A 288,358-nucleotide genomic window follows, 5' to 3' on the forward strand; every position below is an offset into this window, starting at 1 on the left:
GCAGAATTATTGGGTCATAGGATATATACATTTTATATTTTCATAGCTACTTCCATGAACCTTAGTATCTGACAAAGCTGGGCTTGAATCTGTGCTCTGTCACTTACTAGTGGTGTTACATTAAACAAGTTACTTTACTCATTCTCTATTTCCTTGGCTATAAAATGGATATAATTTAAAGACCACCTCCGAGTTGTGCATGGGTGAAACAATAGATTTAGTTCATATTGGTTAGGAGTTAGTTCACATACACCCATCATCGCTTTCTCTCCTTTATTGTCTTTCTCCTGACTCTTCCTTGGGTTTTTGCAAAGATCCCATTTCATTTCAAGTCAACAAATACTCATAGAACATATAATATATGCAAGCTTTGACAAATGCGGAGGGGACTCTAATCTTTTTTAAAGACATAGTCCTTTTTGGAGCTTATGATATTATATAGAATAAAAAATCTCTCAGGTCCTAGTACATGGCAATCCCCGACTTAATATTTTGGGATGAATGAATAAAGGAAGGAAGGAATGTTGTTGAATGAGTAACACACCCATTCTGGAAGAGAACTCAGTTAGGGTCCTAGCATCATCTAGTAGAGCATGGAGTTAGGTTCCACAGAGATTAGGCTTCTCAAAACTTTTCCTCTGAATTTCACCTATTGGCAAGGGAGGCATTGGGCTGCAGGCCAAAGAATTTGGCTAGAAAATTACTTGAAGTCTTGTGGTTTATCATAAAACTTCACATATCACTTGTATTCTATTTCATAACATATTGTTTGCTTCCATATAAATGGCATCCTTCTCCCCAATCGTAGGGTAAAATAAACATGTCAAAAAGATGTACCATATTTATCAGGTGACTCAAGTACCTCTTGACATGATGCCAGAGGTGTGCATACCTGAGTTTGAGAAGCATGAGATTAATTAAGATAGATGGTGAATGAGCTGTCACTTCATACTTCACCAACTATCTCCCTATATGTCTGCCCTACACAATCATCTCACACCCTTAGCAACCTCATCCCTCCCAACTTTCTGCTAACGCTCTTCCCTATTGTTCCCCTACCTCTGTTTTTTCTTCAATCCTGATTTTGTTTTCTAAATTTTATGTTGAAACTCCTAAAAAATATTTAAGGAAAACAACTCAACTGCAAAACTGCTCCAATAACCATTCGAGGACATTAAAGTCTCCTGGGACCTCCTTCATTGGTCCACATTGTGTTGGCTTTTGCTCTGTCTCATTTCTGTCATCTGTGACAACAGACTCTTAGAGGATGTGGCTTGTTTCATTTAAGTCTTGACAAGCACCCAAACCAATGCCGTGATCAATTAATGTTGCTCTGGTTCTGAACGCTCAGTGAAGTGCTCTCCTCTGAGTTTGAAGGACACTGTACGTGGAACATGTGTTTCGAATTGCTTCTCCAGAGCTCAGGGTGACTCCCTGATCTGTCCGCCTCTTCTCCACTCCCACTGCCTGGGCTCTGGGTCAGGCCCTCATCATTTCTCATTTACATTATTGCTTAACTCCCTGCATGGGACTTCTTGTTCTTCCATTCTCCTCCTCCTCAAAGCTGTTGATTTTCCTAACACAGAGGTCAGCCATACCATTCCCCTGCTTAAAACTTATGTTTTAAGGTAACAATGTTCTACAACTACATGCAATGAAATTGTGTTGCACTTACCAATATGAGTGAGAGAGCCAGACACAAGAGAGTACATACATTAAATAAAGCACAAAACCCAGCAAAACCAATCTGTAGTGATAGAAGTCACTATAGTGGCCAACAAACAAGTACTCAACATCACAGCCCACCAGGGAAATACAAATCAAAACCACAATGTGATATCACCTCACACCTGCTGGGTTGGCTGTTACTAAAAAATGAAAAAATAAATAAATGTTAAGAGTTGGCAAGGATGTAGAGAAAAGGAAACCCTAATACTCAGCTAATAGAAATGTAATTTGGTGCAGCCACTATGAAAGACAGTATGCCAGCTCCTCAAAAAATTAAGAATAGAACTACCATATCACCCAGCAATTCCACCTCTGGTATTTATCCAAAGGAATCAAAATCAGAATTTTGAAGAGTCCCTGCACTCCCAGGTTCATTGTAACATTGTTCTCAATAGCCAAGATTTGAAAACAACCTAAGTGCCCATCGACAGATAAATGGGTAAATGAAAGGTGATACACACACACACACACACACACACACACACACTGAGTGGCCAGATTATTATGATCTCTGAACGCATAATAACCTGGCCACTCAGTGTATATCCTATATAATAAAAGGCTAATATGCAAATTGTCCCCTTGACCAGGAGTTCGACCAGCAGTCTGGCCAACAGCCCATGTCCCCTCCCCCTGGCCAGGCTGGCTGGACCCCACCCATGCACGAATTCATGCACCGGGCCTCATATACACACACACACACACACACACACACACACACACACACACATACTGAGTGGCCAGATTATTATGCATTCAGAGATCATAATAATCTGGCCACTCAGTGTATATGAATATATATATGAATATTTTCAAGCCTTAAAAATAGAAGAGAAAATCCCACTATTTATGACAACATGGATGAATCTGGAGAACATTATGCTAAACGAAATAAGCCAGACACAGAATCACAAATACTCCATGACCTCACTTATATGTGGAAGCTAAAATAGTCAAACTCCAGCCCTAGCTGGTTTGGCTCAGTGGACAGAGTGTCAGCCTGCGGACTGAAGGGTCCTGGTCAAGGGCACATGCCTCGGTTGTGGGCTCAATCCCCAGTAGGGGCCATGCAGGAGGCAGCCAATCAATGATTCTCTCTCATCATTGATGTTTCTCTCTCTCTCCCTCTCCCTTCCTCTCTGAAATCAATAAAAATATATTAAAACAAAACAAACAAAAACTCCAAAAGCATAGAGTAGAATAGTGATTGCAAGGGGAAGGGGAAATAGAGAGGTGATAGTCAAAGACTACAAAGTTTCAGTTCTGCAAGATAAGTAAGTTCTGGATCTCTACTATACAGTGTAGTTCTTATAGCTAATAATACTGTATTGTATACTTTAAAATTTGCTAAGACAGGATATATCGTATGATGAATTTTACCATGAAAAAAAGAGAGTTATAATAAAGGAGGTAGGAGAAAACTTTGGGAGGTGATGGATATGTTTACAGGTGGTGATACATTTGTATTGTATTCTTATCTCCAAACTCATAGAGGTGCATACATTAAATATTTAGAACTTTTTATATGTCAATCATACCTCAATAAAGTGGTTAAAAGAAAATAAAAGAAAGCAGCACAGCAGCTCCTGGCAAGGTTGAGGAGCAGTAGTGATTGGTAGAGATCGTGAAAGGGGCTTTCTGGGATGCTCTTAATGCCTCTTTTCTTGACCTGGGTGCTAGTAAAATAGATGTGTTCAGTTTGTGCAACTCCATCAAGCTGTACACTTACGTTTTGGGCACTCTTCTCCGTGTACATTCCTTCAATAAAAGAGAAAAACAAACGGCATTGTTTGCTTTCCCAGGATGATAAACCGTCCTTCAACCACATCAGATGACTCAGTGTTCTACAAACACAGCAAACTTCCTACTTTTATCTGCTGCAGCTCACTTTGACAGGAAACTCTTCAGCTGGAAGTAGACTTATCCCTTGAGGCTCTGTTCAGATAGCACCTTCTCCTGAGATTTCTTTCTGACCACCCTCAGCAAAATGAGTGGTTCCCTTCTCTGTGCCTTTACAGTACTTTGTAATTCTTTCCCTACAGCCCTAGTGACCATACTTTCAATAATTAAAAAAAAACAACACCCACCGGATTCTTGGTCTGAAGTATGAGTTATACTTAAAAGGTCAATAGGATAGAAGACTGGGATCAGAAATGGCCTGGAACGTCAGGCTCTGTTTAAAACATTGTAAAATAGTCATTTCTCTGAATCTGTGTCTCTATCTAGACCAGAGGTTCTTAATCCTTTCCGTGTCATGAATCCCTCTGGCAGACTGGTGAAGCCTAAGGGCCCCTCTTTTTAAGGTAAAATTTTACTGAAGTATACAACTATAAGTGCACAAATGATAGATGGATAATAGCTCAATGCATTTATACAAAGTGAGCATGTACACATTGCTGGCATCTCGATCAATACATAACCCAAAGCCGCAACCCTTCCCATCCCCTACCCAACAAAAGGTAAACAGTATCTTGACTTCTAATGCCATCGATTTGTTAAGCTGTTCTTAAACTTCATATAAATTGAATCATACAGTATGTTCTCTCTTGTGTCTGGTTTCTTTCTCTCAATCTTATGTTTGTGAGTTTCACCCATGTTGCTGAATGTAGCAATGGTTTATTCATACTTGTTGCTGGTAGTATTTTACTGTATGAATATCTTACTACTGATTTATCCATTCACCTATTGATAAACATGTAGTTTGTTTTCAGTTTTTCATTATAATGAATAGTGCTGTTATGGATGATATCCTTATACAAAGTAAATATATGTTAGGTACTCATTTCAGAACATTGGTTTAAAATGCATAAAATGAAATACATAGGGATGCAAAATAAATAAACTAATACATAGCTTTCAAAATATAAAACAAATTTTGAGATACAGTTATATATGTGCTTCTTTATTAACACAATTCCTAGATCTAACAGCGGGTCTAATTGCTATTATAATTTCAAAGTAATGATGTGCATAAATGAAATTTCAAAATTTCTGTAAAACTACCACATGCTTTAAAAATGTTGCTGATTTATGTTGATGACAAAGTGACATATACTGTAAGTACTTCTGTGATTTGTTGTATAAATTCATAATTGAAGGAATGTTAAATTCTAGTTAGAGATTAGTAAAAAAATAAAGATGTGCTGTTTTCCTCCCCATCCAAGTTCAGGAAGTTCCTGAATTCACCTCTGGTCTACACTTCCTTAAAAACAAGGATTATGTTCTAATCATATTAAAAATTTCTAATCTGATACAAACCTTGACACACAATACAGGTGATCAATACATTTTTTGAGACTTGTGTGCATGCATATGAGCCTAACCAGTGGTTAAGGACAACAGGGGGGTGGGGGCATGTGTGGGGAGGGGTGTGGGATGGGAATGGGGGGATGAGGACAAATATGTGATACCTTAATCAATAAAGAAATTTAAAAAAAAATACATTTTTTGAATATTAACTCTTGAATGGTAATAGCAAACTTTGATTGAGTATGTACTATGTGCCAGGTATTATGCTAGGCTCTTTAAATGTTCTCCTAAAAATCCTCACAACAACCTTTTAACTATAGCCCCCGTTTTATAGATGAGGACCGAAGGCTCGGATAGGTTATACAACTTGCCAAGCTTTTACAACCAGTAAGTGGCAGTTCATGAATTCAAACTCAAGTGTTTCTGACTCCAAGGTTTTTCAGCTGGCCACTAACTTCTATGTCTTACTATGGACAATAGAATGGAGAGATAAGTGAATAACTGAATGAACAAATGTATGAACTCAACCAGTCACAACCACTGTTCTCCTAATCCTTACAGCTAATGGGACCATTTCAAGAAGCAATCCGCTAGAATCGGTGTTGCAGCCTGGTTGTTGAAGAAGATTATTTTGTGTGAGGCAATTTGGCTCCTTGAAGAAAATCAAACCCAAGGGCTCATCATCGTTGTTTAATTGAACTGGCTTCTAGTAAATGCTTGGTGACAGGTTTACAGGGCTGAGTTTTGGAAGACAAGCTTCTGGGCCACAGATCTTTATTTATAGTAACCAGCACTTGACCCCAAGTGCACACACAGGTTGCTTGTGGAAAATGATCTGATGACCAACTCTCACCTCCTTTCAAGGAAAACACTCGTAACAGTCACACTCCACTCCAAACATTTGGCGCTATCTGAAGTCCAAAGGAAGTAGTGGAGAGGTAGGAAGGAACCCTGTGATGTGAGGGGTTCCAAATTCCTCCCTTGAGGGCTTGGATAGGAGGGACTCTTTCTAGGGAATCAAACAAGATGGTCTTTCAATTCTGAGGTTCTTTTTAGCCAAGGGAAACAGATTGACTTTATCCACTTCTCTTGAAGAGGTATTTTCTACGTGTGGACTTCTGAAATTTAAGAAAAGGTAACTAAGTGCTTAAATGTATGTTCCTGAACTTGGCTATTCTTATTTTATACAACTTGCCAAGCTTTTTTTTTATTTTATTGTTTTTAAATATTAAACAAATAATATTTACATGTGTAAAACCACTGAAATATATAAGCATTTAAAGTAAAAAATCAGTGTCCTCATCCTCCTAATCCCACTCCTTAGAAATAAGTCCTATTAAACATTAACAGTTTCATGTATAGATTTCCAAACTTTTTTTATAGGAAGTGATTATTTATTTAGGACTGGAAAAAGGGGAATTGTTAAGAAAATCTCAGGACAAGAACCTGAAATCTTGCCATAAACTGCTCAGGCCTCAAGAAATATTGACTTTGTTATATGCTAAGAAAAAGAATCTTCTTAGTCTTTTTATTAAGCACTCCCTATATGGAGGTATTTTACTTAAATTATTTCTAATTTTCCCAACAAAACTGCAGCGTAGGTTGCAATTTCTTCATTAGATAGGTAAAGAAACTGAGCCTCATAGAACTAATGCAATTTGGCCAAGATTTCACAGCTAGTTAAGTGCTTCACATGGGGTCCGGGTGCAGGCTCACCTGATTCTCTTTCTACTGCAGTAGATGATCTCTTTTGCCATCCAAGTTACCAACTCAGAATTTCATTGGAAAGAAGGAAGACCAGTGAATGGAGGTCCAGAGATGCAGAACCTAGCTCATGATAAGGAGGATAAGGAAATAAGAAATGTCTTTTCTGGAAGGTTGGATAACTGGTTATCTATCAGGAGTATTGTAGATTAAATTCCTGTGGTGGATCAGAGGTTGGATCAAATGATCCCCAAGATCCCTTCCAAGTCTACAAATGTATGATTTGACTCCCACACCCACTTTAAAGATGGGGAAACAGAGGTTCAGAATCATTAAGTAACTTGCTCAAGTTCACAGCTAACTATTGCAGAACCCAATCATCTTGGTGACTCTTCTACTGAGCTTTCCCCCAGAACACTTTCTAGCATTTGAATGTGTAATCTATAGTAATAAAAGGGTAATATGCTAATTAGATTGGATAGACTGGACGTCCTTCCTGACAAAGCCGGGGCCCGGGTGGCGCCGCCCGGGGTCCCGGGTGCCCGTAGCCAACCAGAGGGAGGGAAAACTGGGTCCCACGTGCGGGGGCTGAAGCAGAGGCAGTTAGGGGTGATCAGGCAGGCAGGCGAACAGTTAGGGGCAATCAGGCAGGCAGGCAAGTGGTTAGGGGCGATCAGGCAGGCAGGCAGAGTGGTTAGGGGCAATCAGGCAGGCAGGCAGGCGATCGGTTAGGAGCCAGTCGTCCCAGATTGCGAGAGGGTGCAGGCCAAGCTGAGAGATCCCCCACCCCCTGCATGAATTTCGTGCACCAGGCCTCTAGTCCAGCAATAAAAGAATTAATGTTGTATATAAAGAAAGCAATAATATGAAGGAAGGAAGCTGCTTACTCCCAGAAAATACAAAGGCCAAGCCCAAACAGAGGTACATCCTGTAAAAACTCCGGCTAACTTTTAAAAAAGCAGTCAGGCCTGGCTGGTTTGGCTCTGTGGTTGAGCATTGACCTATGCACCAGGAGGTCATGGTTCAATTTCCGATCAGGGCACATGCCCGGGTTGCCGGTTCGATTCCCAGTGTGGGGGCATGCAGGAGGCAGCTGATAGATGATTCTCTCTCATCATTGATGTTTCTATCTCTCCCTCTCTCTTCCTCTCTGAAATCAATTTTTTTTAAAAAAGCTGTCACGGTTGGATCAATTCTATATCAAGGAAAAGGAAATTCTGTATTTCATGGAAGAGAAAAAGTAAGAGACTAAGAAGAGTCTTCAAGAAACTACCACCTTCTGGGCTGAAGCATGTTGTGTCATGGCCAGACTCCAGGAAAACTGGCTCAGAAAATCCACACTGGATTTGAAGAACCTCCAAATATTTGGAAATAGGATGTTTGTTGTCTATATCATTCTCTCTCCATACCCAGGTTACTCACTCCCAGATGCAAATCCAGACTGGTCTCTCAACTACCTCCCTGGCAAAGAAGTAAAAACCACCAATCAGAAAAAGAACCCACTTTTCTGAGAGAGATTGCCCCTCATTCTCCCATCTCAAATCCACTGGAACAGAATATGAACTTTGGGGAATTTGAAGATCAAGTCTTTGTTCATGTATTTGTCCACTTGACTTAGATTAGATCCCTACATTCTCATTACTTTACTTACTGTGAAATCTGAGAAAGTAAATTTCTGTCAAGGCTGCTGGAAAAGGCTCATTGATTAGTAAACAAGTAACCTCCAAGCAATTTGGCTCCTAGAAAGCCTATTCATATTGTTTACCTGGCTCAGGTAGTTTTCAAAATGTAATTTTAAATATTCAAAGTGAGTGTTGTAAGGGTCTCAAATGATGATAGAAGGAAAGAGCAGGTGCTGTTTCACTAATTGGTCCGTGTTGGGAGGTAGTAAGAAAGGGGTTAAGAGCCCAGATTCTGGAGCCATTTTATTATCTGGCCTCAAAACCCAACCTTTACCATTTACCAGCTCTTTAGGCAAATTACTTCATTTCTCAGTGGCCCAGTTCCATTGCTTTTAAGCAAGGGTAATAGGACAATAACTCACTGGGTTGTTGTAAAGATTAAATGAGGTATTTACATTATAAAGCAGTTTGAATAGTACCTAGCACCTAGTAAGTACTCAGTAAAATTTAGTAATCCTATTTTATGTTTCAATGATAAGAATAATCCCCACCCCTTTTTGAAATGAAAATCATTTGCCATGCACACTTAACATAGATTTATATCCAGATTTTGTTGTTATGTTAGTTTTCCCAAATAGCAACCACCATTAAAAACAAAAATAAAAAATCAATTAGGGTGTTCACATTTGATCTTCATGTATACTGCATATAATCTGTAAGTGATTAGATTTCCCTTACTATCACATGCTCCTTATCTCTCCCCGGGCGTGGTCCACATGAGCATACTTACTTCAGCATCCTATCTATCTGAGTGACTTAATTTCAGTAATCACTAGGAATGAGGTTGTGAGAAACTTGTTTTGTCCCAAGAATACTGCTTATAAGACACGAATTAAGCCAATTTCTTAGAGTCTTAAAGAATTATAGGTCTGTTTTAAAATGGGGGGGAAGGGAGAGGTCAACAAATGACTAGGATTTAACCCAAATGATTCAAAGGACAGGATGTTCTTATTTTCCCCTAGGGGCCACAGAAGGAAATGAGGACTAAATTTAATGCTATGAGTTCTCATGTTCATGAATTGATGTCTTGGGTTTATGTGTCCTAGTAATTATGCCCTGCTTTACCCTGAAAGTTTAGTCTGAAGATAAGAACTCAGGAGCTGAGAGAGCTGAGCCGAAACTACGGAACAAAAGTATCGAGAATTTCCAGCAAGGTATTTATCTCGTGTACACTCAGTGCAAACTTGTGAAGTGGAATTTATGTGTTAAACCCCAGTCATCCCTTTCCTCCCGGCCCCAGTGGTAGAACTGACATCAAGCCATGGAGCCCTTTCACTCTCCTCTGCCTGGTACAGTGTGCTGCTCAGGCTCTGCTATCCGACATTTACACTGGAGCGAAAACTTAGGTCAGTGTGTTCCTGCTCCCAGGAAGAATTTGTTTTAAGAACTTTACCTCTAATTATAGATTTTAATTGCAACGATTTTAATTGCTGTGTCTTAGATTATACTTCGGGCAACTGAGACCTCTCTACCTTAAGCAAAAAAAGGAATTTATTGGAAGACTAAGGCTCATGGCTTGTGGAATTGAGGGAAAAGCCGAAGAATCGGGTATTGGAAGACAGAAGCCAACTCTGCCTGTGAGATCCTTGTAGCAGTATTCAATCACATTCTCCTCAGGGACCTCCCTCAAGATAACGCTGATCTTCTTTAAGTCTTTGTGTTACTCTCCTCAAGAATCAAATGCCAGAGAGAGAACATCTGCTTGGTCCAGCTTGGTGCCAACCCCTTGCTCAGGCGGAGGTCAGGGCTTCAAGACTGCAGCCGTAGGGTCAAAAAAGGTTCCTCAAAGGAATACTGAAGCATTCTTACTGGAAAAGGGAATAGATGTCGTGCAAACAAAAACATTCATTTACTATAATTACCAAGTAAAGGAATTTCACACACCTGCACATAGGTGTGGGACACACACTTTGGAGATGAGGTCAAGGAGGAGGACTGTCCCAGCACTTAGGTAGCCATCTTTCTTCACATGAAGTTTCCTTTTTCTAAGAGATCCCTTTCTGCTCTCCAATGTAAGTCAAATGAAATAGTAGGAACCCCAGGAGTCTTTCATTGGTTTTCTCTCAAAATCTTTCAAATCAACACCTTATGTTTGGAGTGTATTTGGAAATACCATAAATTCTTAAAGCCATACTTTGTAGCCTTTTGGTATGGTGCTGAAATGTGGCTTCTAAGGTATTTGAACGAACACTAATATATCTAAACCACTGGTGTAGACTGTAGACCACTGACCATCTACAGTGCTGGTTGAAAATGCAATTTCCTGAGTACAATCCCCAGACCTACTAAAGCAGAGTCCTGGTGGGGAGTGGTTAGGGTGAAGGTTAATTCTAAATTAAAAAAAACACACACACACAAAAACATATTTTTATTGATTTCAGAGAGGGAGAGGGAGAGAGAGAGATAGAGAGAGAGCGAGAGAGAGAGAGACATCAATGATGAGAGAGAATCATTGATCGGCTGCCTCCTACACACCCCACACTATGGACCAAACCCGCAATCCAGGCATGTGCCTTGACCAGGAACCGGACCGTGACCTCCTGGTTCATAGGTCGACGCTCAACCATTCAGCCACACTGGCTGGGCTGATTCTAAACTTTTAAGAAGCTGCCCAGGTGGTTTTGATGAACACTTAAGTTTGAGAACCACCGAACCAGACTCCACAAATGCTAATATTTATTGAGCATATACCTGTGCCAGTTAGTGTTTTAGACTCTAGGGATACAACCATGAACACTATAAGCCAATTTCTTGCTCTTTTGAAGGTTCTTATGGGGAGGAAATTAATGATGAACAAGTACAAAAAAATTAACAAGATAATTATAGAGTGGAATTGTAACGCCCGGAACGCTGGCCGCACTCACAAAGCACCAAAAGACGCCTCTCATGCAAAAAGCAAAGGGTTTATTGGTACAGGCATGCCCGGTCCCACAACATACTCTGAACACAGAGCAGAGGTTGTAGGCCCCGAAGCAGGGTTTGAGCACAGGTTAAATACATTTTAGGGGGCAGGGTCTTTTCATTTTACAACCCGGTAACTTTCCACTGTGATCTTCCTGGAACAATTAAGACGATTAAGTCTGTTGACATACAAACATTTTTCTTTATCTATGCACAAGCTCTTGGTATGGGTTCCCCCCCAGCCATAGATGGCTATCTGGTCTCTATCTCAACATTCTTGGCTGACTTGTTCTAATTGTCTTCAACTGACCTTGTCTTCAACTGACCTTGTCTTCAACTGACCTCAGGCCCCTACTGAAACGCTGGCCCCCATGATCCCACAACTCTTCATTCCCCCCTTTTTCTGTGGCCGGTCTCTAATCCTAGAGACCTTCAGATTCATTTAAGACTGAGTATTGCTGCCTGATTATCATTAATTTTACATCTCCAATTTTTTGTTGTAGTAATCCTACAATCCTATTGAGGATGCATGGGCCTATGGTCAGGATTAACAATAGTACAACCAAGGGTCCTGTAATAGCAGACAACAGGGTGGTTAACCAGGGAGATTGTGTAAACCAGGATTCAAACCAACCTTTTGTTGAATCCCTCTCTCTCTGTCTGTCGGCTAGGCGCTGCCTTAGCTTAGCCATCGATTCTTCCACAACTCCTGTATAATCTGCATAAAAACAGCACTCTTCCCTCAAGGCCGCGCAAAGCCCTCCTTCTTGCATGAAGAGGAGATCGAGTCCGCGCCTATTCTGTAATACTACCTCTGATAGTGACGTGAGGGAGTTTTTGAGAGCTGTTATGGAAGATTCTAATTCTTTCAGGTCCTGGTCTATTGCAGCCTGGAGTTGGTTTAAATGGTTAGATCCCTGGATAAGGGCAGTGGTTCCTGTTCCTATACCCGCAACTGTCCCTATCCCTAAGAGAACTGCTAAAGTGAGAGATATGGGCTCTCTTTTAAAGCGAGTAACCTGGCCACCCATCAATTCTTCAAATGTATTTGCATCATGGTATAGCACCCGGGGAAAGAGCCGTACCATGACACAGTAGTGGTGAGAGTTGTGGAACACAGCGGGGGAGATACACGGGGTCAGTCCAGTATTACAAGCCCACCAGGTTCCATTGTCTGGGCGGAGATAATCATTTGTCTCATTGACCATTTCGGTCCTGGCACACAGTTGTTTCCTGCCTGCTGGTGGGGTCCCTATACATAACCCTCGACCTGAAACCTCGGGGAGAGTTAACTTATGACTTCTTTCCCAACCACAGGTGGAGCTATTGGCTAGACTATAGGTTCCATTCACTGCAATCCCCTCATAGTAAGGGGGTGCAGCTGAGAGGCAGAGCCAGCAGGACCGGGTTAGGTTGCTTTGGGTGGTATTAAGAGCTGCATAGGCACCGGTCACCAGATTAAAAAGGGAGTTCCAGTTCGGGGGCCCATTAACCTGGGATTCTGGGAGAGGAGGAGTTCCGTTCCTTGGACCTCCCACAGCCATTGTGACTTGAGGGAAAGTGGCTGTAGGCCGAGGTGGGGCTGGTGGGCGAAGGGCAAGATCCGGCCTCACAGGTACGGGGACAGCTTTCTGCCTAAGTCTCACTGTAAGCCACAATCCAAAATCGTAGCCTGTAACATAGAATCTAAGGCCCCAAGTCCTGCCCTTATACCACTCAGCCAGGTTTGTTGGCCGCCTACCTTGGGCGGTAAAGGTAATGTTCAGCCTGTTACATAAGCCCCCAATTTGGTGTTGATTCTCACAAAAGGGTCCTTGGTTACAGTTAGCGCTAGCTCTCCCGGTGCTGCTCTTCAGTACCTGTATCCAGTCCTTTGGGGAACCTTGTATCCACCAGGCTGCCCCTGTTGTTTCGCAACCCCAAGCAGCACAGTAAAGGGACTCAGGCCCCCCACAGGTCCTTATTTTTCCCCAGTCCCTCCCGTCTTTGGGGCATACATAAAATTCAGTGTTACTAAGGAGACATCGTCCACGGGCAGTACGACACCCCGGGGAGTCATAGTCCCGCCAGTACTGGCCCATTGTCATAGTTTCTCCTTTCTCTAGCGGGCCCCAGGTGCCTGCTCCAACTCCAACTGCAAGCTGGCAGACGTCTGGGTGGAGGGATGGCCACCAGGTACCTGGGGTGTGGGTCCCCGTGGCTGTCCAGACTACCTGCCCCGTTGGATTGATAATCTCCCAAGCAAGGGGCATAGGTGCATGAGGGTTACTTGCCACTGGGGGAGGGAGGCTGGTTCCTACCCACACGGCGAATGCGAAGCTTAAAGGGATTGTCCGTCTTTTCCATCGTCCATTCTGGTCCCGGCAGCGGTGCAGGCTTGAGATGAGAGGCATGGATCCAAGATGAGATGCCATCTACTTTTACCGCGGTCGGGGTGGTCAACAGCACTATGTAGGGTCCTTTCCACCGAGGCTCCAAGCTGTGGGTCTGGTGCCTTCTCACGAACACCGAGTCTCCAACGTGGAAGGAGTGGGGTACTTTAAGGTCTCCCGGCTGATAAGCGGAGGCCAACGGTTTCCAGACAAATTGCTGGATCCCCTCTAGAGCCTTTAACCTGGTAAGTAAAGGAGTATAGGGCAATGAGTCTTTGCCTATGGTGGGTGATACTTTCGAGACCGGAGGTGGGGTTCCATATAAGATTTCAAAAGGGGTGAGATTGTACATAGAGGGCGAGGGAGTGTTCCGAGCACGGAACAGGGCATAAGGCAGGAGCAAGGTCCAATCCTGAACGCCAGTCTCCAAGGTCAATTTAGTTAAGGTCTCTTTAATGGTTCTATTCATTCTCTCTACCTGTCCTGAACTTTGGGGACGATAGGCACAATGTAATTTCCAATTAATCCCCAACACCCTGGCCACTCCCTGACTTACCTGGGCCACGAAAGCAGGTCCATTGTCTGACCCAATTACCTGGGGCAGTCCAAACCGAGGAAAAAGTTCTTCCATAATCTTCTTTACCACCACTTGGGCTGTTTCCCTCCGGGTGGGGTAGGCCTCTACCCATCCTGAGAAAGTATCTACGAAAACTAAGAGAAATCTTAACCCATACTTGGCTGGCCTGATTTCAGTAAAGTCCACTTCCCAGAATTGGCCAGGCCTATTCCCCCTTAGTCTCTTTCCCTCTGAGGTTTGGGATGGATGTGCATTCACAACCTGGCAGGCTTGACAATTCTTAGCTACTTGTTCCGTCAACCTCTTGTTTTCTGTAGCCGTTAAGGAAAAGGGTTGCTCCCTCAGCAGTTCTTGCATTTTTCTGGCACCTAGATGAGTGAGCTGATGAACATGCTGTAAGTAGGAAGTCGCCTGTTGTTCCTTACTTTTAACAGTTGTGGGTGTCAGACTCTCCTCTTGGGTCTCAGTTACTAGTGCTAGAACTTCTGCCCCTCGAAGAGCTGCTGCCTTTGCTTCCTCATCCGCCCGCCGATTTCCTGCGGCTACGAGGTCTGATCCTTTCTGATGACTGGGGCAATGGACTATAGCCAATTCGGTGGGCAGCAGAACGGCCGCCAGTAGCCTAAGGATTTCAGCCTTATGCTTAATGTCCTTTCCGGCTGAGGTTAGTAGTCCTCTTTGCTGGTATATGGCCCCATGTACATGAGCAGTGGCAAATGCATAGCGGCTGTCTGTATAGATGGTAGCCTTTTTTCCTTTAGCCAATTCTAAGGCTCTTGTGAGAGCGATTAGCTCCGCTTTCTGGGCTGAGGTCCCTTCTGGCAGCCCTGCTGACCATATGGTCTTAGTTCTGCTGACCACCGCCGCCCCCGCATGTCTCTTACCATCTCGCAGGAAGCTGCTACCGTCCGTGAACCAGGTTACTTCTGAGTTGGGTAATGGAAGGTCCTTCAGGTCACGGCGAATTCCTGCTTCCTCTGCCAAGATGTCCTGGCAGGAGTGCAAGACTGGATCCGCAGCTTCGTCCGGGAGCAGGGTAGCAGGGTTTAAGGTAGACGGTGGCCCAAAGGTTACTCGATCCTTATCCAACAAAATGCTCTGATAATGGGTGATGCGTGCATTTGAGAGCCACCGGTCTGGGGGCTGCCTGATAACGCTCTCCAGAGCGTGCGGGGCTATGATGGTCAATTTTTGTCCCAAAGTCAGTTTATCGGCATCTTTAGCCAACAGAGCAGCGGCAGCGATAGCCTTGAGACAGTGGGGCCATCCTCCTGCTACTGAGTCTAAGCGTTTGGACAGATAGGCCACTGGCCTCCTCCAGGGTCCTAGGGTCTGGGTTAGGACTCCTCGGGCTGTCCCTCCTCGCTCCTCTATGTAGAGGGTGAAGGGTTTCTCAACATCGGGGAGTGCCAGTGCTGGGGCTGACAATAGGGCCCTCTTGATGTCATCAAAGGCCTGCTGCTGTTCTGGCCCCCAGGAAAATTCCGCATCCCCTTTTAGAAGTGGATAAAGTGGGGCGGCTAATGACGCAAACCCCGGGATCCATAGTCTACAGAACCCGGCCGTCCCCAGGAACTCTCGGAGTTGTTTCCTGGAGGCAGGTACGGGAATCTGCACAACAGTCTTTTTCCGGGCCTCCGTCAACCACCGCTTTCCTTCCCGGAGAGTATATCCTAGGAAAGTTACTTCCCGCCTACACATCTGGGCCTTCTTAGCTGATGCCCGGTACCCCAGCTGAGCAAGCTCTTGCAATAGGGAACGGGTCCCATACTCACATTCCTCCTGAGATGGCGCAGCCAACAGTAGGTCGTCTACATACTGGAGCAGAGTTACCTCCGGGTGTCGGGTTCTGAAGGGACCCAGATCCTGGTGGAGGGCCTCATCAAAGATGGTGGGTGAATTCTTAAAGCCCTGGGGTAGCCTTGTCCAGGTCAGTTGCCCCGCTATCCCGGCCTCCGGATCAGTCCATTCAAAGGCAAACAATGGTTGGCTGCTTTCACAGAGCCGTAGACAGAAGAAAGCATCCTTCAAATCTAATACAGTATACCAGGTTCTGTCAGGTTGGAGGGTGCTTAGAAGGTTGTAGGGGTTAGGTACAGTGGGATGTATGTCCTGTACCCTACTATTAATCTCCCTCAGATCCTGTACTGGTCGGTAGTCTCCCGTTCCTGGCTTCTTGACAGGGAGGAGTGGTGTGTTCCAGGCTGACTGGCAGGGCCTCAAAACCCCCTCTTGGATTAGCTTCTGAATATGTGGTCTGATTCCTTCCCGAGCCTCCCTACTCATGGGGTACTGTCTGACTCGAATTGGTGCTGCAGAGGTCTTCAGGGTGACCACCACTGGGGGTTGGTTTTCCGCCAGCCCTAGTCCAGCCTTCTCGGCCCAAGCATCTGGATACTCCTCAAGCCAGGTTGTCATGTCCTGCTTTTCTATCGGGGAGTTGTACAGGCGATACTCATCTTCTACAGACATAGTTAGGGCTGTGACTACCGCCCGTTCTACCAGGGGACTCAGAAACTCTACTTTGGGTCCCTCAGGGTCGAAGGTGATGCGGGCCTTCAGTTTGGTGAGCAGGTCTCTCCCCATTAATGGGGCTGGGCAATCAGGTATCACAAGGAAGGAGTGATGGACCTTTCCCCTTCCCAGGTCCATGGTCCTCCTGGTAGTCCAAGCCCGGTATCGGCTCCCGTTGGCGCCTCTTACTAAGGACCGCTTAGTTGACAGTGGTCCCAAGGGCGCTTGCAATGCCGAGTAAACGGCTCCAGTGTCTACTTCAAAGTCAATGGGGGTCCCCTCCACGTTAAACTTTACCCTGAGCTCGGGGAGGGGGTCCGAGCCCCGTCGCCCCTAGTCTTCGTCTAGGGCCAGTAAGGCAGGTCGTTTAGCCTGTGAGCCCTTCTTGGGTCTCGTGGGGCAGTCTCTCTTCCAATGTCCTTTCTCCTTGCAGTAGGCACATTGGTCTGGATCTAGATTTGACTGCTGTCGTGGCCCCACATTACCTTCCTTCCTGTCTTTCTCCTTGCTACTACTGACTACCGTGGCCAGGATTTTAGTCAATGCCTTGTCTCTCTTTTTGTCCCTCGCCTCCTCTCTCCTCTCCCTCTCCTTCTCTAGGCGCTCTTCCCTTTCTTCCTCAGTTTCTCTCTTGTGGAAGACTTTGTCTGCTTCTTTGACTAAGTCCTTAAGATCTAAGTCCTGGAGCCCATCAAGCCTCTGAAGCTTTTTCCTTATGTCCGCAGCAGATTGGCCAATAAAGGCCATGACCACCGAGGCCTTCTGTTCCTCAGCTTGCGGATCAAAGGGTGTATACCTCCGATAAGCTTCCATCAGTCTCTCTAAGAAGACTGCCGGTGACTCAGTGGGGCCCTGAACAACTTCCCTTACCTTAGCCAAATTGGTGGGCCGCCTGGAAGCCGCCCGGAGACCTGCCACAAGAGCCTGGCGATAGGAGGACAGATGCTCCCTACCTTCTGGTACGTTGGGGTCCCAATCCGGTCGGGTCAGGGGAAAGGTGTCATCAATGATGTTCGGCAACTGCGTTGGGCGCCCGTCCCGCCCTGGAACATTCTTCCGAGCCTCTAATAAAATTCGGTCTCTCTCCTCTGTGGTGAAAAGAGTCCCAAGAAGCTGTTGACAATCATCCCATGTGGGTTGATGGGAGAACATTAAGGACTCCACGAGACCTGTTAACCTAGTGGGGTCTTCAGAAAAAGGAGGGTTATTATTTTTCCAATTATATAAGTCAGAAGAGGAGAATGGCCAGTATTGGAGGGCCGGCATGTCTCCCCCATTGCCATCATCCACTGTGGGCCCGTAAGGGCGCAGCGGCAGAGTGGTTGCCACAGGTCCCTCGGTATCCAGAGTGCGTCGGCTCCTGGTTCGCTGTGCTGGTCCACTGTCTGCCAACGATGAGGGGCCCGTCAGGGTAGAGTCTGGTGAGGGGATCGGTGAAGACAGAGGAGGAGGAGAAGAAGCAGGCGGGGCCGGCGGAGCAGGCGCCGGAGGCGCTTGCGGTGGAGGCAGTTGGTACACCAGTGGTAATGGCGGGGCCACTGGGGGCTGCAGGGGATGAGGCAGAGGCTGAGGCGGAGGATAGGGTGGTGGGAAATCTAAGAGGATGAGATCAGACTGTGAGTCTGGGAGCACCGAGGGAGCAGAAGGCGGAGAAGAGGGGGCAGACGATTTCACAGGAAGCACCGTGGTCTCTGAAGCTGGCGTCAGGGTCCTGGGGAAAGAACTGGGAGGCAAGAAGGGTTTTACCCAAGCCGGTGGGGACTCGCTCAGGTCCTGCCAGACTAAGATGTAAGGTTCCTGGTCTTGATGTCCGTGTGGACCGGGCTGGAAAACCAGGTTTCTCACTTCCCTGATGAGGGGCAGATAAAAAGACCCCTGCGGGGGCCAGCCTACATTGAACGCGGGCCACTCGGCCGAGCACAAGGTCTGCCATTTACCCTTTTTGACGATAAGGGATAGGTTTTGAGCTCGTCCCTTGACTTCTGACCAGTGGTCCAGGGTCAGAGACAGAGGAGTGGAGGTGGACTGGCCCATGACAAAGAACACACACACCAATGACAGAAAACAGAGAACAAAAGACAAGGACAAACACAACACGCTCAGACAAAAATCCAAAAGGTTTCACAGCACTAATTGACCTGGCTGGCAACAGAATTTCAGAGTCAGATTCTAACAGATGGGAGGATTCCAGGCGCCCCTGGGCCTCCCCAGATGGGAGGATTCCAGGCGCCCCTGGGCCTCCCCAGATGGGAGGATTCCAGGCGTCCCTGGGCCTCCCCAGATTCCACCAGGGCGTCCCCCGGGGATGTGGCCTGCGACCCGAGGACACGTCTGTCGTCGCAGTCGGGGGAGACTTACGCCCCCTCCCCGACAGCCACCAGACCAAACAGATTTGCCAGCCTTAACCCTCAAACTAAACAGCAAACAGAAGACAAGGACAAGCGATCGCTATCCGAGAGGCGCCGTTACTCACCCCAAGAAGCGTCTGTTGGAGCCTGAAGGCGGCTGCAGCAATCTCGGTGGGACCTCCAAATGTAACGCCCGGAACGCTGGCCGCACTCACAAAGCACCAAAAGACGCCTCTCATGCAAAAAGCAAAGGGTTTATTGGTACAGGCATGCCCGGTCCCACAACATACTCTGAACACAGAGCAGAGGTTGTAGGCCCCGAAGCAGGGTTTGAGCACAGGTTAAATACATTTTAGGGGGCAGGGTCTTTTCATTTTACAACCCGGTAACTTTCCACTGTGATCTTCCTGGAACAATTAAGACGATTAAGTCTGTTGACATACAAACATTTTTCTTTATCTATGCACAAGCTCTTGGTATGGGTTCCCCCCCAGCCATAGATGGCTATCTGGTCTCTATCTCAACATTCTTGGCTGACTTGTTCTAATTGTCTTCAACTGACCTTGTCTTCAACTGACCTTGTCTTCAACTGACCTCAGGCCCCTACTGAAACGCTGGCCCCCATGATCCCACAACTCTTCAGAATAAGTACTCTGAAGAGAAAAAGAGGGTGATCTCAAGCTTAACATAACCAAAGATCAGGGTTCACTTTTACCTGTCATACTATTTCTTCTCAAGTCTTCTCTGTCTTAGATAATTGTGTCCCCATCCACTCAGATGCTCAGGCCAAAGCATCTTGCAGATCATTCCGAACAGATTCCTCTCTTTCTTTCTTTTTTCTTATTCCCCTACATGCCTCTAGCAGCAAGTCATGTCAGCTCTACCTCCAAAATATACCCTAAGTCTAATTACTTCTCCGCATCTTCACAGCCACTCCTACAACAGGGCCCCATTTCCTCTTGTGTGAATGACTTTAATGGCTTCCTAACTGGCCTCCCTGTCTCTAATCACATCTCTCTATAGTCCATTCTTCACACAGAAGTGAGAGTGAAATTTCAAAAGTGTAAACAAGACCCTATCCTTCCTTTGCTTAAAACCTCCCAAAAGTCAAACTCTCACCTTGACCTACCAGACCTGTCTGCTCTAGTCCCTGCCCAGCTCTCCGGCCAAATCTGCAGCCCCTCTGTCCTTTGCTCAGAGTGCTCAACCACCAAGCCTGTCCCTGTCTCATGACCTTTGAATTAGCTTTTCTCTCCAGCTGACAACTTGGGATCATTCGGGTCTCAGCTCAAATGTCACCTCCTCAAAGAGGCTTTCTAAGGAAAGTAGCACTCTACCCCCACCCTAGTCGTTTTCAATGGTCTGTTTTATTTCCTTCATAGCCCTTAGCATATGAAATAACCTTACTTACTGATTTGTTGATGTTAACATCTGTGTTTTCCCAGTACAATAAAAGCTTCATGGGTGCAAGGATTTTTGTCTGTTTTATTCACTGACCTATCCCTAGCACCCAGAACAGTGGCTGGCACATAGTCGCAGTTCAATACATACTGTTTCCTCAATGAATGAAAATAAGTGAGTGAATTAATAAAAAGTAACTGGAGATGGGGCTACTTAAAAAGGCTATCAGAAAATAGCCCAGCTGGCATGGCTCAGTGGTTGAGCATCGACTTATGAACCAGGAGGTCATGATTTGATTTCTGGTCAGGGCACATGCTAGGGTTGCGAGCTGGATACCCAGTGTGTATGTGTGTGTAGCCGGGGGTGGGGTGGAGGTGGGGCGGGGGGGGAGCAGCCAGTCAATGATTCTCTTTCATTGTTGATGTTTCTATCTCTCTCTCTCGCTCCCTCTTTTTTCTTCTATGAAATAAATAAAAATATAAAAAATAATAAATAAATAAAATAAACAGGCTATCAGAAAATGAAGGCTTTTCAGGGTTATGGGTTTGAAGACTCCATAAATTCTAACTTTGCCCTACACAAACTCTTCATTTCAGGCAAACAGGGTTTACTTGCTGTTCTACCAACACACCTCATACTTTCCAGGCTCTGCTCAGTGAAGAGGCCTAGGGTGTGCATTCACCATGAGCGTGGCCCTGAGCAAAGTGCAGGGGGGACCTGTCTCAGAAAACACATACATATTTTGTTCCTGTCTCCTCCATCATCAAAGGCCTTTCTCCTCCATCTTTCCCCCATCACAATTCTGCCCTTTCTACTCAGAGATGTTGTCCCTGTTTTCTCTAGCAGGAACTGACTCTCTCTTCCCCAATTCCTTTTAAACTCTTTATATATCCTATTTAGACTGGTGCTGTTATACTCGCTAAATGCATGCCTTGTTATTTATACATGGCAAATTATTTAACCTCTCTGAGCCTTAGTTTCTTCATTTGAAAAATAGTATCAATGATTCTGATTTAACAGGATTGATAAGATTATTAAATATAACATAGGTAAAATGCCAAGCACAATGTTTAACATATAATCACTCATTAAGTGGTAACTATAACAATTATTATTTATTCTTATTGTTAATAAAACTGTAAGAATTATGTCTTCTTAGTTATTGAAGTAGAAAATACTATTGATAATAAGGCCAATATTTATTGAACATTTACCATTTGCTAGGAGTTTCACATTTATTATCTCATACATGGTGATTTTGCAGTCTAGTTGCTTCATACATTTGTGTTTATTGCCCAACTAAATGGTTAGAGCATAGGCTATGTCGTAAGGTTTCTTTTTAAATAATCTTCCCAGTGCCAAACTAGTTCATAATTTATAGCAAGTGCTTAAGAACTATTTGTTGCAAATGATACAACGGTCTGTAGCTCTAAAATCGAGTGACTTGCATTACGTCAAATTATAAGCTGGTCTGAAAAATCAGATCAATTTGTTTACAATTTAGAACTTGGGTTTAGATATATCAGTTGCTTAAAAAGCATGCTGGTGAAAGCTCCGCCTTCCATTCATTCAATAAACATTTTTGAACACCTACTATATGCCACATTCTGTTTTAGGCAACTAACAAAGGCTTCAAAAATAAGGAAATGATGGCATTGGTTTGTCTGTATATCTGGCATGTTTGTAAACTTCATTTTTGCAGTTGCTTATTCCTTCCAAGGGACTGGCTCCTATGTTGGAATCTAAGCACTTATACGGCATAATGAACAGTTAGGCTCTGGAGTCAGAAAGCCTGGCTTGCATCCCGCTCTACTAATTCTTTGCTCTGAGATCCTGGCAAGTTACTTATCCTCTCTGAGCTTCAGTTCCTTCGTCTCTAAAATGAAATTAATAGTACCTACCTTCAAGGATTATTGTAGGTTAAATAAAACAATGCATATAAAGCAGTCGGTACTGGCATTCTATCAGAACTCAGAATATTAGCAATTACTAAATTATGAGTTCTAATTTCTCCACCAAGCATACTAAGGACACTAACCAAGAAGAATGCACCTGGAAACTCATTTTTGAACAAGGAGAGAGGGAATGAACATATACTTAATTCCATTCTGTGTCAGGCGTTAGAGGAGAAGCTCTGCATATGCCATTTAATCCTCACAACAACACAGCCAAACAGGTACTATTTTGCAGGTGAGGATAACAGGACTCAGAGAGGTGTGCATCTTGCTCAGGTTTACCCCAGAGACCTGGTGGAGCCAACGTTAATCTTCTTCTCTGAATCCCTCTCACATCATGAAAAGGAACCACCTACATTTCACGCTTCGTGTCTCTGAGAATCTGCACACATTGCATTCTTTCTATAGGATACCTGTGCCCAAATTTTGCTGTGCAAGAGAATCACTTAGGGTGCTTTAAGAAAAGCCCTCAATCCAGGGGCCTGCCCTAAATGAATGTAATTCAAGGATAAGACCCCGGGATCAGCATTTTAGGAAATTCCTAAATCATGACTCTGTTAGAAAAGGAAGGTAGAGAATGGAGTTATTGTTTTAGACAATACAAATTACAAGTATTTCTGTTGCAGATAGTTCCTGATCACATTCTAGAAATAGTGCCATAAGGATGAAAACAATCACATAATTCAAATATATATATTAAAGATTAGTTGAAATCTTAAGGCATGTGATCAGTGATCATGTGATAAAAAGATACATAGGTAAACTGACATATTTTAGGAATCACACAGCAATTGCATGCTTTGCATTCACTTTGCAGTTTCTCTACACAGAAACTGATAACTTAAATTGATTTTGTATGAGTTTTTACATGCTACCTATGAATGAGCCTCTCGTTTGGAGTATCTTATTTATATTAGTTGTTTATTTACTAGTTGTTTGTTTATTAGAAGTTATTGTGATGATTTTAAAAGGCTCCATCAAATAGATTTAAATAAGGATAAATACCTTAAAAAAAAAAAAGAGGTGGGGGGAGAGAACCCTAGAGCTGATAGTTCATTAATGTTACAGAAATTATCAGGCCTGATTACTTAAACAGTTGTATAAGGACCTGTCAGATATTTGGCTGAGGTAATTCCTTGAAAATAAACGATATAGGTCACATAGTGATAATAAAATATGTTGAGGAATCCTTGAGTATTGCCCTGATTATGTCTCCTTGGGGAATGGAGAACTCATTAGCATGAGTTCCCTGTCAGTCCTTCCTGCTCTGTTCCCCAAGTACTTTCCAGATGGGCTTGGCATAAAAGGGGGATCGAAATGTTCATAGCATGGCCAAGTTTCAAATGAATGGCTCATCTAACCCCACTGATTAAATACATGGCACTACGCAGTATGAAAAGGCTGTTGTGCTTCATTGACTTCACTTTTCTATCTGAGAGCTTGAAAAGGGGAAATTTTGCAGAAGGAAGGGGGGAGGGCTGTCTGTAAAGTCTTGGTTTTTCATATTCAACTGCAGATGCATATTTCTCAGACCAGGGAAAAGCTTCAGAACTGAGAAGCTAAATTGGGAGCAGCAGGGTGTGTGTGTGTGTGTGTGTGTGTGTGTGTGTGTGTGTGTGTGTGTAAGCACACAGGGAGAGAGATAAACCTGTTTGCTTTCTGAAACAATAAGTAGTAAAACAGGTTGTTTAAAGTCCCTTGAACTAGATATTTGATTTTAAGTACATCGGCATATAATAATACCTTATATTACTAGTGCTTTTGAAAATTTCAAAGCATTTTCACATTTATTATTTCATTTGAACTTCACAACAACCCTGTGAAGTAGGTACAGCAGGTATTGTATCCACCATCACCACCACTTAAAAGCTGGCTAAACTGAGTCATGAGCATGTCAAGAAACTTGTTTGAGGTCGCATAATCACTTGGTGTCACAGCTAGAAGAACTGGAATTTTGAAACTTAAGCCTGTGTTTTCTTGGCAGAAAGTGTCTCAGCTACTGTTTGATCTACCCAGAGTTCATGTGGAGATTTGTGGCTACAATTTAATTGGAGAATACAAATCAGGCATGCCTAAAGAGCTCTACAGAAAGGAGATTGTTTCTCTTAGATCAGGACTGTGTTAGAAAAGGGAAGTAGAGAATGGAGTCAGTTGTTTTGCACAATGCAAATTACAAACAAACAGAAACACTTTGTAATCAGCTTCTAGATATTTGGGGGCTATTCATTCATTAATTTGTGCCTTCATTTTTTTTTAAAAGTATCTATTAAGTGTCTTTATATAAGAGACTGTACTTAGGCCTTTTGGGAAGATACAAAGAAATGCATTTAATTTGGGAGGGGTTTGCTTTGAATTATACAGATAATTGCCATTATAGTCATTATCTAATACCACGTGGTAATGAAATAAAATGCCTTCCTGGCAGAAGAGCAAGATAAACAAAAATAAATGAAGAAACTGGGTGACTAATTTCCTTCAATTTTCTCCCTATAAGAGGCATTAAAAAAAAAAATCAAGGTGATAAATTGTCCTGCCAGATACACAAAACACAAAATTTACTATGCCATCTAATATAACACAGACTTTAACTGTAACACTTGCATTAGTGCCAGGTTCCTTATTAGGAATGCCAGATCAGGATTTAAGAGAAAATGTTAGTATCTAGCCCAAAAAGTAACTTCCAACAAGCATCTCTGAAAGCCAGGATTCATTCTCTACAATACTTTCCCTGCCCAACTCCAAAACCAACTTTCCCTCTGGGCAGGCATGTTTAAGGATGTAGACAAAAAGGAACAGAGGCACCAATGGGTATAAGAAAACTGACAATAGTTGAAGGCCCTGTCATTCTGTGGAACATAAGCAAGTGTTGTAAGTTTCCTTGGAGATCACCTAAAAAACAAAACAAAACAAAAAAACTCCAAAATTTCCCTGGACAAATTTCTTTACTTTCTAGCATAAACACCTCCAAACCAGTAGGCAAATTTGTGCTAATATTTACAGACATTATAAGTACTTGTTTGATATAATTCTTTAATTTATACTACATGTACACAAATAGTGTCATTGAGTGAAACTACGTTTTTTGTTGTTGTGACAGGTCCTGCTCAGCTCCCAATGTGTGTATGTGAAACAGTGTGTATGTTCATACCTATTGTTTATTTGCCTTCCGTGTGTGTGAACAGTGGAGACTCAAGAGTTAACCCCACCTCTGTCCCTACTCTGTCCTCATCTGTGTTTCTAATTTTTCCACTTGTGATATTACAGGGTTAGAATCAGTGAGCTCTAAACTCTATTTCAACTGTACCATCTGATGTGCTCCAGTTTTTAAGTGGTTTTGTTGCTATTAAACATACATTACTTGTATTCCAGTCCATCAATATCCTCCACAATATACAGTAGTAAGATCCTGCTTCAGGAAAATTTAGCACAAGTCAAATAAAATTAAGTTTATTTCTGAATAGTGATAAATAACAAACCTGGTTATACATGTAAACTATTTATTTTTAAAAAACATGTTTTTATTGATTTTTAGAGAGAGAGGTAGGGAGAGGGATAGAGAGATGGGAACATGGATGAGAGAGAAACATTGATTGGTTGCCTTCTGCATGCACCCTGCTGGGGATTGAGCCCACAACCCAGGCATGTGCCCTGACCTAGAATCGAACCATGACCTCCTGGTTCATAGGTCGTCGCTCAACCACTGAGTCACGCTGGCCCAGCTGCTAAAATTATTTTAGATGTTATATATTTTGGGTTTTCTATAAATAATATTGTGGTTTTTATAACATGTGAACAGATTAACCTCTGTCAATAATATATTTTCTAATACTGAAATCCCAGGTAGGCTTCTAAGTATTAGTAGAACTTGACTCCATTGCTCCCAGTCACATAAATGAGTTTTATTTTATTATTCTTTTCACATTCTTTTATTAAATACTAAATAACCCCTCTTTATATAGTTTCCATTTTGGTGCAGTGATGGAAAATTAAATATTAGTACAAAATAACTAATCAGTTTCAAGGTACAGGGATTTATTTTTGCCCAGACCCCAATGTTTGAAGTTATCAGGGCTCTTTAAAACTAGTGCCTCTAGCCTTTCAATGACTCACACTAAATCGGTCCCTCGATCACCCAGTTAATTTTAACCTTGACCTCCCACAGCTGTACTGCTTTACTAGGTCCAAAAAAACTCCCCGCTTCCACCCTTTTCTGCTTCTTATGAAGCAATAGCGGGGAGGACAAACCAAACCCATTCCTTTAAGAAAGATTCCGCCTCCTCTCTTATAAGCAAGCGCCTCATGATAATTGTGGAGTCAGTCTTCTAAGTCACAACACTTTACTACTCAGCACTGGGAGAAGCTGCGGGCTGCGGGCTGCTGGCGGCTGCTGCTGCCGCTGCCGCTGCTGCCGCCGCCGCCGCCGCCGCCGCCGCGGGTCTGAGGCTGCGGCGGGTTTCTGTGCAGCACTGCAGAATCCACACCTAGAAGACACGCGTCTACTGCCCTGGTCACAAGAAAGCCTCGCATCCTCAGTGGGTAAGCACGATTTTTTATCCCATTTTGCCCAGAAACTGTGTGAAAGGGAGAAGATTGCTCATCAGGCATGCTTAAAATGGGTTGTGTTAATTTGCCTTCCTTTGATGGGGGGGAAGGGGGCCGTCTAGATTTGTGACTGGCAAATGCCCTGTACAGTGGAGACTATTGTCTGATATGTGCCCATAACATACTTTTTTTTTTTGGGGGGGGGGGGGCTATTCGTAAAAAGGCTAACCTCAATGCAAGCAAAGGCTTTTCATTTTTTTTTGCTTTTTTTAAATGCAATATATATACTATCCAGCCACTCCCAATATCTCTCTCAAATACTGCAGATATTCTTAAATGCCAAATAAAAACGACAGGTTGAGCATTTTTAAAAGTATTTTTCTCCCCGAAGCCAGGAAACCTTCCTCACGATCCCATAACCATGCTTGATGATTTAAAAATCCTAAAGGCATGGTTAGATTTTGAGCAGATGGGAGATGGTGGTAGACTAAAATGTCCATAGCCTTAGTCCAGTGAAGAGAGAAAACGAGGGTAAAATTGAATCACAGTTTATGCCAAGACAAGATTCATTTTCCACACTTCATCTGTGGGAAGAGGAAACTACATTTTAATTAGCACATTTTTTTTTTTTTCGGGGAGAGGGAGGGGATGCAGATGAGGGGATGGCGTGAAGTATTTGAGGGGGAAGAGACTGCAGAGGAGGAAGGAAAGGAAATGAACTGTCGCTTGGAAGCGAAGGGATCTAGGGTGGGGAATGAAGTTTGTGGTGTGCGTTCGGGTGGGGTGGACCCAAGGGGCCATGAATAACCAGAATGGCGCTTGGAGGGGTGTGCTGGGGAGTGGATTCTTGCCGGTGATGGAGGACGTGTGTGCGGGAGGGGTGTGCGAGTCGTGGGTGGTGGAGCAAGGTGTGCGTGGCTGAGAGGGGTCTATTTCGAGAATAGGTTGCGGTGAGAAACGTGTCTGGGCGGCGGGGTGGGCGGCCCAGTGTCACCTGTGGATGGATCCACCTCCCGGCCATGGCATGTTGCAAAGTTTCCCAGGCCCCGGATTCATTCTGAAGGCTCGCGGTGCCTCGGCATTTCGCCTCCAAGGGGTCAGCTCTCCTAAAGCCACAAGGCGGCGGCCAAAGTGGGGGTGCAGACCCTCGAAGGGTCCAAGGGTAGCAGGATGGAGAGCGCCCCTGCCCTGCCCCTCGGTGGAGGTTAAGGGGGAGGAGGCGCCCCCACGGGCAACTGTGCTCGGGAGAAAAATCCAGGCCCCTCCGATGGGGGGCGTGCGGAGCTTGGACCTCAGCAGTGACCCAACCCTGAAGACCCAACGATCGGGGCGGACGGCAGAGGCGGGCCCGGAAAGAGGCCGCTCAGCCTCCCAATGGGGGGGGGTCTCGCCCAGGTTAGAGCGGGCGACACTTCCGAGGCGCGGCTCCTCCCTTCGCGGTCGGGTTTCTGTCGGGGTCGTTTCCCGCTCCGACCCTCCGGGGACGCCTCGGATCCGAGCTGCATGGCCGGGGGAAGAGGTGCCGGGCGGCCGCCCCGCGCCCAGCCCTCGCGGAGGCCCCCAGGACTGCAGTTTCACCGACTGGGTGCTCGCGCGCGCGTGGAGGGGGCCGCAAGGGGCGGGGCCAAAGCTCTGGAGGGGCGCGAGGGGCCGAGGGGGCGTGGCCTTGAGGAGGCGGAGCCAGGGACGTCCTGTGATTCCGAGGGGCGGGGCCAAGGCGCGCAGGGGCCCAAGGGGCGGGGCTAGGGGCGCTCGGGGGCTGCGAGAGGCGGCCCGTAGGGGGTGGAGCCAGGGACGCTCGGGGGCCGAGGGGCGGGGCCACGGACGCTCGAGAGGCGCTGGGCCAGTCCCGCCAGAGCGCGGTCTGCCGCCCGTAACGGTCGTCAGGACCAGGGGAGGGAGGGGAAGGAGTGGGGTTTAAATGATATTTTTGAGAGCCGGAGCGAGAGGCGTCGGCGACTCAGGTGTCGCCGCTTCCTGCTACCCAGGGCTCGGCTCCTAGTCCCTCCTTCCTCACGCCTCCTCCCCTTTTCGGCCCTCCCCTTTTCGGCCCTCCCCTCCGGAGCCTTGCGGCGCTTAAGAAGCGGCGGCGGCGGATCAGACGGCCGCTGCAGCGCCGGCGGCCGCGGAGAAGGAGGGAGGGAAGCACAAAGCCGGCTGCGCGCTTCGAGGTAATCCTGAGGGGAAGGGAAGGCGCTGTGGTTGAGCCCCTCCTCCCGGCGGGGACGCGGCCGCTCCTGCAGGCTGGGGTTGCGGGGACCCTGCAGGGCGTCGCGCGGGGGTCGAGAGCGCGGTGGCTCGCAGAGCCGAGGGGACTTCCTATTGGCTGCCCCCCCCCCGCCCCTCTCCTCACCCAGGGGCCGGCCTGGGAGCTTCGGGTTGGCCCGAGGGGCGTGGATTTGCGCGGAGGGTCTGGGGGCGCCGCGGGGTGGGGGCCCCCCTCTCCGGGGCGTCTTCTGGTTTCCCCGGGAGGGCGGGGAGCTGTGAAAATCTGGAGCGGGCTGCAGCGTCGGTGACCCGGGGACCTCGCACTCGGGAGGTGCGCTCCTGGTCGGGGCGGGGGGGCGGGGGGGGCGGGAGAAGGTTCCCGCGCTTGGGAAAAGGTGGAGGTAACATGGGAGGGAGTGTTGGTTTGTTTTGTTTTTCCTACTTTAGACACTTTGTGTTACAAGTTGAAAGTGTTCAGCCACCTTTCTCTTGTGACCCGCATCCCCGTCGTCCCCCGCCCCCCTCAACAGGCGCCCGCGCGCGCGCACAGACACACACACACACACACCCATCACCCCCTCCCCCTAGAAACACGCGTTTGGTTAGGTTGAGTTTTCTACCCGGGGTGACAAGCAGAGTTGGCAGCAGGTCCGGTTTGCTGGTGTTTGGGACACGTCCAGCTTCTTTGGAGGTATGCTATTATAGCTGAGGCAAGACCACAGAGACAGGTAGAAGAAGCGAGGCCTCTATTAAAATGCCAAGAATGGCCTCAGGTGAACTTTTTTTGTTGTCGTTGTTGTTGCAGAGATTTAATTGCAAGTAGGTGCCCGTTTAAAATGGGAGCGTAAGGAAAACCACTAATTTCTTCGGCACATGTGCTGTTGCAGTTGACCTGCTGGAGTGGTATGGAGAGACATGGAATTTAACGCAACCAAGAGGCTCGGCGTGGCTATTGTATGCAAGTTTGGTGAAGGAGTTGATAAGGTTCTGGGGCTGGGAACCAGCTACCTAAACCTAAATGCACGATTATGATAAATCATACATTTTAGACTTAGCAGTGTGAAATGGTTCTTTTCTTGGGATTTCAGTGTTTCTGCATCATGCCCAGTACATCTTAATTTTGGCTTTAGAAGACTTATAATGAGGGTTTTTGTTAGAGAATAAAATAAGGGTACAGTGTCATTTGAAAATTAAGATGCTTAACTATTAAAATTTTTGTGTAATTAGGTATGAGACCGACTCATTTATAGGGTTGAGTTACTTGTGGAGCTTCCCCGTTGTCCCTGTCGGCTTTTTTTTAAACATGTATGGCTTTTATATCTCAGTCTCGATTGCATTATATTTGCCCTGTAACTCGTTTTCCTTTGCTTAAATTAAGCACATTAACTTTGCAGGGGGAGAACCAGACCAAAAAAAAAAAAAAAAAAAGGCCACTTTTGCTACGTTTAACTTTTCATCTTTCTAAAGAGTTCAGTCTTAATATTGACCTCAAGTGCTGGCATGTTGGTAGTAGTTACTTTTGAAGGAAAAAAAAAAAGCAGTGTGTCTATTTTGAATGTTAAACATAATTTAATACTCCTTGAGATAGTTGGTTATAAGCATTCTGTATCTTGTAGCTTTTTACATGTGTGATATCAGGAAATGTGGTGATCATCTACCTAGGAAATACTTTACATTATAGAAGTGTTGTATTTTCAGAATACAAATTTTATGTTCTGAAAAAGAACAAGAAAATTATATTGTACACTTTGCTATTTCTAACCCATTTTTTTCAATAATGTTATACTGTAATGAATGTGAGTTCTGCTCAATGGTATTAAGTATGGATTTGTGTTTCAAACCAGAATGTCTTTTGAGACTAAGAGCACAGAGCACCAGCTCACCTCCTACACACAATCCCAAAACTTAGATACAGGAGGGGACTCAACATCTAAGGTTGTAAGGCTTCCCGAAGCAGGCCTATTATGTATGTTTTTGTCACACCTACGTCTATACAGGTTGTTAGCTGTTTAATGTCACCGATCTCAAAGCAGTTTGTTAGCACTACTGGGCAAAACTTATGCATGTCATCAGAGTATAAAAAACATTTCTATTGAGAGAAGAAATCCCATAAACGCATAGAAACCCAACTCTGAACAAGCTGAGTTTATAGAATGTTGTGGGACAATAGTATATTGTTATATGTAAAGTGCTTAGAATATAGTCTGGTGCTGAATAAGTGCTTTATGTGTTTATCATCAGTATATTAAAAACACTTTTTTGAAGGTGGTTATATCATGCTACCCACCAAGTGAAGACTCAGCAAATATTTGTAACAGTCAATATTTATTTGCTCTACCTCTGTGCCGAGCAAAGTTTTATATGATTTAATTTTCTTAATCCTCATGACAACCCAATGACTAAACAGAGACACAGAGAGGTTAAGTATTTTACCCCAGGTAAACAATTACCAGGTGGCACAGGTTAGTTCTGAACCCAGGGTCTGGCTCAAGAGTAAGCCCATGTAACTAAGTGAGCCCTTAAACTCTATTACACTCCTGGTAACAGTTGCAAATGACACTTCACAGTATGCCCAAGTCTACAGCTGAGCATGTGTCTTGTTTAGCCACACCCTCCAATATTAATACCACCAATATGTTGTGTTTAAACCTGAAGGGTGGTGATTAATCTGCATTAAGTAGAATCACCTTTTGACTTTGGAAGAGGATTCTCACACAACATATGTTTAGCTAGGATGCTAGAGTATGTTATTTTAATTACTAATAACATTAAAAAATTTTTTAAAAAGCTTGCCAAGTGTATAGGGCTCCAGCTAGCCCATTGGGCAATGATGCACCTACAAGAGGTTCCGGTTCTGCACTAAATCAGTGGGCCTCATCTTCTAATTACCAACACCATACCCACCTGAGTTAGATTTTTAACTTATAGATGTCTTAAGTTCCACCTGAGTTGCCTCTTAAAATTAGCCTTAAGTGAAAAGATAGAATTTGTGACTTCACTCAGCCTGTGTTGCTGCTTCACCAGTGTAGTTGATAGGTAAAGCAAAATTAGTTATAATCCAAATTAGGAGCCATTTTAAGTAATGTATAGAATTATTGTAGAGACCTGATAAGTCATTTTTTGACCATTTAGTGAGATGTAATATAAGGGGAAAATGTTTAAAAATAAGCATATGTTGAATTTAAAAAGCTCAAGCTGTATCAGAGTCACAGGTTTCTCACTGAATGTCACAATATTCAGTGCTATTTCCAATTTCTTTGGAAATATTAAATTTATAGAGTTTGAATAGGAAAAAACTTAATGTCTAATCCAGAGTACTATTCTTCCTTTTAAACATAGATACCCTATTTGAAATTAATTGACCAATCATAGGCTGTGTCATGTCATCGAGATTCAAAATGAGTGACCTAATACTTTATTTTATGTTTTCTATGTTAACGCTTTATCATTTGATCTTGGGGTCCATGCCAAAGTATTTATAGATGAGATTGTTATGAGGTCTTTCGGGTTCTGCCGGAGACTAAATCCTCTTGGCCAAAAGCCAAGACAATCTCAACTTTTTACTGTAATGGGTTGTATTAAGAATCGTCTCTAAGTCATGCAGGTTAGAAGTCTTTTATTGACAGTGACTTGAAAGGAAAAAAAAAAGTCTGTTATCCCTTATGTATAATAATTAGATGAATGTAATTATTTCTTTCTTCCAGCAGTAGCTAGTTATGGATACACATGCATGTAACCATGCTAGTTGGGATACTTTTCCTTTCAGGAAAGGTCAACTGGCACTCATGCAATATTTGAATACTAACAGTATGCACAGAACAATTAAATTTTAGTTATTAATTTTTAATAACTAAAAATTAACCAAAAGTGTTGGAGAAAAAAGGTTCATGGGAATTTTCTTGGTTTATTTATTGTATATGTATTTTAATGTTGATTTTTAAATATCTAAACAAGTTTCAAAATAATGTTCAAATTTATTTGCACCATTGAAAACATATCTGAATGTTCAGAAAGTACTGTGTCACTTACCCTACAGCCTTAGATGATAGCATAGATGAGAATCAGTCTCTTGTTTCTTATACTACTTTTTGTTGAGTATCTTTGAAAAGCTGCATTAATAATCTCTCTTAGCTTTCTACGACATTACTTACTACACTGAAGGAGCAATTTAACGAAGAGTACCTTAGAAACCTTAAAGAATGAATGTGGCTGTCAGTGCTGTCTAGCATAACCCAAAAAGTAGTAGCCTGGTCACCAAAAGGTATAAAGTGGATGGAACCCATCTTTGATGTTGAAAGGTTTACCATATTCATAAATTTCAGTCTTAGGAAGATAGTATAGACTAGTTTTTAACTATGCGAAAGCTGTAGTTATTGTAAAAGACATATAGGGTTTGACATAATTATATCTTTATAATGAATTTAGATCAAAATTGAGCTTTTACCTGATGTCAGTCTGATCTGCATCACCACCATAAATTTTACATTTACTTTTTTAAAAAGTTGGCTTTAGTTAAAGCTTAATTGTGAATGGTAAGATTCCCTGATGTAAGATGAACTTTGAAACCTCTTTGTTTCAAATTGCCTGACACTGGGCCTGAGGATATTGGTGTATGTATTCGTAGTACATTAACTAGCATTTAAGGTTGCTACCTCCTCAAACAAAGCTACAGTTTGAACCTCAGGTTATGAGACTCACTTTTTTCTATAGTAGGCATACATGATTTCCATAGGCTAAAAATTTCCCACAACCAGCCAACCAGGGGATAAAAACACTTTTTAGAAACTTAAGGGCAGTAACAACATAATGTTCTTAAAATCAATGTCTCAGGAAATGTACTGTATATATTAATAAAATTTAATGCTCACAATGTGCACTAAGGCAAATCCACATTAAGGTAAGCAATGGATTAAGCAAGATGAAAACCTAACTCTAAGTAACATACATGAAATTACTCTTTTTGGTAACTCTCATACTACTTTAAATTTATCCTTGTAATTTTTTACTCCCCACCTGCCACTTAGGAAGTACCTCCTTGATGGAAGAGAGAAGGACAGTGCAGGTGTGAGTTCAGAGCCTGCTTTGTTCAGCTCCCATGGCTGTTGATTGCCTGCTAGGGGAGCTGGAATTCCAGTGATGTAAAAAGCAATCAGGCTGGAGAAATGCTGAGGTTTTCAGTATCTTGGGGACTTGATATATGCCTTTAATTTGTCACCATCAGCAATGTTTCCGTGAAGTTCTTCCACAATGGCTCATCCTTTGCAAGGACAGCATTTCCTTTTTCCTTTTCCATACAATATTCTCATCCTGTCATCTTTTGATCTTCTAGAATGACAATGCCATAGCAAAAAGATGGATTTACTCAGTATCCTCATGGAGAAGGTAATTAGGCTTATTTTGTATGTCTAAAGAACCATATTTTTTGGGGAAAAAAAAAAGAACTATATTTTGGGATCACGGCTTCCCCAGGGACTCTTTAAGAGCACTCTACTTTTAATCCTTCAGGAATTAGAGCTACAGTGGATAGAGTGTTGGCCTGCAGATTGAAGGGTCCTGGGTTCGATTCCAGTCAAGGGCATGTACCTTAGTTGCGGTCTCCATCCCTGGCCCTGGTCAGGGTGTGTGCAAAAGGCAGCCAGTCAATGTGTCTCTCTCACATGGATGTTTCTCTTTCTTTTTCTCTTCTTCTCCCTTCCACTCTCTCTCTCAAAATCAATGCAAAAATATCCTTGGGCCCGGCCAGCATGGCGCAATGGTTGAGCATTGACCTATGAATCAGGAGGTCACAGTTCAATTCCTGGTCAGGGCATATGTCTGGGTCGTGGGCTTGATCCCCCAATGTGGAACGTGCAGGAGGCAGCCGATCAATGATTCTCGCTCATCATTGATGTTTCTATCTCTCTCTCCTTCTCCCTCTCTGAAATCAGTAATAAAAATGTAATAGGAAAACAACAAACCCATAAATATGAAAGATACAAATTCGATTTAGAAAGAAAAGAAAAATATCCTCGGGTGAGAATTAACAACAAAAAAAAAGAAATTAGAGCCAGCAACTTTTAACTGCATTGTCATTTCTAATCTCGTTTGTCTTAATACATAAGAAAAAGATTCTGGAAGGTCAGCCTTTTAATATCTAAGGAAGTGGTTGGGGAAGGGTGATGGTCAGAGCTCAAGTGGGGTTGTGAATGGGCTTAAGTGCATAGGATGAGAGGTGGAAATGGGAAAGAGATGGCAGTGAAGTTGATATATTGGCCTTATTATCCCTACCCCCAGCTTGTAGTTGTTGTTGTTTTGTTTTTTAACTTTAAAACAATTTTCCTCTTATCTTCCTACTATGACTTTTATTGCACGGTCTTTGATCTCTCCTAGAAAAAGGTGGAATTTTGTTTGTTTTTGTTAATCCTCACCTGAGGATATTTTTCCATTGATTTTTAGGGAGAGTGGAAGAGAGATGGCAAGGCAGAGAGAAACATCATTGTGAGAGAAACACAGTAATTGGTTGCCTCCTGCACGCACCGACAAGGGCTTAGGACCAGGGGAGGAGCCTACAACCCAAGTATGTGCCCTGACTGGAATTGAACCCAGGACCCTTTAGTCCACAGGCTCTATTCACTGAGTCAAATGGGCTAGGGTGAGAAAGGTAGAATTTTTAAGGGGATTCACTATCATTTTGCTGAAAAATTGGCTTTCAACTGGATGTTACACTAAAAGGATTTTACTTCTATCTCACTCCACAACTGTTAGCTTTTTAAATTTCTAAAAGATCTCAAACAGAAGTAGCTTAGTCATCATGGAATAGTTGGGATCCATTTTGTATTAAAGTAAAATACATATCATTAATGAATCAGAAATCCATATTGCTTTACACATTTTTTGGGGGGCAACACTACCTATCTATATAAAACCCTAATATGCAAATAGCCCGACTGGCAGAACAACCAAACAACTGGTCACTATGATGTGTGCTGATCAATAGGGAGCATGCACAGAACATGACGGGTATCGGCAGCAGGCCGCAGAGTGTGGAACATGGCGGGCTGCGGCGGGATGGTGGAGTAGGTGAGTGGGTGCACCAGACCAAGGTGGGGTGCTCTGGTGGTTACTGAAAATTCTTTGCTCCTGTGTGCTGTGGTCCCGCCCGGCGCTCACATTCACTGCCAGTGCCTGGCACCAGCCCCAATCGCCCCTCAGGAACTTCACCTGGCACCCGTTGATGGCGCCAGTGGGAGTGAGGCTGCCAGCAGACAGGGTACTGGGGTCCGCGGTGGGAGGGGCTGGGCAGGGGTGTGGAGGATGGGCCGAGACCTGCCCCTGTGCCCATTGCAGCCTCACGGCCCACAAATTCGTGCATTGGGCCCCTAGTATCTGTAATAATTTTGTATTAGGATGTTTGATTTTTAAGGGGTTATCACAAATTATTTTAAATAAAAAATGTTGGAAGTAATTGAAAGTAATACATCTTTTATTAGTCTTAGTGAATGTTGATAATGACAGAAATCATAGTTCTTGACACATTTTGTTACCGTTAAATATCATTAAATATTGTTGAAATATTTGATAGGTAGACAATAATCTGGTTATTGACCACTGAAATATTTGATAGATAGACAAGGATCTGGTCACCTCTATAATAGAATGTAATAGGGAAGGAACATTTTATGCCTGAATAAGAACAGTGTATCTGCTTGACATAGTGAAGGCTCTGAGAAGCTGATCACTTGGTAATCACTTAGGTGATTTTATGTTGTGTTTGATGTTTTATAATCTGAACTTTCCTGGGCTCTTTAAAAGTGTCTGGTTGGGCCATCAGCTTTTGATGAATGTATTTCTGAAGGGATTGTGACTATCAGTTAAGTACTTTGAAGAGAAAATTCCTGCTTTGTATCACACCTGAATGTCAAAGAACATGGTTCTTTGAGGTTGTCTAATTTGGGCAAAAGGGAAGAGTGCCATCTACTGAATGGCCAACATCAAGTTGAGCAGCCCCAAGTTTTTCTTAGGGAACTCTGATCTGCTTCATTGAAGGATCTGGCAGAATCTTAGTACTGAGTGGAATTGTTGCTTGCTTAATTTTAATTATGCTTCCCAGCAGGAGGCCTAGGCACATGATGAAGAACTAATTCACTACTTGTTGAAATGCATGGGAAAGGAGAAACTAAGTTGTTGAGACTTTATATTTAAAAATAGTTTAGTGATGGTGAAGTCATTATTAAAAGTGGTAAAATTATTTCAATGAGGCATGCATCATTAGTGGCTCTAGTTATTGATGGCTTTTGCAGCTAGTAATGATGATGTTTAAAATTTATTTGGGCTTAAAATCATCAAACAGATCATCTGCTTAACTAGAGGTAGAGTTTTAAGCGGTGATTATTTTCTTTCTCTTGCATTTTTACTTTATCTCAGTTTCTAAGGCAGTGATTTCTACATGAGTGAATTCATTTTTTTCAGAGTGGATTTTGTTGTTGTTTTGGTTTACTCAAGTGGCCTCTTGTTTTTTTCTTTCTTTCTTTTTTGGTCAAGTTTTTCCAAATTTCCAGAAAATGCCAATGATAGTAGCTGTGGATAGAACTGGAGGTAGTAGAATCAGTATAGGTCAGTGGAGGTTTAGCACACCTGAAATAGGCCTATCAAAGCCAGATAAAAAGAAATTTTGACAATTTGTATTGAAAGGAAGCTTTGAAATTGTTATGATAAGAAGATCTTTGTTGTTACGATTTAATCAGTAACCTTTTTTTTTTTTTTCACCCCTTAAGACCTGCCAAGGATTATGTTAAGCACTTGACATAAATTATCTGAAGTTAAGTAACTTGCCCAAGACCATACAGTTAATAAGTGGCAGAGCCAAGATTTGAGCCCAGGGCCAATTTCCTTTAAACACTATGCTTACTGCTAATGCATTTAAGCCCATTCTTGCTGGAAACTACACAAAAAACTTGGACCAAGATTAGAATGATATTTCTGACTCTGCTGGAAAACATTGGTGTGTTTTTTGTTTGTTTTTTAAGAGGGTGATGAAGTGGGTAAATAGGATTGAGATTTCACTAGAATCAGGAATTATGTATGATTTGGACATTCAAATATTTGTTAATGGATTTTGTCTATAAAGTTCATTTCTTTGTTCCTTTTGCTATATTATATATTAATTTAAACCACAAGGAAAGTTTATTATTGAAACATTGAAGTGAATTATTTCATGTTGCTTAGAATATGCTACTTCATGGGAGGAGATGTTGAATTATTGAAGGGTTTTATGCTGTGTTTGCAGGGTTAGGGGGGATCCGGTTGGGTTGGGGGTGGAGTTTGTTGGTTGTCTTTCTGTATTTTGCTTGCTCCTACATATTTTTAGGTAGCAGTACTTTTTGATATGGCAGTAATATCCCATGTCCACAGAACAGTAAAATTCAATCATGTGCCAGTCTGAGGTCCTGGGGGAACCTTAACTTCTCATGCACACCAAGTGTGCACTGTAGACCAAATAAGTACCATACTTCACATATAAGTACTAATATGTTTGAATGCATGTACCTGCTCAATTAAGAGATATTTAATACCTGATAACAATTTGAGTGTGTGTTTTTTTAACATTTCAACCTTAAAAGGCATTCTTATTACTTTGAAAGTTTGGAAATTACTGGTTTTGTATAACCAAAAGCTTCTAAAATTAAAGTTCAGTGATGGTTGTGCTGTGTACTTTAAACTCAATCACTTTTTAGAACTTCTGACTCTTCCCCTTCATGTGTAAGAGAATTAATGTGATATCTTCCAGAAAACCTCCATAGGGATACCAATTACGTATATAACTCCTTGGAATTCTGACTTGACTTTCCAGTCAAACATAGAGAAGGTCAGCAACAACTAAGATGACAGTACAAAAGATGTTACTTGACAGTGTGTGATGTATGCTAAATGACAGGTACAGATAACAAATGTCACAGGTCATCTGGTCAAGAAAACAGCACCATAGATGGAGTGGTCGGAAAAAGATCCCCAGGAAAGAGGAACAGGGGTGGGCTTTGACAGACAGGGTAGGATTTCTCTAGGTGCAGGCTATGGAAAGAGGTATGGCAAGAAATTACTGTCCATGAAAATAATAAATCTTTTTCTGTAACACTAGAAGCTGGATGCACGAAATTCATGCAAGGGGCTTGGCCCCCCCGCTGCTGTGGCTGCCTCTGCTTCGGCCCTACCTGCCGCGGCTATATCCAGAAGGTCGTTCGGAAGGACATCTGGTCTAATTAGCATATTATGCTTTTATTATTATAGATGATAGGAAATAGTTTATAACAGTGGTTCACAATCTCTTTCCATTGTAAGGCTCTTGAAAGCTAGAACATACATACCCCTATTACTAATATTGCTAAGGACATACCTCCCTAGGAGGTATATTAGAATATTACAGAGGTGGGGTTTCTGAACCCCACATAAAAATGACTCGTTCATAGAAACATACTTATATTGCTATTTTGAAGCTAGTAATGCTTGGGAAAGTTGCTATTTGAAAAAAGACTTTAGAAATCCTCATCATTCCCATCACTGGACAAGGAAAGTCTCCTTTTGGGAAGAGGTTTCCTTTTTTAAAAAAACCTAAAATTGCCCATCATTTACTTTGCTGAATGCTAGAATATAGTTCTGTTGATACCTCTGTTATGATTTTCAAAGCTAATGTATGGATAGATAGAGTTGTTGATATTAAGATATACAATCATTTCTACTTAATTTCTGTAAGTAACATTGTTTGGCTTTGGATTTTAAACAGTTTATTCCAAAGTGTCTGAATACTCTTGGACTTACCAATGTTTATCACCTACTATTTGAAAATACTTAGTGTAATTATTCAAGATATTTTGGAGCATGTCACTTTCTTTTTTTCTTTTTTAGTTTTCTCATATGTAAATATGTGAGGGGGTGGGATAGATTGTCTTAAGATTCATTGCCACAGTTTGAAGATGCCGTGATTATACTTCCAAAGGAAGTGAATTCAACAATTGATCGTTTTAGTTGGAAGGTGGCCAAGAAATCTGAGATTGTATAATGTGAAGGTATTGCGATTGGGCCTAATAGAAGCCCAAGGCCATGAAAGTCCTTGGCTCAACATATATGTGTCAGTTGAGAAAAGGAAATTATCACTCCAAGAACTTGTCAACTCCCAGAGTTTCAGTTCTTCAGAAGCTAAAGGACCTTGGCAATGGATGATGGACAGATCCTTTTCAAAAACAATGAAATGAACAAGGATAACAGTTTTCCCTAAGCAGCGGTCACCAACCTTTCGGACCTCATGGACCACCAGTGGCCCGCCTGCTCCAAAGCTTTCCTTAAACCAGCGGTCGCCAACCTTTCAGAACTCACGGACCACCGGTTGGCGACCACTGCAAGCAGACTGTAAAAACGTTGTGGCATATTTTTCTAGAAATGGTGCTTTCCATTGTCACCCCAACTTTTATGTTTAGTATATTAATTCCTTATAAATATTTCTTTGACCTCTGTTTAGATCTTTTAATTTATTTTATTTTAAAAATACATTTTTATTGATTTCAGAGAGGAAGGGAGAGGGAAGAGAGATAGAAACATCAATGATGAGAGAGAATCATTGATCAGAAGTCTCCTGCACGCCCCCCTACTGGGGATCAAGCCCACAACCCGGGCATGTGCCCTTGACTGGAATTGAACCTGGGACTCTTCAGTCTGCAGGCCGATGCTCTATCCACTGAGCCAAACCAGTTAGGGCAGATCTTTTCTTTTTTTGAGCAGCTTTATGTTTCCTTTCATTTGTTCACTTATTCATTCAACAAATACTTATTGAGCACTTATAATGTGGCAGACCCTGTTCTAAGTGCTGAAAATTCAGCAGTAAACAAAACAGACAACCCTCCTGCCCTAATGGAGTTTATATTTTTGGAGGTAAATAGAAAAAAAACAAGTAGAGTGTATGTTGTGTGGGTGTGGATGTTAAGAAATGTAGAACAGGGAAGGAAGATAAAGGGAGTGTTTGAGGATAATGATAAATTTAAATCTAATGGCGAGGTGAAGTCCTCACTGAGAAGATGACACATGAGCAAAGACTTGAGAATGTATCTCATATCAAGGAGAAGATCATGGCGACAAGGAACAACAAGCCCAAAGGCCCTGAGGCCCAAATGTATGTGGCCTGGATGAAACAGAATGAGGATGGGTGTTGGGAAGCCACTGGATGGCTTTGAACAGAAGTGGGACATGATCTGACATCGGTTTTAAAAAAATTCTTTTGGCTGTGTTTTGACACTAGAGCATACTGATGCATTAATTGTGGTGAGAGATAATGTGTCTGGTAGAGATGGTGAGATAGATTGAATTCTAGGTATATTTAATTTGGAGGCAACAGGATTTACTAACTGGGATGTTGGGGTAGATGTGAGAGAAAGAAGTCAAACTTGTCACTAAGGTTTGGAGTCTAAGCAAAAGTTATAGGAGAACAAGTTTGGGGTGTGGGAGAGAATAGGAGTTCAGTTTGAGGAATGTTAGGTTTGAAATGTCTACTAGACATCTATTTGGAGATTTTTAGGAGAAAGTTGCTGCGAGTAGAGATCAGTGCATAGTTATTGGCTGAGTGTAAAAACTTGAGAGTTGTCCTTTTCCTCTTTCATTTTAAAATATTTGCATATTTAACCCCTTTGGTGACTAGAATAAACTTTGCTGTAATAGGGGTTTGATGTATTGCTTTACATCTTTATGCTTTGAAGACCTTTAGTCTATCTTGTAAAGCCTTGAATTTATTTTAACTTCTAAGCACCCTGGGTCCCAAAGGAAATATTTTTCTATACAGATAGGACAATTTGCTTTCAATGAAAATGTGAAAATAAAAGTCGTGTTGTCACTGCCCTTTAAAAACGTCTGTGAATGTAAAATGGAACAGTTTGGCTATTCTTACAAAAGTTAATGTGGTTTGATAGTTAAAAATAGTAACATATAAGTTATCATTATGACCCAGTAATTCTAATCCTAGGTATATACTCAAGTGAAAACATATGTTTACACAAAAGACTTGTACACCAATGTTGATAGCATAATAGCCAAAAAGTGGAAACAACCCAAATGTCCATCAACTGACAAATGGATAAATAAGTGTGATATATCAATGCAATGGTATATTATTCAATCGTAAAAAGGAGTGAAGTACGGATACATTTTACAACATGGATGAACCTTGAAAGCAAAAGAAGCCAGATGCAAAAGGCCAATATTGTATGGTTCCATTTATATGAAGTGTACAGAATAGGCATATCCAAAGAGACTGAAAGCAGATTAGTGGTTGCTAAGGGATGGGGGTTGGAGAAATAGGGAGTGACTGCTTAATAGGTACTGGGTTTTCCTTAGGGGTGATGAAAAAGTTCTAGAACTTGTACAATTTAGGAGCGAATTTTATCTCAATTTTTAGAAAAGATACCAGGAAAAAAGTGTGTTTGTGTGTACTCATGTACATGAGAACAACTAAAACAACTTAGGTGGACCTAATTTCTAAAATAGAACTGCTTTTGCAATAGGAGGTTGAGGAAGGAAGAATAGTTGCACTAAACCTGGTTTAGGTTGCTTTGCATAAAGAGGCAGAGTAAAGATACTTTCATCATTCAGGTAGCAATCAGGAGGCAGTTTTTGATCTTATCCTTTGCAAGTCATGGGTGAGTCTAATTTTTTTTTTAAATACCCCATTTTATGGAGATGACTTAGATAAGCAAAAGAAGGCTTTATGATGATCATTTCCCTAGGTTTTAGACAGCAGGAACCAGTTTATAAATTAGTTTATAAGGTCTTAAGTCAATAGAGATGGTTTGATTTTTTCTCTCCATACCTATACTTTAAAATAAGGAGAAATCAGTTCCCAATAATTTTTTCAGCCAACCCAAGTTGATATTTACCATCTTAAAAACATTATTACCTATTAAAGAGTTGCCTGTTGAAGAAGTATATGAAAGGATTATCTTTAATTTTCTTGTACCACTTACCCTAATGTTATTTTAAAATTAAGATATAATTCATATTCCTTAAAATTTACCCCTTAATTTTATTCTGAATATATACGGTAGATATTTATATATCCCTTTATTAGAATGAAAACATTCTAGAGAATAGAGGTTCATATTATTTGAATGGTGATATGTTTTCAGCATTTTATGGGAAACATATGTGAACCAGACAAGAATTGTAGTAGGGAAGAGAGATACCTTAACTGACTAGAGGCCCAGTGCATGAATTCATGCACCAGTGGGGTCCCTCGGCCTGGCCTTTGGGATCGGGCCGAAACTGGCTCTTCAAAACTCCCAAGGGGTCCTGGATTGTGAGAGGGTGCAGGCCAGGCCGAGGGACCGCATGGTGCACGACTGGGGCCAGGGAGAGATGTGGGAGGTTGGCCAGCTGAAGAGGGACCCCGGAGGGCTCCAGGGCATGTCCGGCCCATCTCGCTCAGTTCCGATCGGCTGGACCCCAGCAGCAAGCTAACTTACCAGTTTGAGTGTCTGCCCCCTGGTGGTCACTGCACGTCATAGTGACTGGTCAGCTGTCTGCCCCCTGGTGGTCAGTGCATATCATAGTGAGTGGTTGAGTGGCCTTAGTATATCATTAGCATATTACGCTTTGATTGGTTGAATGTCCGACCAGTGGACCAGACACTTAGCATATTAGGCTTTTATTATATAGGATGGCCAACACCAGCCCGAGAATTATGTATAACAGTGATTTAAAGGAAGTGCAGGTAGGCATAAAGAAGGGAAATATTTATCTCATTGGGGAGACACAGTTCATGGAGGAGGATGTCATTTGAGTTGATCTTTGGAGGATCTCTCAAATTTTGAAGAGGAGGATGTTACAGACCAAGATATAGAACATGCACAAGCATGTAGGTCTGTGGATTGATGGATCTGGTGGGAAGACGAGGGGGGAAGGTAAGGTTGAGAGGATCAGATCATGAAGGCCCTGGGTGCTATTTAAAAAAATTTAGATTTACTCTGTGGCACTTATTTTAGCTGATGAGAGAGGCATAATCAGATTTGGTGTTGTGAAGAATGTTGTGATAGTGTTGGCAAAGAGACAAGTTAGGAGGTATTTAGAGATAAGAAAATGAACTAAGGCAGTGGCTTTGAGGTTAGAAAGGGAGGAATGGGATATTTTGGAAGCAGAAATCCATACATCTCACTGAATACTGCAGAGGTTGAAGGAACATTTGATCATGGGATAAAAATTTAAATATTGCATTTTACTCCATTTCTAATACTCAGATTTGTGACAGTGGGAAGACGCACCTGTACTACTAGATATTAGGTAGATTCAGCAAATCTTGATGGTACCATATGTAAAATACATTAGAAACTTGACTGTTTCTTAATTTTCTTTCATTTTTATTGCTTGTCAGTTATTACCTAATTATCTAATCTTTGGATTTGTTTTCATTTGTGCATTTGGAAATGACTGATAGTCAACATTTTGGCTAAAGAATAGTCTTTTTGTTTCTAAATGAAACTGCTTCCCTATACTGTGTTTTTGTGTTTCATTTTAAACTTTTGTAGAATAAAAAAAAGAAAAAATTGAAGACATTGAGCATTGCAATATTAAATATTGCATGCTGTCATTACAGGAAGTCATTGTGCCATTTTAAAGTTTCCCTTTAATAACATTTAGTGGTTCATCTCAGAACTTCAAAAGTAAACATATGGTAAGTATGTATAAGAAACAGTTAGAAATGTCAAAAGTAGCACATGCAGAATCATTTGTTTTTGCTCTGTAAATTTAGTGGAGAATCCAATCCAGTAAGACTTTGTATATTTGCATAATAAAACAACCAATATGAGATTTGGCTCCTCTAATGTTAACTTATAGCTTATTTACAGGCATGATGGTCATTTTTGTGTGTTTGTAGCCCCCTTTAATAGGACATGTAACAAAAAAGGATGTTGCACTAGCACCGTGGTCGGCAAACTGCGGCTCGTGAGCCACATGCAGCTCTTTGGCCCCTTGAGTGTGACTCTTTCCACAAAATACCACTGCCTGGGCAAGTCTATTTTGAAGAAGTGGCGTTAGAAGAAGTTTGTTTTAAAAACTTGGCTCTCAAAAGAAATTTCAATCGTTGTACTGTTGATATTTGGCTCTGTTGACTAATGAGTTTGCTGACCTAGGCACTAGCACATAGTGATTTTATAAATGGATGGAAGAAAGTACCAGATTTGACAGACTAACTTCTAAAATATTGCAGTGAAAAACTTGCTTTCTATGCTTAAAAATTTTAAGCATTAAATAATGTTTAAAATAATTTATTCAAAAGTAACTTAATAAAATACTTCATGGACATAAAATGCAATTAAAAGTTTAAAAATTAGAAATGTAAAGAGCACTCTCACTGAATTGTTGTTTTTTAAAATATATTTTTATTGATTTCAGAGGGAATAGAGATAGAAACATCAATGATGAGAATCATTGATCAGCTGCCTCCTGCATGCCCCCTACTGGGGATCGAGCCCACGACCCAGGCATGTGCCCTTGACCAGAATCGAACCCGGGACCCTTCTGTCTGCAGGCCAACCAACGCTTTATCCACTGAGCTAAACCAGCTAGGGTTCACTGAGATTTGTAAAAGCAAGACTGATTTTATTAACTTGGTTTCTAAGGTAAACTTACTATTGAAGTCATATTCTTATAAAATCAATTTTATTTTTAAATATTTAAAACTAGTAGCCTGTTTGCACGAAGATTCGTGCAATAGACCTTCATTCACCTGGCTGCCTGCACCAGTTTTCTGCCAGCACCGGGGACCCAGGCCTTGGCTGTGGCCACCGCCTTCTGCCTTCTTTCAGGGTCCGGGCTTGGCCCCGGGCGGTGGCCTTGGGCTCAGCCGCACCCAGCGTCCCTGCGACCGATCGCAGGAGCCGACCCCCAGTGGTCTCCTGCGATCGGCGCAGGCACCCCGCTGGCGCCCAAGGCCGGGAAAGCCTTGGGCGGCTTTCCCAGCCTTGAGGCTCGGCCGCACCCAGCAACGGTTTCCTGGTGGGAGTGGTTGATGGGCGTGGCTTGGTTGGTGGGCGTGGCTTGGGCGTAGCGAAGGTGCGGTCAATTTGCATATTTGTCTATTATATATTTAAAATTAGTGTTTGAGTACAAAATATAAGGGTGTGGAACAAAAATCCAAAAGGCATGAAAGAGTATACAATGAAAAGTAAATTGTCACTCCCCTCCCTCAACACTCAGCTTTCTTACTTTCTTGTATATTATTCCAGAAATATTTTTCATTGTTTATTTTTAAATTCCTGAATCAAGACTTGGCCTGCCTACACCTGGTGGTGAATTGCTGCATAAAAGATATAGCTTTAGGCTCAGAACAAGCTGGGGAAATAACCAGCCCTGTTCTCCTAAGTATGGTTTCCATACCCATTGTGTCTTTTTATTAGAGTGTGTTTTCCCAGCTTCCCCTCCACTATGGCAGAGCTATGGAAAGTGGGAGGTGGTCATTGTAATCTTTCACTCATATCTTATCCTAAGTAGTGACAAATAACTTTTATGAAATGATGCATGCTAACAAAGCAAATTCCAGCTGAGAAGTGCTCCACAGGAAAACATCTAGTAGGGAAGCAAAGAAGAGGTCAGGAATGGTTAGCCTTTTCCATCTTTATGTTTCTACCCTGTTATGCCAGTTAGAACTGGATTCTTCTAAAACTTTTACTTTTTTAGTACTTGACATTATTTTGTTGACTCTCCTTTCATTACCCAAATCTTAACTTTTTTTCTCAGATTTTTGGGATTACCTGACTGACTCTAACCTTGCTGTTACTAGACTTGGTCTTTTATCTTTTTTTGAATGGTATTTGGTAGTATGTAATTACTATGCAGAAATTATAAGTAATAGTCATATTTTGTGGGCGGGGGTGGGGAGTCCTGTTTTTAAAATTTCCAATATATTTTTATTTTGTACCAGTCATGTTTTATTGGTCATTATTCTCAATTAGGATAGGAAAGGATTCAGCAATGATCAAGTTCCTCAAGGAGTGGTGCAAAGAAGGATGCCCTTCATACTGGGCCCTCTTCATTGTTACTTGCATAGCTGATACTTGAGTTCCTTGTAAGAAAGGTAGTAGCTGAAAAGCATGTAAGCTGCCAGCACCATAGAAACCCTAGCATGCTCCTTTGTTCACATTGACATGCTTGTTGTAATACAGGTAATAATCTATTTAAAATACTCCACCAGTGTCTTTAGGGACAAAATCCTGTATCAGTATCCAGCTTGGTACTCCCCTATGTTACATCCATGCATTTCTTCTCCTTCACCGGTACAACTGATGCCATCTTGGAGTGCTGGGGTCTGCTGTCTTCCAGTACTTTTTATTGTGGTAAAATATACATAACATTAAATTTACCATCATAACGATTTTTAAATGTACAGTCAATGGTATGAAATAAATTCATAATGTTGTGCAGGCTTTCTATATTGACTGGAAGTGGGAATTTTCTGTAAACTTTAAAATTTGGAGAGTTAAATAGGAGTAAAGAGGGGAATGATTTCTAGAGTCATAGAATTTTTGGAACCCTCTCCTCATTTTATGTATGAAAGGAAGGACTTGGTCAGATAGAATGAAGTGACATGTTCTAGACTCACAATTGTGGCTCCTGACTCTCAGTCCATTGCCTTTTTTTTTTTTGAGAGGGAGGAAGAGGTGGGGTCGTGGGGAGAGATTGAGATCTATCAGTTGCTCTTGTATACACCCCAACTGGGGATCAAACCACAATCTAGGTACGTGCCCTGACCCGGAATCCAGCCTTTGACCTTGGGCAGGGGATGACTCTCTAACCAACTGAACCACACCGGCCAGGACCTGGTCCAGTCCTTTTATACTTGACCACATAATCAGACATCTTAACCCATTCACGCAATTCTGAAGTGTGGGTATTCCCCAGAATTCCTTTTGACCTTCCCTAGAGCAGGGTTTAGAAAGGATGAGAGACCTCAATCTCTTAAGGATTTGAAACTGCTTTTCAAGAAATAGTTGGTACCTGTCTTTCTTTTTGTTTCTTTAAATCTTCCATTGAATTCAGGAAAGTTTTGTGAAGAAGTTCTTTAAAAAGTCTGGAATGTCATGAACTATCTTGTTTTCTTGACAAAAAGCTATGTTGATCTGTGTATTCCAGGTTTTGCATGCTCTTCACTGATGCAAGTTGTGTATATGGTAAATGTTTCTGACATGTTTAGGAACATTATGTTGAAAATTCAAACTAGATGTATTTGGCTGCCGTGACATTTTCTTTTGGAAGGGAACATATTTAAATGAGAAACAGTTTCACCCACCAGTGAAAAGAAAGTTTTAGGTCATTTGTTTCAGTAAAATAGTTTATAGAACTTATGGCCCTAATTTTCCATTATTTTCAAGAAAGTGGGCCATTTCATAAGGCACAGTCAAGGAAGAAATCTGTAATACTAGAAATGTTAGTGTTTTAATCTATTTTTGTAATGAAACTCACTTATCCAATAAGATTTTAGCCATCAAGAATGCATTTTATCTCTGTTGTATCATACCAAGGACTCTGAATGGAATCTATCAGATTTGTTTTTATTTTTTGAATGTTTGCCTATGGCATTTGGTTCATGACAACAGTTCTAGAAAGCAATTTTCAAGATAGCCCAGTCTTTTCAAAGTAAAGCCTTCTATAACACATCCTTCTGAGGAACTGAAAAGATTCATTATTGTGGTGGTGGTGGGGTCTAAATAAAATATAATTGCTTTTTATCTTACTATGAGTATAAAATGTCTTTTGATCTATTTTTAAATCAGTTTTAATAGGAATAGGTCCAAGGTATTTACTGGAAAACTTTGAATTTAGTGTTTTATAAAGTTGATTTAAACTGCTTGGGGACTAGCTGTGTTTCATGGTGACAGTATTTTTATTAAAAAACTAGAAGTCCGGTGCATGAAAATTCATGCACTGGAGTGGGGGTCCCTCAGCCCGGTCTACCTCCTCTCACAGTCCAGGAGCACTCAGGGGCGGGAGGCAACCTGGCGATCAAAGGAAGGCGACGCCCCATTACATCTCTGTTGCTGCTACTGCCAGCAGTGCAAGCCTTGGCCGGCCCTGGTTACCTGAGCCTCAGACGGCCATGGGCAGCTGGGCAGCCGCAATCTGAGGCTTGCCTGCGCCTTGGGCGGCCCTGGGTGGCTGAGGGTACTGGGGGACTCGAGAGGCAGAGCGGCCAAGCCCTCCTGGCACCCCAGCAGGGCTGAGGGGACTGGGCGCCGCCATCTTGTGGCTGTGAGTGCTGCCATCTTTGAGGGCGTGGCAGTCAATTAGCATATTCCCTCCTTATTGGCTGTGGGCGCTGCCATCTTTGAGGACAGGGCAGTCAGTTAGCATATTCCCTCCTTATTGGCTGTGGGCGCCACCATATTTGTGATGGCGTAAGGGTCAATTAGCATATTGCCTCTTTATTAGATAGGACTAGGGGCCTAGTGCACAAATTCATGCACCTTGAAAGGAACTGTGGGCCACAAGACTGCGGTGGGCACAGGAGTGGGTCTCGGCCCATCCTTCGAGCCCCTGCCTGGCCCCTCCTGCGATGGCCTACGGCCCCCCGTCTGCCGGCAGCCCTGCTCCTGCCACTGCTGCTCCCACACACTGATGGCGCTGGCCCCACTTGCACCCGCTGATGGCATGGAGCGATTGGGGCCTGCACCAGCAGCAGGTGCAAGCAGGGTCAGTGCTGTCAGCAGGTGTGAGTGGCAACTGCTGCCCCGATAGCCCCCTAGGCGCAGTGGGAGGTGGAAAAGCCCTGAGGGGCAATCGGGGCCAGCACCGGGTACTGGCAGTGGGTGCGAGCGGGGCTGGCGCCGGCAGCAGGTGTGAGCACCAAGAGCAAAGAATTTTCAGTAACCACCAGATGCTCACCCCGATGACAGCGCCCAGCGCCCCACCTTGGTCTGGCGCCCCTGCTCACTTGCTCCACTGTCCCACTGCGGCCAACGTCCACCACGTTCAGTGCTCTGCTGCCGACACCTGCCAGGTTCTGCATGCATCCCCTGGTGGTCAACGCATGTCAGTGACCGGTTGTTCGGTTATTCCACCATTCGGTCCATTTGCATATTAGCCTTTTATTATATAGGATTGTAGTTCAATTTTTATGAAAACCATGTAATATTTTTTTTAACTTATGGATATATTTTTTAAAGCTTTTAGTGCTTTTTTCCGGAGATTACGGTTTATAGAGAATAAAATGTTGATTAAATAGAAATGTCAATTGCCTGAAATTCCTTAGGTCCTCTAATGAGAGGAGGAGGACCAAATGATTAAAAATACAAATGGATTTCAGGGATGTATTGGAACCAGTACTTTCTAGGTGCATCCTAAAGTCAGTGCACATTAACCCCAATATCTCTGTAGTCTACTACTGTACTTAGAATCAGTATTCAGAATGAAGACCCTACTATCTTTTTTTAAAATTTATTTTTAATTAGAGTTGGCATAATAATATTATGTTAGTTTCAGGTGTACCACATAGTGATTAGACTCTTAATGTACCTTACAAGTGATCATCCCAATAAGACTGTACTATCTTACACAAGTCTTAAGCAGTAAAGATACTATATTCATGAAAGTATATGAAACTGGAAGTTGGAATGATGGCTTTTAAGATTTTGGGGGAGTATGGAAGAGAAGGCTTCACTTATTTGACTTGTTGTTATAAGAATTGACATTTACTATTTCTGATCAGAATAATTATATGGGTCTCCCCAAAGTGTTTTTCTTTTGATCACCCACTACATTTTTTAAAAAAGAGGTTTAATCGTAAGAGTTTGGGCCTTCTCTTCAGGGATGATTTTTGTACTGGGCGATGAGATGGCTTTTGGGCAAATTACCTGCATAGTTTGAAGTTTCATAGGAAGGCCCTAGAGTACTATTGTCCCTTCTCTAAAAATACATAATTTAAAATTTTCTAGTAACCACATTAAAAAAAAACCCATGAAATTAATTTTAAAATATATTTAGTACAATTTAAAAATATCTTCCATCATGTAATATTGATGAAATATTAATGAAATATTGGTTAGAAATATTAATCAATGAAAGATTAATGAGATAATAGAAAAAAACAAACATTAAACCACTAGTTACCCAGTGCACAAAATTCGTGCACATTAACCCTTTGCACTCGCTTGCTTTTTTCTCGATTCCTTTATTCTAATGCTAACCGTGTCGAGTCACACTCAACATCCGAGTGCAAAAGGTTAAAAGGGGATTAATTAGAGGAAATAATTTAATATTGCTATTTACCCTTTCTCTATAATAGAAGTGTCAGATATGAAAGAAAATTAGTAAAATGTATATGAAAACCTTTCTCCTGTCAAGAGTCTGGGGCTCACCACAGGACCCAGAGTCAAGTCCCCGCCCACCCACATGCACCTCAAAATCGCATGAGACCCAGACCCAGCCGCCTGCCCCCACCCCCCATTAGGCTAGATCCAGACCCAGCCAGTCCCACCCTTGTCAAGCCCTGCTGGGTAGGGGGTGTAGCCTCAGGTCCCCTGGCCCGGTGCCAGGATGGGGGGCATGGCCTGAGGTCTCCCAGCCCAGACTTGTGCAGGGGCATGCCTTGAGGTCCTCTGTCAAGCCCTGCCAGGTGGGGGACATGGCCTGAGGTCCCCTGTCAAGCCCGACAGGGGCGGGGGAGGGCGTAGCCTCAGGTCCCTGCTGATTACTTGTTAAGGCTCCTTGTGGGAACTTGGCCTCAGCTATGGGTGCAGCCATCTTTGTGACAGAGTGATGGTCAATTAGCATATTCCCTCTTTATTAGATAGGATTTGGGTCCTGATAGTTTTAACCATTTTTGCCTTTATAATGTGATAATAAAAAATGAGTACTTCTGAAGAAATGCAAATGTTATTGAATGAGAAATTTCGAGAGCAAGATCAGTTGGTTGTGCTTAAATGAGGAGAAAGGTGGAGTAGGAAAGGAAGAGTCAGCATTGGATAGTACAAATGGGATGGGTTTTACTATAAGATAAATCTCAGAATCCTGCTGGCCTTGAGCAAGTTACTTAACTTCTCTAAGCCTTTTTACTTTATTCATGTGTAGAATTAGGGTAAAACTAACCTATGTCTTAAGTTGCTATGAAGACTAACCTATGTCTTAAGTTGCATATGTAGCCTGGTCAGCTGGTTCAGTGGTTGAGCATCGACCTATGAACCAGGAGGTCAGGGTTCAATTCCCAATCAGGGGATATGCCTGGATTGTGAGCTTGGTCCCCAGTGTGGGGCATGCAGGAGGCAGCCATTGATGATTCTCTCTCATCATTGATGTTTCTAACTCTCTCCCTCTCCCTTCCTCTCTGAAATATTTTTAAAAAGATTGCATATGTACAGTATGTCCTATAAGATGCTCAGAAGATTTATATTAAATTAATAAATGATTATTGCTAACTTATATTCTCTACTCCCAAATCCCTGCTTAGGAAGAGGAAGGAGGCATGCCTAAAATGAATATTGGAATATATTAAACAGTCTGTGTACTGTATTGACTAGGAGTCAGTGTTTGTCTAGAACCATGGTCGGCAAACTGCGGCTCTCGAGCCACATGTGGCTCTTTGGCCCCTTGAGTGTGACTCTTCCACAAAATACCACGGCCTGAGCGAGTCTATTTTGAAGAAGTGGCGTTAGAAGAAGTTTAAGTTTAAAAAATTTGGCTCTCAAAAGAAATTTCAATCGTTGTGCTGTTGATATTTGGCCCTGTTGACTAATGAGTTTGCCGACCACTGGTCTAGAACAAACTATTCCCTAAGTATTGTGGTTAATTGAGATTTTAATTCAGATTTTGAAACTGTCTGAAAGTTTCAAAAAGTGATGATGTGAAATAAATTATACTCTACATTGTTTAAATAGTGAGAAATGAATCTTGCCAGTTAATTTTATTTTAGTATACTTTTTCCATTAATCAGTAAACATAGTATCAGTAAATGTTTCTAAATTTGATTCAATTCAGAGAAAAATCTCAATTATTAAAGATACATCTTTTTATCTTTTCCTAGATAGGATACAAATGCATTGTTTTACATTTTTTAAAGTTTTATCACAGGGTTGTTGCAACTTGAAATTTAAATATGTTTTGCATCTACTGTGGAAGGCTAGCTTACCAAGTAATATTATATTGATGAGTGTAAACTTGTGTAGTAGTTGGAACTAAGAAAACATTTCTAAATGGAAGAAAACTGCCACTTTGCGACTGAACTTTACATTATAATACAAGTGACCTGTTGTTTTTATTCAGACATTCACATGTATTTTTAGACAGAATGACATTAGCTGTATGGTGTGTTCTGAATCTGTTTAGGAGGAGGGAGTTTTCAATCATACATACAGAGTAATGCAAAAGTAGGCTTACAGTTGTTCATATGGAAAATAATACAATAATTAATAAATAATAATATAAGAATAAACTTATGTTTCACATTGCCCCACCCTGTATATTTTTGATTTGCTATACATTTTGAGAAGTTTACTTTATTTGAAACTTCGAGCCATCATTGAAATGTGTGGGAAAGAGTGGAGAGCTCTGGGCAGATGATTAGATATGAGCTTTTCAAAACTTTATACTCAGTGTGTAGGCCACGTTTATGGTAATGTTCTAGGAAATCGATCACATTTGAAATTGGTAAAATTCTTTGCCAACAGCATCTGGTTGCACTTTACATGCTTTGAAAGTACTTCTTGAATTGTAAAAAAGCAAACCATATGACACATGCTTTTCTTACCTGATTGAAATTTGTTTACCATTATAGTTGAACTTTAACAAACTTAACATGACCAAAGACATAATTGTCCAAGTGCATAGATTATCACAACACCTGATATAGATTCCTATATTTATCAGCTTTTTAAAATTGTCCAGACTTTTACATTATTCTAGTGACCCCTTACAAAGGTCTTATTTATTTAACATTCTTTCAGGGCACATGCCTGAGTTTGTGGGCTCAATCCCTCTTTCATAGGCCAACCCTCTTGTCTTCAACCCTCTGTCTTCCTCTTTCATAGGTCAACGCTCAAACACTGAACCACGCTGGCCCGGTAACAGTTGTCTTATGATTATAGTATTCTAGGGCTTCGCAAACTCAAAGATTTGTGAGATGATTTTAAGTGGCATAGATCTAGGCTAACCTGTCAACTAGGCAAAGACATCTTTGGTTCTCTTAAGATTCCCTTCTCAACACCCGCATTTTAGCTATCCTTTGCTTCTCCTCCTCCCTCTTCATCCCCAGGTGGCTAACCTGTCTGAGATGATCCCTGTTGAAATGTTAACAGATTCGTTTACTGCTTTCCCAGAGAGGTTTACTTATCCAGGGAGGTTTACATTTTAAAAGTGAGATCTTTTAATAACAAGGATTTTAAGGTCTCTAGTAAGATTGTGGAATAACAAAATTAGGGTAGATTCTTTGGACTTGGCCCAGGTTTAGTATTATATGGCTATTGGCCACTTGAATTCTAGCTAGACTTAATTGAGATGCAGTAAGTGTAAAATACATACTAGATTTCTAAGACAGTATGGGGAAAAATAATGTAAAATAACCCAATGTTTTATATTTATTACAGGTTGAAATGATGGTATTTGGGGTTAAATAAAACACATTAAAATTAACTTCACCTTTTTTGTGTGTGTGTGTTTTTCTTTACTTTTTTAATGTGGCTACTAGAAAATTTAAAAGCATTTATGGCTCACATTATATTTCTATTGGACAATACTGTTATAAAAATGACAGTTTATATTGTGGTCTTACTGGTGGGAGCTTGCAGAGGTTCAGGGAAATGCTCCCCCAGGATGCCTTGGCTACAGTTACTTCAGCTGACTTGGCTGGGCCACTTTGTATTACAGGGCTGTTTTGAGGGCTATTGCCTACAAGCAGCCACTACCTTTCTTTCTTCTTTAACTCTTGCAATTCATGAGGTATTTTTAAAAAAATTACTGCACCACCATCTCTAATAGTTGCCAACTTCTATCTAGCTTCTTGAAGATAGGTGATTTAAAAAATTAAATTTATAGCTACTGTTTATTGGGTGCCTGCCATGTATCAGATACTGTGCCAGGTACTTTACATAAGATATTAAATCTTCACATCAGTTCTGCAAGATTGATATTATAAGATAAAGAAAGAGATTCAGGTATATTGGGACTTGGCCCTGGGTCAGCCAGTAAGTAGCAGAATCAGGATTCCAACCCAAGTCTGCCTGGTTCTAGAGCCATTGTTCTTTCTGCTCTATTATGCTTTTCTTGTATCTGCCATTAACTGTGTGTCTTTAGCTTGAAGCAAAGTACCATATATAAAGGGGTCTCTTGCCAAATAGTGTTGACTGATTCGTGAGTTGTTTTCCTTTGTCTTGGTAAATAACTTCAATGCCCCTCACTCCAGGCCACCTTCCTCCCCTGTCTGGTATCTAGTGAGTTGTCCAGACATTATTGAAGAGACTTTTTGACAAGCCTGTTGAGCAGGCTAGATCATCTAAAAGCCTCTCGAGAAAGAGCATCTTTCCCACCTTGAAAATCAGTCAACAAAGTATATTTCAGATGCCTTCAGGGAAAGATACAAGAAGAGTTTCCTTCTCTAAGTGCCAGGAATATAAAATCTTAGACTTCACAGACTGGCTATAGAAGGAAAGGGCTTTTTATAGACAGAGGGTTGAAGTAAAATAATGGATAGAATAAGCGTATTGGGCTGGATGAGTCTTGTATAATCCTAGGTCATCTCTTAATGGCCGTGTCCTTGACATTGTTGCATTAAGAATGAGAGCAAAGGGAAATAGTCCATGTGTTGGCATGCTGGTCTGTAAACTAGAGTAGATGTAATCACAGTTCATGAGTGTTCTGGAAGACCGGATGCTGCATTTACTCACTGCTGCCTTCACTTAGGCTCAAGCAAGTGATGATAACGGGAAAGAGAGGGAGAGAAAGGGCAGAACAAAGAGGTTCAAAATGTAAAACTAGACTGGATGTGGGCTGCAGGGAGGTTTGGGCGAGTTCAAACTACAAAGCTCTTTGTACCTATATGTGTATATTACACAGTATTTATAATACTAAAAGCTATGTATACTGTAAAATACTATAATTTAAGAAAAGAAACTGTGATGTACTAGAAAGAAAATAAACTTTCTAGGTAGTCTGGATTCAATTTTCCCAGCTCCATTACCCTAACTGCGTAACTTAAGGAAAATATAGAATCTGAGATTATAATTGTTTTTCTACATATCTGGTGTTTTTACATGATTTAATAAGATTGTGATGAATTTTAAAAACTTTGTGTGTGTTCCTATGTTGTATATGTGTTGTTACTGTTTTTATATAATTAATTATTTGCTCTTCATCTGAAGTATTGCCTACATGAAACTTCTTTGAGAGGCAAAAATGTATACCCAAGAACCACCTGCATTATGACTAAGGGAAGGGAGAGTTAAATTAAATAACCAACTTAAATAGGGCTAATTTGGCTCTCATTCCCAGGCTGTTTAAAAGGGACAGTGGCAGCCTTGTGGGAGAAGGGAATGCAGGCCTAAGTACTTATTTAATTTAATCATTCATCCCTTTAACCCCTTTTAAAACTTGACTTTTGTAGGTTAATTATATAATGCATGAGCACGAAAGCACACACATGGTGCTTCTCTTTTACATGAAAAGCCCTATTGAATGGCTATTTTAAAAGATTTTTATATATTCATAGTAATAAACCTGGTTTGCATTCCTTTGAGGTTCATGGTCTTCAACTTCCGACCTAGTAAAGGGTTGCTATTACTACCAGATGTCAGTCTTTCCTAACCCAGAGTTAGATGCCAACAGACTAATGCAGAATAGATGTAAACAGAATTCAAGCACAGAATTTGGAGTATTATTTAAACTGTTCATCTAGCAAATTTAGCATAAAGGGGACAAGCTGAATATATTCATATTACTATATAATTGTTTTGCTCTCAGGGCAGTCCCAGAATTTATCTTTAATTTGTGTTCTATGTTAAATGCTGGATACAGGGATGTTTTGCCAAGTGCCAGTATGAAATTTACTTGGGATCCATCCAGCTGGCAGATCAGTTGTACTAATCAGATGAGCTCATTTCATAGGAGGAGCAGTGTTCTTAACTTATTTTTAAAGTAACTATACTTTAACTTTTAATTTAAAATTCTCATGTGCTTTATTAACATTATTAACATTGCAATGTATATAGTACACATAATTCATGCATTTTTTGTAAATAATAAATAGCAGGCACAATAAGTTCATTGTATTCTACTCATTTGTTTTTCATTTTATTTTGAGTTTCTGGGATCACAACTTGCTTCCTCCTAATCTCTATGAACAAGAAAGAAACTGAAGTGCAGATGGGTTAATAAACCTAATAACTTGAGCAACTAACTTTCTGTGTAGCACAAACTCTAAACTAATACTCTTTTTAAAACAAGCCAGGTAGATAGGCCTCGTCAAAGACCACTTGGCACATTTGAAAAGAATTCGAAGATCATAGATGGGATTAGACCTGAAGAACTAGTCAACTAAGTTGAAGATTAACCCTATATAAGAAATGTTGTTACTTTCCATTAGTAACCTCATGCCCCAGAGTAGCATGTCCCACAGTATGTTTTGTAGATCTTTAGTTCTAAGAGATTTTTCAGGAAAAGTAGTTTCAAATGCGTTCGGAAAACTATTTTCTGCACTTTTTTAAAGGTTCATAATGCATATTAGCAAAAACTGAGAAGTATTGCTAAGTACTGGGTTTACCTTTCTTAGATCAAGGAACTCAATCTTCAGGTAAAATGTATTAATAGCCCATGGAATTCTGGTTTTTTTAGAACATATTTGGGGGAAACAATGTCGTTAGGTAATGTTGATAGCAGATCTTAGAGTTTATTTTTGTGATTACTTTTTAAAAAATCACTATAAAAATTATATTTTGTAGTTATAAATATCTCAGTATGGGGAATATAATGCTTGTGTTTAAAAATTTTATTTTAAAATCTGAATTATAAGTCATATTTTTCATAGAAAGAGTAATTTCTATGGGAGATGTCTTTAAATTGATATTATCTTTTGGGGGCATTTTGATGTTTTTGTAAATGTGATTTTCCTTATATTTGAAAATTTATATTTACTTTTGATAGACCAGATAATTTTTAACAAGTTATTTTCATATTTACATTATATTTTTTTCAAAAATAAAATACACTGGAATTATTTTAAATTCAACTATTAGATAAAGAGACATTTTAGTAGCAGTTAAACTAATCTATAATTGTTTTCACTTGAACTGGAAGGAAAACCAAAGATTTCAGTAACCCAAGATACTGCCATGTAACTAATTCTATTTTGAGACTGTCAACTTAGTGACACACTAAGCATAAACAAATTACTTATCTATACCAAAGCCTACTATTTATATTCTCTAACTTGAATATACATCAAGGGTTTTAAAGATTTCTTTGCTTTCCATGAATTCCTTAAAAATGACATCTCAGAATGGCTTTTATAATGTTACAGCTAAATGTGGATCTTGAATCATCCCTAGGTTGGAAAACTGGAAAGTTGTGTCATATTGTGAGTAATAGAAGCTCGAATATATTTAGTATTTTGTAAGTTTGAGCCAGAGTACAAATTAAACCAAAAATGCTTAACCAGCCATGTTTAACCAGCCAGGTTTTGGGACATGTAATATATAAATGTAACCTCCTGCTAGAAAAGAAATAGTTCTCTTACTGTTAACCACCAAACCAAACCATGAGACAATATTTTATTTTCAGTTGTATTTGAAAAACCATGTATCTGTTAGCTCTGGCTTGCCATTTACTAAATAACTAAAAATGGCATGTTTAATGCTAAGTAGTATTTATGACTAGGCCATCAAACCCCAAATGGAATTGAGGTGGAGATTCTTCCATACTGAAATATAAAGTGAACATTTTGCCTTAGTGTTATATTAGACAATACAAGTTCCTTAAAATTACTCTTTTATGGAATATAACATCATCTTACAGAACATATGGATTATCCATATGGTTTCCTTTCTTCAGTGGTTCATCCACTGAGCTTCCTTGGCTGCTAATAACTCTTCATTGACATTCCCTTTCCACCTTCATTCCCCAACCCCACCCCATCTGCATCCCATGTTTTAGGAATTACAGTATTAGAGTAGACCCACTAGAACAATCTTTATTCTACAGGATATTGCTTGGTGACAAAGCCTAAATATTAGAGTGATAACTGGTTAGGAAGCCTAAAGATCAGTGATAATCAACTCTACCAGGAAGGAACTGCTCAGCAACAGAAGTGGGACCAAAAGCCCTAAAGCTAAGCTAAACTGGCTGACCAGACAGACTGCACTTGGGGAACTGTCCACTACCTGTAGTGGACCTGCTCTGCTTTCCACCACCAGAGATAACATGAGTCCTTTTAGACCCGTGGTTCTCAGACTAAGCATGCACTGGGCGTGTGTGGGGCCGCACCTACACTTTCACATGTAGTGGCTCTGGAGGAAGGCCAATAATTTGCATTTCTAACCAGTTTTCCGGTGATGCTCCTGCTGCTGGTCGAAGACCAATTTTAAGAACCACTCTTTTTTTTTTTTTTTTAAGACTAGGAAATCTTTTTGAATCCTCTCTTTTTTCCCCTCATGCTACCATAGTCCCCAGCAAAACCAGCCCACTTCTGCTATGGACTGTCCCAGACTTCTGCTATGGACTGCCCTCTTTTCTTAAGAACTTTTCTACATCAGTTCCTTTATTTTTTTAAAAAATAGTTTTATTTCAGAGAGGAAGGGAGAAGGAGAGAGAAATAAAAACATCAGTGATGAGAGACAATTATTGATCAGCTGCCTCCTGCACGCCCCACACTAGGGATCGAGCCTGCAAACTGGGTATGTGCCCTGACGGGGAATTGAACCATGACCTCCTGGTTCATAGGTCGATGCTTAACCATTGAGCCACTCAGGCTGGGCAGTTCCTTTATTTTTTAACATCAGAAGTGAGTCAGTATTGTACAGTAAATAGTATTTATAATTACTGGACAGTATTTTTAACAGCTTAGAATTCTTTATATTTTCTCTAAGTTTTAATATTTCTCATGTGAACATTTTAATTTTTAAAGTTGTCACATTTTAATTTTAAATACAGGCATATCTCAGATATATTACTGGTCAGTTCCAGACCACTGCAATAAAAAAAGTTGTAATCTTTTTTGCTGATGGAGTGTCTTGCCTTTCATTTGTACAAAACACACAAGATCTGTAGAGCAGAATAAAGTTAAACAATAAAATGAGGTATGCTTCTAGATGCTTCCCAATTTCTGGGGTAATGCCATATATGTGATCTTCTAAATTCACAATGGCTTAAGCTCTGAAAGTATTCCTTAGAGGGCTGTGCAGATCATTGCTCAGCAATAGAAAGTAGTGTCATGACCAGTCTGTTGGAGTTAGAAGTTGGTTTCTATGCCAGTCAGCGTCAAAAGCTCCGCCTCCTAGGCAGCCATTAGCTCCTCACAGTTGACCCAGATTTGGTTCTGATTCGTCAGTTTCTATGCCAGTCAGCGCCAAAAGCTCCGCCTCCTAGGCAGCCATTGGCTCCTCATACTTCACCCAGATTTAGTTCTGATTGGTCAGTTTCTATGCCAGTCAGCATCTCTGGGCCTATCAATGGGGCCTAATCAGAAAGGCGAGGCTGATCAGCAGCCCTGGTGGAGGCCTGGAGAGAAATGGAGGCGCGGCTGCTGGCCAGGCCTGGAGAGAGAGGCAAGTGCTGATCAACAGCTGCCACAGATGCTACAGATCAGGCCCTGCTTCTCTCTTCAGGCCTCTCTCTGGGCCTGATTCGCAGCCCCCTCAGCAGTCAGTGCTGGGTCACCACGCCTGCTGCCGTAATAGTCAGTGCTGGGTCATCAAGGCAACCCAGAGCTGACTGCAGAACTGACTTCCAGTTGGTCAAGCCTCCGGTCGTGACGGACCCAATTTAGAATTGTTTTTAAACTTGTGTAAAAGTCACATATGACCTTTAGAGGAAATCCCAATGTAGTCAGAGCTCCTTATGTGTAATGACCCTTTGCCCATGAGGAGCAAGTTTAAATGCTGAACTTATAAACCTCAGACATGGGAACTACGATCATTTAGGGACTGCAGGCCGTATTATGATATATTTTTGGCCTATTGCTGTGTTTTTTTACTGAACCATCTCTTAACAGAATTGATGTCATGAGTTCCTTTTATTTATTTACTATTGTATCTATACCTGTCCATTATATTCTTTCTTAGAAAATGAACTTGATCTGTAATCATAGTTAAAATGTGCACATAGGGCCTGAAGTAATCCAGACCCCATAGTCATATCCCTTCCCTCCCCTTCCTCACCTTTCACAGATAACAGGTACCCAAATATCTTTTATGGTTCTTTTTTCTTTAGTGTTTGGGTTCTTCCCCTTTAAAGTTGGTATATTACTCAAGTGTGAGAAATGCTGCTTTAAGGAATTTCTGATGATATGTGAGAGATAGGAGAAGAATTTGTGTGCTTCATTTTTATAAGAGAAAAGCATACATGAGCACTCTCTAATCTATAATAATAAAAGCATAATATGCTAATTAGACCAGATGATCTTCCAGACCAAGCCAGGGCTGCGAGGGAAGCCTGGGTCCCGGGTGCCTGCTGGCGACTAGAGGGAAGCCTAAGTCCCGGTTGCCAGAGGGAAGCCAGTGCCAGCAGCTAGGGGAAGGAAGGCCTACTGTTGCATGAATTTCATGCATCAGGCCTCTAGTGTTAAAATAAGCACAACTCAAAACTATATTAATCTATTGCTGTGTAACAAATCACCACAGAACTGAGCAGTTCAAGACAACATTTATTATTTCACAATTTCTGTGGATCAGAAATGCAGGAGGAGAATAGCTGGGTGGTTCTGGCTTAAGATCTTTTTGAAGTTGCAGTCAAGCTGCTGGCTAGAGCTGTAGTCATCTAAAGGCTTAACTGAGGCCGGAGAATCTGCTTCCAAGCTCACACACTTTTTGGCACACCTTAGTTCCTTAGGAGCTAGAGAGCCTCAGTTCTTTGCCAAATAAGCCTTGCCACGGGGCTGAGTGTCCTTAAGTCATGGCAGCTAGCTTCCTCCAGAACAAGTCGGGGAGTGTGGATGACAGAGAGAATCTTGCAAACGTTATCATTGCTTCTGTCATATGCGATTGCTTTCTCAGACCAATCATGATACAGTGTGAGAGGGTACACATAAAAGTGTAAATACTAGGAGGGTTGCAACATTGCAGGGCATCTTAGAGGCTGCCTATCACAAATAACAGTTTTCTTTTTAGGTAAATCATTAGAGAAGTTAATTTTTTTCCCCACAGATTTCCAACCCTTTATCTTATAATAAGATGTTTGACATTGCCAGAGATGGTTGTTTGGGTGAGAATATACTCAGTGGAAAATGTGATGTGGTTTTTTTCTTACCCTAATGGAGAAAGATCATATCATGTAAAACTTTTGCCAAAAATGAGAGGTAATTAATGGGCCAGCTTAATTGAAAAGATTGACACTGGCATGATTACCCAGCACACATCCAGCTTAACCAATTAGGATTTGTATACTTATACAGTAATTTTTTCATGTTTATCATCCACAATTAGTAGTAGTTCATTGCAAATTTAAGTACTCATTATTTCATTGCAATGTAAAACAGATAGTAGTTTTATAGTAAAAATTATATCATAAAGAAATTTACATACCATGCTAAGGAATTTGAATTTTATTCTTTGGGAAATGGGGAGCCATTGAAGGATTTGTAGGAAGTGATCAGATTTTGTTTCTAAAATCTCATTTGGCAACAGTATCAAAAGTGGGTTGAGGGATGAAATGTTGAAGACAAAGAGATTATTATGATATTCTAGGAGACAGAAAATGAATGCCTAAAATAAATCAGTAGACTCAGGAATAGAGAGGAAGAGATTGGGCTGAGAGGAAAATGGTGAAATCAGAAGGAATTAGGAGGTGAAGGTCAGGTTAAAGAAACTCCTAGGTTTCTGGCATGGAGAAAGAAAACTGGGACAAAGATCTCTATATTTCTGTAGAAGAATGTGTGAGTAATTTTTATTTTTTATCCTTTGGAGGTTGAGAGACTTGGACAGCAGTAGGAGATTTAAGGTGAGCAGTTTGACATATAGATCTGAAGCACAAGAAGTTTGACAATTGGAAATACACATTTTTAATCAGAGAAATGATAGTTGGCATTATAGGAGGCAAATGAGGGTGTCCAAAGTGAATGTGCAAGTGAGAGAAATTTGTCAAATACCAAGTAAGGCACTATAAAATCATTCTTCTAAAAGCCACAATCCACAGAAGGAAATATCAGTGAAGGGGGTCCACTCAAATCCCAGCCTTCCTGGGATTACATTGATTGAAGTAACAGGACTCCTATGTGACTTTGAACAAATTACTTAAATTCTCTGAGCCTAACTTTCTTCATCTTTAAAATGAGGGGATTGATTTAAATCAAGACTTCTCAGGCTTTTTTTCCTGCTGGATTATGTATAACATAAGATGTTCACACACGTACCATACATTTTCACAGATGTGCTCAGAATTATGGGCAATTTCATTAATCTGGCTCTGTCACACAAGAAATGCAAGTGAATGAGGTTATGTTAATATAAAGATAACTTGGGTCTGCTTTATTATATATTTCAAATATTTCCCAAACTTGAATACTTGATCAGCAACAAGGTACTTATGACAGATACCCCACAGTTGATTGGCATATACTAAGAACACCAGACTTAAAACCCCCAATCTACTTACATTACTTCCTTTTGGAGGTCATAGGCCACTTGAGAATCTGATGAAAGCAATGGACTTTCCCCAGAAAACTGAACATGATTTTTTGTGTTTAATTTGAGAGAATCCAAAATTTTCTGAAGTTTATTCATGGAATCTCTTGAGATTCGTGGGCCAAACTGTGTTAAATTCCTTATCTAGAAAAATCTCCTTGAAGATTTTATGACTTGATATGTTGCAAAAGGAGCCCTCATTCTTTGGAAATAGACTTTGTCTTTAGATAATTGTAGGTAAGATATTCTATAGTAGTTTTTAAATAGTGTTGTTTCTTCAAGGCATTGTTGTTATTTATATCAGAGCTTATCATAATTAGAAAATAGCTGTCTAGTCTGTGGGCAAACTAGAGCCACAGTAACATGAAGAATAAAGTGAAACTTATCCTACCTAATAATAGACAAATATGCAAATTGACCATACCTTCGCTATGCCCACGATTGGCCAAGTGGCGCGGAGGGGCGGGACTTGGGGTGGCTTGCCGATTGGGCCAGCGGGACGCTGAGCTCGCGTCGCCAGTGGCGGCTCGAGCTCAGCGTCTGCGCCATGGCTGTGCTGCGGCACAGAAGGGGCCTCTGGGGCAGCGAGCTCACGTCCCACCAGGGACCATCAAAAGCTGGGGAGTTGGGTGCCTGTCCGCTCAGGCACTAGGCCTTTCAGAAGCCTTCGCCACGCGGGAGGCTTCTGAAAGGCCTGGTGCACCAGCGGACAGGCACCCAGCTCACCCGTGATCGAAAGTGAAAGCGTGTAGGGGACCCTACACGTGCATGATTCAATCATGCACTGGGCCTCTAGTGTTCTATATTATCTTCTTGGGAGGGAGGCAATGAGGGCAGATGGTAGCAAGGCATCCAGAATGTGACAGAGCCCAGGCATTAAGGAAGTTTGACTAGTGCAAAAAGTGTTTTTGCTTGATCATAGCAGCATGTTTGTTAAGGTCAGTCTTGCCCAAGTGACAGAGGTGTTTAGGTGAGCTGAGAAATAATCCTATAAATAATTTTACAAAAAAACTCATGCTTTCAAAAGAGAAAAAGTAATTTATTTCTATTAAAAGTGCTATTTTTAATCAGGAGTATTTCTCGAATAAGATGGAATATGGATTTTAATTTAGAATTAGTACACTAATACAATAATAATAACAATAATCTTACTCATGACTGAATTTTGTCTAGTACTTATTTTTCATAATTTTTTTTTTTTACTGCTTAGGCACAGGAACCTAATCTAATTCTCCTGATAATGACAAATAAGTACTACTTCAACAATTTTCCATCATCCAGTTGTTTCATAAGAAAACTTATATTAATGGCAAAACAGTTTGATTTTGTTCTTTTTCTAAAATGATACACATACCAAAGAAAATTTAATTTTGATCTGAACTAGTTATTAAAACTTTGAGAAAAAGTAGAATGCATTTTAAAAATTAATTTTAATGGGTCCACTTTTTCTTTTATTTTTCATGAATTATCTTTTATTTCAAGTTTTGGGCAAATTGCATACACTCAGCCAGTAATATTTAATCCTGGTCCAGTAGTTAAGAATGTTGATTTTAAAAAACTTATTTCCAGGCTGTGGAATAACTTAGGGAGGGCATAGTAATTTTGTTTGTGTTTAAGTTACATGCTGGAGACCTTGTTTGTATGGTTGTTGGATCACCCGGTTTCCAGTCTATCTGCTGGCTCTTCACAGGTGGCCTTTCTTCCTGCTCTTCTCCCTTTTATTTCTTGTAGTTTTATTTCTTGTAGTAGTAACTTTACTTGAGGTTGTCTTGGCCTTTAAATTCAGATGAGTTTTTTTTTTTTCTCTGAAATTTTAAGCATTTAAAAATAGGATTAGTACATCTGTCAAACTTTTTTTATATTTTAAAATCATGTAATAAAGTTTTCAAATCTTCACATGTATATTTTTGAGAGAATGAATATTTATGCTCACCTGTATCTGAGTTAATGTTTTTTTTTTTTATTTTTTTAAATTTCTTTATTGATTAAGGTATCACATATTTGTCCTCGTCCTCCCATTCCCATCCCACCCCCCTCCCCACACATGCCCCCATCCCCCTGTTGTCCTTAACCGACGGTTAGGCTCATATGCCTGCACACAAGTCCTTTGGTTGATCTCCCCCTTTACCCCCACCCTTCCCTTCCCTCCCCTCGAGGCCCGACAGTCTGATCCATGCCTCCTTGTTTCTGGGTCTGTTCTTGTTCATCAGTCTATGTTGTTCATTATTTCCCCTAGATGAGTGAGATCATGTGCTATTAGAAATACACTTATAAGAACCGAAAATGAGACAAGCAATAATGGTTATGGTGACAGGCAAATGAATCAGTGTGTAGTGAGTTTCTTTCTGGGCCAACAGTTCTTTTGAGACCCAATTTCAATGTCCAACAGTTCCTTATGTGTACATGTCAGCACTGACATTTCAGTTCTGGATGGTGGACAAATGGTGGTAATGCAGGTCCGACTCTGTCTGGTTTGGTCCTGAGCAATCTGCAGTGATGCACAGCTGCTAACTGCTAGTATGGGAAGGCCACATCAGCGTCTTCTGTCTCTGGACTGCTTCTCTTCTGTCTTCATGGCTGGAGTAGTCCTGTCGATTCCTCTCTTGCTGGAATCCACATGGTCTCGGAGTTGTTTTCTGAAAATATACAAACATATTCTCGACCAAAAGTTAATAAAGGAATATTTTCTATAAATTTGACTGGGGATTGAGTTAATGTTTTTAAAGAAAGCTATAACATTATCATGTAAAGAAGTTTATTCCCAGCCCCTGTTTTTTCTAACAGTCCTATTTATTTTTTTAAGTATAGCTAATCTTAAGATTTCCTATCTATATTGTGTAAGTTGCTTTTGAATGATTTTGGCTATTTCACTCTCCCATTTGCTGTTTATTCCATTTAAAATATATATATATTTTATTGATTTTTTACAGAGAGGAAGGGTGTGGGAGAGTTAGAAACATAGATGAGAGCGAAACATCAATCAGCTGCCTCCTGCACACCCCCTACTGGGGATGTGCCCAAAACCAAGGTACATACCCTTGACCGGAATCGAACCTGGGGCCCTTGAGTCCACAGGCCGACGCTCTATCCACTGAGCCAAACCAGTTAGGGCTGTTTATTCCATTTTTATGGTTAATTTATCCAGTCTGCTTTTTTATTTTTACGTTTCAACCAAGAATGAATAGCTTGGGAAGAATTACATGGCAAAAAAACATACGATATCTTTCTTTGAGGGTGAAGGGAGGACGGAGAATATCACCATTGTAGCCACATTTTTCCACTGAATAAGTGTTCCCAAGAGTAGATTGGGAAATTTTTAAAACTACATTAATTCCTTGAAACTGGTATGCTATTTTCGAATTATTACGTTAAATTTTTCATTTAATATTTTAATTCTTGCTGATACTAAACTGGATAGCGGATACAAAGATAAATATAAAATAGATTCTCCAGGAATATAAAATCATTTGGGGAAGATACGCTGTGTACTTGAATAATTATATTGTAAAGTACAAAGAGGTACAAAGGTACTGATCAAGAGCTGTGGTAGCTCAAAGGAAGGATTGCATATATTTAGTTTGAGAGGAATGAAAGAATTAGGGAAGATATTCTTATGAGCCTTTATGTTAAAATTTGTTAAATACTTAGTAGAAAAAAGAGTCTTCTGGTTATATAAATGAGACTTTATACCCTATGGGAAACCTTTGATGAGAATTTATCTTTTGTATGTTTCTGTCTTTTGGCCTATTAGACCATTGGTCCCTTGACAGTAAGAATCATATTATCTTTGTGTTGCCAGAACTTTAAACTTGATTGATGTTTATTACATGATTTTTTAGGCTAGGAACCTAGAAATTTACACATCAAATCAAGACAAGCATTTCATATAATTTTGTATTCTAGTCTAACATAGATAGTGCCCTCTGTAACATGAGCTTCAAAACATTAAAAATATTCACAAAGCATACCTAGTTGATAAGTAACATCAATGAAATTTGTATTCCATGATAGTTAGTGATGGGGAAAGAAACAAATATACTCCTTCACAATAAAATTGTAAGCTATGGAAGTAGAATGTGTTAGAAGGGTAGGTGGTGGAGTCTTAAGGTATTTCCTATGAAATTAAAAAGTAATAACCATTTAATTCAAAATGAAAAACTATTGTGATTTATACTTTGAAACAAAGTAACTGTACAATGTTGTCAAATGCTATTTCTAAAACTGTTGTACTCATTATATATATGCATTTTGACTGCAAACTTACCAGTGGACTCTTACTATAACGTACTCCCTGGCCTAAGAAAGAGCATCAACAAATTGGGGCACAGGGAGGTAGCTGATTGCTTTCCTACACAGTACTTTTTCCAGTACACAAAATTTGAAGTAAAGTTCTCATGCTGATACTTCTGCCAGGGTTTTGTTCCTGATGGTGAAAGAATAGATTGTTTTAGGGTTCTTTATTGCTATTTAACAGTTTTGAGTTACTAGTTATATCAAGAACTTGTATAAATTTTATCTATATAATTCTAGAGAAAGGGAGGATCAAAAGCTTTGAAGAACGTGAAATCCTATCTAATGTGAAAATTTTTAGATAATGTACATAAATTTATAAGTTGCAAGTCAGTTAAGGGATTCTAATCCAGCTAGTCTTGTAACTTTGGAAGTTGCTAAATCTTCTAGGCTTTGTTTTCCTCATCTACAAGAGGGAGGTATAGTTGCCTTTTTAAGTTAGTGGTTAACATTAAATAAAATGTATGTATAAATCACTTAGCATGGGTACCTTGTACATAATAAGTGTTTAAAAAACTAGTGTTGCAGAGAAACAACAAAAACAATCCCATTTACCATTGCACTAAAAAGTTAAGATACCTAGGAATAAACTAAGGAGGTGAAAGACCTGTACTTGGAAAACTACAGGACACTGAAAAAAGAGATAGAGGAAGACATAAACAAATGGAAGAATATACCATGTTCATGGATTGGTAGAATCAACATCATTAAAATGTCCATACTACCCAAATCAATTTATAGATTTAATGCAATCCCCATTAAAATACCAATGGCATATTTCACAGACCTAGAACAAACTCTCCAGAATTCATATGGAATAAAAAAAGACCCCAAATAGCTACAGCAATCTTTAGAAAGAAGAACAAAGTTTGAGGGGTCATGATACCAGATATCAAGCTATATTACAAAGCCACGGTTCTCAAAACTGCCTGGTACTGGCACAAGAATAGACATATAGACCAATGGAACAGAACAGAGAAATCGACCCAAGCCATTATGCTCAATTAGTATTTGACAAAGGAGGCAAGAGCATACAATGGAGTCAAGACAGTCTCTTCAATAAATGGTGTTGGGAAAATTGGACAGATACATGCAAAAAAATGAACCATTTAATTCAAAATGACCACCAACTTACACCATACACAAAAACAAACTCAAAATGGATAAAGGACTTAAACTGAGGAGAAAATAAACAAATGGGACTACATCAAAATAAAAAGCTTCTGCACAGCAAATGAAATCATCAACAAAACAACAAGAAAGTCCACTGCATGGGAGAACATATTTGCCAATGTTATATCCGATAAGGGCCTAATCTCCAAAATTTATAGGGAACTCATACATCTTAACAAAAGGAAAATAATCTAATAAAAAAATAGGGAAAGGACTTAGACACTTTTCAAAAGTGGACATACAGAAGGCCACAAGACATGAAAACATGCTCAAAATGACTAATCATCTGAGAGATGCAAATCAAAACGACAATGCGATACCATCTCTTACCTGTCAGAATGGCTATCATTGACAAACGACAGGTGCTGGTGAGGATGCGGAGAAAAAGGAGCCCTTGTGCACTACTGGTGGGAATGCAGACTGGTGCAGCCACTGTGGAAAACAGTATGGAGTTTTCTCAAAAAATTAAAAATGGAGCTCCCATTCGACCCAGTAATCTCACTTCTAGGAATATATCCTAAGAAATCAGAAACGCCATTCATATGCACCCCTATGTTCATAGCAGCACAATTTACAATAAGATTTGAAAACAGCCTAAGTGTCCATCAGCAGATGAGTGGATTAGAAAACTGTGGTACATCTACACAATGGAATACTACGCCGCTATAAAAAAGAAGGAACTTTTACCATTTGCAACAGCATGGATGGACCTGGAGAACATTATGCTAAGCAAAATAAGCCAGTCAGAGAAAGATAAATATCACATGATCTCACTCATATGTGGAATATACTGAACAACATAAACTGATGAACAAAAATAGAGACAGAAACATTGAACAGAACGTCAAACTTCAGAGGGAAGGCAGGGGAGGCTGGAGGAGGGAGTAAGAGATCAACCAAAGAACTTGTATGCATGCATATAAGCAAAACCAATGGACACAGACACTAGGGGGGTAAGGGCATGTGCTGGGGGGTGGGGTGGCCGGGGAGAGGTCAATGGGGAAAAAAGGCATATGTAATACTATATGTAACTAGTAGCCCATTTGCAGGAAAATCCTGCAAGCGGCTGTTGCGGCCGCGTGCGCTGCCACTGCTGCCGCCTTTTCAGCCACCGCGCCTGCACCCGCTCGCCACTGCCGCCCGCCCCGCCCCGCCCCACCCTGGCTTTCCCTCTGGCAGCCACCTTGCTTTCAGCTTTTCCTCCCTCTTCCTTCTAAGTTGTCTTAAGTCTTCACTCCTCCCTCTCTCAGCGTATGCAAATTAACCGCCATCTTTGTTGGGTAATTTGCATACTCGCCCTGATTGGCTGGCGGGTGTGGCTTTGGCTGGTGGGTGTGGCTTGGGCGTAGCAAAGGTGTGGTCAATTTGCATATTACTATTTTATTAGGTAGGCTACTTTAGAATTAAAATAGTGTTGCAGATGCATGTTTGGTTTGATGTAGTCCCATTTGTTTATTTTTTTCCTTTGTTTCCCTTGCCCTAGGAGATACATCAGCAAAAATATTGCTAGGAGAGATTTTACTGCCTATGTCTTCTAGGGGGAGGTGGGTGGGGCAGATGCGATGAAAGAAGGTAAAGAGAGTAGCCAAAGAACATATATGCATAGTCCATGGATACAGACAACAGTGTGGGTGGTTAGGACCAGAGGGAGGGGAGGGAAGGATCTGAGGGCTGAAGGGAAGAAAATGAGGGACATCTGTATTAATGTCAACAATAAGAACAAATTTTAAAAAATAGTGTTGCTAATGAAGCATTTATGAAATATTGGTTTGAAAATATTTGGTATAAAATTTAAAAAGAGTAAAACCTGGTTCTGGTTGTTGTGGTTCAGTTCGTTGGAGCGTCTGCCCATACACTGAAAGGTTGTGGGTTTGATTCCCCAGTCAGGGCACATACCTAAGTTGTGGGTTCCATCCCTGGTCAAGGTGGTAACAGGAGGCAATCAATCTCTCTTCTCTCTGTGAAATCAATACAAAAAATATCCTCAGGGGAGTATTAAAAAAAAAAAAAAGAGTAAAACCTGAAATACTGTCATAATTCAGGATAGTTTGTCCCTTTATTTGGTTTGTTTTATAGAGTTTGTATTCAGGCACTGCTGAGATCCAGTGTAATTCTAAAGTGATGTCTACTATAAGCCATTGAAGTTTGTTCATAGGTGACAGTGCTGGCTATTTTGAGATGAAGTATTTGCCATCCTAAAAACAGTGGAATGGAGTTTTCCCCAGGTCTCTTGATAATATATGTTTTAAGGGCCATGGTTTCCTACTGTGCCTCTATAATAAGGATAGTTAGTTCAAAGTAACTACATGTTATTCATTATTTAATACTTACCTATAGGGCTCTATAAGAGTCTTCCTATTGATAGATCATTCAAATGTTTAAAACTCTTGTAAATGTAAAAAGAACTGTTTTTATATTTTTTTGGTTTAAATAAAGTGGTTATAAAAATCGTTTTTTAATAATTATAAAAATTTTTGTTGCTACATACAAATTAACACTCTTTTAACAACCATAATATTGGGCTTAGGAAGTTTTGTGTAATGTATTTATAGTTGGAGGACTTGGATTCTGTTACATGACCTTGGGTTAGTCATTCGGCTAACTCAGCTTCATGTTGCTCACTGTAAATATACACTATAACAGAACTGTTATATAGAACTGTCATAATGGTCATATGAGATCTAGTGGTTCTTGAACAGGGAGATGCATTAGAATCAGATGCTAGCATTTTACAGGTATATGTCTGGGTCCCATTCTAAGTCTTCTAAATTAGGATATTTTTATTTATTTATTTTTCTTTTTTATTATTTTTTCTTTTTTAAAAAAATCAGGGTCTTTTTAGATTGAGGCCTATATAATTTTTATATTGCTTAAGAACATTTTTACAAACCCTATCTTGTAATATTTATACTTCCTTGAATCTTAAATGAGTATTTTGGGACTACTGGAGAGAAACACTTACCATGCTACTTATCATAGATATTTTAGAAAAATAAAAAAACTCAACCATAGGAAAAAGAGTTGCAGAACAAAAAGCGAGTGTCTTAGAAGCAAATATAAAGAATAAGTTAAATCCCAATGCTTTCTCGTATAAAAAAAAAAGTTTCATTTGTATCTCCAATCAAAAAACATCTTGGGAGTAACTTTGGGACTTAAAATGAAGATGAGTATGTTTTAAAACTATACTCACCTAGTGAAAATCGCCAGCCATTTGAAACAAATATATTACAAAAAGATTTACATAAGTATGATATTTACAAGCTTTATTTAAGAGATAGTTACCTAAGTATGATATTAAATATATCCTGACTCAAGCCATATTATATTACTCTCAAACATATGTTTGGATGATATGGAAAATAGAACCCCCCCCAAATTGAAAAATAAGTGGGTTACCAAATTACACAATGTAAGTTATTGGGCTAATGGTATTATTTAAGGTTCAAAGTCTGTAAATATTTACAATGTTAATAACTTATTTTTTCTTGATTTTATTCATACTACAAGTCTAAGAAAAGTGCAGATTTTAAAAATTGATAAGCTAAAATTTCAAAGGACTAAAGTATAACAGCTCACTTGCCTAAGAATAAAAAGACAGGTGTCAGAAGACTTGGATTCCAGTCCTAATTTTTTCATTTATTAACTCTGTGTCCTTGGTGGATTTTAGTCTGTAATGAAGGTATAATTTTATAGAGATGATTTGAGCATAAAATGAAACAGATATGAAGTGTATTGTAAACCAGAAGGCACTATGCAGTGTATTGTAAACAGAAGGCACTATGCATAGAAGGAGCTACGTAATCTTTTTCTAATTTAGACTTTTTTTGCACAGTATGTTTTATTAGATGACATAAAAGCCCATCAGTTTTCTTAATGGAATGAGACAGTAATGGTAGAATGGAACACTTATTGTAAATCCATGCTAACCACTATGAAATCTTTTGGCCTAGCTAAACATGCAAACTAATATAGTGCCTGTGGTAGCATATATGAGCTTATGACCTGAGGACTGTTGAGTTGCAAACAGATTTTTATAAGTCAGCAAAAACATTAATCCAAAATCACATCTCAATTCCAAGTGTTCTTAATGAGATGACTAGCTGCATAACTGTCATTGTCCCTCAGTTCCAAGGCTTAGGTTTAGAGGGAAGCCTTTTGAGCTGACATAATTAAAAAGGGTTCACATGTATATATAGTTTTATGAATAAATTGCATGCCAGAATTACTTCCATTTTGCACTTGCAGACTTTCTGTTGCTGGATTGAATGATATATTTTCTAATTAGTTGGTTCCTTTAATGATCAAATTCAGGCATGAAGAGTAATATTTATAAAAAGCATGAAAGTGCAAGGGGGAATTAGCAAGGACTAAAAAAATTAGTCTTGACCTTTTATTGGGAACTAAAATTATTTTGAATATGACTGCCTGCTGAAGTGGAGGGTTTTTTCCTCTCATCAAAAACAATAGTAGCCAAAACCGGTTTGGCTCAGTGGATAGAGCGTCGGCCTATGGACTGAAAGGTCCCAGGTTCGATTCCGGTCAAGGGCACATACCTTGGTTTCGGGCACATCCCCAGTAGGGGGTGTGCAGGAGGCAGCTGATCGATGTTTCTCTCTCATCGATGTTTCTAACTCTATCCCTCTCCCTTCCTCTCTGTAAAAAAAATTAATAAAATATATATATTTTTAAAAACAATGGTAGACATTATTTTTAGAAGTAGAGTATCATTCCTTATGCTTTAGGGAAAAGTGGGACTTTTTTCAATATAATTCAGGATTTGGAGTAGAAAGTGAAAAATTAACTCTGGTTTTAAAGTATTAATTTGCTCTGACCAAGAATTAACAGAAGGAAATGAGAAATGGACAAATCAGATTTTTGTCTAGTCAACACTGAGTAGATTCATAAAAATATTGAGTTTGAAACTACTGGTGTACATTTAAAATCCAAGACCCCTGTCCTCAACTTCTGAGTGAAATTTGATGGTGTTACATTACAGCTCACCTTCCTCAAAAGTAACCTCACCATGTATCTAGAGCAAATGAAGAACTCTCTTTTGACTGGTCTTCAGTCTCCAAAGGAACTGTTGGAAAGTGGCTTTGCTAGTGGGAAGGTGGAATTATAATTAGATTACTTTTGGTCCTTTCTAGATCCATATCTTTATTAGAAAGTTGTTTGGATTCCCGTGGTCAGTGGTATAAGGAAACACTAGGTTATTAACAGTTTCCAATTATTTCCTTGAGAGTTCCTTTGGTTGCAGAATCTTTTGATGTCTTTGTTCATAAGAGGTGGGATATGAGGGTAGTGACTTAGGCAAAGGGATTTTTTTTAATATATTCTTCACAATGGTGAATAATGTAAGCTCCTTGAGGACATGTTGTCCATTGTGCCCCAACATATAAACTGGTATTTAGGGCATAGCAGGCACTCAAAAGAATATTTTTTATTGAATGATCAAATATGCTTGTTACAAATCAGTATAAATTAAAGAAAAAATCATTCAAGCATTAGTTCTTTGAGATAATCTGAATTGTAAGAGCTAGTGATAAGCTAGTTAAGAAATATGGGACCTTTTTGTGTATTTGTGGAAGGAAAGCTGAAACTAGATACTTATTAAAAATATGTATAGATAAAAATCCCTGCATGAACATAAAGTGCATATATGTTCTTATCATTCCCTTTAAGCAGATTTGCACTTAAGATAACCCACTAGGACAAAATGATGAATCCCCGAAGACTAACTTCTACCATGAAATATTTTCTTGACTTAGTTCTTTTCTCCTGTATCTCTTGAAAAAGATTTCTGCTTGTTGTATGCATGTATTTTGCTGTGTGTGTGTGTGTGTGTGTGTGTGTGTGTGTGTGTAAATAAAGGTAGTGCTCTGTCTTCGTCCTTCAGGAAATACCTTTTTTCTGTGTGGCAGTTTTTGTCATTTCCACTTTAATGTGAATGAAGAAGCCATCCTTTTCCTGTGAAAAGGAAGTTTCCCAGCTGTTTATAAATTGTGGAGCTTGCTGTGGGAGAGGGCAAGATTTCAGAGAGTTCTTTCGCTCTATTCCACGTGTTCTTTTATTGCTTTTTTCCATACAGCTGATCTTTTCATTTCTAATGTGTACCATCTAATTAACAAGATGGTGACTTCCTCTTTGAAAGTTAGCTCTGTTTTTGTGTATCAGACCCATGGTGATAGTACTTTGTGAGGACTGTGCTAACACTGGTGTTCTCTCCTCTGACTGATTTAAGAGGTAAGCTGGGGAAGTCAAGAGATTGAAAGGGGTGTTATTTTGAAAGTAATTCTAGAGTGTTTTCTTGGTTAAAATGCTCACCACTTCCTCTCTTCTCTAAACACACCCATTTGAGCATATCACTGTTTCCTTTGTTTTGAGCCTCTTTTATTTATGTGTGTAGAACTACTATTTGGAATGTGATCTGTTGATTCACCTGAGCACATCTACTCAGCAGCTAAGTATCCAGCTAACTGACGCTTTTCAGTATTACAAACCAATTATTATTGGTCCCAAATATACCATTGCTTTTGTTCATGCTACTCCTAGTGCCTAAGCACATTCTTGCTGCTTCTTTGCTTAGCTAACTCTATCTTTAAAATATAATTTATAAATCACACATGTACATATATATGTGTAATATATACGTCACTTATAAATCACATGGTAGCTCTATTATGAAATGCACCCTTTCACCTTTGCTGTCTTGGCCTGGGTTAGGTGCCTTGTTTGTTAGCTCACATAATATCTTGCAAAGGATAAAAAATAAAATTATAGTTTTTTAGTTATATTTTGGTGCCATGGAAACAACTATCAGAAATGGGAAACTAAAGATCATTCATACAAATATGAATTTCTTAAGAGCCATGGCTGGTTTTGTCATTTTTGCTTCAACCTGTTTCTTCAGAAGAATATAACCAACACAGATTTTTTTATTTGGGGACATCGTAATTAAAGATTATTCTGTGAACTTGTCATCCATCAAGTTCAACACTTCATCTAGGCTATTTGATTGGGTGTATTATACAGTCCTGGTCAAAGGGTGAGTGTGTGCTGGAAATGTGAAGTGAAGTCAATAGAATTGGGGCTTGGGAACATTTATATTTTTTAAATTGCTACTTCCTGGTCAGCTAAAGGGAGTCCTGTAACTTTGCTGATAGCTAAGGAGATAGTCCTGAAAGTCTGACAGATCACAGCTGTATCCTGTACTTTGTGTGAAAATGTATTTGCTTTTCTTCCTGTTCATTTACTTTTTCTAATTTCCTAATAAAAGTTTATTCCAGTGTTTCATGGAGCAAGAGGTTGGATATATGCCCAGATGAGGATGTGAACAATGGTTAAATACGAGGGTATAGGCCGAGAGTGAATTAAATATGGGATACATGTGTGTGTAAAAACTGAATGACAAGGAGAAACACCTTCTGAATAATTGTTTAAAAGAAGGTCCGAAGAAGAGTATTTGGATGTTTTAGATTACTGCTATAATTGAAGCAGTTCTATTTCTTCTATAGACCATGCAGTTCCTTTACAAAGAATCACATACTTGCTCTGGATTCTAAGAGTTCTACCATTTTATTCTCTCTCAGTTATTCAGAACAACCTTAGGATGGCATTCCTTTCATCTTACCATCCTAAACATCTTTGATTGCCACTGGAACAATATTAATTACCCAGAACTCTTTCCTTTTTTCCTTCCTTCTAGCCTTCCTTTCTTCCATCTTCCTATTTTATACTCTGATGTCTATGTAAGCCTAAAACACTAACTAGTAGGTCACTCACAACAGCGCAAGTTCATTTCTTGACATTGGACAGATAGCTTGATGTTTTTCATCATTTCAGTTGACATAGGTGGGATGTTTCATTGACGCTACAGAGTAATGACATGTTCCATAGGGAAGAGTATTGCAATTTCAGCGTTCTTTCCTGAGTAGCAACTTTAACTTTGATAGAATGGAAAGAGTGCTGGCCTGAAATCAGGAGATATGTTTTCTGTATGACCTTAGGTAGCAGCCTAGGCACCTCTGAATTCTCACAAATGAAGAAATTGGACTAGATGACCTTTAAGTTCTTTTCAGCTCTATTTGACATTCATGAAGCCTAAGCTTTCTGCTTGTACAAAACATAGTTGCCTCTCTTATTATATTAGTCAATTACTCCCAAAGACCCACTATATAATATGAAAGGTGGAAAGAAGGCAAGCCAGTTGAGCTGTTTGATTTAGAAGGATGAAGCCTCAGTGTTCCAAATGGTGAGGCTCACACATCAGGACACAGACTACACTGAAGTAGATGCAAGTAATACTGATGGCCTGACAATGTAGGTAGTGGACAGGGGCTCATGATTGATTTGTTTAATGGCACTCAGATGTATTAGTATAGCACAGTTTAGAAAAGGATTTATTTTTTCTTCTACAGCTTTTTGGTTTTGGGGAAGCCTAAGTGAGAGGATTGACCATAGTGAAGCCTTCCTTTGTGAACACAGAGTAAGAGCATCTTCAAAAGTACTTTTGTAAGGAGTGAAGCAAGTTGGTGCTGTATTTCACACAATGCACATAAAAGCTGAAATATATAGATAAAATCTAGGTGCTTATAGCCCTGGCCAGTGTGGCTTAGTTGGCTGGGTATTGTCTCATGAACCAAAAGGTTGCCAGTTCAATTTCTGCTCTGGACACATGCTCAGGCTTATGGGCTTGATCCCGGGTAGGGGGTATGCAGGAATCAGCTAATCAATGTTTCTCTCTACATTGATGTTTCTCTCTCTCCTCTCCTTTCCTCTCTCTCTCTAAAAATCAATTTAAAAAAAAAATCTAGGTGCTTATAGAGGTGCATGGAGACCTACCATAACAAATGCACTGGCTAATGAAGGATTAACTTTTTGCTTTTGCTTTTATGTTGCTTTGTTATTTTTATCTGGGTAGCCTCCTAATACATGTAAATTTCTAGTCTGAGATACATTCTTCAGTATACTTAGCATTGTATGAAATCTTTGAACATTTTGGTTTATTTTTTTGGTATTCATATGTATGCATTCCTGTTGAGTGTATTCCTGGGAGAGAAGTGGCTGGATTATAGGGCATGTGTGTGTATAGCTTTCGTAGATAATGTCAAACAGTTTTCCAAAGTATTTGTACTAATTGACACAAAGACTTGTAGTGTTTAAGAATTCTAGATGTTTTACATCCTTACCAATACTTGATATTAAAATTTTTTATTTTTGTTTTCATTTCAGCCATACGGGTGTGTAGATAGCAGTATCTCAATGTGGTTTTCATTTGCATTTCCCTGATGCCTGATGATGATGGGCACTTCATGTATCTATTGGTCGTTAGGATGTTCTCTTTTATAACGTGCCTATTCAGGTCTCTTACTGATAGGCAAAAATTAGGTTGTCTTTTCTTATTATTATTTATTTTAGTGGTTTTTACAATATATTCTGGACAATCTTTATCAGATTAAAGTTTTGTCAGTCTAAAGTTAATAGCTCTCTATCCCCTTCTGAACACAGGGATCTTTAAAACACTTTAACTTTTTTAAAAAAATATATTTTTATTGATTTCAGAGAGAGGAACGCAGAGGATTAAGGATTGTCAGCATTGTAAAAATACTTTTTTAAAAAATATATATTTTATTGATTTTTTACAGAGAGGAAGGGAGAGGGATAGAGAGCTAGAAACATCGATGAGAGAGAAACATCGACCAGCTGCCTCCTGCACACCCCCTACTTGGGATGTGCCCGCAACCAATGTACATGCCCTTGACCGGAATCGAACCTGGGACCTTTCAGTCCGCAGACCGACGCTCTATCCACTGAGCCAAACCGGTTTCGGCGAAAATACTTATTTATTTGTTTGTTTGTTTATTCTCAAGCTTTTTAGTGAAACAAATCTTTACAATACCTTTTTATTTCTCTGAGATTTAAGAAAAAAATACATTTTCATGCTTCGAAAAGGCTAATACTACTTCTGATTTTTGGTACTCTTTTTTTATTTATTATTGAAAGTATTACATATGTCCTCTTCCTCTCCCCTCCCCCCCTCCCCCCATTGACTCCTTCCAGTCCACCTCTACCCCAGGCCTTCACCAGTTATTTTATATTCTGTGTGTCAATATTCTATATTTGAAGTTCTGGGGAACAAGGGAAGAAGGTGCCAAATTCTACTCTCTATTGTTCCTACTGACTTTTGTTTAATGTGGTTTGTTTACTCATGTGCTTTGTAATTTTGAATTTTGAACTTGGCAGCATTTATCTGTGGGAATCTTTAGGCAGCCTGTTTTGGGAGCACCTTTATATATATAGATACTCAAGAATACTCTTATTTGAGTAATTTTGAAAAAGCAACAACACCCTAGACATTTAATTGCATCACAGAGAATATAAACAGCTTAAAACTTCTGAAAATGATGAGCTCAATGTTGTGAAGAAAAGAATTGCTGAATTAGAAGCCAGGTTTTCACCAATTATAGGGGAATATGAAAGCGAGTTCTTTCTACAAGATAGGGAGCTGTGATAGAGCCCCAACACATACAGTCAGAGTCTGGAAAGGTAATATCCTCAGTAAAAAGGTAGACAAAAAAAAAAAAAAATTGTCCACCAACAGATGGAATAAAAAAACAACAACAGAACAAATAAAGCAAAAAAACATTATATGTCTTTTCAAAAATGCTGAGTGGAAAAAGAAAGTCTCCCCTGAGAATCTGTACCAACAGGTTGACCCTCACAAGAATTTAGAATTTGAATTTACATACCAGCATGGTCCAGCAAACTCCAAGTCTAGACACTGACTGGCATAGAAACCGACCAATCAGAACCAAATCTGGGTGAACTGCGAGGAGCCAGTGGCTGCCTAGGAGGCAGAGCTTTTGATGCTGACAGGCATAGAAACTGACCAATCAGAACCTAATCTGGATAAACTTCGAAGGCAGGACCTAAGGTAGGGGCTGAGGAGGGGTTTTAAGGGCAACAGCTGTTTGGTGTAAGGTGTAAGAAAGTGGTTCAATTTTTTAATGACCGGTTTGGCAGTATAGTGAATATGGCTGGCTATCAGTCCAGATATAGGGATTATAGGGATTATGTATTTTTGTCTGCCAAGAGCATCTCCTGCTGGAAAAGGCTTTCCCCCTCCACCCATTTAAGCAATCCTGTCCTATATAATCTATCTATACTAATAAAAGGATAATATGCTAATTAGACCAGGTTGACCGGCCATCTTCCAGATGTCCAACTTCTTTCCGGACAAAGCCATGGTGGTGGGGGCCGAGGCAGAGGCAGTTAGGGGCGATCAGGCCGGCAGGGGAGGGCAGTTGGGGGCGAGATCAGGCCGGCATGGGAGGGCAGTTAGGGGCGATCAGGCAGGCAGAGGCAGTTAGGGGCTGTCAGGCCAACAGGGGAGAGCAGTTAGGGGCGAGATCAAGCTGGCAGGGGAGGGCTCTTGGGGGCGAGATCAGGCCGGTAGTGGAGGGCAGTTGGGGGCAACAGGCCAGCAGGGGAGGGCAGTTAGGGGCAATCAGGCAGGCAGGCAGAGGCAGTTAGGGGCCATCAGGCAGGCAGGCAGGCAGGTGAGCAGTTAGGAGCCAGCAGTCCCAGATTGTGAGAGGGATGCCCCACAGGGATTGGGCCTAAACCAGCAGTCGGACATCCCCCAAGGGGTCCCCGATTGGAGAGGGTACAGGCTGGGCTGAGGGGACCTCCACCCCCCACCTCCCCTCCCCACCCCCCCATCCCCCCCGTGTACGAATTTCGTGCACCGGGCCACTAGTCTTTTAATAATGATACAATCTGTATAATGACTTTATATTGAGAGAGGTTTGCGTGTTTAGATTCCTCTTTTGAGTTAGAGCTATAAATTTTGTTTTTAAACTGATGAGTCAGAATTCTAGTGCTGTAGCTGGTTGTTCTGATTTCTAAAAGCACTGGGTCTAGATGCACTGATGCTTACTGGTTTATCAGGTACATCTTGATTTTTGTGTCATGGCAAAAGCCAACACTTGTTGAATGTACAGTGTCCTTTTTCCAGTTCTGTAGGAAGGTACTAATGAATGCTTGGAGGAATGAATAGATTTGATTAATGTAATATAAATCATCTGCAAAAAGCTTGAAATATTTTTTCTCCTGCTTCATTTCTGAGGGTGTAGCAAAGATAGTATATAACAGTTAAACTTGAAATTTAAGAAAGTAATTTGCTTCTGGCAGAAGCCCTTTCCAAAATCCTTTCTGTAATTTTTAGCCACATGATTGAAAAATATAGCATTCAGTGTGTTATCTTATTGTTTCTCATTTTCAGTTTTGTTTTGGTTTTTAACTTAGTAACTCCAAAGGCATTAGTTTGGGCCTTCTCTTTCCACTCCCTTTTTATTTAAAACATTATATCATTTATTATATTGGACCAGCAGGAATCAGTTTAAAGAGGATAAGAGCTGTTTTAGATTAATGGCTTGGCAACTTGGAAATAGCCCACTGGAGTCAAGTCCTGCTTATCTTGGAGTAAGTTTTAAAAACTTAGCCATTGAGGATTGTTTCTGTAAGGTGCCAAATTGAAAAAGTTTGAGTGAAGAAAAGCTTTACACTGACCCACATACCCCCAAATTCTTGTTAGTATGCTTTATAGGAATCTTGTTGTTTGGAGGATGGTAGAGTCCACAGGATAAAAAGCTTTTCATGACAATCAATAAATAATGCTGCTCTGGGTTTACATGAAATTTATAGTGTTTTTTCTTTAATTTCTCAATTTTTCATGATATTTACTTTCCTTTTTTGTTTTAATATTTTAAATGATAACCACTTATTACTTCCTAACTTTTTCTATATTAGAAAAAACACCCTTTCTTTTTCCTTCTCCCATTTGTAGGATTGCACAACCTTTCAGTTAAACAAAACCAAAATTGTTCACTTGCTCACAGTTTCCACCCCCTTGAAATAAGCCACATAGCTCCCTTTGGGTGTGCCCTGCCACAGACTGCTATCACAGTTACTTGATCCTCCTTATCTCAAGCCACTCTGGGCTTCTTAAATTGTCTCTTCATCTCCTTTCTTAGATCCTCCTTTTCTCTCTTCCTCCCAGTGTTTGTCCTGCTCTAGTCCTGTACCTCCCTTCTCAGAGACTCAAGAGCAGTTCTCCTGAATTGTTTTTTATTTTCTGAGGAAGGGACTTATACACTGTCCAATGATAAACGTTTCATTGAGGAATTCCTACATGAGTATTAACCCCTACAGACTGAACATTTTGCAAAGGTCCTTCCTTCCTTCCTTCCTTCCTTCCTTCCTTCCTTCCTTCCTTCCTTCCTTCCTTCCTTCCTTCCTTCCTTCCTTTCTCTCTCAGAGATTAGGTATTATAGGTGTGAATTCATGAATATAAAGTACAGATGACCCTTGCTTTGTGTAAATACGTGCTCTAAAAAGTTGGCTGTATCCTATATTAAATAGGAGAGATTACTATTTAAAAGAACTTGGGAAGGAATCTTTAGAGTAAAGAATTTACAATATAAATAACACTACTTACTTTCTTTGTTTTAGAAGATATTTTCATTCAGGTTGTTATATAGGGTGTGTTGCAAATGATGGAGTCTATAATATTCTCTGTAAAAGAGAATTTGTTATATATGTGTGCTTGCATGTGAGAACATATCTTAAACATTAGCCTATGGCATTTTCATTTCAGTAGTAACTTGATAAAATGGTTATCTGTTCTTAGTGATTTAACATAGCATACTTTTCACCTTTCATGAGGTTAGCCCACTTTTCCAATCCCCAAAAGTAATTTTTTCTATATGTGTCAGCATCTTTCTGGGCCAGTAACCTTGAGAATTTAGGTGTCTTACAAACATAGTGCTTGGTGATTAGTTTTATTTTTTATTTGTTCTTTCCAGCCCCTTTCATTAAATCTACCATGCCTATACTTTTAAGGATTTGAGCCCATAGGGTATGGTACTGGTGTTCCAGATTGACATGGTCATTGTTTTTTAACCTTGTTATTAACCTAGGACATGCTTATACTACTTCCATGTTGATGTGGTGGCAGATTACAGTTTGAATGGCTTCAAGATAATTGGTTTTAATTATTTCTAAGTCACTGGTTTGTGCAGAGTAAACAAGCATTGTTCTAAAAAAGGGGGGGATATAAATAGCTTTTGAGTTTCTTTTCTTAGCATACAAGTCAAAAATTAGGGTGAAAGCAAAAGCACATGACACTAAACTACATGGTTTGCTAGTCGATTGTAGGGTTCCTATAGTTTAAATAATATATACCACTACAAGCTATTAACTAGTAACAATTTCTATTTCCCTTTTGCATTAGTCACAATGTGTGATTCTTTCATTTAAAGCAAAGCCATGTGTCAAAGTACCAGTTTATTAAGAAGTATGTTGTCTTTGCATGTCTTTCTGCCAGGCTTGTACATACCATCCTCTCCCCCCAAATACCAAACTCCAATTGTAACTTCCCCAGAACCTTTCAAATTGGCTCCTTTCTCTGAGTCTGCAATATATCTATTATAGCACAGAAACACAGTGTGTACTTATAATTGTTTAAGAAGCTGTCTCCTCCCCCAACCTACTAAATTGCTATTAGCTTAGGATCAGGGATAATGTCTCATTTATTTTTTGCATTCTCCACTATACTACACCCTGAATTGCAGCATATAATAGGTGTTGAATAAATTGTTGCTAAAAGGAAAAATGAATTTAAGCAGAAAGTAGAAAGATTAGTTGATGAATTGACTTACCACCTAAGATTTAAAGAGAAAATTTTAAAATCTAAAATCAGAGTAGATTAAAATCAGTACAGCCATAGATTTGGCATAGAGCAACTTATTCTCCAACTGTAGTAATACTTGGGGACAGAAAGTGTGATGCAGTAAACTGAACTGCCCCTAAAATGCAGAGAAGAGACTTGTTTATAAGCCAGTTCTGTTTTTATGTTTGTTTTTGTTTTATTTTTTAAAAATATATTTTTTTATTGATTTCAGAGAGGAAGGGCAAGAGATAGAAACATCAGTGATGAAAGAGAGTCATTGATCTGCACGCCCCTACTGGGGAATCGAGCCTGCAACCAGAGCATGTGCTCTTGACTGGAATAGAACCTGGGACCCTTCAGTCTGCAGCCTGATGCTCTCTCCATTGAGCCAAACCAGCTACGGCTATTTTTGTTTTAATTAAACCTCCTATTGTGCCTGAAGGGTTAATAAATTTTTGCCTGAAAAAATTGAAAGGTGGCAAATCTACAACCATCCGAAAATAATTTCACTGAGGGCAAGTAGATCTGGAAGGGTTGAGAAATGGGAGTGAAGATGGGGAGAAAATGTCTAAACACTGTCTTGGAAAAATCTTATTAGTAACTTGAGAGGATGGGATGTGGTTCTTGTCAAGGAGAAGCAGCCTGTGTTCTAGAGCTTGATGTAGGAGAAGTTTAGACCTCTAAGTCATGTGATTTGTCAACTTGGCCACCTACCTATGTTATAGCAATGTTCAAAGCTAAGTACTTGAAGTTTTTGGATGAGAATATTTAAATTTCCCAAGATTTAAAAAACTTTGGTATGGCTTTTTTTTTTTTTTTCTTGAGTGAATTGTTTGAAATGTGAAACATATTTTTCCAACTAAAGAGATTTTGTCTCATATTTAGAAAAAGCAACAATTAAAAAATGCCTGGATAGTCCTATACCCTTAGATAGAGCTGACCAAGGCAAAAGTAATATATATAGATATTTTACTTTAAATAATTTTTTTATTTTTCAATTACAGTTGACATACAATAATGTTATATTGTATACCAACTGTAATATATTATAACTAGTGGCCCAGTGCACATTAAAAGGGAATTAATTAGAGGAAATATTTTATTTTATTATGATTTTTTTAAATCTTTATTGTTCAGATTATTACAATTGTTTCTCCTTTTTCCCCCCATATCTCCCCATCACCCGGTTCCCCCCCCCCCCGTTGTCCTTGTCCATAGGTGTATGATTTTTGTCCAGTCTCTTCCCATACCCCCCACACAGACACCCCTTTCCCCCTGAGAATTATCAATCCACTCCCATTCTGTGCCTCTGATTCTATTATGTATGTTCACCAGTTTATTCTGTTCCTCAGATTTTTAATTCACTTGATTTTTAGGATCACTTGTTGATAGATATGTATTTGTTGTTCATAATTTTTATCTTTACTTTTTTCTTCTTTTTCCTCTTTTTAAAGAATACCTTTCAGCATTTCATATAATACTGGTTTGGTGGTGATGAACTCCTTTAGCTTTTTCTTATCTGTGAAGCTCTTTATCTGCCCTTCAATTCTGAATGATAACTTTGCTGGGTAGATTAGTCTTGGTTGTAGGTTCTTGCTATTCATCACTTTGAATATTTCTTGCCATTCCCGTCTGGCCTGCATAGTTTCTGTTGAGAAATCAGCTGACAGTCGTATGGGTGCTCCCTTGTAGGTAACTAACTGTTTTTCTCTTGCTGCTTGTAAGATTCTCTCTTTGTCTTTTGCCCTTGGCATTTTAATTATGATGTATCTTGGTGTGGTCCTCTTTGGATTCCTCTTGTTTGGGGTTCTGTGCGCTTCCTGAACTTGTAAGTCTATTTCTTTCACCAGGTGGGGGAAGTTTTCTGTCATTATTTCTTCAAATAGGTTTTCAGTACCTTGCTCTCTCTCTTCTGGCACCCCCAAAATTCGGATATTGGTACGCTTAAAGCCATCCCAGAGGCTCCTTACGCTATCCTCACACTTTTGGATTCTTCTTTCTTTCCACCTCTCTGGTTGGGTGTTTTTTTCTTCTTCATATTCCAGATCTTTGGTTTGACTCTTTAGGTGCGGTGGTCTACTCTGTATATTCTTTATTTCAGACAGTGTATGCATAATTTCTGACTGGTCCTTTTCCATTTTTTTGGTATTCTCATTTAGGTCCTTGAAGGTCTCTTCAAGTTTCTCAGCGGTTTTTAGCAGATTTTTGAGTAACCTTATAAATATGGTTCTGAACACTGTGTCATCCATTAGTTTGCTTTCATCTATCTCTCCTACTTGTGACATACTTCGATGTCTCCACATTTTGGCTGCCTCCCTGTGTTGATGGAGTGGCTTTGTGTGGTCGGTGACCTATGGGGGCCGGTAGCTCAGCTTCCCCAATCACCCTAGGTGGTCGCTCTTGGTACTCCCCTTTGTGGGCTGAGTGGAAAGTCTTGGTGTAGTTAAAAGCCCTGATTGCTGTTGGTACACTGGGAGGAATTGACCTCCGGTCCAATTGGTTGTGAGGGCCTGCTGTATCTATAACGGAATAATTGCTGTGCTGGAGACACAGTAGGGCTTTGGTGCTCACTGAGTCTGCCTCTTGAATGTGTCCCTTATGAGAGTGGTTGAAATCTGGTGTCATCCACACCAACAGAAAAGTCACTCTCACTCTTCGACCGATGGCCGAGAGTCCCGTAGGCGTCTGGGTCCCCCTGCGTGTCCCCAGAAACTGGAGTTCAGAGTGGTTGGGATTGTTGGTATCACTGGCAGGAGTTGATCTCCAAGCCAGTTGGCTGTGAGGATCAGCAGTGTCTCCGCTGGGAGAGCTTCTGTGCTCAGCTTGGATGGGGCAGAGTCTCAGGGTGGCGCAGACAAGCTTTGGTTTCCCGTCTGTTCCACCCTAAGAGGGCTGGTTTCTCCGTGCCCGAATCAATGGCTGCGCGCCTCTGAGAGAAGGCAGCTTTCAAGCCTTGCCTGCTGCCAAACAGACCAGTTTCTCCCCGACCGCAGCTGGACTTCAGTGCAGTCGGGAGGTTTTGTTTTTCTCCTAAACGAGAAAGCTAGCCACGCAGCGTCTGCTGCCCTCCCTCTCCACGCGCTGTGAGCAAGCCTGCCGCGTATTCAGCCGCCCGCCCTTTCCGCGCTCACGGATCTCCGCACCTCCACAGCTCCTGAGGCTCAGCGTCCCCTTCTCTTTTTTTCTCTAGTTGTAGGTTTTCCACTCTGCCAGCTTTCCGGTGGTTCTGGACGGTGTGTGCTCTGTTTTCCAGTTGTAGTTTCAAAATTGTTGTGGTAGGCAACAATTAGGTGTTCACCTTATGCTGCCATCTTGGTTTCCTCTCTCAGAGGAAATATTTTAATATTGGTATTTGCCCTTTCTCTATAATAGAAGTGTCAGAGATGAAAGAAAATTAGTAAAATGTATATGAAACTCTTCCTCAGGTCAGAGTCTGGGGCGTGCCGCAGGACCCAGAGTCAAGTTCCTGCCCACCCATGCGTGCCTCGAAATTGCACGAGACCCAGACCCAGCTGGCCCTACCCCCATTGGGCGAGATCCAGACCCAGCCGGCCCTACCCACATCAAGCCCCGCTGGGCAGGGGGGCACAGCCTCAGGTCCCTCGGCCTGATGCCGGATGGGGGGTGCAGTCTCAGGTCCCCCATCAAGCCCCGCTGGGAGGGGGGGCGCAGCCTCAGGTCCCCTGGCACACGCTGGGCAGGGGGCGCGGCCTGAGGTCCCCCGGCCTGGCACTGGGGCAGGGGGTGTGCCTTGAGTTCCCCTGTCAAGCCCCGCCGAGTGGGGGGTGTGGCCTGATGTCCCCCGTCAAGTCCTACCAGGCAGGGGGCGCAGTCTCAGATCCCCCAGCCCGGCACCAAGGGGCACGGCCTCAGATCCCCAGTCAAGCCCCACTGGGCAGGGGGCGTGGCCTCAGGTCCCCCGCCCTGGCCTGGAGCCATGCAGCCTGAGGTCCCTGCTGATCACTCGTTACGGGAATCCCGCCTCCACTGTGGGTTCAGCCATCTTGTGATGGCGTGAGGGTTAATTTGCATATCACCCCTTTATTTTATATAGGATTTCTTGCTCTCTTCTCCTTCTGGTGCCCCCATAATACAAATGTTGGTATGCTTAAAGTTGTCCTAGAGACAGACTCCTTATACTATCCTCATTTTTTGGATTATTATTATTTTTTTTTTTTTTACTGTTCTGATTGATGTTTTCTGCTTTCTTATCTTCCAAACCTCTGATTTGATCCTCTGCTTCATCTACTCCACTGTTGATTCACTGTAATGTATTCTTCATTTCAGTTAATGTATTCTTTATTTCTGACTGGTTCTTTTTTTATGTTTTCTAGTTCCATTTTTATGTTTCCTAGCTCTTTGTTGAAGTTCTCACTGAGATAATTGAAGATCCTTATAACCAGTGTTTTGAACTGTGCATCTGGTAGATTACTTGTTTCCATTTTGTTTAGTTCTTTTTCGGGAGTTTTGTTCTGCTCTTTCATTTGGGACATATTTCTTTTTCTCCTCATTTTGGCAACCTCCCTGTGTTGGTTTCTATGTATTAGGTAGAGCTGTTACATCTCCCGGGCTTGGTAGAGTGGCCTAATGTTGTAGGTTTTCTGTAGGATCCAGTGATACAGTATCCCGGATCACCTGAGCTGACACTCCAGGTATGTTCCCTCCCCCGTGTGGGCTGTATACACCCCCTTCTGTTGTAGTTGAGCCTTGATTACTGTTGGCACCTCAATGGGAGGGATTTACCCCCAGGCCAGTGAGCTACGAGGACTAGCTATAACTACCATGGAGGTTCAGCTGTACAGCGGCCTAACCCTGGAGCAGGACTTACTCCAGCAGGGCTCTGGTGCCCACTGAGTCCACCCTTTGAGTGTGTTGCTTGTAGGGGTGGTTCTGGGGCCCCTAGGAGGTGTAGACCAAGGTCAACCGCCACTTGTGTGCTGCCCAGGGCCACCTGACTTGAGCTACAAAGTGGTCTGCAGATGGCTGCTATTTGTCCTGGGCTTGGATGGTACCCATGAGAGGCCAACCAAGGCCAGTTGATGTTAGTGCTGAGCCTGGGGACACTTAACCAGAGGTAATGGCACACTGAGGCCAGATACTGCTTATTTGAGAAATTTTAGGAAAGTCTACAGCATGAGTCAAGATAGTCCTTTGTGTGGAAAAGCCCCTGGAAGCAGCTTGGGTAGACCCACAAGTTGGGTGGGGCTAACAGATTAGAGAGGTTGATGGAGACTCAGATATGACACCCGCCTCTGGCTCTGTTGCCGGCTCTGTTGCCGCTCTGTTGTGGGGAGGGCTCTGCAAGGAAACAATGGCCTCTTGCCAGCACTTCTCTCTGGGAAAAAGCTGCCCTTCCAGCGTTCGCCCTGAAGCCAGTTTAGTTACTCCCCTTGTGTCCCTGGCTTTTTTGAGCTCAGAGTTCCCCAGTAAGTCCATGTGTGGGGCCTTTAAGAGAACTGCCTGGGACTCCACAAGCCCTTTATGTATCTCAGCCACAATCCCTACTGGTTTCACAGCCAGAGTTATGAGGACTTCTCTTCCTGGCAGTGGAACCCTAGGCTGATGGGGCTGGTTTGGGGCTGGGATTCCTTGCTCCTCAGAGGGGACCTCCAAAGCCGAGATATCCCTCCTGATTTTAATATGCCACACGTGGATGTGGGACCATCCCATTTCATGTCTTTGCCTCTTTTACCAGGCTCCATGTGGCTTCTTCTTTATATCTTTAGTTGTATGACTTCTGTTTAGCTAGATTTCAGGTGTTCTGAAAGATGGTGGTTTTGTACTTAATTGTTAAATTCCAAAGTGATTGTGGGAAGATTCAAGTACCACATTTACCTATGCTGCCTTCTTGACTGGACAAGATCGCAAAAGTAATATATTTTAACAAAATATTTCATGTGTCATGAATGTTTTCATATGCTGTGTATTCATGTTACATTTTATTTTTACTTTTATTCTGTTCTGTTTTTGGACTTTTCCTCAAAGCAGAAATTGTGAATCCAGGTTTTTTTTAAGAGTAGATATATATTACTCTTCACTTTTTATTATTGTTGTTTTCTTGTGTTTTTTTTTTTTTTTTTTTTTTTTTCATGTAGTCTTTATCTTCCTCTAAGAGTGGTAAATAAAACAGGTTGTTTTGGAAGCATTATGCCATGGTAGGGTCAAAGCCACATATTGGTTTTTATGTTTTTTTTCACTTCAAGTTTGGCAACCTTCAGATACACTACAAGCTCACTAGTTTGGTTAATTTTTGTTTTAGATGGGGATTATGCCTGATCTTCAGACCTAATGATTTACTGAATTTCGACCTCAGCTTTATTAGGTTTAACTTGCCAATCATTGTAGGTTATTTTTTTTACCTTTTTTTTTTTTTACCCAGAAGAAAACCTATTTGAACACTAACCATATTTCATTTATCTGTAACCTTACAAGCTTTTCTGTAATTGCTTCTTTTTAAATCCTGGATTACCTCTTTTAACAAATAACCATCTATCAAATATTAACTAGGCAAAGGACAGTATTCATTTATCAACCTTAATATTTTTTGAAATTCCCCTGTATGAAGTCCTGAGGGGCCCTGTCCTGTCCCAGAACAGACAATTGTGAGTCAATGTGTCCTGAGTGCTATTTGTTGGAGTTAAGCCAGAGGGCTGTGGGATTTGAGGCTTTAAACTTCAAGGTGGAGGCTTTCCTTCACAAATCCATATTTGCAAGGGAGGCAAAACCAGGGTATTCCTAAATGGGAAATTACAGACTGTGGCCAGAGATGCCCGCAGACCAGAGTTGCGTTTCACCAGCTTGGTGAGGCTCTCATTTTTCTTTAGCACTCCTAAGCTTCTAGGGCCATCTCTGACTAAGGTTTTATAACTCCAGATTAGCAGACTGTTCCATGAAGATTACTCCTACATAGAACTCACATACCTCTTATCACCTCAGCTTTGGTTTGATTTTGGTCCAGGCTTTTTTTTTTTTTTTTTTTTTTACCCTTGAGAGTTGCTTCCTCAGCTGCATCTCTTGTACTGTTTGGTGGCCCCACAACTCTCTGCATTTTCTTTAACCCAGACCCTCTCCACACTGTAAAATTAGCTTAGTATGAAAATCACTTCTGATAAAAAGTCACTTCTCTACTTTTTATCTCCATTATTACTAGTGTAACCTATTTCCTTAACCTTTTTGAATCTCAGTATTCTCATCTATGAAAGGAGCATAATAGTACTGCGTGATTGAGTTGCTGTGGGTGATACATGGGATAACTGTATAGAACACACAGCAGTTTGCCTTATTCCAGTGGCACTTCAACTGCTTAGCAGCAGTCATTTCTCTGAGAACACATATGTTTGCACACAGTTGGCTTTTAATCTTTTTTTAATTTCATGCCTTTTAATACGTTCTATGATCATCTCTCTGACCCCCTGTTTTTCTGGCACTTGGCTTTCCTTTCTGGTGAGTGTTCAGCCACTGAGTGGCCAGATTATTATGATCTCTGAACGCATAATAATCTGGCCACTCAGTGTATATCCTATATAATAAAGGCTAATATGCAAATTGTCCCCTCGACCAGGAGTTTGACCAGCAGGCAGGCCGGCTAACCGCCCATATCCCCTCCCCCTGGCCAGGCTGGCTGGACCCCACCCATGCATGAATTCATGCACTGGGCCTCTGATAGATACACACACACACACACACACACACACACACACACTGAGTGGCCAGATTATTATGTGTTCAGGATTGGCCACTTGATTGACTGCCTCTTTCATGCCCCCCTTTGGGGATTGGCCCGCAACCAGAACATGTGCATGCATAGGAATTCAACCGTGACCTCCTGGTTCATATGTCAATGTTGAACCACTGAGCCATGCTGGCCGGACAACTTTGATTGTAACTGAATACCCATTACCCAGGTATATCCATTCAGCAAACATGGATGGTTTCAGGATGCTAGGCATTGAATACAGAGGTACTCCCATTCAAGTAGGGGAAACCCTTGGAAACAGCTAGCTGGTATGAGTTGTCCTGGAATGCTGTTGTTTAAAGCATTGTGGAGACACAGATGAAGGAGCTTTAAATTTGTACGGAGTAGATCAGCAAAGTAGGTTAGATTATTAACTGAGCCTTGAATTTTCACTTGGTGGAAAAAGGAAGATCTTGCTAGGCAACGGGAGCTGTTTATAAAAAGACAGATGAAGATACAAGTTTATAAGGTATAAGTAGTCTCTTCAAAGTGAAAGGTCTGTTTTCTTCCTCTACCACCCCTGTTCCTTCATAATAGGAAGGCAAAGGAAAAACAAGGAGCCCTTTTATTAGATGTAAAAACTGCTTATCTCAGTATTAAATAAAGAGTTCTGCTTTATTTGCTTTTGCTGCTATTTTCTTTGCATGTACAAAATGAGTAAGGAAAGCACAGAAACTTAGCAGTATGTGAATGTGCTTATTCTTGAACTGCTTCATACTGTCAGTTTTTCCTCCACTTCCTGTGTTTCTTTCCTTTGATCACTCTCTATATGCCAGGCACTTTGCAGTGATTATCTCTTTTAATCACACAGTTTTATGAGTTAAGATTTTCCTTTTATTTTTTTCATTTGAGAACACTAAAAGTAAAAGTCATTTTAAAAACCAACCCCCCCCCCAAATTTGTTTAAGATGCATAGCCTGTAAGTGGGAGAGCTCTTCCTCAGAGCCAGCATTATCTCCAAAACTTTAGTTCTTTTTATCCTAAAATGAAGTGCAGAGCTGCTGCCTAAGAGCCTTAGACTAGGCTCAGCCAATAAATTACTGACCAGTTGGATGACTAGTACAGGCAGCCAAGCTTTCTAAATTGTATTTAGTTTTTTTAACCTAAGAAGTGGAGTAGTTGGAGCAGTTGAGGCTATACTTCCTTTTCTTTTTTCAAATATGTATATTTTTATTGATTTCAGAGAGGAAGGGAGAAGTAGAGAGATAGAAACATCAATGATGAGTGAGAATCATTGATCAGTCAAGGCTATACTTCCTTTTAACGTTATTTTTTTTCCTTAGGCTCCTTCATCTATTTTGTTCATGTCTGATAATTTTGTGCAACCTTATAAGTTATGTGATATAGTGAGAATGTTGCAAAAACATGACTGTTTGGAGTTGTTTTAAGTCACTTTTAAATCAAAATAGTGACTGCCTCTGGGGAAGTGAGAGGGAGTTGCCTGGGAAAAGGCATGAGGGAACTTTCTGGGGTGAAGGTGATGTTCTATATCTTGATAGGAGCTTGAGTTATACAAGTGTACACTTACATTTTTGCATTTTGTTGTGTGTAAATTTTACATGGAAAGAAAAAAGCCATAAACAAACATTGAACTCTAGATAAGACATGCATGCTGAAGTATTTGGGGGGGAAGTATACTGGTGTCTGTACTTTACTTTATAATTCATTAAAAATAAGATAGATTAATGGATGAATAGAGGGATGGCTAGATGAAGAGATATGTGATAAAATATAGTACAGTGTGGATAATATACTATACTTATTTTATATATAGTGTTAATGGTAGAATCTAGGTAGTGTTTATATGGTTCTCAGTGTAAGATTATTTCAAATTTGCTGCATATTTGAAAATTTTAATAAGTACATATATAAAATTAAAAATATTATAATAAATTGTTGGGGAGAAAATCACTTTTCAAATGAATCAGTAATTTCATATCAACATCCTTTTCCCCCCTCCCCCTTAAAGGGTCTTTTAATGCTACCCCAGGCTCTAGTTAGACTATCCTGAGTTTAAGTGTCCTAAATTAAACATCTCAGAGAGACCTTTTCTTTCCTTAGCCAACCTGTAGGTTGGGAGGTTCCTTCCTTTAGACATTTCAAGCTAGTCTGAATGTCTCTCAGAGCTGAAGCTTGTCAAGCAACTCATCCCTGTGGCTGTTTGAGTTACTGATAGTTATATTTGTAGAAGTTAGTGTCATCATCAGCCAAAGATTAAACTTTTCCTCTGCTCCCTCTCCCACCCCTGATGTACCCTTGATCAAATGATGTTAAGGAAATAGCCCCTTTTTTTGTTTTGTGCTTTGTTTTTAGTCTGTCACGTGTTTGAGATGCCTTGTTATTTCTTTAACAAATCACACTTGGTGCTTTCACAGCACTTTAATTGCAGACAACTTCTCATTGAGCTGGTTTGAGTTCTGGCACTTGAGAGAATCTTCATTCTGAAGCTTATGGAATGTCGCTCTTGTATTTGGAGCAGTTTACCTTTTCTTCATTGGTTAAGCCCAGCCCCTAATGGTGCCCCAAATGAATCTCATCCAACTTGTGTTTGAGAATGTAAGACCATTAGAGTACATGAATTCTTGTGTGGCAAAAGGGGAAAGCAATGAATTATGTTAGGACAATGAATTCAATTATGGGGATACTTAGTTGTATATAAAAAATTAGTAAGATAGCTAAAATATTTTTTGAATTATTTTGTTCTAAAAATATCATTTTCTCTAATTTTCTTAACAATAATTATTCACAAGTTATTTTACATACTGAAAACAAGTTACAGTATTAAAATACTGTATGTTTTTATAAGATTTAAATGAAATAAATATTTGGAAAAAAATGGAGTTGGAGGGCAGAAAGAGAGGGGGGTAGAATACTTCTTGAGTTGCACATGAGCCATACTATTATTTATGTTAAGCCTCTAGCACCCAGTAATGGAGTATTTTTATAAAATCTGCAAAACTGATGGGGAGTGGGAAGGAGAAATTTGATTGCTTGAGAGTTTCCCTAAAAGATTGGATCTATAAATTTACATGAATCCCTGAAACAGGCAGGTGTATGTGAGTGTTAAATAATATTAGAACTAACCAAGAACAACTTGCTTTTCTGCATGACTGTGGTGAAAGCATTGGTTCTCAACAACTTTCACGTTTATAAGGACTTTTTAAAGGGACTAACTACACATTAGACAAGCAACTATGTAGCCCAGAAAGTATTGGCTGGATTTAACTTACTGGGGCATGTGGATTCCTGAGAATGTCACACATTGTCTATGCCAATAAATCGGTGTCTATTCTTGATACTAAATCTGATGTCATTGGCAGATTTTCCTCTTTATTAGAAGGGTGATATTCAGAAGGGAGAATATTTTTTTCATATATTTTGCTGTTTCTGTGATTGAGTGTGTTTTTTTTTTCTTTTTTAAGCTATGAAATATTACTGGCAAGTCCCAAGAAAACTAGATCTGGATTTCATTTTGTCTCTTCAACTCTGTGTGATCTTGTGCACATTCCTGACATGTTACAAACAGCCTGTGTCTCTGAATGTGCAGTATCAATTTTCAGTGGTGAAAGCCCCAAAAGGAAACAGACTGATTCTTCCATGCACAAACAGCTGGGCAGTTGTGGATGGAATTAATTGCTGATATATATTGGCTGTGTTTTTCTTCTCTTGTCATTTCCTTTGCAGCTGCGAAAGTGAAGTTTGACTTGAAAACAGACATTTCCAGCAGTGCAAATCCAAAAAGTATCAAGATGGGATTCTTCAGATATATCTAACTCTGCTACCTTGGAGTTGTTCAGTTTTGGGGAAAGCAAACAGATGATTTATAATTACATATTATGGTTGAAAAATAATTAAATCAGGCACTTGAACTATGGAAAGATTATTTTGGAATGGGTTGATTTATCTTATGGTAAGAGTGACCTCATAATTCAACAAAAGGCTAGATCAGTCATCACCCCCTCCCTAGGATCCTGAAAAATGGTTTTTTGGACATCTCTCAAAATATCGAAATGGTCAATACTCCAGACTGATTTATTGTTTCAATGTGAGGGAGTAGCTGTTGGTGAGGGTAATGTATCATTAAAAATAACATTTTCCTCTTTTTCCCCCCAATCCTTTTCTATTGTTTGTTTTAAATCCTATGTAAATTATTATATAACTTATTTTTTACATGCTTGGGTATTTCACTGAGAAACATTTTTTATTCCATGAGTTATAGGAGTTTAGTTAAAAGTAATAGTTGGTTGTGTTTCTGAATGTGTATATTCAAAAAGTAGTATTGAGTAAAATCACTTTTTTTTAAATTTAAATTCTTTATTGTTTAAAGTATTACATGAATCTCCTTTTTCCCCCATTGTAAAATCACTTTTAATAATCAGATCTTTTGTGATAGTTTCAATAACTGATAAATTATTTTAGACACCATTAAAGATTTTTAGATGTATATGTATGCATACTACTGAATATCTTATTTGGAAATAAATAAAATTTTAAATCAAAACTCATGAAATTATTTTTAAAAGTTGGTAATTACAAACTTTTTCAAAGTGTAGTATGCATATTAGTGATTTTCATCAAAATAATTTATGTGTTTATTTCAGTATTCTGCCAAAGGAAGCCCATAAATCAAATCCCTTATTTTTTTAAGGCAATACTTACTAGTTAGTTGATAAGAAAATGCTTTTATTATTTCCGATTGTCAGGAGAGCTAGAGCATTGGTAGAGTAGGGTAGGTAATGCTTATGTTCATGTTCAAATCCCCTGTTTTTGCCAAATGGGCCAAAGAAAAGTTCTAGAGTGAGCAATGTTACTGACACCTTGAGATATGTTGAAGCTGCTGTTGCTAAACTTAGAAGTTGGCATGGTTGGACTTCCTTTGTAGTAGTTCACTTCCACCTAACATTCTATTTTGTTAGTTAAGCTTTGTGATATACCTTGCATTTTATCTTTACTTTCTTCCAAAAAAAAATTAGTCTGTATTTCATTTCATGGCAGGAAAACTGATCTACAAACATGAACTTTCCCCCTGTTTCTTTAAGGAGGATTAACCAATTAATTTGGACTCTGAGGCCCTGAAAAATGTTGTGGCAATATTAACGTGCAGTTTGCTCTCACTGAAGTCTGTCTGGGTGTGTTGTTTCCCCCAGAGTGGGCTCCACCCTTGCTCTAACCGCACCGAGTGTGGATATCTCGCTGTTTAAAACAAAGTTCATTTTTAGGGCAGCATTGCATCAGAATTGCCACACAAAACCAGCTTAAGAAATGCACAGCAGCTTCCATTTTTTTTTGTAAGTAATGGATTGTCTATTGTAATACTGATCATGCACAGCTTAGAGGGAAACGTAGATAAGATAGATGGTTAATTTTGTGCCAGCTGCTAGTAACATGCAATATGCTTATTGGGGAGGAGACTGTGGCTTTATCACTCAACTAAATTTTTTCCTATTCACTTGTTGGCTCTGTTTTTCTTAAGTGATTTACTGAGTTGTGTTTAATTGTTTTGGGAATGACTGTTTAAGGAAAATACTGGAATAGTGTTTTACACTGAATTTATTGGATGCATTAATAGCATAATCTGGTAGTACTGTATTTCGAATCATGGCATGAACTTTGTGTGTAAGAAGGGTTCATTGAATTTTTAAAAAGGCAGCATCTAAAGAGCCTTTATTTCTGTTATAATGATGCTTTGTCCTGTTGCTGTTGAGTATTTGTCAGAAGAGTTGGGGAAGGCTACAGCCCAAAGTTCTGTTCCATGCCTTATCTGTGCTTCTGTGTTCTTTCTAGAGTTTATGACATGAACAGTAAGTTAAGTTATAGGAGAATTATTGTTAATTAATGAGGCTCATGTTCAGCAGTTTTTTCTTTGCAAATGGGGTCTGACTTGCCCCTCGACACACACATTAGGGTTCTGTTTCTCGCTAGTTTTTAAATGCCTGTGTAGTGTTTAATTATGCACTGACCAAAGTGGGCTGGTTGAGAGAGAGGATGTGCTTGGTGATGTCTAAACTGACTGTTTTCTTCCTCTCGTGCATGTTCATTGTGTACCCTTGTGGAGTAGACACACCCATTCCATCCAAGCAAGTTGAACCACTTGCCCCAGATAAAATCAGAGCTGAATGTTGAAATTGGTAGATTTCTGCAAAGCTTGCAGGGGTGACATTGTGTCATCCTTTTTGGACTTGGACTTCTTAACATTTCCTTGCTTCAGTTTCCTCTTTGTAACTTGGTGTGATTGTGTTTAGCAATTTTATAACATCACTAGGGGCCCAGTGAACAAATTTGTGCACCTTGAAAGGAACTGTGGGCCACGAGGCTGCGGTGGGCACAGGGGCAGGTCTCAGCCCATCCTCTGCACCCCTGCCCGGCCCCTCCCACTGCAGCCCCAGCCCCCTGTTTTCCAGAAGCCCTACTCCCACCACCACTCCCACACACTGACAGGCTGGCGCCAGCAATGCATGGGAGTGGGGCCAGAGCTGTCAGCAGGTGCGAGCAGTGGCTGCTGCCCCGATCAACCCTCAGGAGCAGGGGGAGGTGGAGAAACCCTCAGGGATGATGGAGCCATCAGCTGCCACTTGCACCCGCTGATGTCACTGGCTGCTGGCAGCGGGTGCAAGTGGGGCCAGCGCCAGCAGCAGGTGTGAGCGCCGGGCGGGACCATGGTGCGCAAGAGCAAAGAATTTTCAGTAACCACTAGAGGCTCGCCCCGATGACAGTGACCAGTGCCCCGCCTTGGTTTGGTGCCCCCGCTCACCTCCATCCTGCTGCGGCCAACACCCGCCATGTTCTACACTCTGCCGCCTGCTGCCGACTCCTGCTGTGTTCCGCATGTGCCCCCTGGTGGTCAGTGCACATGATAGCAACCAGTTGTTTGGTTGTTCTGCCGTTCAGTCTATTTGCATATTAGGGTTTTATATATATACTAGAGGCCCGGTGCACAAAATTTGTGCATGGGGGGGGGTGTCCCTAAGCCTGGCCTGCACCCTCTCCAATCTGGGACCCCTCGAGGGATGTCCAACTGCCGGTTTAGGCCTGATCCCACAGGGACATCCCTCTCGCAATCCAGGACCATTGGCTCCTAACCACTCATCTGTCTGCCTGCCTAATGCCCCCAACTGCCCTCTCCTGAAGGCCTGGTCGCCCCCAACTGCCCTCCCCTGCCGGCCTGGTTGCCCCCAACTGCCCTCCCCTGCTGGCCTGACAGCCCCTAACTGCCTCTGCCTTGGCCCCCACCAACATGGCTTTGGGAATCAACAGGCTATTTCTTTGGACACTAATTTCTTAACCGTAATATTAGGGATTTGGGTTAGCTCTCTAAGATCTTTTCCAGCTTAGAATCCTAATATTCTTTGTAAAGACATGCATATTCCAGTACTACTAAAAGGAATATATTAGAATTGATAAGAAATGTTTAGATACTAACCCAGAATCATTCTTATAAATGACATGAAAACCAAAGATTTGCTTTAAATAATGTATGTACTAGTATATCAGAAATTTTGGAAATTTGCTTTTTAATATCTGAGCAGTAGAATAGCTATATAAATAATCTCAACAAGAAAATAATTTTCAAGTTGATACTAGGTAAACCTTTTATCACAAGTGTTGTGTAGCATTTCATTAATCATTGCCTGTACTCAGTGTAGTTATTAGTTGTGTCACCTTGGGTAAGTGGCTTTAAAACTTCCTTTCAATGTGTTTTGCATCATGACCCAATACATACACTACATACACACACTTAATCTCTGGAATAAATTTTTCTTACAGCACAGAAAACACAGCTATTTTCTGTTCTATTTCGTTTTTTTAAAAATGTTGGTTTCCATCCACTGAGCTAAATAATTTCTACTGTCCATTTGAACTCAGAGAATACAGTTACTCTTACACTTTTAAAGTTGCTCCGGAGTAAAGCTTGCCAACCAGTTTGCTGTTAAATATTGAAATTAGAAGATTTTCTAAATTGATCTTATTTGTAACTTTTGAAGAAAGTCAATGATTAATATCCTCAATAATACTCCTATTTTTCTTATAATAATTATGTAATTATAAAAAATGGAGTGAATTTTTTTGCCAAGTCCTATAGAGCGGCTCCTAATCTCCCTTCTTTTTATTCCAGTATGCTATGCAAATTTTACCCAAGCCAGCCCGGCTATCTCGTTCTTTTTAATGGCTGTATAGTACTTCAGTATATGGCTAGATATACTGTAATTTATTTATTCATTCACCTTTTGATAGATATCTGGATTATTTTCAAGTTTTTCCCTTTCTCCCAATCAGATATATTTATGTCATTAGTCTTTTCTTCTACTTCCATTTTGGGACAGAATCCAGAACCCAGGTGCTATAAGAAAGGGGTGATAGTATTGTGTGGAAGTGGGGAATCCCTCACCAACTTCTCCTCTGGTTAGAACACCAAAGGTAGGCCCCTACTGTCCCAGCCATTCACGCATAGGTAAGCACTGCTCTAGGGGTCATTTTCCAGCAGATGAATGAGGTGATGTTGGGTTCAGAGTTCAGTAACTTGAGTGTGAGATTATAGGTAGATCACCTATAAGCTCACCTATAACTTCCTTGTTCCTCAGTTTTACCATCTATAAAATGAGACATTGGAATAGAGGAGTTCTAATGTCCCTTCCAGCTGTAATATTTACCTAGTATTTTTGTTGGTATATTGATTTAAACTATATAACCAAAATTACATGAAGTTTCTATTATTTAATTGAAAACATCTTTTGTATATATTGTGTGGTCTGCAATGTATTTGACCTGCCATATGGCCTAAGCTATTTGAAAGTTTAAGGATGTAAAAAAGGGAAGTTGAGTATTCTACTATATTTTACATAAACTCTCCTTTATAAAATGTCAATTTCCAAAGCACAAAACCCATTCCACAAGTAAAAGCAAATCATTTTATCAAACTTGAATACTTGAGGAGAAGATTCCAAGTGAGGTGATGTTTGTTTTTAAAATGGATCCTTGTAATAGTCAATGAATCTAACCATTCAGAGCTTATCCTAAGGGCTTAGAAACTTGGCTTCAGCCCCCTTGTTTAAGTTGTTTTCACATCCTAGCCCTCTAATCCATCTCTTTGTTTCCCTGAATGCTAAAGTTGATATTGCTTGACATTTGAACTGTACACCATCATCCTGCCAGCAAAGTTATTAAGTTACACAGCAAAGTTATAAAGTCACTGAAGCAGGAATCTTTGCTGTCTCACATGTGGGCTGTTTAGCACTGTCTGTTTCACAATTTTATTCTTGTAATTCTGTCAAATGACACCTGTCCTGAAAGCAAAATGGTATAAGAACTTCAGCGTTTGATTGTGTAATTACAACAGCAAGATAAAAAAAAAACATTTTCTTGCCCTGGAGTGTGTATTTGTGTGTTGGTTACCCTAGCTTCTTGTCAGAAGGCTTAACATACTTAGAATATGTATACTTCTCTAAAACTTGAGATATTATTTATTATCCAAGTAATGTTAGATAATTATACTACTGGTGTTCCATGTTAATTTTTATATCAGTTGTTTGACATATGGTTCAGGTATCAAATGTATTGAGGACCTTGTAGGACCCAAACACTGCATTAAATGATGGGACTGACTGGATGGCAGAGACAATCTCACTGAAGTCTACTAAGTGACAACTGTTCCTATTTCTTTATTTGTTGGAGTTTTCTAATGTCCACTGGTAAGTGGAAGGAATGGAGCAAGTTCTTCAAATTTCAGTCTATGAAAATAGATGAAAATGAAGCATATTTGCAATATTTAAAAGGGGGTTTTTGTGTCTTACAAGGGCACTCACTGTCAGTTACCGTGCAGGCACATTCTTCTGTATGTGTGTCTACATTAGTGAATCATTTTCTCACTAATCAGATTCTAAATGGAATAAGGTTGTGATGCTTAGACTCATAGAGCCTCAATTTTAGCCTACTAAACTGTATCTGAGTTATAAAAACCTGTTGCAGTCATCATGCTTCAGATAGTCTAATGACTTAAACAATTGCTTGTATGAAATTAACCTTGAAAGTGGTCACACTATGTCTTGATGACACATCCTAATACCTTCTTTGTCAAGTTACCCCATCCATTGTGGTATTTATGTCTAAGGAAATTCACTATAGTCAGAAATACACAGGATACTGCTGTCTGTCTACAGGATGTGGAACAAACTCTAAAACATCTTAAATCATTTTAGAAAAACAGTCCTTAGCAAAACTAGTCAAATAGCTTGTAGTTTGAGCTGAAGCAGAAAACCATTTTAAACAAGAGAGAGAGAAGAAAACCTTTAATCATTACTCTGGTCTGTTATGCAATCCCAGAAGGGACTGACGTTTCTCCTTTGGAGCCCACCCAGCTTTTGGCCAGGGTCCTGTCACACACAGTGGGAATTCACTTCCTATCAGGAAACGCTGTTTTTCAATGTATTATCTTGTTGAGACAACCACAGTGAACAATAGGCTATTAATGTATTAGAACAACAAGTGTCATAACTAAGCCAATATTTGCTTTGTTTTGAGTGTTGCACATTAAAAAAACACACACATACAAAAAAACCTTTGGCTGGGATTCAGAATATATTTGTACCCTTGACCATCAGTGACTGCTGGACATAAAAGCCATGACAGTTAAAAAGAACAAAGAAGAAAAATTGTTTTAATAATGGTAATGAACTTTTGCAAGTTTACGCTTTTCCTGTCCACAGGGAGACAATAATAAATTTAATAATTTCAAATATATCTTTAAAGTATGGGAAATGTCCATTTAAAAGTCTGTTTTGAGTTTTGGAAGCCACAGCAAGAAATGTCATAAAGAAAAAAAGTCTCCAACTCAAGTTTTCTTATGAAATTTCAAACCCTCTTATTAGATATATCGCATTCAGTTTTGGATATTTATATTAAAAATAATTTTATAATACTGCTTATTTGGGAACTGACAGTTTTTTAAAAGCCGTTACTTTTCATATTGATTAGGAAGAAGAAAACTCCATTTAAGGTGTAGTCAGTTAATATCAAGTCACTATAATTATGTTAAAAGGAGTACAATAAAATTTCAGAGCTGGAAGCTAAATCTAGAGGTCGTCGGTCAAACCACCTCACTTTGTATATGAAGAACTTCAGACCTTATCTGTTCCTTGAAATCTTCTTTACTATCTTAATCCAAAATTCTGTTTATTAGCATTTCTCAACAGCTCTTGGAAATCTCACATCCTTTTTTTAAAATATATTTTTATTTCGGAGAGGGAGGGGTAAGGGGGGAGAGAGAGAGAGAGAGAGAGAGAGAGAGAGAGAGAGAGAGAGAGAGAGAGAGAGAGAGAGAAAGAAACATCAATGATGAAAGAGAATCATCAATTGACAGCACTGGGGATTAAGCCCACAACCCAGGGCATATGCCCCGACCAGGAATCGAACCGTGATCAACAAATACATACCTATGAACATAGGCTGATGCTCAGTGAGCCACACCAGCTGGGCAGTCTTTTCTGGCAGTTGTCATAAAATGCTTTTACATCCAGTTATCTTTCCATGTGATCATGTTTTAGTTCTCTCTTTGATTAAACTGGAAAGTCCTAGGATAGGACCTAGACCTGTGCCTTATATTTCTTTATACCCTTTACTTAATATTTAGTGTTTGCTGATTGGTTGAATCAGTAGTTTTTTGGGGGGTTAAGATGACATTTTTGTAGCATTATTTGTACCTGGTCTCAAAACATAGCAGTAACTATAGATTTTTTAAAAATTGATCATTTTATTTTTTTTTAAATAAGTCTTTATTGTTCAGATTATTACATTTGTTCCTCTTTTTTCTCCCCATAGCTCCCCTCCACCCGGTTCCCACCCCACCCCATGGTCCTCGTCCATAGGTGTTCAATTTTTGTCCAGTCTCTTCCCGCACCCCACACCCTTTTCCCCCCGAGAATTGTCAGTCTACTCCCTTTCTATGCCCCTGATTCTATTCTATTCACCAGTTTATTCTGTTCCTCAGATTTTTTATTCATTTGATTTTTAGATTCACTTGTTGATAGATACGTATTTGTTGTCACTTTGTTGTTCATAATTTTTATTTTTACCTTTTTCTTCTTCCTCCTCTTCTTAAAGAATACCCTTCAGCATTTCATATAATACTAGTTTGGCAGTGATGAACTCCTTTAGCTTGTTCATATCTGTGAAGCTCTTTATCTGACCTTCAATTCTAAATGATAGCTTTGCTGGGTAGAGTAATCTTGGTTGTAGGTTCTTGCTATTCATCACTTTGAATATTTCATGCCACTCCCTTCTGGCCTACATAGTTTCTGTTGAATCAGCTGACAGTAGGTAACTAACTGTTTTTCTCTTGCTGCTTTTAATATTCTCTCTTTGTCTTTTGCCCGTGGCATTTTAATTATGATGTGTCCTGGTGTGGTCCTCTTTGGATTCCTCTTGTTTGGGGTTCTCTGCGCTTCCTGGACTTGTAAGTCTATTTCTTTGACCAGGTAGGGGAAGTTTTCTCTCATTTCTTCAAATAGGTTTTCAATATCTTGCTCTCGCTCTTCTTCTGGCACCCCCATAATTCAGATGTTGGTACACTTGAAGTTGTCCCAGAGGCTCCTTACACTATCTTCATATTTTTGGATTCTTTTTTCTTTTTGCTTTTCCAGTTGGGTGTTTTTTGCTTCTTCATATTTCAAATCTTTGACTTGATTCTTAGGATTCTCTAGTCTGCTGTTGGATCTCTGTATATTATTCTTTATTTCAGTCAGTGTATGCTTAATTTCTAATTGGTCCTTTTTCATATCCCTGAGGGTCTCACTAAATTTCTCGGAGGTTTCTAGAAGGTTCTTGAGTAACCTTATAACCGTGGTTTTGAACTCTATATCCAGTAGTTTGCTTTCCTCCATTTCTTTCATTTGTGACCTGTTTCTTTGTCTCCGCATTTTGGCTGCTTCCCTGTGTTGATAGAGTGGCTTTGTATACTAGGTGTCCTATAGGGCCCAGTGGCTCAGCCTCCCCACTCACCTGCGGTGGATGCTCTTGATGCACCCCTTTGTGGGCTGTGTGCACAGTCTTGTTGTAGTTAAGCCTTGATTGCTGTTGGTATCAGTGGGCGGAATTGACCTATAGACCAATTGGCTGTGAGGACCAGTTGTGTCTACAATGGGAGAACTGCTGTCCTGGAAATACCCTTATGGGGCAGAACTTGCTTCAGTGGGGCTTTGGTGCTCACTGAGTCTGCCCCCTGAATGTGTCTTTTATGGATCTGAAGAGTTGTAATCTGGTGTGGTCTCACTTTGACCACTGGGTGCACTGGCTCTTGGATCTCCAAGGAGGTGCAAAGTCAACCACTGCCTGAGGCCACCCAGCAGCAGCTACAGAGAGATCTGAAGATTCCTCCTCTTAGTTTGGGGTTTGGAGGTGCCCAGATGAGGCGCAGCTGTGAAGCAGTGCATGCTGCTGACTAGCCTTAGGCCTTCTTTTGGAAGCTCTGGGGTTCTTTGACCCAGCTGCAGTTTGTTAGGTCAGGCTAGTCATATGCAAAGGCCTCTGCACACAGCTTGGGTGGGATTGTAAATTGGGTGGGTGTGGTCTCAGGGAATCATGGGGCGGTGCAAACAGCAATGGTTGCCCATTGGCCCTGCCCCGGGTAGGTCCCTGGGTCTCTGTGTCCCACAGCCCCATGCAGGAACAATGAACGCTGCAACCACCTCTGAGAGAAAGCTGCCCTCGCGTTCCGGCCTGATGCCAGACAGTCCAGTTTCTCCCCATATGAGTCTGGGTCCCCAGAGTCTCGCCCGGTACTGGAATTCAGAGCAGTCTGGAGTTTGTATCTCCCTTCCGATTGAAAAAGACCACAGTGTACCCAGTTGCCAGCCCATTTCTGCGAGCGCCTCCGTACCTTCACTCTTCCGCACCTCTGCACCTCCTACCAGTCTAGATGCACTTTTCTCTTTCCTTCTTTTTGTAGAACTTCCACTCAGTCAGCCTTCCCGTGGTTCTGGATGATATCTGTTTTTTCTTTTAGTTATAGTTTTGATGTGGTTGTGCGAGACAGCAAGTTCAGATGTTTACCTATGCCACCATCTTGGTTCCTCCAAAAATTGCTCATTTTATACCTTTACTAGAGGACAGATGCACGAAATTGTGCAAGGGGCTTGGCCCTCATGGCCCCGCCCACTGGTCGTTTAGGAAGGTTGTTTCGCCATCTGGTCTAATTAGCATATTAGCTCTTTATTATATAGGATACTTTCTTGTGATTACTTTCCAGTCAATTTAAGACATTTTAGATGCAGATTGCAATATACTCAAATATCTTAGATGTGTGGTAATTCTGATCAAACCATGATTAGCCCAGTTTTCAAGGATTGCTCTAGGTTCTCTGCCCTAGTTTAATCTAAGATAAGTAGAGAGTGTGATATTATGAATCAGTAGCCCTACTCACCTCACTTAGTTTAATAAATCCTTATTGAATAACTTTAATTGGAAGTTAAGAAAGGAAAAAGATGTTGCTGGGGCAGACAGACATACTCAAATAATTTAAAAGCAACATACACTATGACAAAGTGCTTTGGGAATACCAAGGGGAAACAAAGGCTAATTCTGGTGGGGGAGATTGGGGAAACTATAATGGAAGAACTTGGCTTTTAAATTAAGACCTCCAATGTGGATTAACATTTGGATGGATGAAGATGAGAGGGGAAAACAGTTTAAGTGTGTGAGAAACAAGGTGAACAAAGCCTTAGTCAGGGAAATAGCTTTTGTTTGGAAGAGGCATCATTTTCCAAAGTCTATAGGAGATAGACTTGAAGCCTTCTTCATCCTATTTTTAGAGACCCCCAGGCTTGATTCCTAAGTATTTTCTTTTAGGATGGGATTCTAGAATACTTTTTCTTTTCCCTTGAGGGAAGAACTAAGAAAATGACATTGTGGTAAATTACAGTGTGTAGCTTTGTACTTCTCAGTTGTAACCATGAACCTCAAGGGTTTAAGTATCCATACTATATTTTATATGTTTGAAATAAACTTTCCACCACTTTACAACTCTGTGAAACCCTTCCCTAACAATAGAGATCAAGGGTAGACACAAAATATTTACCAAACTCTGGAGAGCTACTTAAGTGGCTAAGCTCCATGAAGATTGCTTTTATTTGACAATAAAGTACTTGATGTGGGCTTTAAGTCCAGCTAAATGAGCACTATAGAACTAAGCTGTAAGTCTAGTCTTTGTGGGCCTCAGAAAAACAATAGTCCTACTGCAAGCCTGAGTTTAAAATATAGCAGGGAGTTTAAGTGGTCCCTTCAGGCATGTGTGAGTGGGCACAAAAAGCTGAGTCATATAGTTTACTCTCTAGTGAATAAGTTTGAAAGAGAAGCATTCCCGTTATTTAAAAACTAGAGGCCTGGTGCATGAAATTTGTGCATGGGGGGTGTCCCTCAACCCACCCTCTCCAATTTGGGACCCCTCAGGGGATCCCTGTAGGATCAGGCCTAAACCAGCAGTTGGACATCCCTCTCACAATCCGGGACTGCTGACTCCTAACGGCTCGCCTGCTTGCCTCCCTGCCTGCCTGATTGCCCCTAACCGCTTCTGCCTGCCAGCCTGATTGCCCCCTAACTGCTCCCCTGCCAGCCTGATCACACCCAACTGCCCTCTCCTGCTGGCCCGATCACCCCCAACTGCTCTCCCCTGCCGTCCTGATTGCTCCCAACTGCCCTCCCCTGCCGGCCTGGTCTCGCCACCAACTGCCCTCCCCTGCCGGCCTGATGGCCCCCAACTGCCATCCCCTGCCGGCCTGGTGGCCCCTAACTGCCCTCCTCTGCCAGCCCAATCGCCCCCTGGTGGCCCCCAACTGCCCTCCTTTGCTGGCCTGTTCGCCCACAACTGCCTTCCCCTGCTGGCCTGATCACCCACAACTGTCCTCCCCTGCCGGCCATCTTGTGATGACATCACACGAGGGCATGACGACACCTAGGATTTTATTATATAGGATGGTATAAATGACCCTAAATTCTTATGAAAACACATTTTTAAAAATATAATGAACAACATAAACTGGAACAAAAATAGAATCAGAGACATAGAAGCATCGAACAGATCGTCCAACCTCAGAGGGAAAGCAGGGGAGGAGGGTAAAAGATCAACCAAAGGACTCGTATGCATGCATATAAGCATAACCCATGGACACAGACATTAGAGGGGGGATGAGGGCATGTGTTGCGGGGTGGGAACAGCCAGGGAGAGGTCAATGGGGGGAAAAGGAGACATATGTAATACTTTAAACAATAAAGAATTTAAATTAAAAAATAAAAAAATCTGTTAACCTTGAGTGCATACCTACAAACCCCTTAAAATCAAGAAATTGGAGCTTGAGTCTTTAAGTGCTTTTCTTTCTCATAAAAGTTAACATTTTATGTAATGTGCTGAGCTTCTTAAATTAGTTTACTGCCAGAACTTTTAGTTGAAGGAATTTTTAAATGAAGTGTATGTTTTAAATCTTTTTTTTACAATGACAGATCATATGATCTATATATTACATGCTACTCTAGATCATGCACAATGCCCCGAGTAAGATAAATTGAGGGACTTAAGTAAGTCACATTTTCTTTTGGGACCTGTTTCTTCATTTGGAGAAAAGAGAGTATAGGACTGGATATAATTATATCTTATATCCTATTACTCTCTAACACCTTTAAATTCTAAAGGTGCTATTTCTCTTTTGTTTCTAATTAGGCTATGTTAGGGAAGGCAGTATTTATTTCTAAAGAACTGACTTTGATTCTGCATAGGTGCTATCCATTCACATTGTTATGCTGATAAAATGCCTCCTAAAATAGATATTATTGGGATGGAAATTCCATTGGAACAGTGTGTGTATTAGTTTTCTAGGGCTATCATAGCAAAGAACCACAAAGTGAGTGGCTGAAAACAACAGAAACTTACTGTCTTACAGTTATTGAGGCCAGAAGTCAAAATTCAGCAGAGTTGGTTTTTTCTGGAGGCTCTGAAGCAAATTGTTTTATACCTCTTTCCTAGCCTCTGGTACTTGCCAGCAATCCTTGGTGTTCCTAGGCTTACAGATACATCAGTTCAATCTCTGCATCCATCATCACATGGCTTTCCCCTGTGTGTCTCCTCTATGTCTCTGTGTCTACATCTTTCTCACTTTTCTCTTATAAAGACACTAGTTATTGTGTCCTAATTCAGTAATTTGATTACAAATTAAGACTATTTCAAAAAGATCACATTTCCAAGGTAATGACAAATTTGGGGGGATACTACTAAACTCAGTACAGTATGTAATGTTGAACTTCAAATCTACAGATGGTTCATTTGAAAAAGCTAGTTTCACAAAAATGGTTTGTTTTTACAAAAACAGATTTCTGAGGTTGATAAATATCTCTTTTCATGGACTTCCACTTAAAACCATTATCAGATTTCTAAAATGACAAGTTATAACCAAATATTTTTAAAAATTATTTCCAAGTACTATTATCTGTGTTTAATAAATTGCATTTTCATGGCTCAATATTAGACTTTCCATAGGGAAAGGCGGGGGAGGGGGAGGAGACTCAGGGGAGAGACAAACAGATGAGGTTATGGTGATCTTGAAATTCTCCATACGAGCCAAAATCTGAAGTAGGAACTCCTTCAAATCAGACTTCTTTGCAGTAATGATGTATTGAGTTACCTACAGCTTTTGGATTGACTTTTACAGCTGTATTTTATAAATTATAGTTATAAAAGCCAAAAATCTTTAGCTGGAATACCTGAAATAGGAGATCAAGATGAACTCTTGGGACTTACTCATACCCTATGTTCTTTAACATTTTATTGGTATATATTTGAGTAGTCTTTAAAATAAGGAACTTTGCCTCATATTTTTTGTGCCCTTCCAACCTCCCTCTTGTCACTCACTAGTCACAATGACCACATTAAGGATGGACCTGTTAGAAGTATTGTCACAAATGAATTTTCTAGGTTAGCCTTTTGGGTGAATGTTTGATTTTGCAAAACTCAACTCATCCTATCTAATAAAGAGGTGTGCCGCGCCAGCACAGCCAAGGGTTCGGCGAGCCTGAGCGGGGGCGACAAAGGATGGAGAAATGATAGACAAAGAGAAAAAGCTGGGTCTAGGTGGGTCTTCTGTGCCTTGCTGAGGCCACAGAACAGATCCAGACTGCAAAGCTGAGGCTTTATTTATAATCAGGGACAAACAAGGTAATCTGCAATGTTGTAAGTTTCACTTGTTTTGGCAGCACTTGCTGCCCATTAGCTACCCAGGAAAGATCTAGGGAGCAGTTACAAGGTCAAGCTTAATTATGCTTAGAGGACTGTGCCCTCCAAGCTGGGACTTGTTTGCGACTTTGCCAGCAGGTCAGTCCGAGGCTTAACCCTATAACCGCTTCCTACAAAGGGGGAATATGCTAATTGACTGCCATGCCCTCAAAGATGGCAGCACCCTCAGCCACAAGATGGCAGCGCCCAGTCCCCTCAGCCCCACTGGGGCAGCAGGCATCTGGCTGCTCCATGCGCCTGCCTCCGGAGTCCCCCAGTCCCCTCATCCCCCCAGCCATGCAGGGCCAACCCAGGCACAGGCAAGCCTCGGATGTCAGCTGCCCAGCCGCCCAGGGCCGCCTGAGGCTCAGGTAACCAGGGCCGGCCGAGGCTTGCGCTGCTGGCAGTGGCAGCAGCAGAGGTGTGATGGGGGCGTTGCCCTCCCCTGATCGCTGGGTCGCCTCCCGCCCCTGAGGGCTCCCGGACTGTGAGAGGGGGCAGGCCGGGCTGAGGGATCCCCCCCCCTCCAGTGCATTAATTTTTATGCACCGGGCCTCTAGTTATTATTTTTAATAATGAGCTTTGGGAGATTGTTTGCATTTCTTCAGACTTAGGAACCAGAATTTCTTGGTTTCTTCTAGAGGCTCTGAAGCAAATTGTTTTATGCCTCTTTCCTAGCCCCTGGTACTTGCCAGCAATACAGCAATGAATGCCTTGGTGAAATAGGTAGATGTAAGATTGGAATTTCAGGGAGTTAAGTTTTCTATATTACTTGTATTCTGATATTCACTTTGGAAAGTTTCCCAGGTTTCTAGAGTAGATATGCAGTAATAGGTAAGAGTGAATTTGACCTCAAACATTACTCTCAAGAAAATGTCAAAAGCAAAGACTTTAAATTTTTAAGCTCAGTACTGGACAAATAATTAAGTAGACTTTAATACATGAAGGTATGTGAGGGTTGATGTTTCTTAAAAAAAAAAAAAAAAAAAAGCTTTGTGCCCAGAAGGACTTACATACCAAATAGTAAAGAACCAAAGACTTAAGGTATCTCCAGAAATTGAGTGCAATGAATCTTTCTTTAAAAATCATAATCTCCAGTGATTCCATTTTTTGAAACCTCTCATTTATCATGAGCTGTCAAATTCTGGATAGTTTCCTGGATCTCAGTTTTTAAAATTTCACTGATACCAGGGGACTTAACAGAAACTAAATGTCTGAGAGACACATTGGAGTTATCAATCCACTTGTCTTTGTTAACTTTCTCTTACGGGCAGGTGGGGTGGAGGGGCCCTTCTTTTGTTTTTCCCCAACCATTTCCAAAAGCTCCATGTTGTGGACAAATGATAACTCAAGGGATATATACAAGGCATTCGTCATATTTTGAAGAAAGGAGGGTAAAGGAACCAAGGCATATGTTTTTGGATTCTCAAGATATGTGAAGGATTACCTCTCTATGGTTGATTGTTTTACTCATCATTTTATAAGACTATATGTTAGTTTATTGAAAAATCCGTTTCTTGTTTGCTTTTCCAAATGATTCATGTTGGGAACAATTTGAGCTAAGTCTGGGTAATGATTGAGCTTGGACTTTAGAAAATACATTTCCTCTGAACTCTTTATACATGTTTTCAAATTTGTAACTCTGCCCTTTGCATGGCCATTATCATTGGTAAATTTATAATGAAGGATTTTTTTTTTCAAGTTACCAGTGAATGTTACTTCCACTCCTTCCAATGTCTAAGCAAGTAACTGCCTCTCTCCTCCCCAGCCCCTACTCTTCAAATACAGAAACCCAGCTCACAAGTAATGTTGATCAATGAAATATTCTTCATCAATTATTGGCACTTTAGTACGAGTTAGATTCATCCTCCTCTTAATACAGCAGTGAATGCCTATGGTCTTTGAAACACCCTGCTGAATGTTGTCCTAGCAAGCACCTACTTGAAATTTTTGCTCTGCACTTACATTTTGAACTATGTATATTGTGATTGCATGTAACTACTACTATATGTCCCAGTTGTACACATACAGGATGTATTTTTCCTGTTTGTTAAAATAGTTTATCAGTTAACAGTGTAATTTTTATTTATAAGACAAAGTCAGAAACCAAAATACTCTCATAGTTGTGCCCTCCAATTTTTTCTTTTCTGATTTTTTTAATGAATGCTGATCCAGCTGTCAACTTCCATTGAGTATAGGACACTTAGTAATGTAATAGGTTGTTGCTACTGCTACTAGCTTATTTTGTTGTTAGTATTTTTTCTTTAAATTGAATTTTTAACTAAGACTTAGATTAATAGTATCTTTTACTAATCATCTGTAGATTCATTGTTTCCTAGACTTTTAAGTTGAAGATTAGAATTTATACTTTTATTTTAAAGATATACTTAACAGAAGTCATTTCAAAACAACAACAAAAAGGATTCAGAAATTTAAAAATGATTTGGATCCATCTTAAGATTTTGGCAGTAGGCCAGACAGAGTTAAGTTTCTACATTTATGCCATTTTTACAGCCCTACCAGGTTTTTTAATTTTACTACTTTGAGAACATTTACTGTATCTATTTTGGTGCTGAATATTGTGATCCTATATTTCCAGGCACCACAATAAAGAAAGGCCATAATCAAGGTTGTAATAGCTTTGTATACTTTTGGGAAATGACAGTCCTTGGAGCTATTCCATCTTTTTTTGTTAACTCTTCCACACGTATTAATATCTGTAACCATGAATAATTCCTCATTTGAAGAGCATTTGGTTATCTGAGGCAAATTATGAAACCTCACTTTTTTATTATGAAGTGGGGATGCTGCCAACATAATCTTCTGAGGATTGATTTGCTTCATTATAAATAGTTAAAGGCCATCAACTCTTTCAAAATGATGCCAAATTAACTTGAGTGGTAAAAGTGTAAACTTGAACATCATTTATTATTACCTAGGGCACAATTAATGTCATTTTGATAACCTCTAATTAAGACATAGTAGTCATCTGGTGCTTGAGCATTATAGCTTTAGAAAAAGCTCTCAACATCTCTGAGTATAGTTTCATCCCATCTGTACAATGTGATCCTTTAATCTAGTCTGAAATATTCCAAGACAGCTGTCATAGAATCAATAGCATTATAGCAATAAGTGCTTTGTGGGATAATTAAATCTTCTTCCATTGGGCACTTAGAAAGTATCATTTGTATCGATCAGTTATACTCAATGCCAATTTGTTTGTTTTACATTTTCCTTGACTTTTATCTACTTTTTCAGATCTATGTCAGTTATATATAAAAATTTGGCCAGCAGTTGGAACTACTTCATGTCTTCTCGAATTTAAAATGAATTAAATTTCACTGGCCAATATGAGGATGTGACTTGTCATAGTTTGTGCCGAGTCAAATTTGTTTTCTAGAACATCAAATACCTTCAAAAAGTTATAGTAACTTTCATTAAGAAAAATTCTAACTCAGTAAACAAGCTGTTGTTGTTACCAAATGTCCTTCTGACATCTTGTCATATCTGATTATTGTTTTAATAGAACATTAGGCCTGGTACTTGAAAGTAGAGCCATCTTGTTGCTTATATTCTAGAGAAAGCTGTTAAAACTGCCAAGAATTTTAAGTTTGGAAAGATGTTTCATAAGTAATAACTTTTCATAAGATTGTGTTTACCATTCCCAGCCTAGAAATAATATAAACCAGATTTATATAGAAGGAGCTGTGATATAGTAAAATAATTCAATTCAGCTGCCACTTATGGAGCATTCTACCATTATGAGAACTACAAACATGAGCAAAGAGATCTGGACAGTTGAACTAGAAGTCGATAAGAGTCAGGGGAAAAAAATCTGACATTGAGTTATACAGATGGTACTTCGTAAGTGACCAAATGGAGGAGAATTTAATTATCCCACAAATCACTAAGACCTTATTTCTATCCTATCTAATAAAAGAGTAATATGCAAATTGACTATCACTCCAACACACAAGATGGCTGCCCTCATGTGGACACAAGATAGCCACCACAAGATGGCCAGAAGGGAGGGCAGTTGGGGGCGATCAAGCCTGCAGGGGAGGGCAGTTAGGGGTGACCAGGCTGGCAGAGGAGGGAAGCTGGGGGCAATCAGGCTGGCAGGGGAGCAGTTAGGCATCAATCAGGCTGGCAGGGGAGTGGTTAGGGGGTGATCAGGCTGGCAGGCAGAAGCGGTTAGGGGCAATCAGGAAGGTAGTCAGGCGAGCAGTTGGGAGCCAGCAGTCCTGGATTGTGAGAGGGATGTCCGGCTGCCCGTTTAGGTGCAGTCCTACCGGGATAGGGCCTAAACGGGCTGTCGGACATCCCTCGAGGGGTCCCAGATTGGAGAGGGTGCAGGCTGGGCTGAGGGACACACAACCTCCCCCACTTTGCCCCCCGTGCATGAATTTCATGCACTGGGCCTCTAGTAAACTCATAAACATTTAAAATATATAAATCAATGAATCATTTCTTATTTTCTTTTCTTTAGCGCATATTCATTTCCCCCTTGTTCACCATCTCTCTCTCTCTCTCTCTCTCTCTCTCTTCACTCCTCTCTCTTCCTCCCTCCCTCTCCCCTTTTCCTTTTTCTGTTTCCCATCTGACCATCACTTGAATTTCTAGGATAGTGTTTTTCAAACTGTGGGTCACAACTCATTAGCAGATTATGAATCAGTGTGACCCACATTTTTAAAAAACTGAAAGTATTAGAATATACCACATAGTAAGGGAAAGTATGTCATGAATTTATTTGTTATATATCTCATGTATTTTACGTGATTATAACATAAAGTACATTTCTATTGCTGATTGCCATTTTTAAAAAGTTTGAAAGCTACCGTTCTAGAGTGTTTCATCTATTTGTGTCTTGAACCTAATGTTCTTTAAACATACATGCTGAATAGTTACTGCATAAATATTTGGATAAGATTTTTAAAACTAGAATTTTGTTTATGCTTGATATCTTGTGTCTAATCTGCATGGCCAGAGGAAAACCCATAGTGCTGACAAGTTTTATAACATTACTTTTAAAAAATCTATTTTCCACAGCATTTTCAATTCAAAGAACACTGTTAAAAGACTGATTTTTTTTGTAATAGAGTTCATACTGGTTTGCACTGATTTATATTGCTCTGAAGTCTAGGAAGCCTGACTGTGTATAGTAGTAGTAGTGTGGTACTAAAAATAGGATTAGTTCATTTTAAAGAGAAGGAGCCTGGGAACTGAGTTGTTTGACATATCACCTGGAAACAGAAATATTTATGTTAGGTTTTGTCGTTCAGGGTTAAGAGGAAATAGAATCTACCATTTACTTCGCTTGAAACATTCTTCTTGTAAGGCAGTATAGTAAAGATGTAAGACTCCCATATTCTAATTGAATTGTTTTATTTTTTTAACTGTTAAGTTTTGAGAGTTTCTTATATATCATACACACTAGTCCTTTGTAGGATCTGTGGTTCGAAAATTTTTTCTCATGGTCTGTAGCTTTTTTTTTTTAATCTTAGCAGATTTTTGCAGACAAATATTTTAAATTTTGGTTAAGTCCAGTATATCAGTTTTCCTTTATAGGTCATGGTTTTGTGTCAAGTCTTACGAACTCTTCCTGGCTGTAGATCTGAAGATTTTCTCTTCTAAAAGTTTTATAGTTTTACACTTCAGTTTGTGATTCATTTTGAGTTCATTTTTTTTATTGTGGTAAAATACACAGAACATAAAATTTACTATTTTGACCATTTTAAAGTGTGCAATTTAGTGGCATTAAGTAAATTCACAATGTGTGCAGCCATCACACTCTCTAGAATCAGAACTTTTGCATCACCCCAAACAGAAATCCTAGTACCCATTAAACAGTCTCTCCTCATCCCGCCTTCCCCTGAATAATATTCCATTATGTGGATAATACTACATTTGTTGTTTATTCATTCATCATTTGATGGAATTTGAGTTGGTTCCACCTTTTGGCTATTGTGAATAGTGCAGCTATGAACATTTCATGTACACGTTTTTTTCTGTCTAACTTACGTCACTTAGCATAATGCCCGCAAGGTCCACCCATGTTGTTGAAAGTGGCAGGATTTCCTTCTCTTTATGGCTGAATAGTATTCTGTTCATGAAATATATTTCATTTTTAAAAATCTGTTCATTCATCAACACTTAGTTTGTTTCTATTATTTTGGCTATTGAAAATAATGCTGCAAGCTTCTCCCATATTTTTCTTAATTTTGTTTATGTTCAGATAATCTTGTGGATCCTAAATGTTTTCAAAGCTTGAAATGCAGTTCAGTCTGTAGTACTTGGTGTACAAAATTTCAGATAATCAGTTGTGCTTATGATTGGCTTAAAATCTATGTAAAGGAGAAGTTACTATTCTTATTCTTTATTCTTTATGTTTTATATAAATTCCCAATTCTTATTCCATGTGCATAAAACTTGGAAACTTCTTCTTTTAAAAAGCCAAGTTAAATAATGAGCTTTTGAAGTTTTAAAAAGGTCAGAGTGTTGTGAGTCATTTCTAATCTAATTTCCCTTTTTTTGTGCCATTTCCTCATTTTTTTACAAATGCCATAAGCTCCAATTGTTAAATATTCAGGAAAGAATGTAGACTAAAAGTTTCAAAATTTTGGAGTCCTCTTATGTTTTATGATATGTGAAGTAGTATGTGTCATTGTAAAGTGAACTAGGAAACAGAAAATCATGGCTTGGAGTATTGCCCCAGACATAAGCAGTATGAATTGGGGCAGGATTCTTAATCCACTGAACATCTCAATTATCAACCTGAACTTATAGCTGCAAAGATAAAATCAGAAAGGTATAAGAGATGGTATAAACTACAAAGTGTTATACACATATAATGTGTTCTTTTTTTATTTAAGTAGGTGGTTAGAGGTATCTTTCTCTTTACCTTACTCATTGAAAAATGTGTTCATCATAAAGAGTTCTTCAAACTATAAACTTTTACTTATTAATGTTTCACTTATCAGCTTCTTAAACCAATGCTGTGACAATGAATCTACCACCACAATTCTTTACTTTTTGCTGTGTTTTCATAAAATTATTTTATAAATATAACAAACTTGTTATCTAACCCTATTCTTCATTAAACTAAATAGTGCTTTTGGAATTGAGAAATAGGTAGAATCCAACTAAAGGCAATATTTGTGGACTGTCTTTTAAAAATGGCTTAAGCCAGTGGCTTGCTGTGGCAAACGAAATAGAATTGATTTCTTTGTTAAGTGATATCCCAGTTATTAATCAAGTACTCTCTTAGTCTGTAGTTGGCCATTTAAAAGTTAGCATGACATAATAAACAGCTTCTAAGAAAATAAGGTTCCAAAGATTGATTAGACCTCTAGACTTGTGATAACCCAGCTGGATATGAAAAAAAGGAAAGTTTTTTACAGTTGGTCCTCTGTATACCACATTTTTTTTAATATATAGCAAGATAATGGTAAAGACCATAGGTTGGTAAGCCAAACTAATAACAGTACAGGGGAAAAAAAAGAATTTTTGAAGAATATAATATGACCAGAGTTATTCTTCTAGTAGTAGATGTTGTATAAAAAGAAGAAATTAAAAAAAAAAAAACTTTGAAGAACACATTTAATTATCACTCATTCTTTAATTGTATTTTCTTTCAATTTTTTAAATAATGACTTAGGACATGGAAGGCTCAATTATATAAAAGTTCATTTTTTACATTTTTTCACTGATTAATTGCTTTCTAGTCACAAAATCAGAATTTCATTTAAGTGGTATCATATAAAGTGTTTTTTTAAGCTATATTTCCTGAATTTTCAGTGTAGTACACTAAAGTAATTTAGATAACTTACAGAATGTTGTATATGAAATTAATGTTGGCAAGAAGAAGGTAATAATTTCAATGTGCTTTGCAAAAAAATTATTTTTAAACAGAAGGAGTTTACACTTCTAAGACCAGAATTAATGCAAGAAGTTTTAATGTCTTATCATAAGTTTGCGTGGGCTAAGTTGGGTCAAGGCAGCTTTAGAGATGAAGTCTATCACAGAAGACTAATTTGTTAGAGACAAATTGGTTGTTAACTGTGTTTAAAAGGTGAGACCAGATGTCTCTGGTCTTTATCAGGGATTCAGATCTCTAAGGTGAACGTGACCTTTTTTGCCTTTCCCCTTCTGGATCTAACTAGAAGTGTTCTGCTACGACTTCGAGGTTGTGGAATTTGCAGAGTTGTGGGTCCACAGAAACTTCCCTTCCCTTAGATTTTGACATAAATGGAAAAAGAATACTTGGATGTTTTACATTTAATTCCCCTTATTAAGAAGTGATTCTTCCCACCAGACAAATAATTACTTAAAAAATGTCACTTTGTAGTTAGTCAGAATGTTTTTTTTTGTTGCCCACTCATTTATACTGAACAGGTTGTAGGAATGGAAGTCACGATCCGCAGAGAAATTTATTATGTTAAACAAATTCATTTTTACAATTTCTTTTTTGTTTCCTTTTCTGGTTCCTTGCACCTTTTTGCATTTTCTATACTCAGTTCAAAAGAACAACTAGGAAAAGGAATATACCATCAGTGGTCTGTCTCCCTTTCTCTTGATTTAGGCTTACTACCATATCACTTCTAAAAGCTCGAGGAAGCATTCCTGTAGTTGGCAGTGACTCTTACTCTCTGCTAGGTCATTGCTCCTCTAAGTGTGGTTCAGGATCTAGTACCAGTCTGCACATTGGACTGTCTGTGACAAGTACACACTGTGATATTATGTGTTTAGAAACTTATTGCAGTTTGACATTGCCAAGACATCTAAATGCATAATTTTGTATTTTACAAAAATATAGGCCCACAGTAAGTTGGAGATGACTTCAACCTCTAACACAGAGATCCCAAAAGGGGGGTGAGGGGGGAATATTAAATGCCTATCCTGTTGATCTAGCTATAGTTGGTTAGGTGCTCAGTTGTAGCAAAGCCCAAATGAATTTGTTTCCCTAGCATGAAATCAAAACTAATCCTTAGTATCAGTGATAATCATGATAATTAAGTGAATCAGCTGTTCATGTGGTTTTTGAATAGCTTTTCATTGTTTCTTTACTTGGATTTTTGAAGTACTATCTTGCTGAAGTTATGTAGTCTAGCAATCTTAGTAATTCCTACATTTTCCCTGGGAACTTATTGAATCATTTAAAAATCTTAAAGCATGTTTCTCTCATGTCAGTAAATTATATTCACTACACAATTTAGTGGCTCTTAAATCTGGCTCAAGTTTGGTCTAACAAAACCTCATAACTGAGAGAAAAGAGCTCTACGGACAGTACTCACTAATTGTGAAAATTTGCCATTTTAGATGTGGCCTGTGTATTTTGATCATTACTTCCTTTAAAAATTGAACAGCAGTTGGTGACATTATTATAATTGAATCACAAGCTTCCATTAGCTCTAAAAATATCAATTTCCAATTTAGCGTTACAATTTAAGACATTTTTTACCTTAATTAAAAAACTGATCTGATATTTTGTTGAGAAGTTACCTTTTAAAGAAAGCTACCACTTACTCTAGGGATCGGGTGGCGGGGAGGGGAAGGTTCTGCTTGACCCATATAAAATTTTAATTTTATAATGAATTTACCTTACCATTAATGTCCTTCTTTGTGTTTATTAATACAGATAAGGGGAATCAGCAGGCTTGAAGCATGAGTTCAGATGCCAGCCAAGGCGTGATCACTACTCCTCCTCCTCCCAGCATACCTCACAAAGAGAGGTATTTTGACCGCATCAATGAAAATGACCCAGAATACATCAGAGAGAGGAACATGTCTCCTGATCTACGACAAGACTTCAATATGATGGAACAGAGGAAACGAGTTACTCAGATCTTGCAAAGTCCTGTGAGTTGAAATAATAAGAAGGCTATACTTTTCCTTCTTCTTTGGCAACCTTGATATAGTGAGGTCGGAGGTGTATCTTAACTCTCAGTTTAGAAGAAGGATGGAGGAAGAGTGATTAGTTGCCCCCATCTTGCAGAGGCAAAATACACACCTAATTTAGATATTAATTTTCAAGGCTTTAATAACAAAACAGTATTGTCTTGGTGGTGTTAATTTTCTTTGGGTGATTTTTGAATGTAATGCTTCATTGAAAGATGCTTCTGAGCTAAAGGACCCCCAATTCAAACTGAATATATCTGAAGAAATGAAAGGCATTACTGAAGTGTTAGAAACCAAGAAAGGAGTGAGGTACATCTCATGTACATATTTTCTTCTTCCTTTGGGTACCTCGACAATCAGAGCAGCATAGGAAGACTTAAGGTTTTTGAGATCTGAGATTGGGCAGCCTCGTGTTACATATACCTAATGCAGACACACATGCATGCATACACACCAAACTAATTAGATTAAAAGTGGACTATAATCTAAACTCAAGATGAAAATTCTGTCTGCACCGTAGTATCCAGACCTTACAAATTATATTCAAGTTTTCTTACCCTTAGTGGAATTTCAAAGGTCATGTATAAGTAATAGAAAATGAGAGAACAGCTTAATTTAAGATGCAAAATTAATTCATACCTTATGTAAAATGAAGGTCATGGTCCCCTTAAGGCAGACAGAGTTCAGCACACATAGACACATGATGCCCAGGTTAGGATTATATTAGGTTTCCAACTTAGGTACTAAAATAAGCATCAAGACAGAACTGCCTGGGGTGGCCCTGGTAAATCATTTTTGTTGTGCCCTTGTGAATTTAATCACAGAGGTTAAGTCCAAAGCCAAAGGGGAATTCCATTCTGAGTAATTCTTCTATACCAGTGGCCTAGATAAAAAGCAAATACAAGTTATAAAAGCAATGCAAGCTTTGAGAAATTTAAATATAGCTTAAATTTATTATTATTATTTTGTGTATGTGTGTTAATCCTCACCTGAGGATATTTTTCCATTGAATTTTTCAGAGAGAGTGGAAGGGAGGGGGAGAGACATAAAGAGAGAAACATGGATGTGAGAGAGACACATCAATTGATGAGTTGCCTCCCACACATGCCCCCACCAGGGCCAGGGATCAAGCCTGCAACCAAGGTACATAACCTTGACCAGAATCAAACCCTCAACCCTTCAGTCCTAGCTGAGGCTCTGTCCATTGAGCCAAACTGGCTAGGACAAGTATAGCTTAAATTGAAAGCTATCCTTTAAATAAACCCTTAAAGAAACCCTTTCCCAATGGAAAGGGAGATTAACTAGACTTCATCATGAAGGAGTAAATGCTAAGTGCCTTCTTTTATGAAACCTGAGTTTCTGTGTTTAGAAATATTTGAAGGACATGATAATTATTTGGATCAAAATAGATATATTTTCTCTTCTAAAGAAACCCCACTTTTAAGCTCTACCTTATTAGCTCGGTGATTATGTAGCATATAGTAAAAAGTAACTGAAAGAATGAAGTAAAGTTCAGATTTTGTTCAGGATTGTTAAATACTGAAATTTCTTTGGGAAGTGCACTAAAAAGGACCACTCAATTCTAACTGTAAAGTTTAAAAGGAAGAAATACTACACTACATTTCCATGTGAAGTTTTTTGTTTTATAATTTCCCCATTAAACCTGAAACAGCATATCTTTGAGTAGATTATCTAATTTTTAATATTTATGTATTTTCCTTTGTGATTTGGCTTAAAAGTATCAATTTTACTTATGCCTTGGGGAACTTAATAAAATAATGAGAAAGGGACGATATATAGGTTGTTACTTCTATATTCATATAGCAAGAGTGATAATCTTTAGCCCAGAGAGTAACAAAGGTTTAAAAGAATTGTAGATTGATCATTTTCCCCCTAGATTTTTGCTAGTGAATTTAAAATCTTGTTTGTGAAAGTGTAAAATTTTGTTTTCCTGCCATGTTTAACAACAAACTTTTCACCAAAAGAAATTATACATAGTGGCCTATAATAGTTACCTATTGCTAAATAACTAATTACCTCAAAATTTAGCAGCTTAAAACAACAAGCTTTAAATATCTCATCATTTCTGTGGGTCAGGAATTTAGAGCAGCTTAGATAAGTGTTCTGACTCAATATCTGTTATGAAGCTACAGTCAAGACATCAGCCAGGGCTGCTGTCATCTAGAGGCTCGACTGGCCCAGAGATCATTATATAGGTATTGGCAAAAGGCCAGAGTATCTTCCACATGGACCTTTACCTGAAGCTGTTTGAGTGTTCTCTTCCAAAGTATCTTAGCGAGACAAAGAGGAGCCTGCAGCACCTTTTATGACATTAAACACTACCATTCTTACCATGATTATTAGTTAGAAGTAAGTCACTAAATTCAGCTCATACTCAAGAGGACAGGAATTAAGCTCCACCTTATGAGGGGAGGATTGTTCACTCTCTGTTCACAATTTATTTTAAAACACTACAGTCTGTCATAGTTTATTTACCTTCCTCCCACCTGCAAAATATACCCACCTTCTCCTAACACCCTTGCAAAAGTCTCATTCCTGTACCATATATGCCTGAATCCAGAATCTCATCGAAATCTGGTCCAGGTGTATAAATCTGGTCCTGGGGTATAATTCCTTAAGTTCAGCTCCTCCTCTCAATCTATTGGCCTAAAAAACTAAAGAGATAAGTTTATTGATCTAAGAACTAAAGAGATAAGTGGTAGGGCAGGCAAAGATAATGCTATAACATTCCTGTTCAAAAAAGGGAAAAATTGGCTTATAAAGGAGTAACTCCCTCATAGCAATTCTGAAATCCATTTGGGCAAATGCTTGGAAGTTCCCCTGTTGAGGACTCAGTGCTTCTACTTACCAGGGTGAGTCTCCTTAGCTCTTGGCTCAGCCCTCTGGGTTTTGGGTCTGTTCTCTGAATCATTATTTCTTTTCCTTAAAAGGTAGCCTGTGTTGGCAACTGTATTTTTCTCAACCTGCTTCTTTCTTGTAGAGGTTTTAGAGTTCAAAGACCTCTTATCTTTTTGTACTGTCTTTGTTCCTTTAAGCCCAGGCTTGAGTTGTTTCTGCTAATATAAGTCTCTTAAAACCTGTGGGCCTCCTGTGAATATTGGTGTTCATTATTAGACAAAACTGAGAGCCAATAAGATAAAAATCAAAGATATTTCTAATTTGTGTTTGTAAGAAACAAATTGGTAAGTTTAAAATGGTGAGTTCATTTGGGAAGAAAGGAAATCAGGAGAGAAATCAATAAAAGCAAAGTATAATACTTGTTTTATTAAGGATTTACTGTGTGCAAGGCACCTATTATGTATTGAATCTTATTTAATCCTCAAAAACTCCATCAAAGAAGTATTAATATCCATAGTTTACAGATGAATAAACTGAAACTTAAAGACATTAAATAACTGAAGTTTTACAAATTTAGTTAAATGGTGGGATCTAAATTTAGACTCTAAAGTTCATACCCTTAACCACTAAGCTGTACCACTTAAAGCATTCAATAACAATGAAATAATTTCACCCATATATTATTTTTTCATTCATCTTCAAATTCTGTTGCTCAAGTTAATCCAACCCCACTCAAGAAGAGTTTCTAGTTAGAAGACATTTTGGTGCCTATAAATTTGAACAACAAACAGCACATTATTGTCTTGAGCTGAGAAAATAAGAGAAGAGCATAGAATTTGTCTCATCCAGACTCCAAGTATTACTTAATTTCATGACCTTTTATCATAATTGTTTTTAATTTAAGAAGGTATTTGTCTTAGAAATTAAATGCTGGTGAGGAAACTGGCTTTAGCTAGAGATTTTGTTAATGCAGTAGAGAGAAGCCACAAGTTTTCTTTGACAGATATACTCCTCATTTACATGTCTATGGAGACCCTAGATTGTCATTTCCCCCCTTGTCTCAGAATGAAGCATTCATGGCAAACCACTGGAATTAAATAATGCCTCATCAAAATTGAAGTATGTAAGTTGAAAAACTAATAGCACATGTGCATAGTAGGTATTTGGTGGATTCTGAATACATGGATGAAGGGTATATGAATAGTTGAGTAGGCTTTGACTCATTAAACACTTGAATGTTGTCTAGCAAGCTCCTATAGAACTTTACTGTTTAATGTGGAAAACAGTTGGTGTATTTCAGAAAAAGAATGCAAGTTCTTAAGCCTTACCACTTATAGGAAGCAATTTAAACTAGTTGACAGAAGTGTGTAATGTTATTCTGAAATATAGCACAACAGGAATGTAGATGGTGAGCGTTCAGGCACATGACAGGGTGATGTGTGATGCTATATGCTTATTTTGAAGAATGGAGAAACTTCAAAGTCATATACCTTTTAGAATATAACTCTCATTAAGGCCTAAAATTTAACTGTGTCTTAATTAGAATAGTTGGTCAAAATCACCATGATTTATCTGGGCACTTTAGAAGTTTAAGATGCAAGCATTCTGTATTAACTGTTTGTATTTTAATTATATATCAGTTTCAAGAAGAGATATTATTCTAACTTTTAGGTTCATAATAATTAAGACTTAGATACAGGAGAAAGACCATCCAGAAGAAAATTTGGTTTATTTGTTTTTTCTCCTTTCAACAGGACCAGTGGTAATCTATTTCCAAATGAATACATTTCTTAATGGAGAATTTCTAAGTAAGTTTGTTATGCTCCTAATCCCTCTTTAGGAGAGATCTAATAACATAATTGTAGGGTGCCTTGGGAGCAGCAAGTCTGTAATCTTTTTTTTTTTTCTTTTTGCTCCAAGTTTTCTCTCTAGTAACTCTTATGATATAGAACATCCACATGTGGATATTTTAAATCCATCTCTGATATTTATCAGTATTGCTACCTGATTTCCATGAGTTAGATATTACTTATAAATTAGCCAATGTGATTTCTTTTTAGCCTTAACTGAGATAATTGTATCAAATCAGTTTCTTTTATCAAAATGGTCCTCTTTTTTGTGATTTAAAAATCTTTTACTTTTTCCTAAAAGTTCTGATTTTAGATGCAGAAGCCTTCAGATCTGACATTTCAAATTAATTCTACTTTTGGTTTATAGTATAAAGGAATATGTATGTCTTAAAAGTATACTCGTACCCTACACAAATCTCAAATCTTTGAATCTTTCATGTTTTTTATAAGTTATTTTTATCCATACCTTATAAATTCAAAGTTTACAGGATCACTCCCTCAACATCGACAGAATATGTATAAAATGGTATGAGATTCAGATAAGGCTTTTAAGGCACCCTCTCTCTAACTTAAACATTTTGTTTTTTACCTAGTGATTTTTTTATCATACTTTTTTAGACATGCATTTGATGAGGAAGCTGTCCAAATTATAATATTCTGGGGACAAACCAAGTTTTCAAGTATGATTTTATTTGAGTTGAAGAATTAAATGACTTTTAAAAAATTTATAACATTCAGTGAATATTCACTTCTTACATAAAAAAGATGACTTTCTCCCATTAGATGATGGACGGGCCTAATCACACAGGAGAAATTTCTCATTCAAGTGATAAACTGATAAGACAGTTTTCTAGAGCTTCAGATTCAGTATAATAAACTATGAAATGGATCTTTGCTATCATTAACTCAGTCAAGATTGAGATCACATTCTTTTTTTTTTTCCTTATATCGAGGAAAATAAGAAGAAAACTCTAACTTCCTATTTTATTGATTGAGCACTGAACTAGACACTTAGGGAGACTCTAGGAATGTGAAAGACAGTCCCAGCCATCAGATATTGTGGTATAGTAGAATAGGAAGAATAAATCACAATCATATGGTAGTATATGCAAATGTTAAAAGAATTCAGAACGGGGTGGAAAGAGAAGAAATAAGGAGATCCTTCCTAAATGAGGTGATTAAAAGAGAGACTTCAATAAGAAGGTGGCATTTAAGATGAATGTTGAGTAAAGGGTAATTCATTAGTTAGAGGAACAGTGGAAGCCAGCATTTTCATTTGGTGGAATATTCTGAGCAAGGATAGAAAACTACAAGTTGTGATCAGAGACAATACTTGAACAAACCTCCTAGACTAGACCAGAGCACAAGGTGGTAATGGTAGATACAGACAAAAAATTACATAACATTATAGAGATCCTGGAGTAATAGCAGACTATTAGATTGGTCTAAGTTAGGGGTCAGCCCATTTTCTCATCATTTCCATTTTCAATCTGTTTATCCAATTTTTTTATACATACATACAATGGTTGTTTTGGACCTGGGTTCACCACCACTTATTAGCTGTGTGACATTGAGAAACTCACTTAACTTGATCTTAAGTTTCCTTGTTGGTAAAATGAACCTCATACAGTTGCTGTGACAAGTAACATAAAAACATATAGAACAATATTTAACATATAGTAAGCAAATATTTTTGTGAAAATTGTGTATATAAAGTTATATACAATATTGCTAATTTAAAACATGTTATGCTTTGTGGCAACACTTTGAATATTACAATCATAATTCCTTAAATTGTATTTTGGGTTTTGAAGATCTCAAAGATTCTATCACCCTGATGGCAACCTGGAGTATTCACGTTCATGTATTCATGTAGTCAAGGTGTAATAACCCCCTCTACTTCCTCCTCTCTGCTCTTCTGTATCTGAGATGGAAGCTACAGTTTATGCTGTGGTTTGTATATGTGTTGTTTAATCTTTAAACCTGACTTCAGAAGCCCAGCATGTGACCTTGCTGCCCTGCTCTAGTTTCTCATTCTACTTCGATGGGAGACTTCCTAGATGTAAGAGGGCAAGTACTCCAGGATCATCATAATCTGCTGCTATATAATTTTTTGCTCTGTCATTTCAACCTAATGCTCTAATCTAGCCTAGGAGATTTACTCAGTATTTCTGATCAAAACATGCCTGGTGCCTTATTAGTTGTATTTGGTTTCAGTGATACAACCCATCTGATAAAATTAGGGAAGGATCATGTGTCCACCTGAGAGCCCAGATTGGAATCTTTGTTTCATTATGTATTAGTTGTGCAACCTTGAACAAATCATTGTCTATCTCAGGACTTTGTTGTGAGATTCAACTGATACAGCTCTAAAGGATTATTGTTTTGCTAACATTGAATTTTAGTAGGAATATGATTAATTATCTATCACAAAGATAAGTAAATTATTTTTAAAATTTTAATGCAAGTTTAATAATTTTATTGATAAGCTTTGAAAAATAGCTGAAACAATTTTATATCATTAGTAATTTTACACTATTATAACGCAATTTCTGAATATTTCAGAAATATTTGAAATATTAAAATGAGTTATAAATGTTATGACAAAAAATATTAAATCTTTTGGAATAGAAGAATTCTTATCTATTGAAGCACTGTCAACTATATAAAAAGGCTTGGGAAATTTTATTTACTTTGAAATTTTTCTTGTCCTTTATAGACACTATTCACTAGCTTTAAAGGGGCAAGTCATATTTTTCTCTTAGTTGATTACAGAAGGGCTTATACATTCCCCTGTATGACACCATGGATCATCCCGAAGCTTTAGCATGGTATTCACCATATTGTGGGATATTGTAGTGAAAAAGCATTATCACTAATGAAAAATCCATTTGACCTGAGTGCTTGTCTCTGGCACTTGACAGCTATGTGACCTTGGACAAATTTTTCAAACTTTCTTACTTAGCTTTCTCATCTCACCCAGCAGAAATGTCTCATCAGTTTCACAAATAGTTGTGATTCTCTTTAATTTTAACTTTAAAGCCATTGTAAATCAGCACACTGAGAAGATTGTTTTGATTCATGTTGACTGCTAGAGAATTTAGATAAAATTTGACTCATCTCTATTGAATGCATAGAGTCTTATAGCATGAACTTTGTATCTTAACCTCATTCCTGGCTCTGTCTCACCTCCTTTATACTTATTTCTCATTAGCTTGACTTTTATAATGCACATTTAATTTATTTTTGTATTATTTTAATCTACGGAATCTGCCTTCTGTACTTCCTGGAACAGCATTCAATAAAATAAATAATGCCTACTTTTCAGAGCTATTATAATGTGAATAATTAGTGATATAATAGGTATCCTTAATTTTTTTTCCTTACTGACTCAACATTGGTTACAGCTGCTTTGAACTGAGAAAACTTTAAGTAGAATTTTGTTTTAAAGAGAAGATAACAGTGGGCCCCATAGCTCAGGGGTTAGAGCACTGGTCTTGTAAAGAGAAGATGAAGTTTCAGAAGAGCAGACTGACCCATTGCCAGGTATCCAGAAGTTTTCTGTAGTTTATATAAAGATAAATGAGTATATCTGGAAGATTCTTTTCTTTTCAGCCTTAAACGTGGTAAAATACTCATGTTACTTATCTGTATGAAGGCAACCACATTATAAATAGCTCTATATACAACCACTTTATGTTCATGAGGTCTTAGAAATGTGTGAATGGAGTTTTCTGATAAATGTAATGTGTCTTTGTTGAAGAGATTTTATAGGATAGTTTCTCTGGTTTAAATCATGTATTTAAATGAACTAGATATAGACAATGGAATTAGATATTTATAATTTTTATAATTGTGTTAACGAGTTTCATCTGACAAGCCTTGAATTTGTAAAAGAAAAACCATATTTAACTGGTGTACACTGCTCCATGAACTCAGAATTCAAATATACAGTAGTATATTTGAAATTAATCACTCAAACATCCACCTGCTGTATTAGTGGAAAGTACAGCGCCTTCCTCTTGGAATTTCTACTTTCCCCTAAATTGTCCCAAGAACTTCAGTGACTTATATAGTCCAAAAGGGTTCATTAGTGGCTTCCATATCCAAGATGTGGTGTGCACATCTGTCTGCGTATGTGAAATAGTTATACTAAAGTCTGTTGAGTCCACCATTGCCACTGCTCCTCCCTGCCACATGGTGGTGGTGGTGGTTAAAAATAGTCTTACCCTGTCCAACAGAAGATGCAGGTTCACAACTGACCCAAATGCCTGTGCAGGCCACCATAGCGCATCAGGGAAGGATAACCTCCCTGTCCCTCTTTCTGTGCTAAGCTGTCCCAGGGTGCCCCAGGATTGAGTTTCCAAGATTACAGCTATTAGCACTCGGCTCTTTCAGTGATTGTCACAGATGCTTCTCAGCTGTTGTTCAAAGAGCAACACAAGCATTGCTTCATAGTCTCAGAACCGCATTTTCCCTTCTACTATCGGCTCTTATACCATTTTTTTTTTTTTAAGGGAGAGGGAGAGAGGAAAGAAAAGGCATTCTTTCTGAAAACCTATAAGTTATTCAGCCATACTCTAAGCAAGGCTACATCTAAGTAGGAATTCCAGGGGATCTTATTCCCAACCTGTGAGGAAGGCTACTATCGGTGACTCAGCAGAGATCAACCCTTCTAAGAAATATTTCCCCTGTGATCTCCAGGGTCTTCATACCTACCCCTCTTGGAGGTAGTGATGCCAAAGCAAATGTCTGCCTTCTCCCTCTTAGGTGAAGGGTGTGTGTGTTGGGGCGGGGGGGCGGGGGGGGGCGGCGCGGGAATTGAATTCAGTTTCTGGCAGGACATTCTGCTACACATGTAACCAATCTCAAATGGAAGAGCATGGTTTAGATGATTTATATTGCAAAAGCCTTCATGTTTAAAATGAATAAAAAAGTAGACATGAGCAAGAGAACAAAGATGAATTTAATAAAGTAAGTGTTGATAGGGTATGATAGAAATAACAAAATCAGCTATTTCAAGTAATGTGAAAGATTTGGAGAGATTTCAAATGATCAATTATATTAGCAACTCAAGGGTTACTAAAATAGAGATTTTCCCTTATTGTTCAGGATTTTTATTTATATAAACACTTTCTGCCACACACACATCCCCGTGCCGCCCCCCCCCCCCGACCCCCACCCCAAAAGAAAAGATACAGCAGAACTCCAGAACAGGAACATGCAGTACCCAAAGTTGGAAAAAAGTGTTCTTTCTTTAGCACAATGTTGCAGAAGGGGAGTAATCCGTCCTCAACTCTGCTTACCATTTGCTTCCAGAGTTCATGGCTAAGGCTCTACCATGGAAATCCTAAAATGGAAGCCACGATTTAGTATGACTCAGCGAAGACTTTTGCTGTGAGGGACTCTGTATCAAGAGTCACGTTCCCATTCAAGTAGGACTCTATTCTAACCTGGATAATGAGGCTGCTGGGCAAGGAACAGGTCTCTTTTAGTTATCAGTCCATACTTGATGCTCTGGTTGCTTTTACTATACTTGTCTGTGGTAGATGTTATAATAGCTAATTTTGAGATTAAGAATGCCTAATGGTTTTTTCTTCCCTGAAAGAAAGTTTCTAGCTTCTTCCAGTGTTTTAATTTTATTATTTTGTGTTTTATACTTGTTTTAAAATACTATGGATGAAACCCATTCAAAAGAGAGGTGGAGGGAAAAAGATTAATTATATCAGCAAGTTGTGTTTGGGTGTTCTGCTCCAAGAGAAATGTGTGTGCTCAGTGGTTATTTCTGTGTATTGCAGGCCTTTCGGGAAGACCTGGAATGTCTTATTCAAGAACAGATGAAGAAAGGCCAAAACCCGACTGGATTGCTAGCGTTACAGCAGATTGCAGATTACATCATGGCCAGTTCTTTTTCGGGCTTTACTTCACCTCCCCTCAGTATGTCAGTTTGGAAAGTTTTAAAAAATGATAATTTTGTCTCTACTTTCACACTATATATTTCTAGCAACATATTCTGCTCTGGTTCAGTCCTTAAGTTTAAACATCTAATACTTAGAGTAACAGTGTTAGAATCTCTCACTTTTCATGTCAATCAGGCATTCACTAGACTTTGTGAGGATTACAAACTAGTCAGTAGATGTGGTCTCTGCCCTAGATAAATATATATTTTAGTTGAGGGCACATACCATGAATGCACAGAAGATTAAAACTGTAAGATAACTATAGAGGAAAATTACAAAGCAGTTCATAAGCAATTGTCCAGTGACCCTTAACAAGTCATCATGCTATGAGTTCAGAGTTGGAGTCGATTATTGGCTGAAGTGGACTGAGAAAACTTTAGAGAAAAGAGAGGCCTAAACTACCCAGCTTTAAAGGATGGAGTAATTAGAACTTGGTGTTAAAGAGGGGTTAGGACATTATATTATTAACAGGTTTGTGAAAGCACCAAGTTGGTGAGCTGAACATTCAGGATATCAAGAATTATGGCATTAAGTTCAAGCACTTTACATCTGAGTGAGATGTGTATAGAACTCACTGCAATACCAGGGCAGTTACATCGAGTGCCCGAGGGACTGTCAGGGACAGCTTCACATTAGAGTCAGTGGTGGTACATGGTGTCAAAGGGAATGGAGACTGAGCAAAAATTGAACATAGCAACTGAGTCATTAGAGACCAAGACTAGTTTTTGTTGTTTGGTGAGGACAGGAGCCAGACTACTATTTAAATGTATCCTCTTCCATCTTAAATATTTTTGGTTGAATAAAAGTGAAAGGAGATATCTTAAACGTAGCTTTCTGTTGTGATCTTTTCATCATAAAATTAGCAATAACCTCAGTACTAATAACACTTTCACCAATGGGGTCATAAGACCATTTTCCCCCAGTAGTGTGAGCCTAACTCCCTAACAAGCCACTCCCTAACACATAGATGAAACAGCAAAGAAGATAGCTGATGCATGTTTTTATTCTCAGTGTGTTTCTCTGAAGGAAGATAAGCTAATGAAACATTGTGTGGGCTGAGAAGTTTCAGATCATTATGTACAAGGCTGGACACTGAGACTCAGGCTGCTTCCCGGCAACTAATTCCCAGGTAAGGGGTTACTTGACCTGAATCTCTCTCCATGATCTTTCCTCTTCTAGGTCTCGGCATGGTCACACCTATCAATGATCTTCCTGGGGCAGATACATCCTCCTACGTGAAGGGAGAGAAACTTACTCGTTGTAAACTTGCCAGCCTGTACAGACTTGTCGACTTGTTTGGATGGGCACACCTGGCAAACACATACATCTCAGTGAGTTCTTGGGCTTTCTATTCCTTTGTTTAAAATCCTAACTAGAAGACAACTGTACTCCTCTCACCTTTACTCAGAAGTCCAGTTTTCCGACTTTATTCTCTAAGCCTAGCTTGCTGGATCACAGTCTAATCTGATTTAAAGGGAGAGGCTGCAATTACCCAACTTCTCCATTTACTATCTGTGGAGGTCTTTTAATTCAAACCAGTTGTAGAACCTATACAGGAAGAAATCTTTCTGACAGAATTTTCTCTCTCCATGTTAATTATACCTGAGCATCAGTGACATTAAAAAGGTATTAGGGGTAGGGAAAATAGAAATGGTTAAGGAAGTGTCCTCCCTGGTCTTTATTTTTTAAATATATTTTTCCCACTCACGATCATCTTGTTTTCATGTTGCCACACTTGGTAGCAAGACAATATTTGGAAGCAAAAAAGTATGAAAATATTGTGTGATGGAAATAGCACAGATGTGACATGCAATCTTCTATAACTTCCCTTTCTCCCAGCCATTTCTGTTGCCCTTTCCATCTCCACCTTAATTCCTTCCTAGGAAGAGACTCTGTTCTCCTTCCTTTGCCCATTTTACCTTAATTTCCATGTTGTAAGTCAAGAGTATAGTTATTACCACATTCAATTGAATAATATTGGCATTTGTTATACATGAAGTAGCTGACCCTAAGCAACCTTAGAACCACCAAATTAGGTAAGTTCAGTAAGTGAGAAAATAATGTCAGAATTTTTTAGCAAGTACTTGAGGTTTGAGGGAAGAAAATCATTCAGGAAAAGTTTTATGTTGCACATCTTCAATATCTGCTTTGTTTGTTTTTTTCTCCCCCGAATCTCTTACAATTATTCGTAGTCAGGTTTATATTGCAAAATGTGAACACCTCACAGTAATTCCCTATTTTTTTTTTTCTTTCTCCCAGGTAAGAATAAGTAAGGAGCAAGACCACATTATCCTAATTCCCAGAGGCCTGTCTTTTTCTGAAGCCACAGCCTCCAATTTGGTATAAATTTCATTCCTGTGTTACTTTTTCTGTGCTTCCTTATTTTCTGACAGGTTTTTTAGCTTTTAGTACAGGATGGAACAATAAAAGATATGAATGGAAAAAACATTTATGAGAGAACAGAGAAAAATTTGGCAAGTTATGTTGACTTGTAAGAAAAGCTTTAAGGTTAAAAAAAAATAGGGTAGTTGAAAAGACTAAGAATGAGTTGGTCTTATCAGTTAACCTGTCCATATTTTGAAGGGAATCTTTTAGGTGTTTTTTTTCACTCTGTACTCTGGGAATTGTTTTTAAAAATACACTTGCCTGACTGGTATGGCTCAGTGGTTGAGCATTGATCCTGGAGGTCATGGTTCGATTCTGGTCAGGGCATGCCCAGTTTGCAGGCTTGATTCCCAGTAGGGGACATGCGAGAGGCAGCCAATTGATGATTCTCTCTTATCGTTGATGCTCTATCTCTCTCTCCCTCTCCCTTTCTGTGAAATCAATAAAAAAAATATTTTTTTTTCAATATATACTAGTACTCAGACAGTCAATCTGTATTTCAAAGATATATTTAAACAAAGTTCAGTTGGTATGAAAATCAGGTCTGACCTAGCATTTCAGTTGTCCATGACTGTACTCCTAGCCACAGTCATCGTCCTCCAGAACAGCAGGAATCACATTGGTTCTGGGTGCTGTAGTATTAGCAGATGGAAATTTTCCAGCCAGTTCAGTAAATGCCAGATTTGCCCAGACCTTTGAAGAGCTTAAGTTATTCAGTTTCTTAGAAACTCTATTTCTTGCTAAATACTAAGTTTTGTGGCGGACTACCTGTTTCTGTAAAGTTTTATGGGAAGAAAGCCATACCCATTCTTTTATAGTTGTTCATGCTGCTTTTGTACTACAGCGGCAGAGTTGAGTAGTTGCAACAGAGGCCCACAAAGTCTAAAATATTTACTATCTGACCTTTGACAAAAAAGTTTGCCTTGCCCATGCTTTAACTTGTGGAACACAGGCAAACTTTGATACATGTGTACCAATTCAATGTCTTTCTGATTTTTCCAGGTGAAAGTCAATATAATAGGAGAAGTGGTTGATCAGGGAAGTACTAACTTGAAAATTGACTCTGCAGGATTCAGTCCCCATGCTGCAATCTATTCAACACGTCCTGATGTTAAGTGTGTGATACACATCCATACCCTTGCAACAGCAGCTGTAAGTCACTAAAGGGCCAAAACCAACAATGACTCTAGGAAGTGTATTATTTTCACGGCTTTCCTTATATGATACTCTATTATCGCATTCTTCCAGACCCCACCATTTAAAATTATATTTGAAATAATCCTCTGCATATCCAGAAATAAAAGACCCTTTGGCCCAAATGCTACCATTCTAGGAAACAACTAGAGAGATAGCATTTACATTTTTTAACTAATCAGTTTAATAATTGGGTCATTGAGTTCTTTGCAGTAACGCTTCTTGCATAATAGTTGGCATGGCATTTAAATTGTGTTGTATCCCCCGAGTCCTCATTTTTTTCTGGAAGAAGCAAAAAACTAAAGTGGGAGATGGGTTGGATGGTGAACACACTGACTAGGCCAATGTTTCCTGAGCTGGCTAAAGAATCAGGTTCCTATGAAAATGTAATTAGTAACTGAATATGTTATCTTGGCATGGACCCAATCATCTAGGTATCCTCCATGAAATGTGGAATCCTTCCAATTTCTCAAGAGTCCCTGATCCTGGGAGATGTTGCCTATTACGACTATCAAGGGTCACTTGATGAACAGGAGGAGAGAATTCAACTGCAGAAAGTTCTGGGGCCAAGTTGTAAGGTGTGTAGTAGAGTTTCTATCTAAGGAGCTATTTTTGTTGCTATTGCTGTTGATGAAAACAGTGTGCACTATGCCAGTTATTTAAAGTGATTGCTTTGGAATTCTATTTTAGGTGCTGGTACTCAGAAATCATGGTGTGGTAGCACTTGGAGAAACAGTTGAGGAGGCTTTTCATTATATTTTTAATGTGCAGATAGCCTGTGAGATTCAGGTAGGAATAATTATTCAACACCCCCCTTTTACTTCTTTGCTTTGTTAATTTGCTTGTTGACTTGGGTTTCGTGTTTACTTATTTCTGAAGTCTTACTGGTTGGTGACTTTGTTTTGTTTTGTCTTTTAAGAGAAGTTCTGTCTTCAGTTATCTCTTGAATTAAAAATAAGAGAAAATAAAATTAAAATTCACATATAGACACACAAATCTAAGGGCCTCAAAGATTATTTTCCTCATAATGCTATTTTTTAAGATAATATAATTGCACATTTCTCAACCTCTAATGTTGTAATGCTAATTGAGACACAAAGGCAGCTACCAATCATCAAAGATGTGATGTGTTGTGGCCACTTCTATAAAAAGGGTAAAAGTGGAGATAGAAGTTTTAAGAACTCACGCAGTTTCCAACTATTCCATAGCCTCAGCCTCATTGTTGTAATAAAAGGTTGAATATTTATTAACCAGTTTGTTTTTTTTCTCAGAGAAGCTGAATGTATTTAATGGCTCTAATTTCTCTCTTCAGGAAAATCAAGCAGGTTCCCTTGAAGCAAGTAGTAATAGTCTTAATTTATTGGAAGGGCCACAAAAAAAGGGGGGGGGGCACTTTTTCTACCAACTTAGCTTGTCTTAACCCCGTGGTCGGCAAACTGCAGCTCACGAGCCACATGCGGCTCTTTGGCCCCTTGAGTGTGGCTCTTCCACAAAATACCATGGCCTGGGCGAGTCTATTTTGAAAAAGTGGAATTAGAAGAAGTTTAAGTTTAAAAAATTTGGCTCTCAAAAGAAATTTCAATCGTTGTACTGTTGATATTTGGCTCTGTTGACTAATGAGTTTGCCGACCACTGTCTTAACCAATTCTTTTTTTGCTTTAATATTCCCTCTGCTTCTTCTCAAATGAAGCCGTACAAAACTTAAATAAATTAAGATAATGAACTGACTTCTTCTGCCTAAGTAGCCTTAAATTCAAAGTATAGTGTCTGTATTCCTTTAAAATTACAATTTTCAGTGAAAGTTTTAACTAGATAGCCATGGTAAAACTGCAAGAAAAGAACTTTAAAATTTGGCAGGAGAATTCAGTTTAAGATGAGTTAAATTTAGTATTTTTTTTTTTTTTAATCAGGGAGGATCAGAGTCCTGTCAGGTATCTTTTTCAGATAGATGGAAAGAGATACTGTAGCTGTCTACTTTCATAAATGTGTTGCCTTATTTTTTATGTTAATAGTCTGACAAGTATTAGGTATTTGCTAGATTGAAAGTGTGCCTTTTTAAAAGTAAAATACTCCTTATAGTGTTCACATCTTGTGCCTGTGTGTACTTTGCATTGGTTGCAGGTTCGGGCATTAGCAGGGGCAGGTGGAGTAGACAATCTGGTTGTACTGGATCTTCAGAAGTATAAAGCTTTCACTCACACCATCGCAGTGTCCGGAGGAGGGGGAGTGAACATGGGTTCCCATCAAAAATGGAAGGTTGGCGAGATTGAGTTTGAAGGACTGATGAGGACTCTGGACAATTTGGTAGGTGAAAAGTGGGACATAAACTTGGATTTCATACCTCCCGATTCAAGAGCAGATGGTTCCATCTCCCTTTTGTTTTGGAACTTGCTTCTCACTCCTCCAGGAGGAGAGTTTGACCCTAGGGTGTCATTCAAGTGTAATCTTACCATATTTTTAAGAATTAAACAGTGGAACCTGCTAATGTCATCTTATCTTAGATTTTACCCTCTTTTACTAAGGGTCAGAGGCAGATTGCCTTCAGACCCAGGAATAGAGATTTCAATGAGCACCGTGATTTGGCCTCCAGAAAACCAGCTTATAGCGAGGAAAAATGTTTCTGGTCAGCAGTTTTGAAATTACCTTTGTCAGAAACAGTTGTGTGCTTGGAAATTATATTGTCAGCTGGAATCAGTCTTGACCAGATCTTGAAATTTGCTTAATTTCAACTCTAGTGTAATGTGAGGTTTGGAAGGATGTTTTCCTCTTTATTTGTTTTTCAATAAAGGAGGCTTTTTGAATCATTTGTTTAAAGAATTGGAATGCAGATGCTGTGTTTGGTACAGGTTTGATTGCTTCCCATGTGGCTTTTTCCTCCTTAGGGATATAGGACAGGCTATGCATATAGGCATCCTCTTATTCGAGAGAAGCCTAGGCACAAGAGTGATGTGGAAATCCCAGCAACTGTGACTGCTTTTTCCTTTGAAGACGATACAGTACCACTCTCTCCTCTCAAATACATGGCACAGAAACAGCAGCGTGAGAAAACCAGATGGCTGAATTCACCAAATACTTACATGAAAGTGAATGTGCCTGAGGAGTCTCGGAATGGGGAAACCAGTCCCAGGACCAAAATCACAGTATGCCACTATTTTACATGGTTTGCCTTTACTAAATGTTTTGCCTAGCTGCTCATGAATTGAATGTTCTATGTCAAAAAATATTGGGAAAGTAGAATATGTTATCAATAATTGTATCACTATCATTTATCAGGTATTAACTTTGTGCAAGGCACTTTCCTTACATGAGCTACCTCATTTACTTCTAATATGGAGAGGATGCTATTTCTCTACTCCCCCCTCCCGCCACCCCTACCTACCCCCCACCCCCCAGCTTATAGATGGAAAACTGCATCACTGAGGGGTTAAGTAATCATTTGTAAGTGATTTGAATACAGGCAGTCTGACTTTGAATACAGGCAGTTCTTACCCATTACATGAAACCGCTTTGTAGTTTGTATTGTAACAGTGAATCGAACTATAAAAGTTTCAGGAATTACTGCACAAAGCTACCCTTATGCAGCATCTCATGGATAGAGAAATGGGTTCTCTTATCTTTCTCAGCATTTTGCTTCAGATTTGTTTATAGTTTTAGAGTGACTATCACCGAATATTTCCTATATATTCAGAATTAGTTCATCCTATCATATACATCAGTAACATTTAAAATGGAAATGCCTAGTCATCAAAGTGTTTTTCCCTAGTCTATAAGATTTCCTATCTCCTAGTTGAAGAACATCATTCAACTCATATGTTTCTCGGAATTAATTTTATTGACAGAGACTGATGTCTCGCCATCATTAATCTTGATGAATATTTGCCTTTTTAAGGGATGTATTGTGGGGTAAACAAGAATTGTATAAGGTTCTTCAATCCCTGTGGTTCTATTATTCCATAGATTACTACCAAATTATCACCTTTGTAAAATGCTGGTCAGGGCCTTTGCATTTTCTGTCAGCCAAAAATAAAAATTGAAGTCTGAAAAACTAAATCTTAAAAGGTTCCTTGAGTCCTTTTTGGTGACTTCTTAGCCATCATCAGTTGAAAATTCATTGCAAGTGACAACTCTCTCTGAATGTGAATTAATGTATGATTAAGCTTTATGTCTATGCTTGAAATATTTTCAGCATCATATTTAAAATGCTAAAAGGCAAAAATTTACATAGCAAAAGTGTGTATTCATGTGAATATTTTACAATATTTTTTAAGTGAATGCTGATTGTGAGCCTTTTTCTAACTAGTGTGAGATACACTAATTGACCCCTAAATGCTGCTTAGTGAAATTCTTCAGAATATTGGCAGTATATGCGCTCCCTCCTTGAGTCACTAAACAGAACCTACCATATTTCCTTAACAAAAAGCTTCATGCTAGAAATTTTTCTATTCTTTAGTGGATGAAAGCAGAGGACTCTTCTAAATTTAGCAGTGGAACACCTATCAAAATTGAAGATCCAAATCAGTTTGTTCCTTTAAATACAAACCCGAATGATGTACTAGAAAAGAGAAACAAGGTAAGACATGGTCTTCTGTGCCCAGGTGAGGCATTTTTATGCTGTTTTATGTTTACACTAGAGGCCCGGTGCATGAAATTCATGCATGGGGGGGGGGAGGTGGTGTGTCCCTCAGCCCAGCCTGCTCCCTTTCCAATCTGGGACCCCTTGAGGGATGTCCGACTGCCCTCTCACAATCCAGGACTGCTGGCTCCCAACTGCTCGCCTGCCTGCCTGCCTGATTGCCCCTAACCGCTTCTACCTGCCAGCCTGATCACCCCCTGATCACTCCCCTGCCAGCCTGATCAATGCCTAACTGCTCCCCTGCTGGCCCGAATGCCCCTAACTGCCTTTCCCGGCCTGCCTGGTCACCCCTAACTGCCCTCCCCTGCCAGCCTGGTCACCCTCAACTTCCCTCCCCTGCAGGCCCGGTAACCCCTAACTGCCCTCCCTTGCAAGCCTGGTCACCCCTAACTGCCCTCCCCTGCTGGCCTGGTCTCCCCAGTTGCTCTCCCCTGCAGGCCTGGTTCCCCCCAACTGCCCTCCCCTGCAGGCCTGGTCCCCCCCAACTGCCCTCCTCTACTGGCCCAGTCACCCCTAACTGCCCTCCCTTGCTGGCCTGATCGCCCACAACTACCCTCCCCTGCAGGCCTGGTCCCCCCCAACTGCCCTCCCCTGCAGGCCTGAATCCCCCACAACTGTCCTCCCTTGCAGGCCGGGTCCCTCCCAACTGCCCTCTCCTGCTGGTCTGGTCGCCCACAACTGCCCTCCCCTGCAGGCCATCTTGTGGCAGCCATCTTGTGTTCACATGGGGCCAGCCATCTTTGACCACATGGGGGTGGCCATTTTGTGTGTTGGAGTGATGGTCAATTTGCATATTACTCTTTTATTAGATAGGATCATTAGTGATTGGATCTGATTAATACTAAGCTCAGGGGTTTGAATCCAGAAGAATTTTAAATTTAATTCAGTATAATTTTAGCTTGTACTGAATACTTCCAGCTCTGCGCTAGTCACTGGTGAGGGTTACATGGGGGAGAAGTATGAAACCTATTTCTGCTTTTAAGAGCTGTGGTATTAGTGAAAAATGTAGTTTTTTAACAATATACGACAACAAGAAATCACATGTCAAGAAGGGTGGAGGAGATTAATGTGAGTTGTTAGGATGGTAAAGGGGGGCTTTATGGAGGTGGATGTTAAAGAGGCCCTTTCTCTGGTGTGGTCAGGTAGTAAAGATCATTTGTATAGTTGCCCACCAAAAATTGTTGCTCTTGTTTTTCAATTTAGATTCGAGAACAAAACCGATATGATCTGAAAACAGCAGGACCACAATCTCAGTTACTTGCTGGAATTGTTGTAGATAAGCCTCCATCTGTAAGTTCATGAAGTAGTATGCACTTTGTTTTTCTTCCATCACATTAATGTCTTTGCTTTTTAAAAATGAATATTTATTTTTACTAAAGTTAGTATAAGTACAAGTTAAAAGTCAAGTAATCCATAAGACTTAAAATGACACCTTCAGCCCAGTCAGCGGGGTCAGTGGTTGAGAGTCGACCTATGAACCAGGAAGTCACGGTTCGACTCTGGTCAGGGCACACACCCAGGTTGTGGGCTCAATCCCTAGTGGGGGGCATGCAGGAGGCAACCGGTCAATGATTCTCTCTCATCATTAATGTTTCTCTCTCTCCTTCTCCCTTCCTCTCTGAAATCAATTTTTTTTTAAATCACCTTCATTTTCCAGTTTCCAGGGGCAAGGACTTTCTTCTAGCAGTTACTACCTTCATTTTTCTAAAGAGCACCTTTATTTTGCTTTTCTTAATTTGTCAATTTTAGACTTCAACTTTTTTCATCAAATCTATGTCATCAACTGTAAGAAGTACCATTATTTTATGTATTACTAAAAAAGAAACAACCCTGCCGAAACCGGTTTGGCTCAGTGGATAGAGCATCGGCCTGCAGACTCAAGGGTCCCAGGTTCGATTCCGGTCAAGGGCATGTACCTTGGTTGCGGGCACATCCCCAGTAGGGGGTGTGCAAGAGGCAGCTGATCGATGTTTCTAACTCTCTATCCCTCTCTCTTCCTCTCTGTAAAAAATCAATAAAATATATATATTTTTTAAAAAAAGAAACAACCCTGACAGTTATAAGATTAATCCAATGTCAGAGATGGGGAAATGTACATCTGAGAATCAATGAAAGATGATAGTGACTTCTTTTATGGAAGATGGGGATTTAGCCTGTTTACACAATACTTTCCTTTTCCATTCTCCTAGTGAGGTTATATCACAGTTTTTTTGTTAAATCATCTTTTATTGTTTATATTATTAACCTTTACTGCTGATTCAGATAGTATCCTCTAATTACATTTCCTTTCTTATACAACTTTTCTCCCCTGGTGTTAATAATTACCTTCTTTAATCATTGGCTTAGTATTTTGAGCACACTGGATTAGTTCTTCCCAAACTTTTCAACAGGATTATAGAGTTTCTCTTTATATTATTTTCCATGGAGTCAAAGGTAACAGGTAATCTCTCAGTTCCAGACCCTGTCATTCTGGTCCAGATCTGAACTAATGGCTCTTCAGGCCAGCTGCACAGCTCATCATGAGGATTCCTGTGCATCTCGCCTATGTAGTATCCCGTTTCCTGCATCGTGTGTCTTCAGCTTTCTTGATATACTCCTTTATCACTGAGCACATCCTGTCATAGCTTCCTGAAAAAGGATACATAGGCAGTAACCATCTGAAATCCTGTATTCTATCTTCATGGATATAGAATTTAGTTTAGAAATAACTTTTCCCCAAAATATGAAAAGTATCTGTTGTCCCCTAATTCCATGTTATTGTTGAGAAGTAGGAGAGTATTGTGATTTCATGTACCTTTGTGTAGTTGCTTTTTTTTTTTCTTTTGGACCTATTTTACATCAATGCTTTTCTGAAATTTTATGATGGTATGCTTTGTAGTAGATTTCATTGTATTCTTTGTTCTTAGCATTTAGTAACCCTTTTCAATCTGCAGAGTCATATCCTTCCATTCTGGGACTTTTTTTAAGTTTTCTTCAACAGTTTTTTCCTTCCTACTTCTTTCTTTTTCTGTCAGTATGCACTGTTAGTTGAACCTCTTTTACTGAGCCTCTGTTTTTTTCTTTCCTACTTGCCATCTTTTTATCCTACTTTCTAGAGGGTTTGCTTTGGACTTTATTTTCTAACCCTTCTATTTAATTTTCTGTTTTGATGTGTGTGTTTTTTTAATTTTTAAGACTTCTTATTTCCTGAATGTTTCTTTTTTTTTTCTTTTTTTTTTTAAATAACATCCTGTTCTTTTATGGTTACAGTATTTTTCTCTTGTTGCTCTAGGGAATAAATTTTAAATTTTCTTCAGCTGCCCTTATTTTCTTTGTTTCTTCTGAGTTCTCTTTTTCTTGTTTATCCTGGTCTCCCTCTCGAAGCTTTCCTCAAGTGTCTAGCAATCTGTGGTAGTCTGTTTATTCTTAAGAATGAGGTACTGAGAGCCAGTCAGAAGCTCTGGTGTGTGCAGAGCTTGGGGATGGGTGAGCTTCACTGCAGGATGATTGGACGTGGATCAGGTTGTTTTGCTGGGAAATTCCCAAATGTTAATGTCTGTTCTTTTATCTGGGGCCACTGATTTATTTGGAGAATTCTTTAGTCTCCTGCCAATCTCCCACCAGCGTTCTGGGAGCCCTCGGCTGTGCTTTGTGTCCCCTAATCAGTTGTTCTTAAGCCTAAGCCTCTGATCTTCTGCAGAGATGGGAGAAAGGTAAATGCTTCGTGTGTGGAATAGGAAAAGAGACCTGAGAATCTGCTCCTTCTTCAGACTTTTAACTTGTCCCACTTTTCACTTTTCTTCACCACCACCTTCTGGGGTACCTGATGCCTCTAGTTTCTGAGCCTTTCTACAGGGCAAATGAGCATGCTTCTTATTTTCATCCTTCTTTGCCGGGCTAAGGATCTACTTTCTCAGCTCTGCTACCCACTCTTCCCCCTGCTTTCTTTCCAGTTTCCAAAAGTGTGTTAGCGTTTCTCATCCTCTGTTGTCTCCTCTCTCATTCTTTTCTCTTTAAACGTTTATATCATGTTTGTTGTTGTTCCTTTACTCATTTTAGTGGAGTTTTGGGAAGGATTTTTTTTTTTAATGCATGGGTTCACCCTGGCTGGTGTTGTTCAGTGGGTTGAACATCATCCTTTGCACTGAAATGTTGCTGGTTCAATTCCTGGTTAGGGCACATGCCCAGGTTGCAGGCTCGATCCCTGGTAGGGAGAGTGCAGGAGGCAGCTGATTGTTGTTTTGCTCTCATATCGATGTTTCTCTCTCTCCCTCTCCCTTCTTCTCTCTAAAAATCAATACAAATATATTTTTAAATGCATGAAAAAAATGCATGGGTTCAAATGCAGGTAAAAATCTCATTAATTCCTTCCTAGAGCAAAGACAAATTTATTTTCATAGGAAATTTAAAGAAGTTCTTTTGGTACCATTTCATTTTTTTAATACTATTTTATAAAGGTGTTCTAAAATGCAGCAATTCTTGGTTTTTAAGATACTTTGTAGTTATGTGAAGCTTATTAGAACTTAAGCTTAGTTTTTTGGTTTTTTTTAATTGACCTATATAGGCTTATTGAGGAAACATCACTGGCAATTTTAGTCCATTGGATCAGTAGTCTAAAAGCACTAATCTGATATGAGTATTTTAAACAAAGCATGTTGCTCTATCCTTTCTTTCTTCCTTCCTTCCTTCCTTCCTTCCTTCCTTTCTTTCTTTCTTTCTTTCTTTGTTTTTCTTTTTTTGGTAAGAACTATTTATTAATCTAGACATTAACAAAAGTTTATTTAGAAACTACTCTATACCAGGGACTGGTAATAGAAAAACTCTGTCTCTTAAGAAACAAAGAGACTGACAGTACAGAATAGAAAGCAAGCATATGAAAAGGCTCCTGAGACTTACAATGATGTTTTTCCTGGTAAGTTTCATAAAGTGATATAGATTACAACATGGAGCTGTGTGGCTCACAAGATCTCATCATTCCTTTGAAGTAGGATTTTGCTTTAAATTGGAACCCCATGTAGTCCCTAGCATTGCACCTTGGGCAGAGAACAAAATTACAGACTGTCTGACAAGTGAATTATCTATATGTGAAGTGATTTTCTTCACACCAAAATTTTTAAAAAGCATCTTGCTCTATCATTTCTTATGATTGTTATAAGGTGTCGCAAACATTACATACATTTATATATGTGTGTGAAGTTGTGTATATATTTGCAAATCAATACATAGATATAAGTAGAGCTCTTGGTAACGAGTTGACGTTTTTCTTTGCAAGACCATGCAATTCGAAGATGATGATCTTGCCCCACCAGCTCCTCCCAACCCCTTCAGCCATCTCACAGAAGGAGAACTTGAAGAATATAAGAAGACAATCGAACGTAAACAGCAAGGCCTGGAAGGTTAGTTCATTTTTAAATTAAGCCTAGGATAACCATACTGTTACCAATGAAGCACCTGGAGTTGGATGGCAGTCAATGTTTTTTTGAAATGTTTCTTTGACAATCGATTGTTCTGTCATCTCTCCCAGTCCTGAGTATAGATGAGGCTGAACTTTAAAGAGCTGCCACGGACCATGTATGTTAACATGTAGTAAAAACTGGTTTTCCCCCTCAGAAAATAATCTGATTAGTAGTAAAAAGTCTAAAGTAAAGTGAAATCCCCAGATAAGTAAAGAATTTCTACCTAAAGTAAATGTAGATATGTTAATAGATTTGAAAATTTCAGAGATTGTGACTTTTTTTAAACTTTCAACTTCGATATAATTATAGATTGACAAGTATGTGGCTTTAATGCTTTGTAAAATCTCTATTGTTCCTAGGTATCTCAAGGTGCCAATATTATAATTTCAAAATCAAAATATAAAGCAAACTGCTAGGATTTTGATGTGACTTTTCTTAAGCACATGGGTGCTCTAGGTTGAGTTCTGACTTCAGAATCCTTAAGTAAGGATTATATTTTAGAATTGCTAATGAAAACACCCAGCTAGAATACAAAGTCCCATTTTCTCAAGAATAAGAGATTCTTTAAACCAGGGGTTCTCAATCTTGGGTGGATAAACTTCAAACAGTGCATGAGCAGTCTTAAAAATATATGCTTAATTGTGTATAATATTTGGGGAAAGGGGTTTAAGGTGGGGGACAAGAAGTCTGTTATCTCAACAGAGGGTATGAGCCTATGCTTTAGAGCATCTACAATATACAGTTAAAATTTCACCCAAAGCAAAACAGAACCAGTAGTTAAAGAATTTTTGTCCATGTTAAGTATCAAGTAGGAAGAACTAAGGAACAGTTTTATCTTTGTTTAGTATCTTTGTCACAAAAGGGAGTCATCCTGACTCATTAATGTAATTACACTGAATTCTCTAAGTGGTATTATTGAATTTGTTTGTTCTAATATAACGATGAGAACTTTTTCTGTTTCTGTATTTTGTAAAATGTCCCTCTTTAATCTCTTATTTTTTGAAAGCCTAAAGATGCCAGGTAACAAATGTTACACTCTAGAGCCATCACCTTTATTTATAACTTTATGGTTTCTTCCACATTCATTATGACCTTATGAATTAGCTCACTAATATTGCTCTGACAGGAATCACTAATTGGATATTGTTCAAAAATTCAGTGAAGCATTCTGCCTCATTAAAGTAACATCATTGGTGAGGCCTCATAATTCTTTTCATCTGGCTGCTCAGTATATTTTAGTTTCCTAACACCCTAGAAAAGGCTAATTGCATACGTATTATTTGCCTGGGCTGCCAGTAGCCGTGTTTCCTTGGTAAGCATGTATGTAAAATTACTATTCACAGCCAGAAATTCTAACACATTAACTTCCTCCTAATGCACAATTATTGAGGTATGGAGTAACCGTTAGCATGCGCAGCTCATTGCTGAAGAGTTTCTCATCTCTGTGTATGCAGGCATTCAACTTATGCACTAACCCCTGAAATCTTATGCTTCTTTGTTTTGCATGGCTTTTAACTAAACTCTTATCCAACAGATGCTGAGCAGGAATTACTCTCAGATGACGCTTCATGTGTTTCACAAATTCAGTCTCAAACTCAGTCACCGCAAAATATCCCTGAAAAATTAGAAGGTATTCGATGTAATTTCCCATAGCATTCACTGAGTTAATCTAAAAAGTTTCCTCTTTCATTTAAGTCTCTGTAAGGAAGTTGAACACCTGATTGCAGTAAGTTTGCCATTGATTTTACTTAAAGCTCCCAATTATTTTATATTTTTAGTAAGTGGGGTGCTACTTTTGTTCAGCATTTATATTGACTTACCTTATTTTGCATTTTGGTAACTCATAATTCTTAAGAATTTGTGAAATTAAAATTGGTTTATCATATGTCTTCCAATCAGAAACATGAAACCTTTTCAGTTTTGATTCCCAAACAACCCCAAAATTAAAGAAAAATTTATGTTGCCTTCCTCATTTATATTGACTAGATTTACAGTGAAACTATCAAGTCATCAAGACTGGACTTATCTAGCCTTTATTTTTGGTCTAACAACTTTCCCCTTTATACTATGTAAGAAAATTTTCCTCGTGCTGGTAGATCTAGTATAGTCCGTTAAAATAATGATCTATCTTTATTGGAATTAAATAATGCCTTAGTACAGTGGTCGGCAAACTCATTAGTCAACAGAGTCAAATATCAACAGTACAACGATTGAAATTTCTTTTGAGAGCCAAATTTTTTAAACTTCTTCTAACGCCACTTCTTCAAAATAGACTCACCCAGGCCGTGGTATTTTGTGGAAGAGCCACACTCAAGGGGCCAAAGAGCCGCATGTGGCTCGCAAGCCGCAGTTTGCCGACCACAGCCTTAGTACATTGCTAAAACATTTCAGTTTTGCAAAGATGTTAACTATATAAAGTAACCAAAAAACCCTCTCCTTTTCTAGAAAACCATGAGCTATTTTCCAAGAGCTTCATCTCCATGGAAGCGCCTGTCATGGTAGTGAACGGCAAGGATGACATGCATGATGTTGAGGATGAGCTTGCTAAGCAAGTGAGCAGGTTAACCACAAGCACGACCATAGAAAACATCGAGATTACCATTAAGTCTCCTGAGAAAATTGAAGAAATTCTGTCACCTGAAGGCTCGCCTTCAAAATCACCATCCAAGAAAAAGAAGAAATTCCGCACTCCTTCTTTTCTGAAAAAGAACAAAAAAAAGGAGAAAGTCGAAGCCTAAAGGAAGTCTTTTTATAATTATTATTATTACAATGTGACGTTGCACATTTAAGTTGATCGTTAATATGCAGTGGTAGATCAGATTGGGGGTGTGTAGCAAACTGGACTCTGAGAACTGGAAAGGGGTTTTACTAAAAGAAAAACATATTATGAAGAAAAGCTTTCAAATTCATCTCTCCTTTTATATGTCAAAAAAAGGCTTTGAATTTTTAAATAATTGCTAGTTTTGATTAGCTCTACCTTTATGAAGTGTTATAATTCACCACAAACAGATATCTGTCTGAATTACTTCAGGCCCTCTCTATATCTGTTGGAAAGAAATTACCAGTGAACAAGGGAGAGAATTTTTATTTCTCTACACCTGCTTTACCTGGTAATCAGATTATAATTTTTTATCATTGATTATCGACTGTACCTTTTTGGTTCCCATTGTTTCAATGGGCATTAATAGAATGCTTTAAAAAGCTTCTAAGATAAGAATCTATAGCATTAGTATACACTGGCACATAATTTTTTAAAAAAATATATAAGAAAAGATTCATTTGGAATTTTATTCATAGTATAAAATTTCCTCACCTGAAGTAACTTTGTTTGCCAAAAAAGGTCATTTTAGTAAAATATAATTTTTGAGAACGTCCTTTTTTATTCATTTAGAAAGCCCCTTATTTTTCAACAAAGGGGATTTTGTACACTTAACATCGGTTATTTAGTTTAACTCTGGCAAAAACGATTTTTGTATGTTGAGATGTTTGTATACCATTCAGTATAAAAATGTCATAAGCAAATTAGCCAATCATTTAACAACAGAGCAGATTTGAGGCTGCTTGGTACTAAATATACTCAAATATAACTCAAGAATCCAGGGACTTGGTATCAAACAGAATTAGAGGATTTAAAAGTATAACTAGATTCATATTTGAACGTTATAATGTATTTTTCTCTTAGTATTGCTAATGAATGAAGAAGCTCTCATATGGTAACCAAATGAAAAGGAAAAGAATGAGAAAGTGAAGAATGGCGGGAACAAATGAGGTGTCATGAATAGAAGAGTTCTACTTTGATAATGACTCATAGTCACGATAGGATTTGAAGTGTAATTTATTCGAAACCAGTCCCAAATTTCTAAAATTCTGCTTCTCTACCAAAATCATTGTATTTCTTGGTTGGTAGTTCAGTTATAAAGGGTCAAATCCTTGCAACTGATGTATCGTTAGAAGGCAGCACTAGGAAAAGTCAGTAGGTCTAACCTCCCTCCCCTAGTGAGAAAACTACCACTTCTTAATTTTTACAAAAATTTTTATCTTTTCAGTTAACTTTCTTTCTAATGTAAATACAAATTTAAACCTAGGATTAATATAGTTTTTTCCCCCTTCACCCAAGTGATGTCACAAATCAATGTAAAATCAATGATCCAAAGTGATCAGTGGGTAAAAATAATCCAAAGTGTTTCTGGAGGATGAGTTGGCATGAAAACAGTACATTGATAACTGTGTGTTCTGGGCTGGTTCTGTTTGTTTGTGTATGATGATGCAAAGTTGAAACAGAGCTGGAAATTTCATTCTAAATCTCACCAACTACTGGAATCAGTGTTTTAATCTCTTAGTGCATACTTTCAGTTTAATTCTGTATTTGAGGGTTTTTTTATGTTCTACATCATTTATGTTGTATTACAATGTATGTAGAAACAGTAACCTGTGAACTATGCTTTTCCATAACTTTTTAAATATATATATATATCTTAAATGAATGCAGTGTGCATTAATATTTTTTAAACTACAACAGTGAACTATTTGCACCTTTTGCTAATGCCTCTATTTACTTGCTTTGGCATAAAGAATGAGCCAATGAATTTCTGTGTCCTGTGGAAAATGTATAAATGATATCTGATATTGCTCTTAGATGTAATGCTAATTAATGTGAAATCACAAATAAACAGTATTTTAAATAGATGGATTTGGTAGCATGAGCTTTCAACTCGGGGTGATTACTTAGCCTGAATTACTTTGTGGACTGAGTTTTATACTGCAGTGAGATTTTGGATAAGATTGGTGTTTCTGAATATGGGATGTCCTGGTAAATTTATTTTCAGATTATTTTAAAATTAACTATATAAAACCCTTCTTGTTTTAGCTCATATTGAAAGACAAGTGACCTATTTTTTGCCTTGATATGCTATGGTGACCTTAACTCTATCTCTGAAATCTAAAGATCTTTGAAGGATTGAGGATTCTCAGTCTTAATTCTGCTCTTCATATCTACGGATGTAGAAAAAATATTACAGAATACATGCTGAGTTTATATACATTACCCTTCTCTTTGATTTTTATGTAACAATAAAAAAAATAGCAGAAAGAATAGAAAATAGGTTACAATTCCACTGTTTTTTTAATTCCAGCTCTTGTTCAGTTATAGATGTATTGCCAATATAACAGTTAGGGTTTTTTTCCTTCTTAACATAGCATAATCCACCCTAGAATTTTCCAACTAAATCCCTCACATGAATGATTTCTTGTGATTGTTTTTCAACTTTCTTTTAAAAATAGAGTGCAAAAGGGGAAATCATGTGAATTGAGGGTTCTGGTTAATTGAAGTTTTTACTATAATTACCCATTATAAAAATGAAGGGTATGGGCAGAGAAGAATAGATTCATAGTTCTTAGGCGTACTTAATTATTACCTTGGCTTGTAAATAGCCCTGTGGTGAAAAATTGCTGTTTTAGAAAGATGCTCATTTCAAAAGTCCCTTCCGTAAAGCAACAAAGAATTGTCTTCAGTACTCACTTGAGAGTCAACAGCATGAAGGGTGATATTGCCTTCATGCCTTTTCCTCTATTGATTATTATTTTCATTCAGCATGGAATAAAGAGAACCAAATGCATCAAATTGTGACTGCATTGGTTTCTCTTAACATTAGCTCTTTTTTTCTTGACATAGAAAACACAAAATTGGAATCCATCTTGGCTAGAACAGGTTTTTAAAAAGTCTTCTTTGTGGCCACTGGAGGGTGCAATAGACCTAACAATCCAGTGTGTTTCTGGTCCTTGCACTTAACTTCCCTTTTATTAGTCTGCAGACACCACCATGTTTATTGTGAAATACCCAGAACTTGGAATAGAAGACATTCCCTTCATTGCTTATCATTTTCCTCACTGGACTGTTTTCAACTTTGTTGTCCCATTTCACCAATACCAATACCACCAGCAGGGACTCTGTAATCTAGGAAAACACTGGACATTTTTGAGGTGTAGTTTCAGAAAGAAACCATGATAGAAAATGACTCCAGGGGAGTTTTTATGCCTTTGAATGGCAATATAATGCCTCTTTTAAAATATTTGGCATTTTTTGACTGAGGTGATAATTGATAATAGCTATCACTTGTTGATAAGTGCTTTTCATCCTCATTAGCCTTCAACATCTCAACAAAGTAGATGGTGTCCCTATTTTGTAGATAATGAGACCAGGGCTTGTTAAAAAAAAACGAGGTGCAAGTATTTCACCCGTAGAGATTCCTGTTTCTACAATAACTGGTGGTGCTATTGTGTGCCAGGCCCTATGTGGCTCCAGTGTACATTTTTGTGGGATTTTTTAGGAAGAGTCAGCCTCCTTAGTTTGGGCTGTAAGTCCAACTATGGTGACTTCATGTGTTGATATAAGCTATGGGATATACATTGGGGATAAAACATTAACTTTTGATTTGGAAGACACTTTTTGTTTTTTAACAAATTGCTCCAAGAATGAAGAAATTAATGAATCCCTGGAGAGTGGGAATGACCCAGGGTGAGGTCATCCTTCAGGATGAGGACCAGCTCTTGACTCTCCAGCACGACACCAGAAGGCAGGGCACCTATACCTTTGCTTAAGTTGCCAAAAGACTTGGGTAGAAGCTCTTTATCTTCTACTTTTTTTCTCTCTTTGATTTCCAATGTTGGGGGGAGGGAGAGGCATTCTAAGGTAAGTGTTATTTTAAAAACTTGAAAAGACTATTTAGTTCATATAAGTAGTTTTAAAGGGGAGAAATATAACATGTCTACTTACACCTTTATTTAAGTGACTATACTTGGAGACAGTCTTTTTTGGAGAAAAACCTAGTGTACATGCTGGAGATGAGACCAAGGATAAGCCTTTGAGAACTTTTCATAGAAAAAATAACTTGTGAATTCTGTTTTCAAAGAGATTTTATTTCTGATCTGACCATTAGGGGGCAATCTTGGGTCAAAATTTAGTTTTAGTTCTTTGAGAGAACTTCCTTCAAATATCTCTGAGCTTGGCTTGAGAACTTCATTCTGATCATGCATTGCTACACACAGTGTAAGGTTGAGGAAAGTTTATAGAGGCCAAATTACTTAATTCATTCTTTACAGCCTAGTTATCTTGTTATGACTTAGGAGGAATCTTCCCTCCAGAGAAGTTGTGTTTGCCTAACCATACAGCTCAGAGGCATACACCAGGGTTCAAGCAACCTAGGAATAGATCAATATAGTAAATAAATAGATAAATATACTTTTCAGAAGTTCTCTGCAAATTAATGCTCAGAATTTTATTATGGGAATAATTAGACCTATGGCAGGACCAAGCCTGAGTCTTATTTATCAATAATTGCTTTTCCTAAAATTTCAGGTCCTAAAATTTCTGTGAAAGTCTTTTATGTATTTTCTCAACTTAATCATGATACTTAGTTCTTTATTGCTGCAACCTATATTTTAAACTAAGGGCCCAGTGCACGAATTCGTACACGTTGAAAGGAACTGTGGGCTGCAAGGCTACAAGTGGGCACAGTGGCCGGTCTTGGCTCATCCTCCACGCCCCTGCCCTGCCCCTCCCGCTGCAGCCCCTGATCCCCTGTCTGCTGGCAGCCCCTCTCCCACCACCGCCACTCCCAGGTACTGACTGCACTGCCCCTGCTCACACATGCTGACAGCACGGAGCACTTGGGGCCGGGTGGTGCTGTCAGCAGGTGCGAGTGTTGGCTGCTGCCCCAATTACCCCTCAGGAGTAGGGGAAGGTGGAGAAGCCCTCAGGGGCTATCAGGGCCAGAAACTGCCATTTACACCCACTGACAGTGCTGAGTGATCAGGACCGGCCGAGGGTGCAAGCTGGGCCAGTGCTGGCAGCAGGTGCGAGCACCAGGCAGGACCGCAGCGCACAGGAGCAAAGAATTTTCAGTAACCACCAGAGGCTTCCCCTGATGACAGCGACTGGCGCCCTGACTTGGTCTGGCACCCCCGCTCATATGTTCCACCATCCTGCTGTGGCTGACACCCGCCATGTTGCGCATGCTCCCCCTAGTGGTCAGTGCATGTCATAGCGACTGGTTGGTTGGTTGATTGGTTGTTCCACTGTTTCATCTATTTGCATATTAGCCTTTTATTATATAGGAGTAGGGGCCCGGTGCACAAAATTCATGCACTGGGGAGGGGTCCCTCAGCCCAGCCTGCCCCCTCTCACATACTGGGAGCCCTCACGGGATGTCCTACTGATGGCTTAGGCCCACTCCCTGTTGGAGCAGTCTGGCCTCCTTTTGCAGGAGGCGACTGGGCTGATCAGGGGAAGGCGCCAGCCCCATCACCCCGCTACTGCAGCCACTGCCAGTCACCACAGCCACCAATGTATTTTCATCAACATGGACTCCAGTCCCTTCACCATGAAAAAATGACAACTTTCTTTAGGCATTTTCAAGATATGCCTTTCATAAGATATGACATTTCTTTATTTTTCTTTTTATCCTCACCTAAGGATATGTTTCCATTGATTTTTTTTCCCCTTCCCTCCAATGGCAGGCTCGGCCCCTTCCCAAGCCTACAGCCTCCGCCCCAGGCTTTAGGCTTGGGAAGCAGGTACCCCCATCCCCCAAGCCTAAAGCCTCCACGGGATGGCCGGCTGGGAGTGACCTAGGTGACAAGGAGGTTCCCAGGACCCAGGTATGTATGCAAATTAACCACCATCTTTATTGGGTTAATTTGCATACTCATTCTGATTGGCTGTGGGCATAGCGGAGGTACGGTCAATTTACATGTTTCTCTATTATTAGAAAAGATAGGATGCTGTTGTTATACCTTATATGACATACTAGTACTTTTTGATACTCCCTCTATAGCAAAAAAAAAAAGAAAGAAAAAGAAAAGGAAGTAGTATGTTTTATTTAGCAGAAAAAAATAGATGAATATATATATGGTCCACAATTATTTTTAAGGTCTATGTAATTTCTGGTTGGGTGAGTCTTGACCGAAGCAGTGGTGAAAGTTGTTGATTATGCTAGCTTTTTTTTCCCTACACAAACTACTTTAGGTTTTCTCCTCCGGGGCCAGTCTTGACCTAGCTCATAATGTGTGTATTTTTAATCCCATATTTTCAGTCCAGGTAACTTCTGTCTCTAGACAAAATAATGGTTCCTTGCTAAACTCCATACCTTAGAATCAGCAGCACTGATTTTATTCATCTAATTTGGATTTGCACAGAGGAATATTAAACTTCTAAGAAAAGAAATTCTAAAACTTTTTAATGTGCTTTTGAAATGACAAATAAAAACAAATGTGTAGTACAAACTCTTAAAGATGAGAATGTTCCTCACTGTCTACTTATATTAGACTGCCTCTCAAAAAGCCACTGAATATGTGAGCCCTGTGAAAAGACCAAGTTGGGAGTTAAGTAATTGGACTTTTTAAACCAAACAATGTTCTAGCCAGTTTAGACTTGAGATTTTTCAAGAAAACACTTGGATTTCCCAAAGCTGAAATATCCTAATAGCTGGGGATGGAAATGAGGAAGCAGTAAGCTTATAAAATGCAGGCTCTAAGAAGTAGACTGTTCTGTGGATTTCCCACTTGTACTCTTGACTTAAATGATCTTTTCTGATCACTTGAAAAAACAACAACAACAACAACACATTGGTAGTGACAGTCCCAGCCTGGACCTGGAGCTGCAGTGTTGCGAGACGCTTTTCAGTGATTTGCCAGGCGAGTGTCTGTCCTTATTTACTTAAAATGAGGTATATTTTTAATTTATTTTTATTGTTGGGGTATTACATATGGGCATTTTCTTTCATAAGCAGGACTTAAATGAATCGCCTTTTCCAAAAGCAATAGCTTCTGGTGACTCTCACGGAGCAGAGCGATGGAGGAAGTCGTCGTTGCGCTCTATAACTCACCCCTTTCCTGTTGAGTAATGCCCTTAGAGCTGGATTTCAGTGGTGGCTGGTTTGATAGACTTTGACTTCGGAATAGATATGACCTCCTGACAGTTTTATGAGGGAACATGAGATACAGCCCATTTGCTGGGAGGCACGGGCATACTCTTCCAAAGGTGTTTACTTGACTAACAAGTTAAGGTTAAACATTACTTCCTACCTGCTTTCTCTTCTGGATATGTTGGCTACAATTCTTTCAACTGCGATAAAGGTCATTTGAGGTCCTTAAGACAACTAAAAATGCATTCTAAATATTATCTCCTGGCCCCCAGTGGGGAGGGGTGGGGAGAGGCTCCCAATACTCCCGGATGTTTGGATGTGTTAAGCCTTTTAGAATACACGGTGTGGCAATTGCAAGATGTTTCATTTTCAAAATATCTTTTAAATAATTTTACACAATGGGATGGTGAGGGGGGGCGGGGTGCTGGAGGGGGGTCGATGGGGAAAAAGGGGACATATATAATACTTTCAACAATAAAGATGTTTAAAAATAAATAAATAGTTTTATATTTTAGAACCATGTATATGAAATAATTTTGTGTAGGTATGGTCATGTGTCTCCATCTTGACCTTTAGGTTAATATTGAGCAAGAGGCACGCACATGCACTTGCTAAAGTCGAGCTGAGCGTGGCTCAATTCAGCGCAGAGGAACAGGGCGGGCTGGGCGGGGCAGGCTCTGGAATTCTGCCCGCGCGCTGAGCAAAGTCAGACGTTGGGGGAACAGCTTGCGCTGAAGCAGCTCATGGGACGGCCAGCCCAGCAGGTGAAATATGGAATCTGGAAGACGTGGCAATCAACCAAAAGCTCAATCTGGTAAAGCAGTCTATCAGGGAAGTGGAAGTCCTGATCAGGAATCGGGCGCAGGAAAGCAGGACTGCAGGAGTCCGGCGGCCTGTGCCGGAGCCCCAGCCCCAAGCTCAGCTTTGAGAGCAGCGCTTCCTCCACTTCCTGTGGGGCAATGGCAAGGTCAGGGCAGGGCCTCAGGCTTCGGGGGCCTGAGAATAGCTGGTCGGGACAGGAACTCCGATGTAAAGAGAATGGCAGATGGGGATCCTGTTATCAGAGCAGGGGGACATGATACTGCTCGGAATCCCAGGTGCACGCCAATGCTCGCAGCCAAGACACGCGGTCGGGACTGGCCTGGAGACTTGCAAGGAAGGCTTGATGTTGAGTGAGTTTCAGAGCCTGGAGTTGGAGCTAGCTTAGTTCTTCCTGCCTCATCAGGACCCGTCCTGGAGACCACAGCCAGGTGAGGGGGTAAGGTGACCCCAGCTGCTGGGGACAGGAATGCTACAGAGACAGGAAGGGACCTGACTTCCACAATAAAAGCAGCCCATGTGACAAGAGACATGGCCACATGAGTGCTACAGGGCAGCAGGAATGGGTTACTGATATTTCACACGAGGACCAAAACGACTAATGAACAAGGGCCAAGTGCTACCCAAGTACTAGCTATGAAGATGGCCTTCTGTTTCTTGAAAACTAATTTTTTTTTCTATCTGAGGCATAGTTCCACCATAGAAAAACGAGCTCTCACGATGCCTCTGGCCTCCTACCGGGAGTCACTATAAGATGTTCCCGGAGTACTAACTGGATAGCAGAGAACCAGAGAGAGTGGTCTGTGTTTCCTCCTCCTGGAATACACGAGCCTGTGGTTTTAGATTAGAGAAACAGCTTTGATGCTCCCTGGTACATCCTCCATAACCCTCTGGTTGTGGAGACAGACTTTTGCTCCTGAGTCAGAAGACCTCTCCGCTTTGTCTTGCCACTTGCCCAAATAATGACCTCTCCATTCACTCCTCAGCCTGCTAGAGAGAATGCCTTCCTTGGGCCTTTACCTGTAGGAGCTCTGATCTGTCATCATCATCATCTGTGTGAATCATTCCGTCTTCTACTCCAGCAGCTGTCCATAGAACACCTGTTCCTACCCCCTGGCAAACAGCCTCATAGCACACACCTCCTCCCTCTTAACCCACGTGCCCAGCAGAGAGCTTGCACCCTCCCAGGTGCCCTTCTAGCTCTCCAAGCATCCTCCACCTGCCCCTGCTGATGGAGGATGTTTCTCGCATCAAAATGACTTTCTTCTTTAACCAAACTCCAGTAGCACTTTAGGATCACACTGAACCTGTCTTACGTTAACATTATTGATTATATATCTGTCTCCCCTACAAGATTGTGAGCTCTGGGAACACAGGGACTATGTAATTAGGAGCTTATGCCCAGGAGTCATAGAGACCTGAGTTTGATTTCTAGCTCCATTTTTCTATAGAATGAGTATGACAATAAGAAATAAAAAAGGAAGGTCATTTTTAGGAGGGAACATCTATGGAGCACCTGCTAAGTCCTAGGCCCTATATTTTACATTCGCTATTATTTCAGAAAAAAACTTATTCTTCGTTTTAAAGATGAGGAAAGGAGACTCCAGGAAGATGTATAACTGTCCAAGATCATGTAGCTAGTAAGTGTCAGAGGAGCATAGCAAATACCTGTTGGCCTGAAGTCACCAGTGTGCCATCACCCTGCCTCAGAGAAATGGAGAGCATTCCCAACCATTAGCTGCCTGACCTGTCTAAGCCATGGCCATGCGGTGCCAGGGAGAAATGGGTTAAATCCTCCAAGTTTGATGAACTCTAACCAAGCTGTTCAATTCCTTTCTAAATCCTTTGGAATCAAACAGATGATAATTCTCCTTCAGAAGCACGTCTCCTGCCTTCCGCTATTGCCAGTATTTGCACAGTCTAGGCAGTGCCTCTCCTCACCCCTGACTTTGAAAGCCAGCCAACTTCTCTTCCCATTGCAGCTGGCTGTGACACGGAGGCCAGTGGGTGGGGTCAATGGAGCAGGGCGACCTTGAGCACGGGCGTGTGTAAGAACAAGGCCCTCCCTCTTAGGGGAACTGAGCCAAGTCCAATAGGGTGGAGATGAGACAGCCCATCTGCCCTGGTGCCATGCTGGACTGCGGAGACCTGATAAGGCCAGGGATCCACCCACCCAACTCGGCGTCCTCTTCCAAATATAGATTTCGCCCCAACACCGCCCTCCCAGTCATTGATTGTCACATGGCCACTTGCCTCCAGAAGTAGCTGGTGGCCTCTTTGCTGCTGCGAGATGGGACCCCATCCAGGGCAGGACCAGCTCTTTGGGGTGGCAGGTGTACCGGCCAGGGGCTGTGAATTCTTACCTCTCCAACCCCCACTTCCCAACCCATCACTGCTCCCACCCCACCCCACCCCACGTGGTCCTCCACCCTTCTCTCTGTGCTCAGCCTCCTCTCTAAGTGACGGAGTAACAAGCATTGAGAGGTTACCTGCTGGGGACCACCGCCACTCACATAGAAGCTCACATAGAAGGACCCAGGGCTTGTCAGCCCTGGTTGGAGCCGTGTGTCCACGGGACAGGTTACCCTCTGAGCAGGGCTTCTCTGGGTGGATCTGGGTCACAAGGAGACACTGCTGGCTGTGCCCCTCCCCCTCAGGTTGTCCTCCTGGCTTTATGGGCAGCAATTAGGCTTGACGTTTCCTTTTCCTCATAGCTGGGGCTGATCCCTCACTTGGGAGTCCCGGACTTGTGACAGTGGTGAACAGCAGGGTGAGCCCACAGTCCTCCTGTCCGTGCTACGCGCAGGTGAGCGGGAGTCCTGCCTGGTGGCCTGCTGCCCCAACTGTCAGCCCTGGTGCCTGAAGCGTCAAGAGTGTGCAGCATGGCCGAAACCGGTTTGGCTCAGTGGATAGAGCGTCGGCCTGCAGACTCAGGGGTCCCAGGTTCGATTCCGGTCAGGGGCATGTACCTTGGTTGCGGGCACATCCCCAGTGTGGGGTGTGCGGGAGGCAGCTGATCGATGTCTCTCTCTCATCGATGTTTCTAACTCTCTATCCCTCTCTCTTCCTCTCTGTAAAAAATCAATAAAATGGCCGAAACCGGTGTGGCTCAGTGGATAGAGCGTCGGTCTGCGGACTGAAAGGTCCCAGGTTCGATTCCGGTCAAGGGCATGTACCTTGGTTGCGGGCACATCCCCAGTAGGGGGTGTGCAGGAGGCAGCTGATCGATGTTTCTCTCTCATCGGTGTTTCTAACTCTCTATCCCTCTCCCTTCCTCTCTGTAATCAATAAAATATATTTTTAAAAAAATCAATAAAATGTATTTAAAAAAAAAAAAAAAGAGTGTGCAGCATGGGCGCTGGGAGGGGTCACCTAAGGGTAGGAAGTACAGGATGATGGGCATGTCTAAGGCAGTGCGCTGGGTGCTCTCCATGGGCACACATGCCTGACGATGCCCCCCAGGGCAGGCACCGGTGTCACTCACCTTGTCTTCTGAATGCGGACCCGCAGGCCCATAGCTGCCCATATACTTGCCCACGACTAATCAGTCAGTGGGGTCAGGATTCAAAGGTTAGTGTCTCTGACTCCTGAGCCCTTTGAGCCATTGTGTCTCGCCTGAGAGAAGTTGCTTCCATGCTTGGGAACCCCCCCGCCCCCCCGATTCTGCCTCTCCTGTGTCTGCTCTGCTCCCGCTTCCTCTGAGGATGGAGGCTGGGCCCTCTGGCCTCGGGAAGCTGTCAGGGCCGCTCGTGTGATCCCTGCTGTGATATGATCTTGTCCAGCACAGATCTGGGCCTGAGACAGGGCCAAGGGGGTCCCTGCAGAAGGCAGAGCCCAACCTAGTGAGGAGCTGGGTTGTGGGTGCGCAGGCCTGTGATCAGACTGACAGACGGACTACCCGCAGAGCGAGAGAGTGTGGGGAGACGGGCCGCGTGGCTGAGAAGGAAGCAAGCGTGGGAACTTTGGAGGCAAAGCTGCCACAGACCAGCTGCGTGGCCGTGGGCAGATCTCTTCCCCGGCTCCGCTTTCTCTGCGGGAGGGTGGCGATGAGCCCGTGGGCCTCATGGGGTTGGTGTTGGGGATGAAACGCTGGTGAGTCTGTGCCCGCCCGGGAGCTGGCCCACTCCTGGCACCCAGACGTTGTCGCTGGCCCCACCCCAGCTGCACCCCTTCTATTCCTGTCTCCTTCCCCTTCTTCCGCCCTCATGACTGAGGCCTCCGAGTTGCCAGAAAGGTGTGAGGGAGTGTCCAGTGACACTCAGGGAGGCGCTGGCCACACCTGTTGGTGGCCTAGAACACCGCCACCTGGAAAGGTCAACTGAGCCAGGCCCCATGTCAGCCAGGGAACGTGTGTTCATGACAACACACCCCGCACCTCTGACCCGCACAGCCACCCCCTCGCTCACGGCACCTTGCCAGTTGCTTTTCACCCCTGACCTCTACCCCAGGAGTTCTGGTGAAGGTGTGCGAGAAACAGTTGACTGAAAAGAGACCAAGGCCATGGTCCCAGAGCCGGAGGGGGCTTTGGGCTGCCTTCTCCAGCCCCCCAAGCTGGAGGAAAGAGGAAGCAAGGGGTTTCCCCTGCTGTTAAGGCCTGGCAGCTGGAATGCCCTCATGGTGTCCCCTCCTCCGTGCCCCAACTCCCTGCGCCCCGGCTCACCGGCTCCTGTGAGCCAGGCCTGGGGCAGCCCCACGGGCTCTATGCACGTTTCCTGCAGGGGCTGGGGGCTCTGCAGCCCTCCAGGGCTGCTGCTGGGGAGAGCCTGGCCTCCCACCAGCCCTGTGACACCCCCCATGGCTCCTAACCCAGAGGATCGGGCTCCCAGCACTGGGAGGGGCTTCGAATGAGGAGGAAGAAAGCTGCCTGGTCTCCTGATCTCCACCGGGGCCCACGCACCACGCTCACCGCACACATGGGCCGGCGAGTCCTGGTCCCTGATCACCAGCTTCGGGCCACCTGAGCTCGGACACCTCTTCCCCGAGAGAGACCAAGACAAAGAAAGCAAACAGCCGGGGTTCAAATTGTATCCCTGCTGCTTTGAACTTGGGCAAGTCACTTTCTTTGAGCCTCCGTTTCCTAACCTGTAAGTGGGAAACTGGGTACCTCCTTGCCGAGCTGCTCTGAGGATTTAACACAGCGAGACCATAGCAGAGGCCATCACATCCAGGGATGCTATTTCATAAAGCTCTCTCCCCTTTGGCCCCTTTCCTATCCCCATTGTCACAGTCATCCAGGCTCCTCACCTCTACCTGAACTCGTTGAAACAGCCCCTTACTGGCCTTCCCAGTCCCGGCCTCTCCCCCTGCTGGAGAGGGAGCTCTTTAAGATATAAATCGTGGTCCTGTTGCTCCCCACCCGGTGTCTACGACTTGTAAGAAAACTGAAATCCAAGCTTCCTTCTCATACAAGGTGCTCCTTGGGAATCTGGCCCCAGCTGCTTCCTGGCTTTATTTCCACGCTCCCTTCACTCGCCTCCCTCCAGCCACTTGCTCTCACCCCACTAGGTCACTGCACGTGCTCTGGGCCGGGAGTGGCTGTCCTTCCCCGGCTCCTCAGACACCCAGCTCTTCATCCTGCAGGGCAGAGAGAAGGGGGCTGCTGGGTGCCAGGCGCCTTGTGAGCATTTTATTTGCATTATCTCGTGCTGTGGGCAGGTGCTGTTAGCAGCCTCCACAAAACAGGTGACAGAACCAAAGTCTCAGGGGGTCTATTGTTCTCCCCATTCCGTGCTCTTCTAATACAGCTGTTTCCCAGCGCCCATGCCTCCTCCTCCACAAAGCCTTCCCCCGCTCCAAGTGCGGGGTGGATCTGGTCGGTGTTTGAGGCGGCGGAGTGTGGAGAGGGGTTTCAGAGAAGCACACCCTTTCTGACCAGGGCAAGTGCACGCTCAATCCAGCAAACATGGACTCAGGAGTTCCTGTGTCCAAGGGCAAGGCTGGGGTTAAACTCCAGGTGGTGGACAAAGACAAGGGCTGGCGAGGATGTGGAGAAATCCGAGTCTCTCTGCATTGCTAATGAGAATATAAAATGGGGAGGCCGCTTTGGAAAAGAGTTTGGCAGTTCTTCAAAAAGTTAAACGGAGAGTTTTTCTGGGATCCAGCAATTCCACTCCCAGGTGTCTACCCCAAAGAGCTGAAAACATATGTCCACATAAAAACATGTACACAAATGTTCATAGAAGCATCATTCATAATAGCCAAAAAGAGGAAACACCTCAATAGCCATCAAATGCCGAATGCATAAACGAAACATGGTTTTATCCATGCAATGGGATTTTATTCAGCAACAGAAAGTACTGGTACATGCTATGGCAGACATGAATATTACGACGAACCTTGCAAACATTACGCTAAGCCAAGGGAGCCACATTTATTGTACGATTCCATTTGAATGAGATGTCAAGAATAGTCGAATCCACCCTAGTTGGTTTGGCTCAGTGAATAGAACGTCAGCCTGTGGACTGAAGGGTCCCAGGTTTGGTTCCAGTCAAGGGCACATGCCCTGGTTGCAGGCTCGATCCCCAGTGTGGGGCGTGAAGGAGGCAGCCGATCAATGACTCTCTTACTCTCATTATTGATGTTTCTATCTCTCCCTTCCTCTCTGAAATCAATGTGTGTGTGTGTGTGTGTGTGTGTGTGTGTGTGTGTGTGTGTGTATTTTAAGTCAAATACATGAAGACCTAATGTAGATCAGAGGTTTCCAGGGAGCAGAGGTGTTGAAAATGTTCTAAGATGAGATAGTGGTGATGGTTGCAGGACTCTGTAAATACATTAGAACCACTGAATTCTATACTTCAAAAAGATTAATTTTATGGTATGAGAAGTATATCTCGATAAAGCTGTTATTTCAAAAAAAAAAACAACACAAGCATACAACCTAAATGCCCAAGAATAGGAGACTGGTTGAGATTATTGTGATTACAACTGTTTGATAGAATGTTCTGCAGTGATTCTCAGTGATATAAATGTTGATATGAAAATATGTTCAGATTATCAAGCAGGCACAAAAGGACTTACAGAACAGGAAACAGTGTTTGATTCCATTTTTAAGTAAACCTGGGGGAGGTAGGGGTGTGTGTGTGTGTGTGTGTGTGTGTGTGTGTGTGTGTGTGTACACCCAGGAAAAGGGAAAGATCACCAAAATGTTACAGTCCTAGCTGGTGCATCGTGGACAAATTTTATCCTCTTTTGGGGAGAGGGTGCTCTTTGATTTTATTACTATTTCCACACAGTGAACATATATCCGTTGTGTAATTTCTAATAAGAGTGATTAAGAGGTCACCCACGCTCCCCCCTCCCACCACCACCACCCAGGGCTTACAATCTAGGACAGGGGTCCTCAAACTTTTTAAACAGGGGGCGAGTTCACTGTCCCTCAGACCGTCGGAGGGCCGGACTATAGTTTAAAAAAAAAACTATGAACAAATTCCTATGCACACTGCACATACCTTATTTTGAAGTAAAAAAAACAAAACGGCAAAAACACCCACCTGTGGCCCGCGGGCCGTAGTTTGAGGACGCCTGATAGGAAGACAGATACAAATGTTAGGAAGGAAGACTGGCAGATTGGGGGAGGGCGGAGTTAAGTCTTACTGGTGCTCCAGAGAGATCTACTCGGGGGTAGAAGGGGTGGAATTTGAAATTATGGCTGGAAGAAGGCATTTGGGGAGCAGAACCAGAAAACTGGGCCAATGGCCCTTGGTTTCCCAGGGGACAAATGTACTTTTCTCATCAACGGTCTCCAAAGGTCCTGTGTCCTGTGACCCTGTCCCTACTGCACCCCCAAAAATCCTAGACAGCAATTTTGCCTCCCACACCCCCAGAACCATCGTTGGGAGAGCGGGTATGTTTACTAAAGCCAGTAACAGAGCATTCTGGCAGCGCTTGGACACGGCCTGGGCCAGAGTTTCCTGGGGCGGCCACCCTGGGGGGTGAGAAGAGGTCCCCACCTTCCCAGCAAAGTGGGTGAAGAGAGGCAGGACACGGGACCCTCAGCACCCTGCTGTTTCCCACCTTCCACTTTCTCTTGGTCTTTCTTTTTCAAATGCTGTTTCCTCTCAAGCCCTGGGAATTGCTCAGTGGACTGTGAACCGAAGTCAGAAGCTGTGAAGTCAAACAGCCTTGGAGATCAACAGGAAGCGGGAGATAAATCACAGGAGGATGACTTGGGGAGGGCCTGTGCTGGGCTTGGTCTTATTTTTAGTGGCCATGGTGGTGGCGGTGGTGGGGAATTGAGGCCACACGCAGGAAGCCGGGTTTCCCAGCCTCAGCTTTTGATGGTTTCCGGCACCCCCCTCCTTGGGCCTGAGAAGAAGGGGCCCATGTCTGTGATAAACCAGCCCTTTTAAGCTGCCTTTCTCTTAGAGGGGTGTTCATATGTGCTTGGGAAACTGCTGCTCCTGCGAGGGGGTCCCTCACACCACGAGCAAAGCAGATTATATGGCCAGGGTCTGAGCCTCACCCTAAAATCATAGCATGGTGAGTGAGCCCCTAACACGTCACTCACACGTGGTGTTCACTCGAGACATGGGGAAGCTAGCTTTGCATCGGAATCTCTGAGGAAGACAATCTGCCCCCAATTAAGAATCACCGTGCCGAAACCGGTTTGGCTCAGTGGATAGAGCGTCGGCCTGCGGACTGAAGGGTCCCAGGTTCGATTCCGGTCAAGGGCATGTACCTTGGTTGCGGGCACATCCCCAGTGGGGGGCGTGCAAGAGGCAGCTGATCGGTTTCTCTCTCATCGATGTTTCTCTCTCTATCCCTCTCTCTTCCTCTCTGAAAAAATCAATAAAATATATTAAAAAAAAGAAAAGAAAGAAAGAAAGAATCACCGTGATAGAGGGGAAAGCCCTGGACTGGGAGTCTAACACGGAGTTTGAATCTCAGCCTTGAGACTGATTTGAGACAAATTATTTAACGTCTCTGAGCCTTGCTTTCCTCATCCGGAAATGATCTCTATTCCCGATGCTTAGATGCTAAGGAATACCTCACCCAGAACCACACCATACACCAGCCCATGGAAGCGTCTCGCTCATGCTTTCTAGCTACCACACGTTGCAATGCCAGGGCAGAGAACGCTGTGTGTGCACCCAGGGCAGAGAAATGACCTGGGAGGAAAACCAGCAGCATGGAGGGAGGCGAGCAGACCTGCCTGAAGCCGGGCTCTCCTGAGCTGTGAGACTTCGGGGCACTCCATCCCTGGGAGCTTCAGGTTTTCATCTACAAAAGAGAGATCATCAAGGGTGCCTGCGTCACCGGGTCTGGCTTTGAAGATGAAATCAGGTGTTTCTGTAAAGACGTAGAGGAAGTCAGCTCTCAGTGAGTCTTGGTTATGATGTTTCTTCTTTCCCTGGCAGGTGGGGTGTCTGCCGCCCCACACACTAGCCTTCCTCAAGGCCCTCTAGTGAGCACTCCATTCCCGCCAGCACCCCATGAGAGTTCCTGCTGCTCCACATCCTCGCCAGCATTCCGTGGCGTCCATGTCCCAGATTTTGGCCATTCTAATAGGTGTGCGATGGGGTGTCATTGCTGTCGTATCCCTTTATTCTTTTTAAATATATTTTTATTGATTTCAGAAAGGAAGGGAGGGGGAGAGGGAGGCAGACACATCAATGATGAGATAAAATCTTTGACCGCCTGCCTCCTGCATGCCCCCCACTGGGGATGGAGCCTGCAACCCCGGGCATGTGCCCTTGACCAGGAATTGAACCTTGACCTCCTGGTTCATCGGTGGATGCTCAACCACTGAGCCACGCTGGCCAGCCTCACTTTATGTTTTTATTCAACAGGGCTGCTCTAGACCCTGGGACACAGCAGTGAGTGAGACCCACTAGCCCCCAGCCACGTGCAGATCCTGCTTTTGTGGAGGCAGAGAATAGTCACACCGCTCAGTTGGCTTCTCCCCAAGAACAAGACCCAAGGCCTGTTCCTAACCAGCGATTTCATAACGAGAAGTGTCTCCAGAATGGAGACAAGACCGGGGAGTAAGAACAGGCCAGGGCTGCCCTGACGCACCCCTGCGGAACTCACCGAGAACACGTACCGGAATCAGGAAGAATCAGGAGCTGGTGGGCCCCCGCCTCCTGACTTCACAAGGCGAGGAAAGACTGGAGCTAGGCGTGTGCCTTCCCCGAGGTCACACAGCTGGTGTAAGACAGGCAGAAGCACACCCCACGTCTCCTGGCTCCACTCCCAGGACTGTATCCTGCACACGCGCTCGCAGGTGTGCACAGCAACCTAGACCCACGCCCACCCACTGCAGTGTCGTTTCCAACAGAAAGCACTGGAGGAATCCGTGTTCCCCGGGGGAGGCGAGTTAAACACACTCTGACGGCTGCATAAACGGCCAGAACAGGTACAGCAGTGAGAGAGAGGCTAAGGAAACTCTTAGTGTACTAACAATTTCCCAAATCCTTCAAGTTAAAAAGTAAGGTGCCGAGCCCTGGCTGGTGTGGCTCAGTTGGTGGAGCGGCGTCCTGTGCACCGAAAGTTCTCGATTCCGTTCCTGGTCAGGGCACTTACCCAGGTTGCAGGTTCAATCCCTGGTCAGGGTTCCTGTGGGGGGGCCGCCCAGCCAATTGGCGTTTCTCTCACATCAGTGTTTCTCTCTTTCTCCCTCTCCCTTCCTTTCTCTCTAAAATCAACAAAAACATTTTTTTAAGTAAGGTGCTGAGAGTGTGCAGAGGATGGTCATTTGTGTCTAACGTTGCAGGTGGGGGTGGGCATGTGATATATCCCTTTTTCTGTAGATGCGCAGGTACTAGAAACTGGTCGACTCCCGAGAGGAACTGGATGATTTGAGAACCGAGATACGAAATAAATTTCCTTATTTTTTTGGAAGAGAAACAATTTCATTATCTATCCCTGTGCTTCTTTTGTATCCAGAAGAATAAATGACAGATTTAAAAAAAAAAAAAAGCACCAAAGGACAGCAGCAGAGCTGTTTTACAAATCTGAACACGGGTTCCTCGGCTGAGGCTGACCTGAACCACAACAGAAGCTGGAAGTCAGGGGAGTGGATGGCTACTGTGTAGGCATGACTGCTGTGTGAGCTACTGAACCCCTGTTCAGGAGTGGAGGGGGTGGGGGGAGAGGGAGGACGAGGCCCCATCCCCTTCTTGCCTCCAGGGAGGGTGAGGAGCTAAAGGTCCTTCAGGCTGAGCTCCGAACTCCTGAGACACTGAGCACCGGTCCCTGGAGGCAGCCCAGGTGGAGGTGTCTCCTCAGCCCTTTGGGGAAGCGGCCCTCCAGGAGCCCCGGGATGTGGGAGATCAGACAAAGTAGGGGAAGCGTGTGTCTCAACAGTGCTCCCAGGACACCCGCCTCCCTGGCCTGGCAGGGACAGCGTGAGGACCACAAAGAATGTAGAGCAGCCAGAGGCCCCGGTTTCTGGGGACACCAATGCTCCCCTGAGGGAGAGCAGGTGTCTGTGTGGTCAAAACCGAGTCTGAGAAAGGCTGGGTACACTCAGAGTTCATCAGGCCCTTCGCTGCAGACCTTCTCAGAGCCTTGAGCATGCTCAGTGCATTGTGACATGTCAGGTGCGGCTACTGTGTGTATCATTTCCCAAACTTTTCTGAGCACAGAACCACTCTGGAGGGAAACATCTACTCAGATGTCCGGGAATCAAGGTAATCCATGGAACTCCTTTGAGAAATGCCGATTAGATGCAAGTAGGCTAAACACAAAACCCTATTCGAAGGCAGGCGCAGGGATAGAGAGAGTGGCCGCCATATAAATTCCTGTCATTAACACCTCCTATCCATTTCCCTGCTCACAGTGTAGGCGTTTTTAAACAGGATCATAAACCATTGGTGGGGAGTGAAACCAATTGAGCGACTCACAGCCAGCTTTAAAACAAATGAATGGGGGTAGACCAGAAAACCACAGTGCAGTGCCTTCAATGAGGGTGTTTTTCCTGAGACACATACACAGGCGGGTGCACGCTGGATTGTGACACCGAGTGCGTTTCTTACTGCGACTTGTCACGAGAAAGTTTGCAAAAACACTGCTCCTCTCCCCAGTAGAGGGGAATGCCTCCAGGGCCGCCCCCACCTGCCGCCTGCACCTGGGTGACCGTCTGGCGAGGGCGTTGGGGACCGGGGCCTCTCCCTGGCCGTGCGATTTGCAGGGTAGATTTTAGGATTAGCAGTGTCACCTGGCTGGACCCAGGGACTGACAGAGGCCCGCTTTGTTATTCACCGCGCTCCAGAAGTGCAACCGATCCTTCCATTCTTTCCTCAGGCGCTGCTCAGCCCCGACCAGCAGGCACCTTTCCCCTGGGAAGCCGGGCTTGTGCGGGCTTCGGCTTCTTGGTGCGACGTAGGCCCTCAGAACGAAGCTGCAGCTCTGCAGCCTCATTTGAACGTTGTCTCCCGCCGTGGTTGTGATTTAATGCTGTGCCTTGAACTAAGTCATGTCCTCATTCTGGCGCTAACTCTCTGCGACAGGTGAGTATTGTTTAGAACTCCGGGGAGGTGCGCCCTGGCCCATTAGAGCCAACATCTGTGGCTCTTCATTCCTGAATGAAGGCGCTTGGTCCAAGTCCCGGCTCAGCACTGAAGAGCTGTGTGACTTCGGGCAGGCGACCTGCCCCCTCTGTGCCTTTCTTCTCACCTGTCCACTGAGGGGAGTCAAATCGGCCTCGCAGGGAAGTGACGGGGATTAAATGGACAGTCTCCGCTGGACACTTGTCACCGTCCTGACGCAGGTAGGCGCTCAGTGAAGAGCTGATGCAGTCGCCGCCACTCCCTGCTGCTTGTCCTGTAAGTCATCTGTTTACTTGAAACCTGAGGTGCTCTGGGCCAGGCCTCTTTCAAGGTGTGTAAAAGAGCCAGAGTATTCAGAGGTCGGTCCCCAAACCTCCAGACCGCCCAGTTTTCTTTCGCCTCCTCCCTGGGTGGAGGGAGAGTCTAACGTCACAAAGATTTCAGGAGGCGCTTCTGTGCCTTGGGGAGCGCTCGGGCCTTCCACGTGGGGTCTGCCCAGCACTTTCCCTGGAATTCCTGCATCCGGGGGATCGGTTCCATCCCCTGCAATCCCAGTAGGTTAGCCACCCCACTTCCCAGGTCCTCCTCCAGCCGCCTCCATGCCCCCAACCAGCATTCGCCACAGCCTCTCCCAACCCTGCCTCTCCCACTTCCCCCAGTGCCGGCTTCAAACGCCCCAGGTTCACGGACGTTTCTCGCTTGACTTGTCCACCTTTTTAACTTGACTCTGGGTCCCTGGAGGCCAGGAACTACGTCTCGTCCTCTAAATGCAGCCTAGTGGCCTCCGCAGCTCTAAGGGCTCGGGGCAGACTCCGCGGGAGGCTCAGGGGAAGGCCTGAGAGGTTGCAGGTGAGGGAGGAGGGTGGAGGCTGAGCCTGGGGCCACCTGCTGGGAGCCAGGGAGGCAGGCGCTGGGGAGAAGTTCAGGGGCAACCTCTTCCTCTCCTCCCGCCTCAGCCAACAAACCCAGGAGCCCCCTGCCCCGCCCTGCCCCTGGGATTCCCACCTGCGCCATCGCCCAAGCAAGAGTAGAATGAACCATGAGCCACCTCTCGACTGCACTGCCAGCAGGGAGGGGCCTGTGGACTCTGACCTTGACCTCGTCAGATTCCTGGCCCACGTGCCACCTCATCAGGCACACGTGAGGCTTTTACTTAAAACACCCCAGACGGACTCCACGAGAATCCTCGGGGTGAGGCCCAGGCATGCGCTTTTGAACAGGTGATGCTGATGTAAACTCAACTCGAGGGCCCCTGTGGTGTAGCACCTGGCCCGGCCCTGATACCTTCCTGGACTGGACCCCAGTTCCCACCCCACGAAGGGCAAATGGAGGCCCCATTTCGGGACGAGGGGCAGGTGTGAGATGGAGCTGCCCAACAGCATGGTCTTTTTTCAAAGGACCAGAAAGGCATGGCCAGACTGGCCTTTCCCCCAGAGTCCAAGGTCAAGGGCTTGGGGCAGGCCCCAGAATCTGGGCTTGGTGAAGGGGAGCGGACACTCCAGGCCTGTGCTTCCCTCCTCCATGTCTTCCTGGAAGCATAAAGCCAAATCTTTGTTTTCAGTTAAAAAAAAAAAATCATCCTAGAACTGGACCCCAAAAGAGGACCTCAGGAGATCCCCAAATCACTGAAATGGGGCACACAGCTGTGTGTGTGTGGGGGGGGGGGGGGGCGGGCCGTGCAGGTTCGGTTCTAGACCACATTTATTTCGAGCGTCACAAGAGATAGTCCTACCTCGTTGCTGGTGGAGGGTCTTGCCTTCAATTTGTAAAAAACCATGACGTCTGTGAAGCAGGATTCCGGGAAGCACCACAGAACAGGGCCTGCTGGACAGCTTGGTTTATGGTGCAGACTTCGGGGTCACACTCGCCGCGTTTGAGGCGTGGCTGTATCCGTTTCCCACCGCTGAGCCACCGTCTCCGAGGCTCTGTCTTCTCGTCTGTCGAATGGGGACAATGACAACACCCTTTAGCGCTGTTGCTAGGATTCGGCGCGTCAGTCCCTGTGAGGCACCTGAGGCAGTGCCTGGCCCGTGGCCGACATTCCCGGTCACTGGCTGTCAGGACAAAGTAATAGCTGTGGGCACGTCTTCAGAATCCATGACCCAAAAGGAAGACAAGAGGCCCCACAATGGGGTGCTGCTCTCAGTGAGATCGGAAGGCTCTGCCAGTTAATGTGGGCCTGGGGACACGCCAGCCTCCCTCTCTGAGCCTATCAGCCCATCTGTAAAATGGGAGCATCGTGGTACTCATCACAAGGCTCATGAGGATTAACTGCAGGCTGCATGGAGGGTGCGCGGCACAGTGTCCGCCACAAAGCCAGCCTCAGGAGGGCTCCCCAAGCTCAGGAGGGCTCCCCCACGTTCTCCCATCATTGCTTCCAGGAGATGGGACTTCTCTGCAACATCTCCCCGGCTCATTACCCAAAAGCCATCCTCCAACGCAGCTGAGAAAATGGTCCAGGGAAACACCCTCCCTCCATCCAGGCTCTCGGGTAAGGGATAACCTTCTCTGCAAGGGTGGGTGTGGAGAGACTCGGACCGCCCCTCAGAGCTGGGAATGAAACGCTCCTCCCACTCCCCTCCTCCCTTCCCTTTCACTCTCCCTCTCCCCCGGCTCCCAGGGCCCCTCCCAGCCCCGCTCCACGTATCTGTGGGGCATCAAGGCGGCTCTGAAGACAGCTCGGGTGCCCCGGAGCCATCAAAAGGTGCCAGAAAGTCTGACACGTTGGTTCCGGGAGGACCTGCCCACAAATACAATATCAGAATCTTAGGCCACACAGGAACGAGCCCTGAGAAGTCAACGGGTCCAGCTTCCTCTCCCTGAAGCCAAAAACAGGCTGGGGAGGGCCCTCGAGGGGTTCCGGGCGAGGCCTGGATGCGGAAGAGCATCTGAGAGGGGGGGATTCCTAGGATCAGGCGCGTTTTAGCATCTCCGAATTCCTCTGGGAATGGGGGAGTCACCATCCTCTTTAGAGGGTGCGGGAGGATAGACTTAATGGTGACGAGGGTGGACTTTGGAGCCACCTGTAGGTAGGGGCCCTCGGCTTTCCCAGATGCTAATTCAGCCACCTGTAACCAGTTAACGTCCCGGAGCTTCCTCGGCGATGTTAGGGACACGCGTTACCTGCAGGCATCCACTTCCCAGGTGGTCAGAAGGTTTGCTTAAACCAGTGTAGATAAAAGCATTTAGCATAATGCTTGTCACTGTCCTCAATGGACGGCAGCTGTGAGAATGATAATGCGGCCTTTCTTATGTTAAGCTGACATCTGCTCCCCTAGGCTCCCTCGGCCCTCCGAGCCCCTCTTCCTAATCTCTCTTCCGTGACAGCCCTTCGGGCAGATGCCACACTCCACGTTTTCCCCAGCTTGACTGAGGTATGACTGACAAATATAAATTGTGTATGTTTAAGGTGTAAACGCCGTGTTTCGGTACACGTGTACCTCGTGAAGTGATTGCCACAATCAAGCGAATCACCACATCCATCAGCTCGCGTAGTTATCTTGGTGCCAAAGTGGTGAGAACACTTGGGATCTGCCCTTTAGCAAGTTTCAAGTACGTGATGCCGTGTTTTTCACATCAGGTCTCCAGCACTTACCCACCGTCTAGCTGAAAGTGTGTACCCTTTGACCCACATCGCCCTGTCCGCCCCGCCCCCAGGCCCTGAGAATCACCTGTTCTCTCTGTTACCAGGAGTGAGACTCTTTTTTTAGATTCCACATAGAAGTGCGATCGTGCGGTATTTGTCTTTCTGTGTCTGGCTTACTGCAATGAGAATAATGTCCTCCAGGTTCTCCCACGTTCTCTCAAATGGCAGGGTTTCCTTTTTCTTAAGGCTGAATAATATTCCATTGTGTGTATGGAGGTATATATATATATATATATATATACACACATATATATACAGACATATAATATTATACACAAAATATATAATAGTATACATAATATATACACATAATATACACACACATAATATACATACATGATATATATCATATTTATATATGTAACATATGCACAATACACCACATTTCCTTTATCCATCCATCTGTCTAGGACATTTAGGTTGTTTTCACATCTACCTTGGCCACACCCCACTTCACTCCCCCAGCCCCACAAAGTTGTATTTTTCTGCCCTTGAAAGTGAGGCTCCTCGGGACTGGGTGGCTACCTCCAAGGCTCAATTTGAGGAAAAGGTAAAGCTAGTCCCTCAGGCCGCCTGGGGTGCCACCAACCCCCAGCACTTCCCATCCTTACTTCTAGAAGGACCCTGTAAAAATGTTGGTGGCCCAAAGGAGGGAACAGGTGACTTAGAGGCAGCCAATAGCCCGTGAGAACAACTGAGCTATAGAACGTGTTGGAAGAGGTGAGCAAGGTGCTGAGGGACAGGCCCTGCCTGGGGATCAGCACCCCAGGGCCTGCAGCAGCTGGCAAGCCAAGGCGTTCCAGGTGACCTCTTGGTGCTAAACATGCTCCGTCCCTGACCCCCACCCTCCATCCCCTCCCGCAGGCCCTCCCATTGGAGTTAACCTTCAGGAGTTCCTGCTTCCTATTTTCCCAGGAGGGACAGGGGCGCCTGAAAACTCCCCATGGACTGGTCATCATGGGATGGAGGCCATTGTGGATATTTTGCAACTCTGAACCCAGGATCCTCCCCGGGGTGAACTGGTTGAGAGCCCAGGCTCTGGAGCCAGACTGCCATGGAGCTAACCTCGCCTCCACCACTTAATCTCTCTGTGTTCATCTACAACAAAAGGGATAGTAACTAGTATCCATTTCACCCAGTAACTTTGAGAAATCAATAAGACAACCCGCATAAAAGTCTCCAGCAAGCCTTTGCCACTGGTACGAACCGTGGAAGCTAAAGCTACTCTTGAGCTGTGTGGGGAATGGTACAAATGTGCCATAGTCCCCTCCACCCCCACCCCACCGCCCCTTGGTTTGAGCTGCCGCAGCTGGTCTGCCTGTTTCCACAGCTGGGAACTATTTGGTCTAACATCTAGGTGTCAAAGCACCGCACGGGCGTCCCCGAGAGCCTGGAGGCTGGCTGGCGGGACTGTCCATGGATAGAGACAAATAATTCTGGACCAGGGGTTGGGGCTTTGCCAAGGTCCCCAACCCTGAGCAGCAGCTAGTGGGAGGCAGTTGGATGGATGGCCCCCTGGCTGTTCCTGGAGCGGCCCTCGAGCACCGTTGTGACCCTGGGTCCTGTCGGTGGCGGCTGCCCCAGGAAAGGGAAGGTCCGTCCAGTCTCCCAGTCTCCGTGGCCTTTGCTCTGAGCTGGTGGCAGTAGACTTGGCGGGCCTGTGTGCAGGCTTGCCCCTGGGGCAGGCAGGAATGGGTGTGGCTTTACAGCTGAAGAGGTTTTCTGGTGACCTGGGAGGTTGGGGGAGGGGGAGGGGGAGGGGAGGAATCTTTTATCTTCCTAACAGCCTGGAGCCAGGGACTTGGCACAACAGGGATTGATTTTCCTTCTGTTTGCGTTCAGCTTTGGGAGGCACAGCCTGAGGTGTGGGCCTCCCAGGGCTCCCCAGAGAGGGTCCCACCTTGCTGCCTTCCTCCCAGCCCATCCATTCTGCAGCCGCTGTGGGCTGCTGGGCCACCAGCGGCCAAACAGAGTTTTTGAGACTTTTAACAAAGAAGACTTCCTCTATCCCACACGGCACAGAGGATCAGCAAACTTTCTAACAGCGATGGGAGATCAGGAGTCAAAATACGAAACCAGGAAAAAAAAAACACACACACCTCTCCTCCTGTTTCCCTGGTGGGTTTGCTGCAACCTGTTGAAATATTTTGGGGCTTTGGAATGTCCAGGCTCGCTTCCTGCCCAAGCCTAGCGGGAGGGGGGGGGGGGGTGGGCAGGGGTGGGGAGGGGGTGATGGTGCTGTCCGGTCTTGTAATGACTCCTCTTTGGAAGGCACGGGTCCCTCCTGGAGAGCAGAATCTCTGTTTTCTTTCAGGTCTAGTGATTCCCCACTTGAGGCCTTGGTCGGCTCCCCAAGGATCTAAGCTGGGAACACGTCTGCGTCACACGGGGAGCCCAACCCTTCTTTCATAGATGAGAAACCTGAAAGGAAATGACTCACCCAAGATCACAACCAAATGAATCCTAGGGGGAAATCACACCTCATGTTTCAGGGTTTGACAGAGCTGCCTGCACCCGAATCACCACTGTATGAGACTGGCCTACAACCCATCTTTCTGAGATACCCATTCATTCATATAAAATAACATCTCCTTTTGCATTTGTTGTGAGGATGAAATTACTGTTTACCATACCTGTCCCTTAACAGGCCATCAGCTAATCATCCAACCAGCCCCGCCCTCTCCTTACCCCCACACAGAGATATTAGTCACTCCCTTCTCTGCCCTGGTTCCCACAATACTTGTATTACTCTCTCGGAGCATTTTAAAAATTATTTTTGCTGTAATAATTTGTTTGAGCCTGTCTCTTTCTCTCTAACTGTGAGTACACAGAGAGTTAGAGGACCAGAGAGGTACCTACAGCCCCCAATCCATTCTTGTGCCTGTCCCGGCCTGAGCCTCGAAACTCACACACAACCACCCGTGGACACATCCTCCCCAATCCATTCACAACAGGATGGAAAACGTCATAGATGTCACGCACCATTGGCCAATGGTGGCAGAGATGGCATCAGTCTGGTTGGGTATAAAGAGCTTGGCTTTCTGGTCTTGGTCTCCCTGCTCAGGGGAGAGGGACCTGCCCCCTCTTCCTTAGCATCCCGTGCCCTTCTGCTCTTCCTCCTCCCTGTTTCCCCCATTCTTATGTGAAAATGGCCCCTACACCTTCCAGGGGGACTAGATTAGGATTTGCACTTTTAAATAAATTTGACGTTTTTTAGCTCAATGCTTCTCAAATTGTAGTCCTAGGACCACGTGCATCAGCATCCCCTGGCTGCTTTGTTGGCAACTAGTTCGCTGTCTGAGTCCGAATCGGTGCCGAGGCCCCGGAATCTGCATATGTATGCATCCAAAGTCCATCTCAGACTGAAGTTTGAAAACAGACAGGTAGAGTCTCAGGCTGTGCATTTTGGGACACTAACTTCTGGCCAGAGAAGAAATTCAGACAGGGTACATGTACTGGCCTCTCTTGAACCCCCAGAAACATCCTACATTAAACATCTTGATAATAAGACTTGGCTTCTTCAAAGTAAATTGAATGCAATGCATACTTCACCTTCTCATTGCTCATCTTTGTTCTTTCGCATCATTATACAGTGCTATTAATATTAAGACACAAGCCCTAGCTGGTTTGGCTCAGTCACTCAGGGGTCCTCAAACTTTTTAAACAGGGGGCCAGTTCACTGTCCCTCAGACCGTTGGAGGGCCGGACTATAGTTTTAAAAAAAAAAAAACGATGAACAAATTCCTATGCACACTGCACATATCTTATTTTGAAGTAAAAAAACAAAACGGCAAAAACACCCGCATGTGGCCCGCGGGCCGTAGTTTGAGGACGCCTGGAGAGTGTCAGCCTGCGGACGGAAGGGTCCCAGGTTCAATTCCAGTCAAGGGCACGTGCCCGGGTTGCAGACTCAGTTCCCAGTAGGGGGCGTGCAGGAGGCAGTCGATCAATGATTCTCTCTCATCATTGATGTTTCTATCTCTCTCTCTCCCTCTCCCTTTCTCTCTGAAATCAATAAAAATATATATTAAAAATATATATTAAAACACAACACACACACACACACACACACACACACACACACACCAGAAAACTTGAATACAGGTCGAGGACCAGCCTTCCCCATGCTGAGTGAGCAGCCAAGTTACTGGTATGACTTGAAGAGCACCCAATAGACCTCCCTACACTCCACAGCTCTCCCTGTGCAGTAGGCGGCCCTGTGTCTGGGATTCCATCGTAACGACTGCTGCACGCTCTCTGAGTGTGGCCAAATGTCCCTAGGAGTGCCGGTCAGCGGCGATACATCATTCAGCCACTCAAAGTCCAACTCTTGAATAATCGCCACTTTTCCTAATTCCCCCCTCCCCCCGCCCCACTACTGTGCACCTATCTTCTTCTCATTTGCACTATTGGTATTTTGCCCAATGTTCGGAAAGCCAGATGGTTTGTGTCTCCCTTACTACTTTCTAGATTTTTTTTTTCACTGCATATTAAGCTCACATACCCACACATTACAATCATGCCGTTACCTTAAAACAACTGCTATGTTTATTTTGTGATATCTTCCTACAGTCATTATCACTGTGCAAAACAGAGTTTGCACAGGTGTAACCAAGGCATGAGAACTGTTGCATTCTTCCTTTACCCGATGTCATTTCACACGCACTTTTCCATGGATCTACTTAAAATTCATTAGTATCCTTCATGGAAAAGCAATATTCCCTCAACTTGATAAAACAACGTTTGCGTAACCAACCCTCTTTTGTTGGGCATTTGGGCAATTTCCAGATGGTCTTCACTCGGAATCATGCTGCTGTAAATATCTTTATACAAAGAGTTCTTTAACTTCTGACCAACTTCCTGGATGGAGATGGCTCCCCAGGAGGGCATTTCCCAGGTCCCATTTGGATCTGGGGCTCCCGGAAGGCAGAAGCGGTACTTGACTGTTTCACTGACATTTTGCATCCTCCATGCCACCTCTTCATGATCTCACCCAGGACAGAAGTCAGCCCCCATCAGGAGGGCCCTGTGCACGAGCTGACTGACACTGGAAGGGAAGCCCTGACCTTACTACTGAAAAGGAGTTTAGAAAGGAGTTCATGCTCTTTATTCAGGAAACAGCCTCATGCTTGAAGGGTTCAGCTGCTGAGACACATTGTCCAATGGCGGTTGGGGAGGACCCTCCCAGCAATTGCAGGCGGAAGGCCCGTCAGTGTAGTAGACTGGCTACCCACATGTCGGCTGCAGAGTTTGACTGGGATCGTTCTTCTTGCTGTTTTGAGTCCTTTTATTTCCTGGCAGTGAGTGATGAGGACAAGGGAAGGTTCTTTGCCTCAACAAAAAGGCTCCTGAACGGAAAAAGCCCAAGACCTCAGTGCTCAGCCCAGGGGAGGTCTGAGCTGTGTTTCCAGGAGATGTAATGGTATATGCACTCGAGAAACAGAAAAGTGGAGGTTAATGTGTCCTTAGTAGGACTCTTCCTGGGCATGGGCCCTCAGCGCTGTATCAACTGGAATATTGGGGGTAGCATTCGCCCTGGGAGTCCCAGTCCTGCCACTGACCAGCTGTGTATCAAAGGGTAAACCACTGACCTCCACAGTTTCTTTGGAGGCTGTACCGTGGGACAGTGCTGATCCTGAAGGGCTCCACCAAGGTACTGTGAAGCTCAACAGTGTCTATGGGATTGTGCTTCCCAAACACGAAGCAAACGCCCTGGATTTCTAGTTATTGGGATTGGGATTATCATCACTGGCTAATAGGAGAACACTTCCTTTGTGCTTTCAAATGAAGCTATTGCCTATGCCTTCTCTTTAGAGCATCGGGTAACTGAGCTTAACCGCCCAACCTTGTCAAATACGATTTCAATCACCATGGATTGAATGTTACTTTCTGTGCAAGACACTGAGCTTCCTGTGGAAAGAGAAGGAGAATCTGGGTGTCAGACTCATCTCCATCCATTGTTTTATTCAATTCCTACTACAACCTTGTATGATGCTATTATTTCCATGTAATGGAACAGAAGTTACTTGTTAAAGGTCCTGTCTCGCCGAAACCGGTTTGGCTCAGTGGATAGAGCGTCGGCCTTTGGACTGAAAGGTCCCAGGTTCGATTCCTGTCAAGGGCATGTACCTTGGTTTCGGGCACTTCCCCAGTAGGGGGTGTGCAAGAGGCAGCTGATCGATGTTTCTCTATCATCGATGTTTCTAACTCTCTATTCCCTCTCTCTTCCTCTCTGTGAAAAATCAATAAAATATTAAAAAAAAAAAAAAGGTCCTGTCTCTGTACCTGTCAGATTTAAACTCTAGGATTTAAACTCTGTCTGTCTGAGCCCAGGGCCTATGTTCTTGCTCTGATACTTTACTACCAGACGGTGGTATAGATGGGCAATGGTTCAATACATTTAGAAAGTGAGTCCTAGAGGAGGGGGGAAGTACATTAATAGCTTACTATATGCACCGGTTAGTTATTGCCGCATAACAAACCACCCCCAAAATTTAGTGGCTTAAAATGATAAGCATGTAATCAGCTCCGGAGCCTGTGGGTTGGGTAGGTGGTTCTTCTGGTCTAGGATGGCCTCACTCATGCCCCTGTGGTCAGCTGCTCGTTGGTTAGAAGGGTTGCCTAAGGGTTGGTTCATTGATCATTGCTGGACGTCCTCACATGTCTGGGGCCTCTGCTGGGACAATAAGGCTGACTCATCTCTGCCTCACGTAGTCTGTTATCACCCAGCAGGCTAGCCTGGGCTTGTTCTCCTGGCAGAGCCAGGGATCCAACAGAGCAGCAGTGAGTAAGACCTCTTGGGACCTAGGCTCTGAACTGGCCCACTGTCACTTCTGCTGGCCAAAGAAACAAGCTGACTCAGACTCAAGGAGTGGAGAAATAGGCTCGTATTGCTGACAGGGGTTCCTGCAAAGCCACATTGCAAAAGGCTGTATACAGAGAGGATACGAATTGAGGCCATCAGTGCAATGAATCTACAGCACAATAGTTTTCTGTTCCACATGCTTCGTCTGCATTAAGGCACGTCATCCTCAGAGCATCTCTTTCACATGGCAACTACTCATAGCCCCATTTTACAGATAAGGACACTGAGTTGCAGACTGAGTAAGCGCATTTTCCCAAAGTGGTACCACTGCTCCGTGGCAGAGGCAAGATTCAAACCTAGAGCCCACTCTCTTAGCCACTCCTGCCTCGCCGCCAGGTGTGCTTACAGCTCCCCTGGGGAGAAGCCGAAGTCAAGGTCATCAAAGGAGCCGGGACAGGTCACACAGCATTGAATGCCTGACTGTGCAGCTCTGGCAGGTGGTCAAATCAACCAGCTTATGTGACCTCCTTCTCCTGAGAAGGTGCTGACAGAAGACAGTCACGGGCCCGGGAGGATGGCCTAGTCCAGCCTGATCCACCGCCGAAAATACTTGTTTTGTTGCAGTTAATTTTTTAGAAAGGTCCCCTGGCTGGGACTTCCCGTGTCTGGCCCGGTCTGCGAACTATTTGTGTGGGGAGAGCTGGGAAGCCCTTGGACCTCAGAGGCCGGGACAGCTCAGCATTGTCACAAAAATAGCCCTTCTCGGGGAAGGCAGGTACTTCCTCTGGCTGTGTTTCCCTCTCAGTCCCGCCTGGCCCGCAGAAGAAACGAGGCAAGAGCCAACAGCGCGCAGGATTGGGACGTGGCTGGTGAGAGGGCTTCGTGGGGACTCACCAGTAACAAAGGGAGGAAATGAATATGCAGTATCAGTAATTATACTGTACACGTCCCAATTTGTATTTCAATATGTCATTTCCATAATAGAACTGCCAAAGCAAGAAACTAATGACACGACCTCACGTCAGGGAGTTGGGGGAGGAAAGAGGGGACAGGGGCTATCCCCTCTCCCCGCCGCCACCAATAACAAAATTGCCTTCAGTGGGAAACTCTTTGATGACAGACTGGCTGTTTGCAAGGCAGCCAGGAGCTGAAGCTGCCATCCAAGTTCCATAGCCACGCGGAGTCGAGTTCCAGGACAGGGATGCAGCCTGCAGGACCCCTAGGCCCGCTCAGAATAAGCTGGGATGGGTTTGGGGCTTTGGGAAATCCACAGGATAAAAGTGAGCCGGCCACAGCCTTGTGGATTTGGCTGTCCCACCCAAGGCTCGGGAACCCAGTATGCTGCCGAAAACCCCCCTACCTCAACAGGCGCTGTTCCTTGCACTCTTTCCTTCCCCTGCCTTGCTTAGCTGCTTGCTTGTTTTTACTCAGCATTGGTTCCCTCCCTAGAAGCCAGCCCTGACCACCAGGCTCCGGGGACAGATTCCCTGTTCTGGAGGGATCTGCCCTCCGCAGATTCAGGTGACCTCTATAACGCTTACCACAACACGTGATCGTCACTTACTTCTCCCACCGTCCCCAGTCCCCACCGTGCTGTAAGCCCTGACAGCAGAGTCTTGCAGTGCCTGGGAGCTGGGGTGGGGGCTGGGGCTGCTGAGGAAGGGAAAGGGGAGCAACTGCCACGACCTCCCCCACCTCCCCCACTTCCCCTGGGGCCAGTTGAGACGTACCTGGCTTTGCCCGAAGTTCATTTCCCCACGTACAGATGGAATAGAATGTGATCTTCAGGAAAAATAACCCAATAAGTGTCTGGGCATGAAAAAATAATAATGATGCCCCATAATTGTATGGTGCTTTAGTAATGACAGGGCTCTTTGTGGGCCGTGTTAACGGATTCTCTCATAACAACACTGTGAAGTAAGCAGGCAGCGATGACAATGATTCTCATTTCACAGAGCAGAAGCCGGGGCTACATGAGTAAGTGACCTGTCCAAGGTCACATACGTGTGCGTGCGTGTGTGTGTGTGTGTGTGTGTGTGTGTGTGTAGCTGAGACTTGAACCCAGGTCTTCAGTTCTGATTCCAGCGCTCTCCCCGCTGATCTGGACTGTGACCGAGGTGGTTTCGTAAAGTAGACTGGTCATCAGGCTCTGATGTTACAATAGCATTGGGACTAGAGGGCTGGAGTTGTCTTTAGCTCAAAGTTTTTGAAGACGCCAATACAAAAAGACTTAAAACAATGTATACAGGAAGAACTCGCCTTTTCTGAAGCTGACATTGAATGACTGCTCCTTAGAAACACCCTCTAGTGGCCTGGCCAGGGTGGCTCAATGGTTGAGCATTGACCTATGAACCAGGAGTTCACGGGAATTGAAATAAATAAAAATACTTTTTTTTTTTAAATCAAATATATAGCTAGCTGTTCCCTTCCAGGAATGTATCCCAAGGAAATAAGTAAGAATGTCCAGGAAGGCTTTGCTCTAGGATGTTTATTGTATCGTTGTTTACAGTACAGCAGCAAACAGTATTTGGAAACAATTTAAATGTCTACCATTGGGAGACTGGTTATGGTCCAGTCGTATAATGGAATATTGTACAGCCATTATAATATTGTAAAGCATATTTACCGACCTAGAAAGATGTTCATGAGTGAGTGGGGAAAAAAAAAAAAAGAGGTTACAAAACAGTCTGTATGATAGGATCTCATTTTTATTTTTTAAAAATATGTGTGTGTGTGTGTGTGTGTGTGTGTGTGTGTGTGTTTGTATATACAGGGTATCCCCAAAAAGTGTGTACACACGTTAACAGCTGATAACTGTAGATTCTAGCACATTTTGAAAATAAAATATATTGGCTTCCAAGTGTGTACACATTTTTGGGAGTAACTAGGGAGAACATTCTTTCAGGGGAGACGTGGCTACAGGCACATGGACTCGGGGCCGTCTGGGATATCTGTTGCATTATGGTAACATGGCTTTTTCACTCGCCAAGTTTTTACTTTACCCTGGAGGGAAGGGTGGTACAAATTAAGGGCCTGAAGTGTGAAAATAAGTATGTTTCTATGTATATACCAACCAAAATGTTATCAGTAGCAGCCGGGATTTGAATAACTCTTACTATCTTATTTTTTTATTCTCTGTATTTCTGTGATGATGATTTATTTATTTAAAATTTTAAAGTTTTTTGGTGTTGTTTTTTTAAAAAAAAAAAAAAAAAAGACTAAAAGAAATCCAAAGGAAGGTGGCTGGAGGACCTGAGAGCTGGGAGGAAGGGAGGGAGGGAGGGAGGGAGGGAGGGAGGGAGGGAGGGATGGGGAGTTGAGAGAGGAGCAACGCAAACTCCTGCAAACTCCGGTGGCTCTGGAATCTCATCCCCAGTCTCCCAGGGACAGTGCCCATGGCCTTCCCCGGGCCTCTGGGACACATGCCACCAATGGCCAGGCCCTCTTCCCTGTGGTCACGCCTCCTTAGGTCAATTGTACGGGCATGGCCAGATTCCATTTCTGGGCAGACGCTGGCTCTCCTTGGCCTGACTCTGCCACGTGGTCACCTCATTTTTGGTGAGGCCTGGAAAGGAGAAAAAAAACACACACAATGAAACCAAAACTGCTGCTGTGCAGGAGAGCTGCGGGTGGGAACCGGGCAGAACAGGAAAAAGAGAACTCCAACCCAGAACCGTGGTGACGCTCGGACTAGAGAGCTTCTTTCTGTTTTGTGTTGTTTAGCTGCAACCATTACTTAATAAAAATAGCATTTAAATGTAGCATAAAGTAATGATAAGCACATTGTACTAAACATTTGGGCAACACTAATGCATTTTTTCTTTTCTTAAATTTACATCACAGTAAGATAATTCTAGTTCTTTTTGGACCAGAGGTTACTCATATTGAAGTGGAATGAGGTATATTATGACATGCTTAAACTCTACACTTATGAATGGGGAGCATGGTTGTGACTTCTAAGGGTAATTCTAATTTTCTGCCCTGAGCTGTTTCTTAAAATTAAATGTTTGATGTTTATATAATTGTAGATTCTGTCTACCCTTTACCTGGTTGCCCCCAATGGTACTTGCAAGTACACTTGTATGAGTGTTTATAAAAATACCGCTTTATTGAGATATGATTGACATATAACATTGTATAAATTTAAGGAGTCCAATGTGATAACTTGATATACGTATATATTGTGAAATGATTACCACAATGAGGTTAGTTAAGCTAACACACCATCACTTCACATAGTAGTGTGTGTGTGTGTGTGTGTGTGTGTGTGTGTGTGTGTGGTGATACTTCTAAGATCTACTTTAAAGTTTACAATATAGTATTATTAACTACAGCCATCAAGCTGTACATTAGATCCCCAGAACTCACTCATCTTATAACTGGAAGTATGTACCCTTTGACCACCTTCATTTCATTATCCCCACCTCACCCCCACCCCAGCCCTGGTGACCCCTCTCTTTTTTATGGATTCAGTTTCTTCTTAGATTCTACATATAAGTGAGATCATACAGCATTTGTCTTTCTCTATATGGCTTGTTTCACTTAGTATAATGTCCTCAAGTATCATCTGTGTTGTTGCAGATTTCCTTATTTTTTTAGGGCTGAATAATATTATATATATGTATATAGACCATATTTTCTTGATCGATTCATCTGTGGACTCACATTTAGATTGTTTCCATGTCTTGACTATTGTAAATAATGCTGCAATGAACATGGAGGTGCATATATCTCTTTGAGATTGTGATTTCATTTCCTTCAGATATATCTCCAGAACTGGAATCGCTGGGTCATATGGTAGTTCTATTTTTAATTTCTTGAAGAATCTCCATACTGTTTTCCACAGTGTCTGAATCAATTTACATTCCCAACGATAGTGCACAAGGGTTCCCTTTTCTCCACATTCTCATCAGCACTTACCATTTTTAAAATATATATACATTTTCTTATTGATTTCCCCCACTGGGGACTGAGCCCGCAACCTGGGCATGTGCCCTTGACTGGAATTGAACCCTGGACCCTTCAGTCCACAGGCCGACACTCTATCCAATGAGCCAAACTGGCTAGGGCTGTTCACTTTCTTTTTTCAGTCTATTTTCTCTCAGTTGTTCAGATGGGGTAATTTCTATTGTCCTAGCTTCCAGTTTATTGACTATTTCTTCTGTCTCTTCCATTCTGCTGTTGAACCCATCCACTGAGCTTTTTATGTTGGTTATTGTACTTTTCAATTCTAAAACTTCCATCTGGCTCTTCTTTATATCTCAGATTTCTTTGTTGAGACTTCCTTTTTTAAAAAAGATATTTTTATTGACTTCAGAGAGGAAGGGAGAGGGAGAGAGAGATAGAAACATCAATGATGAGAGAGAATCATTGATCGGCTGCCTCCTGCACACCCCACAGTGGGATTGAGCCTGCAACCCAGGTATATGCCCTGACCTGGAATCGAACCGTGACCTCCTGGTTCATAGGTCGATGCTCAAACACTGAGCCATGCTGGCTGCCCGCCCCCCCCTTTTTTTTCCAACTTTTTTCAAGCATGTTTTCTAATTGTTCATAGAAAAAAAATTTTATGTGGCTAGTTCTCTGTTCTAGGTGTTGGCATCTATTGATTGTCTTTTTATATTTAGTTTGAGATTGTCGGGTTCTTGACATGATGAATGAATTTCTATTGAAACATGGGCATGTTCATATTATAAGACTCTTCATCCTATTTAAACCTCCTATTTCTTGTGACTCCCTCTGACACCTCTATGGCAGGAAAAGGGGAGCACTGCCTTGTAACTGCTATGTGGGGACAGAAGTCCAGGTTCGCCTCTGGGCCTCCATTGACCCTTGAGGAGAAGGGCACTTGGTTAAGCTGTGCAGGGGTGGGAATTCCCAGTGTGACCTGCCCTAACACTGCAGAGGGGTGTGCCTCATTCCCGGCTGGCAGAGTTCAAGGTTCTGGCTCTCGGTTCTGCCTTCTCTGGCACCACTCTGGTGGGGGATGTTGGGGAGCCTTGTTGCAGCCCGGCGAGGATGGAAATCAAGGCTCCCACTTGGCCTTGACTGGGGTGAGTGTGGGTGGGGTCACCGTTTTTCTGTGGTGTTTGGCTGAAGCACAGTGGTTACTATCTAAAAGATTTCTGTCATGCCAGGGTGCCCCTTTCCTGGTCCTTTGGAAAGAGAGAACAGGTTTTTCTTGACCTTTTTGTTGTCTTCACTTAACGTTTCCAGGCTGCCAGCTTCTTTAGCTCCAAGACTGGGATAAATGAAGCAAAACTAAAACCCAGAGAACTCTTCACTGCGTTGTTCCTTGGGCCTTGAGGTCCCTATAGAGAAAACTGTCTACCTCATCTTCCTGGAAGTGCAAGTGCCTTCCTTCCTGCTTTTACCTACACCTCTTAACCAAAGCAAACGCCCACCAGAATTTCAGTATCATGTCCACCTTTAGCATAACCCACCAATATTTTTAAGTGATCAAAGCCCTTTGCTAATAGAATATCTCCATGAGATATTTTGGACCCATCTTTCCAGAGAGATAATCAGGCCTGAATTATGCAAGAATCATCTCTGGGTAAATCTGTTATCACAGTAAAATTAACTACATCAAAGGATGTTAAACCTTACTAGTTCAAAGGGGAGAGGCATAGATAGTTTTACACCGAGAATAGCTTCCCTTAAACACACCAACATGCCCCTCGGTTGGGTCTTGCTTTCCCATGCCCAAACTGCAAGTGGTGGCTAACAATGTCCCTCAAAATTAATGACCTGCAACCCACGCCCTAACCTTTTGGGTTTGATTTCCCAGAAAAACTGTCCAAATTCCTATGATGTTTCTTTTAGCACAGCAAGTTACCAAAACCAGATCAGAAACAAACTTCTGAATATTATTAATAAAGGAGGAGTTTCCTTTGAACGAGAGTCTTTTAAACTGTGTTTCCTAGAGATTTCCTGTGCAGCTTCAAAAGGAGTCATGACCACTTTGATTAGGACTTTATCTCAAGCCCTAATGAAGGTAGGCGTGCTCTCAGAATACCCATCAGCATGGACGTTAGCCAGTTATGTTCCCCCGCAAAAAAGCAGCACACCAGGCCTGTGTAGCTCAGTGGTTGAGCATCGACCTATGAACCAGGAGGTCATGGTTCGATTCTCATTCAGGGCACATGCCCAGGTTGCGGGCTCAATCCTGTTTGGGGCGTGCAGGAGGCAGCCAATCCATGATTCTCTCTCATCATTAATGTTTCTATCTCTCGCTCCCTCTCCCTTCCTCTCTGAATATATATATTTTAAAAGCAGCACAATGCCTCCTGGAGGTCTACACTAATGAAATTGTTTTCTTCATCAGAGGGGACAGTTAGCCGTTTCTCAAGCTCTGAGCCCTGTGGCAGGAAAACTTCTGGAAACCCAAAGAGGACTTTTTCTTTTGTTACCGGGTCTGTTCATAGGTTCATCCTGATACTAAGCACACGTGAACAGAATGCTGTCTGCTGAAACCAGAGTCTTTTATTGCACTGTTATTTCACTCACTTAGGGGGTTGGAGAAAGATGGTGGGATGGGGGCTGGCTAATGGAGACAGATGGCCCATGCAATTACCACTTGAAAAACAGGTTTGTCCTTCAAAAAAATGACAACAGCAGTGGCCTCCAACAACAGGTGAAATTTGAAAAAGGATTAGGGAAGGGTTACTTAAGAGGAAAGGAACAGGTGTATCCAGCGTTCTCCAGGCTGGGCTGGGAAGGGGGGCTTCAGCTTTTGAATGCCCTCAAAATAGCCCCTTTGCATTTCAGTTATACTCGCACCCGTGGACGTTGGCAATGGCCAGTGTTGGTGAGTTTGTGGCCATTTTACAGAAGGGCAAAAGGTAGAATGAGCACAGAAGTTTCCTTCCTTTTTTTGTTTTTGTTTGTTTGACTCACATTTAGCTTGAAAACATGATGTTTCTTTCTTTATTTGCTTATTTATTTGAATTTATTGGGGGTGGCATTGGTTAATACACAACTCAAAGTGAGAAGGTATGTGTGTTTTAGCAAAACAGAAGAATATATGTACCTGAAGAGAAGGCAGGATATCTCCTCTTCACCCTGCAGCACCCCAGTGTTCCACTTCAGGACCCTGGGAAGAGGTAGAAAAGAAATCTTAATTCTCTGGGGAGAGAGAGTGGCTATGGAGTCAAGACCAGGATTTTTACAAGTAAGCTGATCATAGAGTACTAACTAGTATTATGGCTGGACATGACCATTTGGCCTTTATCCATCTTACAGATGAAGAAACAGCCCCAAGAGGGGCCAAGACCTGCCTACATCATGACCAGTTGGTGACAAAGTCACAACTGGAGTTCAGAGAGTCGGGGCCCTCTAGTGCAATGTAAGCCATGGTTTTATGCTGTGAGTAATCCTATCTTACCAGGCTTGGTCAAGGGCTCAAAGCCAGGAAGGAGGGAACAAGAGGGTCTGAGCCCATGTTCCATCCAGCAGAGGGACTCCTTGGGGAGCTCCAGGTGGCTCTTTTGTTGCCAAGCTTTGGGGGAGGAAGAGCTGCAGGGGGCATCTGGGAAAGGTAGTCCAATGAAATAATAATAACAGCTGCTTATTAAAAATTTTAGCATAAGTATATCGCCAATGTTGCATGGGTTATACTTATCCTAAAACATTAGTTGTTGCTTATCTGAAATTCATATTAGACTGGGCACCCTGTATTTTCATTTGGTAAGTCTGGTCCTCCTATCCTCAGGTTGTAATGCGCAGATGCAGGCTGAGAACCTCTGTCCTAGGTGATGGCAAGCCTTCCTTCCACAGGCACTCACGGGTTGCTCTCAGCTTCACCACTTCCGGCCCCAGCAGCAAATGTGTGTGTGTGTGTGTGTGTGTGTGTGTGTGTGTGTGTGTGTGTGTGTGTGTGTGTTTTAATATACTTTTATTGATTTCAGAGAGGAAGGGAGAGGGAAAGATAGAAACATCAATGATGAGAGAGAAATCATTGATTGGCTGACTCCAACACGCCCCCCTACTGGGGGATCAAGCCTATAACCTAGGCATGGGCCCTTGACCAGAATCGAACCCGGACCCTTCAGTCCACAGGCTGACACTCAATCCACTGAGCCAAACCGGCTGGGGCAATATGTGTGTGTGTTTTAGAGTCTTTTGTGGCAGCAGAGCTAATGTGTACAGGGGAGCACAAATCATGAGAGGTTACCTGGGCCGCCACTGGGAGACTGGTGATGTCTGGTAAATAACACGGAAGACGCTGCCTGCTCCCTGGGTTAGTCCTGTGCTGAGTTCCTAGTAGGTAAGCTATGCAGGGTTGGGCACTCCAGAGACGCCATGGACGCTGTGGAACAACCACGGCCTAGGAAGGGAGAATCCAAGTTCCTTTACTGGAGAAATTTTCATTCTACAATCTGATGAGGATTTGGAACAAGCACCCTTGTCATGCACATAACCCCAGTTAGCCAGACAGCATACGTTTACACCCACTGGGCCTGTGGCTGGACAGGACCAAAGAAAGGTAAGGGGCTCTAAACAGGAAGAAGGACCTTCTGCTCTGCCAGGCTGGGACCAGGGAGCATCACTTGTTGGCTGTGCCATCCAGGGTAAGGCATTTTTCCCTCAGCCTCCATTTTTCATCTGTAAAATGGGGGTGATGATAATACCTTATGGAGTGTGAGGATAAAATAAAATTGTGCTTGGAAAACAGGTCTGGAATATTATAAGCATTTTATGAATAGCAGCTCTTATACTTAATAGTATCTCTAAGACAATCTGAGACCACATTACACATATATACAGGGATGGGCAAAAGTAGGTTTATGGTTGTACTACCAATAAATAATACTATAATTAATAATAATAATACAAGAATAAACTGTTTCTTGTTTGCCCACCCCTATATAATGCACCTAAAAGTGTTCATGTTCATAGGATATAAAATTAAATTAACAAGATGTTCCTTAACATTCGTTCAGCCAGAGGTTTGACAGAGCCCAGCTCTTCCACAACTTTGAAAAATGGACAGGAAATGAAGAAGAATTTCCCAATTCTAGCCTCTGTGTCTGGGATTTTTTTTTTTTTTTTACTCAATTCTACTTTAATGCAATTAAGTATCAAAAGTCTAAGGCAGATTCTTGCATCTGTATGCCAACATGTTATTCTCATGTGCCTGCCTGTCTGGGATGGGTGTTTTAGGGTGTAGTTATATGAAAATAGCCTCTGATTACGTTTCTGACTTTTCCAGGTAGGTTATAATTTCAGACGGTTGTTTTGACGTTACTCCTTGGCAGGCCACACATATCCGTGAGATCATCGGGACTATGTCAATTAGAATGACATATGAAATTTTTAAAAATTTAACTATTCCGATACATAATGTGGTATGTCTTACTACTGTGGAAACCTGCAAAGGGTCAGTCTTATGCAAACAAAATTAATTTCCAATGAACGCAAGAAGACAGAAAGGGAAAGATGGAGGCAAACCCTTCTTCACTCTTATTTTTTTATCCTCACCAATGATATGTTTATTTTTTAAATCCTCACTGGAGGATATTTTTCCATTGATTTTTAGAGAAAATGGAAGAGAGTGGGAAAGACAGAGAGAAATGTTGATGTGAGAGAAACACATTGATTGGTTGCCTCCTGCATGTGCCCCGACCAGAGCCCAGGACGGGGAGAAGCCTGCAACCAAGGTACGTGCCCTTGACCGGAACCCAACCCGCCCTTGACCAAAATCGAACCCGGGGACCCTTTGGTCCACAGACTGACACTCTATCCACTGATCCAACCCAGCTAGGGCTGTTTATTGATTTTAGTGAGGGTGGGGGGAGAGAGAGAGAGAAAGAAACATCAATGGGAAAGAAAAACATTCATCAGTTGCCTCCCAGGGATGGAACCCACAATGTAGGTACGCGCCCTGACCAGGAATCAAACCTGCAACCTTTTGATGCACGGGACAACGCTCAACCAACTGAGCTACCCAGGCAGGGCCGCACTCTCTTTTATGACTATTTCTGTGATGCATAAGAGGATGTAACAGTCCCTTTGGATGAATCCTATTACTCTGTCTTCAACTTGGAGTTTAATTTCACTTTCTGAAAGACACAGGAGTAAAGGGGACTGTCTTTGAATGCATGTATGTGCTCACATGGATATCTGCATGCATAGGACTGGTCCTATGTCTACATGTATACCTGGGTAAGAAATAAGTCCCATGAGGCTGTAGGTTTTGGCTCTTTGCTCACTGCTCTGTCCCTAAACCTAAAACAAGTCTGACACATGTAAAAATACGTCTTCTGATTAGCGGAATTAATCTGTATGTTGAGTATGTGCTCATGCGTGTTATCTATGATAAATGTACCCACTTCGTTGCTCATCAACCTTTCATCCATGAGAACTGAGCTCTGGGTCAGGAAAGGGAGAGGGCAACTTACAGGGCTCAAGCAGGAGAAATGGGAACAGAGAAAGAGAAAACAGGCTTCAGGGGAGGAGAGGATGGGGGTGGGCAGGTGTCCAGGCAGAAGGTCAGGGACTAACCTGTAGATTTTGTATGACCCCAATGTGGGGGCTGCCTCCAAGATTATTGACCCAGTGGTTCATAGACTGGGGTCCTAGACCCCCCCAGACCTCTCTGAACACAGGAATGGGCCTCCTTTGTTCTTTTTAAAAAAATACATTTTTATTGATTTCAGAGAGGAAGGGAGAGGGAGAGAAAGATAGAAACATCAGGAATGAGAGAATCACTGATCAGCTGCCTCCTGCATTTTATTGTGTGTGGGGTTTTTGTTGTTGTTGTTGCTGTTTTAAAAAGAACCAATGGGAAGCAGGCTTTTCCCAGTAGTCAGGTAGATTGGATGACTAAAATGCCGGTTGCTTTGTTTAGGACTAGAATTTTATCGGTGTGGTCACGCTGGTTCTCCCTCGCTAATCCGAAACCTCAGTGGGCAGTCACATCGCAGCCTGTGATTAATGAATATGGGGAGATGAATTAATGATTCTTTTTGGAATGGGGGAGAGGTAGACTGTGCCGACGGAACTCGCCCTTCATAGGTGAGGCCCCTGATGCCGACGATGGAGAGGCTACTTATCAACATTACACACTAATACAGTGGAGGAGCCAGCCCAAGACTCCGGGCTTCCAACTCTCGATCCATCTTTCTGTCATTGTTTTTGTTTTCCCTGAAAATCTTTCAGAACTCTCTTAGCCTATTATCCTGATGTGCACAACACTTTACAGTTTCAAAGTTTCTATATATGCCCCTTCAGCAAGGCAAACCTTGTTCTTCCCACTTTGTAGATGAGAATTCAGAGGCTCTGACAGGCTAAGTGGCGTACACAAATTTGTCCAGTTAACAATCAGAAGGAAAATCCTTTGCCATCTGCAGGTACCTTCCCTTCCATCACCTGATAGCTAACATTTCACCATTAAAACTTTATTCTTTTTAAAAAAATATATTTTCATTGATTTCAGAGAGGATGAGAGACAGGGCGGGGGCGGGGCAGGGGGGGGAGAGAAACAGCAATGATGAGAGAGAATCATTGATCAGCTGCCTCCTGCATGCCCTGACCAGGAATATAACTGTGACCTCCTGGTTCATAGGTTGACGCTCAACCATTGAGCCACACTGGCTGGGTAAAACTTTCTTCTTTTAGCTCAAGGCATTGGCCACCTTTTAATGCCAAATGTCTCTGGGAATGATTGTATTTCAGCTAGTATCATTCACGGGTACCTTAATGTATATGTATTTAGGATCTTTGAGGAATTCCCCTTTTTTAAAAAATATGGAGACATTAAAGGAAGTAGGGGCCTGACGGATCCATCTACAAGACACCCAGAGGGAGAAAATGTAAAAAAAAATTAATGTGTATGAATCTCACCTTGATCTGAGGCCACTGCCTTCATTGCCTGGTGATTTTTGAAAATTCCCCATCAGAGGCATCTGATTACAGAGGAGACCCATCATGGCCCCAGGTCGGTAGAGCAGTGAGAATGTGGAAGGCAGGCTGAGCCTCTGTACTTTTGGGGCAGGGATCTTCAACCATCTGGCTCCATGGGTTTCTGGCTTCTCCGCGGAGATCGCATCTTGATATTTAAACTTTAATTGAGTGACTCAGAAATAGTTTTGCAGACAGTGTCAAATGCTTCTTCTTGCCTCGCTGGAGCAAGGGAGCCGTGAAGGGCCAGCACCAAGATTCTGGCCAGGCAGGTAAGGGCATTCCTGCCTTCGACCCTCATGGCCCAAGCCCCTGTTTTGTGTCCTGCATGTGCTGTGCCAGGTGCCAGGGTCTGGGAATGCCAGGGGGAGGGAGGCATGCTTCCTGTCCTTGATGAGCTCATAGTCTAATGAACCCTTTAAGTACTGGGCGTTGTATAGCAGAAGCCCAGGCTGAGACAGGAAGGGCCTGCCAACCTCAGAGGTCCAGAAGGAGGGAGGGCAGAGTCCAGAAGAGCAGAGATAATGCGTAGGAGCAGGTGACACCCGGGCGAGCTCCCATGGAGGGCGGAGGCTATTTATCCTCTGCCCGTGTCTACACCCGCTGGTGAGTGTGTGGGTGGGGGTGGGGAGTGGTTGGAGGAGGCCTGGTCAACACTCTTCAGGCTGTGCCAGGAGCCACTTGGGAGAGGCAGAGTCCCACAGCTCTCCTTGTTCCTGACATGCCACTTGTGTCTTACAGCTCCTGACTAGTCGTGGGCCTTCCTTGAAGCCACGCCTCCCTTCTAATAGATGAAGACACGATGAAGACTCTTAAGGAGAGAAGGAGCCCTAAGCCGGCTCCTCCACTCGTTGCCGTGATGCCTTGTCAAAGGGAAAGGGGCCCAGGAAAAACCTGGCTGGGAAAGCTCTGGGGGTTAGGACTCAAGTGCCAGTGCAGGGGCGGGAGATCTCTTGATGGTATTTATCAAGCCTGAGTACAAAGACCACAGGCCAAAGAGCAGGGAAGAACCTGACTTGGCCATGCTGGCAAGGTCCAAAGAAAAGCTAGACGTCGGCGGGATTGATTTAGGCAGGAAGGACTCGTGAGGGGAGAACAGGTAAGGAGGAAGAGCAGAGCTAAGGAGCCCAGGAGAGGCAGAATGGTCCAGGGTGGGGAAGGGCATCCCAGCATCCCATCCTGTCGCAGGATGGGGAGGTCTGGGCAACCGTCCTAGCGCCATCTCGGTAATTAACCAGCCTCTGTGCACCTGAAGACACGATTACAGACAAAACAACTCCTTTGAAGTACGAGTACAGAATGTCTGGGGGGGAAAGAGGGGCAAATAAAAGAGAGAGTGATCTTGCTTTAAAATGCAAACAAGGTTGATGGAAAAATATTACCCAGCAGGCAAACAGGCTGAAGAAAGATAAAAGAAGGTTGGGAAGATAAGACCCATGCTGAGCAGGCACCCAAGATACCTTGGGCCTTTAGGACGCTGTGGCTGGCCTTGCTGGGCACTGCAGTCACGCTTTCCTTTCAGAGAGCACATATGTTCTTCATGGGCTGCGCCTGCCTTCTCATCCCCTACCTGTTCTCTGCACAAATTCTCGGCCAGTTTCCAAAGAGGCCTATTTATTTATGGAGTCAAAGCCCCGGAGAAAGCGAGGTGCAAAGGGTTTGAATGGTTCCTCCTGGGAAGCAAAGCTAATCGGGAATGGAGCTGAGCTTGTAACCCAGCATCCTGGAGGCCTGTCCCATGATATAATAACCCCTGAACCACCACTCTTTCTGCTGAGGCCAATTTTATTAGAGAAATCTGTTAATTGGGGACAATGGGGGAGGGGAGTCAATATGATGCTAACATGATTTAACACTTGATGGGCTCTGCAAAACCAAGAAAGGGGCTTTGAGCTAATTTAGCTTGACACATTCACCCTTCCACATACATGTTACCAAAATGAATATATGCGACGAAACTACATGTGAGACTCTGGGCTACAATAGCACAGACTTTGTGAAACAAAAAGGCATGTCTCCTGCCTCCACTGTGTCTCTTGTGGTGCCATTGTCTGATGCTAAGCACTCACATAATAACAAAAAACAATGCCCCTATGATGGGGGGAAAACTTGATTTGGCACCAGCGGTGGTGTTTTCCATGGGAATGGTGGGGGGGGGGGGCTGTGGCCATCTGTGGGAATAGTGCAAATCAGCACTTTTTGTAGATTTTCTTCAAGCCATTGTTTATTTTGGCTTTGGTCAGATCCATGGCCCAGCTTGAAGATTCCCGCTGGGCTTTCTGAGGCTCACAGACCTATGAGAGATGAAATGAGGATAAATAAATAATTACAACACACCCTACCACCACCCCTGCACTCATTCGTGCAGTGTGCCTGTCTCATGTGTGTGTGCGCACGCGTGTGTGCGCACATACATGTAGGTCACAGGACTGCATATGTGCACGTTGGCCCAGGCCTCCACCTGAGGATTCGAGAGACCAAGGTTTTTGGGGTCTGGCCTTCCCAGGTTCATTGTCTCACTATCATCTTTTATTTAGGGCTGGGGAAGATCAGGGCTATTTCACACAAATGCCAGTTTTTGCAAAATGGTATTGGATAAAACTTGTTTGAAACTAACTTCCTAAAGCCCTCACACATTTATAGATTTTTTAAAAAAAATGTTTTATTGATTTTTTTACAGAGAGGAACGGAGAGGGAGAGCTAGAAACATCAATGAGAGAGAAACATCAATCATCTGCATCCTGCACACCCCCCACTGAGGATGTGCCCGCAACCAAGGTACATGCCCCTGACCGGAATCGAACCCGGGACCCTTGAGTCTGCAGGCCGACGCTCTATCCCAGGGGTCCTCAAACTTTTTAAACAGGGGGCCAGTTCACTGTCCCTCAGACCGTTGGAGGACCGGACTATAGTTTTAAAAAAAAACTATGAACAAATTCCTATGCACACTGCACATATCTTATTTTGAAGTAAAAAAACAAAACGGCAAAAACACCCGCATGTGGCCCGCGGGCCGTAGTTTGAGGACGCCTGCTCTATTCACTGAGCCAAACCGGTTAGGGCCCCGTTTATGGATTTTAAACATGAATAACTTGGGTTGTGGTTCTGATAGAAACAAGAAAGTCAGTGATCATTGTGATAATGGAAGGTGAACTTTTCTCTCGCCGCTCTTCGGAATACATTGGCTTTACAGAGTCAATGACTGATTGTTCCTGTCACACCAGCAGCCTGTTATTAGTACGTATCACAGTAGGCCCTCACCTAACATTGTCCGTAGGTTCTGTGACTTTAAGCAAAATAACTTACAAGAAAACCCATTTTTCCATTGGCTAATTAATATAAACAAGTTTCTACAGCATCTCACTAACATAACAAAATGACGTTATCTGTATTATAAAAGTACAAAAGGCTTTTTTGAAGGCTCTGTGAGGGTGTGTGCACTCCAAAGTTTCTATTAGTGCGTGTTTTACAAAGAAATGCACTTTCTCTCCTTTTCCCAAAAAGTTTCCATTTCCAGTAAGAGTCTTCCTGACACCTGTGTATGAAGCTGCCTCTGAGCGGGGTGGCTGGGTGGCACAACTCTAGGGGGCAGTATTCCTGTGTCTTCTCTGAAATGGTTCCCTGGGAGGAAAACTATTTAGATGGGCCTGTTGCAGAGATGTTTTCCAACGATGTGCAGAAGAGTCTTGTTTCCTGCAACATATGTTCTCTTTGATGCAGTAGGGCAGTGGTCGGCAAACTCATTAGTCAACAGAGCCAAATATCAACAGTACAACGATGGAATTTTCTTTTGAGAGCCAAATTTTTTAAACTTAAACTTCTTCTAACGCCACTTCTTCAAAATAGACTTGCCCAGGCTGTGGTATTTTGCGGAAGAGCCACACTCAAGGGGCCAAAGAGCCGCAGTTTGCCCACCACTGTAGTAGGGGACCCAGCCTCTTGTCTGTGTCTGGATTGGAAGAAAAATATCTTACTATGGGCTAGGTATTGTGCGCAGTGAAGATACAATTTAATCAGGACAAGACTTTTTTTCTAATTTTTACCCTTTTAAATATATTTTTATTATTTCAGAAAGGAAGGGAGAGGGAGAGAGAGAGAGAAACATCAATGGTGAGAGAGAATTATGGATCAGTTGCCTCCTGCACGCTCCACACTGGGGATCAAGTGGCAAGCTGGGGGTGTCCCCTGACTGTGAATCGAACCGTGACCTCCTGGTTCATAGATCGACGTTCAAGTACTGAGCCACACCGGCCTGGCAAGAACAAGACTGTTATTAGAGTTTCACAGGTGGGGAAACTTAGGCCAGAGGTTAGGGGACTTGCTCAAGCTCACACTGTCTGTCTACATCAGAGGTGGGACTTGAACCCTTCTCTGTGGCACTCCCCAGAGGCCTTCAAATATCTTCAAATATCCCTGCCTCCCAGGGCACTTCCCAGGTCTGGAAAGCACCCAGGGATCCTGCAGACCCTGACTGGGTGACAGCAGCAGCAGTGAAAATAATGCCAACTGGGGTAGGGGTCTTCAGAGCCAAAAGGTGGAATTCAGCTGGAGTGGGGTGGTCCTGGGCTGCCACTTCTGCCTCTCTGTCAAATAAAAGGGCCAGGTGTGATGGCCCCCTAGTGTGAGCTTTGCACAGCTGGACCAGGGCCGGGAAGAGGAGTATGGAGACATGCTTACATCTCCTCCCCTTCCTGGATAAAACTTTGCATTTGAAGGGAGAAAGAAAGAGAGTAAATCTGTAACCTGGGATTTGTTGGCCTGGGGATTTCATTTGGCCCTTTGAAAGCACAAGGCCTTGTGTGTGTGTGTGTGTGTGTGTGTGTGTGTGTGTGTGTGTGTGTGTGTGTGTGTAAGTATGGGGAGGGGATTCAGATTACATGTGATGGGTTTTCTTGATTGGGCTTTTATTTTTTAAAAGTCATAGCTGCTACCATTTATTGGAGACCTATTATGTGCCCAGCCTTGTGCTTGAACGCTTTTCGAGGTAATATTTTGAGGTGAAGGAAAAAATAGCTTCGTAGTTTGTTTTTATGCAGGTGCAATCAGAGGCATCGGGTATTTTTTCCATTCCGGTTAAAATACGGCGCTGTACGAGGCAAGATTTGCGGAGGGGCGGGGAGGGGTGCGGGGACGGCCAGGGGGCGGTCCCTGCCTCGCTAGTCTCCACCTTTTATTTTGACCGGTCGGCTGGCGACAAGCTCGCACTAGGACCCAGGCGCCAGAGCGCCTCCCGTCTGTCCTGTAGGTTCATTCAATCTCCCATACACACAGACCCACTGCGAGACCGACACACACTCACACTCAGGCAACACAACTGCACGCAGTGAGGCTCGGGAAGTCAGATCGCCTCCTCGCCTGGGCGCCTCCTCCGCTCCAGCCAGCCGGGTCTCCCTGGGGCCCGAGCCCAGCCGGGCCGCGTAGCCCTTACCCGAGGACGAGCTCGGCGGACCCCGGCCCCCCCATGGGCAAACGCGGACGGCCGCGCAAGGAGGCACGCTGCGAGGGCGCGGGGCTGGCCCCCGCCGCGCCCCCGGCCGCGGCCGCGCCCCAGCCCCCTGCCCAGCCCGAGGAGCCCGCGGGGGCCAAGCTCAGGTGCCCCTTCTCGGACATTTTCAACACCAGCGAGAACTCGATGGAGAAGCACATCAACACTTTTCTGCAGAACGTGCAGATTCTGCTCGAGGCCGCCAGCTACCTGGAGCAGATCGAGAAAGAAAACAAAAGTAAGTTTGGGGCCCCCCCCTACCCCCCCCCCCGTTCCTCCTCGGGGCCCGGCTCTTTCTTCCTCGCCCACTTGGGCGACCCCTGTCGCCTGCTCGGCCCGCGTCTCCCTCCCCCCAACACACATCCAGCCCTCGGCAGGAAAAACCGATGACACGGGAGAAAGGACACGCACGCACAAAGCTGCTAAAGATGTAACAAAGACGAGCGGGGGGGGGGTGAGGTGGAGGGGGGGGGTGTCCGTGCATCTGTCCGTCCGTCTCCCGCAGGCTGGGAGGATCGCCTGGACGAGGAGCCAGAGAGTGTTGTTGTTTGCTGACAACTGAGCCGAGAGCTCAGCTCTTCGAGGTCGCCTTTCTTCCTTTTTTTTTTTTTTTTTTTCCGGAGCCTTCTCGGGCAGACAAGTGTTGTTTTTCTGTCGCTCGTTCCCGGGTGGGGTGGGGAGGATTAGAAGCCGAAAGTTGGAAACCGTAGGCAGCGCTCAGCGGTTTCCAGAAAGAGAACGCACAGACACACAACGACAACAATAACAACAGCGGCCGCCGAAAAGCCCTTGGCGGCGTGGGCTCGGGCTGGCTCGGCTGGGCTTCTCCCTCCCGGCTACTTGGCTTTTTTCTCCCCTCTCGCAGCAGGGCTGGGCTCGGGCCGTCGCGTCCTCCGGTACCGTGCCCCTTCGCCGCTGTGGCCCTGGGGTGCCAACCCCCCCGCCCCTTTCCCCCCCAAGAAGCAGGCCGGCTTGGGCCCAGCAGCGCCAGCAGCTCGCCCCGAACCCGCCGTCCTACGGGGAAACTTGGCGCGGGGGGACGCAGCGAGAAGGAAACTTTGGGACCTCGCAGGAAACAATAGTTGGGGAAGAAGGTGTGGGCTGTTGTGTGCGGTTTCTTTATTTTCCGGGAGACGGCTCCCGAGCGAGGGAGCAGGGCGAGGAAGGCAAATGCCTTTCTGGTCGATTTCTACCGTCCACCCCCACCTTCCCACCCCGGCTCAGGTGGAGAGGGATGCATTGGTGGTGGTGGGGGTGCGCAGGGGGGGGGGGAGGGCTGGGAGCCCCACCCCGGCCTGGCCTCCTTTTTTTTTTTTTTTGTATTTGTTTCATTTTGGCTCCTGCCAGCCGGGTCCCCCCCCCCAGTCCTCCCCAGGCAGTCGACTCTGCGCCCTAATGGGGGCACGCGTGTGCGGTGTCTCCAGCACGGTCCTCACAAATAATAGCTGCGAGAAGGGGGAAGGGGCAGGGGCAGTTAGAACGACAGACTAGAGAAAACCAGTCTGTTTAATCTGTCCGAACAAGTAGGAAGATCAATAAGAAGGGGGGGGGGGATGGTCCGATTGCAACGTGTCAGATATTGTAACCTTCCCCCCCCCCCCACACACAACAACAACAACCCTCCAACACAAAAACACCTTAGCTGACCGACACCCCAGGCCTCCAGGGTTAAAGGAAGCCTGTGTTGGCAACGCAGTTTTTCAAAAGCGGTAAGGCAAAAAACCCAAGGATTTGTGTTGGGAGGTCGGTGATGCGATCTTTTCTTTCTCTGCTCTCTTGTTTTCTCGGAGTGCCTGCCTGGGTTTAGAGAAAGGCGCATCGCCGGCTGTGGAGCCAAATCAGATTGTGATTATTATTCGGAGTGTGTGTGTGTGTGTGTGTGTGTGTGTGTGTATTGGGGGGGGGGGTGATGGTGGTGGCGGTTGTGCATTTGTCAGGAGGGTAGTTACTGAAAAGCCAGAGCTGGTGGGGAGATGGGTGAAGACCTGGTTTTGTTTGGTGTGTTTGCTTTTGTTGGAGGGGGGAGGGGCGCGATTTCTTTAGCTGCCCCCGCCCGGGGTTCCCTGTTCTCTGGAGCCCGTCTGGTAGCGCCGGCATCTGCAGGGCGGGGGCGGGGGCGGGGGGGGGGCGGGGGGGGTGCACCTTAAGAGGGCACCTTGGAAGTGTTTGATGAACCCGGCTGGCCCCCCTCCCCCAGTGGGGTGTACTCAGGAGGCTGCTGGAGCTTCCACCGCGTCCCGTCACCCCTTTGCACCCGCAGACAATCGGAGACCTCAGCCACCCCCTCGCTATCCACCCCCGGCCTTCCTGGCCGCCGCCACCTCCTTGTTTACCCCAGACGGGGCTCCGGCGTGGCCACTAGTCACGTAAGCAGAGGGCCGGGCTGCCCCGCATGGGGCGGGACAGCAACCACAGAGCTGGGCTCCCCCAGGCTGAGAGAGCCTAGCGGCTTCCTCCCGGTCCCTCTCCCGAGGCGTCCGCGCGGCACGTCCGCCAGCCCCCAGGAGGGGCTCGGAACCTCAGCGCCCCAAAGTCAACTTCGAGTGCGTAATCAGTCCCTCGGCCCCGCTGCACACCGTCCCCCCCCCCCCCACCACCTCCCTCGGGCCGGCTCCCCGCGGGAGTATTTTTAGCTCTCTTGCCTCTTTTTCGCCGCCGCTGTGTGGCTCGGCATGACGTGATGTCAACAGCCCCCAGATTTCCCCGAGAGCGTGGGACGCTGCGCCGTTCCCGGCTCGGCTACCGAGACCCCGCTCCAGACCCCAACGGCTCACGCAGGCGAGGGCGACCTCCAGCAAACTACGGGCGACCCTTAGCTGGGCCCTCTGTTACCCCCCTTTCAGACTGGGAAGACCCACGGTGGCCACTTTATCCACTCCATCACCACCACCACCCGCTCCCGGTCCGGGTCCGGGTCCGGGTCCGGAAACCGGCGGGCCCTCCATCGGCCTCGTTTTACTGGGGGCGCTTCTTGGCGCTGGCGGCGCTCGCTGTTGTTTTCTGCTCGCTGCACACAATGCCCGCGCGTCACGGCGGTCCGCGTGTGCACAGCAATAACGTGAGTCGGGGGGCGGGTCGTGCGTGCTCCCGGCTCGGGCACTGCGGGTCGCTCCGCGCGCGCGGGGCTTGTTTTGCTTCCGAGCCCCGCTTTCCGAAAAGCTTACATCATTCGTCGTTGGGAGGAGGGATGGGGATCAGGGTGTTGGGTAGGACTCCAGCGTTTCCTAGGTCCCTGGTTTTTTGGAAGGAAGCAGGGACCCTAGCTTTGTAATGATGATGATGATGGGAGGGCTCAAGTTTTGTCTTTTGGGCAAGTTTTTGGTTCTTTTATTTTAGGTCACTACTGCAAAGGGCATGGCTAGCCGGCTCAGGTGCACAACCTCCCCGCCTTCATTTCAGCCAGTTCCCCTGTAATCACTTGATCTTAGTTTCTCCGCCTTCTCCTCCAACCCCCTCCCAGCTAGAGACACATGGTTTCCACATGGAGACAAACTTCTTTCCTCTGACTGGACTTGACCTAGCTGCGTCGCTTAGCCAATCGGCAGCGGCAGCTTCATATGACGTCACGCGTTGCTGAGGCCAGAGACGGGGGGGTGGGGCCAGGAGGCAAGCCAGGAAATCTCTGGGAGTTGTAGTGCGGCTCAGCCGGTACAATCCCGTCTTAAAGGGACGCTCTTCTCCCCGGAGATGGCTTTCGAGCCTCAATTCGATTCTCCATTTCAGGTTCTGTAAGAACTTCCTGAAATGCACCGATAGACCCTGGTCATGAGTTCACACGTTCCGTTTTTACTGTTGTTTGCAAAGTACTTATTTGGCAGGAGCTTGCCTTATTTTCCATTCTCACCAGAACTACTTTTTATTGCCTAGTTGAGGTTTCCATACTAGGAGTGCTCACCAAGTTGTGGCCACCGTGCTGAATTAGTCCCAGTAGATATGGTGAGTTTTCCCGTGGGGAGGGGATCCAAAGTAAGTCATCCAGTCGTGGCTGCTCTGTGCAAGGCAAGGATTCCCTAGGCAGGTCCATTCTCCTGAAGTTCCAACTGATGTGAGTCCTTAAGAATCTCAAAGGCTTCCAGAAACATTAATCATGGAGACTGGCTCTGTTGCCACAAATTCAGCATTTATATAGAAATAACCTCTGGCATCATCACCTAAATCCATTTGGGGTCCAGTGGAGGGGTGGCGATTTAGGATTGACTGATAAACGTATTTGCTTCCTGCTTTGGAAAAGGTTAAAACTGAGAGAGAAAGCTTCACAAAGGGGTGCTGTGTGCATAAAAGCTGTTCAGTGGGCAAGAGGAAACTACTGCAACAAGGAGAGGTCTACTCAGTGGAGGACAGAAATGAGCTTCTCAGTGCCAGGGGAAGGTGACTTTCAGGACACTGCTTAGGATAGAGAGGAATGATTAAATGGGAGTAGAAGCCGTGGTCTGGAATGGATTACCTGGGTTTGAGGGTGAGGTACTTTTCTGGGGGCATGAACAGGCCAACGAGCAGCCTTTTCCTCCTAATGGAGGAAGCTGCTACTGTGTGGTATCATTTGGCCCCACCCTGCCGTCCTGACTTAATCTCCTCTGCTCCTGTCCAGCAGGTCTACCAGCAAGCAGGGTTCACAGTCATGCCTCTGTGTGCGACTCAGACTCTTCCCTCTGTCTAGTATGCCCTCATTCTCTTACTCCCTGGGGGTTAGGTGCATCTTACCTACTTTTCAAGACCTAGGTCAGTTCCCACCTCCTCCAGGAAGCCTCCCCTGGCTATTTCTTAAGTCAGGGCAGTTGAGACAGTGAAAGCTTTACAGCAAGCATGTCAAACTCGCGGCCCACGGGCCACATGCCTCGTTTGTTTGGCCCATGTTAGCCTTTGAGCTTGACATGCTTGCTTTACAGTCATCAGAGCAGGGAACTAATTCCTCCTTTGCTGCTTATTGGCTGTGTGAATCTCTCTGAGGTTCCATTTCTTTTTTTTGGTAAAGTGGGAATAACAATAGCACCAGCCTTATGTCATGGTTGAACCACTAAATGAGGCACTTCCTTGAAACATTTAAAGTACCTGGAATATAGTAAGTGCTCAATAAATAGTCACTTCTCCTAGCTTTGATAATCAGTACCATGCAATTTCCTACTTGTTTCCTGTGCTTTTGCTTTATCCTCACAGGGAGATTATTAGCATCTTAAGGAAAAAGATCACCTACAGTTTCTCAGTATATGTCATTGTTGCATATAGCATACCATTGGACATAGAGTAGACACTTAATGTACATTCTTTGATTGATTGGATTTGTCATTTATTGGCTATGGCAGAGCGATCAGGTTTGAAGGCCAGGGTACATGTGACAGACTTTCTAAAGATTTGGAGAAGAATTGGAAATGCTGACCTCCTCCAAGAAGGGTTATGGGTAAATTACCCCAGCATCTCTGTTCCTCTGTAAATGAGTGTAATAAAATTGCTTGTGTCAAGAGGTGTTGTAAAGATGGAAGGAGATAATGCATGTCTAGCCCCTTACTAGGTATATAGTCAGTGCTCAATAAATGGTAGCCAGTATTGATACTATGCAATGCAATCAGTTGCTGCTGCTGCATGCATAATCCACACACTGCCCTTGGGCTGTAAAGAACAGAGCCTGCAAGGAGATGGTAGGTAAGGCCTGGAGAGCTGAAAGTGCATACTGAGATCAGCTGTGACTCTGAAAGTGCATTAGTTACTGGCTTAAAGAGCAGGGACTTAAGCTAAATTTGAGGGCTTTGATGGCAACTAATGTTCAAGCAGGTCACATTTCTGCATGGCAGGTGTCTTATCATTCATTCATTCCACCAATATTCATTGAGGACCAACTATCTACAGTTGCCTTTTTTCTGAAAACTCTGGGTTGATTTATGCTGGGGGTAGAGTGGGATATTTGTTTTTGGTTGTATAAAGAACATTCTTAAACCAGGCTCCTATTTCCTCTGCATCCTAAATTATGTTCACCATTCAACATTTTTTTCTGGTTTTAATATGATCTCTGCCCACTGGTTAAATGCCAGAAGTAGGCTTTCAAGGATATTATTGTGGCTCTTAGAGTCCCGGAGCTCCCAGGGACTGGGTATCCTGCAAAGGGGACCCAGGGAAAGGGGGGAGGGCCTTAGGAAGTTGAAGCTTAATTGAGACATTCCTGGTTTTGGGGGAAAGGGATGTTCTATCAGCTGCAAGGCAAAACAACAGCTGCTCACCTACCTTCCCTTAATGACCAAAACTCTCTCCCACTGTCATACCCAGAAATGGGGTTTTCATCTGAGGATGGCTGAGCAAAAGTCTGGAGGTAAAAATGAAGGAAATGAAGAGGGTACCAGCATGCAGCAGCAGCAGCAGCAGCAGCAACTAAATGTGCTGCATAGTATCAATACTGGCTACCATTTATTGAGCACTGACTGTATACCAAGTATGGGGCTAAACATGCATTATCTCCTTCCATCTTTACAACACTCCTTGACACAAGCAATTTTATTACACTCATTTACAGAGGAGCAGGGATGCTGGGTAATTTACCCAAAGGTCACATGGTTAGTAAGTGGCAGAGCTGAGTTTGGAACCTAGGCCCCTGATACCAGAATGAGCCTGAGGTCTTAACCATAGACACAGGTATGAATTTTACAGCCAAGGAATGAAGTCCAGAAAGGTGAAATGGCTTGCTCAAGGTCACCCAGCAACCTGGAACAGAGCTGGTATTTGAAATAGCCTGCTGATTGTCCAAGGTCTTGCTGTACACACCTTGCTTACACAAAGTTGAGAAGTTAGGCTGGAGACAGAATAGCCAACCAGAGAGTTTTCTTACTTTCAAGAGTTGTTCAACGCTCCAGGCCCTAACTCAAGTTCAAGTTCCTAGGAAACACCCTCTCCCTCCCCCCACCCTCCACCTCTGCCTTTCCCAAGTCTGCCCTCTGGACATATTAGAGGACTTGGGGCTGTTGCTATGGTACTGGAGCCAACAGCAGGTTCATCAAAAGCTGGGTCTTTTTCCTTAAAACAACAACAACAACAACAACAACACCCTGCCCTGCAGAAACGAATTGGCCACAAGGATTTGCATTAGTCATTGTGGCTTGCTCTGTTTTAGATCCCCCTGCCTCTCCACGCCACCCCCTCCTCCCTACCACCACCACTTTCTATAAATACAGTTAGATAAATATTGATTTAAACTGGGTTTCTGGAGGAGGAGCACATGGTTGCCCTGGCCTGGTCTTCACTTAGATACCAGCAATACGCCAGGCCTGACACACCTAACCCCTGTCAGACAGCTCTGGCTTCCAAATGACCCATTCGGGGGAGGTGAGTTGTGGTTTTGTGGCTTTTGAGTTTAAAGAGAGAGGAATAAAAAGTAGTAAAAAAAGCAACAACCCAGGAAGAAATGGGAATCCTCCTGCAGAAGGAAGAAAGCAGGCAGAAATAGAGGGAGGTTGGTTGCCGTCTGGCCTTCTGAACTGTTCTCTTCCCATTCCCATTCTTTCTTCCTCTCCATTTTGGGTTTTGCTTGGAAAGGAGGCAGGTGGTAAGACAGAGCTTTGGGGCCAGAAGGAGTCCCAGAGGTCACAGAGCATCCGTCATCCTCACTATACAGACGGGGAGGCTGAGGCCCAGAGTGGGACAGTGGCTTACTCAAGAGGACACAGCAGAGGCAGAACCAGGTCCTTCTGGGCTGTGTTCTCTCCTGCCTGATGTGAGAATGGGTCCCAGCCTGAGCACCAAACTGGGCTTTGGTTTTACAGGTCAGTTGCTCATAAAGTCAGCAACTCTCAAACCTGGTTTACTGATTCTAGGGTGTGTCCAGTTATTGCAAAGGTCATTGCAACATTCTCAATGGTCTTTCAAAATGAAGCTAATTTGAATTTGTCATTTAGAAAAAATATTTTCTTTTCTATTGGGGGTGGGGAGTGGGAAGGCGGTGAGAGTGACAGGATGGGTACGCAAGCCTTCACTGAGGAGGAGGAATTCAAGTCTTCCCAGAGGGGCCTCTCCGTGGGGGAGGAGGGGGGAGCTCTGGGCTCAGCCTGGAGAGAGACTTCAGTTCTGCAGGGACAGACACCTGCTCGCTGGCTCTTCTGCTAAACTAAAGGGAAGTAATTGTCTCTGATATCATTGTCCCTGAGTGGCCTGGCTGGAGGTGTTAAAGCTGTCAACAGCTGACTTGATCTCTCCCGGCCAAAAATAATGGGGCATTTGCTGCCATTCCTCCTGAGCTGGAGGTTCCTTCTTCGCTTCCTCATCTTGGCAGAATGCTGTGCGGGGCCCCTTGCTTATGAAATATTTTAAAAGTTCAGGTGCCTCTTGCTTGAGCAATAAATCTCCATGAAATACATGTAAATAGGATCCCCCCCTATTTTTTAAATTTTAGAGAACCTCTCTTTAAAAGGCCCTCGTGGCAAACACTTTTATAAAATATGGAATTATGTTATGTGCCAGGAGTTCTCCCTAATTTATTCTGTGAGTTCGTTCATTCATTCATTCATTCATTCAACTGGTGTGTAAGGAGCACATGTTGCTTATGTCAGGCACTGTGCTAGGTCCCAGAGGCACAGTCTCTTTCCTCATGGAGTGTATACTCTAATCCAGGACCAGGTTTTAGACATGCAGCTGTCTTAAAGTGAACCTCCACAAGGCGGGACTGCATCTGACGTGGGTTTTGTGTCTTTGGTTCTGGCTGGCATTATAGATAAAACAAAACTGTATCGTGGGCTTCCAAAAGGAATAGTTTCTGCCCTCCCTGTACCTCTGCTTCCCTTTTGTGGCCCCCCATGTTTAAAATCCTTTGTGTTTTGTGTTTGCCCTTGTAATTTTTACAGACCTGAGTTAAACACACACACACACACACACACACACACACACACACACACACACACACAAACTGCCTGAGCTTAGGAAACCAAGTACCGTGTAAGCTGCCTGGGAAGTAAACACATTCCACTCTCAGTTCTTTACAGATCGGCGCAGTCCGTACTCGGAGGATTGTCCCGACCAGTGTTCCTACCCAGCCTGCTCTCTCAGGCAACGTGCCCTTGGCCACACCCCTCTAATATCCAACTCCAGTGTCTGCTGAGGACATTTAAACACAGCAACATCAGAAAGACAAGCAGTGTCCTGAGGGAGAGGGAGATTGGGAAATTCAAACTAAGGCCCATCAAAGGGGACTTGGGTTACCCTACTATTTGAGATCTTTTACTCTGTATCTTTATTGCCATTGGCGAGGATACCTGAATCGAGGTAATACAACAGCGTTAATAGAGGTCATGCCCAGGGCCGCTCTGTTTCTGGCCACGGGTGGCAGGTGGGAGCTCGCTGGGCCTTTGTTTTTATTTCTGCAGGGACCCAGAACTACCTTGGGGTGTCCCTGTGTCACCTCCTTCTTATCTCCACCACACCTGACCATCCCTACCGTAGTCCTTGACTCCCAAGACTCTCGAGTGCCTTGCATACAACTTTCTATCATTCTTCTCACCAGCTGTAAAATTCAGCTCGATTCGATAAACAATGTCTCTCACCTGCCAGGAGCCAGCTTATATGGAAGCACTCGGTGCTTCCAAAGTGCACTATGTACGGCAGGCGTCCTCAAACTATGGCCCGCGGGCCACATGCGGCCCGCCGAGGACATTTATCCGGCCCGCCGGGTGTTTTTGCCGTTTTGGTTTTTTTTTTACTTCAAAATAAGATATGTGCAGTGTGCATAGGAATTTGTTCATAGTTGTTTTTTTTTAAAACTATAGTCCGGCCCTCCAACGGTCTGAGGGACAGTGAACTGGCCCCCTGTTTAAAAAGTTTGAGGACCCCTGATGTACGGTGTCCAGTTCTACACTGCAGTGTACCTGATAGACACATAGAGGCCAGCAAATCCGGTCTGTCTCCTGGGAGTCTGATAACCTGTGTCAAGTTTTCTCTGTTTTCCAAAGGAATAGTGGTAATGGCGCCCCACTTTTTAACCGAGCAGTTACTATGTGCCCGCACAGTGCTAAGGGCTTTATACGAAAGCCTCACAACCATCCAATAGGAAGGTAGGTGCTATAATTACCCTCATGTTATAGATGAGGAAAACCTTAGCCTCAGCAAGGCTGACGGATTCCAAGGCCACACGCTAGCGGAGAGTAGAGCTGAGGCTCAAACCCAGGTTCTTCTTTCTAGGAGAACTTAGGGCTCTGGGAGAAGCCTCAGGAAGCCAGAGGCAAGAAGTGGAATCTAGAATGTTTGAAGTCCAGGCTGAGGGTCCCCTGGGAATGCCTCCCTGGAGCGACTTCCTTTACTTCCCACTCATCCTAGGGCAGAGCGAGGGCAGCCAAAATCTCCCAGACCTCTCTGGGTGTTGACGCTGAAGCCAGATAGGACTCTTTTTTTCTGGAGGACAGGGCAGCGGTCGGCCAACAGGCAAGCATGTGGCTCGCGAGCCGCGGTTTGCTGCTCTGTTGACTAATGAGTTTGCCAACCACTGGTCTAGGGTGTCGCTATTTGCACGTGCAGTACTACCTTGCCCGGCACCCCCTGGGGAACTCACCCAACCAGTAGGGCTCACCTGTGGCTCTGCGTGTTAGGGTGTCGGGGGTGTGAATCCACACCCTATCAGGCTGTCCTAGGCTTCCTGAAGGCGCCCAAGCTCGTAGGGCAACTGGTCTGGCCCCTGCTCGAAGCCAAGGGCTCCTGCCAAAGAAGCCAGAGGAGAGAGGCAAGTGTGAGCCGCGCAGATGAGCTTTAGGCCCTGGCTGTCACCATGACAGCGCAGGCCAGCTGGTTCCAGTCACACGGCATAGGTCCAACCAACGTCTTCCTTTCCTCGATGGAGATCTAGGAAACTGGAGTAACCCTAAATATAACTGGGTTCAAGTCACTTACTTGTGAAAGCCCTTCAATAGTTTCTTTCCTGTCTCGCTTAGAATAAAATCCAAATTCCTTCATGGCCTTCCCCCTGACTGCTTAGAGGGAGTGCGGTCTGCAGATGGGGAGCCGAGGTGTGTCCTGGGAGCTTGTCAGGAATGGGATTCCCAGGCCCCAACCCAGACCTGCCGAATCCGAATCTGCATTTTACAATTCCCAGGTGATTTGTGTGTCCATTCAAGTTCGAGAAGCTGGCCCTTGTGATTTCGCTAATTGCTTCACCCACCTAAAGCTACCCCACCCCTGTTGTTTTCTTTATCCCTTATCCAACGTATCACAATTTACAATGATTTTACTTGCTCATCATCAGTCTGCCAGGCTAGAATACAAGCACCTTGAGGACAGGGACCATAAGTAATTTTGCTCATTATTCTATCTTCAGCGTCTAGATTGGTGCCTAGCACATAATAGATGCTTAAGCAATAGATGTTGAATGAATGATGAGTTCTCTGCCTTTCACCTTCTGACCTAGTGTCTCTCAACAAGGGAGCTACTGGTGAGACGGTTCTTGTGCAGATTTGTCCAGAATAGGGCAGGATCTAACATCTTTGGTTCCCAATCACTAAATCCCAGCAGTACTCCGTCATTGTGATACTCAAGAAACACACTCCTGCCCGGCCAGGGTGGCTCAGTGGTTGAGCGTTGACCCATGAACCAAGAGTTCACCCGTCCAATTCCTGGTCAGGGCACATGCCTGGTTTCAGGCTCAATTCCCAGTGGTGTGTGTGTGTGTGTGGGTGTGTGTGCAGGAGACAACCTATTGATTTTCTCTCTCATCAGTGTTTCTATCTATGCCTCTCCCTTCCTCTCTGTCTCTCAAATCAATAAAAACATATTGGGAAAAAAATAACAAGACACTCCTACACATCTTCCAAAGCCTTCTAGGGGGATGACATTACCATTGCCCCAACTCATTTTGTTCGACCTTGTCTAATTAAACATACCCTGATGTATGCTGTGGGGTCCAGGAGTCAGAAAATCCAGGTTTGAATCCATTCACTATGGGGCCTTGGTTAAATCACTTAATCTTTCTGGGCCTCATCTGCGAAACAGGAATCTCAAAGGCACGTTGAGAATTAAATGAGCATGCCTGTAGGAGCAACACCATGCACATACTTGGCTCTCACTACATGACAACTAGTAGGCAAATGGAGGCATGTTACTCTAGGACCTCTGGAGAATCCCAGAAGCCTAGAATCAGAATGCTGGAGTTGGAAGAGGTGCCAATGTCCTTGGGCAGGCAGAGACCTGGTATTTTTATTCTAACTGGTCCACCTCAGGTTGAGAACTCAGCCACAAGGCAGCAGGGCTGGGTGTGTGATTTAATGTCCAGGGCCTGGCTGGGCTTAAGGGTGACCTCCACAAGTTTCTGCTGCCTGGAAGGGAATGGTGATGCCAAGGGGTGGGGGCAGGGCAACTCTAGGCACGATCCTGGCAGGGGATGCAGGGTTACCCAGTGCTGTGGCAAGAATGTGGGGCATCCTTTTAGCAGCAGGGGAAGGCTTCTGTCAACCTTTTTTTTTTTTAAGGTTTTAAAATCACATTGTATCTAACTTTGAAAGAACATTGCATCCCAAACCCAATAAATGCCACAAAAATTTATAGTACAATCTTGCTTTTGAATATAGATGCAAACATTCTAAACAAATTATTAACTCATGGGATGGCAGCGTTTCAGAAGAATAACATACCATGGCCGACCAGGCGATATGCCGGAGACGGCTGAAAGTCACCAAGTCTACTGCTATAAATGATTATAACCACAAATTAAAGGAGTGCAATACATGACCACAGCAACGGATGATGAAATGCCATTTGAAAAAAGAATCTGGGAGGCATCTGTAATGAAGGAGACCACGTCCTTCCATACAACACAGATTATTTACCTATGGTGGTCTTTTCATTAAAGCGGTGTAGTGTGACGTCGGGACCATGGCTTATGGTCCTCACCAGCGGAGGAGCCGATTCGGAGGCTATCCTTTCCTTAGGGAAGAATGAACCTTGAACAGAAAACAAAAGCAGGTCTTGGATTCCTTTGGAATGTAACTTGATCTTGATACTTAAAGGAGTGGGGCTCCACAAATTTAAAAGACCAGAAAACTCACCCCATTGTATATATATTTAAAAACATGAGTAAATCTGAAAAAGAATTATGGAGATGGGCAGAGAGCACAAGGCAAGGGTCTGTAGCCCTGAGTCCTAACCCTTGTTTTGATAGACAGCTGTGTGGCCTTGGGTAAGTTACCGTACCTCTCTGAGCCTCAGTGTTCCCATCTGAAAAACGAAGACTGGGTTAAGCAATAAGCTTATTGATATAAACTTCTCTGGAAGAAACCACAAAATGCCTTAACTTGGCATGGACCTAGCAAAACCCTCCCGGATACCTCATCAGTTGCACCCCCAAGTGGGGTGCTCCAGAATAAGCAAGCCTCTTAGATGCGAGTGTTGAGTCCTGCAATGCAGATTTCTTCTTGGAAGGAGAGGGAAATCTGAGAGATTAACAAATAGCAAAGCCACTGAAATCGGCTGCTGTAATAAGGGCCATTAAATACAGTGTAAGAAGCCCTTTTCTATAAGGGGGCAGAGATAGGCCAGGATGCAAGTCAAGTGCAGCTGCTTGAGCCCCTGCCAGTGGCCTGATCTCACCAGAAAGCTGAAGTTGAAAAACAACAAACTTCCAGATTCAGAGAGCTCTGCTTAATGCCCGTCTTCCCCTGCTGTTTCCTCCCACCCCCTCGCTCGTTCTGTCCCTCTCTCCCCAGCACAGGCACCTGGGTCGCCCGCTGCTTTCTCCTGTGGTTGGGATGTCAGCCGACAGCCCTGGCGACCGGAGCTCTGGGAGGCAGCAGCCACCTCTCGGGTCTAGCATTACGTCATCCCTTCTAGACTCAAATTTATCGCGGCTGCACACAGACCTGCAGCTCGGAGCTGCCACTGACTTGAGGAGAGCTTACGCATGAAGTTAGGCAAGGCTGACTCACTGGGAGGAGGGAGAGGTTTTCTGCTGCTCTTCACGTTTCTGGGCTCCGAGGGGGAGGGCAGGGGAGGAGGCTGCGGTTGTCATTTCGGGGTGAGGGGAACAGAAAGATGTAGAACTGTTATGGTTCTCACTTGGGAGCTCAGGACTCACCTTCCCTGCCCCCAGCCTCGATGATTTGAAACGCCCACCCTTAAAGATCATTGCAGAAAACATTGCCCTGCCCCGTAAGCACCGTGCAGTTCAGAGTTCTCTTAAGCTCCAGGTGTCATCCACACAGTGACTTTGGACTTGCACCTTCACCTCATGGTCCCTTCCCCTGGGGTTCCATCTCTGCTATCTGCAGGAAAGATAGAACCCAGACCAGCCTCCTCCATTGTTCGTGAATATGCAAGACATCATTTGAAAATCCGCACTGAGTCAACTGGACAGGGGAGGGACCCCCTAAGAACTGAGAGGATGGCCTGCTTCCTCCAGAAGGCAGGTTGTCCTCATCGGGCTACGTTAGTTAGAGGCCTGGGGGCCTCTCCCACCTTCAGTGAGACTCTGGAGAAAGCTGCCTTCGGGAGGGGACAGAACCAGGGACACAGGTGGACTTCCAGGTTCTTTTGTCAGCAGGCTTTGGAAGCAAGTGCTTTTCCTCAGTTTCCCCATCTGCATCTCTAGTGCAAAGATGGACCCATGTGAGCCAAAGGAAGGGCACGGCTGCTCCTGGGTCCCTCCAGGCTGGGACGGATGCTGGGGGATGGTTGGTGGGTGGCATCACTTTCCTGGGGCTAGAGCCCCAAGCTTTGTGCTGGAGGAGACCCATGTGGCCAACAAGCATTCTGGGGTCACCCGGAGCAGGGAGAAGAAAGTGGCCGCTTCAGTTGCTGTTAGAAAAGGCTGGAGCCCCAGCTGGTGTTTCTAAGTGGATAGAGCGTCGGCCTGCGGACCAAAGGGTTCTGGGTTCGATTCCGGTCAAGGGCACATACCTTGGTTGCAGGCTCCTCCCCCGCCGGGGCTCTGGTCAGGGCTCGTGCAGAAGGCCACCAGTCTGTGTGTTTCTCTCACATCGATGTTTCTGTCTGTCTTTCCCTCTCTCTTCCACCTTCCCTAAAAATAAAAAATAAAAAGGAGAAAAGGCTGGCTATTCTACATATAAACCAGCTGTTAACACTGCCCACTGCCCACCATTACATCATCTCTCCTCTTCTTCCATGCATGCAGGTGGCCTTTTGGTGGCGCTTGCCCTACTTTCTATCTCCCCATCTCCCTCTTGGCCATGGCTCTAATGAAGGGCTGATTCAAAGCAACAGTTTTTCTGGTTTATAATACTCACCTATTCTGAAATATATACTAAAAGACAAGAAGATAGAGTTATTTTGTGACTTGTAGTTTATCTGTATTTCTCTTATTTTATGCTTTTAATATAATATATATTCACTGAAGAGAATATATTATTAAAAATCATTACAGACATAATGGATTCAGGTTAATCCTTATGTATCTACTTTATAAGATTTCCAGTAATAATTATTCTTTCTAGGCTAACTAAAATTTCCAATTTGTTTCAACTGAAAAACTGATTTTCCCCCCAATGTGAACAATAACAATTTCAGGAGAAAAAAACAAAAAGAAGGGCTGGTTAATTCATCTGTAGGTCAACTAAGAAAGGCCAGACATGTGCACCAAGCATCCCACTTTCTTTTAATAACGTCCTAGGGCTTATGATCTATGCATCAAACCCATCTTGAACCCATATGTATTTTCAGTTTGTACTTTTTTTTTTCTTGATTGCATGTCACATGGTTTAATTCCCATTGGGTAGACTTTTATTTGTCATAAAACTACTTCTTTTAAGTTCTGCAGGTAGCTCTTAGCAATATGAGATCTAAAGCTTAAAGGGGTTCTGTAAGTGGTAGAAATAACTTCTACCCTCGCCTAACAGATGTTATGAGTGAATAGGTATTGTCTTTTAAATTATCCTATTCTTCCCCTACCCAACATGACCCTTTTTGAGGGTAGAGGGTGGTTGTTACCAATACCCAATGGGAAAGTCCAGATCTGAAGGGACCCAGCCAACAGCTGAAAAAGCACAGTCCCTGTTTTACAGCCTTTACAAAAAAAGTTAACTCTCCTGTGGCTTGTGAACACCTCTCATTTCGGGTCTCCCTGCACTTGATGGACCATCTATTTGGTTCTTAAATGTGGTGCCAAGTATAATATTTAAAAGGGCTGGCAGACTTTTGCAGTGTTTGACCTCATTGGAAATCTTGTTCACTTTGGAAAAAAAAAAAAAAAAGAGAGAAGGTATTAAAATGCAGTATGAAGCCCATGACATTTTTGAGAGTAAGATTTTCATCCTGGGATGGTATTTTCTGCAGTAGTCACTGGAATTTCTCCCCTCACCAAGAGCTTCCTGTTATTTTGGATGTCCACCAGCAGGTTAAAATAATCAGGGTGGGGAAAAGTTATGGATGTTTACATAATTACCAACTTGGTCCTAGAGCATTCAACAGTCATGACCTTCTTGCCCTTCCTCTCCCTAGACCAGTGGTTCTCAAATGGAGATGATTTTGTGCCTCAGAAGACAGTTGGCAATGTCTGGAGACACTGTTGGATGCCACACTGGGGGTTGGTGGTGCGCTACTAGCATATAATGGGTAGAGGCCAGGAATGCTGCTGAACATCCAAAAATGCACAGATCACCCACTGCCTCCTGCTCTCCCCCCTCCCCCTGCCCCGGAATTATTCACCCCAAAATGTCAATAATGCTGAAGCTGAGAAACCCTGGTCTAGACTTTGAGGACTTGGAAAGAGGGTGATGGTGAGGGCAGCCATTGACAGTCTTTTAATGTGGTCCCAGCTGTCGTTAACCACCGCTTTCAGTTCTCTCTATGGAAAACATGAGAGGAAACAGTCATCATAGCTTCCATTTATTAAGTGTCATGTACTAAGTGCTGGAATTATTTCATTTAATCTTCACAATAAGCTCGTACTGACGATACATTCTTTGAGAGCAGGGGCCTTGTCTGTTTCTCTCATTACTGTACACTTTATGTCTAGTACAGTGCCTGGCATGTGGCAGGCCTTTAACAGTTGGATAAATGGGGTAATTATATCCATCTTACACATGAGAAAAATGAGGCTTGAAAAGACCACACAGCTAGCGTAAGTAGCAGAGTCAGGATCTGAACTGACCCCGTGTGACTTCAGCACCAAATCACTTACCCACTGAATTATATCCTTCACTTGTAGCACTAGAGCGGTTTTCTGGCCTCCAAAATCACTAGTGAAGGACTGAGGGAGGAGAAAGGAGTTTTTAAAAAGAAGATTAAAAAGGAAACACCTACCTCTACGTGAAAACTGAGGTAGGAAGAAGGGCCTTAGGGAGCCCTCTCTGTTTGTGAAGGGATCTTCCCTTGTTTCTGAACGGTGATTTTGGCTTTTCAAGTGTTTCTGTGTGTGCTGTCTGAGCAGCACATTTTGCAGAGGGGGAGACTAAGGCACAGAAGTTACAGGAGAGGGGGGGTGGGTAGAGGCCTGGAACTTCGGAAAAAGAATGCTCCAGCTCTGGGCACCCGCTGGTAGTCGCTGAGAAAAGGGCTTCCTGGCAGTGGACACTCAGCTCACTCAAACCCTTCCCTGCCAGAAGCAGAGCCCAGGTGACCCCTTGGTCTTTCTACCCTATAGAGAAGCCAAAGGTGACTACACGTCCCAGCAGCCATTGCGGAATCCGGCTGCACGCCGAGCACCAAAGCGGTCTGCGTACTACAACTCCCGGCGTGCAGTAGGCGGGGCGGGACTACATTTCCCAGGAGGCGGAGGAGGGGCGGGAGGGGGCGGGCCGCGGCGCTGCTCCCGCCCCTCCCCGTGCTCGCGCGGAGAGGTAAACAAACCGCGCGCGGGCTGCGGGCGGCGCGGCCAGGGCGGTGGGGCCGCAGGCACGGCGGGGCCGGGGGCGGACAGCACGCCGAGCAGCGGCCGGGCTGGCCGGCCCCTGCCGCACATGTCCCGGGGCGGTGCCGGACTGTAGCCGCCTGCGGCGCCTCCTGTGGGCCGGGGAAGGGAGCGCGGAGAGGTCGCCACCGCGGTGCCCATGGAGCGGGTGCGGATGATCAATGTGCAGCGCCTGCTGGAGGCAGCCGAGTTTTTGGAGCGCCGAGACCGAGGTAACGGCTGGGTGCCGCTGCCGGAGCCCGCGCACTCCTGCTCCGCGCGGGGAATGCAGTGCGGCGGGTGAGGTGCGCGTGTGAGGGGAGGTGCGCGTGAGAGGAGGGGTGTGCGCGTGTGAAGTGCGCGTGTGAAGAGGGTGCATGTATGAGGGGAGGTGCGCGTGTGAGAGTCGTGTATGAGGAGTCGTGTGTGCATGAGGCAGTTGCGCATGTGAGGAGGTGCCTATGACTACGCGTATGTGGGTGAGGTGTGTGCGCATGTGAGGGGAAGTGTGCGTGTGCGAGAAGGGTGCATGTGTGAGGAGGGTGCACTCGTGAGGGGAGGTGTGCGTGTGTGAGGAGGGTGCATGTGTGAGGAGGGTGCACTCGTGAGGGGAGGTGTGCGTGTGTGAGGAGTGTGCATGTGTGAGGAGTGTGCACACGTGAGGGGAGGTGTGCGTGTGTGGAATGTGCATGTGTGAGGAGTGTGCACACGTGAGGGGAGGTGTGCGTGTGTGAGGAGTGTGCATGTGTGAGGAGTTTGCACACGTGAGGGGAAGTGTGCGTGTGTGGAGTGTGCACGTGTGAGGAATGTGCACATGTGAGGGGAGGTGTGCGTTTGTGAGGAGTGTGCACGTGTGAGGAGTGCGCACGTGAGGGGAGGTGTGCGTGTGTGAGGAGTGTGCATGTGTGAGGAGTGTGCACACGTGAGGGGAGGTGTGCGTGTGTGAGGAGTGTGCATGTGTGAGGAGTGTGCACACGTGAGGGGAGATGTGCGTGTATGAGCAGCATGCATGTGTGAGGAGGGTGCATGTGTGAGGAGTGTGCACGCGTGAGGGGAGGTGTGCATGTGTGAGGAGCGTGCATGCATGAGGAGGGTGCATGTGTGAGGAGGGTGCATTGTGAGGGGAGATGCGTGTGAGGAGGTGCACGTGTGAGTTCGTGAGGGAGCGGCGTGTGGGAGGCCCCTTTGTGAGGGGCGGTGGACACACACGTGTGGGAAGGCGCTTGTAGGTCTGTGCAGGAGGACGGGGGCGGTGCAGGGGCCAGGGAGCGGGTGGGAGCTGGGAGGCTGGAGAGCAGGCGTCTGGAGAGGGTGAACCTGAAGCTGGGGGGAATGGGACCCCAGAGACGGAAGGGAGGGGTGGGAGCAGCACAGGTAGGGCTGGGAGACAAGGCTGGGAGCAAGGGAGAGGGTGCACCCTGGGGAGGGACCTCTGGAGATCCCTTTAGGGATGGAGCCTGGAGGAGATGTCAAGAGAAGGGGTAGGAAGAGAAGGAACAGTGGGAGTTGTGGTGTCAGGAGAGAAAATGTCCTAAGACGAGGAGATTGAGTCACTAAGTACATGAAAATGTGGGGCTTAGAATGACACCTTCTAGAATGGGAAGAGTTCAAGGAAAGGGGAAATTGTGAGACAAGTGAAATGATTGAGGTGAATGGTATAACCTGGCTCAGAAATTAGGGTAAGTCAAGAATTCTTGGAGAAAATGACTTTGTTAGAGGGATACATCGACTTGATTTAGAGGAAGTCTCCACACCCCTTCCAGGCGGTTGATCGGGCCTGCGTGTAATGTCACAGGATTGATGTCCAGGTAAGGACTGGGGATTTTATCTCCCAACCAGAAAGAATGGAAAAGTAGCGCCTCTTTTTCTTCTCCTGTTTTAACAACATGCTACTGCCAGCACTTCAGCGCCGTGGATCCATGGATTTGGGTATATTTCCCTTACATCTTCTTTTTTTTTCTCTTGCTGTCTCTTTAGAGTGTGAACATGGCTACGCCTCAGCGTTTCCCTCCATGCCGAGCCCCCGGCTGCAGCATTCGAAGCCCCCACGGAGGTTGAGCCGGGCCCAGAAACACAGCGGAGGGAGCGGCACCACCAGCACTGCCAACAGGTAGCAAGCAGGAGGGGAGGCTTAGAGAGGAGGGAGGGAGGGAGGGAGGGAGGGAGGGAGGACACACTCAGGTGCAAGTGCCAGGCCTGCTGACCGCAGGTCTCTAACACCAAGTCACTGCTCAGCCAGGTGGGTTCTTTTACCAGCATCCCTGGGGGTGTGGCCCTTTTAACATAATGAAGGGTAGGAACCACAACCTGACTTGGCGTAGAAGGGGAGGAATAGAGCCTGGAAAGACAACCAAATAAGTTCCTGCTGGGATTGAGCGGGAGGTCTATGGTTTAGAGGGGCGGTAGGCTGAGAGGCTTTGCAGCACGCATACGTGCATGCGGCGACATGCTAAAAGTAATCTTGGGCCCAGCTTTAAACTTGGGATGATCCAAGAAGCAGTTTTTTTAAATCGGAACTATCCCAGGCAGGACGTAAAGTAGAATTAAGGGTTTTGTTAAAGGAACAGCCATATCGTATTAGGTAGAGTAGGAAGTTAGTGGGCATGGTCTGTTGATTGTTTAAGGATGAAGGGGAAGAACATGCTATGAAAGTTTTGCCTTTTAGTAAGATTGAATTGGCAAGGGAGCAAAAAAAAAAAAAAAAAAGGAAAGATGCTTATTCTTCAGTCAGAACAGACCCCTAGAAAATGCTTGTCTGGATGTACTCAGACACAGTTGACTTCCATTTTTTGAAAATTCTTGGTAGTGACTGGCTGTCTCTTCAGTGTTCTTGTTCGAGAGGGCCAGTGAATTCTAAGGATTCATCTCATGAGAATTTCAAAAGGCTGTCTTAAAAGAAAAGCAACAGAAGCTGCCTTTTCCATGGATGAGAGGAATTGAGATGTTTCCCCCCTGATTCCCAAAGCTTTGTCTAGAGAATATAAACATGCACTTTGGAGGGGCAGAGAGCAATCTCTGACGGCTGTGGAGAAAGCCAGACAAGCGGTTAGGGGCAGCAGGATGAGGGGCTCTTACTGATGGATGCAGGAAACCCGAAACTCCCGTAGAGGACAGAGCCAAAAAGGTTAGATTTTCCCATTCTGCATTTATAACATCACTGAAGCCAAACTCGGATTCGCTCTTCTCCCTTTGACTCGCCTGTAAAGCTGTATGCTTCCTTTTTTGGCTCTTTTCTTCTTCAAGATTATTCTGTATTTTTTAAACTTACTTTAAAAATAATTAACCAGAAGCTTAATATACTGTATTAATGTTTATGTATGGGTCTAGAGGGTTTATTGTGGTATAGTAGGTTTGGGATGAAAATATATAGTATGATAAGCATCCTTTAAAACCCTTTGCACTCGCTTGCTTTTTTCTCGATTCCTTTATTCTAATGCTAACCGTGTTGAGTCATACTCGACATCCGAGTGCAAAAGGTTTAAAAAATGTAAGTATAAATTTTCTTGCTCTTCATAGTTTCTCTGGTTAACGAATCAGCAGTTAAGACCTCTATTCAATGATTTGTGTGTTTTTTCAATCCATGTGTGGCTTAAAATATATATATATATATACTTTTAATTTGGAGACCTGAGAGGAGTACCAGCTAGAACGCCAGACTTGGATTCTGTCATGCTACAAGTATTTATTGAGTCTCTTATCTAATAGATATCAGGTCTATGACCTCATTGCATTTTCTCCCTGTCCCTTGACACTCTTATTTTTAAAAATAAGGGGATAGACTACATATTCCCCAAGGTCCTTTCTTCCCTCAAGTTCTATGACACTGATTTATTGACAGTTTTAGAGATCAGTTCCTCTATTAGTTATTCACTATACCACCCCATCATTTCAGATGTGACATTTTTATTAACAGCTCAAAGATTACAGAGACATAAATAAATGTGCATTTCTAGATTTTACCTATTATGTTACAGGTCATTAATAAGTCTTTGTCATCTTTGGACTCCTAATTTGCTCAGGTTGGGGTTTTGACTAAGTGGTATTTCTCTTTCATGCTAGTGTTCCTGTCAGGATTCTACCATTGTGTGTGGGACCACAGTGCTAATTACTGTGTGTTTTCATATAGCGTGTCAGAAAATTTGTAAAACTAGAAGCATTCTATGTTCTTACAGTACCCAAAGGAAAATAACTACATGTACATTGGACCACCTAAGACTAAGGAAGGTAATTTTTCATGGGAATATAAATAGAGAAATAGATTTTAGAATATATTATATCAAGGTTCTCTCATGTGTGAGATTTAAACTGGGGCCTATAGATAAAAACTAGTATGTTAAAGTGAAACACTAGGAATTACTCCTCCTTACTGTTGTTTTTTTTTTTTTTTTTTTAAATTCTCCATGAAGTAGGGGAGCCAAGAATTAAATTTCAGTATTGGAGTACTTGGGAAATAGTGTTGTTAGTCCTTTTGTAAGGGGAAACTGTAGACTTCCTGTTAACTTTAAGCCTATTACTGGATTTAATAGAGATTTTATTATACTGGTTACATAAAGCAGAAAGAAAGAAAACTTGTAAAAATTTTCCATTTATTAGTAATCTGAAACAAGGAAAGGAATAGAGTTGATGAGTATATATGTCTTATTTTCCTGACAAAAAAGCTATCTTTGTGGAAGTTGTTGTTCCTATTATGCATTTCAAACATTGGTCTTGTATATCATAAAATGATATTTGTTTCCTTGACATGGCAACATCTTTAAGATACAATGTTGATTGAGGTTTCCCCCCTAATAATCTCAGATACAATAAGATATGCCTGATATCAAATGTTATTTTACAAATTTATGTTGCTAGTTGACTCCTAATATTATACATTTCTATTCCTCCTTTCCCCTAAGTCTTGAAATCTTATTTTCACAGGCGTACAAAGGAGAGAGACTAAGTGCTATAATGTAATGTTATAAGCTGTACCCTGAAAATCCCAGTAGTTTTGACATTTGGAATCAGTGATATGTAATTTTTTCTTAAATACATGGTCGACTTTGCTGTAGTCTTGGTCATGGGCTTCTGGCACACTACCTGAAATCACCCTTGCTAAGATGTTACTGCTATTAGAGAGCCTGGCTACAATCGCTATCTGGTTTATTGAGGAGCATCAGATAAGCTCAAATTCCCAGATTATTTACTGTTTTGTTTCACAGCAGAAAAATATCTCGAGATCTGTCATCTTTAAAATGCTGCTAACTCTATGTGGCTTCAGTGTGTAACACTGATTTCCTCCTAAGTATCTCTTCAATCTGCCTTCTGTCTTCATTACTACCCTCCTAATCTAAGACACCATCATCTCTCACCTGGACTACCGCCATAACCTCCTAACTGGTATCTCTGCAACCACTCTTACCCTGAAGATAATTCTGATGTTTCCTCCTATCTTTTTGCCCATACTCTGTTCTCCGCTGGGGAATAGTTTTTCTTCCCCTTTGGCCAATTTATCTCTGCCTAATAACACTCTTACTTCCTCTCACTCATAACTTCTTCAGGAAAGCTTCTCCTCACCTGCAAAAGTAAATCAGATGTTCACATACCTCATCACACCCTTATTTTTTCTTCTTACAGTATGCAGAAATATAGTTATCTGACTGATTAATTTATGTCTCATTCGCTGTACTAACTCCATGAAGGCAGGAATTGAATCTCTTCTCCTTAAAAATGCATCCCCAGTACCTATCACGGTGCCCTGTATACAGTAGATGTTTCTTAAAGAATGGGAGGTTTTAAAACTCCAGGTAGGCTGTTCAAAGTTGAAATGGACTTTGTCTTTTGTGCTGCATACCATATTAGACTCTTGAAGGAGAAACGATAGAAGAATATGCAACTCTTGCTTTAGCAACCTCTTTGATTATTTGTATTCTAACGATGTTAATGATAACACATTTGGAAAGGAAAACAATATGTGATATTGGAAGAATAAAAATCTTCAAACCACCAGTTCTACAGAATGTGACAATTAATTTTAAAGAACATTTATTGTGTTCTTTGTCATGAAAACAATATCTCAAAACTTATGTATGCAAAGAACCATATGTCTGTCAAATATTGGTGTGTACCTGTGACAATACATAGTAATTGCATTATTTTTAAAGTGATCTAGGAAATAGTGAGTATCAATTTATGTTTGAATTTCAAGCTGATGAAAAATTTCTTCTCTTTAGTATCTTTTGAATGATTAACACATTCTGTGTGATATGTTCTGTGATATTGTCTTCCACTAAAATTGAGTTTAAATGAAAAATTCTCAAGAATTATTTATATACCTCTAAACAAACTCAGACTTTTCATTAAATGCTTCATTGAAGCATAAGTTTGCTGTTGCTGGGTTTCTTAAAGATATATTCCTCTGTGGAAATACCTTTTGAAGGAGACTTAAATGATCATGCCTTGTAAGTCAGTAGGGTAACTGTTTCTGTTCCTATTTGATGAGAGGCCTTTTGCCAGAATATTAAATATATGATGTGGAAGATCACAAATCATAGAAAGGGAATTCAAAATTTCATCTTGCATAGTTCTCTACTTTATGAAGGTAAGATATTACCACTCATTTTATGATTAAAGCACATGTGGCCTAGAGATGGTAAGTGATTTGCCCAAGCGTGATAGGTACAGGTAATGGTTGAGTTTAATATCAAATTGGATTTTAAGACTGTTGACCTGAAGAAAGCTTTCCCTTCTAAATTTCTTCTTACAAATGAAACAGCATTGCCTCATTTTGGATATAGCATGATTCTTTGTTATTTCTCAGGTGAAGACAGTTTTCCAGATATTAATCTAATCAGATAGGTTGGATGGTATGATTTGACAAAATATATGTCTAGACCCCATTTTTGGCCAATAATGCTGAGTGTTTAGTTGTAATTTTCTTAGTAAATCCTGCCTTTTTTGTTTATTTATTGCAAAAAGTAGATGATGGAACGTGAGCTACATTAGGGAAAGGACTTTGTAATGTTAGAGTGTTTGTATTCTCAGTGTAGATACCCAATAAATACATACTAATTGAATGAATACGTGAATATTTTCAACCCAGTTACATAGGTATTTTTAAATGAAATGTTGACATATGTTGAGAAGACTTTTAGAGAAATTTGGGCTTAGTTGATTGCCCTTTGTGTGAAACTGATCTAGGGATGTTTAATATTTTTATTCTCATTGTCAGTTTATTTTAGCAGGTACACTTATTGGAGACAAAGTTATGTTTTTTTCAACATTTGAAGTTGAGGCCCGTATTATGAGAAATAGCTGAGCAATGTGTTTCTTTTATTCTTTAGCAAACATTTAAGTATCACTAGGAATTTAATATTGGTTTGGTAAGTACCAGTATGTGCCATTTTCATAAGTTTGAAAAATAACTTGGATCTTACTGGTTAAGTAAGTTTAACAAGTGTGAGGCACTGTCTTAGAAGGTGAAGGTCTCTTATTCTGCTTGTCAACAGGAAGACTTGAATGTAAATGGTTATAACATTACTCATAATCACCAAAAGCTGGAAACAATGAAAATATCCATTAGTTAGTGAATGGATAAATAAAATGTAGTATATTTATACAATGGAATATTACCCAGCAATAAAAAGAAACAAACTACTCATACATATAACAAAATGGATGAACCACAGAAACATTATGTAAACAAAGTCAGATACATATGAGTACATAGTAGATGATTCCAAAACTATAGAGATAGAAAGCACTCCCGTGGTGGGCTAGGGGATGGGAGTGGAGATGGATTGCAAATGCACACGAGGGAACTTTTTGGAATGATAGAAGTTTTCTAAAACTGGATTATGGTAGAGGTTACACACCTGCACAAATTTACTGAAGCTCATTGAACTGTACACTTAAAATGGGTGAATTTTATATTATTTAAATTTACACCTGAATAAAATGGTTTAAAAGAAAAGATAAACTGTTCTTATTTATTACAATAAAATAATGAAGAGCCTTGAACATGTGACAATGCTAAAAAGAACTAAAGGTGGAATGAATGAAGATTAAGCAGATTCCTTTAACACTTGAAATAAACTAGTAAGTAGGGAGTATAGCTGGTTAGAAGAAGGCATCTCCACTTTCCTGAAGCTCCCAGAGCAAGAAAATTGAGCTGTACCGCCAACCTCACCTCCCTCACCCCCTTTGAGAACCACTTTTCCGTGATTCTTCGAAATAGATGTACAACATCTGTGTCTGCTTCTAGTACTATAGGGAGAAACAGGGTATATTAACAAGTAAAATTAGGACCAACTTCAAAAACAAGGACTTGATATTTATTATGGGTAATGCTGTTAAAATTCACTCCCTCACCCCCGGCCCTCCACCCTCCCCCCAACGAGTACCCGTTGAATGTTTTTTCATGCCTCTTTCCTGAAAATATTGAATTACAATTTGGAACTCAAGTGATTAAGGAGCACTAATATTTTCTCCATTTTTAAACGTTTTTAGACTGTTGCTCTGTAATAAAATGTTACTAACTAATGAAGTAGTCTAGATAATTAGTGGTTTATCTTCTTAAATTTCCTGTCTTAACCTTTGAAAATATGCTTAAGAGCAATAATTGTGATCTTCAAAATTCTCTATAGTTTCCAATATTGTTCTCTCACCTAAGAAGTAATTATTTCACTAATAATGTGTAAACTTTAGTATGTATTGGGTGCTTCTTAATTTCTGGCATTCCTAACATTAGAAAGCAAGCCAGGTATATTTATCTTAAATCCACTTAACATTTAAAAATTACATATGTAACATGTATGTACTAACATAAAGTAATATGTAAAGTAATATGTATATTAAACTGGCTCCAAACCTCTAATCACGTGGTTGGTCTTTCTGGCATGGTCAGCCTCCAATGTGAGTCATCTCCTTAGCATAAACTCAAGTGTGGTCCCAGGGCCCACCATGAATAATGGAGTCATTGCTATAACTTGGGAAATTCTAAGGTTTTAGAAGCTCTGTCTCAGGAAGTTGGGACAAAGACAAGACAAATTCTTTTTTTTTTTTTTTTTTTTTTTTTTTTTTTTTATTTTTTAATATATTTTATTGATTTTTTTACAGAGAGGAAGGGAGAGGGATAGAGAGTTAGAAACATCAGTGAGAGAGAAACATCAATCAGCTGCCTCCTGCACACCTCCCACTGGGGATATGCCCGTAACCAAGGTACGTGCCCTTGACCGGAATCGAACCTGGGACCTTTCAGTCCGCAGGCCGACGCTCTATCCACTGAGCCAAACCGGTTTCGGCCAAACCTGCCACCTTTTAATGTGAGGACAATGCTCCAACCAACTGAGCCACACCGGCCAGGGCTGAAATGATGAGTTTTAAGTCTATGAGAGTGAACAAAGTTCACTATTGACATTTGTTCACTAATACATATGGATTCAAATATTTCCCACAAAGTATCTGTTGATGATTAATACAAATAACACAGGTTTTAATCACCTTACATTTTACAGACTTTGTAAATTTGTCCACCTCAACTTTTTTCTTCTTCACATATATATATATATTTTTTAATTTCTTTATTGATTAAGGTGTCACATATTTGTCCTCATCCCCCCATTCCCATCCCACCCCTCTCCCCACGCATGCCCCAATCCCCTGTTGAACTTAACCGTTGGATAGGCTTATATGCATGCATACAGGTCCTTTGGTTGAACTCTCCCCCTCCCCCCACCCTCCCCCTACCCTCCCCTATCCTCCCTCTGAGGCCCGATAGTCCGATCGATGCCTCCTTGTTTCTGGTTCTGTTCTTGTTCCTCAGTCTATGTTGTTCATCATTTCCCCTAGATGAGCGAGATCATATGTCACTAGATATATACTAATAAGAACTGAATGTGAGACGAGCAATAATAGTTATGCTGACAGGCAAATGAATCAATCTGTAGCGAGCTTCCCCCTGGACCAACAGTTCTTTTGAGACCCAATTTCAATGTCCAGTAGTTCCTTATGTGTACATGTCAGCACTGACCCCTCAGCTCTGGATGGTGGACAAATGGTGGTAATGGAGGTCCGACTCCCTCTGGTTTGGTCTCGGCCGAACCCAGGGGCACGGCGTCACCCGGACTAAGGGGCACGTGGCCTCACCCATACCCAAGGGGCGCGTGGTCTCACCCGGGCCTGGGACCCAGCCTCACCCGGATGGATCCAGGGGCGTACAGCCTCACCCGGACCCAGGATCTGGCTTCACCCGTACCCAGGGACGCTTGGCCTCTCCCAGACCCAGGGGCACGTGGCCTCACCCGGGCTTAGTTGCACAAGGCCTCACCTGGTTCCAGGGACACATGGTCTCGCCCGGACCCAGGGACGCTTGGCCTCTCCCAGACCCAGGGCCACTTGGGCTCACCCGGGCCTAGGTGCACGAGGCCTCATCCGGATCCAGGGACGCATGGTCTCACCCGGACCCAGGGACGCTTAGCCTCTCCCAGACCCAGGGGCACGTGGCCTCACCTGGGCCTAGGTGCACGAGGCCTCATCCGGATCCAGGGACACATGGTCTCACCCGGACCCAGGGACGCTTGGCCTCTCCCAGACCCAGGGCCACTTGGGCTCACCCGGGCCTAGGTGTACGAGGCCTCGCCCGGATCCAGGGACACATGGTCTCACCCGGACCCAGGGACGCTTGGCCTCTCCCAGACCCAGGGCCCCTTGGGCTCACCCGGGCCTAGGTGCACGAGGCCTCACCCGGATCCAGGGACACATGGTCTCACCCGGACCCCGGGATGCTTGGCCTCTCCCAGACCCAGGGCCACTTGGGCTCACCCGGGCCTAGGTGCACGAGGCCTCACCCAGATCCAGGGACACATGGTCTCACCCGGACCCAGGGACGCTTGGCCTCTCCCAGACCCAGGGCCACTTGGGCTCACCCGGGCCTAGGTGCACGAGGCCTCACCCGGATCCTGGGACACATGGTCTCACCCGGACCCAGGGACGCTTGGCCTCTCCCAGACCCAGGGCCACTTGGGCTCACCCGGGCCTAGGTGCACGAGGCTTCACCCGGATCCAGGGACACATGGTCTCACCCGGACCCAGGGACACTTGGCCTCTCCCAGACCCAGGGCCACTTGGGCTCACCCGGGCCTAGGTGCACGAGGCCTCACCCGGATCCTGGGACACATAGTCTCACCCGGACCCAGGGACGCTTGGCCTCTCCCCGACCCAGGGCCACTTGGGCTCACCCGAGCCTAGGTGCACGAGGCCTCACCCGGATCCTGGGACACATAGTCTCACCCGGACCCAGGGACACTTGGCCTCTCCCCGACCCAGGGCCACTTGGGCTCACCCGGGCCTAGGTGCACGAGGCCTCACCCGGATCCAGGGACACATGGTCTCACCCGGATCCAGGGACGCTTGGCCTCTCCCAGTCCCAGGGCCACTTGGGCTCACCCGGGCCTAGGTGCACGAGGCCTCACCCGGATCCAGGGACACACGGTCTCACCCGGACCCAGGGACGCTTGGCCTCTCAGACCCCGGGGCACGTGACCTCACCCATGCCTAGGTGCACGAGGTCTCACCCGGATCCAGGGATACACGGTCTCACCCGGACCCAGTGACGCCTGGCCTCCCCCAGACCCAGGGGCACGTGGCCTCACCTGGGCCTAGGCGCACGAGGCCTCACCCGGATCCAGGGACACACGGTCTCACCCGGACCCAGGGACGCCTGGCCTCCCCCAGACCCAGGGGCACGCGGCCCCACCCGGGCCTAGGTGCACGAGGCCCCACCCGGATCCAGGGACACATGGTCTCGCCCGGACCTAGGGGTGCGTGGCCTCTCTCAGACCCAGGGGCACGTGGCCTCACCTGGACCTAGGTGCATGAAGTCACCCGGACCCAGGGGCGCGTTACCTCTCTCAGACCCCTGGTCGCGTGGTCTCACCCGGATCCAGGGGCTCACGGCCTCACCCGTACTCGGGACCCAGCCTTACCCGGATCCAGGGGCCTACGGCCTCACCCGGCCCCAGGGTTCAGATTCGCCCCGACCCAGGGGCACTTGGCCTCACCCGAACCCGGAATCCAGCTTCACCTGGACCCAGGGGCGCGTGGCCTCACCCAAACCCAGGGGCGTGAGGCTTCACCTAGACCCAGAGGCGTGTGACCACATCTGAGCCCAGAGGCTCGCAGGCTCGCCTGGACTCGGGTCTCAGCGGGGTTTCGTCTTCTTGATCCCAATTCCTGTTGGTCAATTCCCTCTCAGCAATTCCTTCGGTCATTTTCTCAGAGCTCCAGGGCGGCTGCCACAGCACTCGTTGGGCGGCGGGCTCGGCAAGGCTCTGGTGTGCCCGGTGCCCGGCGGTGGGCTGGTCCGGTGTCACTGCGTCGGCCCTTGGGTCTGCAACGGTGGCCAGTCGCTGAGCGTGCGCACCTGGCCACTTCGGGGCATTGAGATTCTTGAAGGACTCGGAGGTCAGCAAGCACGGAGTCTCCCTCCCCATGTCTCCCAGGGGCTCGTCTGTCCGTGCTAGGCAGCGAGTGGAGCCGTCCCCTCAGCCGGAGACCGCCGGGGGAACTGCGCCGAGCACGTTCCAGGCCACCATTGTGTCGCCTGAGCCATAGTTCTTAAAGTGTGGACTTTGGGTCACCGGCATCAGCATCATCCTGCGTACCCTCTCTTTTATTCTAGTTGTAGAGCATCTGCTCAGCCAGCCCCCCGGTCTTTCTGGCTGGTGTCTGCTCTGCTCTCCCGTCGTAGTCTCAATATTGTTGTGGTAGGCAACGATCAGGCTGCCGCCCTATGTCTCCATCTTGGTCCTCCTTTGTACAGTTAAGTCTTGATTGTTGTTGGTGTCACTGGGAGGAATTGTCCTCCAGGCCAATTGGCCGTGAGGACCCTCTTTGTCTATATAGGAAGAGTTGCTGTGCAGGAGACATGTTTGTGGGCCGGGTCTTGATGCAGCAATGCCTTGGCGCTCACTGAGTCTGCCTCTAGAATGCCTCCCTTATGCAAGTGATTGAAATCTGGTGTCATCTCCCACCAACCACTAGATGCCCTCGTTTCTGGGTCTCCAATGCAGTGTGGGTCAGCCACTACCTGAGGCACTCAGCAGGAAAAAGCTTCTGCTCAGCTTGGCTGGGGCGGAGCCACAGGGTGGAGCCTACAACCTTGGCTTCCTGTCAGCCCCGCCCTATGAGGCTCCCGTGTCTGTGTCCCTCTGTATTCCCTGCAAACACCTCTGAGAGAAACGCGCCCTGGAGTTTCGCCCACTGCCAAACAGTCCAGTCCCTCCCCTAATGAATCTGGACTCCCAGATTCTCGCCTGGAACTGGGTTTCAGTGCAGTTGGAACTGGGTCTCAGCGCAGTCTGGCGTCCCTGTCTCCTTCCCAGCAGGGCCCCCCAGTGGCGCAGGCAAAAGTCCGTCCTCTGCGCACCTTCCAGTGCGCGCGTCTGGAGCCGCCGCTTCTCTGTGCCTCCGCCACCACAGCCCAAATTCATTCCCCCAGCGTGCGCCTGGCTTCCCAGGGTTTCGCCCGGAACTGGGGTTCAGTGCAGTCGGAACTGGGGTTCAGCACGGTCCTGAGCTTATGTCTCCTTCCCGCTAGGGCAGTTCAGTGGCGCAGGCAACAGTCCGTCCTTTGCGCCCCTTCCCGTGCGCGCCTCTAGAGCTCTGCCTTCCCCCGCTCCTCTGTGCCTGCGCCCCACAGCCCAGATTCATTCCCCCAGCCTGTGCCTGGCTTCCCAGGGTTTCGCCCGGAACTGGCGCTCAGTGCAGTCGGAGCCGGCGCTTAGCACACTCCGGAGCCTTTATCTCCTTCCTGCCAGTGAACGCCGGCCAGGCCGTCAGCCGCCCCTTCCTCTCCGGCTCCATCCTCCCCGCAGGCGCGCGTGCTCGTGTCTCCGCCAGTTTCTCCATACCTCAGGCTTTTACGGCTCCCCCGATTGTCCCCGTGGCCTTCTCCTTCCCCCCAGCTGTGGGCATTTCAGTCCGCCAGCTCTCCTGTGGTTCTGGACGATGTCCGTTCTGACCTCTAGTTGTGCCTTTGAAATTGTTGTGCCCGGCTGCAGGTTAGGTGTTTCACCTATGCCGCCATCTTGGTTTCCGACAAGACAAATTCTTTATTGTTAAACTGATACTTTCCATACATTGTTGGGTTCTATTTGCTAATACTTTCTTAAGAATTTTTATGTCTATGTTCACGAGGGATAGTAGTCTATTTTTGCTTTGTTTTATTTGTTATCCCAGTGTAGTTTCTTTGTCAGGTTTTTGGAATCAGGGTAATAATACTGTCCTCAAAAATGAGCTGGGAAATGTTCCCTCTCTCTTTATTTTCGGAAAGGTTTTTCTATAAGATTGGTATTATTTATTCCTTAAATGCTTGGTAAAATTTACTACTGATGATTTCTGGCCTAGAGTTTTCTTTGTGGGAAGGTGTTTTTTTTTTGTTTTTATTACAAATTTAATTTCTTTAATAAATGCAAATCTATTCAGGGTTTTTAATTCTTCTTGAGTCAGTTTTAATAGCATGTGTTTTTAAGAATTTGTTCATTTCCTTTAAATTGTTGAATTTATTGGCATTAAAGTTGTTCATAATATTCTCGTATCATCCTTTTAATGTATATAGGAACTGTAGTGATAGGCCCTCTTTCACTCTTATTTGTACATATTAGTAATTTTTGTCTTTTTTTCTTCATCAGTCTTCAAAGAAGTTTATCAGTTTTGCTGATTTTTTTAAAGTCAGCTTTCAGGTTTATTGATATTGTTTCTGTTTTCTGTTTTGCTCACTCCTGTTCTTGGCATTATTATTTATTTCCTCTACTTCAGAGTTTTTTTGTTCTCAGCACTATTTTGGGCCAGATAATTCTGTTTTGAGCATCATAGGTTGTTTAAAGCATCCCTGGCCTCTCCTTAGAAAACTCCAGTAGCGTTTACCTAGTTGGGATGATCAAAAATGTCTCTAGATATAATCAAATGTCTTCTGGTGGACAAAACAGCTCACAGTTGAGAACCATTGCTTGACTTCTTTCGGTTCAGTTTTTTTCTTTTTCTAGCTTCTGAAGATGGAATCTTAGATCATTGATGTTGGGCTCCTCCAGCAGCAACATAAGGATTTAAAGCTAAACATATTTCTCTAAACACTGCTTTAGCTACATCCAACATATTTGATAGGTTGTGCTTTCATTATTTTTCAGTTCAGGATATTTTCTAATTTCTCTGCAGTTCATTCTTAGATTTGTGACACATCTTCCAAGTAGTGATTTTTTTTCTACCAATAGTTATGTTACTGTTACTGATTTCTAATTTAATTCCATTGTGCTTAGAAAACTTACTCTGTATGATTTTCGTACTTATAAATTTATTTTAAAAATTGTGCTTTACAAAGTGCATAACTTAGGAATATTTATGCAGTATGCCAAAGGATTTGTCAAAGACTTAAATTAGGGTGTTTGCTATAATTGAAAATGAATTGATTTTTTACAGAATTCAGTTTATATGTAATTTTTCCCTGTTTATTGAATATGTATGTATAGAAAAATGTACAAATCTTAAGAGTACAGCTTGATGAGTTTTCACAAAGGTGAAGAAATAAAATATTACAGACTCTTCTTAGAAGCCATTCTCTTAACGCTTCCCAGTCACTGTCACCCCCTCCCTGATTTTTGATACCATAAGTTAATTTTGCCAGTTTTGAACTTTTTATGAATGGAGTTACACAGTATGTATTTTTGTGTATTTGCCTTCTTTCATCCAACGTTATGTGGAAATTATGAAGATTCTCCCATGTTATTGCATAATAGTTGTTCATTCTCAGCTTTCTATACAATATTACATTATGTGAATATTTCACAACTTATTCATTCATTCTACTATTGATGGATATTTGAGTTGTTTCAGTTTGGGGCCAGTGAAAAGAATGAGCATTCTTTTGTATATCCTTTGGTGAACATATATGCATATATTCGTTTGGTGTATTCCTATAAGTGGAAATGTTTAGTCATAAGGTGTGTATATATTCAGCTTTGATATGTAAGGTTTAAGCAAAATTTTATTGTAGTTTTTGTTATGCATCCTTTTAGGCACTTGTTTTTTTGTGGTCTTAGTTATTATGGTGATGTGTTTTTGTCATTGTTAAAGAAAGCAATAAATTTCTTATGGTGCATTTTTTTCTAAAAGTCTGCAATATTAAAAAAATATTCTAAATCCCCACTATATGAGAATGCATTTATAATTGTATACTTGTATTATTGTACCAATGTTTTATAAATACAAGATAAAGCTTAAGAAGAATAAATATAAATAGCAGTTTTACTATTCCACTAATTGTTTTTCACCTCCTTCAGGTATTTTGCAGACCCTTTCTCTAAAGTTTTCTGGTTTTCTTGCCCTTTGAGGTGTGTGTGTGTGTGTGTGTGTGTGTGTGTGTGTGTGTGTATACACATATATACTATACATATATACATATATACACACATATATACTATACATATATACACATATATACACATATGTATATATATGGAGTGTAAGCTCTAGGATACAGTTAGGAGATACTCATTTAGCTTCATAGAATATGTTCTTTTCATTGTGTGGAGGGCAACATCCATTAGGCACTTTAGGATTAGAAAGTAAGTGAAAGAAATACGTTAGTAAATTGGGAGTTGGCTCATTGATTCAACAAATATAGAGGTATTTTCTTTTACAAGAAGTGAATATTAATTCTGAGAATGGGGGCTTTTATTTTCCTTCCACAGTGGCACTACTCTTACAATATTGTGCAGTTTCCGTTCTGTGCTTCATCTTATTGACTGCCACCAAACTGCCCCCTAAAGAATTAAAAGTTTATGTATTAGAGCTGTGTAGTAGTCATTGAAAAGCCACAGATCTGGTTGAGATAATGACTCCCAGTTAAATAGGGAATGTATTAACATGTCTGTCTTACAGGGATGTTATTTGTGAAAAAGATTGCCTGTAATTCAGTGGTAAAATGATAGAAATGTCATTCTCTCTGTCCTTGGAAGCTAAGCATTCAGAGTAAGGATGTCTGAAAGAAAGACAGTTCATTAGTGTTTGCTCTCAGAGGGGCATTTTAGTTGGAGAAGAAGAGTGGGTTGACCAGATGGATTATTCAGTTCATCTCAACCTTATAGAGAATTTATCATAATTGGATATTTCAGTGGCACATTATTGGAAGGGCTTGGTTGGACACACAGGCTCAGAAGAGCAAAGAGGTTGTTTCTGAGTGTGGCAGTATGTGATAAGTTCAGTTACTCATTTGTTGCCAGCATTATTTAGATCATTATTTTCTCTGTGTACATATAGTTAGGCATCTTCCTCTCTGTCATACCCTAAATCTTGTACTGTCCTCACAGCTGACTAAATAATGAAAATACCAATCTTTTCTTTCAGTTTCTTCTTTCATCATTATGGTGGTTTATTTTCAAGCTAATTCTGGATGTTACTGGGAACCTGTCAATTTGTCCCATGTAGTATACATAATACTTAATAATATTTATTAAAAACTAGAGGCCCGATGCACGAAGATTCATGCAAGAATGGACCTTCCTTCTCCTGGCTGCCAGCACCACCTTCGGCTCTGGCCAGAGCTGCCTTTCCACCTTCCCACACTGCCCAGAGGCCCAGAGCGGCTTGGGTGGTTCAGAATGCCTGCGTCCCGCCCCGCCCCCAACCGCTCAGTGACTGCCTATGCAAATTAACCTGCCATGTTTGTTGGGTTAATTTGCATACTCACTCCTGATTGGCTGGTGGGTGTTGCGAAGGCAGGTCAATTAGCATGTTACTCTTTTATTAGTGTAGATAAGAATATTTGCAGTAGCTAACATTTCAGTTTTACAGATGAGGAAACTGTTAATCAGAGAGGTTAGAATTTGTCCTCACAGCCTAAGACAGCTTTGAACACTTAAGATACTCAATATTTGTTGACTTGAGATTATAGGCAAAGAACAACCATAAAAATAGGAGTAAACACTACTGATGCATTTTTTTTTTAGTTTGAAAAACATGGCAGTGTGATAAAGATTTGTACATATATAATCATTTTTGCTTCTTATTATTTGGAAATCGTGTTTAATTTTGCTAGTGGTATAACTAGATATGGCATGTATCTCCTGGTTTGGTGAAAAAGTTCATATTCTTAGCTATCATTTTATATTTTTTAGAAGATAAATGATAAAAATCTGAGAGAGGTGAGAAGAACTTGCTGTTGAAATTTTGTTCACAGCAGAGGGTCAAATTATGTTCTTTTGCTGCTCCTTTGATAATAGGCTCAATATAATATTGGAATTCAACAATTGGTTATCTTTGGGTATATTGCCTTTTGTTTTTATGGCCATATATGGGATTGCTAAACTGTTTAGAATAGGTTTATGGTACACAGTCTACTTCTCTCTAAATAGACTGTTACCATTTATTACTTTAGTATTACATTGTTTTCATTTTACTTGTTCTGAGTTTTCTTCTCAGATGATGGTAATTAAACCAAAACTTACTAAGAGGGAGTGGGGAATTTTATTATTGATTACCCATTCAGATTTTTAATAATATTTCTGTTTTAAATCTCCTTAAAATGCCTTTTTCCTATTATAACTTATTGACTTACTTTGACATTTCAATCAAACAAAAAAGAACTTAAAACTTTTTATAAACACCTATATGATACTAGATATTTAGTTGTAATATGATTTACTTATTGGGTATTGAACTCTTGTCTCTGTTAGACTAAAAGTTCTATGTTTTTATAGTTTCTTCCATCTGAATTGTACATATCTTTGCCCTTAATTTGGCTGAACTCTCAAAGAATCCTAAGATTCTTTTTTTTACCTTCTTTGATGGAGAAGTCCTTTAAGATAATCTCTTAAAAATGAATGTTAGTCTTTTTCATCCTGTGTCACTTGGACCTTATGAAACGGCCAAGAAAGCAAAAGATGGACAGGAAACAGTAACTCAGAGAAGCCTTTGGCCCTTGAACTAGGGCAGTGGGTAAAATGTCCACAAAATTATGAGACTGACAAAAACACTCTTATTGTTAAAATTTAGAAATTTGATTATTAAACATCCATTTGAAAAATAAATCAGATTAAAGTCATCAGTAATGTAATATTCTGAAGGCATTTAACATTAGCCAGAATACACTATATTAAATGGTTAAAAGTTTTAGTTCTGGTGATAGGAGCTTAAATTCTCCTTTAAAGAAGTCCTGTTATTGTTAATGTTAAATTATTGTAAAAGTAATACATGTTCATTCAAGAAAACTAGTATAACATAGTTCTGATAGTAGCTAACTTCAGAGTTTATTATATTCTGCTGTTCAGTGTAATCTTGTTTATTCCCCATAACCGTAATATGAGGCAAGTATTATTATTTTTCCTAGTTCATAGATGAGGAAACTGAGCACAGAGAAATTAAGGGACTTTAACAAGGCCACACAGTATTTGAACCCAGGCAGTCTGGCCGTAGAATCTGTGCCCTTCAGTATTCCTTGTCACCAGGTGGTTAAGAACTTGAGGTTTGGAGTAAGAAAGACCTGGGCTTAAATGATGGCTACCACTTACACTCTTGGGACAAGAGCATCTCTCTTGACCTTTCTAAGCCTTAGTAATCTTGTTTATAAAACAAGGGCTATTTAGGGGATAAAATGAGATAATGTATGTTAACTGCTTGGCATATTCTTTAGCAGACACTAGGCTTCTTCAATAGATGGTATTATAACAAATACTGATAAGCAAAAGGAAAAAAGTCACGAAAAGAAAACAACCATTGTTAGCATTTTGAGGTATATCCTCCCAGTCTCTTAAAAATGTGTTCCCTCATGTTATTATATCTTCTGCTTATGTTATTTTTCTCTCTTATAACTTTTCCTTGTTTATATTTTACACAAAAGGCAGGAAGGCTTGAATTTGTCTGTGTCACTTAGCAGTAAGGCAAGGCTGTTTCAGCTTCTATGCTGCCAAAACCTTTTCTCCCTATGTTTAGGAGTAAGTGGAGATGGAAGAGGACATAGAAATACATACTTTTTTTCTCTCATTTTAAACAAAAATGAGGTTATATGTGAATTAAAATTTCTGATATAATGTCTACAAATCAACAAAATGTGGGATAGCAGAAATAGGAAAAGAACATGTGCTAGTATTAATTTTATTAAAATAACAATGAAACTCCAGTTTTAGAATATTTAGAGTTATTAACTGAAAATACTATATCTGAGTGAACAGTCTATTTCTTCTTGATGAGTGAGATTATAGAAGTCTGATCATATATTGCATTATTAATAAATTCACTGAATTCGATACAGCAGTAACTAAACTAATCCCTCCTTTCTAAAGCCTTAGCAACAAAACATGGCTAATGCTCTTTTTTTCTTTTCCTTTTAGGTCTACACACAATGAGCTGGAAAAGAATCGGTGAGTCAGTGATGAGGTGCAGTTTTCATTTATGTTTAAAAAGCAAACTCAACATCTTACCTGTGAAAATAATGTACTAATGCATATGTAATCATATATATATATATATATAGTATATATTTTTTAATATTTTTATTGATTTTTAGAGAGAGAGGAAGGGAGAGGGAGAGAGAAGCATTGATGTGAGAGCAGAACATCAATCAGCTGCCTCCTGCACGTCCCCTACCTGGGATTGAGGCTGCAACCCACGCATGTGCCCTGACCAGGAATAAAACTGGCACCTTTTTGGTGCCCAGGATGACACCTAATCAACACTGGCCAGGGCTGTATTTTTAAAAAAATGTACAGCATATCATGATTCTGCTATATATGTATTTTCTCCAAAAAAATACCTTAAATAGTAAGCTTATACTATCCAAACTGGAAATACATTTTTAAGTTCATTTCAATTTTGAGTTTATGGTATAGCCTTTGTTTCTGTCTCTGAAAACAGATCTATTGTGATAGGTTCATGGCTTGAATATGGTCTTGCTAAAGTATTAGGTTTCAGTAGTGTAGCTAATACATATTATGAAAAATTGTACACCATTGAATTTCTCTTTCTTTGTAGTTTTGTTCATTTATTCATGCATTCAGCAAATCTTTATCAAGCATGAACTATATGTCTGTCAGGCAGGCATAATGCTTTACATAGAAAATATAAGAATGCATAAGATATTTTCTGTCCTTAAGGAACTTACATCCTCCTGGGGAGACAGACAGGTAATTAAAACCCTATGTAGTATGGTGAGTATGGCTATAGAGGAGCAGAGGTGCTGAAATATTACTTTGGAGGGTCCCCTTATTCTTTTTAGAGGGGGTCTTGGAAGACTCTACAGAGGATGGTGAGTGAGCATTGTATATTGAAGGAACTTCAAGATTTTCAATATGAGTATGAAAGATTGTTGCACCAGACAAGCCAGGCCAGAGGTTGACAGCTATGCTGTAGGGTTTGGGCTTTTTCTGAGAGCAATAGGGGGCAGTTGGATGATTTGAAGATGGGTTGTCATACAATCCACTTTGTGTTTTGGAAAGATCACTTTGGCTGCAGTGTGAAGAATTGGTTGATTAGAAGAAGGGATCTCAGAGACAAGAACACTCTTTTGGAGGCTATTGGAAGCCGCCTTGGTAAGAGATGATGGGGGCCATTGGAGAAAGAAGTAGACAGAATAAAGAGATAGTATAGAGTATGCGCAATAGAAATTGGTGATTAATTTGCTATAGAAGGTTAAGTTTTAGGTGGTATTAGTATTTACTGAGAGAATGAATAAAGGAAGAGGACAAATTTGGGAGAGAAGGTGAAGGTTTTACAAATATTCTCTTTTTGATAGACATTAGATTAATAACCAACAAACTGGTATTGTCTGCACCAGTCATTTTGTTGTTATTGTTAATCCTCACCAAGGATATTTTTCCATTGATTTAAAAAATTTTTTAAAAATATATATTTTTATTGATTTCAGAGAGGAAGAGAGAGATAGAAACATCAATAATGAGAAAGAATCATTGATCGGCTGCCTCCTGCACGCCCCCTACCTACCAGGGGATCGAGCCCGCAACCCAGGCATGTGCCCTGATCGGGAGTCGAACTCTGATCTCCTGGTTCATAGGTTGATCCTCAACCACTGTGCTATGCCATCTGCGCTCCATTGATTTTTAGAGCGAGTGGAAGGGAGGGGTAGAGACACAGAGAGAGAAACAGCGATGTGAAAGAGACACATTGACTGGTTGCCTCTTGCACAAGCCTCGAGGAGGGCCAGGGATAGAACCTGCAACTGAGTGAGGTATGTGCCCTTGACTGGAATAGAGCCCCACCCTTCAGTCTGAGGGCTGATGCTCTATCCACTGAGCCAAACCAGCTAGGGCTGTACCAGTCATTTTTGACAAAAAAAGATTTCCGTGACCAACTTTTTGTCCTGCCCCCCCCCCCACCTTTTTTTTTAATAGAAGAGACCTTACAGATTGACTAGCCTAACTGCCTCATTGCAGATGAATTTAAATGTCAGATTCTCCTGAACAGGCTTAACATAGTCCTCCAGGCAGACTTTGGCTTTTACCACTTGGTTTGTGTTATACTCTGTTCATCTCCTACTGTAAAACTTAATCAGGTAGTAGCTGTTCATGTCTCTTTCTGCCACATGACTATAATTGCCTCAAAGGCAGGGATTCTGTTTTATTCAGTTTTTTATCTTGAGCTCCTAGCATTTGATGCATATATAGTTGTTGATGGCTTCAATATTGAGTGAAGGATAGAAGGGGAGCAAAGTTTAGTGGTTTAGGAAAGATGTTTGCTGGCTTGTAGCAAAGCAGTTTGGTAGGAAACCTTTCATTTTAAAGAATCTCTTTTCTGCCTTATATTATGGCTAATTAAGACATAGCAAAAAGACCAATAAATAACAGCTCCGAGGATTCGACAAAAAAAAACAAACCCTTACATTGAACTTTAAATTAGAGCTCAGAGTATATTTTGGGTCACATGCTTTAAATACTGATAAACGTGGCTTTTGTAATAATTTCTCCCGCCTGAATGTGGTCCTTGGGCGAGACCCTCTTTGGAAACCTGGCAAAAACCTTTTTTTTGTTTGTTTGTTTTTTAACATGGAGTAAAGAGAATCTTCAGAATGGAGCTCTTTAAATCTTTGAGTAAACTTTGTTTCATGCATTCTGCATACCAGTTCTGATTTACCGATAACTTTATCACCCATAGTATTACTTTGCTATACCCTGCAAATTGTTTAATATAGTGTCTTTCTGTAGCACTGGTGTAACGTGTGGCTTTTATTGCCTGGACTGTACACAATCTCCAGTGTCTCCAGTGAAGGCTTTTTGTCCTCATTTTAGGTACTAAGGTCTGAGTCTTTCTGGTTGTTTCCTACCCTACCTCACTTAAGGCATGGCTCCCTCATCCTCTTCTGTCCTCTCCTGATAGTCCTAGATAGCCTTTGTCTCTCAAATTATTTCTTCCCCTCTCTCTTCTTCCCGTCTTTCCTTTATCCGTTCATCCCTCTCTCTCTTCCTTGAGACTTAATTGAAAGGTAATATAGAATTAACCTTTCCAAGATGAATTTGTTTTTAAATGGGGTATCTATCAACATGAATAAATCTTATTTAGTGGAATATGTCAGAGAATGAGTGCCAAAGGAAGAATCCAGTTTAATAACCTCTACTTCACTTCTGAAAAGTTACTAGCTTGTGATCCAGCAAAAAACCAGAAATGTTGGTAGATACAGGATGATTTAAGGGAGGGAGGTGTTTTAGCCAAATTTGCAAGAAGCCAGATATAAAAAAATATTTTAAAAATTTAAGCCTGTATTGCTACATTTTTAAGCCTTTATCTAGTTCTATTTAATGGTTCTTTTTTTCCCCAAGACACCATTTTTTATTTTGCATTTTACATTTTAAAAAAGTTAATCTAACTTTGGCATCCTTTAAAATAAATAGAATTTTGGCTTTGCCTTTCATTTGCTTTTGAGTGTGAGCTCATATGAGGAAAGTAATTCACTATGAAAAGGGCAATTTGATTTTTGTCTTCATTCTGAAAATATATTTCTGAAGTAATTCATAGTTTTGAAATGTTGCTGCTTTACATACATATTGATGTCAGAAGTTTTTTCTTTCTTTTTTTTCTTTTTTTTTTAACCTTGGTTCTACAATCTTGCATATAAAGCTGCTTTGAGGCAGTGCAGTGAGGAGTAGAGTAGGTGGTTCTAAACTGTTAGTGAACTTAAAGCCCCAAGATTGCTGAAGCCCTGGATCTGTCCTTGGGGAGACAAAAGCCAACAAACGTTGAGGTTCATATTCCCAGATCTCAGAAAGAAGCCTGATGGTGGAGATTTGGGTCTGGCTGGCCCAGAGAACTTTGTTCTGGTCCAAAATCACCCCAAAATGCCTACAGCTGATTAGGGAGCTTTAGATAGTCCCAGGACTGATGAAGAAATTCAGATCCTTTTTTGGATAGGTCCTGGGGGGCTTATTTCTGCCTACAACCCTGACAGCTACACTGAGCCTAGTCTAGATGGTTCAGAGCATTTGTTACTTGCGTACTCACCCTGTCTTCCTAGACCCGTAATAGGTCTTAACAGACAAGAAGGTGGAGGTGAAAGGTCAGCAGGGCACCTCTAGCTGTTCTGCATTCCCCAGGAGTCTGTATGAATCATCTCAGGGTAAAAGGAATGAATCTTGGAGATTTAAGAATCAAGAATTTACATTAGCTTACCTTATGTGTTGGGTCCTTTGGCAGAGTAGAAACCGTTACAGATTTTAGATTGCTTCATTGTTTTTTATTTTATTAAATTAAAATTACTGATGATGTTTTTGAAAGAACAACAACTTTAACAGGACTTTAATGGTCAGGAGCCTTAGTGCTGTGGCAAGAGAGGCCATCCAACCTTAATATCTGTCATTACATTGAAACAAAAGGCTCACCTTTATTGCAATGTTGGCAAAGCTAGAAGGCCCAAAGGAGGATAATGGACTAATAATGCCTTCCTAGGCAGAGCAGAAGTGCCTGAGTATTTTTGATTTAAAAAAAAAAAAGCATTTCCAATGAATGGTGGCAGTAGGTATCCTCCATATACCTATTGGTCGTACTTCTGAGGCAAAGATGAAAATAAGCATTTATAGAGTACTTGCTATGTTCCGCCACTATGCAATACTAAAAACTAGCCCATTTTGACCAGCATTACTACATTTTGAAATAAGACGATGGAAACACAAAACAGACCTAATCATGATCCTATCTGATCATAAATATGATAGCTGTGTTTAATAGCAGTGTTTTTCTTCAGTAATGATTAATAAAACCTGTGCTTGGCATCATGGCAGGTCAAATGAAGTATAAGATACTGACCCTATCCTATTCTTAAGGTTAAGGTCATTATAGTTGGGTAATTACAGATTTCATCTTCCAATACCAGGATCTAGTTAAATTAGCAGTGAATTCTAGAAAGGTGTACAAAAATTGGTTTTCATGCTGACCGTTGAAACCCAGTTGTGGTCTGTGTAGTCATTTTAGTGAGTCCTTTTGAAAAAGGAATAGAATAGAAAATATCAAAGTGCATTGCTTGAAGTAAAGTGACATGATGTAAAATACTGTGGTCACAGTAAAAAAGCCACTGCTCTGGATAGTCAAGGAGAATGTGTGCTGGGCCACGAAGAAGAAATAGAATTTGAATCTAAGGAGAGGGGGCAGGCCCTGGAAGCAGGAAGGTGGCATCTTAAGCTGTGTTCAGACAGTGAGTAGACCATATGGAGGTGAAGAACAGTCAGTCAAATTAATTGTGGAAAATGAGGTGAGAAAGGTGGTTCAGAATTAAATTGTGGAATGTTATTGAATGTCAAGGAATTTGGATTTTATATTGTTGACAGTAGTGAGTTTTTGAGGCTTTAGAAGCAACAAGATAGGCAGAGTAAAGCATTAAAAAAAAAAAAAAAGATTAGTCTAGCTATAGAAGCAGGGAGATGGTAGTGGAAGGATATAAGAACCAGCAGTCAGGTGCTAGAAATGGGAACAGAAAGGAAGAGAGAGGACTAGGAAACCATATAAAGAAAGAATATTGTTTTCCATCAACTCCTCATATTTCATTCTTCACATAGCAGCAACAGTGATCTCAAAGGATATATCTTGTCATTTTTGTTTATAATTTCCCACTGGCTTCCCATTGCAATTAGGTAAAATCTATGGCCTACAAAGTTCTACCATTCTATCCCTCATCTCCTACAGTCAGCTGGGACTGCCTCCCGCCCCCCCCCCACCCCCACCCAAACATACCATGTTCATTTTCATCGTGGGCTTTTGCCCTTGCTCTTCCTTTTGCTTAGAAAGTCCTTGTTCTAACTCTTCATCATTATTTAGTTCTCGGTTGTCAGGTCATCTCCTTAGAGAACAGTAATTGCCCCCCCACCCCAGTCACTCTCTATCCCATTGTCTTTTCTGTTGCCTTAACATTTATCTCTGAATTATTTCAGTTATCTGACTTCTTTCACTAAACCATAAATTTCAGGAAAGCAAGGACTTTATTTACGCTTAGCATATAGCAGTCATTCAGTAAATATTATTGAGTGACAAAATGATTCTGTGTACTATTGAGTATATTTGTAACCAATAATATGTGTTAATGAATTATAATAACGTTAAGTGAAAAATGACAAATAATATACTCTTGAAAGTGTAACAGGCATTATAATAAAATAATTTCAAAGGAGGTAAATGGAATATTTAATTAATTCTTCAGATGTAAATTATATGGTCAGGCCAGAGAGGCTCAGTTGGTTGAGTGTTGTCCTGGGCACCAAAATGTTGCTGGTTTGATTCCCAGTCAGGGCATATACTTGGGTGGGGTTGCAGGTTTGATCCCCAGTCCGGGAGCGAATAGAAGGAAGGCAACTGATCAATGTTTCTCTCTCACATCGATGTTTCTCTCTCTCTCAGTACATTATATGAAAAAGCTTGATGAGTACCAACATCTTAAAGGATTTTCCTACGCAGGACTTTATCCTGCTAATAAGAAAGGAGTCAGTAACCTTTCTTAAACAGGCTAATTGGTTCTTTCAGTTCATTAGATAGTATAGAGTACACTAAAATAAAGATGGGAGGTTTTGTAAAGGAGAACACTTCACTTGATGGAGTTTATGCTCCACTTGTGAGGTCTTGATTCTTTTCTCATTCCACGAGTTGAAATGGGAAGCATTTTTATGAGGTAAAGATGCATATATACTTGGAGACTAGATGTCACAAATAATTTCAACTTTTTTGTGTTAGAATTTTAAATATATACTTATATTGATCTTAATGGTTTGGACATGATAATGAATACAGTACTTTTTTCTATATTATTCACATGTCCCCATTTGACATGGAAATTTTGACAAAGTGTCTTAGTTTACCTTATCTTAGAACCACATATAAGAGTAAATCTTTGTGACCGTGGGTAAGGGAGTGGTTTCTTAGTACATCACCTGACTATTTAGGATTCCTTGGCAGGAGGAACATAACTGATTTTTAGCTGCATATTTTGGGTGCTTGGATGACATTTGTTTAGAATGAGAACATATACTTTTATATACAGTGTGCACATTCAAGAAAAAATGTACATTTGTTTTGTTAGGAGTGAAAAATAAATTGCAGCCCTAACCGGTTTGGCTCAGTGGATAGAGCGTCGGCCTGCGGACTGATAGGTCCCAGGTTCGATTCCGGTCAAGGGCATGTACCTTGGTTGCGGGCACATCCCCAGTAGGGGATGTGCAGAAGGCAGCTGATCGATGTTTCTCTCTCATCGATGTTTCTAACTCTCTATCCCTCTCCCTTCCTCTCTGTAAAAAATCAATAAAATATATTTTTTTTTAAAAAAAAAAAAGAAAAATAAATTGCAAGGGTGGTTTGGCAGAACTTGCATTAAAAACAAGTTATGGGGTTAAGTAAACTAAACCTTTATTGTAGGTTTGATATAACTGAAGCTGGATCAAAAGTCCATAGTTTTGAATTGGGTTTGATAATTATGGAAAGTTTAATCAAAAACTCTTATTAGCCTTGGTTTATTACTGAGATATAAATCTCAGTATTAAAATACCTTATAATAACTTCCTTAGCCTGATAAATAACATTTATGAAAAACCCACAGCTAATGTCATACTTAATAGTAAAAGACTGAATGCTTTTCTCTAAGATAAGGAATAAGACAAGGATGTCTGCTCTCATGATTTCTCCTCAGCATTGTACTGGAGGGTCTAGCCACGACAATTAGGCAAGAGGAAGAAATAAACGGCATCTAGATTTGAAGGGAAGAAGGAAAACTCTGTTTGCAGATATCATAGTCTTATGTATAGAAAATCCTAAGAAATCCACAAAAAACTATTAGAACTTATACACGAACTTAGCAAAGTTGCAGTATTCATGAATGACACACAAAAACCAGCTGTGTTTCTATACACCAACAACGAACAATCTGAAGATAAGAGAACAGTTCCATTTACAACAGCATCCAAAAGAATAAAATACATAGGAATAAACTGAACCAAAGAGGTGAAAGATTTGTACATTGAAAATGACTAGCCCTGGCCGGGTAACGCATCTGGTTAGAGCACTGTCCCAGTTCGCCAAGAATTGTGGGTTTGATCCCTGAACGTTGAAACCCATATACATATACAATGAATACATAAATAAGTGGAACAACAAGTCGATGTTGTTTTTTCTCTCTTTCTTCCTCTCACTCTCTAAAGGCAATCAATCAGAAAACTTTAAAGAGAGAAAATTACAAAGCACTGTTTTAAGAAATTAAAGAAGACATCTGTGTTTATGGATTGGAAGAGTTAATATTGTTAAAATGGCAGTACTCGCCATGTTGATGTACAGATTTAATGCATGCCCTATCAAAATCCAAGCTTTCTTTTTTAGCAGCAATTAACAAGTTTATATGGAAATACAAGGTACCCAGAGTAGCCAAAATAATCATGAAAAGAACAAAGTTGGAAGACTCATAATCCCAATTTCAAAACTTAATACAAAGCTATGTAATCAAGACAATGTGATATCGGCCTAAGAATAGACTTATAAATCAACTAGAGACCTGGTGCACGAGGGGCCACAGGCCTTGGCGGGCTGGCCCCACCCTCATTGGGGTGGGGAACAAGGGGGGGGGGGGGGGGTAGGGCCTGCCAGGGGGAGGGGCCTTGGGCAGTTATCCAGTTGGCCCCGCCCCCTGGTCAAACTCCCGGTTGAGGGGACAATTTGCATATTAATGCCTTTTATTATATAGAATGAAATAGAGTCCAAAGCTAATCCTTCATACTTAGGGTCAATTAATTTTCAACAAGGTGTTAAGTTAATGTATTTTCAGCAAATTGTACTGTCACAACTAGATATCTACATATAAAATAGTGAAGTTGGATTCCTACCTCACACCATATGCAAAAATTAACTCAAAAATGAATCACAGATCTGAATTACAGAGTTAAAACTGTAAAATTCTTAGAAAAAAACATGAGAGTAGATCTTTATGACTTTGGACCAGGCTATCATTTCTTACATATGATACTAACAGCACAAGCAACAACAACAAAAAAATAGATACATTGGACTTTATCAAAATTGAAAACATTTGTATTTTAAAGAACACTATTAGGAAAGTAAAAACAAATTATAGAAGAAAATACTTGCAGAATATATATCTGAAAAGAGACTTGCATTCAGAATATATAAAGAACTCTTAAACTAAATGATAAAAAAGACAACCCAATACAAAAACAGGCAAAGGGCCCTGGCTCATCTCCCTGTCCCTGTCCCTCTCCCACCCTCCCCCTCTCACTCTCTCTGAAATCAATTAAAAAAAACCAGGCAAATGATTTGAATAGATACTTCTCCAAAGAAAATATACAAAAGGCCAGTAAGCCCATGAAGAGATGCTCAACATCAGTAGTCATTAGGAAAATGCAGGATATCACTTCATCCTTACTAAAATGGCTAACTAGTGTTGCTCAGCAACTTTGTGCCCATCCATTCGTCATACCAGCTACCACTGATTGGGGAGAAGGTCCTAAAAGTCCACTAACCTTGCATTTTGGCCCTGAAAAGGTGCTGATGTCATTATCATCTGATGGCACTGCACAAATGATTCAACGTTTTACAAGACATGTAATTGACCACAGATAAGTTTACAATATAGTATATGGTGCTACTACCTAATGTAATTTACTTGGCAATGAGGAAAGATTGAGCCTCTGTAGCATATAAAAAGGGTATATAGTTAGAGGTTTTTAAAAAGCCATTAATTAACAGTAAAACCCAACAAAATTAAGACCATCTATTGAACGAATGTGGTAATTGTATCCGTTCCGTTTAAGGTATAATAAAATATAACTTGATTGTATTTATTAGATCTTGAACAACAAAGTTTAACAAGTATAATTCTGTAGGGAAGGAGAAACAGCATTGCCCAGAAACCAGGAAATAGCTACTGGTCTGGTTTTCTGATTTGACATATAAAAATGATGGCTGCTTTTCTTTTTTAGTCTAACGATGGGAAACTGACACCCTTATTTTTAATTTATGTAAAAATATTAAGGAAGAGAAATTTATTCTCTGTACTTTTTAAAATATATAGTATGAGTCCAGTTATAGTACTCAGTTTTCAAGGGTAACTATAAAACACTAAAAAAGTAGCTAAGCATTGGGAAGTATAGGACACTTATTTAATAGAATTTGACTATTATGAAGCTATGGAACCAGATAAATATAGAAATTACATTATTAAACAGTATGCAGGGTAATATCATTTGTCAGAGAGACATGTAATTGGTGCATGTATTTTTGTATGCAAGTAAATGAATATTTTAATTGTATTTTTATATGGGTAGGAATGCTGAAAACTGGAGACAAACTAAAAATAGCTGTTAGAGTACAGAGATAGGCACCTGTTAGAGTAAGAATTGAATGTTATATGAGATAGAGATGAAGTAATGGGTGGGTTTTGGAGATAAAATTTATGGTTAATAGAAGAAGCATAGCCAGGATAAAATTACACATCTAAAATGCAGCCTGTGCAATGAAGTCATTGCAGTAGTGTCTAGATAGATTCACAGACTCTATATTGACCTTTGTCAGAAATAGCTCATTAAGGCTAAGCTTTGTACTTCCAGCAAGGTGACAGAGGCTGACTCAGACAAGGATTGCATTCTAGAAACCAAGTGTTCTCAGAACTTCAGTTATCCAATTCCTAAAGTTTAAATCAATTCTACAACTGACACATGGAAATAGATGAGATCATTAGTCTTAAAAATAACCCAGAAATATTATAACTTGAAACTTCTAGAAATAAACAAATAATTAAATCAGACTTTAAATAATTTACATGGTGGACATGATAGGGAAGATGTATGTAGTAGCTTTTTTTATACAAGTGATTGCAGAGTCTATATCTCAGTGTAGCTGTAACTTGTTTAAGAAAATACTTCCTGCCCTGGCCGGTTTGGCTCAGTGGGTAGAGTGTTGACCCACGGACTGAAGGGTCCTGGGTTTGATTCTAGTCAAGGGCACATACCTCAATTGCAGGCTTGATCCCTGGACTCCCAAGGTGTGTGCAGGAGGCAACCAATCGATGTGTCTCTCTCACATCAATGTTTCTGTCTCTCCCCCTCCCTTCACTCTATAAAAATCAATGGAAAGATATCCTCAGGTGAGGATTAACAACAGCAACAACAAAACACACACCCAGCAAAAGAAACAAAAAACCCCCACTTCCTCACAAACTATGAATTGGTAATTTAAAAAAGGAATAGTTTAGTTAGATTTTCCTGATATATTTTAGATAATGCAGTATAAAAAATTTATCTTATATGCAACTTTGAGGACAGTGTTTGATGCATAAAACTGACTATACCTTTTATATTAATGCTCATAATAATTATACAGGAGCAGAATTCTACTAGATTTTAAAGCAATATGCTAGTTTACTAAATTCCTTTGCTGCATATAGTAATTACTACAGTGTAAATGTTCTTGATAAACATTGTTTTAATAATAAATGCAATTCAAACACTTTTTCTTAAACTAGCATCTTCATTTTAAGAAATTTCCATTTTGGTGCAAATTTTGGCAATTCAGGCATGCCAAGAGATATATCAGTAAGAAATATTTTTATTAAATGAGTGACTTCTTTAGTATCTTACATTTATTTACCTTTTAAAAATGAAGAGATTCAGATTCTTTTGCTATATTTTAGATTTTGCAGAGAAGAGGGTAGTTATTTTGTACTTGCTTATATTTTTCTATGTATTCTATTAAATAATGCCAATTGGAAGTCCCATGGGTGTTACTAGTGAATAACCACAAGTCTCAAGGGTAGGATTCATTAATGAGAATCGAATTTCCTAATATGGCTATTTGCTAACCAGTTCTTGAAGGCAGATTTGCTTGGAAGATAATTAATTCAGCTCCAGGACAAACACATAACATATTGCTTATATTCATATCTTCTAAACCAAGGAAAGTTTACACTTAACTCATAAGTAAATGACTGTTGTTGTTATTTTGGGAAAAGCAAATGGAAAAAAAGTAGATTTTAATACTATAACATGCTTTAAGAGCTAAATTGTCGAAAAGCTGCCTGGAAGCCAACACTTGACTTCTTTGGGGATAGGTAATACATTGATGTGAGAATTGTACCAGAAGTCAGAAGATAATAATTTCTCTCTTTATTTCTACTACTGGTAGACTGTGGACGTCATCTAAGTTATCTCACTTCTTGGGGTCTTGCATTCCTTGGCTGTAAAAGAAGGGGACCTAGATGACCTCTGAATTCCTTCCCTATATGAAAAGTTTTATAGTTCTATGAACGTTTCTTTATGGTACAGAATTGGGGCTCTTTTTTCAGACAGTAGGATAGGACACAGCAAAGTGGAGGTGCTATACTGTCTCCACAGCAACAGAGACTCTCATAAAGGTAAAGTCCTGCTTCTGTGAGGCAGACCCTTCCTGGCTCAGGAGGGACATTTTTCAACTCGAGAGCAAAACCAGGCAGCCTGGCGACAGTGTGGAAAGGTGGCTGTGTGTACAGTCTCTGGTCGGTCCTGGAAGTGCGTGGTGAGCGTGCCCAGCAGCTCCCACTTCCTCATCCCACCCTGCAGCCCATACTGCTGCAGACTTCCTTCAGCATCGGCACTGAGCTTACCCAGCTGGCCCTTGCTGACATGGCCCTTCAGTTCCTCTTGGGATAATTCTGTCTTAGGCCTTTTGCTTATTGTTTTCCTATAATGTTTATTACAGTGACTATTCAAACTTTTTTAAAAAATTACCTTTATTATTGAAAGTACTACAGATACCCCCCTCCTTTTCTCAAAAATCCCTTCAACAGAATGTGAGGCAAAAGCACAAAGCTAGGCATTATCAGTATCATTCTAGTAGTTTAAGGATAGGGCTTCAGTTTCTCTAAAATTAGGTGGTAGAATGGAATGATCATTAAGATCTCTTTTAGTCTGAAAAAATCCCGAGATCTTAAGTACTCAGTCCCACTTTTCACTCAGATCTAGTTTTTGAACCCATATCTCCTAGCTCCTGGTCTAAAGATATTTCTCTGTATATTATTGACTCTTATTTTCTCTTTTGCTGAAAATATAGACTCCTGGTTCAAACTTCCATCTTCCCCTATATTTTTTATTTTTATACTTTTGGTTCAAATTCCTTAACCCCTCTCTCCCCACTCTCCTTTTGAACAAGAATAACAAAAGTGTTTATAATAACCAAAAATTAGAAGTAATCTGAATTCCTATCAATAGGGGAATGGCTAAATAAATGATATTACATCCATAAATTTGGAGCAGATAAAAAGAATGATATGGACCTCTGTGTATATGTGGAGAGATTTCCAAGACATATTAAGTGAAAAAAGCCAATTGCAAAATAATATTTCCAGTGTGATCTCATTTATGTTAAAAAATGCCACATTGATATATGTAAATATATTGGAAAAGTTCTGGAAAGATACATGTCAAACTGATAAACTTTCTATGGGAAAGGAAGCAAGAGTCAAGGAGAAACTATCATGTTGATTTTATTGCTAGAGTTTTTTGTAGTAAGAATGTGTTACTTAAAAAAGATTTTTAAAAGGCAATAATGTATGGGCAATCCTACCCATATATTTTCATAGACAATAAAGCTAGAAAGGATCTTAGAAAGTCACGTAGTCTAGTATCCTTATTTTATGAACTAGAGGCCCAGTGCATGAAAATTCATGCACTGAAGGGGGGGTCCCTCAGCCTGGCCTGCCCCCCTCTCACAGTCCGGGAGCCCTCAGGGGTGGGAGGCGACCCGGCAATCAGGGGAAAGTGATGCCCTCATCACACCTCTGTTGCTGCCACTGCTGGCAGCACAAGCCTTGGGCAGCCCTGGGTGGCTGGGCAGCTGCTATCCAAGGCTTGCCTGCACCTCGGGCCGGCCCTGGGCGGCTAGGCAGCTGACATCTGAGGCTTGCCTGCGCCTCGGGCTGGCCCTAGGTGCCGCCATCTTGTGCCTGTGGGCCCCGCCATCTTTGAAGGCATGAGAGTCAGTTAGCATATTCCCTTCTTATTGGCTGTGGACCGCACCATCTTTGAGGGCAGGGCAGTCAATTAGCATATTCCCTCCTTATTGGCTGTGGGTGCCACCATCTTTGAGGATGGGGCAGTCAATTAGCATATTCCCTCCTTATTGGCTGTGGGCGCCACCATCTTTGCGACAACGTGAGGGTCAATTAGCATGTTCCCTCTTTATTAGATAGGATACTAGAGGCCCAGTGCATGGGAGGGGAGGGAGGAGGTACCTCAGCCCGGCCTGCACCCTCTCGCAATCCAGGACCCCTCAGGGGATGTCCGACTGCCGGTTTAGGCCCCTGGATAGGGCCTAAACCGGCAGTCGGACATCCCTCTCCCAATCCAGGACCGCTGGCTTCTAACCTCACCTGCCTGCCTGCCTGCCTGATCGCCCCTAGCCACTCGCCTGCCTACCTGATCGCCCCTAACTGCTCGCCTGCCTGCCTGACCACCCCTAACCACTTTTCCTGCCTGCCTGATCACCCCTAACCATTTGCCTGCCTTCCTGATCACCCCTAACCACTCGCCTGCCTGCCTGATTGCCCCTAACCGCCACAGCTTCATCCGGAATTACTTTCGGAAGGTCATTCAGCTGTCCAGTCTAATTAGCATATTACACTTCCATTATTATAGTTTCTGTGAGGGGAGGGACTGTAATTTGTTCATCTTTGTATCTGATATAGTGTCTTGCACATAACAAGGTGCTTAGTGAATTAATAATTAACATTTTTGTTTGATATTTGTAGTAGGCTATGCACCTTGTGTTAGATTAAGAGAAAGAAGTTAAATGCCAAGTCAAATAAATAGCTCTGTTTTATTTTGTTTTAGTGTGTGTGTGAGAGTGTGTGAGACCTGACACTTCAAGATAGAAAATATTTTAGGAAAGCACATAGTGAGATATTTGCTATCCTGCAAATATCTTCCCTTTCCAAGGAAAATAGTTTTGTTCTCCACTCCTGCTTCAGAACAGTTTGTCCCCATAGGATATTCTAGGTAATATGACCCACTTAGGAAATATGTGGTGATTGTGCTTCATAATGGGACCTCTACTAAAGTTGTACCACAGGAAAAAGCCTTTTGAGTGTGCTGGTTATACAAATGAAAGTACATTTCTTTCTGTGTTTGAATTTATACAGCAGACCAAGGAACTCAATTATGACTTAAAATTTTACTGTAAATACGGTACCATAAAAGCTGTGACATCCTTTTTAATTGTGAAAGTATTTCCTCAGACTGTTTGGAATTTATACAGGTTTTGCCCTTTATGTGTTGTCATCCTGTTTTGTCTGCATAGCTCTATTACTTGATATTAGCATCTTAATAAATTTCAGCTTGCTTTTTGAGATAGAGACTCTTCCCTAAGATTTTTATCTGCAGTTGTGTTCATCCTGTTTTGCTTCTGATTTTTTGGTAACTTGGCTTATTTTGATAGCTGTTTAATTTGACACCATTAAAAGCCTGTATAATTATTTAAACAGATTATTTCATGGAAGTTTCCATAATCAGCTGAAGATTGCTCTTGGGTGGAGCCTTAGGAAGATTTATTCTTTTTTGGAAAGCTAACATCTCTCTTAGTTTAGAATTAATAGCTTTAGGAAAACATCATAGAATGCTGGGAATTTCCATGAATGCTTCTAGCCAAAGAGATTGTATTGAAATGGCTAATTGGTGCTCACAGGTATTCATCTAGAGGCATTTTTATTATGCCAGGATTTAAAAATAAGTATGTGTATATGTGTGTATGAATATATATAATATATATATATATCTTTGTTAAAAAAAAGCAGTTATGAATTTAGCTCTTTTGAAAGCTGTGAAGTAATTAAAATAGAGATAATAATTTACTAAATAGGAAATTATCTGTGACTCCTTTAGTGTATTTCAAATATGGTGTATTAAAACATATTCTTGCTCTATTGAGCATTTTATTAGAAATTTTTTAAAATTATGGGACTGAGAAAAAAAATCTCATAGACACTGACAACAGTGTGATGATTGCCAGGGCGAAGGGGGTTCGGGAAGGTGGAGGAGGGTATAGGGAGAATAAATGGTGATGAACAGAGACTTGACGGGGTGTGAACATACAATACAGTGTACAGATGATGTGTTGTGAAATTGTGCAACCTGAAACCTGTATAATTTTGTTAACTACTGTTACCCCAATAAATTCAATAAAAAGGAAAATATGCTTAACACATTTTGATCTGCTGTGCCTAGAAGAAAAGATATTTGTGATTAGTTTTTCATTATTCTTGAGATCATAGATTTTATTTTCATGCAGATAGATATGTAGATTAATTTACTTGTGATAAAGATAATGGGCATTCGCCAGTCATTTTCTAAATGTTTAAGAATTTGCTACAGTAAAGTTATTTTTTATTTTAAAATTGTAGTCAATAATGCTTAGTTTAGTAATATTTATTTGAATGCAATAGAAAAAAATGGATTTTTTAACATTAGCGTTGGGGCATTTTCTGGTTTAGTGTTTTAATTAAAAAAATTTTTTTTTCAGTTGGTAGTCCTCAATGGAGAAACTTTCTGGAAACAATATAAAGAACTATATTCTACATATATCTAGGATTTCTTTGTTTAGCCATAGCAAAGCGGAGCTCAAACACATGTTTGCACTTCACAGCTTCAGTTTGCAAAATGGCCTTATTTTTCTAATCAAGTGAAGCTTAATTAAGAGATTTCTCCATTTTTTAAAAAATATATTTTTTATTTCAGAGAGGATAGAAACATCAATGATGAGAGAGAATCATTGATTGGCTGCCTCCTGCACACCCCACAAGAGGGATCGAGCCTGCAACCCTGGCAGGTTCCCTGACCAGGATTAGAACTACGACTGACTTCCTAGTTCACAGGTTGACACTCAACCACTAAGCACACCACCTGGGCTTCTCAATATTTTTTATAGAGCTTTGAGTATTTTAGTACAGAGGGGTTAGATGCTAGTAGAGGTGCAACAGACAGTGGTTAGGAATAAACAATAGTTAAGAATTATTCCATCTTTTAGCAACAGTTTTACTATTTCCATTAAAGTGCAATTTGACCCCCTCTCTAACTCTGTCCTCTTCCCCACCCTTTGCACTTTTACTTGTGATAAAAATATTACAAAATATGTTGGGGGTATCCTATGTAATAAAGAGCTAATATGCAAATGGTTTTCACGCCCTTGCGCCTGGGCCGGGGGACCTGAGGCCGGGCTGGGGGACCTAAGGCCTTGCCCCCTGCCCTGGCGCCAGGCCCGCGGGGCCTGAGGCTGGGCCCGGGGATCTGAGGCTGCACCCCCTGCCCGGCGGGGCTTGATGGGGACCTGAGGTTGCGCCCCCCCCCCCCCCCCCGCCCTGCGGGGCTTGACAGGGGTGGGACTGCCCGGGTCTGGGTCTCGCGCAGTTTCAAGGCACACATGGGTGGGCCAGGGACTTGACTCTGGGTCCTGCAGCGCGCCCCAGACTCTGACAGGAGGGAGATTTTCATATACATTTTACTAATTTTCTTTCATCTCTGACACTTCTATTATAGAGAAAGGGCAAATAGCAATATTAAAATATTTCCTCTATATAATTCCCTTTTAATGTACACGAATTTTGTGCACCAGGCCACTAGTGTTTTTGTAATATATATGTATTGTCATGGGGGACCACCGTCATAGTTTCCCAGACCCATCTGTCGGTGTCACTGACAAAAACAGACTCTGGCCTTTGAATCATTGGTATGACCAGTTATGGCATTTTTTTCTCTAGAATTATAACGTCTGTATGTTTTTTCTATCTTGATTCACTTTATTCCAGCCTGATTCACAAATCATAGAACAGCTTGTATTTGGCATAACTATAAAAAAATCCAATCTCTTCTACATAAGGTTCTTTTTCAATTGGAAATTTCATCTTTGCAGTTAAAACATTTGTAAACATAACACAAATTAGATAGAGCCTAACAACTTTGCAAGACTGCTGTTTTTGTCATGGAGGAGGCTTTCCTAAAGAGAAATCTGGTGATCCTGGGCTCTGAGAACTCCCTTAAGCAGTCAGAACTTACTGCCGCATGCGTTGGGTCAGGTGACAAGGAAATAGGAACTATATTTGCTGTCTTGAATGTTCTGGATATTGGTGTGCTTAAAAAAAAATTCTGAATAGATTTGGGGTCTTATTTTTCATCTTTTAAAGGATCCTTCATATTATCTTTTGTTCCCTGAGATTAGAGGTGTTGGTAATCCTGGAAGATGTTTTAGGACTTTTAGCCTGTACTATCTCTAATATCTGAAAGGAAATGTAGCCAAGTTGGGCAAATTTATCCTCCAAACTCAACCACCTTCTTTTTTGGTTGGAGCGCCCGTTTTTGTGTTCTTGTTGTTGGAATATACTTAGGCGAGAGAGCCACACAACCTGCCCTGATGAGCAGCCAGGATTTTGATTGGCTGTGGTAACGAAGCGGAACATGTTCCCTCATCCTGGCTTTTCCTTCTTCTCAAAAACCACACAGCAGTATAGATTTTTCAGGGCTGTTCTCCTGGAATCAAAGTGTAATAGCACTTGTATAATAGTCCTTTTTGGACAGAAAACTATCCTATATAATAAAAGCCTAACATGCAAATTGACCAAACGGTGGAACAACCTGTGGAACGATAGGTCACGATGATGCGCACTGACCACCAGAGGGCAGACACTCAATGCAGGAGCTGCCCCCAGCCTGCAGGCCCCAGGCCAGCCAAGGCAGGTGCCAGCGGAGGTGGGGGGGGGGGGTCCCCCTGATCACCCTGCTGGTTGCCCCACAGATCATCCCTGATCACTGGCCAGGCCTAGGGACCCTACCCATGCATGAATTTCGTGCATTGGGCCTCTAGTAATGGTATGGAGCTGATGCTGGAATCACACAAAATATATATTAGATCTCTGGTTCTTCTCTTATTTAATTTTTTTCCTGGGCTGATCCAGAGGAGAATCAAACTAAAATTTAGACAATATAAATAGAAACAAGTAAAAAAAATAGTGGTGCAACTCAGGTATAATTTGAACCCAGTTTTTCACTGGAAAAAGTTTGCCTTTTATGAGACTATTGTAGTTGTTGTTACTCCATTGAATACCTTTTCCTTTTCAGAAGAGTTTTAAAAAGTAAAGTAGTTCTTAAGGCATGTTCACTTTCTACCTGCCTAAAAATGCTCATCTGTCAGTGTCCAAATACAATACTGAAATTTTTTTTTTGCTTTATCAGAGGAGAGCATGCTCAAGATTGATGCCAGGTGTTCTGTGAGGCTGCCTCCAAAAGTAACTCTCAAAAACTACTCTTCAGTTGGGCCCTTTGCGGTCAGAGAAAAAGTGTGATATAATATTATGAAAGAGAAAGATCAGAAGTAAAAAGATCTGAAATAAAAAGCTATACCAAAACATTAATTATCTGTCATTGTCAGAACTATGATGTTTAAAATTCTATGAATCTTATTTTTCCAGAGGTTCCAAATGCCCAATGGGTTAATTACAGGTGGGCCAACAATTGCTCTTTGTTACCTTTTCCTGCCCCAAAATTTACCCTCTCCCCAAAAACAAAATAAAAAATAAACAAAACTCCCTGCATTTCAATTCTGGGGAAATTGTGCTAAAATGGGACTTTCAAAATAATCCCTGGCTGGCTTGACTGAATTGGCAGATACCCAGCGATGCCAAACCATTTGCCGTCTGCCAGTGGTAAGCATGGTCACCACTTTTAATCATTTAGTTCCTTATTTCAGGTTGCTCATACTCAGTATAAATTGTGAATATTCCTTTTCCAGGGATGCATTCAATCTTAGGCCAGAGTGTTCCTGTTCCACTTAATAAAATGTGTCTTTCCTTTTAAGTAGATACACCCCCTTAAAGTGAACTATTATGCTAATCATCTTATTAAGCAGGGCCATTTTTTAAAGGCATTGTGCTATTTTCATTTTATGCCTCTACATGAACATTCACATTACAAAGCATTCTTTGAGTGTGCTGTTTGTGCTATGTAGGCTCACCATTTTATGAGGGATCAGTAGCAATATTTCTTCATTTCTCTCTGCCATTCTGGACTATAATTTGATATAACAAAATAACTTCACTGGGCTGTGGGGTAGAACGGGCTGTGAGAGTTAGATTTTTAGAGAAGAGTAGACTAATGCTTGTTATGTGCGTTTTGCATATGAAACTAGGGCAGTGTCTTCCAGAACATTATCACTGTGTCTCAGATCTGACTTGCCAGCATGTAGGAAGTCTGTTTTGATTTCAAAATGTACCTTACCCCATGGTGGCTGGTAGGGTACAATACTATTGACATCACCGTGTTTCAAATAGAAAATTAACAAGTAGCTACTGTCGAGATTGCTGATCGCCTTCCCAGTCCCTGTGAGAATGCTTTTTCTCTTGGAGAGCAGCACTTCTCAGCCCTTGGACCCATTAAATCAGCCGACGGGGGCTGCCAGAACAGGGATGAACACCAACAAAAGGCTGAAGATTAGAAAAACAGTTAATAATGCAAAAAAGCCTTTAATCAGTTTCCAAGTTGATGTGAAAGGTAACTAATTTTTTAAAATGTCTCTTCCACCCACAGCTGAGTTTTGACAGTAGGCCAGGTTCAGAGCACGATCTCTCCTGATCTCTTTAGAGAAGAGTATCCTTTCCCTCCACCGAAACGCCTGGAGGGTTGCCAAAGGAAAATAAGCTATTTTGTATTGAGAACAAATTGCCACTGTGTTCCCCAGTGATGTAGCCCTATTTCCCAGACTTTGGAACTTAGAATACAGAAAGTTCTTGTGTGACCAAAGAAGAAATATGGTGAATGAATAAATTTCTGTTGTTGTTTTTTTTGTGTGTGTGTTTTTGTTGTTGTTTTTGTTTTTTTTTTAAACCACACACACGCAAATCCTCATAAACATAGAGTGGATGAGATGTATGCATGGAATATAAATTTAGCTCAGAGTGGACGTCCAGTGAGCAATTTTTGTTAAATTACTTTGGAGATTGGGTTCCTTGTGGGAGTTTCAGTGAAGAATATAGGCCTTTGGAACCAGATTTAAAAAATGTTTGTTTTTTTTTCAAATGAGGCCGTCAAAAGCCAAGTCTTAGAGATGAAAGCATGACAGTGAAAAAAAATCATTTGTGTATGTGTTCTGTATTATGTAGTAGCCTTCATCTGATCAGCAGTCCTGGGATCGTGTAAAACTGTGCAAACACTAATTTCTCATATTACCAGATGGGATAAAAACTATTCATTTAATTCCCCCTCCCTCCGCCCCCGGGCATTGTGTAGTACTTCTTTTTAGACTTTCCCCTTTTATACCTGAGTTTTCTTAGCTGTTTCTTTTCTATTTTCTTCTTAGTAATTGCCTTAGTATTATTATACTTGTTTTTATCACTTTTTATTTATTGAATAACAGATGGAACAGAGGCCAAATTTATATCAGTTATATTTTCTATTTGCTAGGAAGCCTGTTGTTAATAGTCTAAAAGTTGAAATTGGTGCCAAAAAATTGAATTAAAAATTTTTATTTTTGAATTTCCTTTGACATTGTTGTCCTAGTCCCCATCACTATAAATTCTTTGATAAGTCACTCTGTTGTAGTGTCTGCAAATCTTAACCCTATGTTTCACTACTAAAAGAGATGTCGAGATTCATAATTAGAGAGTTGGGGCGGGGGGATGTGGGGTGGAGAAACTGAGCAAAAAAAAACCAAACTCGTGGACATGTACAACAGTGTGGTTTGTGGGGGTGGAGGGAGATGGGTAGAAGTGGTAAAAGGCATAGAGAGGATAAAAGATGCTGGAAAAAAATAAAATAAAATTTAAAAATAAAATATGAGATGTCAACTCTAATCAAGAGTTAAGTTGGAGATTGTTGGTTACTCTGCATGTAGTCATCTTTGGTGGTGACCTCAGCTGCACACAAAACAACCCAGTGTAGAATTCTGGCATCCATAAGCAGATCTCTAATGAATGTTGGCCTGATTATAGTCTTTAGAGGCCTCAGTATTGTTACCTCAACTTTGGTGAGCTAGAGAGTCCTAGATAAATCCACTGGAAATTGTTACATACCTTCTCCTCACGGTGGGCCAGTCTTTCTGTTGGTATTTGAAGACCTGAAATGACTAAAAGAATGGATTCAGTCTTACCTAGAAGATAATTAAAATATGTGATTGGTATGAAAATAGATTATTAATTACCTGAGAAAGGGGTATGGCAAGGAAGGCCTCATGGGAGAAACAATAGTTTAACTGTGGGCTGACAAATGAGTTAGATGCCCGCTAGTTGGACAGTGGAGAGAAAGGCATTCCAGGTAGAGAAATCAGTAAATATGAAAGCACATTTGGTTTGTGGAAGAGGTTTTCAAGAAGTGACGGGAAGTGGGGCTGGAAAGGTGGTAGACAGAAGGGTAAATTATAGCATCTTCAAACGGATAAAGGTTACTACTGGCATCTTTTAAAAATCTTTACATCTAGTTCAGTGATATAATAGGGTGGAGTTCATTGTTTACTGATGATCATTGTTATTGCCTCTGAGTGGCCACTTCATCTTCCTCATATCTCTGAGATGGAAAGACTAAATAAATGTCAACCTACACGGAATCTGTGTGGTTTGAGAAAGAATATGTCACTATTTTGTCATTAATTTGAGTACTCACAAGTTCTCCTCTCTCCTCCCCACCTCCCCTCTCTTCTCCCCACCTCCCCTCTCTTCTCCACTCTTCCTGTCTAAACCTTTGAAAGTCATAATCCCAGCCGTGACTCGGAAATGAGGTTCTGAGATCCAGAACTGTCATAGGGATCTACAGTAATGTGCTCTAGTAGTTTGAACATAGATTCCTGGAGGTCCTTGGATACAGTGTGAAATAATGAAATTTGAAGTATTTATTTTTCATCTTAAAAGTATACTTTGCATTGTCTATGCTTCATTTTATATAAAATAGTGCTTTTCTTCAAAATATTTGAGGAAAACTGTGACTTCTGGAAGGCACACTATATTTAACTTTCTGGCTTTAAATACTGTCTGGCTCCCTACCTAAGAACTACTTAGATTTTATTAGCAGAAGGTGATTTTTAAAAGTCTCCCAAGAATGAGTAACATGTATCTCAGCTTTTCTGATTTTATTTATCTGTATATAAATGAGTCCTTTTAGTGCTTTGATGGACAATGTGACTATGAAATAAGTTATATATATATATATATATATATATATATATATATATATGACAATATATATGATTTATATAATTTGAAACTTCATTATAACACTTGTTGATATTCCTCTCTGGTTATTTTACAAGATACTAGTTGAATTAAGAAGAATATTAATGAAAGCATCTGTTTTTGAAAACTGAGAGGAGGGTCCCAGATAGTCTGCTGAGTTTTTATTTTGTTGTCATCACGCCCCATGATACCACAATCCGGTCTAACTCTAGGAAAATGCCACTTACCAAGTTAATACCAGGGAATTAATAGCCCGTTTATGTTTTGCAAAGGAGAAAATATATACGTCGTAAGTGAAACATAATTACCATATGCCATTTTATGGGGACCGCTTGTCTAAACTTTCTTAGTTCACAAACAAAATAAGCTGAATTGTAGGATATGATCGTATTTGTTTTTGTAAATAAAATTCATGAGCCGCAGGAGTGTGCTTGCTATCTGGATCCATTTTTAATGTCATCTTTCATAAAAGGAGGCAGGCAGTTGTTTTGAAGTTTAGGAGATTTTCCTAAGATTCTCAACACATTAAACTTTAGAGAAATGTTGGAATATAAAATGTGTAGGATAAGCGTTTAGCTGATGTCATGTGCAAAAGTGTGTAGCAAGTTGGGAAACCTGGCCACAAGCCACTGCAGCTTTGAAGCATGTGGCTCGAGGGAGAACTCAAAGCCCGTTGCGTAACGTTCAGCAGAGAGGAAAATGCAAGTACTGTCCCTATCACTTGACTTGTTTTCCATTTTTATTTAGTTACTTGGCAAAGTCTTGGTATCCTGTAGTGGAGGAATGAAAGAGAAGTTCCAATGAAGGACCGTGCCTTCAAGGGCATCAGCCAGGGGATGGTTTGTGAGGCTGGGCAGGCTCGTTAAATTTCTCATTGTTGGGCAGAGGGATTAGAGTTTCCAGAGACGACTTGAAAAACATCATCGGATGATACTTGCAATTTTTTCCTGAAAGGGAATTCTTTCTTCTCCTTCAACACCGTTTGCTTCTTGTGGTTGATATATACCTGTGCTTTAAAATGTCACAGCTACTAGGAGGGGCCAGTTAATAGCAAAACCGTTTCCCCTCGCATTCTGTGATACTTCGGTTTTGCAGCAGAGTTTACAAGGTTTGAAATCAAATGCAGCATTGGTTCCTTCAGAGAAAAATGATCCCAATCTACCAAAATAAGAGCCAAACAGACTCTTAATTGTTCCTTTTCCCACAAGGGGCTTGCCCTTTTTGAAGGTGTGGGTAAATTTTGATAGGACCTTCTGTCTAACAGGGTTAGGCACTGAGACTTGCCCTTCCCCTGGGTAAAACCCACTTTTAAATGTCATTTTAAAATAGGCCTCAAAGCATCTTTGAAAATAGAAGTACTTGTGTATCTCTCCATTGTCTTACCCACTCCCGCTCAGCAAGGAAACCTCAGTTTTCTCATAGGGCACTTCCTGCTGCAGTGTCTAATCCTAACTTTGCTCCCTGGTTAGCATTTACTTATTTGCCATTTGCCATATGCCATTTTATGGGGACCGCTTGTCTAAACTTTCTTAGTTCACAAACAAAATAAGCTGAATTGTAGAATATGATCATATTTGTACTTTTGTATCTCTCCATTGTTAGCTCCCTGGTTAGCATTTACTTAACTTTTCACAGCACATGGATAGCATAATAAAAACTATGAAACTAAAATCTTTCCTAATTTAATTTTTGTTATGCCATCCATGTGTTGTGTAAAGTTAAGTAAATGCTAACCAGGGAGCTAAATTTTTTTCTCAGTTTTGATCAAGTCTAGTTTCATAGATTTTACACTGTCAGGATTTTTTTCTATTGGGTTGCTAGTCTAGTGTTCATCAGAATAGTCAGCACAAAAGCCTTAACTTTCCCCAGCCTTCTTACCCTACTTTGATTAAAGGTGCAGGATTGTACCTGTTAGGAATCCTTGTTGTCAGCTTTTCCACTCCTTGGGGACGTGAAAAACATCATCTTTATGATGCTTGCAATTGTTTTTCTCTGTGCGTGAGGATTTTCACATCAAACCAAGCTTTTTTTCTTCTGTCTCTTGTCCTCTTTTCTTCCTCCAGTATCGTACAGCCCATGATTTGTCAGGCACACACAGGAGGCTCCTGAGCCACCAGTCACATGAGAATGAAGGCAAGAAAAGAAAGGACCAGATGGCATCAAAAGATATGCCTTTCTAGGTCGTTGGTGGTTAAGCTTGCAATCTGGTTACCAGCAGGGAGACTGGGAGAAAGGGTGGAGAGGAGCCCAGCACCATTGTAAGGGAAGAAGAACTGTGCCATGCAGTGTACAGTCACGCGGCGTCCATCGCTCTTAGACGTGTGCACCTAAAAGTGGCATAGAAGCAAGCACATGTGGACCACTGTGTGCAGTATTTGGATGGCAACTTTGAAAAGTGTGGCCCCCCCCTTGGTTGGCTGCTATCCTGTAGCTGCCATTAACCCTTTGTCATTCTACTCTCCAAATGCCTGATTGTTACAAATACAAAAACTAAGAAATGACATTTGGCTCCCACAGATACACTTCTTCCCACAGGAGAGAGAGAGAGGACACGATTCACCTCTCCTCCTTTACACTATTATCTATTTTGGAGAACTGTTATTTATGAAACATAGAAAATGACACCATTGGCCTTGGCGAGACATGGTATCTCAGGACATGTTTTCTTGGTGTAAGCTGTGTCTCCGAGTGCACTTGTAAGTATGTATTTGACGGAAGGAACGGTCAGTAGTGGCTAATAACAAATATTTGGGAGGACAGTGTGCCTTCCCTGCTCATTTAGGCAGTACTTACACCTTGACTCCCTTGGCTTGTGCATCTCCTGATGTGACTGCACTATTGCAGATCACCAGACTGCTGAACTTGGCTTATACTTTTTAAAAATAGAATTCTACTTCAGTTGTTTTCCCTTGAATGAAAAAAAAATAAGGTATTTTTAATTTTAGGATTCAACTTGATCTCAGTATATGAACTTGTTTCCTTTACTCTTTTAATTCCCTTGAAAATCCTTGCTTTTTCATAGACAAATTCAATATCCCTAAAGAGCAAAGTCAAGTTTCAACCTTTTATAAGTCTACCTCCTCCAATTACAATCTCTCCTTTTATTCAGTTTCTGTTGCCCTGGCTATCTGTATGACTTACCTCGTTATGAACCAAATGAAACAATATATTTTGTTCTGTAGTCTAGATTTTACACTCTTAAAAGTTTACATTTCTTTTTTCTTACATCTCCCACTTCAAGCAAGTGTCCGGATTATTGCTGATTATACAAAAGTCATGTAATAAATATACAACTGAATGATTAAAAAAGAGATAGAAAACATAAACATCTTAATATTATATTAGTGGATTTCTGCCCAGATTTTAATACGACTTTTACTTATGTCCCATAAAATAGAACATTGACCCACCCAATTTTTCCTCTTGATGTAAAGAATCATTCTGAAGTTATTTTTCCAATATGTACACTGAATTTCTAAGATAGTTCCTATATATACACTGCATTTCTTGTTTAAAGGAATTTAAACAAAATTGGCAAGTTATTATTATGGCAACATAATTGTTAACTTTACTGGTTAGTTTCTTTGCAAACTTATTTATATGATTAATTCAGAGCTCCCTGTTGGGAGCCTCTAGTTATTAGTAAAATAATCACCAGTCTCTCCAACGTCATATCATGAGTGCAGTTGTTAGGCCTATGCTATAATGATCCTAATGAAGAGTTTAAAGGCTTTTTTTTTTTTTTTACTGTGGATTTTGTTTTGTTTTTAGTCTGCTCAGCAAGAGCACTCTGTGATCATGTGAAAGACCTCACTGATGAGGTTTTCCAGTTAAAAATGAAAACTTTATTGAAGGCTCTGTGATTTGGGGAGAGAGTGACTTTTTAATTATTAAATCACATTAAGGGGAATCCATTGATTTAGGGAAAATAAAAAAAAAGTATCTTATCCACATCAGGTATGCCAGGTTTCAGCCTGGAACTAATTTATTAGATTTGAGTTATTGAACTCAGGAGAGAGATTTGGAATGGAAATACTAACAGACCTTCCTAGCTGAGCTAGTGGGTATTGGAAGAATCTTAACAATTCATCAGCCAAGTCTCTGACCTTACCACCTTTAATCATCCTTGCTTGCCTACCCCTCTTTCGGATTTGCTAGCATTTGGAATTTCACTTAACGATTATTTCATGTATATTAAGACAGATAAAGCATAGTTTGGTGAGTATGCTAATAAAACCATTTTTGGCCCTCTGTGAGGAGAAAATGGAAGATGTGTTTTGTTCCTGGTACAGTTGAGACAGTTGTTCAATTATAGCTCTTTAAGGAATAGGGGTAAACCATGAACACATTTGTGAATTTTCTTTCCAGATATATGATTAACTGCTGAATTACATTATGCCTTACGTAACACAGGACCAAAGATGTGGACTACTATTATTTTAGAGTGGAAATATGTACCCAGAACTCTCATCATGGTGATCATAGTTCCTTTAGGGTACAGGGAAGGTAAATCCATAAGGTTGTCTGCTAGCATTTCCAGGAGAAATTTCCTCTAATTTGCCCACATGGGATAGGTGGATTAAAGAATGCAAATTACTTTTAGTCAAGAATTTTTCACCTGGCTTTTTCCCATGTGTAGAAAATTGCAGGTGGGTAGTAAGAGAAGAGGGAGAGAGACAGAAATAAAATGAAAAACTAATGAGTGCCCAGCCAGTGTGGCTCAGCAGTTAAGCGTCGATCCAACCAAGAGGTCGCCAGTTTGAGTCCCAGTCACGGCACATGCCTGGGTTGTGGGCTTGATCCCCAGTAGGGAACGTGCAGGAGGCAGCCGATTGATGATGTTCTTCTCTCATCGAGGTTTCTATCTTTCTATCCCTCTCCATTCCTCTCTCTCTACAAATCAATAAAAACATACTTTAAAAAAGATTATCTTTAAAAAACAGCTAATAAGCTGGTATGCTTAGATATTAGGAAGCAAGGAACTGTTTTATAGGTAGTGGTTTCAGTGGTTAGAATTGACCACAGAGCCATATATTTTGCCTAATCCTATTCTAGCTGGTCACAGAATTTTGCTGTTTCTATTGTGTTGGATCATATGAAGTTGTTTTTATAATGGAGAAATGGTTGAATATCAGAAATTTTATATGGTTCAACATGATACATAATAATATATAACACTGTAGGACAGCTGTGCGTGTGTGTGTGTGTGTGTGTGTGTGTGTGTGTGTGTGTGTAAAGTGGAAGGGAGGATATGGAAATCTATGAGCATTTTATATGTCCTTGGGTTACCCCAGCTGAAAATCCCTATTTTAGCCTTCAGTTTTAGCTATTCAAAATCAAATACAGTTGCCCTAGTATGCTTTCCTACTTCCACATTACATTAATACAGTTGAGATAGTTTATGGGGCAGGCTAAAATGAAATAATCTCTGACAGAGATTACCATTGGGGATGATAATCTGAAGTGGCCAGTAGCTGTAGAGTACAACAAAAATGGCAGGTTGAACATCAGTAGGCATACCTGCACTTGCAGATATGGAAGTAGGGGTGTAACATGGTTATAGACTGAATAATGTACAAATTATTATTTGTCTAAAAAATAGGTTTTAGGATATTTGTAGTGGAATATTCAGACTGTGCTTATTTGACTTTTCTATCTTTCGTAGACGAGCTCATCTGCGCCTATGTTTAGAACGCTTAAAAGTTCTGATTCCACTAGGACCAGACTGCACCAGGCACACAACACTTGGTTTGCTCAACAAAGCCAAAGCACACATCAAGGTGAGAACCTTTACTTTCATATTTGCACATGAGTCTCTTGGTCCTGGCTTTATTAGAAGCAATGATTCCTATTCATATACACCAACTAGCTCACCCATGCCTTCCTTAATAACTGAATCAAGAGAAATCTAAAATTTTATCAGCTAATCTGATGGGAAGGAGCAACATAACCTGATTAAAATAATTGTTTTGATAGCATGGCCGCTGGAAGAGCTGGGAATACTTAGGAAAATAACAATAACTCTGGTGATACCAGAACGAAGGCAGTTGTGCCCTCTGGTGGAGATGGCTTCATTTGACTGTGTCTCTCAGTATTTTTCCATCAAACTACACTGCAGAGCAAGTTTCTCTTTCGTGGAGATAACTTTACAGACTTTGGGAATTGCACACTGTTCTAGTAAATGTGGCATGCATTATACACACACCCCCAAAAAAGTAAAGAAATAACAATTTTTGATGTACTTATGTGTTTTAATACACACACACACACACACACACACACACACACGTATTTGTAGTATATTCATTCATGTCTAACAAAGAAATCTTTTGAGATGTTAGGTAAAAATCAGTTTTACTGTTTGTACTGGATTATACACAAACTTAAATATCATTTTAGAAACTTGAAGAAGCTGAAAGGAAGAGCCAGCACCAGCTAGAAAACTTGGAAAGAGAACAGAGATTTTTAAAGCGGCGACTGGAACAGCTGCAGGGTCCTCAGGAGATGGAACGAATACGAATGGACAGCATCGGATCAACTATTTCTTCAGATCGCTCTGATTCAGAGCGAGGTAAGCAGTGTGCTACTTCCCTAATGAAATACTAAGAATCCCTGTATCTGGATTTAGGGAACATAGGTTGGGAGGCACTGTATTTGCTTTTTACTCTTTGGCCAACATTGTAATATTCTAGGTTTTAGGCAATCACAACATTGCCTAGTAATGCCCATGTGAACTATAAGAACTTCTTTCTTGATTATATATGTATTTTTAATTTCCTACTTTGACTCAATTTTAGACGTAGAGAAACGTTTTCTGTAGAAAATTAGAGTTCTCATATATCCTTTACCTAGGTTTCCCTAACGTTAACATCTTTATATAAACATAATGCAGTTATCAACACCAGGAAGTTAACATTCATGCAATACTGTTAATCTATAGGCCTTATTCAAATTTTACCAGTTTTCCTACTAATGTTCTTGGTCTGATACAGGATCCAATGCAGGATTCTACATTGCATTACATAGTTCTTCAGTATTTCTTTCATGACCGTGACACTTCTGAAAAATATTGGCTCATTATTTTATATAGTGTCGCTCAATTTGAGTTTTCTTATGTTTTTCTATTAATAGATCGAAGTTATACATTTGGGGGAAGAAATATCAGAGAAGTGATAGTATGCTTTCTCAATTTATTGTATCAAGAAGATACATGATGTTGATATGTCTTATTACTGGTGATATTAATTTTTATACCTGTATTTTAAAATGCCATATCCGTCATTTCTCTTTCCATCTATCCCAGAACATTTTGTCTCTGGCAGAATTTAAGAAGAAAAATCAACCAAAAAGAAATTATTTGAATTTTACTGATCTACTCATCTGTAGCTCTTACTACATCAGAACTCACAACACAGTAAAGGATCCCAGAGGTAAACTCTGGTGATTTTAAACTTTACATTTGGAAAAATTGAGCTCATGAGATTCTTGAGGTTGCTAAACAAATTTTTGCAAGATTTCTTGTTTTGACTTTTTATTATGGAAAACTTCAAACATATACAAAAGTAGAATAGAGTAATGAACTCTCATGTACCTAACATCCAGTTTGAACAGCTATCAACATTCTGTCATTCTTGTTTCATCTGTTCTCCCAATGTCACCCACACTCTCACCCTCACCATTTTCGTTTGAATGTTTGAAATCAATCCCAGAGGACATTATCATGTTTTCTGTAAATACTTCAGTATGTATCTTAAAAAAATAGGACTTTAAAAAATCTGATTATACTAGAGGCCCAGTGCATGATTGAATCATGCACGTGTAGGGTCCCCTACACGCTTTCACTTTTCGCGGTGGAGCTGGGTGCCTGTCCGCTGGTGCCGGAGCAGACAGGCACCCAGCTCCCCCGCTTTTGATGGTCCGCGGCGGGACGTGAGCTCCCTGCCCCAGAGGCCCCTTTTGTTCCGCAGCACAGCCATGGCGCAGATGCTGAGCTCGCACCGCCACTGGCGACGCGAGCTCAGCGTCCTGCGGGCCCAATAGGCTACCCCGCCACCCCGAGTCCCACCCCCTGCACCTCCCTCTGGCCCAATCGGGGGTGTAGCGGAGTGATGGTAATTTACCTATTACCATTTTATTAGGTAGGGTTATTATAATATCCCATAAAATTAATAAAATCAGATGCTCTTATTCAATGCCATAATAGATATTTCTCAAAAATGGCATTTTACCTTTGGTATGTTTGAATTAGAATCCAAAGTCCACATAGCATTTGTTTGTGCCTTTTAAGATACTTTGCATCTATAAAATTTTCCCTTCCCACTTTTTCCCCCCAGTACCATTTATTTATTATAGAAACTGGATGGGCCGTTTTTCTTATAGAATTTCCCACATTTTTTATTTGGACGATTGTCTTCATGGTGTCACTTAACAGTACCTCTTATTTCCTGTAAACTAGTTGGTAGATCTAGTGGGGTTGATTAAATTCAGGTTACTTTTGTTGTTGTTTTTTTGAGGCAAGAATACTTCACAGGTGGTGCTGTGCACTTCTTGGTGCATCAATATTTTGTCCAGTTGTCTCACTCTAGTGAAAACATTGGTTAGTGGGTTCAGGTATTGTCATCTTGATACTTTTATGTGAATGTTTCAGTCTCTCACTTAATAGTTTTAGCAATCGTTATTGCCCTGATTTCATTGGATGTTACAAAATAGTGATTTTCTAATTTTATCATTCTTCTGATGTTTAACTTTTCCTTCTATAAGGAAGAACATTTCCTTTAGTTTATGGTTACTGTGAAATAAAGTCCATACAGGGAAAATGGGATGTTTGTTTCTGTTTTATCAATTTTCTGAATAAGTTGGTGCCTCGGTAACCTCCAGAGGTAATAGGGCTTTTTGTTTTGCTATTTTTAAAATTATGTTATGAACTCATGTTTTCATGTATTGAATGTGTTCAAGTCCATTGTAATCATTCTTTTTCTTTTTAATACTCAAATTTCCTATATTCTGTAGGAGCCTTTTAAACTGGTATTTTTATCCTTTTAACACACACTAGGAGTCCTTAGGTTTATTGTTTTTCTTATGTAAAAGTTTGATTTTATGTGGCACTCAATTTTGAAGAACAAAAATTTACTAGGGGCAACAGCAAGAACCTCTAGGTCATGCTACATTTATGAGTGACCGTGAGATATAACAGAAATACTCTTGAATTAGGAGGCAGACCTTGATCCTAGACTTTTTTCTAATGCTTACGCACTGTGATCTGTCAGGTCTTCATGCTTTAACTGCTCTTCCTGATGTTATCTCCTTGTACCTACCCACTTCCAAATTTTAGAGGTTGTATCTTCATCATTATAGTTCTCATTTTTTTTAGTACCCCCAGTATATTAGTTGCCTTATCTAGTATTATTCTTGTTCTTATCTGACAGCCCTCTTTCCCAGTAACTTTTAGTAACAATCTCTATTCCATTTGGCTAGAGCATGTCTCATTTTACTTTGTTTTGAGTTCAGCATGCTTTGTTAGATAGGGTGTCTTCATTTTATTTCCCAATTGGAGGTTGAATGCATGTTCTGTGATACTAGGAAACACTAAATAGCCTGTGAAGCATTGTGGTTATGAAACAAATAGTTATGAATTCATAGGATTGTTTGGACAGCTGCCTGCATTTTAAAAACAGATCTCTAAAACTTTTGAAGCAACAAGCCCTTTTGAAAATTATACTCTTTGAACTAACTTACTCTGTCTTCTTGGGCTCAGCAAGAATCCACTTTTCCTAAAGCAATTGTGATCAGTGTGAACCCTTCAAGTCAGTGCCAAATGTGAAACATTAGGCTTTGAGTTTGTTTTAAGAGAACTGAAGAACCTTGAGTTCATTCTAGCTCTTATGGGAGAAAACAGCTTTTCAACTGCCTTTTATTTTTTAAAATGTGTATTGCTTTTTATATATTATTGGTGATTGTATATGTAGTATTTAACAATTGAGATATCTACCGATAGCTGGGTAATATGTAGACTTTTTTCCACCAAATTTGATTTTCGAAGTTAAATACCACCACTGAAATGCCTTTACTATAATCTTTACTATAGAACTCACTATAATCCAGAGACTTTAAGCATCAGACCTTCATTTCAAGCTATATTTGATGCAAGAAAATTAAATTGGAAGACAAATCCCATAGTCTGCTTTATAATGACAGGCTTATTTTGATTACTCAATAGTCAAATATCTTTATGATGAATCTTAGAAGTCTGAAGCACTGTTGGTAGAATGATACTTCCAAAGGCCTGCGCGGATAAATTTTCTAGTTTGTCTATATTAAGTTTATGCTCTCCTCCCCCCCACCCCCCTTAAAGCAACTCTGATTAATAAACAGACTGAGAATTAGTTTCTAGTTTAATGCAAAACAGATGTTGTTAAACCATTTGGGGTTGGGATCTTTTAATATTAAGCACTAATTCCCAAATAGGCCAAGTGCTTTTGGTGGGAGGTCCAGACAGACTGGCGTCAAAGGCTTTAGTAAACTTGCTGCCTAAATTGAGACCACCACTGTATACCAGACATTCCCTTTTGTAAAATATATCCATGTCTCTTCACCTTTGGTTCCTTCTGTTCTCCAGACATCACTCATAATAAACTTGTTTAACAATTATTTTATACTATAAAAAGTAATCACTTTTCCTCTGTTAGTTTTTTAAAGTGCCCATAAACTAGATTACTAACGTTCTCTTTTTCCCCTTTGGCAGAGGAGATTGAAGTGGATGTTGAAAGCACAGAGTTCTCCCATGGAGAAGTGGACAATATCAGTACCACCAGCATCAGTGACATTGATGACCACAGCAGCCTGCAGAGTATTGGGAGTGACGAGGGTTACTCCAGTGCCAGTGTCAAACTTTCGTTCACTTCCTAGAACCCAGCATGACATAACAGTGCAGGGCAAAATATTCACTGGGCCAATTCAATCCAAACAATCTCTTAAATTGGGTTCATGATGCAGTCTCCTTTAAAACTAACCTAAACAAAATCATACTTGAACAAAAGGGTCAGAAGACCTCTATTTAAGCAAATACTTAGCAAAAAGTGAGGCAGAGCCTCCCCAGCAGAACAAATATTCATTAATATTCACTTTTGAAAATCACAATTTCTAATGACAGCAGAAAACTTGTGTGAAATTTTCTTGACTTGATTTAGTTGATTTGAAAGGACATTGGAGATTCCATCCTCTTTTCTTCTTTCCTAGTTTGCTCATAGTGTAGACACATTTAAGGATGGTATTCTGAACCCTTCCTGAGCTTTATGGTCCTAAACAAAAAATCAGATCTATAATAATGGCAAGACAAGATAATCAGGCATTAATCTTGGATAGCTACACAGCTATTAAAACTTAGCCTGGGCTAGCTTATCATGAAGCCTGTGGATGATCAATTCTTTAATTTAAAAAAAGAACGCACACATTCATTTCATGCTCTGCAAAAGGAGAGACTCCCATGAAGCCTTTTGAAAGGGATCATCATGCAGCTCAGCCCTCTGTTGGATTCCATGCTAAGCAAGCCAACCTTACCCTGCATTGTTAGCACTAGGGCACCCAGCCGCCAGCTCGTTAGCCACCCTGGGGCAGTTCACGCGTGACAGCCTCTCCCACACAGGGCCTGAGCTTGGACTGAGGGGCCAGAAGGAAAAAGCTCCACGTGCCTCTGTGTCTGCGTGGGCCCGAAGAATTGTGCACGCAGATTAGCAGGCCAAGGTCTGAGCCACGGCAGCATTTTTATTTCAGATTTTGATAACTGTTTGTATGTGTTAAAAACCAAAATGACATCTTTTTAAAGCTTGTCCATAAAAACATAGATGTCTTTTATAGTGGAAAAACATGTGGGGGGGGGAAATCATCTATTTTGATGCAGCATTTGATAATGATAAAACGCCTCACTCTTTATAGTGCACAAAGTGAATGAGGTCTGGGCTAGGTAGGAAAAAGGTCAATGCTGTTTTTCTTTTCTTTTAGAATCATTACCAACTTTTATCAATCTGATATCTATAGTAGACACACTATCATAGTTAACATAGTTAAGTTCTGGACTTGTCTCATTTTAATGTAAAGATTTGCTTCCGTTTTCCTACAGGCAGACTCTCTCCTTCCTCACAGTCCCACTGTGCAGGTGCTATTGTTGCTCTTATCAATATTTTCAGAAATGTTATTTTAAGTGAAATTCCTAGCCTGCACTTTGATGTCATGTGTTCCCTTTGTCCTTCAAATTCCCAAGTTTTCTTCCTGGCTTCACCTCTCCCTTACCCCAGGAAGCCTTCTTGGAGACCTCCTTACCCCTGGCTCTTTGAACTTTGTATACTTTAAATAATTTAACTACCCATAATTACTTTTTAAAAAGCTTTATGATTTTCATAACTTATTGCTGATTTTAATGGGTTGTTAATTTCAGTCCTGTAGTTTTATTTTGTTTCGATAGGGCTGGGCAAAGAAAAAGAAAATAAAGACAACCATATTTAGCAGTGCAGTCGAGTTGCGTGTGTAATAATTAGACTATCCTTTGTAAGTAGCACTTTAACAGCTTTCACTGCTTCTATACATGAAGTGTACCATCTTGGTCATACACAAGGCCTCAGCATATACTTGTTCTTGTGCTCTTCCTGTGCCTCAGAAATATTTTATCTTTGATTGTGCTGAGTGGAAGAAATTCTTTCAAGTACATGTGTGAAAAACTGCATGCCTTTAGAAGCCCATTATTAGAACTTGCTACTTCAGGTGCTGGGGACTCAAGGAAAAATATAAATTCATTTCTGTGGCCCAGGTAAATTATTTCTGGTTTCATTTTAAATTCCTCTTGGTTGGGTTAAAACATTACTCTTATGTTGCTTACTTTCGACTTTCCCAAGTAAGATAGTTTGAAGACTCTGCTAACTACCATGGAAAGTAAATGGAAGCCAATGACTAAGCTTCCATTTTTACTCCCATGGCATTCACTTGCATCACTTTGCCTGGGCTGGAATTTTGGACGATTCGTTCAGGTGAACTTGAGGTGCTGCCATTTTGTTGTATATGTATTGAATGGTGGGCTGAGAAGACTTTGTCACGAACCTAGAGTACCTATTTCAACTGCCCCCTAAATTACTCCTTCCCTGGGTTTGTTTTACTGGGGGGGGGGGGGTGGATTGTATGATGAGTAAGAAGTATTACTTTTTTAAAAGACAAATCGACTTTGAAGATACACAAGTTAATTGCAAGAAATAAAAATTGTGAATGAATAATACCGAGTGCTTTTTGTACCACCCTTCTCTATGAAGGAAAAATATATAAATGAGCATCTACACCTTAAGAGGCAACTGTCACCTAAATGTCTGTTGATACTTCAGTAGTCCAGAATTAATGGCAATGTGAATCATTGCCATTTCCTATTCTATAATTTAACAGGTGCCTTCTTGACTGATAATTCCACATAACCTAACTGCAGATGGTTTACTGTGATATTTAACTGCTTCAGGTAGGACACAAAGCCATGTCACGCATATCTGTTCTCCAAATAACTTTTTAAGGAATCCCTTTGGCTACACATATAATTCACATTGAAACCAAGTCTGGAAGCTGACCTGAGAAGGTACCCTGTATGGAAAAGCCTGAGTGATGGTGCAGGTAAATTTTATTTCAGTGCATATTACCAAAGAAGATTGTGATGACGTCATTGTTTCTCGTTTCTGATTAGTATAGGTATAACTCCTCCGGTGACAATGACAGCTTTAGTATTATAAAGGAATTTTAAAAGTGAGGATTATTGAGGCAAAACTCCTAACCTAAGGCCACACTGCTTCCTGGGTCATTTCTCATGAGAAAATTGTTTAGCCCTTGGGAAAAGGTTTTTTTTGGTGAGTGTCTCTTCTGCTTAAAGCAACAAGCTGCCTTTTTCCTTCTTTTGTCTTCAACCTAAAAAATTCCATCCTCTCTATCAAAAACAGAATCATGTGGTAAGAACAAGGGTTTTGGTCACTAAATCCCAGTTATAGCATTTGCTAAGGACCCTGGGCAAGTTGCTTAATTTCTTCATAGGGACTATTTCCTCCTGAAAAGTTGTGATAAATACCTGTCTCAAAAGGTTGTAAGGATTAATATTGACATATGTAAATTATACCACGCCCTCAATCTAAAAGTTTGTAGCACCAAAAAGAAATTAAGGTATGTAACTTCTCTACTTTCTCTGATGAATGCAATCTTCTAATCTCGTTCATCCTTAATCTTGAATATTAGTTATTCTGACTAGGTCTTTCTATTAAATGAAATAGTTCATTTTCACAAAATTACATAGCAGGTTATACTTTGTAAGAAGTCAATTTTTACGGCCTAATAATTTTTAAAAAATAAAGCCTTTACAAGATTGATGGATCATCGGTTTTAGTAATTATCTGGATCTAAAAAAAAGGGGGGGGGGAGCGTGACTACCCTGAGCTTGAGTATATTATACACTAATAGTCGCCACTGCATAATTGAATGCCATAGTTAACATTTAGTGTTGGCTTTGCCAAGGGGGGAAAAAATCTTCCTGGCCCATTTACCAGATCTAACAGAAAACTAGTTTTCTTGTGGAATACATCTGATTCTCCTAATTAATCAGTATAGTTCAAAATATATGTACTGGCTGGCCATTTCTTGGTTGTTTTAACTTCTATAGAATCACAAATTATTAGGAGACATGGCTTAAATGAAGCTCTTTTCAAGTACTGCCAGCTAACTTTCTAAAATTTTGGAATTTTTCCCATTTTCTCAAGCTCTTTGCTATGGAGGAACGCTTAATAGGGTAGTACTTGGGGCATTTAGCTTAGATTTTCAAACCAAGCACAGAATAGCATTGTAAAAACATAAAAGCCATGAAAGTACAAATTTAAGGAGTCAGTTTCTTCTCTATTAGCTTCATCAACACTCTGAAAGCTAGGTCAACTAAATCTAACAGTACTTTTGGAGGATAAAACTGGGCAAAGGAACCAAAGGGATACTTACTCCTGCTTCCTGCATACTTCTGAGCAATGAACAACTGGACAATTACCATCTATTACCAGTATAGACTAGCCTATAGCAGACCTCAGGATTCAAAATCTTAGTTTTCCAAGGACTTAAAAGTCAAGCGTTTCCTCCAAGCCTGAATTGTTTCTCTGGTCAGAAATTCACTGCATCTTGCTAAATTGAGTACAGGGCTTGAAAGGGGGAAAAACAAAACAAAAGCACATCAGTTTCACCAAGAAAGGGAAATCATGAGCCAGCAAAATCATAACCATGACTTTAGGCCTCAAGTTGAAAAGGTAGCTCTTCAAACAGAAAGCAAACCTTTTCTCATAATGAGTATAACCATGGCTTCTTTAGCTGTGCTCTTAAAGACAGGATACAAATTATAATTTTAATTACAGTAACCTAAGTCTGTACTGGTTTCATAAAAATGAACCGGTGAGGGGCTTGGTGGAAGTAAACTACCAGTTTTTATTTCTGGGAACTGAAAGGTAATTTAAATATCCATAATTTGATATTTTTAGCTAGTTCAGCTGTCAACTACCACAAGCGTTAGTCTCAGGTCTGCTTTACATCAAGGCCACAATAGAACCACCTCTATGTACATAAGCTGAAAGGCAAGAGGAGGCGATCAAAGAACTTCACAGAAATCTAATACCTTCCATCTTAGGTTTTCTTTCACTATTTATTTTTAGCCAGGCCAAAACAAATTCTTAGAATGTCATATTGGTTTCTGAACCTCTTAAGAGCATATCTATACAGATATGCTTGTTAAAAATCATAGTTTAAGGGGATTCAATTGCTTGGGGTTTTGTTTAAACTACAGTATTACCTGTTATTTTGCCTGCTATGCTCTTCCTTTCCACTGCAGTAAAAACTCAGTGTTTAGCTTGCAACTCAAAAATCCTAGATACAAAGAATGTTCATATTTACTTGTAAATTACTATTTATAGTAATTGGTTGCTTCATAGTATAATACAAATACTTAATACAATTCAACAGGTATTTATAGAACTCAAGATTTTAATATAAACCTTGTTGGTTTTAATAATTTTATATTTCAGTTAATATCAAAGTTAAGGCAAAGTCAAATCAAAGTTTAAAAGTATTTTTTGCCTGAATTTGCAAGTGGTATCTGTCACTTTTAAGAATTACAATCTACAGACACATGATTTACAAAACTATTTTTCCTTTGTTATCTGGTTTTCCTTCACTACATTAAAGGCAGGCTCACTCAGCATTAGAACTGCATTGTAGTGGAAACATACACATGGGCACCCTTTTGTGAAAAACAAGCATTTTTTAAAAATGAGTTATTACAATAGATGGATGTCTAATCTTCATAATTGGTCTAAGAAAACTGCCACTTATTAAGATAACTTTTCCTTCATTTTAAAAATCAAACTGCTTTTATACAGGGTGGACAAAATTGTATGGTAAAAGACATGCAAGTTATGATTGTTACAATAGCTTTAACTCAAAAAACTGTCACAATGGCACAGTAAACCTACTTTTGTGCACCCCTGTATTTACCCAAAAACATGGTTCTCATCAGAACCACCTGTGGAGTGACAGTTATACCTTGGCTTAGATGGTTCTGAGGTAGGATCCAGGAATCCCTAATTTTAAACAGGCATTACAGATGATTTTATTATAACCTGTACACCCTTCCCATTAAGAAACATGCCTAAGATATTCTAATATAAAAATTTTAACCTTTACTAGGGTGTACTTCTTATAAAGTTTGATAACATTTCAGTAGCATGTTTATAATTAGGGGCCACAAATTGTAAGCAATGGGCATTATTATACATTTTGATACGAATTCTTGTTCAAATTAAGGAAAAAAGATCAGGGGGGTGGGGGTGGCTAGGAAGAGGTCAGTGGGGGAAAAGAGATATATGTAATACTTTAAACAATAAAGAATTTAAGAAAAAAAAAAAGATCAGATATTCACCATTACCATTCTGCACAGTAACAGCAAACACTTCTATAGTGCTTACCACATGCCAGATACTCCACTAAGCACTTTACACATATTAACTCATTCTTCCTTACCATTTATTGAAACAGAAATTATTCTACAGCTGAAAACTGAATCAAAGAGGAGTTATACACAGGTAATAAATAAGGAAGCCAGGATTCAAACACAGCAGTCTGACTAGTCCTTACTCTTCTAATATGGTCTTCCTACATGTTAATTTAAAAAGCATGTTATCTGTGATTAATACTACAATTTTAAAGTTTACATATCTTGGGAATGTTAGGACTGGTCTTTTCTTCAACTGTTCAATAACAACAGTCAAATGTCAAGTTTTGAAAAGATGTACGCAACCATAGCTACTTGGGAGCCCTAAATGACTGACAGCACGATCTGTCAGTTACTGAGCTTGTCAAGCCTTTCTTGATGGGAAATTACATTAAATTTTATAACAAAGCTTCATAAAACCAAGTGTTATATTTGATTTCAGAATATTGAGAGCTTAACCACCATCATTTGTAAAAAGATATTGGTATTATGAGATGCTTCTCATTAAGCATCTTCTCTGCTTTAACATGACACAAGACAGATACTCACTCTCTCCAGGCATCTTAACTTTTAGTTTAGTCCAAAGATACTATCATCATCCTGGTACCTCGGACTTTTCAGAGCCACATCTAGGTCTTTGGACACTAGGGTTCCTGATCTCATGCTACATATGACTATTTAAAAAAAAAAATTTTATAGGATATGGTCACCTTTATTCTTTTCTACTCCTACTGCAAAGCCCTCCAGAAAAATTAATGTACGGAAAGGAAGGCCCATAGGGTCAATCAAACAAAGCACAAGTCTCAACGTAAGTCTTGCCTACACAAACACTAGGTGAGTGATAAACACACCAAGGTAATCTCACCAAAAACCATTTGGTGTGGCCAATTATACCAAATGTCTGTCCTGTGGTTTTTCATTAAAAGGGTGCAAATGCAATCCTTCAAGGATACTGTTGATTAGTATGTTACAATTAATAATGAGAGCATTAGTATGTTTCATTTATAAGTTTTTCAAGCTAAGTGGCCCTTTTTCTACTGTAATTTGTACCTTGTATGTAAAAAAGTTTCACTTTATTTTCTATCCTATGTGTGCTACTCAGTAGCCAAAAATTAAAGGAAAAAGTTACCTCCTGGGTTGGGAGGTGGAAGGGCAAGATGAAAAATTCTACCTCTCACTATCCTGAAAGTTTCAATTTACCAAAAGAATTAAAATACATGAAATAAAAATTTTTATTTTCCCCTTATAGCACAAGCCCTTAAAATTGGTTTGCCCTTTAGAATACAATTATTTATGTCTAATAGAAGGGGAGTAGGTAAGGATTTATTGAAACCTTTATCATACTCATTTTCTTTTGCAGAAATGATGTATGCAAGTACATTGAGGCTTAATCATTATCAATGCTGGGAGCTACGAGTAAGACTTTACCTTTGTCATAACACACCCTGGAGATTTTAAAAACACTTTATTTAATAAAAGTTAAACATACAAAAACTGAAATTAACACATCCTGAAAATCACTGACTTCCATTAACAGGAAGACACTTTTCTATGCATATATTTGGCTTAAACTCAACTCAGGATAAATATGATGTTCACTTACACCAGCAAATGCTGACAACTTGATCTAGTAAACAAAAATTACAAACTCAGCTACATGAACATAATGTACAGGGGATTATGGTCAGATTAATGCACAAGAAATACAGTCAATTTTTAATGATGAAACATTCAGTACTCTTGTTCATTAATTTAGCCTTGGTTGTTTTTTTTCTTTTTTTTTTACAAAAATAGTATCTACACTGTATACAGGGCTATACATCAGCTTTTTGTTTTCTCATATAAACATTTCACATCCAAAAAAATGGTACCACTACCCTATGTGAAAAACCAACACAGGAGGGAGGAAAAAATTAGAAAAGGTAGCTGGTGCTAAAACATGGTTTTTTACGTAAAACTAAAATCCAATGAAAAGAATAAAAGAGCTGGATACATTTTAGAGATGGCCTAACAGGCTTAAGAAACAAGTTATTGAAGGAAAAACCTGAAAACAGAATTGGACTTTTACAAGTTAACTTATTTTTTAGGTTTAATTGGCCAATAGCCAAGTTTAAGTTGAAGGTAAGAAAAAATAAAAATAAAAAGATCTCTGTAAAGTTTGGTGTTCTGCCTTGATATTCCAGTGAATTGCTTTCAGAATACGTGGCAAGTTTTAAGGTACTGAAAGTTCCAGGTTAGGACTTTACAAAATGTATGGGGCCTGATATTAGGAAGATCAACAATTCATCTAAGTGCTTTATTTAAGCAGCATCTACCTAGAAAAGTTGCGTTACCCAACAAACTTTGAGGAAACTGTGGTAGTAGTAATGAAGCAAGTTAAATGAATAGCGGTTATCAAATACAATTTCTTCAAGTTTCATTCTATTGAAGTCAAACAATGACAACAATGGTATTTTCCTTACTCATCTAACAAATAATTTACCTTTAGAAAAATATAAGGATAAAAAGGTAAATGTAAAGCCCTGCAGAGATGAAATCCAACAGTTTTTGTGATTATTGAGGCATCAAATGCCTGACATTGTATTTAGAGGTATCTTGATACTGTGTCATAGGTTTATCAGCAATTCCACAAGTTCCTACTCCAACTTTGCCAGTTACACTCTCAGGTGAAGCAAAAATACTCCTCTTTACCTAGGGGAAAAGAAACAGAAACCGTTCTTGATTAGTTTTGGAAACAACAAAAATTACAAAATATACGTAGAAGAAAACATACATCAGGGAACCCGAGTGCTCTTTTAAATAAAATCTACCGATGATGTCCAGCATAAGGCATGTTAACAAAGCAAGTGTGGTTCAACACACCTCCCCCTTCTAAGTGGTAAAACAGCAAATAATTTTTCAAATTTTAGTTTATAGAAGGGGAAAAAAACCAGATCTTTTGTAATTCCTGATATAAACTCTCATTCATAGTATTTCTATTGTAGAGACAGTGGCTAATGTAGATTTTTTTCAATAAGCCAAACTGACGATTGAAGAGAATTCTGAATTTAAGATCATGTATTTTTAAAAATCTGTATAACCTCCTTTTTCATTTTAATGACAGCTGCACTTTTCAAATTTACAAAATATGATGAAAGGATTTACTAACCTGGCCTTTTTTGTTTTTAGAATAGGCCCTGTTGTTGAACTGTTGCCATTTCACTTTCTGGTCCTCTCTCTCCTGCTCAAGTTCTTTTATTCTCTGTGCTTTTTTCAAAGCTTTCTTCTTTTTATATTCACGCTGCTGGGCAATCATTTCTTTTCTGTGTGGATATAACAACTAAATGTCAACTCTAAAGATTTAAAAGATGACTTCCTGGGGATATTTAGTAATACAAAAAAAGAAGAAGAAAAAAGAACGAAAAACAATAAACTTACACCCTCTTCTCCTCATGAATAAAATCACTAACATAATGCCAATGACCCAGCACTACTAATAAATGTTATTTGATATATTGCACATACTTGGAAACTTTCAAACATAACAGTAATCTATAGCCCATTTAAATAAAATATTTCAACTATGACTTTTCAGCTGATGTTTATATAGCTTTTGCCAGTGTGTTTTAGGAATAAGATGAGTGTCACCAGATGTCTAAGTTGTCTATCAATTTCTAAGTGGGCAGTTAGCAAGTGTAAAATGCTGCATTTGGAAAAAGTGTATGAAGAGATTAGAGGAACATAAATCTCTATTTCATTTATATTGGAAGAGCACAGAAGCACAAAGGGAAATCAGAGCTAACAATTAACACAAAAGCAACTGGGGTTTTCCAAAAACAGTGAATAAGATCAGAGCCTAAAGCTCTCATAGTAAGTTCTGCTCAGTTAACACTGAGTTCTCAACAAAAAAAAGGATGAAGGAAGAGGTCTTTAAAAAGAGGTAATAAGATCTAGACTCCTTTGTATCATGTAATCACCACTATGAAGCCAAGTGTGGCTTTTCATACAGATGTCAAAAATTAAAAATAAGAGATGTTATGTTGTTCTATAATCTGATTTTCTTATGGGATGCTTAAATCAAATGTAATTTTAATAGATGACAATTTTCTTAAATTCAAATATATTTATGTAGCAACTTAAGTTTTAAAAACTCTTTGACAAATCCAAAAATGTAGATACTATTTCCCTGTTTTATAGACGAAGAAACAGAAGATAGGCACTTGCTCAAAGTCATACCTTCTAGTGAATTAGCTGGCTAACTCCTTTTCTTTTCAGATCTCTGAAGTTTAGATGTCATTTTCTCAAATTAATTTGCCCGAATGCCTAAGTGCAGTTCAGGTACCTGTTCTTTGTTCCCTTAAAGTACCTATTATGTTTCATTCATAAACTCAATCAGGACAAGGCTCAAGTTGGATTTCTTCACTGTTGTGGAACCTCAGCATCTGGGTTAGTGATAGTATACATAGTATCCACTAAATAAATACTTACTAAATGCCTAAGTGGAAACCCAAATGTCCTCACCTTACTTGGCATACAAATACAGAGAATGAATGACCTTATATTGCTAATCTTCAAAATAATGGTAAGCAGTATTATACCTCCTTATCCTAAATTAGCCTGCATAGATTCTGCAGACCACCTCAAATACCCAAATGGGGAAGATTACACTTAAAATGCTAAAAAGACACTTACTTGGACATGGGTTTGCTGCCACTGTCCTCCTTTGCCTTCCTTCCTTCTTCTACAGGCTTGAGGTTCAACAGTGGAGTCACTTCAGCATTGCCATAGCCAGCAAAGGTGATTGCAGCGGTGCCATTTTCTTCATCTATCTCCTCAATCTCCGCTTCATAACACCTGTAAAGATATCATGGCTGTAAGCAGGTGAGTAAAGGTTTAGTACTCAGCCTACAAGACTTACACTGCAGTGATTCAACTATTACATGTGTCTAAAATAAAAGTTCTGTAATCAAATGACCCTTTGGCAAAGATAACGCAAGAGTGGTTAGAGTTAGCCATCTGGTATCCTAAAAGGAAGTCCTAATCAATATTTGCCAGGAAAGTCTCTTACACATCTACTAACGGTGCTTTAGTCAATCTCTCTGAGGAAAGATATTTGTTATAGGAATAATTTCAGTGTACTTCATGGACATCTAAGACAGCCAACCATTCACTCAATTTTCAATTTGAGGAAAACAAATTTAGATTTTTTTTTTTAATATCTATTTTCCTCTGCTTTCAGTTTTCTTTCCTCTGGGATCTTAGCCATTCTTCTGCCCCAAAATTTAATCCAAAACTAAAAACTAAACTGTATTAATGGTAACCACCCAAGAATCAAATTGGCTCTATTAACCACATTGGCTATATAGAAAGATTAAAACAGGGTAGTTCGAACTGAATAAAATCATCTTACCATTGTATATTAATATTTCATGTTATAGTTAGTTTTTTTCTACACTTACTGTCCATCTTCACTCCAGATTGCCATACATTTGTCCCCTACTTTCCATGAATGAGTGGGCTGAGCAGAAGCAAAACAGTCTGAACTTGCAAGAGTTTCTGAAGGTTGAGTTGACAGAAGGTCTTTGGTTAGTTCTATAACTTCCTAAAAAGGAAAACCAAAAACCATAACATAATTTTTATAATTCACATTGTCACCTATTTTCCACAAGTAAGTTTTCATTTTTTGATGACGACAGCTCTCACCATACAGCACTTATGTACTCTACACATTTGCAGTTCATAACAATATTATAGTGTATGTTCTATGATTATCCCCATGTGTAAACTGAGATACAGTATTTTTATAGTGTGGAGCTGAGATTTAAAACCAGACAGTTGCCTTTCAACTTAATCTCAAAAACTACGAGAAAGAGGGTAGACTTGAGCTTATACCATGCATTATTTCTAAGCGTCAATTTTAGCTCAACAGATCTTTGCAGATGAGAAATAGTCAATTATGAAGGCCTGAGCTAGATTCAAGATCACTTATATCATGTCATATATATATATTTCATGACTATTGTTTTATAGGGTGTTACAGTACTATTAACTGCCTAGCCAACATGCCCCACGCCCCACAAGCCTTAAAACACTTGAAGCAGCCTTGTATCTGTAGTAATAAGAATGTTCCTGCTCATACATATTTCTACTAAAATACTGTAGGTATATATAAAGAGCCATTAGTCTTCCTATTCATTTATTATAAAGCTTACCTCACCCAGGTAAGCAAGTTACCAGGTTAGACTGAAAATATCCCAATACCTTAATGTTACACATATTAGCACATCTTCATTTAAAAGGAAAAATAAACATTAATACACACAGGCAAGCAATATCTTTCTGTGTGGCAAATATTTTTTGTAATTCAGGCTTAAACTTATTGGCTTCATTCGAAGGTATTTGGGAGGGCTGGTTAAAAAACTCAAGGAATAGTACAAATTGGTAGATCTATCACTTTACTCTAAAAACAACCCATATTATGTATCATTTTATCTGACTTAAGAACCTGCATACCTGTTCCCCTACTACTGCATACAAAATACCTTAGAACATCATGTGTTTTTTGGGATAAAAATTACCAAGTTAAACTCTGTACTGAGTTTCTTCTGGCTCCCATTGAGGTTTTATAAATAGTAGTTCTGGTTCAGCAGCCAAGAAAGTTAAATATTACCTCTTGCCTAAGATTCTAAATCTTCCTGGCTATTTCTGAAAAACTAATATTTGAGCCTAAAAATGGAGGGAATGTTAAGCTCTTAAAGAAAGATCGGTTTTGTGAATTAAATTTTGTGAATAAAAAATCTAGAAAACTCAGATTTAAAAATTCAGTAAAGTAGTCTTTAATGAAGTTTTATCAGGTGCCAAGTAGCCATTCAGATACCATTTAATTAGATGAACTTTTCCATATAAAGCAAAGAACTTCCAAATAAATATATCATGTACTATACAAAGGAGAGTAAATTATCAGTCCTGTTTTTAATAAACCACTTTAAGGGCCAAGAATGTAATATAATCTAAGCCTGACTCAAGAGTCCATACAACCTCTATCATTAAATAATTCCATCTGACTAGGGATGATCATTTACCTACTAGTGCACAAACATGAATTCTGCATTTGTAGGTTTAAGATTTAGAACTCTACTATTCTTAGGATAGAAGGCCTATCCCTATTTTCATAAGAAAATACATTTCCACCAAAGAAAAGGGTCCTAAAAAGTTATACATAATTTTCAAAGCCCTGCACGGAAATGACTTTTTAAAAAATCCACAGCATTTATCTCTAGTTGTCCTTTTATTGTGCCGTATTTTACATACCCCACCCAACAAACTATGAAGACCCTTCTGAATTTTTTCCTTCACATATACATATGGACCAAAGTATTAGAAACTATTTTATGTATGAGGGGGTTCTTAAAGGTACATACCATTAATTACTTTTCCTCCCCCAAGTCTGAGTTCTGAAACTGCTCCTTCATTGACAGATGGGCAGCAGTTACAGTAATCGGCAATTCCAGGAAGCATCAGATGTTGTGATCTACATATCAGCAGGTCAAAGGGGATGCACTCAAGCACTCTGCTTACTGAAGGAAGGCGTTTCGGGGATGCAGAGAGCCACTGTAATATATGAGATAAGTGACTTGACCCCTGCCTCCTTTAGAACCAGTTTTATTCAGCAAAACAGCTTAATAAATTGACTATTTTTGTGATTATCACAGACTGCTTGGGGAGCTAGTCAGCTAGCTAGCCTGGATTTTACTATACCCACTTTTTTAAGTGAAAAAGGAAAGGCAATTAGAACTTCAGTAGATCAATTTGCTGCCTGCTGAGTAACTTTTTCTATAGTAAAGACAGTATATAAAGAGATAAAAATGGAAGCCTTACTGGCAAAATGGAAGTCATTGAAAAAATGCAGAAAGAGTATTTGTCACAAGTGAAAGGGCAAATTCATAACCAGAATAAGACATTCCATAAGGGAAACACAAGAAAACAAAGGAGGCTACAAACTCAATCAGTTTGACCAGACTTGTCAGCAAACATAAAAGGCAGTATAAAGTATCAATGACCTGAGGTATATCCCAGAAAGCAGAAAAGAAATAGGAATTTTAAACCCATGCTAAATAGAAGCTGTAACTAGTCAATAGAGACAACAATTATAGGTAGAAGCAGATATCCAAACACTTACCAGAATTTTATCTAATCTTAAATGATGCCTTCCACCTTTCAGTAGTTTTTAGTTTACACAGACCTAAATCTAGTAACCAAAATGATTTTTTTCCTCATGATAGACTAAGAGGAAAAGAAACCGTGATAAGGTTTAATCAGGAAAAACATTCTGTATGGCTACCTGAAGTATTAGAACTTAAGCTTCTAAATCTGTGCTATCCAATAAGGTAGTCACACGGGCTATTTAATTACATAAAATTAAAGATTCAGATTTTTAGCCACCTGAGCCATATTTTAAATACTCAATAGCCACATGCGCCTAGTGACTCCAGTATTGCACAGCAGATACAGAACATTTTCATCATTTCAGAAAGTTCTACTGTATAGTGCTGTTCTAATCGTTACAGAAGAGATTTTACAGATAAATGAGCCCCCCAGGGCATTTGAATTCTTACTACAAGGCCTATCAGAACTTCCACGACAGATCATGTCAGTATAAGGCAATTCTGTTCAGGCTCTGACAATTTATTCTAGAAATATTAAAAAGACCTCATAATCATGCTGTTTCAACCTTCATCCCAACTTCCCCTTGATCAGTTCCACACAGACCCTTTCTCCCACAGCCCAGGAGGCAACATATACAACACTGCACACAATGTTTCTTTTTTATTTCTTAAAAAAAGGGCTGATTTTAAATTGGTAAAAGATGGGGCGTGCCAGGATCTTTCCTTGAGGCAAAAAGTTGTCCTGGGAGTGGGGAAAATTGCTCTCCAGACATCTCTTCCTTATTGACTAGCACCCTAAAATCTATTGGCCTGACTTCTACAAATTTTCTGTTTTTAAAAAATAACATACCAGGCAAGTTTTGTTAAGTGATTAGAGAGTCAACCTGGGGACTGAAGTGTCTCAGGTTCTGTTCCCGGTCAAGGGCACGTACCTAGGTTGCAGGTTATCCACCTCCCGTAGGAGCTTGTGCAGGAGGCAACCAATCAATTCATCTCTCTCACATGATGTTTATCTTTAGAAATCAATGGAAAAAAATATCCTCAGGTGAAGATTAAAAACAAACAAAATAAATACCATCACAACTTCATTAGAGTTTATCCTAAATCTAGAATTTGAACCTGAAAATATTCAATATCTTAATTATGCCCACACAAGCTCTTTCAGAATCCTGAATCTGGATTCCATGTCAATTTTCATTTGTTTGCAGTTCTAATATTCTTAAAATATTAATAACTTTAAAGGGCAAAAGATGATAGAGGGAAAGAATTACTTAGATAAGACAAAGATGATTCAAGTTTTGTACTGAATCAGTAAAGAAAGAGCATCTAATCAAAACACCTTTTAAAACTTTCCAAAACATCAGGTTCAAAACTTTAAGTCTCAAATTTGTTAAGAGGAAAAGTCATATATATTTACAAATCTCTTATGTGGAGTTTTTATTAATCAACCTAGTGTTCTGAGAAATAATAGATATTTACTATTATGACTTCATTTGTCTTGAGACAACGCCTGCCCAGTACAGGATTTTAAAAGCAGTGTCATACATACTGAACTCTCGCATGACAAAAAAAGTTAGGATCCCTTTCAAATAGATTCAATTTAACTTCAACAAGTGTCAACAACTACACTGTAAAACCTACCCTTTAAGTTCAAACATTTAGTAACATTTATGCAGAAAACAAATTATCTTTTATGTTTTTATAATGTGCTTTCAATACAAAACGTTACCTGCTAGCTTTGATACACACAAACACACACTCTCATTTTCAAAGACTTGTGGCATTAAAAAGAATCTTAATCAGGTTTTATTTTTTTCCTTTAACTTTAGTTACTTTTTGAACTAAACTTCCTTTGCCAGGTCTTTAAATGTAAAAGCACTTTCCACTGCAAAGTTATATATCTCTCTTCTCTAGTAATTCTGACAGACTTCTAAAATCAACTTTTTATTATTATTAAATGAGCACACAGATTTACATAACAAAGGATAATGCTTCACTCATTTTGATGTATGCAAACTGAGGAAACAACCCTATGTGTACAAGCCCCGAATATACACAAAGAGAAAGGGTAAACACCACCTCCAAGGGGTGCCTTGGACATCTATAGAGTCTAAGCAACAAATCATTTGAAAAAGACAGAACTACTCTTTTTGAATAATGTAGCTATAAGTGTCCCCTCATACTTACTTGTAAATCTTTTTTTAATTTTAGCAAATCTTCATTTTCTCCATTTCCAGACAGGGCAGCTTCAACTTGCTGGAGCTGAGCTTTGTAGCTTGCCAGCTGTTTTGCTAGATCCTCTGACATCTGGAGGGAAAAAAGGGCAAGGCAATGAAAACTGAACAACAAAAAAACACAAACACTGCCCTAGCCAGTTTTGCTCAGTGGATAGAGCCTCCGTCCACAGACTGACCGGTTCCGGGTTCGACTGCAGTCAAGGTTGCAGGCTCTGATCCCCAGCCCGTGGGGAAGGCAACCAATGGATGTGTCTCTCTCACATCCATGTTTCCCTCTCTCTGTCTCTCCCCTTTCCTTTCACTCTCTCTATAAAAAAGAAAAAAAAAATTAGTGGAAAAACATCCCCGGGTGAACATAAAGACAGAAAAATATCCACAGGTGAGGATTACAACAAAAAAGGACACAAACATTTTTTTTTAAATTCCGTCTCCTGAATTAACCTTATCAATTTTGCTTCCAACTCATTGCAGCTTAGTTTATCACCATCACCTCTACTCTTAGTTCAGAGAGAAGCTAATGAGGGAACAAGAGAAATTCTAATGTTCTTTAAACTCCTGTAATAAGAAAAGCACTGTGCTTGGTTCATTTTAAAGGATTATTATATCGTCACCGGCCTCTCTCCCCACCAAAGACATTAATTTGTTGGGAGTGAAGACTTCTGAAAATCTATTTCTTATAAGCACTAAAGAATACTTCCAAAGCCAAATATAAATGGCTTTTGGGTTAACTACACAAATAACTCTCTTTACATGAGCTATTCTATTGAGTGTGTTCAGAAGCTCTTCTCCGAGCAAAATCTTTCACCCAGTCACTTAAATAATTCCGGTTTATTTCCTTCCGTAAAAGAATCAGCACAAATACTCTCTCGTTTAGGCATTCTAAGGAACGAGCCTTTCCCCAAATCCTCCTCCTCCTCCTGAAAATAAGATACGAGGGCATCCTTTCCCGGTGTAGAAGCACACGCCCGGGGCTTCAGAGGACCCTTCTCTGTCTCAGTTCCCGTCCAACGACGGGCTGGAATCTGGAAGGGCTCCAAAGGGGAGAGAGCAGGCCGGGCTGCCCTCCTCCCATCCACCCACCACCTCAAAGCTCGCCACAACGTGGCCGGTTATCTCAGACCTCGAATAATTCAAACATCAGCTTCCAGGGAAACCGAGCGGACGCCCGCGGGGCCGGGACCCCACACACCCAAATAGGCTCCGCCGGAAACGGCCCGGGGTGCCCTTCAGAAGCCTCCCGCGTCCCAACCCCACCCGACGGGTTCCCCGGCTTAGCCGCGTTCGCTGCCGCGGCCCGGAGGCCCCGACCCCGCCGGCGCCGCTCAGGGCCCAATGCTGGGTGGGAGAGGAGGCCGGAGCTCCCGACACTGTGGCCGGCGGCCAGGCCTCTCCGGCGAGGCCGGCCCCTCGGCCTCGGGCCTCCCTTCCACTCGGGAGAGGCCGCGGCCCGGCGAGGCCTCACTCCTCCCCTCACCAGGTTAGTTACCTTGTGTGGGGTTGGGGTCGGGGCGGCGGGAAGGGGTCGGGGCAAATGAGCCCAGGGGTGGTTGCGGCAACAGCAGCAGCAAAAAAAATCTCCCCGGCGACACCGACGCGGCGACTCTGAAAAGAACTCGGTCGGCGGTAAGGGGGAGGGGAGGGGAGCCCGGCACTGGGAGGAGGTAAGACAGAGGCGAATGAAATTTCGCGAGAGTTAAGAACCATCGCGAGACGCCGCTCGAGTCACGTGACTCGTAGCGCCCAATAGGCCGCCAGCCCTTACTTGCGTTAGGGACGCAGAGCGGGCGGGGTTTAATGGGACGGAAATGACGTCGCTGGGCTGCGCCTGGCGCTGAGTGCAGGTTCGTCTTTCCAGTTCCGGCTGAGTGTCGGCGGGGTGAGGGGAAGTCGTGGGATTCTTTTGGGACTGGGTGTTGGCGTCCTGCTTGAGGTTCCCTGGGTGTTCATGGCGCGTACCTGCTTCGGCGAGCAGCGCTGGGAGATGGGAGTAACAGGGTTTAATGCAGCAATCGTACTGGTAGTTGGTTCTCAAAGTGTGGTCGTCCGCTCAAGTGTGAGAACCACCGCTTTTTGTAATAAAAACCTAAGGAGTAACAAAAAACTCAAGTGTGGCAGAACCTATTGGAGATGTATTTATTTAAAACCTATTTTGTTAGAACAGATGTGTTTTAAATTAATCATGTAGGTTATATCTCGCTTGATAGAGAACAATCTCCAAGTGCTAGTCTTGAGTGATAAACAGTGGTGTGACCATTTTCATTTATGTTTAAAAAGGAATGTGGCCTGTCCTGCCGACGTGGCTCTTTAGTTGTGTGTCGACCTATGAGCCAGGAGGGTCAGGGCACCTGCCGGGTGTGGGCTTGATCCCTAGTGTGGGCGTGCAGGAGGCAGCTAATCAATGATCCTCTCTCATTGATACTTCTATCTCTCTCTCCCTCTCCCTTCCTCTCTGAAATCAATAAAAATGTATTAAAAAAAAAAAAAGGAATGTGGCCCTAGCCAGTTTTGCTCAATGGATAGAGCATCAGTCTGCGGTCTGAAGGGTGGCGGGTTTGATACCCATCAAAGGTGCGTGTACCTTGGTTTCAGGCTGGGTCCCTAGCCTGTCAGGGGTGTGGGGGAGACAACAAATCAATGTATCTCACATGGATGTTTCTCTCTGTGTGTCTCTTCCCCTCCCTTCTACCCTCCAAAAATAAATAGAAAAAGATTCTCCAGCCCTAACCGGTTTGGCTCAGTGGATAAGAGCGTCAGCCTGCAGTCCCAGGTTCGATTCCGGTCAAGAGCATGTACCTTGGTTGAGGGCACATCCCCAGTAGGGGGTGTGCAGGAGGCAGCTGATCGATGTTTCTCATTGATGTTTCTAACTCTCTATCCCTCTCCCTTCCTCTCTGTAAAAAATCAATAAAATATATTTTAAAAAAAAAGATTCTCCAGTGAGGATTAACAATGGGAAATATCCTCAGGCGAGGATTAACAACAAAAAAAGGGGGATGTGTATGAAGTGGGTGTGTTTCTAATAGTATATATATCAT

General features: G+C 41.6%; 4 protein-coding genes across 10 annotated transcripts; 2 read left to right on the top strand and 2 right to left on the bottom strand.

Annotated features, from left to right (window-relative positions):
* Positions 1–13,529: 13,529 nt before the first annotated feature.
* Positions 13,530–18,761, bottom strand: LOC103300614 (uncharacterized). Its single transcript, XM_054729374.1, is given in 2 exon segments — positions 13,530–18,108; positions 18,244–18,761. Coding segments are annotated over 2 exon segments (5,097 nt in total).
* An 8,006-nt stretch (positions 18,762–26,767) lies between these two features.
* On the top strand, positions 26,768–149,067 carry ADD3 (adducin 3). 4 transcript variants are annotated; one of them, XM_008144291.3, is made up of 15 exons: positions 26,768–26,967; positions 119,806–120,026; positions 130,573–130,711; positions 131,914–132,065; positions 132,994–133,074; positions 134,122–134,271; positions 134,748–134,891; positions 135,004–135,102; positions 136,435–136,617; positions 137,196–137,453; positions 138,764–138,883; positions 140,150–140,236; positions 144,198–144,321; positions 145,916–146,011; positions 146,827–149,067. In XM_008144291.3, the coding sequence occupies exons 2-15, from the start codon at positions 119,832–119,834 to the stop codon at positions 147,117–147,119; spliced, it is 2,121 nt and encodes a 706-aa protein (XP_008142513.1). In that variant the 5' UTR covers positions 26,768–26,967; positions 119,806–119,831; the 3' UTR covers positions 147,120–149,067. The 4 variants fall into 4 exon arrangements, with proteins under 4 accessions (XP_008142513.1, XP_028005208.1, XP_054584601.1 ...); XM_028149407.2 differs by lacking the exon at positions 26,768–26,967 and adding an exon at positions 28,828–29,144; XM_054728626.1 differs by lacking the exons at positions 26,768–26,967; positions 145,916–146,011 and adding an exon at positions 28,828–29,144.
* A 47,078-nt stretch (positions 149,068–196,145) lies between these two features.
* MXI1 (MAX interactor 1, dimerization protein) lies at positions 196,146–270,419 on the top strand. 2 transcript variants are annotated; one of them, XM_054729162.1, is made up of 6 exons: positions 196,146–196,685; positions 216,213–216,345; positions 234,593–234,622; positions 263,582–263,696; positions 264,316–264,487; positions 268,658–270,419. In XM_054729162.1, the coding sequence occupies exons 1-6, from the start codon at positions 196,424–196,426 to the stop codon at positions 268,819–268,821; spliced, it is 876 nt and encodes a 291-aa protein (XP_054585137.1). In that variant the 5' UTR covers positions 196,146–196,423; the 3' UTR covers positions 268,822–270,419. The 2 variants fall into 2 exon arrangements, with proteins under 2 accessions (XP_054585137.1, XP_008142516.1); XM_008144294.3 differs by lacking the exon at positions 196,146–196,685 and adding an exon at positions 214,183–214,468.
* A 3,200-nt stretch (positions 270,420–273,619) lies between these two features.
* On the bottom strand, positions 273,620–286,963 carry SMNDC1 (survival motor neuron domain containing 1). Of its 3 annotated transcripts, XR_008558795.1 has the most exons (7): positions 286,810–286,963; positions 285,274–285,393; positions 280,381–280,523; positions 279,614–279,775; positions 278,091–278,244; positions 277,425–277,633; positions 273,620–273,819 (listed from the first exon to the last, which is right to left on the bottom strand). XR_008558795.1 is itself a non-coding variant. In XM_008144297.3 (6 exons), the coding sequence occupies exons 2-6, from the start codon at positions 285,391–285,393 to the stop codon at positions 277,496–277,498; spliced, it is 717 nt and encodes a 238-aa protein (XP_008142519.1). In that variant the 5' UTR covers positions 286,810–286,963; the 3' UTR covers positions 276,157–277,495. The 3 variants fall into 3 exon arrangements, 2 of the variants coding, with proteins under 2 accessions (XP_008142519.1, XP_028005212.1); XM_008144297.3 differs by lacking the exon at positions 273,620–273,819 and having other exon boundaries at positions 276,157–277,633; XM_028149411.2 differs by lacking the exons at positions 273,620–273,819; positions 286,810–286,963 and adding an exon at positions 282,343–282,532 and having other exon boundaries at positions 276,157–277,633; positions 285,274–285,338.
* Positions 286,964–288,358: the final 1,395 nt, after the last annotated feature.

The sequence above is a fragment of the Eptesicus fuscus genome, chromosome 17, assembly GCF_027574615.1.
Source record: "Eptesicus fuscus isolate TK198812 chromosome 17, DD_ASM_mEF_20220401, whole genome shotgun sequence".
Taxonomy (NCBI): Eukaryota; Metazoa; Chordata; class Mammalia; order Chiroptera; family Vespertilionidae; genus Eptesicus; species Eptesicus fuscus.

Coding starts and splice junctions, on each gene's coding strand:
- ADD3 (XM_008144291.3), top strand. CDS start 119,832: ATGAGTTCAGATGCCAGCCAAGGCGTGATCACTACTCCTCCTCCTCCC. Junction 132,066..132,993: donor TGGCAAACACATACATCTCA/GTGAGTTCTTGG, acceptor TCTTTCTCCCAG/GTAAGAATAAGTAAGGAGCA. Junction 138,884..140,149: donor TACTAGAAAAGAGAAACAAG/GTAAGACATGGT, acceptor TTTTCAATTTAG/ATTCGAGAACAAAACCGATA.
- MXI1 (XM_054729162.1), top strand. CDS start 196,424: ATGGGCAAACGCGGACGGCCGCGCAAGGAGGCACGCTGCGAGGGCGCG. Junction 263,697..264,315: donor AAGCCAAAGCACACATCAAG/GTGAGAACCTTT, acceptor ATATCATTTTAG/AAACTTGAAGAAGCTGAAAG. Junction 264,488..268,657: donor TCGCTCTGATTCAGAGCGAG/GTAAGCAGTGTG, acceptor CCCCTTTGGCAG/AGGAGATTGAAGTGGATGTT.
- SMNDC1 (XM_008144297.3), bottom strand. CDS start 285,393: ATGTCAGAGGATCTAGCAAAACAGCTGGCAAGCTACAAAGCTCAGCTC. Junction 279,776..280,380: donor ATCTGGAGTGAAGATGGACA/GTAAGTGTAGAA, acceptor ATATCTTTACAG/GTGTTATGAAGCGGAGATTG. Junction 277,634..278,090: donor CTAAAAACAAAAAAGGCCAG/GTTAGTAAATCC, acceptor CTTTTCCCCTAG/GTAAAGAGGAGTATTTTTGC.